Source organism: Misgurnus anguillicaudatus, chromosome 7 (assembly GCF_027580225.2).
Source record: "Misgurnus anguillicaudatus chromosome 7, ASM2758022v2, whole genome shotgun sequence".
NCBI lineage: Eukaryota > Metazoa > Chordata > Actinopteri > Cypriniformes > Cobitidae > Misgurnus > Misgurnus anguillicaudatus.
This window is the reverse complement of record NC_073343.2, coordinates 41,410,442-41,698,799: the sequence shown is the minus strand read 5'-3', so window position 1 is coordinate 41,698,799 and position 288,358 is coordinate 41,410,442. Positions and strand designations below refer to the sequence as shown.

Sequence of the window (288,358 nt, the reverse complement as noted above, 5' to 3'; positions counted from 1 at the left end):
AAAACCAGGTCATTATCAAAGCACCACTCGACTAGATGTTGAACCTCTTCTCTATAGTGCTTCTCGTCATTTCCAGAAATCAACCCCACTATAGTGGTGTCATCAGCAAACTTCACTATAGTGTTAGAGGAGTGGATGGGTGTACAGTCATGTGTAAACAGAGTGAAAAGGGCTGGACTAAGAACACAACCCTGCGGAACCCCTGTATTCAGGGTGAGAGTGGATGATGTATAGTTACCCACCCTGACGTTCTGTGGTCTGTTTGTAAAAAAGTCCACAATCCATGAACAAAGTGAATTAATCAGTCCAAGGTTGCGAAGTTTCTTCACTAGTTTATGAGGCACTATCGTATTGAACGCAGAACTAAAATCAACAAATAACATCCTAACATATGTGTTGGGATGTTCCAAATGGGACAGGCTTGTATGGAGCGTGTTTGAAATTGCATCCTCTGTTGATCTGTTCTGGCAGTAAGCAAACTGATAGCTATCCAAATCAGCGGGAATATTGGTTTTGATGTAAGATAAAACCAGTCTCTCAAAACACTTCATAACAATTGGTGTCAAGGCAACAGGACGATAGTCATTGAGACACTTAACTGCTTGCTTTTTGGGCACAGGAACAATAGTGGTGGATTTAAGACATGTGGGGACTACTCTGCTTAAAAAACAGGGCATGGATCCTTCTATTCTGACAAATTTTAGGCCCATCTCTAACTTGTCTTTCATTTCAAATTATTCAAAAATTATTGAAAAATCAGTTCTTGATCAAATACAATCTTTCATGGCTGAAAATTCGATCTTTGAGGTTTTCCAATCTGGGTTTAGAAAACATCACTCTACTGAGACTGCACTGCTGAAAGTTTCAAATGACATATTGCTAACATGTGACTCAGGTAACTATGCGTTTTTACTCCTTCTAGATCTAACCGCTGCATTTGATACTGTCGATCATGCTATACTTCTTGATCGACTGGAATATTGTGCTGGCATTACTGGCAGTGCCCTGCAGTGGTTGAGATCCTATCTGACAAATAGGACCTTTTCAGTGAAGTTAGGAGATCATATTTCAAGTAAAGCTGCGATAACCAGTGGAGTTCCTCAAGGATCAATTTTAGCTCCCTTTCTTTTCTCTCTCTATATGCTCCCTCTTGGCTCTATTTTCAGAAAGTATGGGCTATCGTTCCATTGCTATGCGGACGATACACAAGTTTATGGTATGGCCCCTTTGTATATATCTGAACTTTTAATTGAACGCAGTGAAACAAGATCTCTCCGGTCATCAAACCAGAGACTATTGGTTACACCAAAGACGAGGCTGAAGTCAAGGGGCGATTGTGCGTTTTCATCTATCGCCCCAAGACTTTGGAATGAGTTGCCCTCTTCTATTCGATTAGCTCCCTCTGTGTTCACTTTTAAGTCAAGATTAAAAACCTATCTGTTTGATAAGGCTTTTATTTCTGGTTGAAGCACTGTGTTTTACCATGATTTAACTTCAGAGCCGGACAGTAACGGAGTACATTTACTTGAGTACAGTACTTGAGTACAATTTTGAGGGATCAGTACTTTACTCGAGTATAATTTTTTTGGAGTACTTATGACTTTACTCAAGTACATTTGAGAAGCAAATATTTTACTCTTTACTCCACTACATTTCTATCCATAACCGTAAGTACAAGTTACTTTTTCTTAAAAAAAGTAAAAAATAAAAATATCAGAAACCCTCAATTTGTTGTTTCCCTCTCTTAAACGTGATTGGATTGTGCAGGCGCAACTGATTGGGACAGCCTATCAGCAATCACCTTCATCTTTCCGCCAAAGTCACCATGGTCAGATTTAGATAAGAGACGAAACCACTCACGAAACAATGGATGAAGACACAGCAGGTCCATTCTGGGAATGTGTCAACCCGTGGCCCCACCTCGCCAGACTATTTAAATTTTCTGAACAAGTTAATGATTGTTTTCTTTTCAAGTATTTCTGTGTTTACCAAAACTTCAGTGGCAGGAATCACTGGTGAGCCCGGATTATTGTTGTTCAAAATGAATTACTCGTCAAAACATCACACTCTTACTTGATCTGGACAAACTCAGCATCACAAGACAGGTTTAAGAGAGTCCAGCTTCGACATTTGACCACTGTTTATTATTAAACTGGTTTGCATTAACATTAATTTCTTAATTTATGCCAGGAGTCCAAAATAATGAATCTGTAACGCTCGTTATTTTGAATAGAAATCATCATCCGTAAAACATTTATTCTCTTCTCCGGTTTATTTGTGTTCAAATAGATAAAATATACAGAATCCGCCGGGGCTATTATTACAATGGTGAGCATATTTGGGGAAATAATGATTAATTATCACATGTTAGTAAAATATTTAGTCTTAAAGAATAACATTTCTATTAATTTTCCACTGATTTATGCGATCTGAAGAGCTCAAACAGTGAACAGAGCGATTTGTGTCTCCTCTTCCTGATTTGCATCAGATTTGACCTCAGAGCTCTATCATTTGCTGTACAGCTGTCAATCATCTCATGTGGTTCAACGTGCACTGTGGCAGTAGTAATGCAACATTTAGAAAATTTACTCTTGTACTCTTGATACTCAAGTACTTTTAAAAACAAGTACTTTTGTACTTTTACTTAAGTAGACATCTGACTATAGTACTTTTACTTTTACTTGAGTAAAATTTAGCAAGGGGTAACTGTACTTTTACTCAAGTACTGAAGCTGTGTACTCTGTCCGCCTCTGTTTAACTTATAGTTTTTATTTTATTTTAAATATTGTTTATGGTACTTTTTAATTTTTAAATATTAATTTTTAACTTTTACTTTTATTCTTACTCTGCAAATGTGGTGTATGTTTTATGTAAAGCACATTGGTCAACCATGTGTTGTGAAAATGGTGCTATATAAATAAAATTGACATTGACAAAAATTGACATACTACGAGCTCGGGAAGACTTCTCCTCTAAGGCCTAGTCCACACGGACACGGGTATTTTTATAACCGTGAGTTTTTTCACGCGGTTCAGCCGTTCGTCCACACGAAACCGCAGTATCAGGGCACTGAAACCGAGCATATTTGAAAACCCCGGCCAGGGTGAGCTTTTTAAGAAACCCCGGTTACAGTGGTGACGTGTAGAGAGTAAAACCGGGGGTTTTGCCTTGCGACGTCAGAGAGTGCGCCGTTATCCACTGTGTTTGATGTCAAGATTGTGCGCTGCTGACTGCTTTGTTGATGATTCTGTGCAATAGCGGACGTATCTTGCTAATAATAACTGTGCTAACAGGGCTTCTAACATGTGTTAGGACCCCGTTGATGTTTCTCCTTTATTCTATGTGTTGCTTGTCTCTGTCTTCCGCAGGGTGCTGAGGGCAGGGGTGGCGCCTAGGATTGAAGGGGTTGGACTATAAAAGGCGGGGTTTTTCCCCATGGACGCTCTCTCTTGGCTTCTCGCTCATTCCTGTGGCTTGCCCCGATGGGGAGAGTCTCGAGTGAGCTCTCTCCGATCGCGTAGTTTCTCTGGAAGCTCCCATGTCCTCGTTTTGTTATATTCCTTTTACTTCAAGACATGTTATGCCTTATATTTTGTTATGCTGATTCCGGCCATTTATGTAAATAAATATATATTTATACTTAACGCTACGGTGTGGTCTTCCCCATTTTATGTCAGGTCTGCTTTGAGCCAGGTGGGCCTTGACATGTGGGGTGTTCGTCCGGGATCGCTGTTGAGCGTAATATGTTGCAGCAGACGTAGTACGCTCAGCTGATGTTTGGGGCAGCCCCCGTAGTGATGCTAGTTCCGTTGTGACGCGAAGAATAGGAGTCTCGCCGTATGTGTGTGGTCGGAACAAACAAACTTTTGAATGCACGACGTTTTGTTTGATTTGATTATTTGGTGGTTCCTGTTACGGGGAAGAGAAATATTAGCGAATTGGATTATTTTGGAGCAACGTGCACACCCTGCCGTAGGTGAGTCCGCAAAAAGTTTTGTTTTATTTTCTGCTTATTTGTTGTGTTTGCGTGTTGAACGAGGGGGGGCTGAATTCAGCTCAATCACGAAGACACGTGAAGATTAGGATTTGGAAATAGGGTTTTTGTTTTGATTTAGATGCAGGGCGCTCCAGTCTAGATCGTGTATAGTCCTTCTTTGTGTCAGGAACCACTTTAATTTGGTAAACACGTGTAGCTTAAGTTTAAAAGGACAGAGTGAGCGAGAAGTACTGAGTTTGATATTGTTTGGCATAATATTGGTACTTGGATAGTTTGGAAAATAGGTTTTGTGGAAATGGAAACGTGAATGGAAACGAGTGATTTTTTAGCTGCCCCGTCGGCAGATAGTTTAAAAACTTTAACTAAAGCTCAACTTGTTAAAGTAGCGAAACACTACCCATTTGAATCACAGTTTCCTAAAAGCATTAAGAAAGATTCATTGTTGCAGTTAGTTATGGACGGGCTGATGGAACGAGAGGTAATTTCATTGCCAGAGCCGGTGGCACAGTCTGGAGATTTGACGCCTCCATTCACGTCGGCGTTGACTTTTGAGCAACAAATGAAATTGTTGGAAATGCAATTAGAACGGGACAAATTATTGGCTAGGGAACGTGAACGGGAAAGGGCAGAACGAGAGAAGGATAGAGAATTGGAATATGATAAACTGCGGCAGGAACAACAACGTTTTAAACTGTTGGAAGAAGGAAGAGCGTTCCCACAACCAGATAAACTATCAAATATGACCAAGCTGTTACCTAGGTTTAATGAGCGTGAGCCTGATCTTTTCTTTTCTCTGTTCGAAATACTTGCAGAGGATCATGGCTGGAGGGATTCAGAGCGTATTTTGCTTTTACAAAGTGTAATTTGTGGCAAAGCCCAGGAGGCTTACGTTGCGTTGGAAGACTCACAGCGGAAAGATTATGTTGTAGTGAAACAGTCTATACTTAAAGCTTATGAACTAGTTCCCGAAGCTTATAGACAAAGATTTAGGAAATGGCGTAAAACGGATAAACAAACACACTTGGAGTTGGTGCGTGAACTGTCTGCGCTCTTTAATCGTTGGCGTACAGCTGAAGGGGTGGATACATTTGCGGGGCTATGTGAATTAATGATTCTTGAACAATTTAAGAACATCTTACCAGAACGTATTGCTACGTATATTAATGAACATGATGTTAAAACCGCAAATGAGGCAGCTGAGCTCGCTGATAAATATGTGTTGATTCATAAACATAGTTTCCGTTCCCATTATCAGGAAGATTTTCGCCCTCAGCGTTTTAGTGTACCCAGGAATGATCCTAGTGTCAATAAAAAATTTGAGTCAGAGGATGTTTGTAATTACTGTTTGCAGAAGGGTCACTGGAAAAAGGAATGTCCTGTATTGCGGGATAAGCGACGTAGTGAGTGGCCACCAAAGGGCGCAGGTTGTGTGGTTAGAGCTGCGCATTCTGATAAACAAGTGTGTGAACAATTGAATACCACTCTAGTCAGTAATGTCACTCCGTTGTACTTAGGGATAGAAAACACTGATACAGTTAGGGAGGTGTTGTCCTTGGATCAATGTATGGCTAGTGAGAGCTATAGCCCATTCATTACCAAGGGTTTTGTTTCCTTGGTGGGGAGTGAGGAGAAAGTGCCGGTACGTATTTTGCGTGATACCGGAGCGTCAGAATCCTTTATTTTGGGTTCAATTTTATCTTTTTCTGATGTGTCCGACACCGGATCGTTTGTTCTTATCCGAGGTATTGGAATGCATACCATCTCTGTTCCGCTCCATCGTATAACCTTGGAGTCTGGGCTTGTCAAAGCAGACGTTGTCGTAGCGGTGCGTCCGTCACTTCCTGTTGAAGGGGTCGACGTGATTTTAGGAAATAATTTGGCAGGGGGACGGGTGTGGCCCGAGATACCACCGCCACCTGTAGTACACATTAAATCTGTTCTGCCTGTAGAACCTGACCAGTGTTTTAATGATTTTCCTGAGGTGTTTACCTCCTGTGTGGTGACTCGTGCAATGAGTCGTGATCAGGGAGGGGACCAAGAGTCAGAAGGGTCAAGTAGAGACTGTGCTAGCTTAAATTTGCCAAAACTGCCACCTGTCCTTCCGCGAAAGGAGGTGGTACTAGCACAGAAGGAGGATGAGGAGTTTGTGAGACTTTTGGCTGATGCTTTGCCTGAGGGAGACATGAGAAGTGCAGCAAATGGCTATTTTGTTGTAAATGATCTGTTGGTACGTAAATGGTCTCCGTGTAATGGGGAAATTGGGGACCCAGTTATACAGATACTGGTGCCTAAACAGTTTCGTAGTATAGTTTTGCAGGCAGCACATGGTGATGTGGCAGGTCATTTTGGTGTCCGTAAGACTTACCAGCGGTTATTGCAGCATTTGTTTTGGCCAGGGATGAAGAGGGATGTGGCTAAATTTATAAAAACTTGCCATGTATGTCAGTTGGCAGGTAAACCAAATCAGTCAATTGCGCCTGCGCCCCTGTGTCCTATTCCCTCAGTAGGGGAACCCTTTAAACATCTTATTGTTGATTGTGTGGGCCCACTGCCATCATCTAGGTCAGGGTGTACATATTTGTTAACAGTGATGTGTCAGGCTACTCCAGGGTTTCCGCGGGGTTGTAAAAGGTAGTAAAAGGTAGTAAATTAAATTATGCCAAATTAAGGCCAGTAAAAAGTAGTAAACGTCATCTGACGAGGTAGTAAATTTTCGATTGCCTTTTGTAATGTTATGATGCCTGGAAATTAGTTCAAATCACCCACATATCTGGGCAAATAATCAAAGATCTTTCGTCTCTGGGATGTGATCAAAGCCTGGAGTGGAGCCAAATCACGTTCCTCTCTCCGCAGTAAGCGTTCTGTAATCACTACGGACCGGATCCACTCCGGGTTTTCTGACTGTATCACGTTAAGCTGAGGTAAAAGACGTTTATTTCAGCTAGCATGGTCAAACTTATAATGCAGGAAGGCTCCGATGTTTTGAAGATCGATAAAGGTGTAAAAGGCTTAGCGAAATGATGAAGATTGGCAAGCCTTTCAGTTCGTGGGCTAAGAAAACCAAACAGGTAATTGCGTGTCTTTGCACAGTATGACTAACGCAAGCCCGTAGGCAGGGGGGGTTCGGGTGGTTCGAACGAACCCCCCCTTACTGCCAAAAGGTCCAGAATTTAAGTAGTTTTTTCAAGTAATTATTGTCATCATTGTTTTAATCAATGCTTGCGACAAATATTCTGGGTTGCTGTTTCAAATTAATATGATACATTATTGAAGCTGGACGCATGAACGTACCCACCATTGAGGTCCACGAGGTCCGGATCTCGGCTCGTTTTATTTGACTCAATGCTCAGCACTCGTTTGACTTCTGGCTGCGCAGACCGATCAGCATGTGACGGCTTAGCACCGCGAGACTGATTCAATTGTAAATGACTAAGTATGCTTTTAAATAGATCTCGCGGTAGTGTGATGTCACAGGCCAACAGATCTGAGCTGCACCCCATTAAGTAAGATAAAGTCAAAATTATTCCGAGATGACCAATAAAATCAAACCAGGCAGACAGAAGTGCAGGGGTCAGATGCGCAGTTAGTGGAAGTGCAAGAAAGATATAAGTAATCAAACTCTGACATTATACAGCCGTTTATTGACGAGAAATATGAAACGCAGTGTCTTGTCACCTTGACAGCTGAGCACATATGGATGTCCAAATTTAATGCGCTGCTTTAACTCCAGTAATTCACTTCCCGTTATTCAGCGTGTTCATTAACAAAATTCAACGCCACTCTTTAATTCTTTAAGATATCTTTTTTACTGTATGATTCATTTGTTGTACTGGACTGCTGCGAAGCTTGAACTTGAAAACGCGACGCATCACGTGCACGGTACAATGCTTCATCCACCGGTAACGCGCGTGCACAGAGTTTAAATGAGCGCACGTTCATCTTTTGGCTTATATTTAAATAACAAAAGAAGAGAAAATCACTCACTGGTCCTGACTGTAACTTCTTTCTAGTGTTGAGCTCTGCTATTAAAAGTAGGTTTAAGGTTTATCGTGGAATTTTGATTTTCTGAACAACTTTTGCTAAAGTTACTGCAGTTAACAAGAAGCCTTTTGATCATTAACAGATGTGAGAAGTTTAAAATGAAGGCTTACCTTATGTTTACATCTTACACAGTTAGTATAATGCATGCAGGGCAAGAAGAATATTAATCTAATGTGGGGTAATGTGAAGTAATCATAGATTCATTTATGCTTTTTTAATAATTACAGTTTTCTTTCATGGGATATGGACCCCAAAGTAGCCTTGGCCAACCCATTTATAAAATTCTAGTTCCCTGCATATTATGTATTTCAGCATATTAAGTGTATAATAAGTGTGTTCATATTTTGAATTAATTTAATAAACGAATTATTGATAGCCTTTAGTTAATTCACTAAAATGATTCTATATTCAGTAAGCTTATGTTTACTTTACTGACATACCCCAGTGTGCCCATGGTAAAATAATAATTAAAATGTATTCCTAATGACCAACACAAATCTTCTGCATACTGACATAGTTTAAAAAATCTATAGTTATTTGATTCTTTGGTTTTCTGATGTTTTAAAATTCATATATGTAGAGCAGAGAAATAAGATTTTTTTCCTGGGGTGCATGCCCTAGAAATATACATATATGGACCTCGGTATTTATAAAATCCTACGTACGGCCCTGCTCATAATTAAATACAAAAGGAGGAGAAAAACTGTAAAAAAGGTCCACTTTTTGAAAAAAGAACCCCCCCTTTCAATAGGCTGGCTACGGACCTGTAACGTAAGGTGTCCTGTATTTTGGGGGTAAATGATTTCTCACGTTACTGATCATCCGCGGCAAGCTTTTTAATGCTATGCTGATATAGCCAGTGGCTGGTACAACGGGTTTGTTTAACTCGTGGGTAAACTTCATGTGGCGCCACAACAACCAAAAGGCAGATGACATCCAAATCCCTTGAGAGCGATTGACGAGGAATCATAAGAGTAGACTTCTTCCAAAATGCTCTCGCGCGACTTTGATGTCATCCACCTGTCGGTTCTTGCAGTTGCATTTGCGTGTGGTCACAAAAACGTAACATTTGTACATATATTTAAGCACGCACAGCAGTTTAAAAACAAGTGATTTTAAGCCATTCAAACACAAACAACAGTGCGTCCGCTGTTTCTGTGTCAGAGGAGCACGCTAGCCGCGCATTCGTTTCTCATTGAGCTTGTGTTGTACGTATTTTTGCCGCTTTATTGGCCTTAAATAACACATATGCCTCAAAAATCCCGTCTTTGCAAATATCCTCATATAAAAATCTTAAGAGAAAGTAAACAGCAGAAACATTGCGCACAAACTAGCACATCAGCGCTGCCTCTATTGTAACATAATAATTTGTTGATAAAGTACAGTCATTCAATTTACAACTGTCACTATATGGTTACAGACATCCTGTGCGAATTCTACACGAGTTTGACTCGAGTTACTCGTTCAGGGTTTATATTCATACACATAACCTTACTGTATTAGAGCTGTGACTGTAAGCTGTTGTGTGAACAGAACAGTTCAACAGACCCTGGATTATTTGTTTATGTGTACTGAATAATATAATATGAAAAAGTTGTATTTGTTCACATTAGTAAATGCATTATATAACATAAACAAACAATGAAAAATATAGAGTATATAATCATTAATTAATTCTTGTTTATGTCATTACAGTAATTGACGGTGGTTCATGGTGCATTCACTAATGTTAACAGTTTCAACTTTGATTAAAAAAATATTAGTAAATGCTAAAATAAATACATTTACAATTAATAAATAATTAATAAAAGATTCATTAAAGGTGGTGATATTCATGTTTTCTTTTTATACAGTATAGTGAGTTATTTAGCTGTTTCGCCTTAATCTGAAATGCCCTGCAAACTACAGCTAGCTATATGCCACATGAGACTTCAATATGGAATTTATGGCAAAAAAATCTCCCCTTAAAATGCTATTGGTCTCGCCTACATAAAGTGTTAGGTAAAGGAATATGACTTGGCCTGAAAAATATTTCAGTCAAAATAATTTTTTTCACTTTAATTCTTTTTTGTATGTTATATATGTCAAAATCTGTGTAAATAATAGAAAGGTCGCTGATTAACACTTGCAATTCAGTGTTGTGATGGTTTTAAAAAATATTCTGAAGGTAGTAAAAAAGGTAGTAAAAAGTAGTAAATTTAACTCAAGGATTTCTGTATAAACCCTGTACTCGTTATCCCGCTGCCTACCCGCTGCGAAGTATTACTACGAGGGCGGTGGTGAAAGCACTTTCGCAGTTTATTTCAATATTTGGCATACCAAAAGTGATTCAAAGTGACCGGGGTACTAATTTCACTTCAAAAATGTTTCGGAACATTTTAAAGTTGTTGCGGGTTAAGCAACAGTTAAGTAGTGCCTACCATCCTCAAAGTCAGGGGGCTCTAGAGCGTTTTCATTCTACCTTAAAATCTCTCCTCCGTACTTACTGCCTTGAATTGAATAAAGACTGGGAGGAGGGGATACCATGGCTGCTGTTGGCAACACGAGAGGTTGTGCAAGACAGTGTGGGATTTAGTCCCAATGAATTGGTTTTTGCCCATCAGGTTCGTGGACCTTTGTCTCTGTTGAAGGATGACTTGGAGGAGCCCAAACCTCCTGTGAATGTGATTGATTATGTAAATGGGTTCCATCGGAAATTGTTGTTGGCCTGGAAGATGGCCAGTGAAAATTTGACTAGGGTTCAACAGAAAATGAAAAAGACGTTTGATAATCGAGCGGTGGAGCGAACATTTAATGCAGGGGATCAGGTTTTGGCTTTGTTGCCTGTGCCAGGTTCACCATTTTGTGCTAAATTTGCTGGCCCCTTCTCTATTGTTAGACAAGTATCTGAGTGTGATTACCTGTTAGCTACCCCTAATAGGAAAAGATCTACCCAGTTATGCCATGTTAATTTGATCAAGCCTTACTATGTGTCAACTCCTGGTCCAGGTTGTAGGGATGTGTCATCTACTGCTGTGGCTGTAGCCAGTGTTCCTCCTAGTAATCTAATGGTGGCAGCTGAGGTTGACCGTGGGGGCACTGTTGATTCGATGCTACAGCCAAGACTTAAAAATTCAGAGACATTGGCTAACTTGGATAGCTTGGTGGATCATCTTTCATCAGAGCAAAGCACTGAATTGAAGTCTTTGATTTGGTCATTTCGTGTTTTGTTTTCTGACACGTTTATAGGTACTGACCTAATAGAACACGATATAGACGTTGGGGATGCTTTACCAATTCGCCAGCGGTTTTATCGTGTTAGCCCTGACAAACGTAAAATTATGGATACTGAGGTACAGTATTTATTGGATCATAATTTGGCTGTGCCGTCCTATTCTAGTTGGGCGTCCCCTTGTTTGCTTGTTGGTAAATCAGATAACACCTTTCGTTTTTGTACAGATTACCGCAAGTTAAATAAGGTGACGAAACCAGATTCGTTTCCGCTTCCTCGAGTGGATGATTGTATAGATCATGTAGGTGCAGCGCATTTTGTTAGCAAGTTTGACTTGTTAAAGGGGTATTACCAAGTCAAACTTACACCGCGTGCCCAGGAGATTTCTGCGTTTATCACCCCGTCTGGCCTATTTTCGTATAAAGTTATGAGTTTCGGACTTCGTAACGCTCCCGCAACCTTTCAAAGGTTGATGAATAGGGTCATCTCGGGTCTTGAGGGGTGCGCTGTGTACCTGGATGATGCTGTGGTAGTGAGTGACACCTGGGATATACATCTGGCCCGTATACGTGCATTGTTTGAGCGACTGTTGGCAGCAAAATTAACAGTGAACTTGGCAAAATGTGAGTTTGCCCGTGCTACTGTAGTCTACCTTGGGAAAGTAGTGGGCCAGGGGAAAGTATGCCCAGTCCGGGCTAAAGTCTTAGCCATCGATCAGTTCCCTCCACCTGCTACGAAGAAAGAACTGATGAGGTTTTTGGGGATGGTGGGTTACTACAGAAGTTTTTGTAGTAATTTTTCCACTGTTGTTTGTTCACTTACAAACCTCCTTAAGGGAGGGGCCAAATTTGTCTGGTCTGCAGAGTGCCAGCTTGCATTTGAGAATGTTAAGGTGTTGTTAAGCAGTGCGCCTGTGCTGGCGGCTCCTCGGATAGACAAGCCATTTCAACTTCAGGTGGATGCCAGTCAGGTCGGTGCTGGGGCAGTGCTTTTGCAAATTGATGAGAATGGCATTGACCGGCCGGTTTGCTACTTCTCACGGAAATTTAACAAATCCCAAGTTAATTATTCCACAATTGAAAAGGAGGCTTTGGCCTTGATATGGGCATTAGACCATTTTGATGTGTATGTGGGTGGGGGGATACAACCGTTAGTGGTGTTTTCAGATCATAACCCTCTAACATACTTGCACACAATCCATAATCCCAATCAAAGGCTCATGCGATGGGCTTTGTTCCTGCAACCCTATCATTTAGACATACGTCACATCAGGGGTGTGGACAATGTAATTGCGGATGCGTTGTCCCGCTCCTGTGGTAGTGTTGAGTAATTGTTCTGTCTCATAATTTTGTCCCTCTTGTTCCCTTTTCTTGATCTTTCCTTAAAATGCTTTCTAAGGGCCCTGGATTGCTGGTGGATGGGAAGATGGGGGATTGGGGAGTATGAAAAGAATGAGGTTGGGAAATACACTTGGTGGTGGTTGGTGAACCTCTAAACTAGGGTTTTGTAATGGGATTTTGGGTTGTATAGTATGGTGGTATGCCTTGAAATAGTTTTTTTGATCAATACAGAGTCCCACTTAGGTGGGCCTCTGTTTTGAAGGGGGGGAAGGTGTTAGGACCCCGTTGATGTTTCTCCTTTATTCTATGTGTTGCTTGTCTCTGTCTTCCGCAGGGTGCTGAGGGCAGGGGTGGCGCCTAGGATTGAAGGGGTTGGACTATAAAAGGCGGGGTTTTTCCCCATGGACGCTCTCTCTTGGCTTCTCGCTCATTCCTGTGGCTTGCCCCGATGGGGAGAGTCTCGAGTGAGCTCTCTCCGATCGCGTAGTTTCTCTGGAAGCTCCCATGTCCTCGTTTTGTTATATTCCTTTTACTTCAAGACATGTTATGCCTTATATTTTGTTATGCTGATTCCGGCCATTTATGTAAATAAATATATATTTATACTTAACGCTACGGTGTGGTCTTCCCCATTTTATGTCAGGTCTGCTTTGAGCCAGGTGGGCCTTGACACATGTATACAGATAGATGCTCAGTTATCTCACTATATTGCGGAACACGATTTGGGTTATATCCCCACCTGCTGGTGTGGCATGCTCTTGACAGCGCTTGGTAGCGTGCTTTTGCTTTATCGTGTGGATGAATATTTAATTTAAACCCAGCACGTGTGGACGGGATTTTTTTTAAAGGAAAACTCCGGTTATAAATATACCCGTGTCCGTGTGGCCTTGGCCTAAGACTACTTGCTGCGTCTATGGAACTTCAACGATTGTTTGGCGTGCTTTTATGGCACTCTGTCTGGTCTGTGGTTGTGGGTCATTGCTGGGGTCAGTTGATATGGGCTCCTCTTCTTTATAAACTGTGTCTCTTAGTCTTCTGGATTTTTTCCTAGGTGTGGCTTTCTGTGGGGTCTTTTGTGCTGAACTTGTAGGCTTTGATACTTTCGCAGAAGGTATATCTTGGTCAACGTCATTACCCAACTGTTCTACATGTGCTTTTCGGGTGCTTCTGGGTGTAACAGGAACTGGAATGTCCAGCAGTTGCTTGCCACTCCTTGTAACACGTCTTTGTGTAGAAGGTACTTGAGAATCCATTTGCTCCTCCTCTGCGAGATCTACTTGACTGGACTTAGTTATATTGTCATTTGCATGCAACACAGCCTCATTACCATTTTCCAAGAGCTCATTTGAGGTCAAAACATTCTCAGGTGGAGACAACTCTAATACTTTGACATATGCGGAGGTGTGTGATTCTTCCTGTATTTCAAAAGGACCAGAATCTAGCACATCACCACTGCAAAGTTCTTTCGTCTCTTGAAGAAAAGATTCTGATGTAGATGTTGGTTCCACCATTTGATCACTGTGTACATCAGCTGGTTCCTCTACGGTTTTAGGTTCCTCAACAGGCTCAATCTCTGGTTCCAAGTCTTCAGGAGCATCAGTTTGTTCCAAGGTGCCCAACTCAGAGTTAAGCTGATTATCCTTTGGTTGCCCTTGCTCATGTAAAGGCATTAAATCATACTCTAAAGTGTTAGGCACCTCCTCCACATCGGGATCCAACACAAGAGTAAAGTTGCCACAGTCTTCTGGAGGTGCTTCATCTGGGGCACTGCTAAGGGTCTGTAAAGTAAGGTGTCTCTGCGGTTCCTCAGCCAGCTCTACAGGTACGAGGAGAGTGGTGGATGGTTTTAGTTCAGTATAAGACGCTTCCTCATCCACATCTGCAGGGGCGAGGCCAATCATTACCATTTCTCCATCCCCCACAGGCATGTCACTATCCAATACCTGCAGAGAGACAATGAACATGCTAGAACATGGCACTAAAGTTGTGTGCACAGGCGAAATGTAATAAATAGATAAGACTTATGCAAATACCTAAATACATAAAAAAAAAACTCACTTTTAGCTGTTCCTCAGGGGTGACCAATGATAGCACAGCATCTGCTTGTTCCTGAAGGTACTGCTCATGTGGAGGGACTTCCTCCAAAAAAAGGACAGGACTAGACTGGTGGTTACTCCTACCGTTACCTTTTACTTCTTCTATGATCTCAACCTCACTACCGGAGTCCTCGACATTCTCATCACCAGACTCTCCTTCATCTTCTGACTCATCCTCAGATTTGACACTAGTGAGCTCATCACTGTCATTCAAGGTCACCACAGCTAGAAAGAATTTAAAAGTACAATTTGTAAATATTTGTTGTTTAGCATTAAAGAGAGCAGGACTGAATTGGCCTGAATTGGACTTACATCTGGACTCTGAGGTTGCAGGTTCTGATGAGGTAACAGATGTCTGTGTTTTTAAATCTGCTACGTTCTCAGGAACAGGTTGAACTTCCTTAACATCACAAAATGGTTCACTATGTAATGTACACATCATAAACAAATGTTATAAAAAGACAACACAGAAACGTATTAATAAATGAGGAGCATGACTGATAAGCACCTTTGGACTAATGCCTCTGGGGTTTCTTTAATACTGGTCCGGGTCAAGGGTGGGGATAGGTCTGGGCCAAATAAATGCTGTTCCACAAAGGCATCCAAATCTAGAATATAGCAATAAATTACATATTGGTATACAAAAACCCTTAACACACATTTGAAATAGGTATTCACTATAAAATTACTATAGAACAAATACTATACAGTGTTTCCTGCTTTTTCCAGCTGTGGCGGCAGGGGGCGCCCATGATGATTATAAAATGTACATTCTTTTTTTAAATGTAGAAAATAGGCTACAAGTAAACTAACATGTATTTTTTATCATTTTTATGCTGTCTTTTAGTTTTCCTTATAATTATAGCATATTGCTTTTCTATGTTTGATCTAAACTGTATTTTCTTAAAAAAAAAAAATGTTTTATAGCTTCGTACGGACCTTTCATTGTAGTTTTAATGTAGTGTGCAAGTTCGTGCATATGTTTAGCGTTACAGAGCTGTTGCAAAGTCACGCACAGTCCTGTTTGATAATCCGCACCGCTGTGATTGACAGAACACCCGACCAGTTATCCGACATCAGCAGAAATTTATTTCACACCCGGCCTGATTGACATAAAGACCCCGACCCGGTCACACTGCAAATCGCGCAGTTAAATATAAACCTTTAAGGGTCTTCAGACAGAGCTTAAACACAAATAAGCACGGGGCCATTTAAAAACTTCTACCTATCGGAATCCAGTCAAATTTGGTCTTGGATGTAGACCCACAGTTCACTCTCGCCTATTGAGTCCCGACCTGCATCTACAACGCATATAACACGTTAATATTATTACACCCGTTACATCAAATATTAGGAGTTTCACCCGTGGGTACCCCGACCCTGTTGTTTCGTCTGAAAACAGATGAAACAGTCTCACCGTCTGCCTTTTTTATTACCAACGCCCTTCTCTTCCACGGGAATAATGTAAGTTTCCTTCCAAACAGATTCGACTATTAATGTCTTGCAGTCCATATAAGAAGTATTTAGTATTTAGCCTTTTGTTTTTGGACAAATGTCTTATCATTTAATGTGAAACTTGAGTGTCGATCTAAAGCACAGAAGATTGACAGCTGAGTGGTCAGCAGCATGCTGTGCTTATAGCCTATATTCTGAATAACTAATGGCCCGATAAGTTGGTAATATGAGTACAGTGATTCCAAATGAATGTCCAAAAAACTCGTAATATGTTAAATCGAAAGTTTAATTATGTCATTTGTCGCAGCCCTGCGCTGCGTCGGCGTATTATATCAGTGGTTCTCAAACTGTGGGCCGGGGCCCCCAGGGGGGCCGCGAGATGGTGCCAGGGGGGCCCCAGTTTTATAACATTTTATAAAATAAAAACAATTTATCATGAATTCTTTGCAATTAAACCTAAAAAAAATAAGGCTACTAACCAAAAGCACTACTTTGTATCATTCAATATGTTTTGCTTAATTAAAAGTTGAGTTTTAGAAAAAAATTTTGTCATAAGTTTTCTTGGGGGGGGGGGGGGCGCGAAGGAATGTGCCATACACAAGGGTGGCCACACGCTGAAAAAGTTTGAGAACCACTGTATGTGCGCCTGTGAACAGCATACGCGTGATGACCTTGCAACTTAAATTACCCCTAATTTATTGCCATACAGATAAAAGTAAAATAACATTCAAAAACTGTAAATTGTGTATTTTTATTTGTGTAAACTCACAATAAGGAGAAAACCTTGTGCTTATTTAAAATCATTAAAAACATGAGGTGCTTTCTGCTGCTTTGGTTTTACAGCCCGTCAAAAAAAAAGAACAGAAACGAAATACTTTATCCGGTTTGTCAATCTGATAATTATCAGTGTGTAACATATTTTGTGTAGGCTTATTTATTTTATTATTATTTCTCAAAACAGAGACGTAGCCTAATCATCTGTTGATTTAAATCTATTTGTGCATGAAACTAAACCCATGGGGGAAATTATGATATTTTAGGAGATTTATTTATGAGTGAACAACACGAATCCAGAATAGAATTAATTTCTTTAAGACAGCCAGTCTGGCAGGGCGGACATTTCGGTAGCTTTATTTATTTTGCGAGCTGCCGCCGTGGGATTTGTCTAGAAGGGATACAGAAAATGCCGAAAAGTTTAGGATTAGATTTTGAGGTAGGATTATTAGGATGAAAACAGTGGCTCTGGCTAAATGAGATAAAAATACATCCTACAATCCTGTGAAATTTTGTGTTTAGAGTTGGGTTTGGGTGAAGGATTAGGATAAAATAGTGCTCATCCAGCGAGATTTCGTTTGCTGTATCCCTTCTATCCACAACCGCAGGCGTGGCGGGGATGTTTTAGGTGTGGCGCCACGGTAGAATGTATATAGCGGGAACACTGCTATACATTACTAAACAACATTTCGGCAACGGTTGGTTTCACTATAAAAAGCAGTGTATTAAAGGTGCACTGTGTAGATGTTTAGCAGCATCTAGTTATGAGACTGCGAATTGCAACCTACGGCTTAGGCCACACAGCTCTCCCTCTCCCTTTTAAAAATGCATAGATAAGCTACGGTAATCGACACAGGACAAAGATCTCATCTTCTGAGACAAGCTCTGTAAAGCATTTAAGGCTTCTATAGAAACATGAAAGTGACTTCCATGTAAGAGGATCCGTGGTGCATGAAGATAAAAACAATACAGTTAATTTTGCAAGATCTTTATACACCACTGATAATATAGTTATGTATTTTATATTGCATTTCTGTCAAGAGATCCTTCTAAACTTTACACAATGCAACTTTAATAGAAATGGGTTCTTGAACGTCTCTTACCTGACGTTTCCATAGATTCCTCCTCACATTCCTCACGGTTCTTAGGTTCATCAATAATGTGTGTATAAACAGCGGCATCAGCAACAGGTTCATGGCCCACCAACTCTTTCACCGGAAGTTCAGATTCAACAGATGGCTCAATATCTGGTTCTTGTTCCACTGGTTCTTCCTCTTTGCCTACTGGTTCTTCAGATGTGCTAGGAGCTGCATATTCCTGAATGTGAATGTCAATCTGTGAATGCTCCTTACCCCTCGTTCAGACAGCCAACGACAAGCAGTAGCAGAGCGACGCGATCTCATTCATTTCAATGGAAACCTGGCGACTTCCGGCGACACGAGCGACAGTGACCGTTGGCGACCGTATGGGCGTGTCCAGCGACGCGAGAAAGTTAAGAAAAGTTTAACTTTATTCAAATGTCGAGCGACTTTCGGGAGCGACTACCAATAAGAACAAAGCAGTGGAGTTCACGTCATCCTTCTCTCGTCAGTTATTGGCGTGGATGGTACTCATTTGTTTATCACAAGCAGATTTAGAAACGCCTCATTGAAAGAGACAAGCGACACACAGCGATAATGTCGCTGGCTGTCTGAACGAGGGGTTAGTCACTTCCTTCTCAAGATTATTCTCAACATTTACAGGCAATTCAAGTTCAAGACTCTGAGATTCCTCTGTGTTGGATATGCTTGATCCACTAGGCAAGTTTTCCAGCTCTTTCTCAGGCGATGCAATAGAGGGCAACTCTTCCCTTTCATGGATTTCTACTAGGGACAAATCTTTATCTGAAGAAGGAAGAGTCACAGTCACCTCATGATCAAAGCTGTCAACTGCTCTACGTTTCTTCTGCGTTTCCATAAAATCCTCAGGTAAAAAAGCATCATGAAACTCGAGAGTGGAATCAGACTGATTAGAGACAAAACTTGCTTCTTGCCCGAGACTTGGCCGAGACACAAGAGTTGGTAGCACTTGTTTGGACAACTCTGCTGGGATCTCTTGTACAGAGGATCCACTCTCAGATTGTACATCAAGATTATCTCCTTCTTCCAGTAAGGTTGAGTGTGTCCTTAGATTTTTGTCTTCCTCTTCTAAATCTGAATGTTCGCTCCAGACTTCAATGTTTGCTTTGGGAGGTGGGGAAGACCTCTTAGGTGTATTGATCTCCCTGTTAAAGGCAATCTGTAAAGAAGCAAAATACAACCTTAAAACATTTCTCTTTCAATATCTTCATAATGTCTATCTACAAAAACAAATATTTTAAAGGGCCGCTGCACAATCAGACCTACCCCGTTGTTCCAGTGGACAGATCCCTTGGGAGCCTCTGGAGAGTCAGCATCCTCTATAAAAGTAATGCGTCTTTCTTTGTGGCGAAGTGTGGGAGAGATGGACCGGCCTGGAGAAGCCGAAGGGGTGGCCACAGGAGTGGGTCGTAAGCTAGTCCTCAGAATAGACTGTGGGGTAGAGGCTGACATTTTTTTCGGGAATGCCTGTGTGTGTGTTTGCATGTGTAAGAAAGGTTGCATGAATGTTCACGGATGCGTCTCCCTGGTGCATAAGCGCTCCAATGCAGCCTGAGCGCTTATGAGAAAAGGGAACAGCAGCAAAGAGTATAGCGGCTCTGATCAAACGGAGAGATAAGTGTGTGACAAGAGTTGTGTTGCGAAGAGATTTCCTGCTGTTTGGATAGTTTCTGTGCTTTATTGTGTGCGTCAGTGCCGAATAGTACGTTTTTTCTAGTTGTCTTTAAATTAGCAGCAAGATTACAGCGTCTTTTATGTTATATTGTCAGTTATAATTCATAATGTAAATGAAGCTGTTCTAATTAATAGTCATGGTACCCAGTTTATATTTGTGTTAGTTTATCTTGTACATATTTATTCAGTATTATTTCCTTATATTGGAGATTGTATAGTTCTAATACTTGTACAGTTATTTAACAATTCTAACAAATATAGTTATTTACTGTATGTGTTATCTGATACATGTGCTAGTCACATTTTAGAACATATGACACCATTCGCGGCAAATTAGAACTCTCTGGAGAAGTTTGGGAAGATGGCTGCACGACCAAATCCAAAAGCCTGTTGACAAGCAAATGGCGAGTTACTTTTGGGATATACATTTTAATTACAAAAAGAGTAGCAAAATGCTAATATAAAAACAGGTCTTCTACCTGGACACCCTTTTGGTTAGCATGTTAATAGGTGTTCCTACAAAGGGCTCGGGTAGATTTAGCGAGGGAGGATGCAGGCTTGGCACTTGCATCTCTGACTCTCTGTGGCTACAGAGAAAATAAAATAAAACACAGGGTTACCACACCTTAGTTTACTTCAAATTCAAGGACCTTTCAAGGACTTTCCAGGTGCAATACCATCAAATTCAAGGAGTAAATGTGGGGACACATTTCAAGTGAGAGCAAGGTTACATTGTGTTACCCTTAAAGATACATTGTAACAGTTCCCTTTAAAGGGAACTCACGCTGCGTCACTGTGGTGACACTTTGGGGTGTATATCAAATTCAACCAATGGTGAGGCTTAACAACATAGACAGGGTGACGCGGCAAGCCAGGAAGTATATCGCTATCTGAAATATTGCCAAAGACGGCGTTACAGGGACGCAGGAAGTGTGGCAAGGGAGACGCCTTCTCAGGGAACAACATTTACATATGTAACCAGAGAAGTTTTCATTTGTCAAATACAACTATGCAAAAAGCATTTTTGGTATGAATCCACATTTGCGTACATAAGATATGAACATTTAAAGTGACCAGTTTGCATGTGTGCTTAGAAAGTCTAGAATTTTTATTATATTATCCTACACTACACTAGAGCCCGACCAATATATCGGCAGGCAAATATTAGGCATTTTCCAAACTATCGGTATCGGCATTCATAATGGCCGATAAATGAATATTTTTAAAAAACGGACGAAACAGCCTTCAATCTCAATCATGTCATGAGTGTTGCCGTTGTATAGTTTGTCCACCAGAGGGCACTCTACAACCTCCCTGTTGGCAACACTCGTGTATAATGTGTCACACATCCTGCAACCTGCTGATCCAGCCAGAGTTAGGCAGAGACAACAACTGTTAAGTGAGTTCACGGTGAGTTTCTTTTTAAAATGCATTACCATATTATTTTCGTTAAAACTCATAAATAACTACAAATTACTAATGTTAGGGAAATCTGTTAATGTTTTTCTGTGCGTTTCTGAAAAAAAAAAAAAATCGGCCGATATATTGGAATATCGGATTTTAAAACCAACAAACATTTGTATCGGCCTTCAAAATCCTTTATCGGTCGGGCTCCACACTACACAGGGAATATGAAACAACTTGCATAAAATAGATTCAAGCACTTTCAATGACCTGTATCTATGCATGTATATTTTCAAAAACTTCCCAGGGCCTTGAATTTTTCCCCCAGATTCACAAACTTTCAAGGATTTTAAGGACACATAGGAACCTTGTAAACACTTTACTACAAAATAAAAACTAGGTAGCAAAAATGTATATTTGTAAATCATAGACGAAAAAAGACAATACCTTTTGGAAGGCGATGACTCTGGAGTAGGGTTCTTGCCAACCCAAACTTCTTCAATTTTTGAAAGAACATTATTGATAAAAGCTGCTCGAGTCATGACATTTTCAGAAGCTGAACGTTTAGCTACAATTGACAGAGGTGGAGGTCTTTTAACTAGGGGTGAGAAAAGAATGTGCAATAAGTCAAATATCAACACTATGTTCAACACTACATCACAAGACTTGCGTGTGTGCCTGATTAATATTGTTACCTTCTCTGTGGATCGTAGCAGGGTGTTGGTATGGTTTTGCTTACTCGATGGCTAGTTTCCTTTGAACTCGTGGAAGAACTTTTCCATATTGGTTTAAAATAGGGTTCCTAGTGTTTGACCTTTCCTTCATCTTAGGATCCCGATCGGCCTGAATCAAAAAATGTACAATACAGCTACAACGCTAACTGCTATAATATCACCTGGTGCTAGCTGCTACAATATTTAACATCTACGGCTTCGTTCCGGATTGGATTCGACTTGTGAATCTGGGTTGCTAACCTCCGCTTGTCGAGGTGCATCCCTGCCGGGCGTCCGGTTTGCATCGGCCATTTCCTCTACTACGGGCCTGGTGTGGATTGTTGGGGCGCTTGGCGATCCATTTGGGGTTGAGCTGTCTCCTGGCTGCCTGGGAAGCGGTGCTGGTGGCGTCACGGGCCCGGTTGGGACTGGTGCTCTGACGCGTCGCCTCTGGACTTGGCGCTGATGTTTGGAGCTCCGTTGAGCCATTTGGTCCATTCCGGCGTTGAGGTCCTCCTTGGTGCTGCCCTTTGCGTGCCTCCTGGTGTTGTGTTGCCGGGGGTTTTCGTCTGCTGTTGGCGCGCGGCACTGTTCGGCTTCTACATTCCACACTCCACATTTTGGTGGTCGCATTGCCGCTGGCTCCTTTTCGCCGGATTGTGTACCTGTGTACCTTAATACATCGAATTCATCGGACTCTACATGCACTCGGTCTCGGTTTGTGAACTGATTTGTAGCAGTGTTTCTTCATACTAGCTTTGATGCTCACAATTTATTTACGTTACTCACTATTGTTATATGTACATATTTTGTACAGTGTTGCTACTTAACGAACCCTGATTTATTTATTTACTTTGATTTTTGTGTATTTTCATCAATATGTCTCGTTTCCTTTGTTTTTTTTTTGTTATTTGAGTTAGTTTTTGTTGTTTTATTGCATTCTAGATCTCCTTTTTTAGCACAGCATGCTTCAGATGATCTTTTTATTTCATCCTTCACTTCTGTGACCCTAGTTGATTTAATTAATCACTCTAGAGATAAAACTTCTTTTATCATAACTCATCAGATTGGCCCACCTGCTCAGCATACTTATCTTAGTATTCCATTATCTGCACATAGGGTTTTAATTGTTTTTTATTCAGCAAAGTTACCTATTTTACCTATTCACTTTGCCCATCGTACGAAACGCCCTGTTCTTTCTAGTTTATGTCGTTCTTTAATACTTATTTTACTCGCCTCTGCTGGTGATGTCGAGCCCAACCCTGGTCCATTAGTCAATTCTGCTGTTTCAATCACGCAAAGTCTTTCCTATACAGACTTCTGTAACCTTTTAAATTTACATCTGCAGTTTACAGCCAGGATATTAGCGATCACTGCCTTATAGCTTGTGTCCGGAATGGGTCTGTAGTTAAAAGGCCTCCCCTTATCACTATTAAACGTTCCTTAAAACATTTCCATGAGCAAGCTTTTTTACGTGATTTAGCACAAGTATCTTGGAAGGATATTGATCTTATTCCATCTGTGGAGGATGCCTGGTTATTTTTAAAAAATTCCTTCCTTGATATTTTAAATAAACATGCCCCTCTTAAAAAATTTAGAACTAAGAGCAGATATAGTCCTTGGTTCACTTCAGAGTTAGCCGCTCTAAGCCAAAAAAAGAACTCCCTTTGGCGTGCAGCAATTTCTACAAAAAAACTCACTTGAGCTACAGCTTTTTAAAGAAATCAGAAATCGGTACACACAAGCGGTCAGGAATGCTAAGGCTAACTATTATAGACAGAAATTTGTTTCTTGCGGTACTAACTCTAAAAAGTTTTGGGATACAATAAAGTCTATGGATAATACGAACTCCACTGCACAGTTACCCACTGCTCTAAGAACACAAAATTTTGTTACTACTGACAAGCCCACCATAGTTGAAAATTTTAATAAGCATTTTGCTATGGCTGGGTCTGCTTTCCATCTGGCAACTCCTTTCTCAACTACTAGTACATCATCCCTTGCATTACCATGCTCGTCCTCTTTATCTTTTTCTTTTACCCATATTCAGATAGCTGATGTTTTGAGGGAACTGCAAAATCTAGATCCCCTTAAATCAGCTGGATTATATAATTTGGATCCTTTTTTTCTAAAATTGTCTGCTTCAATTATTGCTTCGCCTATCACCAGTATTTTTAACCTCTCCCTTGACTCGTCTGAAATTCCAAAAGACTGGAAAGTTGCCGCAGTGATTCCTTTATTTAAAGGAGGGGACACGCTCGACCCAAATTGTTACAGGCCCATTTCCATTTTGCCTTGTCTCTCAAAGGTCTTTGAACGCCTTGTCAATACACAGATCATCACTCATTTAGAATCTCATCGTAGTTTTTCTGATATGCAGTCGGGCTTTCGAGCTGGCCATGGGTGCACTTCAGCCACTCTTAAAGTTCTAAATGATATTATATGTGCCATTGATCAAAAACATTACTGTGCAGCAGTTTTTATTGACCTGGCCAAGGCCTTTGATTCTGTTAATCATACCATTCTTCTTAGTAGGCTGAAGAGTTTGGGTTTCTCCGATAATTGTCTTGCATGGTTTACAAATTACTTTTCGGAACGTTTCCAGTGTGTTAAATCTGAGGGCCTGTTATCTAGTCTTCTGGCTGTTTCTATGGGGGTTCCGCAGGGTTCAATCCTCGGGCCGACCCTTTTCTCTATATATATTAATGACGTTGCCCTTGCCGCAGGTAACTCTATGATACACCTATACGCAGATGACACTATTCTTTATACGTCTGGCCCTTCTCTAAGCACTACATTACAAAATCTTCAAGCGAGCTTTAATAGTATTCAGCATTCTTTTTGTGGCCTTCAATTGCTTTTAAATTCTAGTAAAACTAAATGTATGATCTTCAAACGATCGCTTTCATCACCTATCTGTCCAATAAACATCACTACCCTTGATGGGTTTGTTTTAGAATGGGTTAGTAATTATAAGTATCTAGGGATCTGGCTAGACTCTTCACTTTGTTTCCAAACCCATATTAATCATCTTCAATCTAAAATAAAATCTAGGATTGGCTTTCTTTTTCGTAACAAGGCCTCCTTTACCATCTCTGCTAAGCATGCCCTTGTGAAAATGACCATCCTTCCTATATTAGATTACGGTGACGTGATTTACAGATCTGCCTCAAACATTTCTCTCAGGAAATTGGATGTACTGTATTACTGTGCTATCCGTTTTGTTACTAATGCCCCATATAGCACTCATCACTGCAATCTTTAAGCATTAGTTGGATGGCCCTCGCTTCATATTCTACTATATACAATATACTAACCAAAAGCACTACTTTGTATCATTCAATATGTTTTGCTTAATTAAAAGTTGAGTTTTAGAAAAAAATTTTGTCATAAGTTTTCTTTGGGGGGGGGGGGGGCGCGAAGGAATGTGCCATACACAAGGGTGGCCACACGCTGAAAAAGTTTGAGAACCACTGTATGTGCGCCTGTGAACAGCATACGCGTGATGACCTTGCAACTTAAATTACCCCTAATTTATTGCCATACAGATAAAAGTAAAATAACATTCAAAAACTGTAAATTGTGTATTTTTATTTGTGTAAACTCACAATAAGGAGAAAACCTTGTGCTTATTTAAAATCATTAAAAACATGAGGTGCTTTCTGCTGCTTTGGTTTTACAGCCCGTCAAAAAAAAAGAACAGAAACGAAATACTTTATCCGGTTTGTCAATCTGATAATTATCAGTGTGTAACATATTTTGTGTAGGCTTATTTATTTTATTATTATTTCTCAAAACAGAGACGTAGCCTAATCATCTGTTGATTTAAATCTATTTGTGCATGAAACTAAACCCATGGGGGAAATTATGATATTTTAGGAGATTTATTTATGAGTGAACAACACGAATCCAGAATAGAATTAATTTCTTTAAGACAGCCAGTCTGGCAGGGCGGACATTTCGGTAGCTTTATTTATTTTGCGAGCTGCCGCCGTGGGATTTGTCTAGAAGGGATACAGAAAATGCCGAAAAGTTTAGGATTAGATTTTGAGGTAGGATTATTAGGATGAAAACAGTGGCTCTGGCTAAATGAGATAAAAATACATCCTACAATCCTGTGAAATTTTGTGTTTAGAGTTGGGTTTGGGTGAAGGATTAGGATAAAATAGTGCTCATCCAGCGAGATTTCGTTTGCTGTATCCCTTCTATCCACAACCGCAGGCGTGGCGGGGATGTTTTAGGTGTGGCGCCATGGTAGAATGTATATAGCGGGAACACTGCTATACATTACTAAACAACATTTCGGCAACGGTTGGTTTCACTATAAAAAGCAGTGTATTAAAGGTGCACTGTGTAGATGTTTAGCAGCATCTAGTTATGAGACTGCGAATTGCAACCTACGGCTTAGGCCACACAGCTCTCCCTCTCCCTTTTAAAAATGCATAGATAAGCTACGGTAATCGACACAGGACAAAGATCTCATCTTCTGAGACAAGCTCTGTAAAGCATTTAAGGCTTCTATAGAAACATGAAAGTGACTTCCATGTAAGAGGATCCGTGGTGCATGAAGATAAAAACAATACAGTTAATTTTGCAAGATCTTTATACACCACTGATAATATAGTTATGTATTTTATATTGCATTTCTGTCAAGAGATCCTTCTAAACTTTACACAATGCAACTTTAATAGAAATGGGTTCTTGAACGTCTCTTACCTGACGTTTCCATAGATTCCTCCTCACATTCCTCACGGTTCTTAGGTTCATCAATAATGTGTGTATAAACAGCGGCATCAGCAACAGGTTCATGGCCCACCAACTCTTTCACCGGAAGTTCAGATTCAACAGATGGCTCAATATCTGGTTCTTGTTCCACTGGTTCTTCCTCTGTGCCTACTGGTTCTTCAGATGTGCTAGGAGCTGCATATTCCTGAATGTGAATGTCAATCTGTGAATGCTCCTTACCCCTCGTTCAGACAGCCAACGACAAGCAGTAGCAGAGCGACGCGATCTCATTCATTTCAATGGAAACCTGGCGACTTCCGGCGACACGAGCGACAGTGACCGTTGGCGACCGTATGGGCGTGTCCAGCGACGCGAGAAAGTTAAGAAAAGTTTAACTTTATGCAAATGTCGAGCGACTTTCGGGAGCGACTACCAATAAGAACAAAGCAGTGGAGTTCACGTCATCCTTCTCTCGTCAGTTATTGGCGTGGATGGTACTCATTTGTTTATCACAAGCAGATTTAGAAACGCCTCATTGAAAGAGACAAGCGACACACAGCGATAATGTCGCTGGCTGTCTGAACGAGGGGTTAGTCACTTCCTTCTCAAGATTATTCTCAACATTTACAGGCAATTCAAGTTCAAGACTCTGAGATTCCTCTGTGTTGGATATGCTTGATCCACTAGGCAAGTTTTCCAGCTCTTTCTCAGGCGATGCAATAGAGGGCAACTCTTCCCTTTCATGGATTTCTACTAGGGACAAATCTTTATCTGAAGAAGGAAGAGTCACAGTCACCTCATGATCAAAGCTGTCAACTGCTCTACGTTTCTTCTGCGTTTCCATAAAATCCTCAGGTAAAAAAGCATCATGAAACTCGAGAGTGGAATCAGACTGATTAGAGACAAAACTTGCTTCTTGCCCGAGACTTGGCCGAGACACAAGAGTTGGTAGCACTTGTTTGGACAACTCTGCTGGGATCTCTTGTACAGAGGATCCACTCTCAGATTGTACATCAAGATTATCTCCTTCTTCCAGTAAGGTTGAGTGTGTCCTTAGATTTTTGTCTTCCTCTTCTAAATCTGAATGTTCGCTCCAGACTTCAATGTTTGCTTTGGGAGGTGGGGAAGACCTCTTAGGTGTATTGATCTCCCTGTTAAAGGCAATCTGTAAAGAAGCAAAATACAACCTTAAAACATTTCTCTTTCAATATCTTCATAATGTCTATCTACAAAAACAAATATTTTAAAGGGCCGCTGCACAATCAGACCTACCCCGTTGTTCCAGTGGACAGATCCCTTGGGAGCCTCTGGAGAGTCAGCATCCTCTATAAAAGTAATGCGTCTTTCTTTGTGGCGAAGTGTGGGAGAGATGGACCGGCCTGGAGAAGCCGAAGGGGTGGCCACAGGAGTGGGTCGTAAGCTAGTCCTCAGAATAGACTGTGGGGTAGAGGCTGACATTTTTTTCGGGAATGCCTGTGTGTGTGTTTGCATGTGTAAGAAAGGTTGCATGAATGTTCACGGATGCGTCTCCCTGGTGCATAAGCGCTCCAATGCAGCCTGAGCGCTTATGAGAAAAGGGAACAGCAGCAAAGAGTATAGCGGCTCTGATCAAACGGAGAGATAAGTGTGTGACAAGAGTTGTGTTGCGAAGAGATTTCCTGCTGTTTGGATAGTTTCTGTGCTTTATTGTGTGCGTCAGTGCCGAATAGTACGTTTTTTCTAGTTGTCTTTAAATTAGCAGCAAGATTACAGCGTCTTTTATGTTATATTGTCAGTTATAATTCATAATGTAAATGAAGCTGTTCTAATTAATAGTCATGGTACCCAGTTTATATTTGTGTTAGTTTATCTTGTACATATTTATTCAGTATTATTTCCTTATATTGGAGATTGTATAGTTCTAATACTTGTACAGTTATTTAACAATTCTAACAAATATAGTTATTTACTGTATGTGTTATCTGATACATGTGCTAGTCACATTTTAGAACATATGACACCATTCGCGGCAAATTAGAACTCTATGGAGAAGTTTGGGAAGATGGCTGCACGACCAAATCCAAAAGCCTGTTGACAAGCAAATGGCGAGTTACTTTTGGGATATACATTTTAATTACAAAAAGAGTAGCAAAATGCTAATATAAAAACAGGTCTTCTACCTGGACACCCTTTTGGTTAGCATGTTAATAGGTGTTCCTACAAAGGGCTCGGGTAGATTTAGCGAGGGAGGATGCAGGCTTGGCACTTGCATCTCTGACTCTCTGTGGCTACAGAGAAAATAAAATAAAACACAGGGTTACCACACCTTAGTTTACTTCAAATTCAAGGACCTTTCAAGGACTTTCCAGGTGCAATACCATCAAATTCAAGGAGTAAATGTGGGGACACATTTCAAGTGAGAGCAAGGTTACATTGTGTTACCCTTAAAGATACATTGTAACAGTTCCCTTTAAAGGGAACTCACGCTGCGTCACTGTGGTGACACTTTGGGGTGTATATCAAATTCAACCAATGGTGAGGCTTAACAACATAGACAGGGTGACGCGGCAAGCCAGGAAGTATATCGCTATCTGAAATATTGCCAAAGACGGCGTTACAGGGACGCAGGAAGTGTGGCAAGGGAGACGCCTTCTCAGGGAACAACATTTACATATGTAACCAGAGAAGTTTTCATTTGTCAAATACAACTATGCAAAAAGCATTTTTGGTATGAATCCACATTTGCGTACATAAGATATGAACATTTAAAGTGACCAGTTTGCATGTGTGCTTAGAAAGTCTAGAATTTTTATTATATTATCCTACACTACACTAGAGCCCGACCAATATATCGGCAGGCAAATATTAGGCATTTTCCAAACTATCGGTATCGGCATTCATAATGGCCGATAAATGAATATTTTTAAAAAACGGACGAAACAGCCTTCAATCTCAATCATGTCATGAGTGTTGCCGTTGTATAGTTTGTCCACCAGAGGGCACTCTACAACCTCCCTGTTGGCAACACTCGTGTATAATGTGTCACACATCCTTCAACCTGCTGATCCAGCCAGAGTTAGGCAGAGACAACAACTGTTAAGTGAGTTCACGGTGAGTTTCTTTTTAAAATGCATTACCATATTATTTTCGTTAAAACTCATAAATAACTACAAATTACTAATGTTAGGATTTTAAAACCAACAAACATTTGTATCGGCCTTCAAAATCCTTTATCGGTCGGGCTCCACACTACACAGGGAATATGAAACAACTTGCATAAAATAGATTCAAGCACTTTCAATGACCTGTATCTATGCATGTATATTTTCAAAAACTTCCCAGGGCCTTGAATTTTTCCCCCAGATTCACAAACTTTCAAGGATTTTAAGGACACATAGGAACCTTGTAAACACTTTACTACAAAATAAAAACTAGGTAGCAAAAATGTATATTTGTAAATCATAGACGAAAAAAGACAATACCTTTTGGAAGGCGATGACTCTGGAGTAGGGTTCTTGCCAACCCAAACTTCTTCAATTTTTGAAAGAACATTATTGATAAAAGCTGCTCGAGTCATGACATTTTCAGAAGCTGAACGTTTAGCTACAATTGACAGAGGTGGAGGTCTTTTAACTAGGGGTGAGAAAAGAATGTGCAATAAGTCAAATATCAACACTATGTTCAACACTACATCACAAGACTTGCGTGTGTGCCTGATTAATATTGTTACCTTCTCTGTGGATCGTAGCAGGGTGTTGGTATGGTTTTGCTTACTCGATGGCTAGTTTCCTTTGAACTCGTGGAAGAACTTTTCCATATTGGTTTAAAATAGGGTTCCTAGTGTTTGACCTTTCCTTCATCTTAGGATCCCGATCGGCCTGAATCAAAAAATGTACAATACAGCTACAACGCTAACTGCTATAATATCACCTGGTGCTAGCTGCTACAATATTTAACATCTACGGCTTCGTTCCGGATTGGATTCGACTTGTGAATCTGGGTTGCTAACCTCCGCTTGTCGAGGTGCATCCCTGCCGGGCGTCCGGTTTGCATCGGCCATTTCCTCTACTACGGGCCTGGTGTGGATTGTTGGGGCGCTTGGCGATCCATTTGGGGTTGAGCTGTCTCCTGGCTGCCTGGGAAGCGGTGCTGGTGGCGTCACGGGCCCGGTTGGGACTGGTGCTCTGACGCGTCGCCTCTGGACTTGGCGCTGATGTTTGGAGCTCCGTTGAGCCATTTGGTCCATTCCGGCGTTGAGGTCCTCCTTGGTGCTGCTCTTTGCGTGCCTCCTGGTGTTGTGTTGCCGGGGGTTTTCGTCTGCTGTTGGCGCGCGGCACTGTTCGGCTTCTACATTCCACACTCCACATTTTGGTGGTCGCATTGCCGCTGGCTCCTTTTCGCCGGATTGTGTACCTGTGTACCTTAATACATCGAATTCATCGGACTCTACATGCACTCGGTCTCGGTTTGTGAACTGATTTGTAGCAGTGTTTCTTCATACTAGCTTTGATGCTCACAATTTATTTACGTTACTCACTATTGTTATATGTACATATTTTGTACAGTGTTGCTACTTAACGAACCCTGATTTATTTATTTACTTTGATTTTTGTGTATTTTCATCAATATGTCTCGTTTCCTTTGTTTTTTTTTTGTTATTTGAGTTAGTTTTTGTTGTTTTATTGCATTCTAGATCTCCTTTTTTAGCACAGCATGCTTCAGATGATCTTTTTATTTCATCCTTCACTTCTGTGACCCTAGTTGATTTAATTAATCACTCTAGAGATAAAACTTCTTTTATCATAACTCATCAGATTGGCCCACCTGCTCAGCATACTTATCTTAGTATTCCATTATCTGCACATAGGGTTTTAATTGTTTTTTATTCAGCAAAGTTACCTATTTTACCTATTCACTTTGCCCATCGTACGAAACGCCCTGTTCTTTCTAGTTTATGTCGTTCTTTAATACTTATTTTACTCGCCTCTGCTGGTGATGTCGAGCCCAACCCTGGTCCATTAGTCAATTCTGCTGTTTCAATCACGCAAAGTCTTTCCTATACAGACTTCTGTAACCTTTTAAATTTACATCTGCAGTTTACAGCCAGGATATTAGCGATCACTGCCTTATAGCTTGTGTCCGGAATGGGTCTGTAGTTAAAAGGCCTCCCCTTATCACTATTAAACGTTCCTTAAAACATTTCCATGAGCAAGCTTTTTTACGTGATTTAGCACAAGTATCTTGGAAGGATATTGATCTTATTCCATCTGTGGAGGATGCCTGGTTATTTTTAAAAAATTCCTTCCTTGATATTTTAAATAAACATGCCCCTCTTAAAAAATTTAGAACTAAGAGCAGATATAGTCCTTGGTTCACTTCAGAGTTAGCCGCTCTAAGCCAAAAAAAGAACTCCCTTTGGCGTGCAGCAATTTCTACAAAAAAACTCACTTGAGCTACAGCTTTTTAAAGAAATCAGAAATCGGTACACACAAGCGGTCAGGAATGCTAAGGCTAACTATTATAGACAGAAATTTGTTTCTTGCGGTACTAACTCTAAAAAGTTTTGGGATACAATAAAGTCTATGGATAATACGAACTCCACTGCACAGTTACCCACTGCTCTAAGAACACAAAATTTTGTTACTACTGACAAGCCCACCATAGTTGAAAATTTTAATAAGCATTTTGCTATGGCTGGGTCTGCTTTCCATCTGGCAACTCCTTTCTCAACTACTAGTACATCATCCCTTGCATTACCATGCTCGTCCTCTTTATCTTTTTCTTTTACCCATATTCAGATAGCTGATGTTTTGAGGGAACTGCAAAATCTAGATCCCCTTAAATCAGCTGGATTATATAATTTGGATCCTTTTTTTCTAAAATTGTCTGCTTCAATTATTGCTTCGCCTATCACCAGTATTTTTAACCTCTCCCTTGACTCGTCTGAAATTCCAAAAGACTGGAAAGTTGCCGCAGTGATTCCTTTATTTAAAGGAGGGGACACGCTCGACCCAAATTGTTACAGGCCCATTTCCATTTTGCCTTGTCTCTCAAAGGTCTTTGAACGCCTTGTCAATACACAGATCATCACTCATTTAGAATCTCATCGTAGTTTTTCTGATATGCAGTCGGGCTTTCGAGCTGGCCATGGGTGCACTTCAGCCACTCTTAAAGTTCTAAATGATATTATATGTGCCATTGATCAAAAACATTACTGTGCAGCAGTTTTTATTGACCTGGCCAAGGCCTTTGATTCTGTTAATCATACCATTCTTCTTAGTAGGCTGAAGAGTTTGGGTTTCTCCGATAATTGTCTTGCATGGTTTACAAATTACTTTTCGGAACGTTTCCAGTGTGTTAAATCTGAGGGCCTGTTATCTAGTCTTCTGGCTGTTTCTATGGGGGTTCCGCAGGGTTCAATCCTCGGGCCGACCCTTTTCTCTATATATATTAATGACGTTGCCCTTGCCGCAGGTAACTCTATGATACACCTATACGCAGATGACACTATTCTTTATACGTCTGGCCCTTCTCTAAGCACTACATTACAAAATCTTCAAGCGAGCTTTAATAGTATTCAGCATTCTTTTTGTGGCCTTCAATTGCTTTTAAATTCTAGTAAAACTAAATGTATGATCTTCAAACGATCGCTTTCATCACCTATCTGTCCAATAAACATCACTACCCTTGATGGGTTTGTTTTAGAATGGGTTAGTAATTATAAGTATCTAGGGATCTGGCTAGACTCTTCACTTTCTTTCCAAACCCATATTAATCATCTTCAATCTAAAATAAAATCTAGGATTGGCTTTCTTTTTCGTAACAAGGCCTCCTTTACCATCTCTGCTAAGCATGCCCTTGTGAAAATGACCATCCTTCCTATATTAGATTACGGTGACGTGATTTACAGATCTGCCTCAAACATTTCTCTCAGGAAATTGGATGTACTGTATCACTGTGCTATCCGTTTTGTTACTAATGCCCCATATAGCACTCATCACTGCAATCTTTAAGCATTAGTTGGATGGCCCTCGCTTCATATTCTACTATATACAATATACTAACCAAAAGCACTACTTTGTATCATTCAATATGTTTTGCTTAATTAAAAGTTTAGTTTTAGAAAAAAATTTTGTCATAAGTTTTCTTTGGGGGGGGGGGGCGCGAAGGAATGTGCCATACACAAGGGTGGCCACACGCTGAAAAAGTTTGAGAACCACTGTATGTGCGCCTGTGAACAGCATACGCGTGATGACCTTGCAACTTAAATTACCCCTAATTTATTGCCATACAGATAAAAGTAAAATAACATTCAAAAACTGTAAATTGTGTATTTTTATTTGTGTAAACTCACAATAAGGAGAAAACCTTGTGCTTATTTAAAATCATTAAAAACATGAGGTGCTTTCTGCTGCTTTGGTTTTACAGCCCGTCAAAAAAAAAGAACAGAAACGAAATACTTTATCCGGTTTGTCAATCTGATAATTATCAGTGTGTAACATATTTTGTGTAGGCTTATTTATTTTATTATTATTTCTCAAAACAGAGACGTAGCCTAATCATCTGTTGATTTAAATCTATTTGTGCATGAAACTAAACCCATGGGGGAAATTATGATATTTTAGGAGATTTATTTATGAGTGAACAACACGAATCCAGAATAGAATTAATTTCTTTAAGACAGCCAGTCTGGCAGGGCGGACATTTCGGTAGCTTTATTTATTTTGCGAGCTGCCGCCGTGGGATTTGTCTAGAAGGGATACAGAAAATGCCGAAAAGTTTAGGATTAGATTTTGAGGTAGGATTATTAGGATGAAAACAGTGGCTCTGGCTAAATGAGATAAAAATACATCCTACAATCCTGTGAAATTTTGTGTTTAGAGTTGGGTTTGGGTGAAGGATTAGGATAAAATAGTGCTCATCCAGCGAGATTTCGTTTGCTGTATCCCTTCTATCCACAACCGCAGGCGTGGCGGGGATGTTTTAGGTGTGGCGCCACGGTAGAATGTATATAGCGGGAACACTGCTATACATTACTAAACAACATTTCGGCAACGGTTGGTTTCACTATAAAAAGCAGTGTATTAAAGGTGCACTGTGTAGATGTTTAGCAGCATCTAGTTATGAGACTGCGAATTGCAACCTACGGCTTAGGCCACACAGCTCTCCCTCTCCCTTTTAAAAATGCATAGATAAGCTACGGTAATCGACACAGGACAAAGATCTCATCTTCTGAGACAACGTAGTGATGAAACAAGCTCTGTAAAGCATTTAAGGCTTCTATAGAAACATGAAAGTGACTTCCATGTGAGAGGATCCGTGGTACATGAAGATAAAAACAATACAGTTAATTTTGCAAGATCTTTATACACCACTGATAATATAGTTATGTATTTTATATTGCATTTCTGTCAAGAGATCCTTCTAAACTTTACACAATGCAACTTTAATAGAAATGGGTTCTTGAACGTCTCTTACCTGACGTTTCCATAGATTCCTCCTCACATTCCTCACGGTTCTTAGGTTCATCAATAATGTGTGTATAAACAGCGGCATCAGCAACAGGTTCATGGCCCACCAACTCTTTCACCGGAAGTTCAGATTCAACAGATGGCTCAATATCTGGTTCTTGTTCCACTGGTTCTTCCTCTTTGCCTACTGGTTCTTCAGATGTGCTAGGAGCTGCATATTCCTGAATGTGAATGTCAATCTGTGAATGCTCCTTACCCCTCGTTCAGACAGCCAACGACAAGCAGTAGCAGAGCGACGCGATCTCATTCATTTCAATGGAAACCTGGCGACTTCCGGCGACACGAGCGACAGTGACCGTTGGCGACCGTATGGGCGTGTCCAGCGACGCGAGAAAGTTAAGAAAAGTTTAACTTTATGCAAATGTCGAGCGACTTTCGGGAGCGACTACCAATAAGAACAAAGCAGTGGAGTTCACGTCATCCTTCTCTCGTCAGTTATTGGCGTGGATGGTACTCATTTGTTTATCACAAGCAGATTTAGAAACGCCTCATTGAAAGAGACAAGCGACACACAGCGATAATGTCGCTGGCTGTCTGAACGAGGGGTTAGTCACTTCCTTCTCAAGATTATTCTCAACATTTACAGGCAATTCAAGTTCAAGACTCTGAGATTCCTCTGTGTTGGATATGCTTGATCCACTAGGCAAGTTTTCCAGCTCTTTCTCAGGCGATGCAATAGAGGGCAACTCTTCCCTTTCATGGATTTCTACTAGGGACAAATCTTTATCTGAAGAAGGAAGAGTCACAGTCACCTCATGATCAAAGCTGTCAACTGCTCTACGTTTCTTCTGCGTTTCCATAAAATCCTCAGGTAAAAAAGCATCATGAAACTCGAGAGTGGAATCAGACTGATTAGAGACAAAACTTGCTTCTTGCCCGAGACTTGGCCGAGACACAAGAGTTGGTAGCACTTGTTTGGACAACTCTGCTGGGATCTCTTGTACAGAGGATCCACTCTCAGATTGTACATCAAGATTATCTCCTTCTTCCAGTAAGGTTGAGTGTGTCCTTAGATTTTTGTCTTCCTCTTCTAAATCTGAATGTTCGCTCCAGACTTCAATGTTTGCTTTGGGAGGTGGGGAAGACCTCTTAGGTGTATTGATCTCCCTGTTAAAGGCAATCTGTAAAGAAGCAAAATACAACCTTAAAACATTTCTCTTTCAATATCTTCATAATGTCTATCTACAAAAACAAATATTTTAAAGGGCCGCTGCACAATCAGACCTACCCCGTTGTTCCAGTGGACAGATCCCTTGGGAGCCTCTGGAGAGTCAGCATCCTCTATAAAAGTAATGCGTCTTTCTTTGTGGCGAAGTGTGGGAGAGATGGACCGGCCTGGAGAAGCCGAAGGGGTGGCCACAGGAGTGGGTCGTAAGCTAGTCCTCAGAATAGACTGTGGGGTAGAGGCTGACATTTTTTTCGGGAATGCCTGTGTGTGTGTTTGCATGTGTAAGAAAGGTTGCATGAATGTTCACGGATGCGTCTCCCTGGTGCATAAGCGCTCCAATGCAGCCTGAGCGCTTATGAGAAAAGGGAACAGCAGCAAAGAGTATAGCGGCTCTGATCAAACGGAGAGATAAGTGTGTGACAAGAGTTGTGTTGCGAAGAGATTTCCTGCTGTTTGGATAGTTTCTGTGCTTTATTGTGTGCGTCAGTGCCGAATAGTACGTTTTTTCTAGTTGTCTTTAAATTAGCAGCAAGATTACAGCGTCTTTTATGTTATATTGTCAGTTATAATTCATAATGTAAATGAAGCTGTTCTAATTAATAGTCATGGTACCCAGTTTATATTTGTGTTAGTTTATCTTGTACATATTTATTCAGTATTATTTCCTTATATTGGAGATTGTATAGTTCTAATACTTGTACAGTTATTTAACAATTCTAACAAATATAGTTATTTACTGTATGTGTTATCTGATACATGTGCTAGTCACATTTTAGAACATATGACACCATTCGCGGCAAATTAGAACTCTCTGGAGAAGTTTGGGAAGATGGCTGCACGACCAAATCCAAAAGCCTGTTGACAAGCAAATGGCGAGTTACTTTTGGGATATACATTTTAATTACAAAAAGAGTAGCAAAATGCTAATATAAAAACAGGTCTTCTACCTGGACACCCTTTTGGTTAGCATGTTAATAGGTGTTCCTACAAAGGGCTCGGGTAGATTTAGCGAGGGAGGATGCAGGCTTGGCACTTGCATCTCTGACTCTCTGTGGCTACAGAGAAAATAAAATAAAACACAGGGTTACCACACCTTAGTTTACTTCAAATTCAAGGACCTTTCAAGGACTTTCCAGGTGCAATACCATCAAATTCAAGGAGTAAATGTGGGGACACATTTCAAGTGAGAGCAAGGTTACATTGTGTTACCCTTAAAGATACATTGTAACAGTTCCCTTTAAAGGGAACTCACGCTGCGTCACTGTGGTGACACTTTGGGGTGTATATCAAATTCAACCAATGGTGAGGCTTAACAACATAGACAGGGTGACGCGGCAAGCCAGGAAGTATATCGCTATCTGAAATATTGCCAAAGACGGCGTTACAGGGACGCAGGAAGTGTGGCAAGGGAGACGCCTTCTCAGGGAACAACATTTACATATGTAACCAGAGAAGTTTTCATTTGTCAAATACAACTATGCAAAAAGCATTTTTGGTATGAATCCACATTTGCGTACATAAGATATGAACATTTAAAGTGACCAGTTTGCATGTGTGCTTAGAAAGTCTAGAATTTTTATTATATTATCCTACACTACACTAGAGCCCGACCAATATATCGGCAGGCAAATATTAGGCATTTTCCAAACTATCGGTATCGGCATTCATAATGGCCGATAAATGAATATTTTTAAAAAACGGACGAAACAGCCTTCAATCTCAATCATGTCATGAGTGTTGCCGTTGTATAGTTTGTCCACCAGAGGGCACTCTACAACCTCCCTGTTGGCAACACTCGTGTATAATGTGTCACACATCCTTCAACCTGCTGATCCAGCCAGAGTTAGGCAGAGACAACAACTGTTAAGTGAGTTCACGGTGAGTTTCTTTTTAAAATGCATTACCATATTATTTTCGTTAAAACTCATAAATAACTACAAATTACTAATGTTAGGATTTTAAAACCAACAAACATTTGTATCGGCCTTCAAAATCCTTTATCGGTCGGGCTCCACACTACACAGGGAATATGAAACAACTTGCATAAAATAGATTCAAGCACTTTCAATGACCTGTATCTATGCATGTATATTTTCAAAAACTTCCCAGGGCCTTGAATTTTTCCCCCAGATTCACAAACTTTCAAGGATTTTAAGGACACATAGGAACCTTGTAAACACTTTACTACAAAATAAAAACTAGGTAGCAAAAATGTATATTTGTAAATCATAGACGAAAAAAGACAATACCTTTTGGAAGGCGATGACTCTGGAGTAGGGTTCTTGCCAACCCAAACTTCTTCAATTTTTGAAAGAACATTATTGATAAAAGCTGCTCGAGTCATGACATTTTCAGAAGCTGAACGTTTAGCTACAATTGACAGAGGTGGAGGTCTTTTAACTAGGGGTGAGAAAAGAATGTGCAATAAGTCAAATATCAACACTATGTTCAACACTACATCACAAGACTTGCGTGTGTGCCTGATTAATATTGTTACCTTCTCTGTGGATCGTAGCAGGGTGTTGGTATGGTTTTGCTTACTCGATGGCTAGTTTCCTTTGAACTCGTGGAAGAACTTTTCCATATTGGTTTAAAATAGGGTTCCTAGTGTTTGACCTTTCCTTCATCTTAGGATCCCGATCGGCCTGAATCAAAAAATGTACAATAAAGCTACAACGCTAACTGCTATAATATCACCAGGTGATAGCTGCTACAAAATTTAACATCTACGGCTTCGTTCCGGATTGGATTCGACATGTGAATCTGGGTTGCTAACCTCCGCTTGTCGAGGTGCATCCCTGCCGGGCGTCCGGTTTGCATCGGCCATTTCCTCTACTACGGGCCTGGTGTGGATTGTTGGGGCGCTTGGCGATCCATTTGGGGTTGAGCTGTCTCCAGGCTGCCTGGGAAGCGGTGCTGGTGGCGTCACGGGCCCGGTTGGGACTGGTGCTCTGACGCGTCGCCTCTGGACTTGGCGCTGATGTTTGGAGCTCCGTTGAGCCATTTGGTCCATTCCGGCGTTGAGGTCCTCCTTGGTGCTGCTCTTTGCGTGCCTCCTGGTGTTGTGTTGCCGGGGGTTTTCGTCTGCTGTTGGCGCGCGGCACTGTTCGGCTTCTACATTCCACACTCCACATTTTGGTGGTCGCATTGCCGCTGGCTCCTTTTCGCCGGATTGTGTACCTGTGTACCTTAATACATCGAATTCATCGGACTCTACATGCACTCGGTCTCGGTTTGTGAACTGATTTGTAGCAGTGTTTCTTCATACTAGCTTTGATGCTCACAATTTATTTACGTTACTCACTATTGTTATATGTACATATTTTGTACAGTGTTGCTACTTAACGAACCCTGATTTATTTATTTACTTTGATTTTTGTGTATTTTCATCAATATGTCTCGTTTCCTTTGTTTTTTTTTTGTTATTTGAGTTAGTTTTTGTTGTTTTATTGCATTCTAGATCTCCTTTTTTAGCACAGCATGCTTCAGATGATCTTTTTATTTCATCCTTCACTTCTGTGACCCTAGTTGATTTAATTAATCACTCTAGAGATAAAACTTCTTTTATCATAACTCATCAGATTGGCCCACCTGCTCAGCATACTTATCTTAGTATTCCATTATCTGCACATAGGGTTTTAATTGTTTTTTATTCAGCAAAGTTACCTATTTTACCTATTCACTTTGCCCATCGTACGAAACGCCCTGTTCTTTCTAGTTTATGTCGTTCTTTAATACTTATTTTACTCGCCTCTGCTGGTGATGTCGAGCCCAACCCTGGTCCATTAGTCAATTCTGCTGTTTCAATCACGCAAAGTCTTTCCTATACAGACTTCTGTAACCTTTTAAATTTACATCTGCAGTTTACAGCCAGGATATTAGCGATCACTGCCTTATAGCTTGTGTCCGGAATGGGTCTGTAGTTAAAAGGCCTCCCCTTATCACTATTAAACGTTCCTTAAAACATTTCCATGAGCAAGCTTTTTTACGTGATTTAGCACAAGTATCTTGGAAGGATATTGATCTTATTCCATCTGTGGAGGATGCCTGGTTATTTTTAAAAAATTCCTTCCTTGATATTTTAAATAAACATGCCCCTCTTAAAAAATTTAGAACTAAGAGCAGATATAGTCCTTGGTTCACTTCAGAGTTAGCCGCTCTAAGCCAAAAAAAGAACTCCCTTTGGCGTGCAGCAATTTCTACAAAAAAACTCACTTGAGCTACAGCTTTTTAAAGAAATCAGAAATCGGTACACACAAGCGGTCAGGAATGCTAAGGCTAACTATTATAGACAGAAATTTGTTTCTTGCGGTACTAACTCTAAAAAGTTTTGGGATACAATAAAGTCTATGGATAATACGAACTCCACTGCACAGTTACCCACTGCTCTAAGAACACAAAATTTTGTTACTACTGACAAGCCCACCATAGTTGAAAATTTTAATAAGCATTTTGCTATGGCTGGGTCTGCTTTCCATCTGGCAACTCCTTTCTCAACTACTAGTACATCATCCCTTGCATTACCATGCTCGTCCTCTTTATCTTTTTCTTTTACCCATATTCAGATAGCTGATGTTTTGAGGGAACTGCAAAATCTAGATCCCCTTAAATCAGCTGGATTATATAATTTGGATCCTTTTTTTCTAAAATTGTCTGCTTCAATTATTGCTTCGCCTATCACCAGTATTTTTAACCTCTCCCTTGACTCGTCTGAAATTCCAAAAGACTGGAAAGTTGCCGCAGTGATTCCTTTATTTAAAGGAGGGGACACGCTCGACCCAAATTGTTACAGGCCCATTTCCATTTTGCCTTGTCTCTCAAAGGTCTTTGAACGCCTTGTCAATACACAGATCATCACTCATTTAGAATCTCATCGTAGTTTTTCTGATATGCAGTCGGGCTTTCGAGCTGGCCATGGGTGCACTTCAGCCACTCTTAAAGTTCTAAATGATATTATATGTGCCATTGATCAAAAACATTACTGTGCAGCAGTTTTTATTGACCTGGCCAAGGCCTTTGATTCTGTTAATCATACCATTCTTCTTAGTAGGCTGAAGAGTTTGGGTTTCTCCGATAATTGTCTTGCATGGTTTACAAATTACTTTTCGGAACGTTTCCAGTGTGTTAAATCTGAGGGCCTGTTATCTAGTCTTCTGGCTGTTTCTATGGGGGTTCCGCAGGGTTCAATCCTCGGGCCGACCCTTTTCTCTATATATATTAATGACGTTGCCCTTGCCGCAGGTAACTCTATGATACACCTATACGCAGATGACACTATTCTTTATACGTCTGGCCCTTCTCTAAGCACTACATTACAAAATCTTCAAGCGAGCTTTAATAGTATTCAGCATTCTTTTTGTGGCCTTCAATTGCTTTTAAATTCTAGTAAAACTAAATGTATGATCTTCAAACGATCGCTTTCATCACCTATCTGTCCAATAAACATCACTACCCTTGATGGGTTTGTTTTAGAATGGGTTAGTAATTATAAGTATCTAGGGATCTGGCTAGACTCTTCACTTTCTTTCCAAACCCATATTAATCATCTTCAATCTAAAATAAAATCTAGGATTGGCTTTCTTTTTCGTAACAAGGCCTCCTTTACCATCTCTGCTAAGCATGCCCTTGTGAAAATGACCATCCTTCCTATATTAGATTACGGTGACGTGATTTACAGATCTGCCTCAAACATTTCTCTCAGGAAATTGGATGTACTGTATCACTGTGCTATCCGTTTTGTTACTAATGCCCCATATAGCACTCATCACTGCAATCTTTACGCATTAGTTGGATGGCCCTCGCTTCATATTCTACTATATACAATATACTAACCAAAAGCACTACTTTGTATCATTCAATATGTTTTGCTTAATTAAAAGTTGAGTTTTAGAAAAAAATTTTGTCATAAGTTTTCTTTGGGGGGGGGGGGGCGCGAAGGAATGTGCCATACACCAGGGTGGCCACACGCTGAAAAAGTTTGAGAACCACTGTATGTGCGCCTGTGAACAGCATACGCGTGATGACCTTGCAACTTAAATTACCCCTAATTTATTGCCATACAGATAAAAGTAAAATAACATTCAAAAACTGTAAATTGTGTATTTTTATTTGTGTAAACTCACAATAAGGAGAAAACCTTGTGCTTATTTAAAATCATTAAAAACATGAGGTGCTTTCTGCTGCTTTGGTTTTACAGCCCGTCAAAAAAAAAGAACAGAAACGAAATACTTTATCCGGTTTGTCAATCTGATAATTATCAGTGTGTAACATATTTTGTGTAGGCTTATTTATTTTATTATTATTTCTCAAAACAGAGACGTAGCCTAATCATCTGTTGATTTAAATCTATTTGTGCATGAAACTAAACCCATGGGGGAAATTATGATATTTTAGGAGATTTATTTATGAGTGAACAACACGAATCCAGAATAGAATTAATTTCTTTAAGACAGCCAGTCTGGCAGGGCGGACATTTCGGTAGCTTTATTTATTTTGCGAGCTGCCGCCGTGGGATTTGTCTAGAAGGGATACAGAAAATGCCGAAAAGTTTAGGATTAGATTTTGAGGTAGGATTATTAGGATGAAAACAGTGGCTCTGGCTAAATGAGATAAAAATACATCCTACAATCCTGTGAAATTTTGTGTTTAGAGTTGGGTTTGGGTGAAGGATTAGGATAAAATAGTGCTCATCCAGCGAGATTTCGTTTGCTGTATCCCTTCTATCCACAACCGCAGGCGTGGCGGGGATGTTTTAGGTGTGGCGCCACGGTAGAATGTATATAGCGGGAACACTGCTATACATTACTAAACAACATTTCGGCAACGGTTGGTTTCACTATAAAAAGCAGTGTATTAAAGGTGCACTGTGTAGATGTTTAGCAGCATCTAGTTATGAGACTGCGAATTGCAACCTACGGCTTAGGCCACACAGCTCTCCCTCTCCCTTTTAAAAATGCATAGATAAGCTACGGTAATCGACACAGGACAAAGATCTCATCTTCTGAGACAACGTAGTGATGAAACAAGCTCTGTAAAGCATTTAAGGCTTCTATAGAAACATGAAAGTGACTTCCATGTGAGAGGATCCGTGGTACATGAAGATAAAAACAATACAGTTAATTTTGCAAGATCTTTATACACCACTGATAATATAGTTATGTATTTTATATTGCATTTCTGTCAAGAGATCCTTCTAAACTTTACACAATGCAACTTTAATAGAAATGGGTTCTTGAACGTCTCTTACCTGACGTTTCCATAGATTCCTCCTCACATTCCTCACGGTTCTTAGGTTCATCAATAATGTGTGTATAAACAGCGGCATCAGCAACAGGTTCATGGCCCACCAACTCTTTCACCGGAAGTTCAGATTCAACAGATGGCTCAATATCTGGTTCTTGTTCCACTGGTTCTTCCTCTTTGCCTACTGGTTCTTCAGATGTGCTAGGAGCTGCATATTCCTGAATGTGAATGTCAATCTGTGAATGCTCCTCACCCCTCGTTCAGACAGCCAACGACAAGCAGTAGCAGAGCGACGCGATCTCATTCATTTCAATGGAAACCTGGCGACTTCCGGCGACACGAGCGACAGTGACCGTTGGCGACCGTATGGGCGTGTCCAGCGACGCGAGAAAGTTAAGAAAAGTTTAACTTTATGCAAATGTCGAGCGACTTTCGGGAGCGACTACCAATAAGAACAAAGCAGTGGAGTTCACGTCATCCTTCTCTCGTCAGTTATTGGCGTGGATGGTACTCATTTGTTTATCACAAGCAGATTTAGAAACGCCTCATTGAAAGAGACAAGCGACACACAGCGATAATGTCGCTGGCTGTCTGAACGAGGGGTTAGTCACTTCCTTCTCAAGATTATTCTCAACATTTACAGGCAATTCAAGTTCAAGACTCTGAGATTCCTCTGTGTTGGATATGCTTGATCCACTAGGCAAGTTTTCCAGCTCTTTCTCAGGCGATGCAATAGAGGGCAACTCCTCCCTTTCATGGATTTCTACTAGGGACAAATCTTTATCTGAAGAAGGAAGAGTCACAGTCACCTCATGATCAAAGCTGTCAACTGCTCTACGTTTCTTCTGCGTTTCCATAAAATCCTCAGGTAAAAAAGCATCATGAAACTCGAGAGTGGAATCAGACTGATTAGAGACAAAACTTGCTTCTTGCCCGAGACTTGGCCGAGACACAAGAGTTGGTAGCACTTGTTTGGACAACTCTGCTGGGATCTCTTGTACAGAGGATCCACTCTCAGATTGTACATCAAGATTATCTCCTTCTTCCAGTAAGGTTGAGTGTGTCCTTAGATTTTTGTCTTCCTCTTCTAAATCTGAATGTTCGCTCCAGACTTCAATGTTTGCTTTGGGAGGTGGGGAAGACCTCTTAGGTGTATTGATCTCCCTGTTAAAGGCAATCTGTAAAGAAGCAAAATACAACCTTAAAACATTTCTCTTTCAATATCTTCATAATGTCTATCTACAAAAACAAATATTTTAAAGGGCCGCTGCACAATCAGACCTACCCCGTTGTTCCAGTGGACAGATCCCTTGGGAGCCTCTGGAGAGTCAGCATCCTCTATAAAAGTAATGCGTCTTTCTTTGTGGCGAAGTGTGGGAGAGATGGACCGGCCTGGAGAAGCCGAAGGGGTGGCCACAGGAGTGGGTCGTAAGCTAGTCCTCAGAATAGACTGTGGGGTAGAGGCTGACATTTTTTTCGGGAATGCCTGTGTGTGTGTTTGCATGTGTAAGAAAGGTTGCATGAATGTTCACGGATGCGTCTCCCTGGTGCATAAGCGCTCCAATGCAGCCTGAGCGCTTATGAGAAAAGGGAACAGCAGCAAAGAGTATAGCGGCTCTGATCAAACGGAGAGATAAGTGTGTGACAAGAGTTGTGTTGCGAAGAGATTTCCTGCTGTTTGGATAGTTTCTGTGCTTTATTGTGTGCGTCAGTGCCGAATAGTACGTTTTTTCTAGTTGTCTTTAAATTAGCAGCAAGATTACAGCGTCTTTTATGTTATATTGTCAGTTATAATTCATAATGTAAATGAAGCTGTTCTAATTAATAGTCATGGTACCCAGTTTATATTTGTGTTAGTTTATCTTGTACATATTTATTCAGTATTATTTCCTTATATTGGAGATTGTATAGTTCTAATACTTGTACAGTTATTTAACAATTCTAACAAATATAGTTATTTACTGTATGTGTTATCTGATACATGTGCTAGTCACATTTTAGAACATATGACACCATTCGCGGCAAATTAGAACTCTCTGGAGAAGTTTGGGAAGATGGCTGCACGACCAAATCCAAAAGCCTGTTGACAAGCAAATGGCGAGTTACTTTTGGGATATACATTTTAATTACAAAAAGAGTAGCAAAATGCTAATATAAAAACAGGTCTTCTACCTGGACATCCTTTTGGTTAGCATGTTAATAGGTGTTCCTACAAAGGGCTCGGGTAGATTTGGCGAGGGAGGATACAGGCTTGGCACTTGCATCTCTGACTCTCTGTGGCTACAGAGAAAATAAAATAAAACACAGGGTTACCACACCTTAGTTTACTTCAAATTCAAGGACCTTTCAAGGACTTTCCAGGTGCAATACCATCAAATTCAAGGAGTAAATGTGGGGACACATTTCAAGTGAGAGCAAGGTTACATTGTGTTACCCTTAAAGATACATTGTAACAGTTCCCTTTAAAGGGAACTCACGCTGCGTCACTGTGGTGACACTTTGGGGTGTATATCAAATTCAACCAATGGTGAGACTTAACAACATAGACAGGGTGACGCGGCAAGCCAGGAAGTATATCGCTATCTGAAATATTGCCAAAGACGGCGTTACAGGGACGCAGGAAGTGTGGCAAGGGAGACGCCTTCTCAGGGAACAACATTTACATATGTAACCAGAGAAGTTTTCATTTGTCAAATACAACTATGCAAAAAGCATTTTTGGTATGAATCCACATTTGCGTACATAAGATATGAACATTTAAAGTGACCAGTTTGCATGTGTGCTTAGAAAGTCTAGAATTTTTATTATATTATCCTACACTACACTAGAGCCCGACCAATATATCGGCAGGCAAATATTAGGCATTTTCCAAACTATCGGTATCGGCATTCATAATGGCCGATAAATGAATATTTTTAAAAAACGGACGAAACAGCCTTCAATCTCAATCATGTCATGAGTGTTGCCGTTGTATAGTTTGTCCACCAGAGGGCACTCTACAACCTCCCTGTTGGCAACACTCGTGTATAATGTGTCACACATCCTGCAACCTGCTGATCCAGCCAGAGTTAGGCAGAGACAACAACTGTTAAGTGAGTTCACGGTGAGTTTCTTTTTAAAATGCATTACCATATTATTTTCGTTAAAACTCATAAATAACTACAAATTACTAATGTTAGGGAAATCTGTTAATGTTTTTCTGTGCGTTTCTGGAATAAAAAAATCGGACGATATATCGGAATATCGGATTTTAAAACCAACAAACATTTGTATCGGCCTTCAAAATCCTTTATCGGTCGGGCTCCACACTACACAGGGAATATGAAACAACTTGCATAAAATAGATTCAAGCACTTTCAATGACCTGTATCTATGCATGTATATTTTCAAAAACTTCCCAGGGCCTTGAATTTTTCCCCCAGATTCACAAACTTTCAAGGATTTTAAGGACACATAGGAACCTTGTAAACACTTTACTACAAAATAAAAACTAGGTAGCAAAAATGTATATTTGTAAATCATAGACGAAAAAAGACAATACCTTTTGGAAGGCGATGACTCTGGAGTAGGGTTCTTGCCAACCCAAACTTCTTCAATTTTTGAAAGAACATTATTGATAAAAGCTGCTCGAGTCATGACATTTTCAGAAGCTGAACGTTTAGCTACAATTGACAGAGGTGGAGGTCTTTTAACTAGGGGTGAGAAAAGAATGTGCAATAAGTCAAATATCAACACTATGTTCAACACTACATCACAAGACTTGCGTGTGTGCCTGATTAATATTGTTAACTTCTCTGTGGATCGTAGCAGGGTGTTGGTATGGTTTTGCTTACTCGATGGCTAGTTTCCTTTGAACTCGTGGAAGAACTTTTCCATATTGGTTTAAAATAGGGTTCCTAGTGTTTGACCTTTCCCCTTCATCTTAGGATCCCGATCGGCCTGAATCAAAAAATGTACAATACAGCTACAACGCTAACTGCTATAATATCACCTGGTGCTAGCTGCTACAATATTTAACATCTACGGCTTCGTTCCGGATTGGATTCGACTTGTGAATCTGGGTTGCTAACCTCCGCTTGTCGAGGTGCATCCCTGCCGGGCGTCCGGTTTGCATTGGCCATTTCCTCTACTACGGGGCCTGGTGTGGATTGTTGGGGCGCTTGGCGATCCATTTGGGGTTGAGCTGTCTCCTGGCTGCCTGGGAAGCGGTGCTGGTGGCGTCACGGGCCCGGTTGGGACTGGTGCTCTGACGCGTCGCCTCTGGACTTGGCGCTGATGTTTGGAGCTCCGTTGAGCCATTTGGTCCATTCCGGCGTTGAGGTCCTCCTTGGTGCTGCTCTTTGCGTGCCTCCTGGTGTTGTGTTGCCGGGGGTTTTCGTCTGCTGTTGGCGCGCGGCACTGTTCGGCTTCTACATTCCACACTCCACATTTTGGTGGTCGCGTTGCCGCTGGCTCCTTTTCGCCGGATTGTGTACCTGTGTACCTTAATACATCGAATTCATCGGACTCTACATGCACTCGGTCTCGGTTTGTGAACTGATTTGTAGCAGTGTTTCTTCATACTAGCTTTGATGCTCACAATTTATTTACGTTACTCACTATTGTTATATGTACATATTTTGTACAGTGTTGCTACTTAACGAACCCTGATTTATTTATTTACTTTGATTTTTGTGTATTTTCATCAATATGTCTCGTTTCCTTTGTTTTTTTTTTTGTTATTTGAGTTAGTTTTTGTTGTTTTATTGCATTCTAGATCTCCTTTTTTAGCACAGCATGCTTCAGATGATCTTTTTATTTCATCCTTCACTTCTGTGACCCTAGTTGATTTAATTAATCACTCTAGAGATAAAACTTCTTTTATCATAACTCATCAGATTGGCCCACCTGCTCAGCATACTTATCTTAGTATTCCATTATCTGCACATAGGGTTTTAATTGTTTTTTATTCAGCAAAGTTACCTATTTTACCTATTCACTTTGCCCATCGTACGAAACGCCCTGTTCTTTCTAGTTTTTGTCGTTCTTTAATACTTATTTTACTCGCCTCTGCTTGTTATTTCGAGCACAACCCTGGTCCATTAGTCAATTCTGCTGTTTCAATCACGCAAAGTCTTTCCTATACAGACTTCTGTAACCTTTTAAATTTACATCTGCAGTTTACAGCCAGGATATTAGCGATCACTGCCTTATAGCTTGTGTCCGGAATGGGTCTGTAGTTAAAAGGCCTCCCCTTATCACTATTAAACGTTCCTTAAAACATTTCCATGAGCAAGCTTTTTTACGTGATTTAGCACAAGTATCTTGGAAGGATATTGATCTTATTCCATCTGTGGAGGATGCCTGGTTATTTTTAAAAAATTCCTTCCTTGATATTTTAAATAAACATGCCCCTCTTAAAAAATTTAGAACTAAGAGCAGATATAGTCCTTGGTTCACTTCAGAGTTAGCCGCTCTAAGCCAAAAAAAGAACTCCCTTTGGCGTGCAGCAATTTCTACAAAAAACTCACTTAAGCTGCAGCTTTTTAAAGAAATCAGAAATCGGTACACACAAGCGGTCAGGAATGCTAAGGCTAACTATTATAGACAGAAATTTGTTTCTTGCGGTACTAACTCTAAAAAGTTTTGGGATACAATAGAGTCTATGGTTAATACGAACTCCACTGCACAGTTACCCACTGCTCTAAGAACACAAAATTTTGTTACTACTGACAAGCCCACCATAGTTGAAAATTTTAATAAGCATTTTGCTATGGCTGGGTCTGCTTTCCATCTGGCAACTCCTTTCTCAACTACTAGTACATCATCCCTTGCATTACCATGCTCGTCCTCTTTATCTTTTTCTTTTACCCATATTCAGATAGCTGATGTTTTGAGGGAACTGCAAAATCTAGATCCCCTTAAATCAGCTGGATTATATAATTTGGATCCTTTTTTTCTAAAATTGTCTGCTTCAATTATTGCTTCGCCTATCACCAGTATTTTTAACCTCTCCCTTGACTCGTCTGAAATTCCAAAAGACTGGAAAGTTGCCGCAGTGATTCCTTTATTTAAAGGAGGGGACACGCTCGACCCAAATTGTTACAGGCCCATTTCCATTTTGCCTTGTCTCTCAAAGGTCTTTGAACGCCTTGTCAATACACAGATCATCACTCATTTAGAATCTCATCGTAGTTTTTCTGATATGCAGTCGGGCTTTCGAGCTGGCCATGGGTGCACTTCAGCCACTCTTAAAGTTCTAAATGATATTATATGTGCCATTGATCAAAAACATTACTGTGCAGCAGTTTTTATTGACCTGGCCAAGGCCTTTGATTCTGTTAATCATACCATTCTTCTTAGTAGACTGAAGAGTTTGGGTTTCTCCGATAATTGTCTTGCATGGTTTACAAATTACTTTTCGGAACGTTTCCAGTGTGTTAAATCTGAGGGCCTGTTATCTAGTCTTCTGGCTGTTTCTATGGGGGTTCCGCAGGGTTCAATCCTCGGGCCGACCCTTTTTCTCTATATATATTAATGACGTTGCCCTTGCCGCAGGTAACTCTATGATACACCTATACGCAGATGACACTATTCTTTATACGTCTGGCCCTTCTCTAAGCACTACATTACAAAATCTTCAAGCGAGCTTTAATAGTATTCAGCATTCTTTTTGTGGCCTTCAATTGCTTTTAAATTCTAGTAAAACTAAATGTATGATCTTCAAACGATCGCTTTCATCACCTATCTGTCCAATAAACATCACTACCCTTGATGGGTCTGTTTTAGAATGGGTTAGTAATTATTAGTATCTAGGGATCTGGCTAGACTCTTCACTTTCTTTCCAAACCTTTTTAATCATCTTCAATCTAAAATAAAATCTAGGATTGGCTTTCTTTTTCGTAACAAGGCCTCCTTTACCATCTCTGCTAAGCATCCTTCCTATATTAGATTACGGTGACGTGATTTACAGATCTGCCTCAAACATTTCTCTCAGGAAATTGGATGTACTGTATCACTGTGCTATCCGTTTTGTTACTAATGCCCCATATAGCACTCATCACTGCAATCTTTACGCATTAGTTGGATGGCCCTCGCTTCATATTCGACGACAAATACACTGGTATTGTTTTATCTATAAAACTCTTCTAGGTAAAACTCCACTTTATTTAAGGTCTTTAATTACTATAGCCACTCCTTCTATAAATCTTCGTTCAAGAAGGTTTATCTCTTTGGCTGCCACAAAAGCTCGTACTTCTTTCGGTCGTCTCTCCTTCCAGTTTTCTGCAGTTAATGACTGGAATGAGTTACAAAAATCTTTGAAGCTTGAATCTTTGGTCCCTCTGATTACTTTCAAACGATTAATAACTGTCACTTTATATTTTGCTGTACTACGCTACCTCAGTATTGGCTTTTATCATGTTGTTTGTATGTTACTGCTTGTCATTTTAACTCTGATTACTTATTGGTGGTAGCCATTTACTTATCATCTGGGGCTTATGCAATGATGTGTAGTTTTTACGAATGTTTGTACATTGTATTGTCTTTTTGTAAATTTGTCTTGTTATTTATGTGTAACCATTTGTTGTTTGCACTCGGCACTTTATCTTGGCCAGGTCGCCGTTTTAAATGAGAAATTGTTCTCAACGTGCCTACCTGGTAAAATAAAGGTAAAATAAAAAAAAAATAATAAAAAAATAAATAAAATTTGTGAACGGCTCATTTTTCGCCTCAATCTGTAAATTAAAACTATAATGTGGATCCAAACATACTGCAAGGTTCACTTTGAGGGTCTGGTTGAGTTGAAGAGCAGGAACATAATTGGCCTGCTGGAGGTAGTGGACCATAAGCAGCTCTCGATTTTGGAAACCTCCTGAGTTTTGAAGGAATCGTTCCAAACACTCCTGCCAAAGTAAAATTAAAGACGCTCAAAAGATGATATGGTTAATAGACCCCTTCACGGTTCACGTCACAGGCGGTTTCCACTGCGCATGTCAGGGTCAGAAAAGCCATTACAGCAGATTGAGTTGCGTATTATTCGGTATCGTCAAAAATGCCTACTTACGTTGTGGGCTGTGAAAATCGCACCAGGTCTTCCGTTATGTTTTCGTGATTCATACAGAATCTCAAAAACAAAAAAATACAACATTTGCGGCTGCAAGCAATTAACGTGCAGACTGGAACAATGCAACTATCAAAGAGGCTTGTGTTTGTAGTGCTCACTTCATTTGAGGTAAGTCATAATTTTTCAGCCCTGTTAGATTAAATTATAAAGCCTGGATGGTATGAACAGTTTGACCCCATGCTGCGCGCGCACCCGATAGTCATTCAGTGTTTACAAACCTTGAAGGGGTCTATAAACAATCAAGATTTTTGACAAAATATGGACACTTATACTGTCTCAAAGTGTTTTAAACCCACCTGTTCTTCCATGCCAAGTAGCAGATTCAGTAGCTCTTTCATCAGACCTAGCTCCTGGCATGTATCAAAGAGAAACTTCATCAGCTCTTCCATGTTTAACTTATTACAGTGCTGCCTTAACAACGCCCATGCCTCCACAATACACCTGTGCACCAAAAAAACCCCACCAAAGTAAGAGACTATAAATCAGCTTTTTCTAAAGCACTTTACACATTAAAACATGGCACTCTATACAATTGATAGGGTGCATTTCTACCTGTTATGGAGCAGGACTGAAAGGGAAAGCTTGGCTTGGCTGGTAGTGCACAGTGGAGGCTTCATCACATGCAAGTAGCGTAGAGCAAGAGTGTGCTTCTGCTGACACATCAAAGCTTGCAGGACACGCTCATGTTGCCAGCTCCAAAGTGAGTGACTGGTGGCTGGATGCAAGAGCAGCTCCAGAGAGCTCTGGTAAGGGGGAATATGTCCATTAAACAAAAGATAGTATACACAAACTGATAGTAATGTTAGTTTCAACCAACATGCATATCTCAAATCTTCATACGAGTTCATGTTAATTATAAAACATGCTAAGAAAAGTTCTACATAAAATTGTTAATTAGAAAGAATTACATATTAACTCTCTCCCCCATCATTGACAAGTTAACTTGTCATTAACTCTTTCCCCGCCAGTGTTTTTTAAAAAAAAGTTGCCAGCGCCAGCATTTTTTATAATTTTTTCACAAAAGTTTAATGTCTTCCAGAAAATGTTCTTAATGACCCTCTGCTTAAAAAAAGTTTTATCCTACCTTTATTTGTTCTCTTTTTATCATCTCTCATATATGGGTAGGTTTCTTCAAAAAATACAAAATTTTGAGCAAAAAGCTAAGATAATTGTGTTTTTGTGATGGACTTTTAATAGAGATCTGATTCAGAGCGAGGATCAAAACACACATTGAGTTTGAACTGTTTGGTGAAAGTGGTTGCTTCTGGGTTTTATAAGTTGGGTAAGAGCACCATCTGGTGGATAATAGTGGAAACATGGATTGCCGGAAAAACTCGTCATTGGCAGGGAAGCATTTTCTCTTAACACTCTGGGGTCGACATTTATTTTTCAATCACTCCGCAAAGAGACTTAAATTACTCTGCTGATTTTTGACATACAGATATGATTTATACATCATTTAAAACGTTAAAGTGTCTAGTTTTTTTCTGTCCACTCCCAATAAAAACAGAATGTTGTGCTTTTCACAAAATTAAGAAAATAAACATGATGTGCGTTTTGTTCTCTCTCCCTCAGTGAAGTCCTTTCAGAAACTTGTCAGAAAAATAAACTGTAACTTAACGAATACTTGTCGTAGAAACAAAAGATAAATGTCTACATAATGCTTGGAATGTCTCCTTTTAAATGATGTAAGTGAGATTGAAAACAGATATTGTCTTTCGGTGTAAACTGTATGAAAAGGAGAAGAAGTACCGTATTTCTCCAGTTACCTTATTATCTGTAATAAGATCAGACATTGAAGTGAACGAGCAGAAACATCCATATGCATGACTCGTGCCTTCTGCAGTCAATGGACAGTCAATCCACAATCCATTCTCTCCATTCCTTGTTGTTCCATCCGATTGCACCAAACATGACATCTAAATCCTTATTTACTTGCGTATGTGTGTCAGTATCTCCAGACGCGAGTGTTTTCTTTGTCTTCCGTCAAACAGTTGACGCGATGGGAACGCACATACACAAACACACGAGTCAGGAACCTCAACACGCTTTTTGGTATTCTTATAAAATACGCGATTGCAAACAATACAATCCTTATTTAGTTGCGTCTAAGCGCATATCTCCGCACAGCAAGTTTATTAAACACAGGATCACTCGCATGTGCACACATTCACTGCTTTCATGATCAACAACACGTGAGGTAATGGCGGCGGCTGTAAACAAACATTGATAGGTTTATCACACGTGTCCCTTGTTGTGTTTCTAATGATTACAAAAACACAAAAAAGAGTCCAGACAACGATAGGCAGTTGTTCTTTTGAGCTTTTTGTGGGTGGGGGGGGGGGGGGGGGGGGGGGGGGGGGGGGGGGGGGGGGGGGGGGGGGGGGGGGTGGGGGGGGGGGGGGGGGGGGGGGGGGGGGGGGGGGGGGGGGGGGGGGGGGGGGGGGGGGGGGGGGGGGGGTGGGGGGGGGGGGGGGTGGGGGGGGGGGGGGGGGGGGGGGGGGGGGGGGGGGGGGGGGGGGGGGGGGGGGGGGGGGGGGGGCGGGGGGGGGGGGGGTGGGGGGGGGGGGGGTGGGGGGGGGTGGGGGTGGTGGGGGGGGGGGGGGGGGGGGGGCGGGGGGTGGGGGGGGGGGGGGCGGGGGGGGGGGGGGGGGGGGGGGGGGGGTGGGTGGGGGGGGGGGGGGGTGGGGGGGGGGGGGGGTGGGGGGGGGGGGGGGGGGGGGGGGGGGGGGGGGGGGGGGGGGGGGGGGGGGGGGGGGGGGGGGGGGGCGGGGGGGGGGGGGGGGGGGGGGGGGGGGGGGGGGGGGGGGGGGTGGGGGGGGGGGGTGGGATTGGCGATGTAGTAAAGACCAACATTATCATAATTCCTCCCGCTTGGACTTACAGCCTGTAAGTTAACCCCTATTAGCATTGCATTGTGACTGAATCTTTCAAACATGGTAAGGTGCGTCACATTTCCAGCTGACATCAGAGGTATTCAGCCAACACATCGTACAGATTAGCTGGCCAATCAGGCACACATCACCTTTCAAATTTATGAGTTTTGTACAAAATCAGTGCGTTTTAGGAAGACACGGAAATCTGGAGCTACAAAAATTGTGAAAAATAATGTGTTTTTAAACCACACAAACACACTGTATTATACCAAATACACAAAATAAAGTTTTTTTAAGCAATGAAATATGAATTTTAAAAACAACCCAGCAGAATTTAGAGTGTATTTCAATGCATGTAAATAACATTTGAGGTCGAAAGTAAAGGGCATGATTAAATACATTTTTAACAGTTTAATTCTGATCTTCATAAAGCTATTTAACTTGTGTACTATATTCATTTTACATTGAGGGTGCGTTTTAGTCGGTTTTGAAGCTTGGGCTTTGTAGTAAATGGGACCACTTTTATTTTATTGAAAAGAGAGGACAGGACACCTCATTTGTGTTCCACTGAAGAAAGTCAGTCAGTCATACAGTCAGTTTGAAACAGCATGAAGACAAGTAAATAAAAAATTCCATTAATCTTTTCATTACATTTCAATTTTCATTTACGACGAACTATTCCTTTAAACTTAGAGGCAAAATGTGTATGTGTGCACATTTTACAAGTGAGCTCTGAAAAGAGACAGCCTTGAGACCCAGGTGTGTGCATTAGTGTATGCATGTGAGTCTAAGGGAGAGAGAGAGAGTGAGAGAGAGTGTGTGTGAGAGAGTGAGAGAGAGAGAGAGAGTCTTCTCCGAAACACTTTGCTGTCCTGTCCAGGGTGAGTCTCTCGCTCTGTGAGTTGCATAACAATGAGGAGGTTCACAGCAGAAGAAAAGCCCACTCAGAACACAAACACACAAACACACTCTCTTTCTATGGTTTTGCCTTTTTCTTTACCTCGCTCGCTATTTCATCCATAAAACCACACACATTCTTTCTGTGAATTCCACCACCTCTCTCCCAGCCCGAGGGAGTGAGTTCTCTCCTGCAGTTACTGTCCACATGTTTTTTATAACTTCCAGTATTTGCTGCCCACTCCGCTGATGTCATACAGCTCAATCTCTTGTAAGGCTGATTCTGAACGATACGTCTACAGTAATATCTACACACCGGAAAACCTGATTCCAGGGACTGTATTGGGCTGGTCTGCTAGGCTGGTCAACCACCCAAAGCAAATTCATTTATGTATCAGACAATTTTTTTATGTATGATTTGAATGGATTCCAAAATAAATACATTATTAATGTACATAAAATCAGTATTTGCTAAAAGTGTGTGTATATATTTAAATCAGAATAAATGCCTTTACCATGGTGGATAAAAATAGCATAAATCCTACTAATAAACTTATGATGCAATATTTTAAATTACTCTAAAACAAATTGGGCTATAATGTAGTTATTCAATCCTATACGTTGGCTCCAAAAATATTTAAACACTTACTGTAAGCCACGCTTAAGGATGCATTAAATTCAAATATCTAATCAGTTGGCAAACAAATTATGCTAAATCTTCAGTCTTTTTCAAACCGTTTCAAGGTCAGTTAGTCTTCATACAGCTGCCTGAAAAGATTAACCATGAGTGAATTGTTACATGAACTATGAAACATTTTGCACTTAGTTGGACAAGTATCTTAGCTTTTGTATGTAAACTTAAAACTCTTCTTTTTATATGTTGCGTAGAATATGTGCTTTCCTTCTTTACAGTACAGTAGGCCTGTTGATTTGATATTTTTTCTTATCTAATGACATTGCTACATTTTAAGTGCCCAAATATTTTGTGGAGAAACTACCTCTAATAAGACCAAAAGTTGATAAATAATTGCATTTCTTGGCAGATCTAGTGACTTGGCACATTAAGTTAAAATCTCACTGAAGAATTCTGAGTTATTTCTCATTTCTTTATAGTTTCTTAAAACTTCCCTATGATTTACTCACCCTCAAGCCATCCTCGATGTACATGATTTTCTTTTTCAGAAGAACACAATTAGTTATAAAAATATGCACTTGCTCTTTCAAGCTTTATAACGCAGGGACCATGGAACAACTTCTGACTTTAAAGCCAAAAAAAGTGCATCCACTCTCCACAGATGAAATCCAAATGGCACAAATTTTTTTTTATTATTAAAGGATTAGTCAATTTTCTTAAAAAAAAAAAAAACACAAATAATTTACTCACCACCATGTCATCCAAAATATTGATGTCTTTTTTTGTTCAGTCGAGAAGAAATTATGTTTTTTGAGGAAAACACTCCAAGATTTTTCTCATTTTAGTGGACTTTAATGGACCCCAACACTTAACAGTTTAATGCAGCTTCAAAGGACTCTAAACGATCTCAAACGAGGCACAAGGGTGTTATCTAGCGAAACAATTGTCGTTTTTAACAAGACAATTAAAAAATATGCACTTTTAAACCATAACTTCTCTTCTTCCTCTGGCTGTGTGACGAGCCAGCACGACCTCACGTAATTGCGTAATGACATGGAAAGGTCACGTGTTACATATATGAAACGCACATTTGCAGACCATTTTAAACAATAAACTGACACAAAGACATTAATTAGTATCATTCCACATACAACAATGTCAGAACGGTCCTCTTTCTCCACACTTGTAAACACTGGGGCGGAGTTTCGATACGTCATCCGTGACCTCCTGACGTGATGAAGTATTGCGTGAGGTCGCGCTGGTGCATCACAGGACCAGAGATAGACGAGAAGTTGTGGTTTAAAAATGCACATTTTTTATTTTTCGTGTAGAAAATGTCAATCGTTTCGCTAGATAAGACCCTTATGCCTCGTTTGGAATCGTTTAGAGTCTTTTGAAACTGTTAAGTGTTGAGTTAAGTGTTACAAGTTGGTGTCCATTAAAATGAGAAAAATCCTGAAATGTTTTCCATTAAAAACATAATTTCTTCTCAACTAAACAAAGAAAGACATCAACATTTTGGATGACATGGTGGTGAGTAAATAATCTGGATTTTTTAAAGAAAATGGACTAATCCTCTAATTTGCTTATTTACAGAATAAAATAACAAGACAAACTTCAAAACCGCCACCTACCCCAACCCCTTCATTTATTCATTCCACAATCAGGCTGCTACCCAGTCTCACAAGTTTTGTGATATTATCACAAATTTCCAAGTTTTTTCGTGATCGTATAACGAATTCCTGTTTTCGTGACATTATCAAGTATTGGTTACTAAACTGCTTTTTCCTATTTTTAAACAATTGTCACTTCGGTTTAGGGTTAGATTTGTTGCTTGCATTAGAATGTCACTTTATGTATTGGTTATTTTTTCGGATACATTTTTTTATATGTCGCCTGGCGTTAGGGTTAGAGTTGGGTTTGGGTAGGGATGTCACTTTATGTAAATCTTACCCTAAACCGAAGCAACAATGGTAAGAAAAAAGGACAAAACAGTTGACTAACCAATATGTGATAATCACACGAAAACAGGAATTTGTTATACAATCACGAAAAAAACGAGGAAATTCGTGATAATATCATGAAAAAAGAATAAAAAATGTATGTGACTATATAACAATTTTGTGAGACTGGGCTGCACAACCACAATCATCTACACATTCATAGTGTTGTGACAAGAAAAAACTAACTATAAATAAAAGGAAGCATGATGCAAAAATCAATAAACAAAAATACAGTACAATTAGCAAACCATTAACACATGGCCCACCTTTAAGAAAGTACACTTAATATATATATCTCTAACTTAAGTAAGAAGAAATTCAATTTCTTTTCATGCTCAGTTATCCTATTGTTATTTGTTGCTATAATTGTTTCTAACATATACTGATGATAATCTTTATTTTAAAGTATTTTATACATAAATTTGATATAGTTTTAGCCTTAAATCTAAACATTTTTGGCGCAAAGGGGTTAATAAAGGTTAATAAAGGAGGGTAATCGATGCAAATTTGCTAAAATATCCATATTTAAAACTTTATAAACTATAATAACTAAATAATACCACAACCATTCTGAAAGGTATCCACTACATGGCTAAGTGTATCAACTTATATCAGGTTTTGCAGCCTGTCTGTTGATCTGTCCACCTGTCTGTCAGTGTGTCTGGGTGTACCACTGCATTCAACATAATTGTAACGGAAATTAGAGCAGAAAGGGTTATGTCACAAGAGGTTTTATTCGCTATTTTAAGCTTCTCCTCAAATAGACAGAACTCATTTTTCAGAGGTGATTTTTTAGACCTCTTAGGGGTCTTTTGTCATTAAAACAGGGTTTTTACAGCACATTCAACTCTGTCTTAATAAACCAGGGTTACACTTGGATAGCACACTGTCATACAACTTGCACTATTTGAGCAGCAGTATGTAAACTGTGCACAGAATGCAAATTTTTAGTATGCATGCAATGGCCAGATGACCTACTACATTTGTCAAAATGTATAATATGGAACAGAGCATACTACAAGGAATTTTATAAGCCTATCCCAGAATGCAGTTCACTCGACTTGACCTACTATTCCCAGATAATTGAATGAACCAGACTTAGATTTTTAACATTGCTTTTGTGACTGCCAGAGGTTAAGATTTGTTTATACAAACGTGAATTAGAAGTGCAAAATAACTACATTTGTTTATGCAAAATAGAAAGGTCATCCAAAAGCAATAAAGCATATAGCCTGCTGACATTTTCAATGCATACTGTTTTAGGTAGTACTGTAAAAAATAGTACACTGCACAGAACGCATTAAGCAGAAGTCTATGTTAGTATTCAATTCTCTCCTTTTCCTCTGTTTACCTGCGCAGCATGTTTGTGTATGCAATGATCAAAGTCACTTTGATGTGTGTTACGTGGTAGCACGTGGGCTCCTGAAGTGTCGTCGTTTGAGACCATCCCTCACTGCTATGATCTGCATTGCTTATCTGTGTCTCAGTGCTTTATACACATATTCTTTCATACACAGTTAAGGAGTAAGTCTTTGTATTCATCACGCGTGGTTTAGTGTCCGCTGTAAGGTTTGTTTTTCAAAATGAACACGTTCAGTTTTTGCTGACTTGACAGCTCTTAGGTCTGTTACCAGAAATATAAAAATGTGAGAAAATTATAAGTCTTAATTAAGATATGATTAAATATTAATAATTCATGGATATCCCTCCTATAAACACGCAAAAACACACACATCTGGACCCATTGAGAATTAAACACAGAAGAGCAGTAACAAAGGTAATTATCTTATTCTGGTTATGTGGGTTAATAAGAGTTTTTTTTCCTTCAGAAGATTAATGTGAGTCTATATAAAACCCCTCAGCTCCTGCCAAACTTCAGTCGAGGGTCCATTCGATTCCAGAACTTTCTGTGGGCTAGGAATTAAAACTGCACAGTGCTAATGCCATTAAAATATTTGTGTGTATATCACAAAGAAAAGATTTGTGATAAAAAGAAAAGATTTGTAAGAACCCAAATTTGCAACCATACGATAGATTTGAATGTTTTGAATACAATTTGGTCTTGCCTTCACGCAAAGCAATGATATAAAAATTTATTTTTAAGTCATGTTTGAAGTTTGACAGCCCCTGTATATGTTATACACTCTCAAAATAAATGGTCTCAAGCCTCACTATAAAAGGGTCATAATATGCACCATTAGGTGCATATATGTATAGATTTGTTACCAATATGTAACTTTTGAGTACTAATATGCCATCCTACGATACAAAGATGTACATTTTGAAAGTGTACTGTCCCAGCGGCAGCTTTTCTGAGAGTGAAAAATGTCATTTTATGGAAAAGTATGAAAATTCTTCCTCAGTTGGTTTACAACAAAGGAAAAATTACATGGTTCCTACATGAGGATGCTAACAATGACAGACAACCTAATTTTTTTATTGCCAATATCCCACAAATATGTAGTTTTATATGTTATATTACCATTACCATTTACTTTTTTATAACTAGTTTTAAGTTATTACAATTTTAAACTTAAAACTCACCAGATAAAAAATAAAAAGAATGTAAATATTAGTGCTAGGCAAAGATTAATCACGATTAATCGCATACAAAATAAAAGTGACTTTTTTTTGCATAATATATGTGTGTAATTATTATGTATATTTAACGACATACACATACATATATTCATTTTAGAATTTTATATATATATATTATAATTTTATAATATAATTTTTTTATTTATATATCATATGGAATATATATATAAAAATATATATATATATACGAATGTGTGTGTATTTATATATACATAATACTTACACACAGAACACACTTAAAGCAACACTATGTAGTTTCCATGTAAAAATGACTTACAGCTCCCCCATGTGATTGAAAAGCGCAACAGTGCCTGGTATCAGACAGTCTTCTGCAGGCAGGGGGAGGGGCGGAGCTGTGTTTCCTACCCTCCACCGCCACTTTCAGAGTGTGCTTGTAGCAGCTAGGAGGCTGCTCAGGTTGCAGCAACAGTACAATTTGTCCATTTAAAAGTTGTTCTATCACTGAAATAATTTTAGAGACATTATTTAAAGGTAAAAAAACTACATAGTGTTGCTTTAAAATCACTTTAATTTTGTATGCGTTTAATCGCAATGAATCTTTGCCCAGCACTAGATTAATTAATTAATTAATTTATATAAAGAGTTCAAATGCAAAACAGTGCGTATAACATGTTTTGTTGTAAATGAGCATTTCTCAGGCTCTTATGTATAGTTTCAATAATTTCACTTTAATGTCAATAAACATGTTATTATGCTCCGTACATAACAAATGCCAATAGAATTACTCACAGGATTGAACTTGGTGTCATGAGAATTTTTCCCTTACATAAATAATATTTTCGTTTGAGGTAAATATTGCGCGTCTTCTCTGCAATCGCACCCCCAATTCGCATCGCCCCACAAGAGTTTGCATTTGTTTGCGTCTTTGAATTGACTTTGTATGTAATCTACTTTGTGTTTGATGTGTACGCCCCATTAGTCAGTAATTGAAATCTTATTTTCACAAATGTCAATTTTGAAATTTCATTGTTATTTAACAAATTTGACTCTTTAGTCTTTAGACTTTTTAAAACTTCTTCTTTGGACACATCAGCAAACAATTGCAAAATTACTAAAGATGCAACTAGAAACAAATAATGAAAGTCAGAATGTAAAAAAAACATAAACTACACATTAGGGGACGCTGTGATCCAGTCGTCGTTCATCTAATTTATCTTTCATGCACTTAGTGGACAAGTGCACAAAGCCAACGTAGTGTATTCTGACAACAACAAGGTAATTCTGAATTGCATGAGGCCGAGATTAAATGGATTTGAAGCAAAAGTATTGGATGAACGTATATTACATGCTGAGATTATTCAGTCAATAGCCTCTTACACACAGTAATTTTGGTAAACTACCATGCATTTACCAGTAAATACAAAAATGTGCCGTTCACACACACAGTGACATTCTGTCTTTTTACCAGTAAGACATCATTCACACATCAGTACCAAAATACCAGTAACTCGGTGAGAAAAGCATAAGTTACCTCTTAACTGCCGCGTAATGAGGGTTATGACTTCATATCCACGGTCCGTGTTTTGTTGTTTTTACTTCTGTGAAAACTGAAGTGGCAAACGTCTGACGTCGTCCATTCTAAATGCCGGTAGTCTTAATTCTTTGTTCACACATAGCACTTACCAGTAAATTACTGGTAATCTTACAACCTCTCTTGGCAGCACTGATTTACCAGAACGGTTCTGTTCACATATTATCTGTTAACTGCAATTTAACAGTAATTTACCAGAAAAGACTGTATATGTGAAAGGGACTAATATCATCATCTTATTTTTGATGAGAGGTGGCATTTAGCAGCTTTTGCATCTGAGCTCTTCATTTATTTACACTATGCTTGTTTCAACAATTATATATTCATGTCAAGAACCAGATCTATACACAAGTAAATTTATACACAAGTTAATAAACACACAAGTTCGTAAATATTTAAATATTGTGTGTCGAGAGCAAATCAATCAATGGAAGAAAAATGAAATCTGATGTATTTATAGATTCATTCTGGGTTATATATATTTCTGCACTCCTGCGCAGTTTATGACAGAATATCGCAGATGGTGTTTAGACAGTCGTGTATATATGTACAACTACGAACGTGCAGAAAAACTCATGTCGGGTGGCTGAATATTGGCTGCTTAAAATGCTTCGTTTTAAAATGAAGCCTCAAGCTGCGAGATGAGTTTTAGAATGGGCTCTCGGTTTATTGACATCAAACGCGGTGCATTGATTTGAGACACGTTAGCGGACAAAGAATTCAAAGTTTCGACATGTTGTCTTGATGAGTAAATGGACTATGTTTCTTTCCTTCTCGAGAGCACACACACAAACACACCGATCAGCTGGTGCAGACTCGGTTGGCTGGTTACACAGACCGTTTTTCTTCCAGATGAGTCTTTACCAGCAATGCCCAGTGTGTGCAAGTGTACGAGTGTGTGCGTGTGCTTGTTTTGGCACGTCCGTTAGTTTAACAGCACTCCTGTGCAAGAGCCACAGGCTTGGCTCTGTTTGATCATCATAGCCTTGATAGATGAAAAGGTTTAACCTCAGTAATGGTATCTGGTTAACAGCAGGGTGACACAGAATGAACAAGCCCTCCCTTCACACCGACACACGCTCACTGACCCAGAACGGAGAGTAGGGACAGCAGCAGGTACGAGTTTGGGATAAGGCCAAGAAAACAGCACACAAGCACAAACCGAACGTGTAGAATAGCACATTAATCCGTGCTAGAACACACTGCGAGTCTGCGACTCGACACGCCTGACAGTGGTATTTTGCGTGAAGCATGAGTTACCTAACACAGAACGTTAGAAGAGAAAGGCCTCCAGCTTTGAGATGAAATATGGACCGGTACATCACAGAGACCTAATTTCGATTGTCACATCCTCAAGGTACTAATGAATGCCAGCTCTGTCATTGCTCTCTCGCAAGAGCTGTCATGGCAATCCATAAAAACAATACGTTATCCTGTTCAGTCAAGGGAAGACATTGCATTGTTGCACGCTTTAGAATCGGCACAAAATTCCCATATGGAAAGGTGAGCTATTTTAAATATCTGCATTTGCATGATTCCTCATCTCTCAGGAAAGGAGAATCAATCATTCAGAAATCCATAATATTACATACATGCCCTGTTGACACAAGACATTTAAACCAAGACTTAACCAAAGTAACCACTGCTGACGAAAGACAGATATACCAAACAAACTAGTTGTGCAAAATTTACTGATTTGTAAAAAACAAATTCCTTTACAGAATATAATCAGTGATTACATTACAGTGCATCATGCCTTTATTTAAAATGCATGAGCAATACATGGATCTAGTATTGTATTGACATGATCTATTTCTACTTAATGAAATGCCAGGTTTATTCCATTATAAATAATATATTTTACTTGAAATAAAAAAACATGTCATTTAGATGTCACCACATGAATCAGATAATGGTGTGGATTTCTTTTGCGAGTGACCTGATGAAAATATCCTGGTACGTCCGCAAATACAACAAATATTCCATGTTACATTTGTTTACATACTATAGCTTCATAGATTATTACAAATAAATGAATGTACTAACAAATAGATTCCTATAAACAATAAAACCGATGAGATCTTAATAATCTCAATATCAGGAGCCGTTTCTCAATACCAAGTACGCCAAACTCGGACTTGTGTCCTTCGTAGTTCGAACTTGCAAGTTCAGACTCGGAAGAACGAACTTCTGACGCGAAATGCATTCTGGGAAACTTCGATGTCATAAGTCCACACAAGTCTCCTCTGATGCATCCTCGATAAAATGGGCGGATAAAGAACACATCCGGGGATTTTATGTGAACTTGGGCTTGCCTAAGCTTGGAAACCCTACCGCCTTAACTAGGTCATCCAAAAAAAAGAAAAATCGCTGCACACAAGGCCATCAAGTGCATCTCGGAGAATAGCGCGTACGCACATCACACCGCGAGCAGGGAACGCGCGACATGCGGCCGAAATAAGAAAGACGTGGTCCGGACCGTCACTGTCTGGAGGATAACTAGCCAGTTGATAAAACATCTCGGAGAATAGCGCAGACGCGCACCACACGGCCGAAATGAGATAAGACGTGGTCCGTCATGTCTGGAGGATAACCAGTTGATAAAACGCGTGTCCGTGAGAACTGTTAGTGGACTTATGTTTTGGGGTTATTTATGCCTTTTACTGTATTAGTCTATAGTTCTTGCAAATTTAAAGTAAGTTAGCTGGTGATTTTGTTGTTTGAGCAACCTGCTAGCTAGGTTTCACGTGCCTGTTGATTAGATATAATTGTTGAACGCTCTTGCTCACTTTATTTATGTGCATTATTTACATGCTACAGTAGTTACACTCCTTTAAGATAATTTCATTAATAGTGGGAAATAATCAGTTTTTACCATTTTTGCGCTATCTATCATCGTTCACTAGAAGGTCTACAACATCTGCTTTAGTTTGTGTTTATTAACCGTTTTGTTTCACTTCATCACGCAGCTATTCTTGTTAGAAGTAAAAACATTTAATTCATTAATGATCTAGTATGTGTTCATTTTTTGTCATAGTTTCTTCAAAATTAAGTTTTATTTGAGTGTTTTAAATAAAAATATTTAAATTTTCATCATTACGCATACGCCCCGCCCCTTTGATTGCCACGCCCTCGGCACCGCCCAAATCCACCACCTTAACTAACAAACTTTCTGCAGGAAACCGTGCAATAATTCCTCCCATAACAACGAGATTAAAAGAGAGCAAATGGAAACTTTTGCTCAAGTCTCCAAATGTCGCAGACATTTCTTCTGAGAAAAACCTCCAGAAATCTCACATATGTCCTCATTAGAGTTTCACAAGAGATCTCAACAATGTCACAAACTGAGCTCAGATTTGCCAAGTTTGCATTCAAACTTTTTTTAGTATTAACATTTCAATAAAAAAACAAGATTATTTTTGCTATACACTCCCTGACAAAAGTCTTGTCGCTTATCTATTTTGAAGAAACACCTGCTTTTAACCTGACTTTTAATTCATCAATTGGTGTTAGAAATAGCTCATATGAAAAGCTAAAACCCTCCCAAATGATGTTTAATGCACTGAAATGAATTAGTTTCACAAATTTTTTATCATTTAATCAAGACAGAGAGGTCAAATTTTGGCAAGACAAAAGTTTTGTCGCTTATACAGAAATTGAAAAAATTTACTGCAAATACAAAAATATTTTAGCAAATTAAGTAGTGGTGCTGTGAGATCCAAATTTAATATCTTGTATGACTTCCATGAGCTTGAAGGACTCCATCCATTCGGTTTGGCAAGGATTTATACAATGTATTGATAAAGTCATCAGGACTACTGTAGCAAAGAAAGCAACCTTGCATGCCTCCCAGAGTTCATCAATATTCTTTGGTTTCATCTTCCATGCTTCCCCTTTCATCCTACCCCACATATGCTCAACGATCTTCATGTCTGGTGACTGGACTGGCCAATCCTGGAGCATCTTGATCTTCTTCGCCTTGAGGAACTTTGTTGTGGAGATGGAAGTATGCGATGGAGCACCATCCTGCTGCAGAATTTGGCCTCTTTTATGGTTGGGAATATAAGAGGTAGCTAAGATTTCTTGGTATTTTAGACTATTTATGTTGCCTTCCACCCTGCAGATCTCTTGCACACCCCCATAATGAATGTAACCAGACCATGATTTTTCTGCCACCAAACTTCACTGTTTTCTGGGTGAATCTCGGATCCATGCGGGCTCCAGTAGGTCTCCTGCAATATTTGAGGCGACTGTGGTGTAATTCAACAGAAGATTTATCTAAAAAAATCAACCTTCTGCTTTTCCAACATCCATCCTTTTAGCAGGCTGTGGGCCTTGGCATATGCCACATGGTTTTTCAATTGTCTTTTGTTTAGTGCTGGCTTCTGGGCACTTATTCGACCGTGGAGGCCATTTAAAGACAGAATCCGACAAACTGTTCTGGTTGACGGAGGGATTTCAGGTGACCATGTCTTGTGGAGCTCTGCTGCAGTGGAAAATGGCCTGGCTTTGGATTTTTCGAGCCAACAAACGGTACTCTCGAGCAGTTGTCTTGCGGGGTCTGCCTGACCTGGGCTTGTCAAAAACGTCTCCAGTCTCTTCAAATCTTTTTTTATCCTTTTGCAGAGCTCTAGTTGCAGTTGATGTGAAGGTCTAATGTACTGGGGTTCTTTTTTACACACCTGAGCCCTAATTGATCCATTATTAGTCACAGATGAAGCTCATATGACAAGGCGACAACACTTATGTCTTTGCAAAAATTGACTCAATGGGCTTTGCCAAGCTGTGAATATTAGAATACTTTTTGACAGTTTCATTTTGCACTGAAACATTACGACAAAAGCTGTTGGGATTAAAATTAGCCATTTCTTGAAAACAATCTGGATTAGAAATATATTTTAGCGGCACTTCAGGTCAATTTGTACACAAGCGACAAGACTTTTGTCAGGGAGTGTACAATCTACATACATTTTTCAGCTCCGTACTCTTTGTTGAATTTGTTTCAATTTCAGTTCTCCTAAATAATTATGGAGATACATGTATACTTGAGATACTTAAAAGTTAGGGATGCCTTCAGGGATACGATCAGGATTTTTACATTCAATACCGAGTACCGATTGTTGTCCTCATGATCGCCTGATCGTAAGTCTTTAAGCTAATATGCAAACTCTTTGATGACTGCAACTGTTAACATCTTTTCTAGTTAAAGTAATACCAGATATGTTGCCTTTGTTATATTACATGCAGTAATTAGGTAGCCTGTATTATTGTTTTAATAGAGAATCAAATAAACAAGTACAACAAATATTCCCTCTACAAAGAGCAATTTAATATGCATTTAAAAAGGCTGATGTCTGTTAAAAGTAATGAAAATAAAACACTTCACAGTCTTCAGTGTGTAAATTAAATATACAAGCATTCATATTAAGCACAACAGTTCTTCAGTGAAGAGGAGAGAGCGACTTTATTCAGAGATGAATTAGGTTACTGTAGCTTTAAAACGTGAACGAGACCGCTGCAAGAAAAATGAACGTTTAAACTGTCTAAACCTTTAAGCACATGCAAATAATAAACTTTCGGCATGAAGGTGCAATGTCCGCAATTGATGTGTGTTGTATTGGTATGTGCTGTTTGATGGAAATTCAATTTTGCAGGTCGTTTGTTAAATGCTTATACTGCGTACAAATGGTCTCCAATTGCGGCCGCATTCAGGAGCCCTATAATGACAAAAGTAAACAGAAAGATTGGTTCATGAGATCAGCAAATTTAGGGAGTACCGATCGAGTCATTTAATGCGATGATCGACCGATACCGATCTGCGACTGATTGATCAGAACATCTCAACTTAAAGGGTAAGTTCACCCAATACTGAAAATGTTGTCATTAATTACTCACCCTCATGTCTAAGACGTGTGTTCATCTACAAATAAAATTTTAGATACTTCTGATGAAATTCGTTCCGTAGATGCAAGCCGTAAATGGGGCATCTATGTGAGAATATGTCTATGGCTAACGCAAGACACTTGTGTTTAACGCATACCTGCACTGCTTTCGTGAAACGGAGACTGACTTTATGAGCAAAAAAGTATTTTTGGCACATTATGGAAATAACATGCGAGAGTCCGCTATATGCTGCTCCTGTATTTATGTAATTCAATGGATTCAATGATGTGGATTGACGAGCCTGCGAACTTGATGCGCTTTGGCTTGCTCTGTTCATTTAGCCTATTCAGCCTTCCAGGTATGTTCTGTATGCTATTGTGTATCGTATAAATAACTGATAATGTTACGTAAATGTACAGACACCTATTCACCCTGCTGTACTGTTGTTTAGTTGAATAACTTGCCTTTCCAGATTAAATGTCTGTTCTGCGGCTTGGATTTTGTGAAATAATTTTCTAAATAAATGTGACGTATAGTCCATATGTTTTTTAGTCTTCATGACACATTTTTGATTGATGCGACTTATACTTTGGAGTCTGGAAAATACGGTACTCACATGGACTATGTTAACAATGTCTTTACTGCCTATTTAGGCCTTTAAAGTTGTGAGTTGCTTTACTTACTGTGGGGGGTCAGAAAACTCTCAGATTTCGTTATAAATATCTTAATTTGTGTTCTGAAGATGAATGAATGTCTTATGGGTGTGGAATGAGATTAGGGTGAGTAATTAATGACAAAATTGTCATTCTGAGGTGAACTGACGCTTTAAATAGAACAAAAAACTTAAATCTTCTAAGCATCCTCTGATAACATTCTTTTCTTTGAGTTGTTATAGCTTTGTATAATCAATAGAAGAAAGAAATCAAATTGAGAAACAAAACATAATCATACTGTAAAAGACTGTATAGATTTTAGGAGGACGCAACACGGTACCTCGGTAGAGAGGATGAGCAGCTTAGCCTAGGCACATCTCTAAAGACCTGGACTGTACACACTCAAGCTCAGATGAGACAGCTGAGGAAATTCAGGATCTCTGCCTCCTGCCATCCTGAAAAACTTTCGATACAGAGGCTACAGAAGCATTCTGACTCAGTGTAATCTCAGTGTGAAACTGCTCCACACAGGACCGCAGAGTCCTTGAATGAGTGGTATGCTTAGCCGAGTGAATCACAGGGTCTGCTCACTCCTCTCTGCATGACATCTACACCAGACGTTGGTGTAACAGAGCTACTAAAGTCATTAGGGACGTATGTAACTGTCTGTTCAACCTGCTTCCATTAAGCAAGCAGTTTTGTAGTCTGAGAGGTTTAGGAGGAGCTTCTTTCCTCGAGTCATCAGACTTCTCAACATGATCATATCTGTCTCACTACTCCATATGACTCTTACACCAAGTGATTTTTTTTTTCAATGACACCTAGCGTCATTGCACATGCGTCATAGCACTTTGTAGTGTTACTAGCAAGTAACACATTATGCAAATTTTAACTTCACCTATTTTGCTAATTCCTTGCACAGTGTTAATTTATCCAGCATTACCTCAGGGTAACATTTTGTTTAGCCTACATTGTAGTTTCTTTTTGTCCCCCTTATTTTATTAATACATTTGGCACACATTTGGCATATGTATATTATACTAATATGATATTGTTATTTAGTCAGTTAGCATGACCTCTTTCTATTATTACTTGCACAGTGTAAGAAGCTGATTAGGTCTACATTTCACTGTAAGTTGTATGTGTGTATACCTGCCTGTGCATGTGACAAATAAATAACCTGAACTGAACCGAAGCAGTATTTACAAGCAGAAGGGCAGAATGAATTTTACCTCATACAGTAGTATATTAATACTGTCAGCCCAGTTTCACAAAATTGCGTACCTACAGTCACATTATTTTTTTTTATTATTTTTCGTGATACTGTCACGAATTTCTGCTTTCGTGATTGTATCACGAATTTCTGTGTATGTGTCAGTAGCCTTGTTTCCATCTCCATTATTTTATGCACATTCTAAAGTATCGCATCAAAAATGAGTGGTGGAAACACCAAATTTCGATAAAAAATCCCTTAAAGCAACACTGAAGAGTTTTTTTATCTTAAAATAACGTTTCCAAAAAAAGTTTCAGTCGTTCAGCCACTCGAAACAGGGTAAACGGCATGTTCACATTCCATCTATTGGCCAAAACCGCACTAAAGAAGTTTCCAACCGTCGGGTCTCGGTCCTGTAGTTCGAGTGAAAACTACAAAAACTTGCTTTACGGCAGACCTACAATCCAATCAGAGCCAGCTTTGCTGCAGTAGGCTAAATTAATGGACAATTCCGCTTCCAACCTGTAGGGGGAGCAAAGAGCAAAAACTCTTTAGTGTTGCTTCAATTCGCAAAAAAAGTTTTTGCGCTTTCTTGAGGTGGTTTTTGTTTATGCAAGAAAGAGTAAATGCGAATAAAGGGAGATAAAAACACATTTTCCAAATTAATTCTGACATAGCGAACATTAAATCCACGTGACTGACTGTCTAGCTGTTTCCGATGGAGTTGTCTTTACCATATGGGACTCGACACTACTGATGGTTACTAGGTTACCAATACCGCCGTCATTCGCTCAAAGAACTTGATAGAAACGCACCTAATTTGCATTTCTTAGTTTTTCTTTTTTTGCACATTTTGAAAAGATTCGCTTCACGTTTGGATGTAAACCCAGCTGTTGTCAACTGTTTTGTCCTATTTTCTTACCATTGTTGCTTCGGTTTAGGGTTAGATTTACATTAAATGACATTCTTACCAAAACCCAACTCTAACCCTAATGCCAGGCGACAATGGTTTAAAGTTCTGAAAATATAAAAAATTATCAGAAAAAATGTACCAATACTTAAAGTGACATCCAATAGCAAACACCAAATCTAACCCCAAACCGAAGCGAAAATGATTTTAAAATAGGAAAAAGCAGTTGAGTAACCAATACGTGACAATAGCCTCTTTCACACAGTAATTCTGGTAAATTACCATGAATTTACCAGAATGAATTTACCAGTAAATACAAAAATGTGCTGTTCACACATGCAGTGACGTTCCGTCTTTTTACCAGTAAGACATCATTCACACATCAGTATCAAAATACCGGTAAACTCGGAGAGAAAGTGGAAGTTACCTGTGGCGCGGCCGGCGAGCTCCGTCCGTGTCGTATTTGTAAACGGCGGGTTATGACTTAATATCCACGGTCCGTATTTTGTTGTTTTCACATCTGTGGCAAGCGGTCGCGCAGTTGCTCGTGACCAAACAACATTGCGTTAGGCGGCGTCAAACGGAACCTGCGCGTCTGCACATTAGGCTTCACAGAGGGCGTGCTAAGGACGTCGGCAATTTGGCAATTAGATGGTAAGCTGTTTTAAACTTCTTTGGTGAAGAAATGTGGATGTTAACTTCAGGTGTGCTCGACTTTTAAGCAACATGTGTGTGGAAACATCCGTAAACAGTCTGGGGGAAACCGCGTCACATGTATAAAAAACTTTCTGATTGGCCCGCCCGATCTGTCAGCGCGGTCTGACGTCATCTAAATGCCGGTAATGCTATATTTTTCGTTCACACACAGCGCTTACCGGCAAATTACCGTTAATCTTACAGCCTGTCTTACTGGTAAATTGGGAGCACTGATTTACCGGAAAGGTTCTGTTCACACATGACATGTTAACTGCAATTTACCAGTAAATTACCAGTAAAGACTGTATGTGTGAAAGGGACTATTGACACAAACAGAAATTCGTGATACGATCACAAAAAAAACGCGGATATTTGTGACAGTATCATGAAAAAAGAATAAAAAAATTACATGACTATAGGTACATAATTTTGTGAGACTGTAAACATTATTAACACTTTGTAATTATAAGTATTGTATCATTACTATTACCACTATTTAAATATTTTCCTATGTCACATGTTTTTTTAATTAATAGAAAGAGAGAGAGAGAAAGATAGAGAGAGGTTGTACTATATAGAGTGTTTAATGTGCAAGTGGGGCCAGATGATTATATTAGCATCTATCGACACTGCAGCTTGGTTTTAATGCAGAACATATGGAACTTTTACTATAAGCACTTCACAAGCATTTCACACCAGGGGGGAGAGAGGAGGGATAGAGAGAGAGAGAGAGAGAGAGAGAGAGAGAAAGAGCGAGAGATGAACCACAGAGACTCTGCCTAATGGGATCCTTCCTTCAACACTAAACAACAAGTAGGGCAACATTGCTTAGATTTTATCATTTGATTTTCGAAACCCTTTGCCCAAAATGCTATATTATTCTCATATACTGAACAGGCCTGCTCGTGTAGAGCTTTTCCCATATAAAACAGCCAAGCGACCTATTGGGGATCTTGTCGGAAAACTGCAAATTGGTTACCTTCATTAATTAACTCCCACTGTATGAATAAGATATTTTCAACTCATCTGATCTTTAAAAATAACTTCTGGTAACATTTTCTAATGATGCCAGGTTGATTTAGTCATATGAAGTAATACACTTGACTACATTGGCAAAAGTTTTGGGACACCTGCCTTTATATGCACATTAACCTGAATGACATCCCGTTTTTAATCCATAGGGTTTAATATGGAGTTGGCCCATTCTTTGCAGCTATAACAGCTTTCTACAAGGTTTAGGAGTGTGTTTATGGGAATTTTTTACCATTCTTCTAAAAGCACATTTTGTAAGGTCAGACACTGATGTAGGCCTCGCTTATAGTCTTCGCTCTAATTCATCCCAAAGATGTTTTATTGGGTCGAGGTCAGGACTCTGTGCAGGTCAAGTTCCTCTCCACACCAAATTTGCTCATCTATGTCTTTATAGACCTTGCTTAGTGCACAGTCACGTTGGAACAGGAAGGGGTCATTCCCAAACTGTTCCCACAAATCTGGGAGCATGAAATTGTCCAAAATGTCTTGGTATGATGAAGCATTAAGAGTTCCTTATAACACCTGAATTCAATGATTTGGAGGGGTGCCCCAAAAAGTTTGGCAATATAGTGAATGTCTGACTTTAATTAAACCATTCAGTCCCTCCAGAAAAACATGATTATGCGATCGCATGATTTAACGCATATATTTATATTTATATACGGGGGCCGCATTTTTTCAAATACGGCGCACTTTTGCAGCATAAATTTCAGATTTCCGTGCAAAATTTTCCTATACATTTATTTACTCATGGCGCACCACCACAGAATCAGCACTGGCTGCCACAGATAGATTTTTCACGATTCCCATTTACATTTATATTTTACTGTTTATAAAAACGGCTTAATTCATTGTTGCAAGGGCTCAGCGCGCCTCCCTTTTTCTCTGTTGCGTGCAGCTCACGGCTCTCTCTACATAACAGTGAAAAGGTGGCGGTGTTTTCAATGTCCTTTCCTCTGTATACTTTCTTTTTCGCGTAAACGTCAGCAGTCACAGATGTTACTGACAGAGAAGACGGCTGATTGAGTTTATTATGACTTGAGGAAATTAAGGTTAACATTAGTGTTTCCCACACACACCACACAAGGCTTCAATGTAAATGTATGGTGATTTTGTCAGATGATGTCACGTAGCAACAGTTGAATTAAACACGAGGTGTTACTGGGTCGTGTTTACTTACTATTTAATAGTCTGCTCGTTTTATGTATGACAACAGAACAGATCATATGTAAAAATGGCATTTAGTTGTCTTAAAATGCAATATAATGTGACAGATCAAAGAGTAGAAGTGCAACATATTTCAAATGCAACACTCAATCAAATGCAAACCCATGATGACGTCACACATATGCTAATAAAGGTGTGGCGTCATCACAGCCACAGTCTCTAAAAATCCTGTGGGAAACACCGTGCGGGGCTTCCATGATTTCATAACCCCCGCATTTTCGTAGCAAAAATCACATATATCTTAGCAGAAAGTTGAAAAATGTTGCTTTTACTCACACAAGCGCCATGGGAACGTTATGAAGTGATTTGATTATGTGACGTGAACCTCACTGAAAATCTGCAAAAGCTGCAAACAGTTTTGGTAAATTCCCACAGTTTTTGAAAGTTCCCGCAGTTTTTGCAAGTTCCCGCAAGTTTTGCAAGTCCTCGCAATTTTTGCAAGTTCCCACAATTTCATTGCATAAAATTGTAGAAATATTAGGGATGCAACGAATATTCGGCCACAAAAAATTTTCGGCGGAAAATTGCCCAAAAGAGCATTCTCGGTTTTCGGCCGAAAGACTTTTATCACCGAAACAATACGCCCGAAATGTTGTGATGACGCAAGCAGAAACTGTGACCTGCACGTGCTTGTCTAAAGCAACATGTCTGCAGTGTGGATGTATTTATCCGCAAAAAAGGCGCAAAGTGAGCACCTTTCTTTCTGTACGCACAGGTTGAATGTGTCCGGTCCAGACGTGATCATCACAGTATGCCCTTCAAAGATCAGATCTCTTGATATGTAAACTTTAGAGAGAGTCGCGCTAATGTGTCTCCTAGTCCATTAAGATACATTTGCCGAATAAAGCAATGAAAAACAACGTAACGTTTTTATGCTGCACTGTTTGGGATTCGCCCTCGGTCTCTGTGTGCACGCGCGTTTAGTGCCCTCAATAGTGCACACACGAGTGAGACGCAAACAAGCGAACATAAAATCTTTCTATTGTTGACAGGACTCATATAAACAAAATTCTCTCCACAGTTTTCTTTTTCTAATAAAAACATTTGTTTATGTCTTAAGTATATGTATAGATTACAGTCAGAAACCAGTCTCTGCTTATTTGGTCTTAAAGAGACAGTTATCTCAATTAACCTACTCAAGTCTGTCTCATTAATGTTAATCAAGAGAAAATTTCTGTTCTGTAGCTCTAAAAAGAATAATATATTTAATTTATACAAAGACAGTGTTATGACTCATTTAATTCAATTTCTGTACCTAATGCTAATGTTAGCCCTTAGTAATGTGCAACTTTGTTCTTTTTTATAAATGTTTGCAATTTCTTTATTTGTTATTAGATTTTTCCCACCCCCTTTTTGCTGATCTGAAAAATAATCCGATCCGTGCCTCAAAAACTGTAATGTGATCCGAACCGTGAGTTTTGTGATCCGTCACACATCCCTAGTAAAGTTAGTACACAGTGATAGCCATAAATGTATTTGTACTAATAATTGGCATAATAATTTATTTCGGTGTTTTGGTTATTCGGCCTTGGTTTCCTCTTTTTCGGTTTTCGGTTTCGGACAAGAATTTTCACTTCGGTGCATCCTTAATCAATACACAGCATATTCCATCGCATTTTTTAGGAAAACATGGCGCAAGATCAAGGATTTTTGCCCTCAACAATCACAAAAAAAACTGTGTTTTTCTGGAAGGACTGAGCATTTTAAGATATCATATCTAATTTTTTACATTTTGTAATTTATATTTATATACTTTTTTTGGTCGTCATAATTAAACAGTTTCTGCTGCTGTGTTATTAAGAACAGCAGTCTTCACGTGTGAAATGAGCAGGAGATCTTTGCTCTTTTATAACATGGGCTGCAACTTTGCCTTTGGGTGCAGTATAGTTTTAATGATGCAATCTTTATCAGCAGGCTCCTTTCAAATGTTGGCATCATTCAGTAGGATATGCAGAGGAGCAGGTAAGCAACTACATCCAGTACAGCAGAACCAGAAATACATTTATACTATATTGTATTGCAGTGTGTTCTTCTGGTGTTTTGGAATAATAATAATATCTATCTAGTAAGTTTCTGACACCGAAGGCATTATTGATTTATAAGCTCACATTATTTATATGTTTATGTATTTATCTCTCTGACTTCAGAAAGAATGAGTCATTTTTGCAGCTTTGTTTTAATAAATTGTCTTTTTGGCCTGAGGAGGAAGTTTTGAGTTTTAAAACTTGGTCTGTTTTCATAATCCAACAAGCTCTTTTATCTAAAGATCAATAAAATGGGATTCCCTATAGCTTTACCTCTTTTGATGTAGTATTTTTACATTTTTGAGGTTACAAATTGTGTTTTACAGTAAGTGTTCAAGAACAACCGCACACTTAAATACTGCATGATTTATCTAGTTTTTGGCTTAGAGTTTGAGATTTAGACGATGCCATGACACAAATTTCTCCATGTATTCTATTCTAAAGGGAGCTCATAAAGTTTTCAGTGACTGTGGGTCGAATCCGCAATGTCTGATAATATACGGACTATAATAAACACACAGAAACCCGCCTTGGAAAACAGGTGCTGGAGATAGATGACCCCCTGATCCATGCCCTTGGTTACTGCTTCATAACTCCTTTCTGAGCCGGCCATAACTCGCATCCAGATTCATTCAAAAATGGCCACATTTCACTCAGAAACATTAAACCAAGCACTCTGTCAATGGAGCAAAAAGAGTAAGGTTGCTATAGTTACTCCTCTGTCAAAGTCCACCATTCTTCACACTATCAAAAATAGATCTATGTATTCTCATTTAACACTGATAAATAAGTAACAACAGGCACATACACACACAAATATACAGTATACAGTATGTGCACACAAATGCACACACAAACATGGTGATTTATTTTGCAAGCTCTATCTCCCATCAAAACTCAAGGCTGCCTATATCATTCGTGAAACAGTCTTTTTGCGGTACAAATAAGGCAATTGTTACCCTTCCTGGATTTCAAAGAGCACAAATAGCTTTCTGTCGAAGGTACTTCTCTCTTATAGAAGTCAATATATGCAGCGAGATGGATGTTGAAATTGCCCGTGTCATTTCTCTCTTTGGGTGGCTGTGTTTGTGTCCGTGCGGTTGTAAAGATCAGAGACCTTGAACGGCAGCCTGAATGAGCGGAGGTGAACAGGTGAAAAATGTGCCTGTCTGCACACACTCAATCCTGCCTACACCATCAAGCATAAATACACTCTGAAAGCAATCAACCTTCACCTTAAACAACCATAACAACAGCGTGACTAATAATAGTGCTAATGAAAAGAAAGAAAAGACACAGAACGGGAGGAAATTAAGGGTTTTTTCGGTTCCCTCTCTATCTTTATCTATTTCTCTAGTCCTGGCTCAGTGAACTGCCACCATATGGCTTGGCTCATGTACTTAAATATGTGAATGCTAAAACAATAAAATCAACAGCTGCTATGGAGAAAAACAGATCCTGAGGAGAAAAATAACAGAATAACTGCATGAGCACTGCAGACACTGATCATAGACCTAAAGCTAGTGAATTTAATAAAGTACTATAGCATACTGTACTTATTAATGTATGCACTGTATATTGCCTACTATTAAAAACACACACACACACACACGCACACACACACACACACACACACACACACACACACACACACACACACACACACACACACACACACACAGTAGGAGTGCAGTAAGACCAAAAATCGTTTTTACGGTTTGAGTAATTTTATTCTAAGGAAATGACAGCCTGATCTCACGAGAATATGTACGTATTTTATGTAAGGGATAATATGCAGTTGTTAGCGCAAAAATAAGCCCCAACAGTATGATCAGGACCCGACGCTGAAGGGGCTTATTTCACGATAACAACCAGCTGCCTTTACTTTAATTTACTTATAGCATGGCTATTTTCCACATAAGTAAGCTAAGGAACATTGCATATTAACTTGAAATATTTTATTAGCTCATTTTTAATGAATGCCCTTCCGCAAGGAAAACCTATTTACTTTCGGTATTAAGATAAGACAAGATGCCCAAATGTCACAAACGCTGGTTTAATCAGTGAGCGTGTTTACATGCACAGTCTTACGCCGATTATGCTTAATAAACTGATAACACGTGGGGTCATGTAAACGCGTAAAATGGTTTTCTTTAATCGGGGAAAGCCCATAAACGGCGTAAGCAAAAACCGATCGGTAGTCTTTTGCTCATGATTTTGGGTGGCATGTAAACACCTTAACCGGCTTTCTCACGGTTTGTGCATGTACGCATGTACGCAAATTTTTTTAAGTTAAGGGGTTGCAATCAATTTATTTAAGCTACATTTAAACAAAAGTTTTTTGTTTTGTTTTGCCTTTCAAATTTTTTTTTTGTTTAAATGTAGCTTAAATAAATTGATTGCAACCACTTACCTTAAAAAAAATTATTAAAATGAATGAATCATTTTTTTCAGTGTGAAAGATAAACGTCAGACGCGGAAGTAAGCGCAAAGTATTGCATAAAAGTCTCTGCTCTACTAAAGCAGTTGGCAGAGAAACTAGAAACTGCGAAAATAAAAACTAATGTTATATTTACAGGTTCTGGAGACACGAAAAGAGATTAAACAGTATAGCTTAAGACAGATATGCCGTCTGCTTTTTTATAGACTATTATGTACTATAGGCGATGACGTCACTACCTGCGAGAAACCTGACAAATCTCCAAGTCCCATGTAAATGCAGTTGTCTGCATAGCCGGTTTATTGATTTGCATGTAAACGCATGAAAACGCATGTTTTTATAATAAGCAGATTTTTGATAGTTATCCGCTTATTCTGTGCATGTAAACGTACTCATTAACTATAGGGCCAGATTTACTAACAGCTTGCACCAGCGCAAACCATCATTTTGGCGTTAAATAACGACTGCCGGGATTTACTAAAGACGCACAGTGGATCATTAGCGCTGAAAAGGTGTGGTCTACATCGTTAGACATTTCTTGTAATTTTTACAGTTATTTACTGTATATTACCCAGTGTAATACTGTAAACTATTTATACAGTAAATAACTGTAATTCGCTTTGCATTATGGGAATTTTCTGTAACATCATACATCATATACAGTATTTTTGAAAATTGCTGTATGCTACTGTATTTTTTCTAACAGTCTTTTGGCGGTATTTTCCTTATTCACACAAATCCTTATTTTATTTTTCTCAAAATTATCATTTTTGACAATTGCACACATACAGGCGTTGACTTATTTTAGCTAAAGAACCATGTAGCAGCACAGGTGTTTAGAGGACGGAGTTCAGGGGTGCACCTAAACTGAAGAGTTTTCAACCACACTGAAAAAAATGATTCATTCAATTTACTCTAAAATTTTTTTTAAGGGTTTTTAAGTTACATTTAAACAAAAGTTTTCTTTTTTTGTATAAATGTAGCTTAAAGCAACACCAAAGAGTGTTTTTACCTTAAAATAACGTTTCCAAAAAAGTTTCAGTGGTTCATTCACTCAAAACAGAGTGAATGGCACTTTCACATTCGCATTGCAACCCTCTATTGGCCAAAACCGCACTAAAGTAGTTTCCAACCGTCGGGTAGTGGTCCTGTAGTTCGAGTGAAAACTACAAAAACTTGCTTTACGGCAGACCTACAATCCAATCAGAGCCAGCTATGCTGCAGTATTTACGACAGTGGTAATGAACAATTACGCTTCTAACATGTAGGGGGAGGAAAGAGCAATAAGTCTTTAAATCAATTGATTGCGACTACTTACCTTAAAAAATTGAGTAAACTGAATTAATTTTTTTTAGACTCTTCCTGCGATAATGGCGCTTTTCCGTTGAAGATACCCGAGAGGAGAGAATGAAAAAAGACCAGCAAGGTAAAATATTCTATTTATGTTATTTATTATCAGACCCGCGGTTGTCTGCTTGTTTACCCGAACAGGACATTTTAAAACCATTAACCGGATGTGTTGCTTAATGTATTATAATGATAATATTAGAAAACCAAAGTCAGTATAAACCTTATTAACAAATCATACTACGTGTATCCAAACCTACGAGCACGCGCGGTGTGTTGTGTGGTGTTTTCTTTTTTTATAAAACTATTATGAAGAAATGCTTAACGTAGCCTAATGTATAAGTCAATGATATGAAAAGATCAGATATATAACGTTACCTGTGAGAATGAAAAATAAAGTTTTACTGTAGTTCAAAATAATTATGACTATCTTTCTTTTGCTTACAAGACTCACAGAATTATTTTATACAAAGACTGAACAGTGTTGCCAGTAGGCTACTGTAAAAATCCTTAAAAATGTCTTAGAGTGTAGTTATTTTTGCGACTGACCTTATTGCATAAACATCTCTTTCAGATGCAAAATTTATGTGAGGGGATTATTTAAATGATTCACGCAACGCAATTTACTAACGTTTGCTGTGTGATATGCCAGGTATTTGCGCAATTATTGAACGGCGATAATCATTTAGCGCTTAAAATGGCTGCAACTGTTGCTAAAAGAAGAGGCATCACAGAGTGCGTGGTACAATGCAAAGGATTGTTTTAACACGTAACAATTTCGGGCGGCAGTGGTTGAGTGGTTCATGTAGGTTGTCTACAAATCGGAAGGTTGGTGGTTCAATCCCCGGCTCCACCTGACCAAGTGTCGAGGTGTCCTTGAGCAAGACACCTAACCCCAGCTGCTCCCGACGAGCTGTACGGCACCTTGCATGGCTGACACCGCCGTCGGTGTATGAATGTGTGAGTGAATGGGTGAATGTGAGGCAATATGTAAAGCGCTTTGGATGGCCATTGGTCTATGAAAGCGCTATATAAATGCAGTCCATTTTACCATTTACCAATTTATTTGGAATGCCATGGGAACATATTGTTGCCAAGCCATGTTATTTTTTATTTGCTGAAGTAAATAAAAGAGGAGTCACTAGGAGAAGTCACACAATACCAGACATTTCAAAACTAAATATTTTTGTCCTCCAGTTCTTTTCAGTGTACTATGGCTTCTTTGGCTGGGATTACACACCCCGAATTTTGTGCTGCGATGTCTATGCTGTTGAATTCAAGCGCACCTCAACAGCTCTGCTTATTTGAAAACCTGAACTAATTTGCACTGCTCTTAGTAGATTGCGTTTGTCATTATGGAAATCAGCTGTTGCTGCTGTGTTATTTAATTTGCGCTTTTTTAGTAAACAACGCATAAATATCACAACTCCCATCAGTGCTTTTTAGGAATTGCACTCTCATGCTAATTTGCCCTGCTTAGTACAGTAAATCTGGCCCATAATATCATATAAATCATTTTAATTATGTTATTAAAATGCATATTTATATTTATTTTTATGTAATATTAAACTTTTCTTTTTCAAAATGATTTGCAGCATCCGGGTTAAAATACATATTTATATTTATTTTTATGTAATATTAAACTTTTCCTTTCAAAATGATTTGCAGCATCCAGGTTAACAAACCTGCAAATGTCGCGACTGGCCAATCAGAATCAAGCATTCCAACAAGCCGTCTAGTAAGAGTTGGCTAATTCGTGTGAAATCGTACAAAGTAAGTAATACAAAAATATATGATTAATCCCCCTAACCCCAACACCACACGGGCAAAAGCAAATTGGGCAAAAATGTATGGTTGTATAAAATAATACTAATTAGCCACCACATAAAATATTTAAGAATTGCCATAAAATAGCGTTAATAATAATATATACCATATAGACACACACAGATACACAGCAAACATATATATACCATTATTTACAATATATGGCTCAATATCTTCATACCACACATCCATACATAGTAAGCACCATTTCAAAACTTTTTGTCACCTCGTTTAGTTTCATTTAGATAAGAGAGCCTGCAGGTTCCCCTCAAGTATAAGGTGAGGTCACACTAAATTCTTGACACTGTAGCTTACAATATCATTCTGTTTTTCATAACTGCATATACATTTCTTGTATTTTCCAATTGTATTCTAATAAAAATAATAATATATGGTTACTTTACCCATTGCAGAAACAACAAATCTAATGGTGGCATGGTGGCCTAATGTGGCATTCACATCAGACGCGGAAGAGCCGGCAAGCGTGAGTGATTTACATGTTAAGTCAATGCAAAGACGCGAATGGGCATACTGTGGTGCGAATGGGGTGAATTGAGATTATAAATCTGAACTTTGGCTAATATTCACGCCAAGTTTACCAATAAGAAGTTTGCTCTAGTAGTCATGTGATTACAGGGAGCCAGCGGAGTTGCAGTAGCCCATCCCGTGACACGAATTTCCGCATGAATAGCCATTTCTCAATGTCAAAGAAGGATCCTTGGAAGCCAGAATTTCGAGGATGCTACGTCATCGATGTCCGTCGAAGGACTGTTCCAATGTCGAGGATCCTCGGAATTTCAGCCAAGGACTGAGTCCTTCGTTCGAGAAATATTCCATATACAGGAAAGGATGCACATGTGTATCCTTCGCGCTCTTCGCGTGCTAAAATCACCCACAATCCTATCCGTGCAGCGCCGAAAGCACACCTTTCATTGACGCAATTTGCACTTGCCAGCCTGTTCCATTTACGTGTTCTCCAAATGCTTAAGAGGAGCCTCGCCTAGCCTCTGAAGGAAGTGACTTGTAAGGACTTGTCCTGCCAAGGAAGTATCCTTGACATTGAGAAACGGCCAATGTCTCAAATGACTAGAATTTTACATGGAACTTTCACGCGCGAATAAACCGAGTAAACTTAACTACGCGTGAATGAAGCGAGTAAACTTAACTACGCACAAAAAGTGCATTTTTGCCACCTCTAACGCAGCTGGTGTGAACGCAGGGTAAAGCCTGATTTATAGTCATGCGTGAGCTCTTCGCCGTAGGTTACCTGTAGCCTGTGCATAGCTCTTCGTAGCCTGATGTACATCTCCCAAAAATTTTAACAGCACCTCGAAAACTGCGTCATGGGTTTTTCAGTTTGCGATGGTGAAAACAAAGATGGGCCAAGTTGAGGAATGATTTAACTCAAACTGCAACAAAAGTCGTTGTTTATTTACTTCCATCATTGCTGGTCTTCTCAAATCAGACACAACAAGTTGCTGTTTCTTCTTCATTTGTGGGTTAACTTGCCAAGTTTCTTTTTCATTGACGGTCGCCCTGCTACTGTGGTTACATGCGTGGATACTGCCTACCAGCAGTCTGCGCGTATGTTTGCATGTCAACGCAGATGACGACACAGATATATAAATGAAAACTGACGCGGAACCTACGCCGTAGGACCTACGCACAACTATAGCCTGATTTATAGTCGTGCGTAAGCTCTATGCCGTAGGTTAACCGTAGCCTGTGCATAGCTCTGCGTAGCCTGATGTGCACTTCGCAAAATTTTTAACAGCACGTCAGTTCTATGCGGACCGCAAGCGCTGTGATTGGTCCACCAGAACCCCTCCAGCCAGGTAAAAAAAACTGCGTCATAGGTATTTCTGTTTGTAATGGTGAAAACAAAGATGAGCCAAGTTGAGGAGTGATTTAACTCAGACTGCAACAAAAGTCGCTGTTTATTTACTTCCATCATTGCTGGTCTTTTCAATTCCAACAAGTTGCTGTTTCTTCTTCGTTTGTGGGTTAACTTGCCAAGCTGCTTCTTCATTGACGGTTGCGCTGCTACTGTGGTGGTTACAAGCATTGATACTGACTATCAGCTGCCTGCGCGTATGTTTACACGTTGAAGCAGATGATGATGCAAATGTATAAATGAAAACTGGCGCGGAACCTACCGTAGGACCTACGCACAACTATAACGAGCACTTAAGACTTTTGCACATTACTGTATTTGTGTATAGATGTATATTTAAACACATATACTGTATAATAATAAAACATTTTCCACATGCGTTTTGGGTGATCTGATCACAAGTAGTCAGGTGAGATTTAGTTAAGCACGGACCATGTGATCAGATCACAAAACAAGTGTAACGCTGGTCATAAAAGTGCAGTTAAACAAAAAAGATTGGGCACATTGCATTCATGTACATTCATGCATACAGAACATTTTCATACAGAAATATTTCGTTTTATACAGTATGGTTATATACCATTCAGAAGAGTGAAGGACAAAATATTTGTACATCTCTAGGCCGTATTCCTAGAAGTGAGCATGCCCTTCTCACTCCGAGCCCTTGAAGTGGGAAATCTGGAGGGAGAGAACAGTTGTGACTCATAACATATAAGCGTTTGAAATGCACTTGGCGAAGGGAGCACTAATAAAGCAACCTTATTTTCTTTTTATCTGGGACAACCCTTAGTGTGCCATCCCCCTCCTAAAGTGCCTGTCAAGGGTGCCAAAGTGCCATTTGGAATTCGCCTCTATTGTACAGTAGCACAATCTCTATTGAAATTAGTTTCCATGTGTAACAGGTCAGGTAATGCAAAGCAGCCTCTAAGCACTGGCTCAGCTGCTCACTGTTGTCATGGTGATCTTAATCACCACACAAACACCTACAGAAATGATAACAATCACCCGACCAAAGCCTCACAATATGTGCCAATGCAGAGATCAAGAGTTATAAAATAAAAACGTGCATATAGTACACTCTTCCTATTTCTTGTCTATTCCTAACCGAATTGGTCATTTTACTTTTATAAAGCAGTGCTTTTGTTGTTTGCATAAGTAACCGCAAAATGTTGACATGTGCTAAATAATGCATATCACATTGCTATTTTAACACAGTACACTGAAAAGTCATATTACATGTATGTGTTTAGTAATTAACACCAGAATGATCTCCGGTGCTTAGTGTTTCCAACTCTCTCTTGTGTAGAGGCTGCTAATTAAAAAATAATTAAGAGGTGGGGGGGAATCAAACATTGTTTGCGATCAAGTGCCGCATGACGGGGGTGGGCATAATTATGGTCTGCAGTCGAGAGGGTCGTGTCATCTCCACGGCTACCTCTCAACATCGATTAAACGCATGCCTTATCAGTGACACAACCAGAGCCGTCCACTTCACAATCAAAGAAAGACAAGGGACCGACACGCGGTGGAAGGGCCGTCTCAGCGGACCACCAATTACGTGCAATTACTCTGAGAGAGTGTGAAAGAAAGAGTGAAGCACAGGAGGTGGTTACATTAACTCCTGTACGCTCGCTCGCTCCAACGTACAGTCGCCGTAGTTACCGGTCTATTCTGGGATGTGAGCCCAGCTGACTGCACATTTATCTCGACTCTCATCTGTGAGCCATATAGGCTTGTGTAGGTGGGCAGGAGAAGTTCTGAAGCTTGGACGAGAAACGGCGCTGATGAAAAGTTTCCACAGGAGCAAAGCAAAAAGTAACGGTATACGTGCTGTGTTTGAGCCCGGGATCCTCCGTGGTCCCTGCAGTCTGCAAAGCATCATAAATGCATCATGTATTGTGTAATACTTTTCTTTATCCCAAATTACATCAAGCTAGCTTGATTTCAAGTACAGAGAGAAGTAGAAGAAGACGAGTGAGTGAATTAAACGGCGTAAGAGTGAGGGAGGACACCAAGATTAATGACACGCATCTACATTTAAATTATGTCTGATTCCTCATTAACTCCCCAAGTTCACATCGCCTCCCTCCACCTCCTCAAACGTACCCTTTGGAGGAGTGGTGTGGTTTAATGGAGAATATATCAGCCCAGATGATAACCTGACCCCTGATATGGGCATACAACCAATGACAGCTAATTAGGTGGAAATTCGCCCTGAACACACACACATACGCACACATACACAGCAAGCAGGTGTCTGACTGCTAGTAGAAACCATCTGATGGAGTTCTTCTTAGGTTGTACAGTAGAAACAATTTAAGGCACTATTCCTGCAATATTCATACAATGCTGTGTGATGGCATGTCTGCGTATTCAAAGTATGGGAGTGTTGGAGTCAAGCGTTCTGGGATGGGAGAAAAAAGATTGCTGGTTTAAACCACAGTAGGGTTGATTCATGATGTCTCATATAACATTTTATTGCTTTTTCATAGGTCAGGAGAATTAATGGAGTTCTTTTAAAGTTATGTTTAACCTTTGTGTCAAATATATATGCAAAAAGTCTGTTAGAGAAATAAAGAAGGCAAAATTTGACAACTGCTGAAATAAAGTACTAAGCTTTGAAATTAATGCGGATGCATTGCTGCTACAGTAATTAGCTTTGGGAAGAATTTGCTGAAAAATGTTTCAGTTCATAACAAATATATTGATGTTTCATTGCATACTTTGGTATCTAATCTAAGCACTAGCTTCTAAAACCCAAGATGATGAACTGTAGATGTGGCATAACTGGAGTCTTTTTCGTAGGAGAAAATCCAGAAAAGTCAGCTCAAAACATGTTCTCAAGCTGTCACTGGGGCAGTACCCTTAAAAAAGGTCTTAATATGTACTATTTAGGTACAGATATGTATACATTAGGTATCTTTGAGGTATTAATATGCACTCTTTGGTGTGTACCTCTGAGGTACGAATAACAAGTCTTTAGGTGCACAAGTGTACTTTTTAAAAGGGTACTGCCCCAGTGACAGCTAGAGACATTTCTTTATAACATTGCAAAAACAACAAATCTAATTCTGGCATGGTGGACTAATGGTGCATTCCCCCAGCCGCGGTAGAGGCGGCAAAAACGCGATATTCGCACGTAGTTGGACACTTGAACACTTGAGTTCACTCGCTTCATTCGCGCGTGAAAGCCACGCTTTGGCTTTGACTCCGCCACTTTGCTCGCTTCCTGTAATCACGTCACTACTACAGCAAGGGCCTGATTGGTTAACGCGGCACAGAAATCCGCCGAAGTTCATATTTCTGTATTTTCCTGCGGCAACCCTCAATTCGCACAGAACGTGCCATTCCCACCAGCCCCCGGTAGAGGAGGCAAAAACATAGTTGGACGCTTGAACATTTGAAAGCCGCGGGTGAAATTCTAGTCATTCGAGACATTTACACGGAAATTCGCATCATGGGAGGGGCTTTCCCGTGGCACCGCTCAATTCATGCGGAACGCGCCTTCCGCACGTACCACACTATTCGCGCCGCGCTTACCGCATGCCTAATCGCATCTTTGCATTTACCTAACATGTAAATCACTCGCGCTTGCCGCGTCTACTACATCTGGTGTAAACCCTACATAATGTTGCATTTTCCCCAGCCGAGGTAGAGGCGGCAAAAAAGCAGTGCGTGAAATTCTAGTCATTCGAGACATTCACACGGAAATCCGCGTCATGGGAGGGGCTTCTGCGACTCTGCTGAGACCGCTTCCTGTAATCACGTCACTACTACTACAGCAAGGTCCTGATTGTTTAACGCGGCACAGAAATCCACTAAAGTTCCGATTTTTCAACTTGCGCGTTTCCCGCGGCAACGCTCTTCCGCGCAGGATGCCTAATCGCGTCTTTGCATTGACTTAACATGTAAATCACCCGCGCTTGCCGCCTCTACCGCGGCTGGTGTAAACGCAGCATAAGACTGTACTGTACTGTGCAAAAGTCTTAGGCTACCATACCAGAATTAGATTAGTTGTTTTTGCAATGTTATAATAATCATATATAATTGTTTCTCAGTCTCTTTAATGAATACATCCAGATAACACAGGAAATGTATATACAGTATTATTAAACTGTATAAAAATGTAAACTGGTGTGTCAAGTTTTTAAGATTAACTCCCCTTCCACTTGAGCAGTAGCAGGAAACTGCAGGATCTCTTAAACCTAAATAAAATTAAATCATAATTTCTAATTTTAAATAAATTAGTCTTTTTACTTCATTCTGCTTAAAAACACTCAAGAGTGGTCACAGTAAACACCGACAATGCCTAAAGAAGAAAATTTATTTTTTTTTTTACATATTTCCTGTATTTTCTGTTTGCATCTTAATAAAATAGATTGAAAAATAAATATGGATGAACATTAAAACGTCTAAAACAACAAGTTTGTTGGTGGTGGCCTAAGACTTTTGCACAGCACTGTACATTTTGCAAAATATTTTGTTTTGCATTCGACAAAATTAGGGCAGAAAGGATAAATGACGACAAAATTTACTTTTTAATAAAGAGATCTCCAGTTAATTACTTACTATCTAAAAGAAACAATTCAGATATTGCAGAAATAAAAGAGATTTGCTTTCTGGTATATTATGACTACCGTGCCCTTGAAGAAATGCGCTTAACCTCAGGTTACTCCACAGGGACTGTTTCTTTAATGTAAGTGTATTATAAATGGAATAACAATTTAGGATTAAGCAAATGATGTCATGTCACCCTGTGGGTGTAGGAGTACCACCCATCCTGGACGTGAATTTTCAATTCTGTTTATACACTACAGTAACACTCGAAGACCTGAAAGAGAGAGAATGCTAATAAATTGGAAAATACTAAAGTGTTTTCTGTCTCTCAGACGTAAGAACCTTTTGCTCTGGATTGGCATACTGCATACACTCGGTCTAAACCTGACAATTAATCACCCGCCATTAATTATGAAATAAATAATTAGTCCCCAAAGTAGACTCCCAATGATGTGATTAAAGCAGACTAATTAATGTATTAATTGATTTTATGGTAATTTAATTTTCTGCTAGAATCTGTGGAGAATCAAGTTGAGTTTAATACAGAACCTGATGACAAAGGTCAGCTTAATGAGAGCAATGCTTTTTTATGAGTAACCAGGTTTATTTTAACGTGACATTTACATCTACAATTCAAAAACTGTGAAAAAGTAGTCTTGAATAAAGACAGCATGTCAGAGACATTAAAAAACAAGAAAAAAAACAGCATTCAGTGTGAATCGTACAAAAACATTCTGTATTTTGAATATCTGGTAAATTTTTAATCAGCTTGTGCTTCTACAAAAAGCTGAACAGATACACTTTTCACTGCTTGAATATTAACAATAAGTCATCTGTAAGGCTCGAGCATCTACATCTACCTTTGTATTCAACTGAAAGTATTTTAACACTTCACCTTAAAACTCCAAGTAACTAGCTGGGAAAATCCAAGAGTCTGCATTTTTCCCTGACAGCGGGTGTATGAAGGCGCTCCTAGGCTGTTTCAAATTCAAATTTCTAGTCTATTGAAATGAAATCGGTATGGAGAGAATGGGTACATTCAGAGAAAACCATTATAATTTGGAGTTGATTTTATTGTTTTGGTTAGTCTTACTGTGCAGCATCAGGTGAGGCGCACACACACACATGGGCGCACATGCACAAACAAATATACCAATCATTCTTCGGTAACCAACTCCACATAAACACAATAATTGACACATGAGGGTTTAATTGGCATGATTTACTGAGGGGGGACATGGGAAGAGGCGTGACAAATCAGCTGTTACTCTCAAACTCATTTCCACTGTTCCAGAAGCTTTGATAGCCTCAATAAGTGAACGCACCATTGCCTGTTTAACATTCAAATAATGCTAATGTTATAGCAAACTAAATAATAGATCAAAAGGCATTTATCACATCTGCGAAGTCCGGTGAATAAGCTAGTCACGTATGCAGTTTTTCCAGCTGAACAGCAGCCTTTCTATTAAAAGCATGAATACTGACGTTTGCCACACCAGTTATTTAGTGAATCATTGAAATGACTTTTCAGACCCAATGTATTTCTGAAGAAAGGAGAAATAAAAAGCTATATGTCATGACTTTGTGAAACACTTAGAATGATTTATATAACGTTTTGAAACACAAGATACAAGGAGGCGATTGCACATTCTAAATGAAATGCATAAGACTTTCACTTGGTTATTTAAAGGAATCATACATTACAAAAAACCTGTAATCATGTATATTGGGTGATAATGTCATGGTGTTTTGTTATACAGCCATTACAAGATAAAGATTTTGTGTTAGTGAGCAATAGTGAGGTCACAACAGAGGGTTGTAGCTGTTGTTGTGAAAGTGGGCAGTTAATGATGTGGCTGTGACAGCGTATCCATGGAAACCCTGAGATGTCACAGCATCTGTGAAGAGTAAGCGTTTTCATTTTGTCAATGGAGGGCATTGTTGGGGAACATTGCATTACAAGTATCGCTACATTTATTGCATTGCCCCTTGTAAAAAGTAGCTAATTATGTTAGATTATTACGATTTATGGAAATTTACCTAGACGCTGTTGCATTTCTTTTGCATTAAAAGCGTGTGGGTAGGCTACTTCTCTAGAGCCTTAACACAGCAAAGTTGGCACAGAATCTGCATCTGAAGTGCCATATATGCAGCAAAACATAGAGTTTACACAGACTTCGTAATGCAGTGAAGAGGAGGCATAAATGTATTAAAACAGGAATTACAATTGCAGGAAAATGTGCGTCATATGTCGAATGTAATTGACTTTTTAACTTAATATGTTCTCAGATGTCAAGTTTCTATTTCTGCAGTTTTGTGCTGGGCATTCCCGCCTACTGTGAAATCTCACAGGCCCAAAATCCTAAAAGTGCCAATACTAAGATACTAAAACGGCTAAATACACGCTTTTAGACCTCACAGCAAATAAAAGATTTCTGCCAAACAAATGCACTTTTTAAATATAATTTAATTAGGGCCCGAGCACACCGGGGTGTGAGGACCCTATTGTTCTTCAAGGAGTTATTAGGGCCCGAGCACCGAGGAGCAGGCCAGAATGGCCTGCACCGAAAGGTGCGAAGCCCTATTGTTTTTGCTCGGATTTATTCTTTTTTTTTTTTTTTTTTTTTATTATTATTTTTATTTTTTTTAACACTTTTGGGCATTTTGGGTGCCTTAACATACTCGAAAACTCTTGAAATTTGGCACAGACGTCAGAGTCGTCCGTCATTGCGAACGGGCAAAGGCTGGAACACGGGCGTGGCACGGGGGCTCTGTAGCGCCCCCTGTAATGCAAAAACAAACAGGAGTGCGCAGATCGGGCAAACATGTACGCACATTTACGAAAGTTGGTACACATATAGATATCATCGACCCGAACAACTTTCGCACTCTAACCTATTAGCTCCGCCCAACAGGAAGTCGGTTATTTTGGATTGTTTAAAAAATGCATGCGGTGAACTTTTAAATACTCCTCCTAGGGGATTCATGCGAATGACACCAAACGTGGTGATCATGATGTCGAGACATTGTACTTGCTAAATTGCGAAGGGATTTTTGATATCTCGAACGGTCCTGCCATGGCGAGGCGACAAAGTTGTGGCGAAATCAGAGAAACAGGAAGTGTCTAATATCTAAGGCAAAAAATGTCTTATTGTGATGCCAAGCGGGGTGTTTGTTCGTCTGAAGATTCCGATTGCATCAATGTGCCTATTGTGAGTCTCAGGTATAGCGCCACCACCAGGCGCCAGGAAGTGTGTTAGTCATGAACTTTTAAATACTTCTTTTAGGGAATTCATACGATTGACACCAAACGTGGTAAACATGATGCTGAGACATTGGACTTGCTAAATTGCGAAGGGATTTTTGATATCTCAAACGGTGTTGCCATGGCGAGGCGACAAATTCATGGCGAATTCATAGAAACAGGAAGTGTCTAATATCTAAAGCAAAAAATGTCTTATTGGGATAAAAACGCAGTGTGTATGTTCGGCCAAGGATTCCGATCGCATCGATGTGCCTATTGTGAGTCTCGGGTATAGCGCCACCAACAGGCACCAGGAAGTGTGGCAGTCATAAAAGGTGGATTTTTGACAGTTCCATGCGATGTTCTTTTAAATACTCCTCCTAGGATTTTCATGCGATTGACACCAAAAGTGGTCAACATGATGCTGAGACATTGTAGATGATAAATTGCGAAGGGATTTTTGATATCTTGAATGCTGCTCCCATGGCAACACGTCAAAGTTTACTTTCATTTTCCGGCATATTTAAGCACTTGGCATGCACTTTGGGTGCCTTAACATGCTCGAAAACACCGGGAATTTGGCAGAGACCTCAAAGTTGTCGGCCATTAGGACCGGGCAAACACTGGAACATGGAAGTGGCTGTAGGGCTCTGTAGCGCCCCCTGTAAGTAAAAAAAAATATTGGTGCACAAATCGTGCAAACATGTACACACATGTACGAGAGTTGGTACGTATATAGATCCCATCGACCCGAACAACTTTCACGATCAAACCTATTAGCTCCACCCAACAGGAGGTCGGCCATTTTGGATGGTTTTAAAAATGCATACGGTGAACTTTTGAATACTCCTTCTAGGGGATTCATGGGATTGACACCAAGCGTGGTGATCATGATGCCGAGACATTGTACTTGCTAAATTGCGAAGGGATTTTTGATATCTCGAACGGTTCAGCCATGGCGAGGCAACAAATTCATGGCGAAATCAGAGAAACAGGAAGTGTCTAATATCTAAGGTAAAAAATGTCTTATTGTGATGACACACGGGGTGTTTGTTCGTCTGAAGATTCTGATCGCATCGATGTGCCTATTGTAAGTCTCGGGTATAGCGCCACCACCAGGCGCCAGGAAGTGTTGCAGTCACAAAGGTTGATTTTTTTGACAGTTCCATGTGATGTTCTTTTAAATACTCCTCCTAGAATGTTTATGCAATTCACACCAAACGTGGTCAACATGGTGCTGAGACATTGTAGATGCTAAATTGCGAAGGAATTTTTGACATCTCGAACACTGTTGCCATGGCAACGCTTCAAACTTGACTTTTATTTCAGGCATATTTAAGGCTCTTGGCGTGCTTAGATTAACTTTAAATTTGGCACACACATCAGAGTTGTCGGCTGTTAAGTGTTGACAAAAAGGTCAGACATAGGCGTGTCTCTTAAGTGGCTCACTAGTGCCCCTGTTTGTCTAAAATGTGGGGTTTCTTTTACCTACAGTCCCCAAATGGGTCAGTAACAACATTAAATAGCCAACTGATATTTACCCACTTGATGCCCTTGCCCACCGTGCATCGTTTTCTCGGACGCACCGTGTAGCGGTAAAAAAACGTGCGAGGGCCCGCCATCGCTGCTTGCAGCTATATTTATTATTTTTTTTCTTTTTCTCCGACTTCAGCGGGACTTTAGAGGGCCTAAACATACTCGAAAACTCATGAAATTTTGCACAGATGTCAAGAGTGATGAAAATTTACATGTGGTGTAGGCTTTAGAATTAGGCGTGAGAAAATGGCTCTATAGCGCCACCTACAAATTTTCAACGAAGCAGCCCTCGGACTGTGTTTGACGTACAATTACGAAATTAGGTACGCGTCTGTAGCATGACAAGACCTACAAAAAAGTCTCTTGGAGCGAAGCCGTAAACCAAACAGGAAGTCAGCTATTCGGAGTTATTTTTGTGATTTGGGCGCAGTTTTTGTCATTTCCAGACGTCATACTTTAACTAACTCCTCCTACAGTTTTCGTCGGATCATCTTCATATTTGGTGAGTGTCATCTTAAGGCCTTTGTAATGCTAAATTGCGAAGGATTTGACTCTACATAAAAATTTGTGTCGGTTCTGGCCCGACAAAGTTTGATGTTTTCCAATGAAACAGGAAGTTGCTGGAACTCATGCATACAATGTCCGATCTGTCCCAAATTTCACATGATTGCTAAGAGTCCTGACCTGAACACATCTACATAACAATTTTAATTTATAGCCATAGCGCCACCAGCTGGCAACCTGAAGGAACATGTTTTAGCGCCACTTTCAAATATTGAATGAAGCAGCCCTTGGACTGTGTTTAACTTACATGTACGAATTTCGGTATGCTCATGTATTATTACAAGCCCTACAAAAAAGTCTCTTGGAGCAATGCCCTAAACCAAACAGGAAGTCAGCTATTTTGAATTATTTCTCAGATTTTGGCTCAGTTTTTCTCATTTCCAGCAGTCATAGGCTGCGTCCGAAACCGCATACTGTATAGTAGGTACTGAATTAGATGAAGTACCTACTTACTTAGCGTTAAAACAGTAGGTACTGTATAGTATGAATCCTGGTAGTATGAATGAGATTCGGACGTACTACATCCGCCATGTTGCTACATCACGTGACATACGTCGTCATCACGTCATGTCATTTTAGCGCGAAAACAACCGCATGCCCCGTCTTCTTCGTTGGATAACTCCTCTCCCGGGGCATCATGGGATAGTGAAGCGTCCATCGTATGCACACTGCAAAATCTAACCGGAAGTAGTAGGTCATCCGGGTACTTTTCGCATACTGTTTTTCGAATACTATGTATTCGGACATACTACTCGCCTCGCCTACTGCTTTTCGCGTACTATATAGTAAGTAGTGGGCTGTTTCGGACGCAGCAATACTTTAACTAACTCCTCCTACAGTTTTCGTCGGATCATCATCATATTTGCCGAGTCTCATCTTAAGGCCTTTGTGATGCTAAATTGCGAAGGATTTGATTCTATATTAAAATTTGTGTCTATTTCGGCCAGCCAAAGTTTGATGTTTCGCTATGAAACAGGTTGCTGGAACTCAGGCATACAGTGTCCGATCTGTCCCAAACTTCACATGATTGCTAAGATTCATGACCTGAACACATCTACATGTCAATAGTCACTTATGGTTATAGCGCCACCAGCTGGCAACAGGAATTGACATGTTTACAATGATTATCCAATGTCTGATCTGTCCCAAACTTCACATGATTAATAAGAGTCCTGGACTGAACACATCTACATGTCAATAGTCACTTATGGTTATAGCGCCACCAGCTGGCAACAGGAAGTGACATGTTTACAATGATTATCCAATGTCTGATCTGTCCCAAACTTCACATGATTAATAAGAGTCCTGGACTGAACACATCTACATGTCAATAGTCACTTATGGTTATAGCGCCACCAGCTGGCAACAGGAAGTGACATGTTTACACTGATTATGCAATGTCCGATCTTTCCCTTACTTCACATTATTAATAAGAGTCCTGGACTGAAGAAATCTACATGTCAATAGTCACTTATGGTTATAGCGCCACCAGCTGGCAACAGGAAGTGACATGTTTACACTGATTATGCAATGTCAGATCTTTCCCTTACTTCACATTATTAATAAGAGTCCTGGACTGAACACATCTACATGTCAATAGTCACTTATGGTTATAGCTCCACCAGCTGACAACAGGAAGTGACATGTTTACACTGATTATGCAATGTCTGATCTGTCCCAAACTTCACATGATTAATAAGAGTCCTGGACTGAATACTTCTACATGTCAATAGTCACTTATGGTTATAGCGCCACCAGCTGACAACAGGAAGTGACATGTTTACACTGATTATGCAATGACCGATCTTTCCCTAACTTTACATGATTAATAAGAGTCCTGGACTGAACACATCTACATGTCAATAGTCACCAGTGTTGGGCAAGTTACTAAAAAATTAGTAATTCGTTAGTTACTAATTACTTCTTTTAAAAGTAACTGAATTACTCTACCGGTTACTGTATATCAAAAGTAATTAGTTACTTAGAAAAGTAACTTTTAAGTTACTTTTATGTCTGCTTTTTAAATGTAAATATGAACAGTACTGAACAGTCAAACAGTAAAATTATATGGATGGGCTATTTTACACGTAAGACTCTAATATATCACATACTGTAGGAGCCTATTTTGCTTTAGATTCAACCTTTGAATATTTTTGTTAGAAATTATCTTAATATGTAAACTTAGTTTATTTATGTATATCATTTAGACCATTTAGACAAATATTCTGCATGTTTACAAAAATATAAAATGTGTTAAAATTGTGTAGTGTCTCTTTAAAAATTTGGAGACAATTGTGTCAACATGTCAAATTTTGTAAAATAAATTATAATTTTTCTGATTTCATATTTATTTTAATAAGTTAGAAACGTCTCCGCTGTGTCCTGCTGACAGGCGCGATGCGCATGCAGCAGATGAGGCAAATTATGGGTCCTCCGAAGGTTAGACCGTCTCATTTCAGTTCTCTTCGCGAACTTCTGAGCGCCTTGAATGGCCGAGTGCTCACCTTTTATTGCATGCTTAGTAGGGTGCAGCCCTTGAATTGGAACACAGCTTGTGAAGCTTGCCGCAGGGACTGCGCTCTTTGGTCATATATTGTTTGTTTTCTGTTGGATTTAAATGATACACAGGATTAAAGGAAGATATTTATTCAGAAAACGGAGTAGGCTACGTGGATTGTTTTGTCGGACGGACACAGAGCGAGTGGATTGTTTTGTCAGACGGACACAGAGCGAGTGGATTTTTTGTTCGGATACGGAGAGACTGAAACTAAAACTAAAAGCGAGCTCACACATACTATGGAGTTTTAACACGGGTGTACACCGCAGTGTGAATATTTTAGTGGAAACAACAATCGCGGATCGTTCTCTTCCATGAAGCCGATGTAAACATCTAAGAATATATGAACATTTCTTAGATTTATTACCTTTGTGGACTACAAATGCAAGTTGATGTCATACAGCGATTGCTTGGTGAAGATAATTTACAAACATGAGACCGGATGGATTATGACTTGCGCACAATTTTTAAACAAAGGTATGTTGTCCCGTTTAGATTTTTCATGTTCATTCTATATGCACTGTCAGCTATAATGAAGTGTAATGAATCATTGCGCCGCCAACTACGGTCCTGCGACGTCAGATATGTCTTGTCTATTTTTTACAAAATAGAGTAACGCGAGTAACGAACTCATTTAAATTTCAGTAATTGTAATTGCGTTACTTGATTTAAAAAAATAGTGGAGTTACAGTAACGCGTTATCCATCACTGATAGTCACTTATGATGCCAATAGTCAGTTACGGTCATAGCGCCACCAGCTGGTAACAGGAAGTAACATGTTTACAATGATAATGCAATGTCGGATTTGTCCCAAACTTCACATGATTGATAAGAGTCCTGGACAGAACACATCTACGTGCCAATATTTACATGTAGTCACTCATACTCACACACACTCGCTCACTCACTCTCTCTCTCTCTCTCTCTCTCTCTCATGCTATCTTACACGATGCTACCTCGCTGTCATTTGTAATTAGCAACAGGAAATGTGGCACATTATACTACACTTTCAAATGGTTCACCTATGTTTACATGCTTAAATGCCTATTTACTACTGTTCCCTTTAATTCTTATGCCACGGCGTGGCGGTGTCAGGTGTGCGAGGGCCCTTCCATCACTGCTTGCAGTTTTAATTTCATTTATATTGGGCTTTTACCAATGCCTATTGTTTCAAGGCAGCAGTCCAGCTAAACATTACACTACAATGTCCATTTTGAGCAGTTCTCTTTAAATCTGTAATGGAATTAGCCAAAAAATGCCATAATGTATTTGTCGGCGAACCCTTTGTGAGCAAGCCATGGTAACAATGTCAAATATATTTTATCAGGAAAATGCATTAAATCAAAGTAAAAATTAGTAATTATATATTAAAGAAATAGTTCACCCAAAAATAAAAATAATGTCATTAATGACTCACCCTCAGGTCATTCCAAACTCATAAGACATTTTGGTCCAAAAATAACAAAAATGACGACTTAATTCAGCATTGTCTTCTCTTCTGCGTCTGTTGTGAAGCACATGCGCAAGACTTAAGTCACGTGACCCGGATGACGTGTTATTATCCTCAGACAAGTTTGCGAAGCCCGAGCACACACACACACAAAAAGCTGGGGCGCACCAGATAACATGTCAGCTGCATTGTAGTTCATCCACTTCAGTCACGTGACTTTAGTCTCGCTCATGCGGTTCACAACAGACACGGAGGAGAAGACAATGCTGAATAAAGTCGTAATTTTTGTTATTTTGAGTGACGTGGATGACGTGTTATCCTCAGACAGGGCACACACACAAAAAAAAAACAGCTGGGGCCCACCAGATAACACGTCAGCCGTGTCGAACACCATCCACGTCCCTGCAGCCCCGTGACTTTAGTCTCGCGCATGTGCTTCACAACAGACACGGTGGAGAACACAATGCTAAATAAAGTCGTAATTTTTGTTATTTTGAGTGATGTAGATGACGTGAATTTTTGTTATTTTGAGTGACGCGGATGACGTGTTATCCTCAGACAGTGCACACACACAAAAAAAAAACAGCTGGGGTGCACCAGATAACAGTTCAGCCACGTTGTACGTCATCCGCGCCACGTGACTTTAGTCTCGCGCATGCGCTTCACAACAGACACGGAGGCGAAGACAATGCTGAATAAAGTCGTCATTTTTGTTATTTTGAGTGACGAGGATGACGTGTTATCCTCAGACAGGTTTACGAAGCCCGAGCAAACACACACAAAAAAAAAACAGCTGGGGCGCACCAGATAACATGTCAGCTGCATCGTAGTTCATCCACTGCAGTCACGTGACTTTAGTCTCGCTCATGCGCTTCACAACAGACACGGAGGAGAAGACAATGCTGAATAAAGTCGTCATTTTTGTTATTTTGAGTGACGTGGATCACGTGTTATCCTCAGACAGTGCACACACACAAAAAAAACAGCTGGGGTGCACCAGATAACACTTCAGCCACGTCGTACGTCATCCGCGTCACGTGACTTTAGTCTCGCGCATGTGCTTCACAACAGACACTGAGGAGAAGACAATGCTGAATAAAGTCGTAATTTTTGTTATTTTGAGTGACGTGGATGACGTGTTATCCTCAGACAGGGCACACACACAAAAAAAAACGCTGGTGCGCACCAGATAACACGTCAGCCGTGTCGTACGTCATCCGCGTCACTGCAGTCCCGTGACTTTAGTCTCGCGCATGCGCTTCACAACAGACAAGGTGGGGAACACAATGCTGAATAAAGTAGTAATTTTTGTTTTTTTGAGTGACGCGATGACGTGAATTTTTGTTATTTTGAGTGACGCGGATGACGTGTTATCCTCAGACAGTGCACACACACAAAAAAAACAGCTGGGGCGCACCAGATAACACTTCAGCCACGTCGTACGTCATCCGCCTCACGTGACTTTAGTCTCGCGCATGCGCTTCACAACAGACACAGAGGCGAAGACAATGCTGAATAAGTCGTAATTTTTGTTATTTTGAGTGACGCGGATGACGTGTTATCCTCAGACAGGTTTGCAAAGCCCGGGCACACACACAAAAAAACAACTGGGGCACACCAGATAACGTCAGCCGCGTCGTACGTCATCCGTGTTACTGCAGTCACGTCACTTTAGTCTCGCGCATGCGCTTCACAACAGACACGGAAGAGAAGGCAATGCTGAATAAAGTCGTAATTTTTGTTATTTTGAGTGACACGGATGACATGTTATCCTCAGACAGGTTTGCAAAGCCCGGGCACACACACAAAAAAAACAACTGGGGCACACCAGATAACGTCAGCCGCGTCGTACGTCATCCGTGTTACTGCAGTCACGTCACTTTAGTCTCGCGCATGCGCTTCACAACAGACGCGGAAGAGAAGACGATGCAGAATAAAGTCAGATTTTTTTTATTTTTGGACCAAAATGTATTTTCGATGCTTCAACACATTCTAACTGACCCACTGATTGGTGGGGGGGGGGGGGGGGGGGGGGGCGGGGGGGGGGGGGGGGGGCGGGGGGGGGGCGGGGGGGCGGGGGGGGGGGGGGGGGGGGGGGGCGGGGGGGGGGGGGGGGGCGGGGGGGGGGGGGGCGGGGGGGGGGGGGGGGGGGGGGGGGGCGGGGGGGGGGGGGGGTGGGGGGGGGGGGGGGTGGGGGGGGGGGGGGGTGGGGGGGGGGGGGGGTGGGGGGGGGGGGGGGTGGGGGGGGGGGGGGGTGGGGGGGGGGGGGGGTGGGGGGGGGGGGGGGTGGGGGGGGGGGGGGGTGGGGGGCGGGGGGGGGTGGCCGGGGGGGTGGGTGGGGGGGGGGGGGGGTGGGGGGGGGGGGGGGTGGGGGGGGGGGGGGGGGGGGGGGGGGGGGGGTGGGGGGGGGGCGGGGGGGGGGGGGGGGGGGGGGGGCGGGGGGGGGCGGGGGGGGGGGGGGGGGGGGGGGGGGGGGGGGGGCGCCACCGTGGGGCGGGGGTGCTGGGGGGGGGGGTGGGGGGGGGGGGGGGTGTTGCAATGTATGAGCTGGGTTTACACATGTAGTTAGTCATGTAATTTACATTTAATATATGTTTAATAAAATTATAAAAAATATATCCCGTCCAGTAAACTTTTTTGTTTGTAGACGTCTGAAAATAACACATTTTAGTGTTGCAATGGCAATATACCTTGAAGCCGTGGTATTTTTGCTTAAGGTTATCATACCGCAAAAATCTCATACCGCAAAAATCTCATACCGGCCCATGCATAGTTGTTTGAATTAATGTAATGACAAATGGTGTTTGTTTGAATAATGTCAAACGTCTTTAAGTTTCTCTCAATTGTTGCCATCAGGAAAGAGTGGACTGGCCTGGCTTGCTTGCGGGCCCCAGTTGGAGGTGGTCCATGCAGTTACTGGCGAGCGTGTCTCCGCTTACCGCTTCAGCGGGGTGTCCGAGGATCCGCCCACGGTGTTGGCCGTGCGGGATTTCTGTTGGCTAAAGCGAACAGGGCTTCTCGTGGGTCTGGAGGAAGGTGAAGGCAGTATGTTGTGCCTTTATGATCTTGGCATCTCCCGTGTTGTCAAGGCTGTGGTCATACCTGGCAAGGTAAGTGTGAACAGCTTTATTGTGTTTTATGGATGAGTTTTTGTATTTTCTTGCCTTGATGTTTAAAATGCAGAGACTAGGGCTGTCGCGCAATTAATAGCACACAAAATAAAAGTTTGTTTTTGTGTTTTTTGTGTACTGTATGTAGTAATTATGCATGTGTATATAACACACACATACAAGTGTTTCTTAAATATATACATAAATGTTTGTGTATTTATGTATACATAATAATTACAGTATACACGCATATATTAAGCAAACACAAACTTTTATTATTTGTTAATTTGTTTTTCATTGCATAGTACCCCACGGTTTGGGTCAGGTCAGCTCACCTCACTTTGGCTTAGTTAGCTTTTCCATCGAGTTTAGTAACAATTCGGAGTGGGAGGGATTATAAGCATGTTGTTAAATTTGAGCTGCCTACTGATGTGACATCATGTGAGAGCGTCGTTGTACATTCCCATGGATTCATTTATTTTTCAGTCCGCTACAAAATAAAAATTGCTTGCACATTGCGTTCATCACTACCTCTGCTTCACATGACAATTTCTGTACAAACACCCGTGGCGTCAGTCGACGCCCTCTGCTGAGCTTCATTTAAGTTGCATTTAACCATATATGCGGAAGTGCGTGTCGCGAATGTGCCGCCACAAACAAAAAGTCTGGTAAAAAACTGTTATGGTGTTCCTGATTCACAACCTGTGGATGTGTTCATCGCTAAAAGGGAGTTTAGGAACTTACAGCAAAGCACAGATGATAACAGGTTTACTCGAGACGGAGCAAGCATGCATGAGGGTAAAGCTAATCTTTTACATTATAGAAATGACACTGGTAGTGACAATTCTCTCAGACCAATAAGTGATTTACAGTGTTTTCGCGTCACGTTTTGGTATCAGCTTGGGTTGCTTGGAACCCCGACCGAGGTGGTACTAAAAAAGTATCTGGTACTACCTACTGCACCCAGTGGAAAAGCTCCCAAAAGTAAGGTGACCCAAACCAAACCGTGGGGTACTATGCAATGGAAAAGCGCCATTAGTGCTTTTAACCAAGAACCAGTGCTTAACCATTCCACACCGGTTGTTGCATAGAGACTACTGTGGATGATAAGGTGACCAAAAAGCTCATCATCTCCTTGTCTTAAACAGATAACAGCCATTGAGCCCTTGGTTAGCTATGGAGGGGCCAGTGCCAGCACACAGCATCTGCATCAGAGTCTACGTTGGTTCTTTGGAGTTGCTGCTGTGGTAACAGATGTCGGTCACGTTTTGCTGGTTGACCTCTGTCTGGATGACCTGTCTTGCAGGCAGAGTGAACTGGAAGCCTCAGGTGAGATTGTGACACATGGTGTTTTTTTTTTTTGCCTTAAAAAATATCCAAAGGCTTTATATTAAAATGATGTCACATCAGTAGGCAGCTCAAATTTATATTAACCTCAAATTACTTTTGTGTGTGCTTTGACACAGATTTGGAAGTGGTCTCTCCCTCTGAGATCCCACGCTTTAGAGAGGGTGCGATTCAGCAGGGCAGACACCTGTGCCTGCAGCTCAGCAGCCCCACAGATACAGGGGTAACAGCGCTGCAGTATATACAGCGGACCAACCAGCTTGCTGTAGGCTTTGCTGATGGCTACCTGCAGCTCTGGAACATGAAGACCCTCAAAAAAGAGTTAGTGAAACTTCAGAGTACTTTTAAAACCAGAATAATGAAGTCTCTTTCATTGTACTTTAAAGTAAACATGAACCTGTCCTCTTTCGCTCTCCAGATATCACTCACGGCTAGAGGGTGGCAGAGTGCCCGTCTACGCGTTCACGTTCCAGGAACCAGAGAATGATCCCCGAAACTGCTGCTATTTGTGGGCCGTGCAGTCAGCACAGGATCAGTAAGTTTGCTGTCTCTATGACCAAGGACACAACCATCCCATTCGATTTTTAGTGTGTACATTGCACCTTATGATTTGAAATTGTTGTTTCAGTGAGGGGGATGTGGTTAGCCTTCATTTATTACAGCTGGCCTTTGGAGAGAGAAAGTGTTTGGCCTCAGGGAAAATTATCTATGAGGTAAAATAAATAGACTAAGCAGTTCTGTAATATCCATTTTAAATATACAAACTTATGATATACACTGTTGTCGCTGATAATGATTCAAACTTTGATGCTCAGGGTCTAGAGTATTGTGATGAGCGATATAGTCAGGACCTGAATGGCACGGCGTTCCCACTCAGGGCTCAAACTACTAATACTCGTTTGATCGGCTGCCAGACTATAGAGAAGTTTCGTCACCATCCTGATCGCGATGACAGCATGAATGAAGGTTTGTTCACGTGGCTAGCCTTATTGTTTACGTGCAGTGTGCTTGATGTCAGGTCAACTTTACAAGTTTTTGTTTTTTCTTCAGCGGCATCTCCGGATACAAGCGTATCAATTTTTAGCTGGCAAGTCAAGCCTTACGGACAAAGCCAGCCATCTACCTTCATTGGTGTTTTTGATATTAACAGATGGTACCATGCTCAGATGCCAGACTCACTAAGGTAAGAGGACATGTGACCAAAGCTTCAAAACAGTAATAAACTTCCATAAGGCCTACGTGTTTGTGCATATGTAAATCGTGCTCTGTATGTTATGATTTCTGATGTTTTTCTCTTGTTTCTTGCTCAGAACGGGTGAATCTTTGAGAAATTGTCCTTATCTGGCAGTGTGGTCTCTTGACTCTGTGGTAGAGATGACTGCTTCCTGTCCTCTGATGGACCTTATTGTTCATGAACGCAGTCTAAGTAGGGGCCTGCCTTACACCTGCCCCCCACCAGAGCAGTTCTTTAATCCCACAACCTACAACTTCGGCAAGACACAGATTCATTTTTTATTATAATTTATGGAATGTGTACTGGCTTTATAAATGTCTAATAACACTTGTTGTTTTTTTCTAGATGGAAGTTGTTTGCTTAATACTGGAATTGTGCACTTTACTTGCTCTGGTCATCAAAAAGAGGTTCGTTTTCATCCACTCTTTTATATTGTATGCCTAATTCTATTTATTCTTGTGCATTAAAATCATACTCTCCACTCTCAGACTCTGAGCTACTTGAAGAAGCTGGCTCCAAGTTTGGGCGACAGCATTACTAATGGATACCCGCGCTGCCTTATGTCTGGTCTCCTGTCCTCTCGTCTTGCTGATGTCCAGCCCTCTAGCCTCTCACAGGTCACACACACCTTTCATTCGACATTACCTTGTGTAGGATTGGTCATGAGGACTAACTTGAGAGACAGTGAAGATGTTATGAAACTAATACTTTTTTTTGTATTTACAGGAAGAGCAACTTGATGCCATCTTATGCACCGCTGTAGAGACGAGCTCCTTGGGATTCATCACTGGCTGTATTAAACAGTGGACCACTGAGGGTAAAAATGATGCTTTAGTACTTTGTTTTAGTATATTTAGAATATAGTCTTTTTCTTTAATGCCAATAAATGACCTATACTTATAACTTTCTTTGCCGCATTTGTGCACACAGAGCAAGCGGGGGCAGCCGTGAATTTGCGCTATATACTGGAGTGGGCCTGGAACAAGGTTGTGCGCACCAAAGAAGAGCTGGATGAAATATGTAAGCAATCCTTCACAATCTGAATTCTGTTTGTTACGTGTTAGAGCTTGTTTACACCTGGTATTAAGATGCATTTTGGTCGATCGGATCACAACTTAATACCAGGTATAAACAGCCCCTTATTGTCAATTTAAAAGCATTCTGATCATTTTGTTCTCTCTCCAGCTTCTCCAGTCTTTGACAGCTTCAAAAATTTCACAGATCCACAAACACTTCAGCTCCTACAGCACAGTCAACGCTTGCTGGCAAACCTCAGCACCATCTTCCATTGTTTGCTTAATGATGCACAGGAGCTCACACAGAAAGGTGTCAAAATATACAAATGTGATCTTGTTCTTTGTTGGTGTTTGTGTTGAACTTATTTTAATTGATTTGTTTATTTTTGTTTGCAGGGTTGGTTGGACTCATGAACAAATGCATGGTGTCCAGTTTGATTAGTCAGTATGCTCAGGTGGTTCTTTGGTTCTGCCGTACCGGCCTCCTTCCAGAGGGCACTGGTATGATTGCTTGCAGAGTTTCACCAGTCTTTGACCACATTTGTCTATTGCATTTTATAAACGTACATATGCTTTTTCACAGATGATGATGTCCTGCAAATATCAAGGCCCTTTTACAGTCATTCTATTATAAAGAACTACTACGTTAGCCAAAGGGAAGAGCTGCAGAGACTTGCCAAGTAAGTTACTCAAAGTGCCATTGGGTGGTAAAGTGGCTAAACGTGAGTGTGAGAAAGGTTTGGTTTAAATTGATGCAAACTAATATTATGTCGAGTCCACTGCTTGTTGGTAAACATGCTGAGCAATGTTTTGTATATGTAAGAGCTTTCTCTTATATTTCAGTGCAATTAATAAAATAAGCTCGCGCAACTTTCACATGCTCGCAAAATGAAACTAATGGAAGATGCGGAGAGCAGATGCTTTAGTTTTATCAATGAAAGCCTCAAGATGGTGCTGCACTGTGTGTTCACGAAAGATGTCAGAAACGATTATCACATTTGATAAATGGGCGGACCATCACTTCTACCTTTTCTACCTTATAGTTTCTTGTCAGTTTTGTCTAATATAAAGGCACAAAATAATACAGTTTTTCTTTACAATAGGGATAAGTGGTGTGCGGACTGCCTAATGATTGACGGTCTGGTAAGGCAGTGTGGGGAGCGTCTTGTTGAACTCTGGAGAAGGGATGAGGGTGGAACTGGACAGTATCCTCCCCCGACACTTCATGTAAGTGAAGATGTGCATAAAAGAAAAGACTTTGTCTCCGCTGTACTTATTTTTTGTTTATTTATTTGCTTACAGGCATTGCTTGATATATATCTTCTGGAAAACGTTGAGGAGTCTGCCAAACATGCTATTGCATCCTTTTTGAGCTTTTGAAACTCTGCTTCATCTATGTACTCCTATTGTATAAAATGTGTAAATATTGTGTGTTCTGCCATCAGTCATTTAAGATTATTCCTTGACTCAGCTTCATAGGTTATTTATTTGCTACTGGATGTGATGTACTCATTTCCCAATAAAAGTGGTGCGTCAGTGGAGTCTTTTCCCACCGCATTTGGTATTCCCATTGGTTTAGTCAAACTGGTACAAGGCCTGTGGTTGCTGGATCATCATGATCATGAGGTAAGCATTGCTTTAACTTGGCTTTTATCTGCTGTCCATTTATTTGTGCAGTGTTATCCCTTAACTCATTCTCCACCAGCCTTTTTTTTTTTTTAAAGTTGCCCGCCAGCTTTTGTGTTTTGATTTTTCACAAGTTCAACAAAATGCCTTTCAGGAAAATTTTCTTCAATAAATATACTGTTTATAAAACCTATGAAAATTGGTAGGTTTCTTTAAAAATAAGGCTTAAATAATAGCATTTTCATAAATGAGCAAAGATTAAAACATACATGGAGTTTACAATGTTGTAGAATTAGCTGATGCTTCAGTTTGTTGGGTAAGAGCGCCATCTAGTGGATAAGTAAAGATTAAAGGAATTAAAGATTACTGTAAAAACTTGTCAGGGATGCGTCATTGGCAGGGAAATTTTTTTCTTAACTCTATCCCCGACATTCACGAGTTAACTTGTCAATTTAGAGAAAACACTTCCCTGCCAATGACGAGTTTTTCTGGCATTCCATGTTTCCACTATTATCCACCAGATGGTGCTCTTACCCAACTTATAAGACCCGGAAGTATCCGCCTACACCAAACAGTTCAAACTCCATGTGTGTTTTGATCATCGCTCTGAATCGGATCTCTATCAAAAGTTGCAAAAATGCAGTTATCTCAGCTTTTTGCTCAAAATTTGGTATTTTTTGAAGAAACCTACCCATATTTGAGAATTGATAAAAAGCAAATTAAGGCAATATGAACCTTTTTTTTAAGCTGAGGGTCCGTTCTTTCATTTGATATTACATGTTCGTATATTTAATTTAAAGAAGAACATTTTCTGGAAGCATTAAACTTTTGTGAAAATCATAAGAAATGCTGGCACTAGCTGGCAACTTTTTTTTTTAAACGCTGGCGGGGAAAGAGTTAATTGACCAGTTAACTCATCAATGATGGGGGAGAGAGTTAATATGTAATTATTTCTAATGAACAATTTTATGTAGCATGTTTTATAATTAACATGAACTCGTATGAAGATTTGAGATATGCATGTTGGTTGAAACTAACATTACTATCAGTTTGTGTATACTATCTTTTGTTTAATGGACATATTTCCCCTTACCAGAGCGCTCTGGAGCTGCTCTTGCATCCAGCCACCAGTCACTCACTTTGGAGCTGGCAACATGAGCGTGTCCTGCAAGCTTTGATGTGTCAGCAGAAGCACACTCTTGCTCTACGCTACTTGCATGTGATGAAGCCTCCACTGTGCACTACCAGCCAAGCCAAGCTTTCCCTTTCAGTCCTGCTCCATAACAGGTAGAAATGCACCCTATCAATTGTATAGAGTGCCATGTTTTAATGTGTAAAGTGCTTTAGAAAAAGCTGATTTATAGTCTCTTATTTTGGTGGGGGTTTTTTGGTGCACAGGTGTATTGTGGAGGCATGGGCGTTGTTAAGGCAGCGCTGTAATAAGTTAAACATGGAAGAGCTGATGAAGTTTCTCTTCAATACGTGCCAGGAGCTAGGTCTGATGAAAGAGCTACTGAATCTGCCACTTGGCATGGAAGAACAGGTGGGTTTAAAACACTTTGAGACAGTATAAGTGTCCATATTTTGTCAAAAATCTTGATTGTGCATTAACCATATCATCTTTTGAGCGTCTTCAATTTTACTTTTGCAGGAGTGTTTGGAACGATTCCTTAAAAACTCTGGAGGTTTCCAGAGTCTAGAGCTGCTAATGGTCCACTACCTCCAGCAGGCCAATTATGTTTCTGCCCTTAAAGTCAACCAGACCCTCATAATGAACCTTGGAGTATGTTTGGATCCACGGTTAGTTCCAACCCTTGATTCTGATTGGTCAATAGCTGTGCTTTATTCACGATAAAACATGGCTATGACCGCTTCACCCAACGGTTCTATTTAACATCACGGGTGGTAACCGTTTTATAAAAGCAATAAGGTACTCGAGGCAAGTGCTGTATCGTGAATAAGTTACTTATTCACGATACAGCACAGCCTCTCGTACCTTATTGCTGACATATACATAGATACAGGTCATTGAAAGTGCTTGAATTTATTTTACGCAATTCCATATCCCCTGTGTAGTGTAGGATAATATCATAAAAATTCTAGACTGTGCTAAACTGTTCACTTTAAATGCTTATATCTTATGTATGCTAATGTTGATTCATACCAAAATGCTTTTTTGCGTAGTTGTGTTTGACAAATGAAAACGTCTCGAGTATAAAACCTGAGAAGGGAACAAGGAACTGCGTCTCCCTTGCCATACTTCCTGCGTCCCTGTAATGCCGCCTTTGGCAATATTTCAGATAGCGATATAATTCCTGTCTCCCGCGTCACCCTGTCTTTGTCGTTAAGCCTCGCCATTGTTTGAATTTGATATACACATTCAGACGCACTTACCCCTGGAGGCATCCCCAAAGTGTCACCGCAGTGACGCAGCGTGAGTTCCCTCGAAAGGGAACTGTAACGATGTATCTTTAAGGGTAACACAATGTAACCTTGCTCTCACTTGAAATGTGTTCCCACATTTAGTCCTTGAATTTGAGGGTATTGCACCTGGAAAGTCCTTGAAAGGTCCTTGAATTTGAAGTTAACTGATGTGTGGGAACCCTGTGTTTATTTTATTTCCTCTGTAGCCCCAGAGAGTCAGAGTATCTTCCCTCGCCAAATCTACCAGAGCCCTTTGTGGAACCAGTGGAACAAGAACCTAAGAACAGTGAGGAGGAATCTATGGAAACATCAGGTAAGAGACGCTCAAGAACACATTTCTAGTAAAGGTGCATTATGTAACTTTTAGAAGGATGTTTTGACAGAAATGCAAAATAATATACATAACAATATTATCAGTGGTGTATAAAGATCTTGCTAAATGAACTGTATTGTTTTTATTGCATTTTTATCTACATGCACCACGGATCCTCTTACATGGAAGTCACTTTCATGTTTCTATACAAGCCTTAAATGCTTTACAGAGCTTGTTTCATCACTACGTTGTCTCAGAGATATGTTTGTCCTGTGTCGATTACCGTAGCTTATCTATGCATTTTTAAAAGGGAGGGGGAGAGCTGTGTGGCCTAAGCCGTAGGTTGCAATTCGCAATCTCACAACTAGATGCTGCTAAACATTTACACAGTGCACCTTTAATACACTGCTTTTTATAGTGAAAACAACCGTTGCCGAAATGTTGTTTAGTAATGTATAGTATTAGTTCTATAGTAATTTTATAGTGAATAACTATTTCAAATGTGTTTTAAGTATTTTTGTATGTGCCAATATGTAATTTATTACGTACCTGTAGAGGCACAAAAGACCCCACAGAAAACCACGCGTAGAAAAAAATCTAGAAGACTTAGAGACACCATTTATAAAGAAGACTCACAACCACAGACTGGACAGAGACCCATAAAAGCAGTAAATGAAGATGCAGTAAATTCCCATCCTAAAGAGGTTAGTGCCATTTAAGTCCAATAAGGTGCCATTTTATTTAAAGATAACTGAGGGTGTATATAAAGAGCTGGATTAGACTATTTGTTTTTTTATTTGTCACAGGACAATGGCCCGGTAGATGATGCAGTGGAAACTGAAGCTGTCAAACCAAAAAAGAAGAGAAAATCTAGGTGAACTGTTTACTGAGGGACTTGAGGACCAAAAAAGATGGCTTAGTTTTTAAATGTTTCTACTAATGCAAAAGTAAATAGTCTTTTAGCGATGCTATAAATAAAATTTGATACTTGTGAACTATTTTGTTACTTGGTTTGTTTATAGAACGGATTGTGTAGGAAATGTAAAACCGGATCAAACAATAACAAGGTTTATGGGTTCCACCGCTTGGATGATGTGGTTCACCTTGCATTGGTTAAGTGTAACAAGATGGTCTATTTTAAACGGATGGACATTTTGCTGGACTTGGCACTTAGTCTCCTCTATCATGAGGTCTTAAAGGTGCAGTGTGTAAATTTTAGTGGCATCTAGTGGTAAGGTTGCGAATTGCAACCAATGCTCACCTCTTGCTTTTGAAACACATAGAGAAGCTACGGTAGCAACCATCGGACAAACATGTCATCGATGGAGACAACTTAGTAAAAAAGTTTGTCTGTTGAGGGCTCCTGTATGCATGGCTGCACAAAATGGCGGCTTCCATGTAAGGGGACCCTCTGTGTATGTAGATAAAACGTCTCATTCTAAGGCAATAAACACATAACGGTTCATTATGAAAGGTCTTTATACACCCCTGATAATTTAGTTTTATATATTTTGCATTTCTGTCAAGAGATCCTTCTAAAAATTACACACTGCACCTTTAAGTTGAAAAACCCCAAGTTTGTTCATTGCAAATAATGTACATTTATTTTTGTTCAGATGCATATTTAAAAGAGCATTGTGAACTCTGTTGTAATGCATATTTGCTTTCAAATACAAATAATTTACATTTCTAAAGAGATTTTTTCCACTTCTTTACTGGATTGTTGTGACATCATCAGTATTTTCATTTATGTAATTGTTTTGATGCAAAATATGTTTTCTAAAGGGCAAGACTTGTAAACAAGATTAAAGCATTTTTGTATTTTGTACATCAAGCTCACATCTTTTACCCCGAATTATAAACAGTGCCTCATTTAAAGGGACACTGCACTTTTTTTGAAAATATGCTCATTTTCCAGCACCCCTAGGGTTAAACAATTGAGTTTTAGAGTTTTGGAATCCATTCAGCCGATCTCCGGGTCTGGCGGTACCACTTTTATCATAGCTTAGCACAGGGGTGTCCAATACGTAGATCGCGATCGACCGGAAGATCGCACATAAGTTAACTGTATATGATGCTCCATGAGCATCGGAAAACAGAGGGCAAAATAGGTATTATGAGAGGGGCCAATCACACCAAAAGCATTTATGGCAGTTGCATGCGCCTTTATGAATGATAATCTATGGACAGGGTATGAGGTGTGATTTGTGCATCTGCTTTGCAAACTAAGCAATCAGTCGTGCCGATGGTCACGTACTTTTCCGTGAGCAAAAGTCGTGATCAATGAACATGTGATACTACGTACGTGTGAAGCTACATACGTCCGGGTCAATTTTTTTATTATAATTACATGTTAAAACCTGTTACACTTTTAATGACAAAAAAGTTAAAATAATCATTTAAGAAATATCTTACCCAAAGGCACATTTATTCAATAGGATAGCAACACATGGCATAAACAGTACAATCTTACAGATTCTTTTCACGTATTAAGTCACATGATGTAAATGAAAAAATGCCTTGCATAAAAACAGTGTATGGCCTCTGTTATGTGTTGTCCATAAAGTATTTATTGTCCATTTTTTTTACATAATCCATTGTTTGGCACTGAGAAAACAAGGTGGATCACAGCGCCACCTTTTGGCTATTCAAAGTCAATTTATTTCTGTAGCACCATTAAACACAACAATGTTGACCAATGTGCTGTTCGGCTTACACAATAAAATTAATATAAAAATAAAAACAGTAAAAAGAATAGTTGAAACCATACATCATCATCTTCATTTAAAAACAATAAAATATCTAGATTTAAAGTGTATTTACCAAATATAGGAAAAACTTCATACCTGAAAGACATCAAAGATGTAATGACTCATTGAGGAACAATAGGGTCCTTGCACCTCGGTGCTTGGCCCCAATTAACTTGATTCAGGGGAAAAATCATTTTGTTTATAGCCTTTGTGGGTTAAGGGTCATTAACAGACATACAAATACTTTAAAGTAGGCCTACCAAATCTTACCCAAACATTTTACAGTAGGCCTACACAACAGAAATTTGATTACTGTACTATACGTTTTAAGCTCACTTTGCACTCCTTTTAAATCATGATTGTCATACTTATTTGTACACATTTTTACTGTATTTTACCAAACAAAAAGGCATGTCAATGTTCCCCAAATATGTTCCTGAAGGCACACCAAACACTACATATTTTCCAGCACTTCTGACCTCATCCCAATCAACTCATCACATCTTCAGAAAAATATTAAATAACAATCTTTTTTCTTTTTAGATTTCTTCTGTTTTAGACCTACTTATTTCACTACCACCTTAACCATCTTCCACTTTATATGGAAATATTGTATATATCCAGCTCTAGGTAGATTACATGAATTACAAGAATTGAAATCAGTTACTGATTACAAACTACATGCCAAAATGTATAGTCAGTAACCTAATATGTTAGATTACACATTTTGTACTTTATGATTACATCTACATTTGACCTATGTTTATTTGATATCACACATTTAAGTAGGATAGTATTGTACTATTTTGACACCGTACAAAGAGCAAGAAAATATATGCCAATTTTAAACAAGACATGTTTGTAAGTGCATTTGACACGTATGCAAAAATAAATAAACATCATATCAGCCATAAAATATGTATTTAGATCAGATTTCACCACAGTTAACACTGCGTTGCAAGCACATTTTGTTAGAAAACATCAATGATGGGACTGACTCAATGACACTTTACAATGCTTTATATACAGTATGTGAAGATTAATAGAATACACATATATTTTAAAATGTAATGTAATTTAAATACAAGTTCTTGATTTTTGGGATCTGATTACATGTACTACCCTCTATATCTATCTCTATCAATATCTCTATCAATCTATATATCTCTATCTATCTAGCTATCTAGCTATCTATCTATCTATCTCTGTCTATCTCTATATGTCTATATCTATATATCTATATATCTATATCTATATCTATATCTATATATATATATATATATATATATATATATATATATATATATATATATATATATATATATATATATATTACTGCTCAAAAAAATAAGAAAATCATCACAGCTTTACACAAAGTCAGATAACCTTCGGGAATATCATCCAACCCGGTACGGAAGCATAAGTGATTGTAAAACTTTATACATATTTAGCTGCAAATACAATTGAAAACAGATACATTGGACAGGCAACAGTAAGAGTGGTTTAGGGAGGACCATTCTCGGAGTGTCTCACAGACCTCTACGTGCTATGAAATATCAAAATGAAATCTTCAGATCTATTGTCAGATCTCATGCTGGTGCAGTGCAGAGACCTCCTGATACATGATGCACAACCTCATTTGGCCAGTCTGTAGGCAGTTTCTGGACGATGAAGGCATTGACGCCATTGACTGGCCTTCACATTCTCCAGACCTTAATCCAAATGTGTTTATGATTTTGGCTTTCACTGACTATTGTCACACTATTTTGTTTTCACAACATTAGGCAACATATTACAGTTTTTCTCAGTCGCTTTGGTGCATTTCTCACATCACTATTTACATTTGCACAACAGTTAATGCAGTTCTCAAAACAATTAGTACAAACTGCAAAACCTAGTTGATAACCTCCAAAAGCGTGTCACTTGCTCAAAATGGATAGGTCATTTCTCAAAAGCAAGTATTCATATCAATGAAAGTGTCAGTGTCATCAAAATGAAAAGTCATGACACCATTGTTTATGAACAAGATAGTCAAATAGCTTAACCATGTTTTCATTATGACAGTTTACTCTATAAATGTTTTCCAATGCAAAAAAGTCAGATCTTGGTGACACTACCTGAAAATGCTCAAGACAGCACTATATACTATTTGCACAACCATTTAAAAAATACAGTAAAGTTACACATTGCTGTGTTTAGTGAGGTAACTGAGTACAAGACACTGAATATGTATGTTTCACATTTTTACTGCATATGCTAATTTGTTCACAGCATTGCGCAAAGGAAAAAATACACCCTTATTTACAACAAACAAAAACTCCCTTTGGGTAGAGCTTACTGTAAACAATATTGCAGTACATATTGGAACTGAACACAAACATAGCACTGCAATCATTCATGAACATCCAGACATTCCTCTCTGTCTGGCCACATAATTTGAGAAATTGTTAAATTTAGGAGACATTTCCGGGAAAAAAAAGATTTAAAAAAATGATTTTGACAACTAGTTCAACATTTTTGTATATGCAAATGAAAACAATGAAATGATGACTATTAGTTTTATATGGAATGACTATTCAGCAGTCACAAGTAGGCTATATTTAATTTTGACTGACATGACATAAGCAAATGATAATGTTATAAAACAGCAGAGAATTGTATAAAGGCAATTGATGCATGTCCAAAAGCATTTGCAATTTGTTCGAAGGAATGAGAAACTGCTACTATGATGTGCACAAATGACTAAATGTTGTGGAGGTTGAACTAACTGTTGTGCAAATGTAAATAGTGATGTGAGAAATGCACCAAAGCGAGAAAAACTGTAAAGTGAAGAGTTTATCTATAGTCTATATAAACAATCAAACAAAAAAACACATTTTTCATTATTTGCTAGTGTCTACTAGTGGTTTTACAGCCCTCAAAAGTGAATGAAAACTAAACGTTTTAAATAGTAGGCCTACACAGTTTGATATTCATTCTTAATGCATGAATGTTTTATTAAGCACTTGTTTCTTTTCATCTTTTCAAACTTGGTTTTATATCTCGAATTAAGAACTCAATAGTAAGTAAAGATGATAATAGTATTTAATATCCGGACGTTCAACCGCACGTACGTTATCCGGACGCAAAGTAAAAAATTATCAATAGGCCTGTTCGACTTCATGCACCGCCGCAATAATCGACAACCAGATGACCTCAAAGTATCGCGAGAGCGAGATGAAATATGATTTCTTGAATCATTCTCGCGGTACTTTGACGTCATCCGGCTGTCGGTTCTTGCGGCGCCGCATGAAGTCGAACAAGCCTAATTTCAATACGTCCGCGCAAAATTGAGCACAGCTCCGACATGTGACCGTGACGTCTGACGTCTCAAATCTTACGTCTGACGCCTGAATACTATGGGATTTTGGCCAGACGGCAGGCGAGCGTATATACGTTTGATCGCTTGTCTGTTTGCTTAGTGAGTTGCAAAACTTGCACAAATCACACCTCATAGACAGGGAGCGTTTGCGCGGTGTTTAAGCTATGTTTAAACTTTTTACCGCCGGCTGCCGCACGCGCAAGGAACGCTGGAGACGTCATTCGCGTTTTCCATTGTCCAATCGAATGAGGGGAGAGGCGGGCCTTACGTTGTGGTAAGGGAAGTTTACAGTTGCTTTGAAGAACCGGACTCCACTCGCTCACTCTCTCCTGTGTTTGTGCACCTCTCATCCTCAAACAAGGTCAGAGCAAGCGCCCTCTTTTTAAAGTTTCTGCTAATATGACAGTTAACATCAAAAGAGCGCTCACGCTTCAATATTTGATTGACAAGACAGCTGACTCGGTGGTTGCCTAGCAATAGAAAGCCGCGTCGCACTGCTCTTTTTTTTTTAAAGAGAGGCTTCTGATACTGTGTCTTTTTCTAGTTTGTTTCACTAAACTGCATCTCCGCTATTTTAAGCAGTACTTGACATGTACTCAAGGACTTTTTTTAACACCTCAAAAAGAATGGAGTAACGTTAGCCTAATGGGGACAGCCTTGAAGGAATATTCAATTTTAAAATCCAGATAATTTATTCACCACCATGTCATTCAAAATGTTGATGTCTTTCTTTGTTCAGTGGAGAAGAAATTATGTTTTTTGAGGAAAACATTGCAGGATTTTTCTCATTTTAATGGACTTTAATAGACACCAACAATTAACACTTAACTCAACATGTAAGAGTTTTAAAGGACTATAAACAATCTCAAAACGAGGCATAAGGGTCTTATCTAGCGAAACGATTGTCATTTTTGACAAGAAAAATAAAAATATGTACTTTTTAAACCACAACTTTTCGTCTAGGTCCGGTCCATCGCGACCTAACGTAAATGCGTAGTGATGTAGGGAGATCACGTGTTATAAAACGCACATTTGCGAACCATTTTAAACAATAAACTGACATTAATTAGTATCAGTTGACATACAACAACGTAGGAACGGTCCTCTTTCAACACATTTGTAAACACTGGGGCGTAGTTTCGCGTTCGTCTTCTGTGACCTCTTGACGTCATGACGTATTGCGTGGGGTCACCTGGCGCACCACGACCGGATCTAGACGAGAAGTTGTGCTTTAAAAGTGTATATTTGTTATTTTTCTTGTAAAAAATGACAATCGTTTTGCTAGATAAGCCTCGTTTGGGATTGTTTATAGTCCTTTGAAACTCAGTTTGAAAAAAAAAGTGTTGAGTTGGGTGTTAATTGTTGGTGTCTATTGGAGTCCATTGGAATGAGAGAAATCCTGCAATGTTTTCCTCGAAAGGCATAATTTCTTCTCGACTGAACAAAGAAAGACATAAACATTTTGGATGACATGGTGGTGAGTAAATTATCTGGATTTTTCTTATAAGAAAATGGAATATTCCTTTAAATTCAATGCAGAGATATGCAGTATAGTCCTAATACGCTTTTAAATTGTCATTAAAAAATGTAACTGTGTTTTTTAGCAGGTAGATCTTGTCGGCTTTATCATTTTAAAAGTAGATCACCACACAAAAAAGTCTGGACACCCCTGGCTTAGCATAATCCATTGAATCTGATTAGACCATTAGCATCTCGCTAAAAAATAACCAAAAAGTTTCAATATTTTTTTCTATTTAAAACTTGACTCTTTTGTAGTTACATCGTGTAGTAAGACCAACGGAAAGTTAAAAGTTGCTAATTTTTAGGCAGATATGGCTAGGAACTATACTCTTATTCCGGCGTAATATTCAAGGACTTTGCTGCTGTAACATGGCTGCAGGATGCGCAATGATATTACACAGCAGCCAAAAATAGTCCCCTTGGTAACGTTCAATAGCAGGGGACTATTTTCAGACAGGCGCTGCGTAATATCATTGCACCTCCAATATCATTGCACCTTTGGTTATTTTTTAGCGCTATGCTAATGGTCTAATTAGATTCAATGGATTATGCTAAGCTATGCTAAAAGTAGTACCGCGAGACCCGGAGATCGGCTGAATGGATTCCAAAACTGTAAAAATCAAATGTTTAACTCTTGGGGAGCTGGAAATAAGCATATTTTCCAAAAAAAAGTGGAGTGTACATTTAAAGGACATGTCTTAGCATGCTTCTACTCAAAAAACCATTGATTAGGATTGAATGGTCAGAATTTTGTTAAGAGGTTTTGTTCATGCAATTCTGTAATACTGGTTGCCTTAAAAAAACACCTGCAATATCCATTGTGGTTTTGAACATCAAATTTGAAATTGTTCTTTGAGAATTGCAACAATCCAAACTAGAAAAGGCAATAAAATGTAACCCTATGATTCATATACATTGTTAAAGCATGGATACTGAAAGTGATCCTTACAGAAAGTAGGTCTTGTATTATTTATTTTGCTTGGCCCTGATCGAAAGTTAACGTAAGGCTCAGGTTTCAGCGTGCCGCTCTGTCACAACACTGTGTTTTCTGGGTCCGTTTTAAGCAATGTCAAGCAAGGACTGTGTGAAAGTGGCAGTCCGAGTCAGGCCCTTTAATAAGGTCAGTATCATCATGTAAAATACTGCAATGCTTAAAATTGTTTTATGTTTTTTTTGTGTGTTTGTAGGCTTTGATTGGCTGCTGTCTTTGATGATCAAGTACACTCAACTTGTTAATGCTTTATATTTTGGTTATGTAGAGGGAACGGGATGCAGGTAGTCGCTGTATTATCTCCATGACCTCCAACAACATCAGCATTCAAGATCCACGCAACCAACCCAACAGCCGCACCTTCACTTTTGACTACGCTTACTGGTCCCACAGTGGCTTCACCAGAAACAAAGATGGTCTGTTTGTACCTGAAGAGACAGGTGGGCGCTACGCAGATCAGGTAACAGACATTAGGTTTTATACTGTACTCACCTAGTAAACAATAATGCATCTTTGTACTTGTTTACAGCCAAAGTTGGTTATTAAAGGAATGGGTGTGTTTGTTGTAAAGTTGGGTTTTATTATAATTCTGTCATATAGCACAACTATTAACATTGAGCAGCTAAACTAAGTTTTTTTTTATCTGATCTCCTGTGATACCTCACAGGCAAATGTGTTTCAGGGTTTGGGTCAGGGTATCCTTGATAATGCACTGCAGGGCTATAATGCCACATTATTGGCATATGGACAGACGGGCTCTGGAAAGAGTTACTCCATGGTTGGTTATGGTCCAAATAAAGGCCTGATACCCACTCTCTGTGAAAGACTCTTTCAGTTTTTCAGGAGCACACAAGACAGCAGGCAATGTCAGGTGGGTAGATACATTATACTGTTCAAAACATTGATGTTTTGTATTGGTGGTACCCATTAAATAGATTCTAATGTGTACCATTTCGGTACTGATATGCCCCCTTTAGAAACAAAAGTGTACTTTTTGAAAGGTTTTTTTTAGGGTTATTTTTAATATCCTTTAAGACAAGCCATGTGCAAATATTTTCTCTTATATTTTAGTTTCCTAGAACGGTGTGATTTTAAATGCCTCTGTTTTCTACGTCACAAGCATATTATAACCAATCACATTAATGTGTTGAACAAGGGTGGAAGCGGGGACTCATTTGCATATTCATATTTAATATCTGCATATTCAAATGACTCAAGGGTGCAGTTACAATTAATCTACTTTAAGACATGAATAGATGTTTTTTTTAACTTTTAAATATGTAATTTTGATGAATTTTAAGGAATAAAATGTATTGACTACGGCAAACTTTAATAGAGAGCTAGTCAACGCATTCTACAAAAAAAAACCTTTAGTATTAACTCATTCCCCGTCAGACTTTTTTGCCCGCCAGCATTTTTTAAAAATTCCTTCCAGGAATTTCTTTCTATAAAATATGTAAACATACAAATATATCAAATGAAAGAACAGAACTGCTTTTAACAAACAAAACAAGGAAAAAAAAAACGTTTCATCATATGTGTATTTTTTTCTTTGCTTATAAACTCTTAAATACTTTTTTTTTGCAAAAAGCTGAAATGATTGCATTTTTGTGAAGGAATTTTGTTAGAGACCAGATTCAGAAGGATTATCAAAACATAAACAGAGTTTAAAATGAGTAAATAACTTTTTGCTTGAGTTGGTTTATAAATTGGCCATCTACTGGATATTACAGATTAACATAAACCTTATCAGGAACACGTTTTTCATGCAAATGTTTACTCCTAATTGAAAAGATAACTTGTCAATGGCGGGGCGGGGAAAGAGTTAATATTAATCTTGTTTGTCAACCCAATTTCAGGTGTTTTTCAGCATGTTGGAAATTTACAACGAACAGGTAAGCATGCAAATTTCTTTCTCATATTAACCTTTAAGACCAAACATCAGTGGCCGTTTGCATAAAACTTTAAGAATAGTCTTAAAAGTTATTCATAAATTATTTTCTTCATGACTAACAATAACTGTTTAAAGTATGTTACATAGAAAGGTAGATGGGTCTAATTTAAATCCAAATAATAAGACTGATTAGCCCTAACTAATTGCTAGTTAATCAGAATCATTCTTAAGACACAGTCTTAACGTCACGTCTATGTTTATGCAACCGGCCACAGCTACTGATTACAGTCATCCAGGTTAGTAATGTTAAAACATACCATATATACCATGCTCAGGTTATAGATCTCCTATCAAAGGCCAACCGATCTTCTGGTGGTCTTCGGGTACGAGAGGACCAGCAGAGGGGTTTCTACGTGGAGGGTTTAAGGCGGGTGCCCTGTGACAATGCGGTACAGGTGGAGCAGCTGATGGAGCAGGGAACACGCACCCGAACCACTGTGGCCACGCACATGAACGCCAACAGCAGTTGCTCACACATGCTCATCATCGTCCAACTCAAACAGGTGATACTGGACTGCAATCGATTTTTCTAGATTTTCAACAAAATCTTCAACGGTAAGATGTGTCTGTCATTGCACCTGCAGATATTCTCAAAGGAGTGCATCACCAAACAATCTAACATTAACTTGTTGGACTTGGCTGGCAGCGAGAGACAAAGGTCATCGGGGTCAGAAGCTGACAGGCTTAAGGAAGGGACAGCTATAAATCTCAGTTTAACAACCCTCGGAAATGTCATTAGGTCAGCGGATACACAATATATAACTTCTGCATAACATCTAAACCAGGGGTCTCCAACCTTTTTATGAGCAAGGGCTACCACAATGGATAAAACAATCTGGAGGGCTACTTTTTGATATAGTCTACTTAAACTTTTTTTGTTTTACTTGTTATTTTATTTTATTTGACTTGTTTATATGTTTTAGTATTGTTTAAAATTGTAACATACGTAAACCAAGCCAAGCTAATATAAAAAAATATGTCATGAATAAATATTACAGTTGAGACTATTAATAGAATGTGCTTTGGCGGGCACCTCACAGACTCTGTGCGGGCTACCTGGTGCCCGCGGGCACCACGTTGGTGACCCCTGATCTAAACACTATATAACCACTTTAATTTGGATAATGACAGGCATCAAATAATCAGATTTGTGTTTAAAGTGCTATTCTGTTTGTCTCTATAGTGCTTTAGCAGACATGGCTCTTGGGAAGAAGGTGGTTCATATTCCATACAGGGACTCCATCCTTACCAAACTATTGCAGTCCGCCCTCGGTGGCAACAGTCGAACTGTCATGGTAAGAAAATGATTGTTCACAAAAATATTTTGTGAATTCACAAAAACAGTGCACATAGTCAAAGAAAATGTACACTGTTTTACTACCTTATGGGCACTACACACCAAACGCAATTTCAACGACTTGCGCGAGTAGATTACATACAAAGTCAATGCAAAGTCGCGAATAGATGCAAACTCGCAGGGGGTGATGCGAATGAAGCAAATTGGGTGGCGCAGAGCGCTTACCGCGAAAACGCGCGCTATTCCCCTCAAACGCGTCTTCGCCCAAGTTGAAAATATTCAACTCAGGCAAAAAATTTGCATGACAAGAAGTTAAATCCCGCGAGTAATCTGGAGCGAGTAACACGATGCCCCGCGTTTGGTGTGTACGTAGCATTGCGGTCTTTCTGTCTATGAGCACAATAAAAAGTGCGATAATGCCAAGTGATTTATTCTGTATGCATGCTATATATTTAATAAGCATACTATCTATTTTATTGAATTTTTTTCTTGCAAAGCTGCTTTGAAACAATGAATTTTTTTACATTGCTATGTTGTATTAATAAACAGATTGCAACTTTAAGCCCTGCTGAAATTTGCTATGAAGAGTCAGTCGCTCTCTACACTCCGATATGCAGAGAGGTTGGTTTACATTAAGTCTATATTTGAGTGTATTCTATGTATATTAGTCTAATATACATATAGTTGTAGACTTTATTGTCTTACTACTTACTATCAGAATGTCCATTTATTTAGGGCAAAGAGAATCCAGAATCGAGCTGTGGTGAATGAAAGTCCTACAGAACGCTTAGTGAAGGAACTCAAAGCAGAGAATGCCAAACTGCTGTTGAGACTGAGCCGACTGGGTCAAGAAGGTCGCAGATCAGATGATGAAACGAGTATGTGAGGTGGCCACGATACAAAGACTGACTCAGTAATACAAAAATAAAGATGCAACATAGAAAAAACAATAAATGAACCATTTTTGGGTTTAAGTCAAGAAAAGCGTTATTGTCATTTCAATCATATGTAGCAGTGCTGTTGATGTTTCTTCAGGACCATGGTGTTACATGCATACAATGAACTACATTGCACAACACAGAGCTAAGGGCTAAAAGTACATTTTAACCTAGCTGCATAAAGTTCACAATTTCTTACTTTTTATAGTCTAAAAACATTTGAGGAGCATTTTGTGAAACCGAAAGGTTCTTCAGATGTTAAAGGGGTCATATGATGTGATTTCATGTTTTCTTTTGGAGTGTTAAAAGCAGTAAAGTCACAAAGATTAAAGTCTCAAACCCAAAGAGATATTCTTTAAAAAATCCTCACCTTCTTAAAACGCCTCATTCAAACATGCCCCCATATATCTGCGTCACTGTGTGGGAAGATTTGCATTACATCACACAAATGTATACGAAAAAAAGAGGGCGTGACTCTTATTCTTTTTTGTTAATGCATTTTCACCTTTAAAGCATCTTCAAAAGCCCAAACTGGTTCTTTTATAACATCATGCAGCTCCTTTAGTTTTAAAATTGTAAATGAAGTACACTTCATCTAATTTCAGTGCTCTATTAAAGAGGAGCTGCGACGATTGCTGACTCATAATGAGCTTATTCTTAACTGATTTCTGACTATAGCACGTTAACTGAAATTCCTGCATCTGCTGAGTCTGCACAGAAAAGTGTAGTAAAGAAGATAAAGATATGTGAAAATATGTGCAAAAAACTTATTTGGTTATTTTGGTCATTTTTGTCACAGGAAAGGGACAGGGTAACATATTTGTAGACAACGTTTTAAAGATAGAACAGATAGAAATGACTAAACGAAAACCCTTTCATGCATGACATTGTAAGCTACTTGACAATCTAAAGACAAAACTAAAATAGGAGATTAGTTTATTCAAATGAAAATTATTTCACACCAAGTAATAGTCTTTATTGGACATAACATCTATTAATGCTGGGTATGGTCGATTGCTGTTTTTATTAAGGAAAATTCAAACAAATTTAAAATGAATGTGATCAGCATGTTTGTCTTCTCATTCGTTTGAGAATCAAAACACCTGTTACACAAAAACCAGAGCCATAGAAGGATAGAGTTACGTCAAGTCCGTTCACTCCAATGGAACGTTTTTTTTTACAGCAATGGCGGAGCACGGAGTCTCTCCAAAGTTCCCGGAAGTCACAGTCAGCTCCATAGAGTTGCATTAGAAAGATTGAATGTGTTGAACTTAATACAAGTTTTAAGACTTAATACGCTTGACAAATAAGATTGTATGTTAGCAATACATGTGAATCGAATGACTTTATGCATCAGTGTGTTTGTAGTGCATTATTTCTCATTTAATTAGTACATTTAGGGGGTGTTAGTAGAAAACGGGTTAGGCTAGGACAAGCTGTGGATAACTTTAGCAACACACAACAAACCACTAACAGCCTTGTATTGGTAAATTTCGTTTTCTTAATGCAGATTCATCCATTATTGTAAATATTGTGTAATTAGAGAGGCTAAATAAAGTGATGGTGGTATAAAGTGCATATTTATGCACCAACGTATGGGTAGAATGTTTTTAACACTGTGGTTTTGCTGGTTAATAAATGAAATAAAATACATTTATTCATTAATAACTTGTCAAATGTATACTTACATAGTTAAGAGATTAGTAATCATTTAAAGTGATGATGATGTTATGTCCCATCAGATGTTTATATTAACAACAAAAAGAAAACTACACTAAGCCAGAAATATTATTATAATTTATAATAAATTAAAATAAATTAATAATAAAGTCTTTTTTTAATGTTGTGCTTTGTATATTTATAAATTAAACCAGTATGAGTTACATTCACAGCACATTCACTTTGTACATTATAAACAAGCATAACATTATAAACTTACATTAGTACAGTGTGATGCATTTTAAAGTGGCTAAAGGCAGCGTAAAACATGTTAACAAGCCACATACCAGCAGATAACCATACAAATGTTACTATATTGGTGGATTTAATTTGTCAAAAAACATTGTTTATATAACTACATATCAATACTACATTCACATTTTGATGTGATATAGAAATATTGTAAAAAAAAATGCGTTTCTTGACTATAAATTAAGAAAAATCACAGCTCTTTGCCTCTAACTCAATGCATTTCAATGGCTCACTATGGGCTTCTAGGAACTAACTGAAGTCTCCGTGAATCACGTGACGGCCGAGCTTCTGGACTTCCGTTGGCACAACTCTGTTTCTCTATGGCTCTGACAAAAACAAGTTGCACAAGTACACAAAAAGAATATTTGTTATATTATATATTTTTTAAATAACATCGCTAAAAGATTTAATTAATCGATCCTTTTTTTATTACGTGTTGAATTTGAAAAGCTCTTTATATTAATCATGCATCTTACGCAAATTGCGCTCGTATAATGGAGAATACGCGACTGCGTCAGACTTTCCCTATCACATCCGCTTAAAAAGGTACAAACTAATCTTGTTTACATGAAATAAGCCTGCTCCCGAGCAGGTTTGAGCTTACGGACCTGTAGCTATGACAGCAAGTCTAGGATGAGCTTCGAAGAACCAAACGATCCAAGATCATGCCAAATCGTCAACAAAAAAATCCAGCTAACTGAGATAGCGACGTACGAAGAACGGGCCCCTGACGTCCCCGAAAAATTCTGGACAGTCCCGAAATCTAAGCTGCTGTCCCGAATCCCGCATTCTGCTCTAATTGTCCCGAAAATTATACTGAAGCAAAATCTTAATCCCGAATCCTGCTCTAATTTGCCCCTGAAAATTATACTGACGCAAAATCTTGAGTAGTTATTGTCTGATAAAACATACGCGAGGATTTTGAGTCATCCTGCAGCCAGCCCCCGCCGCCTGCTCATTGGCTGCAGCATCTTTGTTTTTTTATATAGGCTGTAGCCGCGCAGGACAGTTAAAAGTGCAGGCAGTGACAGTCAGTCGCGTGAAGGAATCAGATTGGCTGAGGGCGAGGCACTGTGTTAAAAAAATACTTCTATAAGTATTATATAAATTTATATGCATATGTCCTTATATTAATAAAAATATGATTGGTTCAGTAATTTTAGTTTGAAATTCATTGTCTTTCAAAAATTACTGAACCAATCAGCCAATCTGATTCCTTCACGCGACTGACTGTCACTGCCTGCACTTTCAACTGTCCTCGCGGCTGCTGTAACTTTCACTCTCTTAATCTACTCTATAAGTCAACAAGAGGACAAAAAGCTCATATTGTCTTTGTGCATATGGATGAATTAGATTAAATTAATAGAAACAATACAACTTTAAATTCACACTTGAGCTATAGCCTACCGTGGTTGTGGAGGTTCAGTAATTTTAGTTTGAAATTAATTGTCTTTTATAAGTACATTAAATAAAGAAAACTATTGGATGATCTAACTATTATTGTATGAAGTATAATACTTCTATAGCCTACGTATTATATACATTTATTTATATGCATATGTACTTATTAATATTCAGTTGGTTCCGTTTGAAATTCATTATATTTTATTATTAAATAAAATAAATAAATAAAACTATTATTGGATCCGCAAACCAACCCCCGACGTCTGCCCCCCGTCCCGAAATTCAGTCAATCTCATCTGGTCACCCTAGTTATTAGGCATGTTCGACTTCAAGAAGCGCTGCGAGAACCCACATCCTACGTTGATGACGTCAACGTATCGCGAGTCGAGAAATTACACGTAGAGTAGAGACCTAATTTCGAATCGCTCTCGCGGTACATTGACGTCATCATTCTGTCAGCGCCGCATGAAGTCGAACACAATTTGCGGGCGCGCGCCTCCGTCCCTTGAGTTCAAAATACTGGATTTAACCGATGTTTACCTCAGACGACAGTTATCGTTTTTTGTGATAAATTCTGAGGTAAGTTTTCATTAATTCCTGGTTACTTCATTAAAATAAGTTCACAGTAATGTTCATTTTGTTGTTAGTAATTCGATATGACTAAAATATTATGAACTTTAATGTTTACTGTTGATGTAAGTTAAGCTGGTAGTTTGACTGAGCTCGTGATGCAGATCTTTTATTTGTCTCTACCTTTATATAAAAATGTGTTATCCTCGTTCTTTAAATTTATTTGACATTGTTTAGTTAATTATAACGCAAGTTATTTCAGTTAGCGTTTGACGCGTAAATGTGATGTTATATAATACCATGTTATATGCCAGTATGGGCACACAGTTTATAGTAGAAGAATTTAAACAGAAGCCACCAATTCTGGTTTAACAACTATTGTATATTTATGATCACTTTTCTTTCAGGTCATTTTCTTGTTGTGTTTTGATGTTTTCCATTGGCTGAAGAGTAAGTATTACTTTGTTTGTATTTGCACCCAAAATAAGTAGGGATGCACCGAATCCAGATTTTTTAGGTTCGGCCGAATCCCGAATCCACCGTTTAAGATTCGGCTGAATCCGAAACCGAATCCTACTTGCATCCTTATTCCATTAACACAGTACAGCACATTAATGAAGTAAACAACGTCCACAGCAGTGTATTTTTCATTTTATTTAACTGTACATTATGCCAGGATGACAAGTTGGAAAAACTATTTTGACAATTACCATGGTAAGCCTATGCATAATGAAAGCGATGCGTTGCGACACGCTCGTTTTTCCAATAAGCAAGCAGCTCCGCGCTGAAAACCATATACAACTTTGAGTGAGAAGCTCCGCTCGTCAATGTCAGTTTTCACACGGCCGTCCAATTACAGTGGAGGAGGGGCGGGACATTACCACAGCAACCAACCGGCTCACAGCTGAAGCATCACACCTACCAAGCGCGCGGCTGAAAAACAGCTGGCATTTGGCGTCCTCAAGGCGTTTTCAGCCGTGTTTAAAGGTTTTGGTGTGTCCAGCTCCTAAGACTCACCGAAAGAAAAACCTCATCTCCACATCAGCACCCGATGTGTGTAATCAACGGCCGCGTGACGTCAAACAGCGTAGCGCAAGCCTAGGGTTCGGTTCGGTGGAAAAAAAATCTAGGATTCGGCCGAACCCGAACCCCGTCAAAAAGCCCAGTATTCGGCCGAATCCGAATCCTGGATTCGGTGCATCCCTAAAAATAAGTGCTCAAAAAGCTCTCCTCAATACAATGGATAAATAAAAAATATAACTACAAATTATTAACTACAACTATATAATCAGAGCTCACTTTGACTTGATGTACACATCAGTCTCATATAATGTATTAGATGATGCGTATAGTTTTAATAAAAAATGTTTTTTCTGTCATCATTTTATATTTTATTGTGCTCAGAACACAGCTCATTCACCCAAATCAAATAGGGACTCGCTGGTTAATATCCATCAGCTTTCTGCAATAAAATCCTACAGATGTACTCTTAAACAAAGACAATTATAAGATCATCCTATTGGATCCAGTTATGCAATAAAACCTACTTGAAATATTTGGAAAGAAAAACTAGTGCAGTATACATTGTATAAATTATAGTATCTTAGCACTTAGCACAAAAGTGGTCCCCATTGACTTGACCATAGTAATTTTTCCTACTATGAAAATTCAATGGGCCCCATTTTAAGAATGGACTACTCTTTAATCTTATATACATATATAGTAGTATTGCATCCTTCAAATATATAAAGACCTTTTAGTTTTATCAGACTTATAAAAGACAGATCAGCTGTACCGATTCTTTCGCAAAGTCCCTTTGCTTACATTTACAAGTATACATTTACTTATATATGCTACACCAATGTTATCTTGCACTGAAAGGTCTCAAATCAAGCATTTGAAGTATTTTAATAATTGGGGCTAAAAACAATGTTAAAATGTAGAAAACCCCTTTTATAATTAGTTACCTACTTGGATTAATCATGATTGACTTTTTGTAAAAAAAAAAACTTGTTTTAATGTTGATGTTTATATTGTTTTTTTATGTTTTCACTTAGATGCTGTGACAAAAAAGCAACCAGGACACCACATCTGCAGTGACAGAGAGCAGGATGGGGGAGGAATCAGAAGGCCCAGAGGATAATATCAACTGGTGCCCCTGAGGTGATTCAGATTGTTCTGTTTCTTTTGTTTAGTAATAAGTGATTTTATGTGATTTTGTAAAATAAAAGAAATTTAGTATTCAACCCACATGTTTTGCACATAATTTTTTATATTTTACTTCCATGTATTTACAGCCAGGGTGCCTATTTATTTCCCAATGTGCCCACAGTAAGCCCACACTCTGCCCACAGTTAGCCCACACTTTACCCAATGTGCCCACAGTTAGCCCACACTTTTCCCAATGTGCCCACAGTAAGCCCACACTTTGGGCTGTCCCACTGTGGGCCCGCTACCGGCGTAAAATGTGGGGCACGTTTGGGCCCCATAGTGGGACAGCCCACACCCAGCCCACACTTTGGGCTGTCCCACTGGGGCCCTATTGTGGCCCCATAGTGTGGGGCCCACACATGCCCCGCATTTCACCCCGGCAGTGGCCCCACCTGGGGCCCAATGGGACATGTTTGCTGGGAGGATACAGCATGTTGTATTTCTTATGCTTTGTCTTTATGCTATATAGTTTATTTTTCAAGAAATGCAAATAGATTTTTAACATAATTTCTCTCATCAGTAAGCATGCGTGACCTGGCAGCCCAAGTCACCAGCAGCTTGCTGAGTTTCCCAAAACTGACGATAGACGCTCTGGGAGAAGATGAAGTTACGCTTGACTCCGTACTGCATGGAAGATTTACTGTTGGTGAGTGTTGCTTTACCCTGATGGTATGTCTTAATGACTAAATGCTTGAACTATGGATATGTTGTTTGAATTGATGCATTGACAAATGGTGTTTGTTTGAATAATGTCAAACGTCTTTAAGTTTCTCTCAATTGTTGCCATCAGGAAAGAGTGGACTGGCCTGGCTTGCTTGTGGGCCCCAGTTGGAGGTGGTCCATGCAGTTACTGGCGAGCGTTTCTCTGCTTACCGCTTCAGCGGGGTGTCCGAGCACCCGCCCAGGGCTTCGCGTGGGTCTGGAGGAAGGTGAAGGCAGTATGTTGTGCCTTTATGATCTTGGCATCTCCCGTGTTGTCAAGGCTGTGGTCATACCTGGCAGGGTAAGTGTGAACAGCTCTATTGTGTTTTATGGATGAGTTTCATGGATTGCTGTATTTTCTTGCCTTAATGTTTAAAATGCAGAGACTAGGGCTGTCGCACAATTAATCGTAATTAATTGTACACAAAATAAAAGTTTGTTTTTGGGTATTGTTTTGTGTACTGTGTTTAGTAATTATGTATGAGTATATATCACACACACACATACAAGTGTTTTTTAAATATATACATAAATGTTTGTGTATTTATGTATACATAATAATTACAGAATTCACGCAAATATTAAGCAAACACAACCTTTTATTTTGTATGCGATTAATCGTTTGACAGCCCTAGCCGGGACCAGTGTTGGGGAAAGTTACTTTTAAAAGTAATGCATTACAATATTAAGTTACTCCCAAAAAAAGTAACTAATTGCATTACTTAGTTACTTTTCATGGAAAGTAATGCTTACGTTACTTTTAGTTACTTTTGCGTTACTTTTTCTTGGCTAAAGCTTGATCTCTTTCAGGCCTTGCAGGTGTTTTTATGACTGAAAAGTTCTGCATTCGGAAATTGCATATTTCATCACAAAAATGTTTAGCTCTGGCCTGCCACCTCAGTTTTTGACTCAAACTGTTTCCACATAGGCACAGAGAGTGCATACGTTTAGTTTATTTCAGTACATATTTTTTAATCAAATTAATTAAACTAAAAAAGTAACTTGAGTTACTTTTTTGAAAAAGTAACTTAAATATTAATGTGTACATTTAAAAAGTAATGCGTTACTTTACTCGTTACTTCAGAAAAGTAATATTATTACGTAACTCAAGTTACTTGTAATGCGTTACCCCCAACACTGGCCGGGACCTTTGCTTATAAACTATAATAAATTTAATAATAATGTGTGACACAACATAATACTTTGATTTATTATCAAATTAATATTAATTTCACATTATATTTCATTAATCTAACCACCCCAAACTTTCTTTGCCATTAACAAAGCTGACACTGTTTGTCAAAGCACCACGAAAACACTTACTGTTTTTGCACTGATATATGAAGCAATTAGACCCCTTTTATCAAACTCAATATAATACAATACTATGTATAGGATATTAATAGGCATTGCAGGTCTATAGATTATAAATGTGACTAATGTTATAATGGTTATAATTTCTATTAGATAGAGCAGAAGCAGTAAAAGTGCCTATCTTTCTATCTCTCTCTTGCTGATTAAAAAAGCTTAATCCACTCATTATTTCAGATTTAAAAGTCTACTTGCTGTCCCGGGGACAGACTTTACATTGCTTTGCGTCTTTTATATTCCGAGTCAGCTTAAGCTTTGCTCGTTCAGTGCAATGGGCTTGACATTAGCACTGCTTTTTTGCTACAATCTCTGTGCAAACTTAATATGGATATGGTTTTAAAAAAGATATGGTTTATTAATAATAAGATTATTTAAAAAATGTGAGAAAGCAAATTCAGCGAGTGGTCGTAACAAGAACCATCGCCATAGAAACCGGAGGCACGCTAAAACTGCACTCAAGCTTTAGCGCGGTAGCGCTCATGGCCGTTTTCCGATCGACTCAGGTTATACACACAATATTAATCAGACTTGGGACCCAAAGTAATTAAACTAGGTCCTAACCGGACCCGACTGACCATTTAAAATATAAACTTGGAAGAAACATGGAAGACACTGAGCTTGCTTCGCGTCGCACCCAATTCATTGAGAAACAGAGAGCACGCGAATGACACTCATAAGGAGAGACACGACGTGCTTTCACGCAAAATGAAGCCAACGTGTTGAATGCTCAGAGCACGTTATAAAACGTATTCTTAAAATCCACATTTCTGTTTTAATAAATGCTCAGCCTCATAGTAAATCATAGCATATTGTCTAAAACATTAGGTAGCACATTTGCGAACCATTAAAAATTAGGGTCGCAACGGCAGTTCAAAAGGTCGCATATATGACCATTTTGGTCGCAGTGAAGTTCCCTGCAGTGGAAAAGCTCCAAAAAGTAGGCTGACCCAAACCGTGGGGTACTATGCAATGAGAAAAGAGCCATTAGTGCCTATAACCAAGAACCAGTGCTTAACCATTCCACACCTGTTCTTGCATAGAGACTACTGTGGATGATCTCCTTGTCTTATACAGATAACAGCCATTGAGCCCCTGGTTAGCTATGGAGGGGCCAGTGCCAGCACACAGCATCTGCATCAGAGTCTACGTTGGTTCTTTGGAGTTGCTGCTGTTGTAACAGACGTTGGTCACGTTTTGCTGGTTGACCTCTGTTTGGATGACCTGTCTTGCAGCCAGAGTGAACTGGAAGCATCAGGTGAGATTGTGACAGATGGTGGGTTTTTTTGCCTTAAAAAAAGGCTTTATAATAATCTTAAATTATTTTTATGTATGCTTTGACACAGATTTGGAAGTGGTCAATAAATCTCCCTCTGAGATCCCACGCTTTAGAGAGGGTGCGATTCAGCAGGGCAGACACCTGTGCCTGCAGCTCAGCAGCCCCACAGATACAGGGGCAACAGCGCTGCAGTATATACAGCGGACCAACCAGCTTGCTGTAGGCTTTTGCTGATGGCTACCTGCAGCTCTGGAACATGAAGACCCTCAAAAAAGAGTTAGTGAAACTTCGTAGTACTTGTTGTGTTTTGTATTCTCTTTGTCCTTTTCATTGTACTTTAATGTAAACATGAACCTGTCCTCTTTTGCTTTCTAGATATCACTCACTGCTAGAGGGTGGCAGAGTGCCCGTCTACGCATTCACGTTCCAGGAACCAGAGAATGATCCCCGAAACTGCTGCTATTTGTGGGCCGTGCAGTCAGCACAGGATCAGTAAGTTTGCTGTCTCTATGACCAAGGACACAACCATCACATTCGATTTTTAGTGTGTACATTGTACCTTATGATTTGAAATTGTTGTTTCAGTGAGGGGGATGTGGTTAGCCTTCATTTATTACAGCTGGCCTTCGGAGAGAGGAAGTGTTTGGCTTCAGGGAAAAATATCTATGAGGTAAAATAAATAAGACTACGCAGTTCTATAATATTCATTTTAAATATACATACTTATGATATGCAAATTGGTCGCTGATAATAATTCATCTTGTAAAATCGAATGCTTAAGGTCTCGAATATTGTGATGAGCGATATAGTCAGGACCTGAATGGCACGACGTTCCCACTCAGGGCTCAAGCGACTAATACTCGTCTGATCGGTTGCCAGACTATAGAGAAGTTTCGTCACCATCCTGATCGGGATGACAGCATGAATGAAGGTTTGTTCATATTTATTGTTTTATTTAAGTTTATTTGACAGTGACAATCAGGGACATTATGCACCAATTTTTTTAAGGGGGCACAGTGTGCACAGCTAACAGAAATGTGTACATACATAGTGATGGTCGTTTTCGAAGCACTGCTTCATGAGGCTTTGAAACATTTATGAATCTTTTGTTTCGAATCAGTGGTTCGGAGCGTGTTTCAAACTGGCCCAAGTCACGTGATTTTAGCTAACGAGGCTTCATTCAATCCGATGGTTCACCACTAGGGGGAGTTGATCACAAAGAACCAGCGTCTAATATCACATTTATCCGATCTGACTCAGTGTTTCCCCTACCATTATATAAGGGGGGCGCCTCGCGAGGATTGGTGCATCTGATGTGTTTATTTTCACAGGATCCATTAAAAAGAGAGTTTTATCGAGGCCTAAGCCTCCCACACTCTTTAAAATCTCACAAGAAACAGCTTTCCAGTTGGAGTCAAAAGGTCCATACAACAGTCTGTGTATAAAACGCATACGAAGTTGCAATTCTGCTTTGCACATTGATAAGGCCTTGACCTCCTTCATCTTTGGATAAAAATAGCACACTTTGGGATACCCAGTGTAATTTTTCCCTAAAAAAAACTACCAGGACTTTCTAAATCTCTACAATTAGACTTAAAGGAGGGTCTAGACAAGCTAGGCGATGCCATAAAGAGGAGGCCACAAGGTTGTTTATAATAAGAATATGCCCCCTGTATGACATTCTTGGAATCAATCACTTCCATTTATTTAATCTTCCTTTAACATTTTCTAGAACATTGTCCCAGTTTTTCTTTACAATGGATTCATCTCCAAGAAAAACACCCAGGTACTTAAAATCTCCTTTAGACCAAAGTAAACCATTTGGAAGTTTTGGAAAACCCTTTAACCACTGGCCAACCAAGATAGCCTCACTCTTGGCCCAATTTACTTTAGCTGATGATATCTCATTAAAATCATTTAAACAATTTTCCACTGTGTCAACATCTTTTTGATCACTAATTAAAATCACTACATCATCAGCATAGGCAGACAGGGTAACATTTTTTCCAGAATAGGGTAAAACCAAACCTTTAATACTTCCTCTTAACTTGTGTAAAAGAGGTTCAATGGCTACAGAATATAACATGCCCGACAGAGCACAACCCTGTCTCACACCTCTTTGCACATCAAAAGGAGCACATAAGCCACCGTTAACCTTAACAATACTTTTTTTAACAAAATCTTGTGTGAATCCATATGCTTCCAGGGTTTTTAACAAATATACGTGTTCAACCCTATCGAACGCTTTTTCCTGATCTAAAGAGATCAGGCCCACATCAATATCCTTCATTTGTGCAAGTGATATATTGTCAAAAATTGATCTCTTAGGGATACAATATGTCTGATCAGAGTGAATCACCTGCTCCAATACACCTTCAAGTCTGTTAGCAAGTGCTTTTAAGGGTAGTTTATAGTCGGAACACAATACCGAAACTGGTCTCCAGGATTTTATCTCTGTAAGGTCTCCTTTTTTTGGTAAAAGGGTAAGAATAGCTCTGCGACAGCTCAAAGGCAAATATCCATTTTTAAAACTGTCATTTAAAACCTGGAGCAAATCTTCCCCCACCACTGACCAAAACGTTTTAAAAAACTCAACTGGCAGACCATCTATACCTTTCCAGGTTCCATACTTTGAAGTGCTTTTTTAAGCTCCTATAGACGTATTTCACCACAAAGGTCCTTATTTGACTCAGTAGAGACTTGAGGTAAGTTTTTCAAAAAAGAAGAATTAAAGTTGTCTTCTGTTATCAGCTCACATTTATATAGCTCTTTATAAAAACCAACAATTCTTTTACGAATTTCCTTATCATCAGTTAACATTCTCCCAGACTCAGATCTCAAAGAATGGAAAAATCTTTTTTGACCATTCTTCTTCTCAAGGCCAAAAAAAAAACATTTTGATGGTACATCCATTTCATCAATGCTTTGAAAGCGAGATCTAACCGATGACCCTTTTGCTTTCATTTCTAAAAGTTTATTCAATTTGGCCTTTTTCTCAGAAATACACCTTGTAAATGTCCAATCTCCTGTGGATTGTAGCCGTTCCTCCAAATTAATAATATCCATCTCTAAAACTTTCATTGACCTTTCTACATTTCTTGTGACATTCTTTGTATACTGCTGACTGATCTGTTTAATTTGGACCTTTCCATAGTCCCACCACTGTTGTATTGAGCTAAAGGTTGTTTTTGTTTCTCTAAAATTATCCAAAAAACCTCAAAAGCATCTTTAAAACCTTTATCACTTAAAAGCGCATTATTAAAATGTCAATATGCACTTTTTGGCTTTACACTAGGGCTGCACTTTTTCAAGTTTTTAATTAACCGTTAACCGACACCCTTAGCGGTTAATACTCGGTTAACCATATTATGCGCAAGGCAACCCAGAGATACAGACACACGAGAAAGGGGTAGTTATTAATTTTTCTTTAACCCTTATGTGTTGTTGGGGCCATTTTTGCAATTTTTTTGTCTTAATTTGGCCACAACTTTCTCTGTGTTTCAGCAAATGGAATGATTTTTGGTGACAAATCTTATATTTACACATATTTTAAGAAAATGCTTTGAAATTTTTCAAAAACTTAACAATATACCGTGGGCAAATTTACTACCCTTACGTGTTGTTAGCGGCCAAAAAAGGCCACTAAATTAAACAGCTGTAAAAATGTATCGGATTAAATTTTTTTCACATTTTTTTTGCATAAATCTGTTAATCAACCTCAGTACTGATCAAAACTACCAAATGTTTGCAAAAATTCCATGATTTTAACTCTTTCATTGCCAAGTTTATAAGTAGTGTCACTGATTTGGGGAAAAAAAACACACAAAATGACAGATTTTCAATATAAAACGTGACTGTGGACTGGATTTTCTTTTACCTTTTTTACAGTCTTGGGCATGCCAAAGATTGGTAAAAACATTGGCTTTGATGCATTTTTAGTTTTTGTGCAGCATCAGATTTAATTTTTTTCTCCCTCATTTATTGTTTGTGGCCATTTTTTCCCCATTGAATTCCATTATAACAACATTTTTTGATTGCTGAGCCATGACACCTTATTACCATGCATTCTTGATTGTTTGTGGCTTTTCCTTTTGCAAAGAGGTAAAATTTGTCATTTTTACTGTTGATCACCATGTGGCACCATTAACCCTTTAGTAGCCTGTGTAAAAAAACAGAGCTTAAATTCTGGTTTGTACATTGAGTTATATGGACTATAAAACCATTGTGTGTGTACGAGTGTGTGTGTGTGTGTGTGTGTGTACGAGTGTGTGTGTGTGTGTGTGTGTGTGTGTAGGGTTAGTGTTAGTATTGAGGAGAGAGCACCTCCCTCGCGCACCAGTTAGTGCTGCACTGGTGAGAGGTATTTAGTCTCCTGTAGCTGTCCCTCTAGACACAAATCCACAGACACCAGCAGGCACCAGCAGCTCAGGAGTGAAGAGGGGAACATGCAAGTGGTGTACAGAACCAAAAAAAGAACAGTCAGCACTTGTATCCGTTGTGGTAGACACACTTGCAAAGAGCACCAAGTAATATGCTGCAAGTCCTGCTGAAAAGACTGAACACACACACGTACACATATACACACCAAAAAATTTGTTTGATTGTTTAGTTCTTCATCCATCCTCTACTCTTGCTTCATTGTTCAGTTTATTTGAAGTTGTTTTTGCATTTTGGTTCATAATAAATGTTGTTCATAAATCTGATGCAGAGAAGATTTTTTACAGATTTTTCCACACAGACGCACACACATGCAAGCACGCACGCACGCAGACACACACACACACACACACACACACACACACACACTCTCTCTCTCTCTCTCTATCTCTCTCTCTATCTCTCTCTCTCTCTCTCTAATATGCTGTTATACTCCATATAACTCGATGAACAATCCAGAGTTCGGGCTCTTTTTTTTGCACAGGCTACTAAAGGGTTAATGGTGCCACATGGTGATCAACAGAAAAAATGACAAATTTTACCTCTTTGCAAAAGGTAAAACCACAAAGAATCAAAAATGCATGATAATAAGGTGTCATGGCTCTGCAATCAAAAAATGTTGTTATAATGGAAGTCAATGGGGAAAAAATGGCCACAAACCATAAATGAGGGAGAAAAAAATTTAATCTGATGCTGCACAAAAACAAAAAATGCATCAAAGCCAATGGTTTTACTAATCTTTGGCATGCCCAAGACTGCGAAAAGGGCGGAAAAAAACTCAGTCCACAATCACCTTCCACATTGAAAATCAGTGATTTTGTGTTCCCTTTCCCAAATCAGTGGCATCACCTATGAGCCTGGCAATGAAAGAGCAAAAACCATGACATTTTTGGAAACATTCGGCAGTTTTGATCAGTACCGAGGCCGATCAACAGATTTATGCAAAAAAAATGAAAAAATATTAATCTGATACATTTCTACAGCCGTTTAATTTAGTGGCCTTCCCTGGCCGCCAACAACACGAAAGGGTAGTGAATTGGAACAAGGCACAAGGGTTAATAACTGGTTGGACCACATTTAAAATGAAATTAATTTATAGAAATAAAACACAGTGGTAAGGACAGAGCAGCTTAAGTATGTCACTGACTTTTGCGTTCGTGGGGATGGTAGGCTGGGCTCCGCGGCCGCCTCTCTATGATGCCCGGGTGTTGGCTGGGTTTGTCGCGATAGTCGGTGAAACGATGATTGCCGGTGCTTCAGCCTCTTACCGGTTGGATCACTTGCCCACCCCGACACCGTCTTTCACCGTCGTTTTGATATTTTCTTGTAATTAAATCATTTAGCTTCTTTAGAGAGAGCAAACACTTATAACTGAATGTGTCTGCTGCATGAATTCACAGCGGAGCTGAACGCGCGTCACGTCACAAAGCAGCAGGTGTCAGATTTAATTTATTTCTGTCAGAGTTTGCGAGGCGAGCTGAATGACCAGACGATAGCAGAAGCTGCGTGCTTACTCGTTTTTGTTATAATGCACATATATGATGTTTAATATAAGCGAGATAGTTTGTTGTATTTTTTATCAAGAAAAATAATAAACCCATCATTCAAGCAGCGCTTTATGAAGGAGTAGCTGGTTGCACTGCTTGGAACTGGCGAGTTCTGCGAGAATTACCTGCGCACATTGACTCAAGCACTTAATTAAACCAGCTGTTTATTCATAAGCACGCAAATTCATACGCGATTTAATGCAGCTTTTCTTTGTTCGCTTCATATTAGAAAACTGCTACTACTTGTGGACATTACAAATGTCTGGGAGCGCTTTGGCGGTCTCTGGTGGTGCAAAAATGTATTACAACTAAATTCAATGCACGCCATTGATGCCACTTAACCGAGCAAAATGTTTCACTCGGTTAAACAATTTTTAACGGTTAATCGGTTAACCATGGACACCCCTACTTTACACAGTTCAAAAATAAAGAGCACTGAACCATACAATGATCAGAAAAGGTTACAGGAATAATACAACAACTTTTAAAAACATTTGTCTGATGTTTGAAATAATAAATCTTATCTAATCTTGCCAAAGATACAACTTTGTCACAAAAATGAGACCATGTATACTGTCTGCTATTCCCATGAAAAATTCTCCATACATCATTAAGCTCATGAGTTTTAATTAGTTGTATAAGCCTTTTACGTGATGGCATATGAGGTTCAAGGTGATTTCTGTCAATATTCTGCTCAGTACAATTAAAATCACCACCAAGAACTAAAAGTCATCACTACTACAATTTTCCAAAGCTAAACATAAAGTATCTAAAAAGACAATTCTTTCAGCTGATGCAGTTGGAGCATATACTGAAATAAAAACAAAAACTTCATTTTCAAACAGTCCTAATCTTTAAAATTCTGCCTTTTAGAATTTCTTCCACATCATAAGAAACCGGAGTAAAGTATTTAGAAAAGAGAACAGCAACCCCTGCACTAAGTGAATTTTTGTGACTCAAAAAAGAGAGCCCCTCCCATTCCATAGCCCAATCTACTTCATTCTGTGTATCACTATGTGTCTCTTGCAAAAAAACAACATCAAAACGTTTTTGCTTAACCAACTCATAGATCTCTGCTCTTTTTTTGCTGTCCCTTGCTCCATTGACATTCAGGGATGCAATATTAATATTACTAATATTAAAGCTGCGGTCGGCAACTTATTTGATCATATTCACTGAAACCAACACTATTCTCCGATAGAACAACATAAATTAGACTGTTTAAGAAAAAACCCCGCGCTTCTAGCTCCACCTAGAGCCTGTTATTTGTTTTGCAAAAATCCACCGCTCCCGGTTCACTTGGTCCAATCAGGGCAGGGCGGTTAATTTGGTCCAATCAGCGCAGGGCTGTGTAAAATCTGCCTGTCAATCACAGTACCTGCACGCGCCACAGATCCCCTCTCGCGCGTTACAATATCACGTGCATCCGCCTGAAGTTCACGGGGGTTTTGGTTTGAACGAAGTGTGACGGCGGAGAGAACATTCACTAACAAACTTACGATTCCTCGGTTAACAACTAGAGCTAGGAAAACAACAAATGAAAAGAAGAAAACAAAGATAGAAAGTGACCGTAATAAAACTAGGATCAATATCGGACCAGCATTTGAAAGGTGAAGGAATCTACAAGATTTTCAAGGGTTCAAGCTAGATGCAGAGCTTGCCACATTTCTTCTCAACAGGTAATTGTGCTTTATCAACCATTGATTGTGTTTCGGAGTGTTATGCAAGTAATCTAAGTGTTCTTGCTAAGTATGCGTTCACAATAATACTGGTGCACACGCGCTGACGAGAACGAGCTCGTGGGAGGTTGCTCGGAGGTAGTGGGGGAGGGACATAAAATTGTAAACATTTGGAAACTGCTCAATCCTCCAGAGTTGCCGACGGCAGCTTTAAAAGAAAAGAAAAACAAAAACAAGCCCCATACAAGCATAGCAGCTGGGACCATAGAGACTAAAAAATTAGACTTCTTCATTATTACTATTTTCGATACTGAGCTTTCTGACAATTTTCTTCAGTCGGTACATTTCTCTATTAGTAAAACATCCCTCACTCATTAAAACCCTTGACCTTTCCTTGACCTTTTTACATTCCGTTTATTCTTTGTGATTCTCAAAAACCGTTTAATGCTTTGAACGTCATAACCCTGAACTTGACACTCAGATTGAGACAAAACACTACTAGAATCAGATGAATATTTATCACTTTCATCTTCCTCTCCCGCCATCTCACATCTACTTTTTTCACTATCTTCACAGCCCCTTCATTTTTTGTCATCTTCCTTTTTAGGGGTACTTTAAAAGACTGTGAATTTTCTGTTTCTGTGAGATTCACATCAGCACAAACAACAGATGCTTTATTTCCTTCTTGAACATTTCTATTTCACTTTCCAATTGTACTACCAAACTATCCATTGGTTGTACAGAATTGGAAGACTTAGTCCTGTTTACAGTCTCTGGTACACTCTTTTCAACATTCATATTCACAACTGAGTTTTCCTCTGCATCTTTTGTAACATTCACCTGAAGCACATCAACACCTGTTTCTGGCATTAAATCTGATGATGTCTGTGGTCTAACTATTTCATCATTCACAACATTTTCTGCTTTATCTGGGCACGAACGCACCAGATGACTTGCCTTACCACAGCCAAAACATCTCATCTTATCAGTAGTAGCATAGATCGAATAGTCAAAATCATCCATACGAAAACTAAAAGACACATCAAGCTCAGCATTGTCATTTAGTATCATAAAAGCAAATCTCCTGAATGAAACCACATGTTTCAAGAGAGGAGAAACATTTCCAAGTGGTATCTTTCTAATTGGTAAAACCAATCTACCATAGCGAGATAGCATGTTTACTAAAAAAGCATCCTTCGCAAAAGGTGGCACATTTGATAAAGTCACTTTCTTAGACTGCATTGAAAGTGGAAGCACGGGGGTAAACACATCGTCTAATACTACCCCATGCTCCACTAAATCATTAGCTTTTTCCACTGTACTCAAAAACATTACAATGGCATTATTCATTCTGGACGCCGACAGAATAGAGTCGTAACCCACCACTTTACCTGCCGCTAAACAACATTCTTCTATACTTGTAGCGGACGCTACTTTCACACCATGACGCCTAGTAAGTGACTCTAAATCTACCGCACCTGCATCCCCCATACTTTCGCGTAAAACGAAAGCGGCACGGCGCCCCGCTCACAAACAGTCCTTAATTACACTCAACAAACTAGCTTAACAAATATAAACAAATAGACAGAAAAAAAGTAGGAAAAAGTTTGCAAACGCACCTGCACACTCGCTCTCACAACCACGCTCCACTCGCTCCACCCACACCCACACGCACACGCGCAACAGAGAGAGAGAGAGAGAGAGAGAGAGAGAGAGAGAGAGAGAGAGAGAGAGAGAGAGAGAGAGAGAGAGAGAGAGAGAGAGGTAAGAATGGTGCCCACGTTGAGAAAACTTATTAGAAGACTAAAGTATGTCACTCATCGTTAACTGTATAACACTGGATATAAGTCATTGTAAAGTTTAGTAAAATAATGTATTTTGATTACACATATCAAACCTAACTATACGATTGTTTTGCTAGCTGCTGAGCAGCATAGGGAATCTATATGGCTAATTTTTAAGACATGTTGCTGATGCAGTACTGTGTGTTGTACCTTTTCTGATAATTAAGTCTTTTGTTGTAGCATCTTATGCCTAGAATTATTCAAGGAGGGTGATTCTTTTAACTTCTTACAAAGATTGATCAATTGTGCATAATGACATGTGCAACAAATGGATATACTTCAAACTCATAGACTTGCATCATTTAAAGTTAAGACACTCTTTTTAAAATATTTTGGGTCAACCTCTGACACAGATTTAAAGCTGAAACTTATCAAATCCTATCAGAAGTCCAGAATGTCATTGAAACACACCAGTGGCTTTGCTGTCACCAGTATTAAACATGTTACCCCTCAAAGTACCCCTCCACACAGGGCTCTCACATAACAAATTACAATTTAACCCCTGTATATACATACCCCCCCAAGATGTAAACCTAGGGGAAACACTGGTAAGGATGGAGTCCCTGTAAGGAATATGAACCACCTTCTTCCCAAGAGCCATGTCTGCTAAAGCACTATTGAGACAATCAGAATAGCACTTCAAACACAAATCTGATTATTTGATGCTTGTCCTTATCCAAATTAAAGTGGTTATATAGTGTTTAGATGTTATACAGAAGTTATATATTGTGTATCCACTGACCTGATGACATTTCCAAGGGTTGTTAAACTGAGATTTATAGCTGTCCCTTCCTTAAGCCTGTCGGCTTCTGACCCCGATGACCTTTTTCTCTCGCTGCCAGCCAAGTCCACCAAGTTAATGTTAGATTGTTTGGTGGTGCACTCCTTTGAGAATATCTGCAGGTGCAATAACAGACACACCTTACCATTGAAGATCATGTAGAAAATGTAGAAAAATCGATTGCAGTACAGTATCACCTGCTTGAGTTGGACGATGATGAGCATGTGTGAGCGACTGCTGTTGGCGTTCATGTGCGTGGCCACAGTGGTTCGGGTGCGTGTTCCCTGCTCCATCAGCTGCTCCACCTGTACAGCATTGTCACAGGGCACCCGCCTCAAACACTCCACGTAGAAACCCCTCTGCTGGTCCTCTCGTACCCGAAGACCACCAGAAGATCGGCTGGCCTTTGATAGGAGATCTATAACCTGAGCATGGTATAGTTTGCCACAGAAGTACCATGTTTTAACATAACTTATCTGGATGACTATAATCAAGATTAACATGAGATAGACATGTGTGCATGCTTACCTGTTCGTTGTAAATTTCCAACATGCTAAAAAACACCTGAAATTGGGTTGACAAATAAGATTATCATTAAGACTAAAGGTTGTTTGTGTAGCTCTCTATTAAAGTCCCCCGTAGTCAATAAATGTAATCCCTTAAAACTCATATTTGATTATCAAAATGACATTTAATGGGACACTATTGAAAATAGGATTAAAACATTTGATTGTTACCCTTTTGGAATCCATTCAGCTGATCTCCGGGTCTGGCGTTACCACTTTTAGCATAGCTTAGCATAATCCATTGAATCTGATTAGACCATTAGCATCTCGCTCAAAAATGACCAGAGGGTTATGATCTTTTTCCTATTTAAAACTTGACTCTTCTGTAGGCGCAATTATATTACGCAGTGCCCGAAAATAGTCCCCTTGGTAACTTTCAATAGCAGGGGACTATTTTCGGGTGCTGCGTAATATCATTGCATATGCTGCAGCCATGGTATGGCAGCAAAGTCCTTAATTATTATGCCGGAATGAGAGTATAGTTCCTAACCATATCTGCCAAGAAAATCACAACTTTTAATTTTCTGTCAGTCTTAGTACATGATGTAACTACAGAAAAGTCAAGTTAGAAATAGGAATTTTTTTGAAATAGATTATTCTAAGCTATGCTTAAAGTGGTAGCGCCAGACCCAGAGATCGGCTGAATGGATTCCAAAACTGTAAAAATCAAATGTTTAACTGTAGGGGAGCTGGAAAATTAGAATATTTTCAAAAAAGTGTCCCTTTAAACATTTAGTGTTAAAAAGAATTAATGTGTGTCTTAAAGTAGATTAAATGTAACTGCACACTTGCGTCATTTAGTATATGAATATGCAAATTAGTCCCCGCCTCCACTTGATTAGACTGCCTAATCCCCTCGGTCAACACGTTGATGTGATTGGTCAAATATGGACGTAGTGTCCGTGTTGTCACCCGTAGGTTCATGAAGAGCATTTTTGAAGCCCAAAGTAGGGAGAGCCTACCTTTGCCATCTTGGCAGCGCAATAACCAAAAATCGTCAAAGAGGTGACTTAGTACCTTAAAGGTACACTTAAAGACCTTTATAATAGGTACCATGCCAGTGACAGCATGCATCAATGTTTTAAAAAGTGTAATGTATCAACCTACCTGACATTGCCTGCTGTCTTGTGTGCTCCTGAAAAACTGAAAGAGTCTTTCACAGAGAGTGGGTATCAGGCCTTTATTTGGACCATAACCGACCATGGAGTAACTCTTTCCAGAGCCCGTCTGTCCATATGCCAATAATGTGGCATTGTAGCCCTGCAGTGCATTATCAAGGATACCCTGACCCAAACGCTGAAACACATTTGCCTGTGAGGTATCACAGGAATCAGATAAAAAAAACTTAGTTTAGCTGCTCAATGTTAATAGTTGTGCTATATGACAGAATTACAATAAACATAACTTGCCCAACTTTACAACAAACACACCCATTCCTTTAATAACCAACTTTGGCTGTAAACAAGTACAAAGATGCATTATTGTTTACTAGGTGAGTACAGTATAAAACCTAATGTCTGTTACCTGATCTGCGTAGCGCCCACCTGTCTCTTCAGGTACAAACAGACCATCTTCTGGTGAAGCCACTGTGGGACCAGTAAGCGTAGTCAAAAGTGAAGGTGCGGCTGTTGGGTTGGTTGCGTGGATCTTGAATGCTGATGTTGTTGGAGGTCATGGAGATAATACAGCGACTACCTGCATCCCGTTCCCTCTACATAACCAAAATATAAAGCATTAACAAGTTGAGTGTACTTGATCATCAAAGACAGCAGCCAAACAAAGCCTACAAACACACACACAAAAAACATAAAACAATTTTAAGCATTGCAGTATTTTACATGATGATACTGACCTTATTAAAGGGCCTGACTCGGACTGCCACTTTCACACAGTCCTTGCTTGACATTGCTTAAAACGGACCCAGAAACACAATGTTGTGACAGAGCGGCACGCTGAAACCTGAACCTTACGTTAACTTTCGATCAGGGCCAAGCAAAATAAATAATACAAGACCTACTTTCTGTAAGGATCACTTTCAGTATCCATGCTTTAACAATGTATATGAATTCTAGGGATAAATTTTATTGCCTTTTCTAGTTTGGATTGTTGCAATTCTCAATACACAATTTAAAATTTGATGTTTAAAACCACAATGGATATTGCAGGTGTTTGTTAAGACAACCATTATTACACAGTTGGATGGACAAAACCCCTTAACAAAATTCTGACCATTCAATTCTGATCAATGGTTTTTTGAGTGGAAGCATGCTAAGACGTGTCCTTTAAATGTACACTCCACTTTTTTTGAAAATTAACTAATTTTAAAGCTCCCCTAGAGTTAAACATTTGATTTTTACAATTTTGGAATCCATTCAGCCGATCTCCGGGTTTGGCGGTACCACTTTTAGCATAGATTAGCATAATACATTGAATCCAATTAGACCATTAGCATAGCGCTAAAAAATAACCAAAGGTGCAATGATATTGGAGGCGCAATGATATTACGCAGCGCCTGTCTGAAAATAGTCCCCTGCTATTGAACGTTACCAAGGGGACTATTTTTGGCTGCTGTGTAATATCATTGTGCATCCTGCAGCCATGTTACAGCAGCAAAGTCCTTGAATATTACACCGGAATAAGAGTATAGTTCCTAGCCATATCTGCCTAAAAATGTGCAACTTTTAATTTTCCGTTGGTCTTAGTGCCTGCAACTGCCATAAACGCTTTTGGTGTGATTGCCCCCTCTCATAATGCCTATTTCGCCCTCTGTTCTCCGATGCTCATGGAGCATCATATACAGTTAACATTTGTGCGATCTTCCGGTCGATCACGATCGACGTATTGGACACCCCTGTGCTAAGCTATGCTAAAAGTGGTATCGCCAGACCCGGAGATCAGCTGAATGGATTCCAAAACTTTAAAACTCAAATGTTTAACCCTAGGGGTGCTGGAAAATGAGCATATTTTCAAAAAAGTGCAGTGTCCCTTTAAATAAGGCACTGTTTATAATTCGGGGTAAAAGATGTGAGCTTGATGTACAAAATACAAAAATGCTGTAATCTTGTTTACAAGTCTTGCCCTTAAGAAAACATATTTTGCATCAAAACAATTACATAAATGAAAATACTGATGATGTCACAACCATCCAGTAAAGAAGTGGAAAAAATCTCTTTAGAAATGTAAATTATTTGTATTTGAAAGCAAATATGCATTACAAGAGTTCACAATGCTCTTTTAAATATGCATCTGAACAAAAATAAATGTACATTATTTGCAATGAACAAACTTGGGGTTCTTCAACTTCAGACCTAATGATAGAGGAGACTAAAGGGGATCGCACACACGCCGCGCCACGCCTAGGTGAAATCGGAGGTATTGTAAACCGGAAGTGCACATTAAATAGCGCGAGCTTTGTCAGATAGCGTCTACTTCAAAATGTAAAATATACGTTAGCAGCCAATGTTAATCATTAATGATGTGGGACAAATATGATGTTATTTAATGTTAAACTATGTGAGTGGCGCTCTGTGGCGCGACAGGGATTAGAACAACTTCCTGAGTCACAGCTGGGCGGCGCGGACAGGGGCCACCTGTCAGCGCCGGTGTGCGTACACTCATAGAAAACAATGCGTTACATTTTTTTAGAACGGCGCGGCCGGTGTGCCATCCCCTTAAAGGAATAGTCTATTCATTTTCAACACTAAAATATGTTATTACCTTAACTAAGAATTGTTGATACATCCCTCTATCATCTGTGTGCGTGCACGTAAGCGCTGGAGCGCGCTGCGACGCTCCGATAGCATTTAGCTTAGCCCCATTCATTCAATGGTACCATTTAGAGATAAAGTTAGAATTGACCAAACACATCAACGTTTTTCCTATTTAAGACGAGTAGTTATACGAGCAAGTTTGGTGGTACAAAATAAAACGTAGCGCTTTTCTAAGCAGATTTAAAAGAGGAACTGTATTGTATGGCGTAATAGCACTTTTGGGAGTACTTCGACTCGCCTGAAAAGTCCGCTCCCCTTCTCACTCTCATAATGGGAGAGGGAGGGTGTTACTGCGCCGAGTTGAAGTACTCCCAAAAGTGCTATTACGCCATAAAATATAGTTCCTCTTTTAAATCCGCTTAGAAAAGCGCTACGTTTTATTTTATACCACCAAACTTGCTTGTATAACTACTCGTCTTAAATAGGAAAAACGTTGATGTGTTTGGTCACTTCTAACTTTATCTCTAAATGGTACCATTGAATGAATGGGGCCAAGCCAAATGCCATCGAAGCGTCGCAGGGCACCCCAGCGCCCACGTGCACGCACACAGACGACAGAGGGATGTATCAACAATTCTTAGTTAAGGTAATAACATATTTCAATATTGAAAATGAGTAGACCACTCCTTTAAGTGCCAAGTCCAGCAAAATGTCCATCCGTTTAAAATAGACCATCTTGTTACACTTAACCAATGCAAGGTGAACCACATCATCCAAGTGGTGGAACCCATAAACCTTGTAATTGTTAGATCTGGCTTAACATTTCCTACACAATCCGTTCTATAAACAAACCAAGTAACAAAATAATTCACAAGTATCAAATTTTATTTATTTATAGCATCGCTAAAAGACTATTTACTTTTGCATTAGTAGAAACATTTAAAAACTAAGCCATCTTTTTGGTGCTCAAGTCCCTCAGTAAACAGCTTAATTTATAATAAAATAATTTCTCAAGATAATTTTTGGAATAACTAAACATCTAATTTAATTAGAAACTAGCAGGCTGCAGAGTTCTTAGGAAAGGGAAGAGCAGATCCCATGCATTTTTGGGGATGAATCACAATTAAAGTTTCTTTCTCCGTGTCACTGGTTTAGGGAAAATGGCATCCATCATGCGTTTACGTCGTAGATTCATCTTCAGCAAGGGAGTATCCTTCACGTCCGTACTCTTTTCAGTTCTTGCGTTCGGTTCGGCTGGACTAGCCAAAGGAGAGAGGAAACTGATCTCAACAGGCGGTGGAGGTTCTGGGGCCGCCTTTGTCCTGTTAAACAGATCCAACATTCAAAAACACTCAAGGAGGTGTTTAACAGTTTTAACAAAACTATATATAACAGTTTTGGCTAGATGGGATGCAACTTTGGGGGTAGGGTTAGTATAAAACAGCACTCAGACACAGCGACATTTCCGCTATTGCTGTATCCCTTCTAGCCACAACCACATATAACAGACAGTTCACCTAGTTGTTCTCTTCTTTTTGAGTTTGACAGCTTCAGTTTCCACTGCATCATCTACCGGGCCACTGTCCTGTGACAAAGAAGAAAACAAATTGTCTAATCCAGCTCTTTATATACACCATCAGTTATCAGTTACCCCTTAACTGTCCCGTATACGGGACACCTGTATTTACTTCAATATTGTTGAGGTAAATGTTAATCTATCACTACAAACTATATATTGTTGTAAAGGTCTAAGCCTCTAGAGTACATATTTCAGCAGTGTCTTATAAAATAAATTATGAAGGGAGAGTAATTAATTCATTTATGAAGAGAGTGCGCCTCAAAACATTTATATCCTGCTAAATGTCACTGTCTTGCCAGCGGGGCGCCTACGTTTACTTCAGTGTTTCCATGTGAATTCTTATCCAATCATGACAAACTATATATCATTGGAAAGCTCTAAGGGTGTAGTTTTCATATATCCTCACCATTTTCTGAGAATTATGACGTAGTGAGACTCAGTTTCTAAAATGTCACGGGCCAACATGTAGGCCCAATTTGATTTTACATATTTCTAACACTAAACCCCTCCTCTAAACCTAAAAAATCTTGATAAACTATATATCACTGGAAAGCTCCAAGACTGTAGTTTTCATATTTCAAAACATTTTAGCAGTAATAATAATGCAGTGACAGTTATTTATTAATTTGCAGCAAGAGTATGCAGCAAACCGTTGACACCTAGTGGCCTTTGTTGGTAAAACGACAAAAAAAGTCACACAAACCTAATTTTTTGTGATTTTACCTTGAAAATTGAATCACAACAACTTGAGACTTATGGCTTAATTTTTGCATTATTTCTTTTTTGAAATATTTACATTTTTATAGTTTTATTTATAAAATGAATATGTTATGGAATTATTTTTATTTATTAAAAGAAATTTAAACGGCTATAACATTTTTTCTGTTTAATATTTTCATATCCAGACACTTCAGTGAAAAACCTTAAATTGTCTTCTTTAAAACAAGACCAAGATTAGGCTTCTAGACAAAAAAAATGCCAGAGTTATATTAATTTGAAGGTGCAGATCAAATTCCCCCCACACACTTAAAAGGGGTGGGTGACAGCGTAGGGGTTAAATAAAATGGTGCCTTATTTGACTTAAATGGCACTAACCTCTTTAGGATGGGAATTTACTGCATCTTCTGAGGTTTGCATTTGAGGCACTAATGTTTCTGCCACTTCAGTTTCATTTTGTACAGAAGTACCTTTTCTCCTTCCTATAAAGATAATGCAGAAAAATTATAAAAGCAAATGGAAACTGTATAATAACAGCAGAGGTAATAAAACATTGACTGCAACTACCTCTTGTTTTCCTCAGGTCAGCAGTGGAAGTGACTGAATCAGCAACGGATGAAGTATTTTGTTCAGGCACCTTCCTCCCTTGAGTACGTCTCGTTGACTTGTTGGCAGGTTCCTGGATTTCTGATCCCACCAATTTAGATTCTTCAACACCTACATTCTGGGTTTCATTCAGTGTTGCCGCAGGCACCACAGATTTAGTCGTTCTTCGCTTGGCACGTATTATTTCAGTAACAACCGGGGCAATCTCCTCCCAGACTTCCTCATCGAGTCGTTCTCATACCTGCAAACTCAGAAGGGCTGAAAAAGGTGACACATTGTATACGAAAACTTTGTTTAATGTTATAAATTCCACCATCAACCCCTCCACTGGTCTTGATATAGAAGTGTCATTAGTTTCCTGTGAAGACTTTCTCTGTTTCTTTGAACAGAAGACACATGACCCAAGAATGGGGCTAAACCCATTCATCTGACCCTTCAACTCTCTAGATGTACTGCTGTTTTTAGTTGTTTTACTCCTGTTACAGATAATCCACCTGATAGAAATAGTGGATCACCTAAAGGCATCTGGTTCCCCAACTGATGTAATGCCCCCTCTCTTCTTTAAACAAGTTATAGATGTGGTTGCTCAAAATCTTCTGTCTTTGATAAATCGCTGTTTACAGACGGGTACTTTTCCAGAGTCGCTTAAACATGCAACTGTTCGCCCTCTGCTTAAAAAACAGAATAGAATAGAATAGAATAGAATAGAATAGAATAGAGCTTTATTGTCATTATATAAAAATACAATGAAATTTGTTTAGAAGCTCTCCGAAACAGCAGAAACATCAAAAACAACAAATACAAGATCCACGTAATATAGATAGCTACAAAATACTATCATCATCTGCAGTGGAATTAAATAGTGAAAATAACAGTGCAAAAAACACACATATGGTCAAGTATCAGTACGTATAGCAGCAACGTTTGGGTCATTTTGAGTCTACCACAACTATGTGTGTGTATGGGAAAAGGGTGTGATACATGCTACCGCTCTGGGAAAGAAACTATTTCTCAGTCTGTTTGTGCGAGTTATTATTGCTCTGTATCTTTTTCCTGATGGAAGTGGTTCAAACAGTCTATGACCTGGGTGAGTTGAATCCTTAATGATGTTACTGGCCCTTTTAAACAAATGGCTAGCATAAACCGTGTCCAGGTTGGGAAGCTGGATCCCCACGATCCTTTGTGCGGTCTTGACTATCCGAGCCAGATCTCTTCGATTCTGTGTAGTGCAGCTGGTATACCACACTGTCACACAGTGGCAAAGAATGCTTTCTATTGTACTCCTGTAGAAATTTTCCAAAAGCTGAGAAGGTATTTTAGCTTTTTTAAGCTTCCTCAGGAAGAAAAGCCTCTGTTGAGCTTTTTTATTACATACCGTGTGTTAACAGTCCATGTTAGATCATTTGTGATATACAGGCCCAGGAATTTGATGTTTGTAACTTGTCCAACCTCTGTTCCATTTATATAAAGAGGTGAGGGGGTTGTTTTCCTGGTTTTTCTGTAGTCTGTGATAATTTCCTTTGTTTTGGTGGTGTTCAAAACCAGGTCATTATCAAAGCACCACTCGACTAGATGTTGAACCTCTTCTCTATAGTGCTTCTCGTAATAAAATAATTTCTCAAGATAATTTTTGGAATAACTAAACATCTAATTTAATTAGAAACTAGCAGGCTGCAGAGTTCTTAGGAAAGGGAAGAGCAGATCCCATGCATTTTTGGGGATGAATCACAATTAAAGTTTCTTTCTCCGTGTCACTGGTTTAGGGAAAATGGCATCCATCATGCGTTTACGTCGTAGATTCATCTTCAGCAAGGGAGTATCCTTCACGTCCGTACTCTTTTCAGTTCTTGCGTTCGGTTCGGCTGGACTAGCCAAAGGAGAGAGGAAACTGATCTCAACAGGCGGTGGAGGTTCTGGGGCCGCCTTTGTCCTGTTAAACAGATCCAACATTCAAAAACACTCAAGGAGGTGTTTAACAGTTTTAACAAAACTATATATAACAGTTTTGGCTAGATGGGATGCAACTTTGGGGGTAGGGTTAGTATAAAACAGCACTCAGACACAGCGACATTTCCGCTATTGCTGTATCCCTTCTAGCCACAACCACATATAACAGACAGTTCACCTAGTTGTTCTCTTCTTTTTGAGTGTATGGGAAAAGGGTGTGATACATGCTACCGCTCTGGGAAAGAAACTATTTCTCAGTCTGTTTGTGCGAGTTATTATTGCTCTGTATCTTTTTCCTGATGGAAGTGGTTCAAACAGTCTATGACCTGGGTGAGTTGAATCCTTAATGATGTTACTGGCCCTTTTAAACAAATGGCTAGCATAAACCGTGTCCAGGTTGGGAAGCTGGATCCCCACGATCCTTTGTGCGGTCTTGACTATCCGAGCCAGATTTCTTCGATTCTGTGTAGTGCAGCTGGTATACCACACTGTCACACAGTGGCAAAGAATGCTTTCTATTGTACTCCTGTAGAAATTTTCCAAAAGCTGAGAAGGTATTTTAGCTTTTTTAAGCTTCCTCAGGAAGAAAAGCCTCTGTTGAGCTTTTTTTATTACATACCGTGTGTTAACAGTCCATGTTAGATCATTTGTGATATACAGGCCCAGGAATTTGATGTTTGTAACTTGTCCAACCTCTGTTCCATTTATATAAAGAGGTGAGGGGGTTGTTTTCCTGGTTTTTCTGTAGTCTGTGATAATTTCCTTTGTTTTGGTGGTGTTCAAAACCAGGTCATTATCAAAGCACCACTCGACTAGATGTTGAACCTCTTCTCTATAGTGCTTCTCGTCATTTCCAGAAATCAACCCCACTATAGTGGTGTCATCAGCAAACTTCACTATAGTGTTAGAGGAGTGGATGGGTGTACAGTCATGTGTAAACAGAGTGAAAAGGGCTGGACTAAGAACACAACCCTGCGGAACCCCTGTATTCAGGGTGAGAGTGGATGATGTATAGTTACCCACCCTGACGTTCTGTGGTCTGTTTGTAAAAAAGTCCACAATCCATGAACAAAGTGAATTAATCAGTCCAAGGTTGCGAAGTTTCTTCACTAGTTTATGAGGCACTATCGTATTGAACGCAGAACTAAAATCAACAAATAACATCCTAACATATGTGTTGGGATGTTCCAAATGGGACAGGCTTGTATGGAGCGTGTTTGAAATTGCATCCTCTGTTGATCTGTTCTGGCAGTAAGCAAACTGATAGCTATCCAAATCAGCGGGAATATTGGTTTTGATGTAAGATAAAACCAGTCTCTCAAAACACTTCATAACAATTGGTGTCAAGGCAACAGGACGATAGTCATTGAGACACTTAACTGCTTGCTTTTTGGGCACAGGAACAATAGTGGTGGATTTAAGACATGTGGGGACTACTCTGCTTAAAAAACAGGGCATGGATCCTTCTATTCTGACAAATTTTAGGCCCATCTCTAACTTGTCTTTCATTTCAAATTATTCAAAAATTATTGAAAAATCAGTTCTTGATCAAATACAATCTTTCATGGCTGAAAATTCGATCTTTGAGGTTTTCCAATCTGGGTTTAGAAAACATCACTCTACTGAGACTGCACTGCTGAAAGTTTCAAATGACATATTGCTAACATGTGACTCAGGTAACTATGCGTTTTTACTCCTTCTAGATCTAACCGCTGCATTTGATACTGTCGATCATGCTATACTTCTTGATCGACTGGAATATTGTGCTGGCATTACTGGCAGTGCCCTGCAGTGGTTGAGATCCTATCTGACAAATAGGACCTTTTCAGTGAAGTTAGGAGATCATATTTCAAGTAAAGCTGCGATAACCAGTGGAGTTCCTCAAGGATCAATTTTAGCTCCCTTTCTTTTCTCTCTCTATATGCTCCCTCTTGGCTCTATTTTCAGAAAGTATGGGCTATCGTTCCATTGCTATGCGGACGATACACAAGTTTATGGTATGGCCCCTTTGTATATATCTGAACTTTTAATTGAACGCAGTGAAACAAGATCTCTCCGGTCATCAAACCAGAGACTATTGGTTACACCAAAGACGAGGCTGAAGTCAAGGGGCGATTGTGCGTTTTCATCTATCGCCCCAAGACTTTGGAATGAGTTGCCCTCTTCTATTCGATTAGCTCCCTCTGTGTTCACTTTTAAGTCAAGATTAAAAACCTATCTGTTTGATAAGGCTTTTATTTCTGGTTGAAGCACTGTGTTTTACCATGATTTAACTTATAGTTTTTATTTTATTTTAAATATTGTTTATGGTACTTTTTAATTTTTAAATATTAATTTTTAACTTTTACTTTTATTCTTACTCTGCAAATGTGGTGTATGTTTTATGTAAAGCACATTGGTCAACCATGTGTTGTGAAAATGGTGCTATATAAATAAAATTGACATTGACAAAAATTGACATACTACGAGCTCGGGAAGACTTCTCCTCTAAGGCCTAGTCCACACGGACACGGGTATCTTCACAACCGTGAGTTTTTTCACGCGGTTCAGCCGTTCGTCCACACGAAACCGCAGTATCAGGGCACTGAAACCGAGCATATTTGAAAACCCCGGCCAGGGTGAGCTTTTTAAGAAACCCCGGTTACAGTGGTGACGTGTAGAGAGTAAAACCGGGGGTTTTGCCTTGCGACGTCAGAGAGTGCGCCGTTATCCACTGTGTTTGATGTCAAGATTGTGCGCTGCTGACTGCTTTGTTGATGATTCTGTGCAATAGCGGACGTATCTTGCTAATAATAACTGTGCTAACAGGGCTTCTAACATGTGTTAGGACCCCGTTGATGTTTCTCCTTTATTCTATGTGTTGCTTGTCTCTGTCTTCCGCAGGGTGCTGAGGGCAGGGGTGGCGCCTAGGATTGAAGGGGTTGGACTATAAAAGGCGGGGTTTTTCCCCATGGACGCTCTCTCTTGGCTTCTCGCTCATTCCTGTGGCTTGCCCCGATGGGGAGAGTCTCGAGTGAGCTCTCTCCGATCGCGTAGTTTCTCTGGAAGCTCCCATGTCCTCGTTTTGTTATATTCCTTTTACTTCAAGACATGTTATGCCTTATATTTTGTTATGCTGATTCCGGCCATTTATGTAAATAAATATATATTTATACTTAACGCTACGGTGTGGTCTTCCCCATTTTATGTCAGGTCTGCTTTGAGCCAGGTGGGCCTTGACATGTGGGGTGTTCGTCCGGGATCGCTGTTGAGCGTAATATGTTGCAGCAGACGTAGTACGCTCAGCTGATGTTTGGGGCAGCCCCCGTAGTGATTGGCTAGTTCCGTTGTGACGCGAAGAATAGGAGTCTCGCCGTATGTGTGTGGTCGGAACAAACAAACTTTTGAATGCACGACGTTTTGTTTGATTTGATTATTTGGTGGTTCCTGTTACGGGGAAGAGAAATATTAGCGAATTGGATTATTTTGGAGCAACGTGCACACCCTGCCGTAGGTGAGTCCGCAAAAAGTTTTGTTTTATTTTCTGCTTATTTGTTGTGTTTGCGTGTTGAACGAGGGGGGGCTGAATTCAGCTCAATCACGAAGACACGTGAAGATTAGGATTTGGAAATAGGGTTTTTGTTTTGATTTAGATGCAGGGCGCTCCAGTCTAGATCGTGTATAGTCCTTCTTTGTGTCAGGAACCACTTTAATTTGGTAAACACGTGTAGCTTAAGTTTAAAAGGACAGAGTGAGCGAGAAGTACTGAGTTTGATATTGTTTGGCATAATATTGGTACTTGGATAGTTTGGAAAATAGGTTTTGTGGAAATGGAAACGTGAATGGAAACGAGTGATTTTTTAGCTGCCCCGTCGGCAGATAGTTTAAAAACTTTAACTAAAGCTCAACTTGTTAAAGTAGCGAAACACTACGGATTTGAATCACAGTTTCCTAAAAGCATTAAGAAAGATTCATTGTTGCAGTTAGTTATGGACGGGCTGATGGAACGAGAGGTAATTTCATTGCCAGAGCCGGTGGCACAGTCTGGAGATTTGACGCCTCCATTCACGTCGGCGTTGACTTTTGAGCAACAAATGAAATTGTTGGAAATGCAATTAGAACGGGACAAATTATTGGCTAGGGAACGTGAACGGGAAAGGGCAGAACGAGAGAAGGATAGAGAATTGGAATATGATAAACTGCGGCAGGAACAACAACGTTTTAAACTGTTGGAAGAAGGAAGAGCGTTCCCACAACCAGATAAACTATCAAATATGACCAAGCTGTTACCTAGGTTTAATGAGCGTGAGCCTGATCTTTTCTTTTCTCTGTTCGAAATACTTGCAGAGGATCATGGCTGGAGGGATTCAGAGCGTATTTTGCTTTTACAAAGTGTAATTTGTGGCAAAGCCCAGGAGGCTTACGTTGCGTTGGAAGACTCACAGCGGAAAGATTATGTTGTAGTGAAACAGTCTATACTTAAAGCTTATGAACTAGTTCCCGAAGCTTATAGACAAAGATTTAGGAAATGGCGTAAAACGGATAAACAAACACACTTGGAGTTGGTGCGTGAACTGTCTGCGCTCTTTAATCGTTGGCGTACAGCTGAAGGGGTGGATACATTTGCGGGGCTATGTGAATTAATGATTCTTGAACAATTTAAGAACATCTTACCAGAACGTATTGCTACGTATATTAATGAACATGATGTTAAAACCGCAAATGAGGCAGCTGAGCTCGCTGATAAATATGTGTTGATTCATAAACATAGTTTCCGTTCCCATTATCAGGAAGATTTTCGCCCTCAGCGTTTTAGTGTACCCAGGAATGATCCTAGTGTCAATAAAAAATTTGAGTCAGAGGATGTTTGTAATTACTGTTTGCAGAAGGGTCACTGGAAAAAGGAATGTCCTGTATTGCGGGATAAGCGACGTAGTGAGTGGCCACCAAAGGGCGCAGGTTGTGTGGTTAGAGCTGCGCATTCTGATAAACAAGTGTGTGAACAATTGAATACCACTCTAGTCAGTAATGTCACTCCGTTGTACTTAGGGATAGAAAACACTGATACAGTTAGGGAGGTGTTGTCCTTGGATCAATGTATGGCTAGTGAGAGCTATAGCCCATTCATTACCAAGGGTTTTGTTTCCTTGGTGGGGAGTGAGGAGAAAGTGCCGGTACGTATTTTGCGTGATACCGGAGCGTCAGAATCCTTTATTTTGGGTTCAATTTTATCTTTTTCTGATGTGTCCGACACCGGATCGTTTGTTCTTATCCGAGGTATTGGAATGCATACCATCTCTGTTCCGCTCCATCGTATAACCTTGGAGTCTGGGCTTGTCAAAGCAGACGTTGTCGTAGCGGTGCGTCCGTCACTTCCTGTTGAAGGGGTCGACGTGATTTTAGGAAATAATTTGGCAGGGGGACGGGTGTGGCCCGAGATACCACCGCCACCTGTAGTACACATTAAATCTGTTCTGCCTGTAGAACCTGACCAGTGTTTTAATGATTTTCCTGAGGTGTTTACCTCCTGTGTGGTGACTCGTGCAATGAGTCGTGATCAGGGAGGGGACCAAGAGTCAGAAGGGTCAAGTAGAGACTGTGCTAGCTTAAATTTGCCAAAACTGCCACCTGTCCTTCCGCGAAAGGAGGTGGTACTAGCACAGAAGGAGGATGAGGAGTTTGTGAGACTTTTGGCTGATGCTTTGCCTGAGGGAGACATGAGAAGTGCAGCAAATGGCTATTTTGTTGTAAATGATCTGTTGGTACGTAAATGGTCTCCGTGTAATGGGGAAATTGGGGACCCAGTTATACAGATACTGGTGCCTAAACAGTTTCGTAGTATAGTTTTGCAGGCAGCACATGGTGATGTGGCAGGTCATTTTGGTGTCCGTAAGACTTACCAGCGGTTATTGCAGCATTTGTTTTGGCCAGGGATGAAGAGGGATGTGGCTAAATTTATAAAAACTTGCCATGTATGTCAGTTGGCAGGTAAACCAAATCAGTCAATTGCGCCTGCGCCCCTGTGTCCTATTCCCTCAGTAGGGGAACCCTTTAAACATCTTATTGTTGATTGTGTGGGCCCACTGCCATCATCTAGGTCAGGGTGTACATATTTGTTAACAGTGATGTGTCAGGCTACTCCAGGGTTTCCGCGGGGTTGTAAAAGGTAGTAAAAGGTAGTAAATTAAATTATGCCAAATTAAGGCCAGTAAAAAGTAGTAAACGTCATCTGACGAGGTAGTAAATTTTCGATTGCCTTTTGTAATGTTATGATGCCTGGAAATTAGTTCAAATCACCCACATATCTGGGCAAATAATCAAAGATCTTTCGTCTCTGGGATGTGATCAAAGCCTGGAGTGGAGCCAAATCACGTTCCTCTCTCCGCAGTAAGCGTTCTGTAATCACTACGGACCGGATCCACTCCGGGTTTTCTGACTGTATCACGTTAAGCTGAGGTAAAAGACGTTTATTTCAGCTAGCATGGTCAAACTTATAATGCAGGAAGGCTCCGATGTTTTGAAGATCGATAAAGGTGTAAAAGGCTTAGCGAAATGATGAAGATTGGCAAGCCTTTCAGTTCGTGGGCTAAGAAAACCAAACAGGTAATTGCGTGTCTTTGCACAGTATGACTAACGCAAGCCCGTAGGCAGGGGGGGTTCGGGTGGTTCGAACGAACCCCCCCTTACTGCCAAAAGGTCCAGAATTTAAGTAGTTTTTTCAAGTAATTATTGTCATCATTGTTTTAATCAATGCTTGCGACAAATATTCTGGGTTGCTGTTTCAAATTAATATGATACATTATTGAAGCTGGACGCATGAACGTACCCACCATTGAGGTCCACGAGGTCCGGATCTCGGCTCGTTTTATTTGACTCAATGCTCAGCACTCGTTTGACTTCTGGCTGCGCAGACCGATCAGCATGTGACGGCTTAGCACCGCGAGACTGATTCAATTGTAAATGACTAAGTATGCTTTTAAATAGATCTCGCGGTAGTGTGATGTCACAGGCCAACAGATCTGAGCTGCACCCCATTAAGTAAGATAAAGTCAAAATTATTCCGAGATGACCAATAAAATCAAACCAGGCAGACAGAAGTGCAGGGGTCAGATGCGCAGTTAGTGGAAGTGCAAGAAAGATATAAGTAATCAAACTCTGACATTATACAGCCGTTTATTGACGAGAAATATGAAACGCAGTGTCTTGTCACCTTGACAGCTGAGCACATATGGATGTCCAAATTTAATGCGCTGCTTTAACTCCAGTAATTCACTTCCCGTTATTCAGCGTGTTCATTAACAAAATTCAACGCCACTCTTTAATTCTTTAAGATATCTTTTTTACTGTATGATTCATTTGTTGTACTGGACTGCTGCGAAGCTTGAACTTGAAAACGCGACGCATCACGTGCACGGTACAATGCTTCATCCACCGGTAACGCGCGTGCACAGAGTTTAAATGAGCGCACGTTCATCTTTTGGCTTATATTTAAATAACAAAAGAAGAGAAAATCACTCACTGGTCCTGACTGTAACTTCTTTCTAGTGTTGAGCTCTGCTATTAAAAGTAGGTTTAAGGTTTATCGTGGAATTTTGATTTTCTGAACAACTTTTGCTAAAGTTACTGCAGTTAACAAGAAGCCTTTTGATCATTAACAGATGTGAGAAGTTTAAAATGAAGGCTTACCTTATGTTTACATCTTACACAGTTAGTATAATGCATGCAGGGCAAGAAGAATATTAATCTAATGTGGGGTAATGTGAAGTAATCATAGATTCATTTATGCTTTTTTAATAATTACAGTTTTCTTTCATGGGATATGGACCCCAAAGTAGCCTTGGCCAACCCATTTATAAAATTCTAGTTCCCTGCATATTATGTATTTCAGCATATTAAGTGTATAATAAGTGTGTTCATATTTTGAATTAATTTAATAAACGAATTATTGATAGCCTTTAGTTAATTCACTAAAATGATTCTATATTCAGTAAGCTTATGTTTACTTTACTGACATACCCCAGTGTGCCCATGGTAAAATAATAATTAAAATGTATTCCTAATGACCAACACAAATCTTCTGCATACTGACATAGTTTAAAAAATCTATAGTTATTTGATTCTTTGGTTTTCTGATGTTTTAAAATTCATATATGTAGAGCAGAGAAATAAGATTTTTTTCCTGGGGTGCATGCCCTAGAAATATACATATATGGACCTCGGTATTTATAAAATCCTACGTACGGCCCTGCTCATAATTAAATACAAAAGGAGGAGAAAAACTGTAAAAAAGGTCCACGTTATCCCGCTGCCTACCCGCTGCGAAGTATTACTACGAGGGCGGTGGTGAAAGCACTTTCGCAGTTTATTTCAATATTTGGCATACCAAAAGTGATTCAAAGTGACCGGGGTACTAATTTCACTTCAAAAATGTTTCGGAACATTTTAAAGTTGTTGCGGGTTAAGCAACAGTTAAGTAGTGCCTACCATCCTCAAAGTCAGGGGGCTCTAGAGCGTTTTCATTCTACCTTAAAATCTCTCCTCCGTACTTACTGCCTTGAATTGAATAAAGACTGGGAGGAGGGGATACCATGGCTGCTGTTGGCAACACGAGAGGTTGTGCAAGACAGTGTGGGATTTAGTCCCAATGAATTGGTTTTTGCCCATCAGGTTCGTGGACCTTTGTCTCTGTTGAAGGATGACTTGGAGGAGCCCAAACCTCCTGTGAATGTGATTGATTATGTAAATGGGTTCCATCGGAAATTGTTGTTGGCCTGGAAGATGGCCAGTGAAAATTTGACTAGGGTTCAACAGAAAATGAAAAAGACGTTTGATAATCGAGCGGTGGAGCGAACATTTAATGCAGGGGATCAGGTTTTGGCTTTGTTGCCTGTGCCAGGTTCACCATTTTGTGCTAAATTTGCTGGCCCCTTCTCTATTGTTAGACAAGTATCTGAGTGTGATTACCTGTTAGCTACCCCTAATAGGAAAAGATCTACCCAGTTATGCCATGTTAATTTGATCAAGCCTTACTATGTGTCAACTCCTGGTCCAGGTTGTAGGGATGTGTCATCTACTGCTGTGGCTGTAGCCAGTGTTCCTCCTAGTAATCTAATGGTGGCAGCTGAGGTTGACCGTGGGGGCACTGTTGATTCGATGCTACAGCCAAGACTTAAAAATTCAGAGACATTGGCTAACTTGGATAGCTTGGTGGATCATCTTTCATCAGAGCAAAGCACTGAATTGAAGTCTTTGATTTGGTCATTTCGTGTTTTGTTTTCTGACACGTTTATAGGTACTGACCTAATAGAACACGATATAGACGTTGGGGATGCTTTACCAATTCGCCAGCGGTTTTATCGTGTTAGCCCTGACAAACGTAAAATTATGGATACTGAGGTACAGTATTTATTGGATCATAATTTGGCTGTGCCGTCCTATTCTAGTTGGGCGTCCCCTTGTTTGCTTGTTGGTAAATCAGATAACACCTTTCGTTTTTGTACAGATTACCGCAAGTTAAATAAGGTGACGAAACCAGATTCGTTTCCGCTTCCTCGAGTGGATGATTGTATAGATCATGTAGGTGCAGCGCATTTTGTTAGCAAGTTTGACTTGTTAAAGGGGTATTACCAAGTCAAACTTACACCGCGTGCCCAGGAGATTTCTGCGTTTATCACCCCGTCTGGCCTATTTTCGTATAAAGTTATGAGTTTCGGACTTCGTAACGCTCCCGCAACCTTTCAAAGGTTGATGAATAGGGTCATCTCGGGTCTTGAGGGGTGCGCTGTGTACCTGGATGATGCTGTGGTAGTGAGTGACACCTGGGATATACATCTGGCCCGTATACGTGCATTGTTTGAGCGACTGTTGGCAGCAAAATTAACAGTGAACTTGGCAAAATGTGAGTTTGCCCGTGCTACTGTAGTCTACCTTGGGAAAGTAGTGGGCCAGGGGAAAGTATGCCCAGTCCGGGCTAAAGTCTTAGCCATCGATCAGTTCCCTCCACCTGCTACGAAGAAAGAACTGATGAGGTTTTTGGGGATGGTGGGTTACTACAGAAGTTTTTGTAGTAATTTTTCCACTGTTGTTTGTTCACTTACAAACCTCCTTAAGGGAGGGGCCAAATTTGTCTGGTCTGCAGAGTGCCAGCTTGCATTTGAGAATGTTAAGGTGTTGTTAAGCAGTGCGCCTGTGCTGGCGGCTCCTCGGATAGACAAGCCATTTCAACTTCAGGTGGATGCCAGTCAGGTCGGTGCTGGGGCAGTGCTTTTGCAAATTGATGAGAATGGCATTGACCGGCCGGTTTGCTACTTCTCACGGAAATTTAACAAATCCCAAGTTAATTATTCCACAATTGAAAAGGAGGCTTTGGCCTTGATATGGGCATTAGACCATTTTGATGTGTATGTGGGTGGGGGGATACAACCGTTAGTGGTGTTTTCAGATCATAACCCTCTAACATACTTGCACACAATCCATAATCCCAATCAAAGGCTCATGCGATGGGCTTTGTTCCTGCAACCCTATCATTTAGACATACGTCACATCAGGGGTGTGGACAATGTAATTGCGGATGCGTTGTCCCGCTCCTGTGGTAGTGTTGAGTAATTGTTCTGTCTCATAATTTTGTCCCTCTTGTTCCCTTTTCTTGATCTTTCCTTAAAATGCTTTCTAAGGGCCCTGGATTGCTGGTGGATGGGAAGATGGGGGATTGGGGAGTATGAAAAGAATGAGGTTGGGAAATACACTTGGTGGTGGTTGGTGAACCTCTAAACTAGGGTTTTGTAATGGGATTTTGGGTTGTATAGTATGGTGGTATGCCTTGAAATAGTTTTTTTGATCAATACAGAGTCCCACTTAGGTGGGCCTCTGTTTTGAAGGGGGGGAAGGTGTTAGGACCCCGTTGATGTTTCTCCTTTATTCTATGTGTTGCTTGTCTCTGTCTTCCGCAGGGTGCTGAGGGCAGGGGTGGCGCCTAGGATTGAAGGGGTTGGACTATAAAAGGCGGGGTTTTTCCCCATGGACGCTCTCTCTTGGCTTCTCGCTCATTCCTGTGGCTTGCCCCGATGGGGAGAGTCTCGAGTGAGCTCTCTCCGATCGCGTAGTTTCTCTGGAAGCTCCCATGTCCTCGTTTTGTTATATTCCTTTTACTTCAAGACATGTTATGCCTTATATTTTGTTATGCTGATTCCGGCCATTTATGTAAATAAATATATATTTATACTTAACGCTACGGTGTGGTCTTCCCCATTTTATGTCAGGTCTGCTTTGAGCCAGGTGGGCCTTGACACATGTATACAGATAGATGCTCAGTTATCTCACTATATTGCGGAACACGATTTGGGTTATATCCCCACCTGCTGGTGTGGCATGCTCTTGACAGCGCTTGGTAGCGTGCTTTTGCTTTATCGTGTGGATGAATATTTAATTTAAACCCAGCACGTGTGGACGGGATTTTTTTTAAAGGAAAACTCCGGTTATAAATATACCCGTGTCCGTGTGGCCTTGGCCTAAGACTACTTGCTGCGTCTATGGAACTTCAACGATTGTTTGGCGTGCTTTTATGGCACTCTGTCTGGTCTGTGGTTGTGGGTCATTGCTGGGGTCAGTTGATATGGGCTCCTCTTCTTTATAAACTGTGTCTCTTAGTCTTCTGGATTTTTTCCTAGGTGTGGCTTTCTGTGGGGTCTTTTGTGCTGAACTTGTAGGCTTTGATACTTTCGCAGAAGGTATATCTTGGTCAACGTCATTACCCAACTGTTCTACATGTGCTTTTCGGGTGCTTCTGGGTGTAACAGGAACTGGAATGTCCAGCAGTTGCTTGCCACTCCTTGTAACACGTCTTTGTGTAGAAGGTACTTGAGAATCCATTTGCTCCTCCTCTGCGAGATCTACTTGACTGGACTTAGTTATATTGTCATTTGCATGCAACACAGCCTCATTACCATTTTCCAAGAGCTCATTTGAGGTCAAAACATTCTCAGGTGGAGACAACTCTAATACTTTGACATATGCGGAGGTGTGTGATTCTTCCTGTATTTCAAAAGGACCAGAATCTAGCACATCACCACTGCAAAGTTCTTTCGTCTCTTGAAGAAAAGATTCTGATGTAGATGTTGGTTCCACCATTTGATCACTGTGTACATCAGCTGGTTCCTCTACGGTTTTAGGTTCCTCAACAGGCTCAATCTCTGGTTCCAAGTCTTCAGGAGCATCAGTTTGTTCCAAGGTGCCCAACTCAGAGTTAAGCTGATTATCCTTTGGTTGCCCTTGCTCATGTAAAGGCATTAAATCATACTCTAAAGTGTTAGGCACCTCCTCCACATCGGGATCCAACACAAGAGTAAAGTTGCCACAGTCTTCTGGAGGTGCTTCATCTGGGGCACTGCTAAGGGTCTGTAAAGTAAGGTGTCTCTGCGGTTCCTCAGCCAGCTCTACAGGTACGAGGAGAGTGGTGGATGGTTTTAGTTCAGTATAAGACGCTTCCTCATCCACATCTGCAGGGGCGAGGCCAATCATTACCATTTCTCCATCCCCCACAGGCATGTCACTATCCAATACCTGCAGAGAGACAATGAACATGCTAGAACATGGCACTAAAGTTGTGTGCACAGGCGAAATGTAATAAATAGATAAGACTTATGCAAATACCTAAATACATAAAAAAAAAAACTCACTTTTAGCTGTTCCTCAGGGGTGACCAATGATAGCACAGCATCTGCTTGTTCCTGAAGGTACTGCTCATGTGGAGGGACTTCCTCCAAAAAAAGGACAGGACTAGACTGGTGGTTACTCCTACCGTTACCTTTTACTTCTTCTATGATCTCAACCTCACTACCGGAGTCCTCGACATTCTCATCACCAGACTCTCCTTCATCTTCTGACTCATCCTCAGATTTGACACTAGTGAGCTCATCACTGTCATTCAAGGTCACCACAGCTAGAAAGAATTTAAAAGTACAATTTGTAAATATTTTTTGTTTAGCATTAAAGAGAGCAGGACTGAATTGGCCTGAATTGGACTTACATCTGGACTCTGAGGTTGCAGGTTCTGATGAGGTAACAGATGTCTGTGTTTTTAAATCTGCTACGTTCTCAGGAACAGGTTGAACTTCCTTAACATCACAAAATGGTTCACTATGTAATGTACACATCATAAACAAATGTTATAAAAAGACAACACAGAAACGTATTAATAAATGAGGAGCATGACTGATAAGCACCTTTGGACTAATGCCTCTGGGGTTTCTTTAATACTGGTCCGGGTCAAGGGTGGGGATAGGTCTGGGCCAAATAAATGCTGTTCCACAAAGGCATCCAAATCTAGAATATAGCAATAAATTACATATTGGTATACAAAAACCCTTAACACACATTTGAAATAGGTATTCACTATAAAATTACTATAGAACAAATACTATACAGTGTTTCCTGCTTTTTCCAGCTGTGGCGGCAAGGGGCGCCCATGATGATTATAAAATGTACATTCTTTTTTTAAATGTAGAAAATAGGCTACAAGTAAACTAACATGTATTTTTTATCATTTTTATGCTGTCTTTTAGTTTTCCTTATAATTATAGCATATTGCTTTTCTATGTTTGATCTAAACTGTATTTTCTTAAAAAAAAAAAATGTTTTATAGCTTCGTACGGACCTTTCATTGTAGTTTTAATGTAGTGTGCAAGTTCGTGCATGTTTAGCGTTACAGAGCTGTTGCAAAGTCACGCACAGTCCTGTTTGATAATCCGCACCGCTGTGATTGACAGAACACCCGACCAGTTATCCGACATCAGCAGAAATTTATTTCACACCCGGCCTGATTGACATAAAGACCCCGACCCGGTCACACTGCAAATCGCGCAGTTAAATATAAACCTTTAAGGGTCTTCAGACAGAGCTTAAACACAAATAAGCACGGGGCCATTTAAAAACTTCTACCTATCGGAATCCAGTCAAATTTGGTCTTGGATGTAGACCCACAGTTCACTCTCGCCTATTGAGTCCCGACCTGCATCTACAACGCATATAACACGTTAATATTATTACACCCGTTACATCAAATTTTAGGAGTTTCACCCGTGGGTACCCCGACCCTGTTGTTTCGTCTGAAAACAGATGAAACAGTCTCACCGTCTGCCTCAAATTTTTATTACCAACGCCCTTCTCTTCCACGGGAATAATGTAAGTTTCCTTCCAAACAGATTCGACTATTAATGTCTTGCAGTCCATATAAGAAGTATTTAGTATTTAGCCTTTTGTTTTTGGACAAATGTCTTATCATTTAATGTGAAACTTGAGTGTCGATCTAAAGCACAGAAGATTGACAGCTGAGTGGTCAGCAGCATGCTGTGCTTATAGCCTATATTCTGAATAACTAATGGCCCGATAAGTTGGTAATATGAGTACAGTGATTCCAAATGAATGTCCAAAAAACTCGTAATATGTTAAATCGAAAGTTTAATTATGTCATTTGTCGCAGCCCTGCGCTGCGTCGGCGTATTATGTGAACAGCATACGCGTGATGACCTTGCAACTTAAATTACCCCTAATTTATTGCCATACAGATAAAAGTAAAATAACATTCAAAAACTGTAAATTGTGTATTTTTATTTGTGTAAACTCACAATAAGGAGAAAACCTTGTGCTTATTTAAAATCATTAAAAACATGAGGTGCTTTCTGCTGCTTTGGTTTTACAGCCCGTCAAAAAAAAAGAACAGAAACGAAATACTTTATCCGGTTTGTCAATCTGATAATTATCAGTGTGTAACATATTTTGTGTAGGCTTATTTATTTTATTATTATTTCTCAAAACAGAGACGTAGCCTAATCATCTGTTGATTTAAATCTATTTGTGCATGAAACTAAACCCATGGGGGAAATTATGATATTTTAGGAGATTTATTTATGAGTGAACAACACGAATCCAGAATAGAATTAATTTCTTTAAGACAGCCAGTCTGGCAGGGCGGACATTTCGGTAGCTTTATTTATTTTGCGAGCTGCCGCCGTGGGATTTGTCTAGAAGGGATACAGAAAATGCCGAAAAGTTTAGGATTAGATTTTGAGGTAGGATTATTAGGATGAAAACAGTGGCTCTGGCTAAATGAGATAAAAATACATCCTACAATCCTGTGAAATTTTGTGTTTAGAGTTGGGTTTGGGTGAAGGATTAGGATAAAATAGTGCTCATCCAGCGAGATTTCGTTTGCTGTATCCCTTCTATCCACAACCGCAGGCGTGGCGGGGATGTTTTAGGTGTGGCGCCACGGTAGAATGTATATAGCGGGAACACTGCTATACATTACTAAACAACATTTCGGCAACGGTTGGTTTCACTATAAAAAGCAGTGTATTAAAGGTGCACTGTGTAGATGTTTAGCAGCATCTAGTTATGAGACTGCGAATTGCAACCTACGGCTTAGGCCACACAGCTCTCCCTCTCCCTTTTAAAAATGCATAGATAAGCTACGGTAATCGACACAGGACAAAGATCTCATCTTCTGAGACAAGCTCTGTAAAGCATTTAAGGCTTCTATAGAAACATGAAAGTGACTTCCATGTAAGAGGATCCGTGGTGCATGAAGATAAAAACAATACAGTTAATTTTGCAAGATCTTTATACACCACTGATAATATAGTTATGTATTTTATATTGCATTTCTGTCAAGAGATCCTTCTAAACTTTACACAATGCAACTTTAATAGAAATGGGTTCTTGAACGTCTCTTACCTGACGTTTCCATAGATTCCTCCTCACATTCCTCACGGTTCTTAGGTTCATCAATAATGTGTGTATAAACAGCGGCATCAGCAACAGGTTCATGGCCCACCAACTCTTTCACCGGAAGTTCAGATTCAACAGATGGCTCAATATCTGGTTCTTGTTCCACTGGTTCTTCCTCTTTGCCTACTGGTTCTTCAGATGTGCTAGGAGCTGCATATTCCTGAATGTGAATGTCAATCTGTGAATGCTCCTTACCCCTCGTTCAGACAGCCAACGACAAGCAGTAGCAGAGCGACGCGATCTCATTCATTTCAATGGAAACCTGGCGACTTCCGGCGACACGAGCGACAGTGACCGTTGGCGACCGTATGGGCGTGTCCAGCGACGCGAGAAAGTTAAGAAAAGTTTAACTTTATGCAAATGTCGAGCGACTTTCGGGAGCGACTACCAATAAGAACAAAGCAGTGGAGTTCACGTCATCCTTCTCTCGTCAGTTATTGGCGTGGATGGTACTCATTTGTTTATCACAAGCAGATTTAGAAACGCCTCATTGAAAGAGACAAGCGACACACAGCGATAATGTCGCTGGCTGTCTGAACGAGGGGTTAGTCACTTCCTTCTCAAGATTATTCTCAACATTTACAGGCAATTCAAGTTCAAGACTCTGAGATTCCTCTGTGTTGGATATGCTTGATCCACTAGGCAAGTTTTCCAGCTCTTTCTCAGGCGATGCAATAGAGGGCAACTCTTCCCTTTCATGGATTTCTACTAGGGACAAATCTTTATCTGAAGAAGGAAGAGTCACAGTCACCTCATGATCAAAGCTGTCAACTGCTCTACGTTTCTTCTGCGTTTCCATAAAATCCTCAGGTAAAAAAGCATCATGAAACTCGAGAGTGGAATCAGACTGATTAGAGACAAAACTTGCTTCTTGCCCGAGACTTGGCCGAGACACAAGAGTTGGTAGCACTTGTTTGGACAACTCTGCTGGGATCTCTCGTACAGAGGATCCACTCTCAGATTGTACATCAAGATTATCTCCTTCTTCCAGTAAGGTTGAGTGTGTCCTTAGATTTTTGTCTTCCTCTTCTAAATCTGAATGTTCGCTCCAGACTTCAATGTTTGCTTTGGGAGGTGGGGAAGACCTCTTAGGTGTATTGATCTCCCTGTTAAAGGCAATCTGTAAAGAAGCAAAATACAACCTTAAAACATTTCTCTTTCAATATCTTCATAATGTCTATCTACAAAAACAAATATTTTAAAGGGCCGCTGCACAATCAGACCTACCCCGTTGTTCCAGTGGACAGATCCCTTGGGAGCCTCTGGAGAGTCAGCATCCTCTATAAAAGTAATGCGTCTTTCTTTGTGGCGAAGTGTGGGAGAGATGGACCGGCCTGGAGAAGCCGAAGGGGTGGCCACAGGAGTGGGTCGTAAGCTAGTCCTCAGAATAGACTGTGGGGTAGAGGCTGACATTTTTTTCGGGAATGCCTGTGTGTGTGTTTGCATGTGTAAGAAAGGTTGCATGAATGTTCACGGATGCGTCTCCCTGGTGCATAAGCGCTCCAATGCAGCCTGAGCGCTTATGAGAAAAGGGAACAGCAGCAAAGAGTATAGCGGCTCTGATCAAACGGAGAGATAAGTGTGTGACAAGAGTTGTGTTGCGAAGAGATTTCCTGCTGTTTGGATAGTTTCTGTGCTTTATTGTGTGCGTCAGTGCCGAATAGTACGTTTTTTCTAGTTGTCTTTAAATTAGCAGCAAGATTACAGCGTCTTTTATGTTATATTGTCAGTTATAATTCATAATGTAAATGAAGCTGTTCTAATTAATAGTCATGGTACCCAGTTTATATTTGTGTTAGTTTATCTTGTACATATTTATTCAGTATTATTTCCTTATATTGGAGATTGTATAGTTCTAATACTTGTACAGTTATTTAACAATTCTAACAAATATAGTTATTTACTGTATGTGTTATCTGATACATGTGCTAGTCACATTTTAGAACATATGACACCATTCGCGGCAAATTAGAACTCTCTGGAGAAGTTTGGGAAGATGGCTGCACGACCAAATCCAAAAGCCTGTTGACAAGCAAATGGCGAGTTACTTTTGGGATATACATTTTAATTACAAAAAGAGTAGCAAAATGCTAATATAAAAACAGGTCTTCTACCTGGACACCCTTTTGGTTAGCATGTTAATAGGTGTTCCTACAAAGGGCTCGGGTAGATTTAGCGAGGGAGGATGCAGGCTTGGCACTTGCATCTCTGACTCTCTGTGGCTACAGAGAAAATAAAATAAAACACAGGGTTACCACACCTTAGTTTACTTCAAATTCAAGGACCTTTCAAGGACTTTCCAGGTGCAATACCATCAAATTCAAGGAGTAAATGTGGGGACACATTTCAAGTGAGAGCAAGGTTACATTGTGTTACCCTTAAAGATACATTGTAACAGTTCCCTTTAAAGGGAACTCACGCTGCGTCACTGTGGTGACACTTTGGGGTGTATATCAAATTCAACCAATGGTGAGGCTTAACAACATAGACAGGGTGACGCGGCAAGCCAGGAAGTATATCGCTATCTGAAATATTGCCAAAGACGGCGTTACAGGGACGCAGGAAGTGTGGCAAGGGAGACGCCTTCTCAGGGAACAACATTTACATATGTAACCAGAGAAGTTTTCATTTGTCAAATACAACTATGCAAAAAGCATTTTTGGTATGAATCCACATTTGCGTACATAAGATATGAACATTTAAAGTGACCAGTTTGCATGTGTGCTTAGAAAGTCTAGAATTTTTATTATATTATCCTACACTACACTAGAGCCCGACCAATATATCGGCAGGCAAATATTAGGCATTTTCCAAACTATCGGTATCGGCATTCATAATGGCCGATAAATGAATATTTTTAAAAAACGGACGAAACAGCCTTCAATCTCAATCATGTCATGAGTGTTGCCGTTGTATAGTTTGTCCACCAGAGGGCACTCTACAACCTCCCTGTTGGCAACACTCGTGTATAATGTGTCACACATCCTGCAACCTGCTGATCCAGCCAGAGTTAGGCAGAGACAACAACTGTTAAGTGAGTTCACGGTGAGTTTCTTTTTAAAATGCATTACCATATTATTTTCGTTAAAACTCATAAATAACTACAAATTACTAATGTTAGGGAAATCTGTTAATGTTTTTCTGTGCGTTTCTGAAAAAAAAAAAAATCGGCCGATATATTGGAATATCGGATTTTAAAACCAACAAACATTTGTATCGGCCTTCAAAATCCTTTATCGGTCGGGCTCCACACTACACAGGGAATATGAAACAACTTGCATAAAATAGATTCAAGCACTTTCAATGACCTGTATCTATGCATGTATATTTTCAAAAACTTCCCAGGGCCTTGAATTTTTCCCCCAGATTCACAAACTTTCAAGGATTTTAAGGACACATAGGAACCTTGTAAACACTTTACTACAAAATAAAAACTAGGTAGCAAAAATGTATATTTGTAAATCATAGACGAAAAAAGACAATACCTTTTGGAAGGCGATGACTCTGGAGTAGGGTTCTTGCCAACCCAAACTTCTTCAATTTTTGAAAGAACATTATTGATAAAAGCTGCTCGAGTCATGACATTTTCAGAAGCTGAACGTTTAGCTACAATTGACAGAGGTGGAGGTCTTTTAACTAGGGGTGAGAAAAGAATGTGCAATAAGTCAAATATCAACACTATGTTCAACACTACATCACAAGACTTGCGTGTGTGCCTGATTAATATTGTTACCTTCTCTGTGGATCGTAGCAGGGTGTTGGTATGGTTTTGCTTACTCGATGGCTAGTTTCCTTTGAACTCGTGGAAGAACTTTTCCATATTGGTTTAAAATAGGGTTCCTAGTGTTTGACCTTTCCTTCATCTTAGGATCCCGATCGGCCTGAATCAAAAAATGTACAATACAGCTACAACGCTAACTGCTATAATATCACCTGGTGCTAGCTGCTACAATATTTAACATCTACGGCTTCGTTCCGGATTGGATTCGACTTGTGAATCTGGGTTGCTAACCTCCGCTTGTCGAGGTGCATCCCTGCCGGGCGTCCGGTTTGCATCGGCCATTTCCTCTACTACGGGCCTGGTGTGGATTGTTGGGGCGCTTGGCGATCCATTTGGGGTTGAGCTGTCTCCTGGCTGCCTGGGAAGCGGTGCTGGTGGCGTCACGGGCCCGGTTGGGACTGGTGCTCTGACGCGTCGCCTCTGGACTTGGCGCTGATGTTTGGAGCTCCGTTGAGCCATTTGGTCCATTCCGGCGTTGAGGTCCTCCTTGGTGCTGCTCTTTGCGTGCCTCCTGGTGTTGTGTTGCCGGGGGTTTTCGTCTGCTGTTGGCGCGCGGCACTGTTCGGCTTCTACATTCCACACTCCACATTTTGGTGGTCGCATTGCCGCTGGCTCCTTTTCGCCGGATTGTGTACCTGTGTACCTTAATACATCGAATTCATCGGACTCTACATGCACTCGGTCTCGGTTTGTGAACTGATTTGTAGCAGTGTTTCTTCATACTAGCTTTGATGCTCACAATTTATTTACGTTACTCACTATTGTTATATGTACATATTTTGTACAGTGTTGCTACTTAACGAACCCTGATTTATTTATTTACTTTGATTTTTGTGTATTTTCATCAATATGTCTCGTTTCCTTTGTTTTTTTTTTGTTATTTGAGTTAGTTTTTGTTGTTTTATTGCATTCTAGAACTCCTTTTTTAGCACAGCATGCTTCAGATGATCTTTTTATTTCATCCTTCACTTCTGTGACCCTAGTTGATTTAATTAATCACTCTAGAGATAAAACTTCTTTTATCATAACTCATCAGATTGGCCCACCTGCTCAGCATACTTATCTTAGTATTCCATTATCTGCACATAGGGTTTTAATTGTTTTTTATTCAGCAAAGTTACCTATTTTACCTATTCACTTTGCCCATCGTACGAAACGCCCTGTTCTTTCTAGTTTATGTCGTTCTTTAATACTTATTTTACTCGCCTCTGCTGGTGATGTCGAGCCCAACCCTGGTCCATTAGTCAATTCTGCTGTTTCAATCACGCAAAGTCTTTCCTATACAGACTTCTGTAACCTTTTAAATTTACATCTGCAGTTTACAGCCAGGATATTAGCGATCACTGCCTTATAGCTTGTGTCCGGAATGGGTCTGTAGTTAAAAGGCCTCCCCTTATCACTATTAAACGTTCCTTAAAACATTTCCATGAGCAAGCTTTTTTACGTGATTTAGCCCAAGTATCTTGGAAGGATATTGATCTTATTCCATCTGTGGAGGATGCCTGGATATTTTTAAAAAATGCCTTCCTTGATATCTTAAATAAACATGCCCCTCTTAAAAAATTTAGAACTAAGAGCAGATATAGTCCTTGGTTCACTTCAGAGTTAGCCGCTCTAAGCCAAAAAAAGAACTCCCTTTGGCGTGCAGCAATTTCTACAAAAAAACTCACTTGAGCTACAGCTTTTTAAAGAAATCAGAAATCGGTACACACAAGCGGTCAGGAATGCTAAGGCTAACTATTATAGACAGAAATTTGTTTCTTGCGGTACTAACTCTAAAAAGTTTTGGGATACAATAAAGTCTATGGATAATACGAACTCCACTGCACAGTTACCCACTGCTCTAAGAACACAAAATTTTGTTACTACTGACAAGCCCACCATAGTTGAAAATTTTAATAAGCATTTTGCTATGGCTGGGTCTGCTTTCCATCTGGCAACTCCTTTCTCAACTACTAGTACATCATCCCTTGCATTACCATGCTCGTCCTCTTTATCTTTTTCTTTTACCCATATTCAGATAGCTGATGTTTTGAGGGAACTGCAAAATCTAGATCCCCTTAAATCAGCTGGATTATATAATTTGGATCCTTTTTTTCTAAAATTGTCTGCTTCAATTATTGCTTCGCCTATCACCAGTATTTTTAACCTCTCCCTTGACTCGTCTGAAATTCCAAAAGACTGGAAAGTTGCCGGAGTGATTCCTTTATTTAAAGGAGGGGACACGCTCGACCCAAATTGTTACAGGCCCATTTCCATTTTGCCTTGTCTCTCAAAGGTCTTTGAACGCCTTGTCAATACACAGATCATCACTCATTTAGAATCTCATCGTAGTTTTTCTGATATGCAGTCGGGCTTTCGAGCTGGCCATGGGTGCACTTCAGCCACTCTTAAAGTTCTAAATGATATTATATGTGCCATTGATCAAAAACATTACTGTGCAGCAGTTTTTATTGACCTGGCCAAGGCCTTTGATTCTGTTAATCATACCATTCTTCTTAGTAGGCTGAAGAGTTTGGGTTTCTCCGATAATTGTCTTGCATGGTTTACAAATTACTTTTCGGAACGTTTCCAGTGTGTTAAATCTGAGGGCCTGTTATCTAGTCTTCTGGCTGTTTCTATGGGGGTTCCGCAGGGTTCAATCCTCGGGCCGACCCTTTTCTCTATATATATTAATGACGTTGCCCTTGCCGCAGGTAACTCTATGATACACCTATACGCAGATGACACTATTCTTTATACGTCTGGCCCTTCTCTAAGCACTACATTACAAAATCTTCAAGCGAGCTTTAATAGTATTCAGCATTCTTTTTGTGGCCTTCAATTGCTTTTAAATTCTAGTAAAACTAAATGTATGATCTTCAAACGATCGCTTTCATCACCTATCTGTCCAATAAACATCACTACCCTTGATGGGTTTGTTTTAGAATGGGTTAGTAATTATAAGTATCTAGGGATCTGGCTAGACTCTTCACTTTCTTTCCAAACCCATATTAATCATCTTCAATCTAAAATAAAATCTAGGATTGGCTTTCTTTTTCGTAACAAGGCCTCCTTTACCATCTCTGCTAAGCATGCCCTTGTGAAAATGACCATCCTTCCTATATTAGATTACGGTGACGTGATTTACAGATCTGCCTCAAACATTTCTCTCAGGAAATTGGATGTACTGTATCACTGTGCTATCCGTTTTGTTACTAATGCCCCATATAGCACTCATCACTGCAATCTTTACGCATTAGTTGGATGGCCCTCGCTTCATATTCTACTATATACAATATACTAACCAAAAGCACTACTTTGTATCATTCAATATGTTTTGCTTAATTAAAAGTTGAGTTTTAGAAAAAAATTTTGTCATAAGTTTTCTTTGGGGGGGGGGGGCGCGAAGGAATGTGCCATACACAAGGGTGGCCACACGCTGAAAAAGTTTGAGAACCACTGTATGTGCGCCTGTGAACAGCATACGCGTGATGACCTTGCAACTTAAATTACCCCTAATTTATTGCCATACAGATAAAAGTAAAATAACATTCAAAAACTGTAAATTGTGTATTTTTATTTGTGTAAACTCACAATAAGGAGAAAACCTTGTGCTTATTTAAAATCATTAAAAACATGAGGTGCTTTCTGCTGCTTTGGTTTTACAGCCCGTCAAAAAAAAAGAACAGAAACGAAATACTTTATCCGGTTTGTCAATCTGATAATTATCAGTGTGTAACATATTTTGTGTAGGCTTATTTATTTTATTATTATTTCTCAAAACAGAGACGTAGCCTAATCATCTGTTGATTTAAATCTATTTGTGCATGAAACTAAACCCATGGGGGAAATTATGATATTTTAGGAGATTTATTTATGAGTGAACAACACGAATCCAGAATAGAATTAATTTCTTTAAGACAGCCAGTCTGGCAGGGCGGACATTTCGGTAGCTTTATTTATTTTGCGAGCTGCCGCCGTGGGATTTGTCTAGAAGGGATACAGAAAATGCCGAAAAGTTTAGGATTAGATTTTGAGGTAGGATTATTAGGATGAAAACAGTGGCTCTGGCTAAATGAGATAAAAATACATCCTACAATCCTGTGAAATTTTGTGTTTAGAGTTGGGTTTGGGTGAAGGATTAGGATAAAATAGTGCTCATCCAGCGAGATTTCGTTTGCTGTATCCCTTCTATCCACAACCGCAGGCGTGGCGGGGATGTTTTAGGTGTGGCGCCACGGTAGAATGTATATAGCGGGAACACTGCTATACATTACTAAACAACATTTCGGCAACGGTTGGTTTCACTATAAAAAGCAGTGTATTAAAGGTGCACTGTGTAGATGTTTAGCAGCATCTAGTTATGAGACTGCGAATTGCAACCTACGGCTTAGGCCACACAGCTCTCCCTCTCCCTTTTAAAAATGCATAGATAAGCTACGGTAATCGACACAGGACAAAGATCTCATCTTCTGAGACAAGCTCTGTAAAGCATTTAAGGCTTCTATAGAAACATGAAAGTGACTTCCATGTAAGAGGATCCGTGGTGCATGAAGATAAAAACAATACAGTTAATTTTGCAAGATCTTTATACACCACTGATAATATAGTTATGTATTTTATATTGCATTTCTGTCAAGAGATCCTTCTAAACTTTACACAATGCAACTTTAATAGAAATGGGTTCTTGAACGTCTCTTACCTGACGTTTCCATAGATTCCTCCTCACATTCCTCACGGTTCTTAGGTTCATCAATAATGTGTGTATAAACAGCGGCATCAGCAACAGGTTCATGGCCCACCAACTCTTTCACCGGAAGTTCAGATTCAACAGATGGCTCAATATCTGGTTCTTGTTCCACTGGTTCTTCCTCTTTGCCTACTGGTTCTTCAGATGTGCTAGGAGCTGCATATTCCTGAATGTGAATGTCAATCTGTGAATGCTCCTTACCCCTCGTTCAGACAGCCAACGACAAGCAGTAGCAGAGCGACGCGATCTCATTCATTTCAATGGAAACCTGGCGACTTCCGGCGACACGAGCGACAGTGACCGTAGGCGACCGTATGGGCGTGTCCAGCGACGCGAGAAAGTTAAGAAAAGTTTAACTTTATGCAAATGTCGAGCGACTTTCGGGAGCGACTACCAATAAGAACAAAGCAGTGGAGTTCACGTCATCCTTCTCTCGTCAGTTATTGGCGTGGATGGTACTCATTTGTTTATCACAAGCAGATTTAGAAACGCCTCATTGAAAGAGACAAGCGACACACAGCGATAATGTCGCTGGCTGTCTGAACGAGGGGTTAGTCACTTCCTTCTCAAGATTATTCTCAACATTTACAGGCAATTCAAGTTCAAGACTCTGAGATTCCTCTGTGTTGGATATGCTTGATCCACTAGGCAAGTTTTCCAGCTCTTTCTCAGGCGATGCAATAGAGGGCAACTCTTCCCTTTCATGGATTTCTACTAGGGACAAATCTTTATCTGAAGAAGGAAGAGTCACAGTCACCTCATGATCAAAGCTGTCAACTGCTCTACGTTTCTTCTGCGTTTCCATAAAATCCTCAGGTAAAAAAGCATCATGAAACTCGAGAGTGGAATCAGACTGATTAGAGACAAAACTTGCTTCTTGCCCGAGACTTGGCCGAGACACAAGAGTTGGTAGCACTTGTTTGGACAACTCTGCTGGGATCTCTTGTACAGAGGATCCACTCTCAGATTGTACATCAAGATTATCTCCTTCTTCCAGTAAGGTTGAGTGTGTCCTTAGATTTTTGTCTTCCTCTTCTAAATCTGAATGTTCGCTCCAGACTTCAATGTTTGCTTTGGGAGGTGGGGAAGACCTCTTAGGTGTATTGATCTCCCTGTTAAAGGCAATCTGTAAAGAAGCAAAATACAACCTTAAAACATTTCTCTTTCAATATCTTCATAATGTCTATCTACAAAAACAAATATTTTAAAGGGCCGCTGCACAATCAGACCTACCCCGTTGTTCCAGTGGACAGATCCCTTGGGAGCCTCTGGAGAGTCAGCATCCTCTATAAAAGTAATGCGTCTTTCTTTGTGGCGAAGTGTGGGAGAGATGGACCGGCCTGGAGAAGCCGAAGGGGTGGCCACAGGAGTGGGTCGTAAGCTAGTCCTCAGAATAGACTGTGGGGTAGAGGCTGACATTTTTTTCGGGAATGCCTGTGTGTGTGTTTGCATGTGTAAGAAAGGTTGCATGAATGTTCACGGATGCGTCTCCCTGGTGCATAAGCGCTCCAATGCAGCCTGAGCGCTTATGAGAAAAGGGAACAGCAGCAAAGAGTATAGCGGCTCTGATCAAACGGAGAGATAAGTGTGTGACAAGAGTTGTGTTGCGAAGAGATTTCCTGCTGTTTGGATAGTTTCTGTGCTTTATTGTGTGCGTCAGTGCCGAATAGTACGTTTTTTCTAGTTGTCTTTAAATTAGCAGCAAGATTACAGCGTCTTTTATGTTATATTGTCAGTTATAATTCATAATGTAAATGAAGCTGTTCTAATTAATAGTCATGGTACCCAGTTTATATTTGTGTTAGTTTATCTTGTACATATTTATTCAGTATTATTTCCTTATATTGGAGATTGTATAGTTCTAATACTTGTACAGTTATTTAACAATTCTAACAAATATAGTTATTTACTGTATGTGTTATCTGATACATGTGCTAGTCACATTTTAGAACATATGACACCATTCGCGGCAAATTAGAACTCTCTGGAGAAGTTTGGGAAGATGGCTGCACGACCAAATCCAAAAGCCTGTTGACAAGCAAATGGCGAGTTACTTTTGGGATATACATTTTAATTACAAAAAGAGTAGCAAAATGCTAATATAAAAACAGGTCTTCTACCTGGACACCCTTTTGGTTAGCATGTTAATAGGTGTTCCTACAAAGGGCTCGGGTAGATTTAGCGAGGGAGGATGCAGGCTTGGCACTTGCATCTCTGACTCTCTGTGGCTACAGAGAAAATAAAATAAAACACAGGGTTACCACACCTTAGTTTACTTCAAATTCAAGGACCTTTCAAGGACTTTCCAGGTGCAATACCATCAAATTCAAGGAGTAAATGTGGGGACACATTTCAAGTGAGAGCAAGGTTACATTGTGTTACCCTTAAAGATACATTGTAACAGTTCCCTTTAAAGGGAACTCACGCTGCGTCACTGTGGTGACACTTTGGGGTGTATATCAAATTCAACCAATGGTGAGGCTTAACAACATAGACAGGGTGACGCGGCAAGCCAGGAAGTATATCGCTATCTGAAATATTGCCAAAGACGGCGTTACAGGGACGCAGGAAGTGTGGCAAGGGAGACGCCTTCTCAGGGAACAACATTTACATATGTAACCAGAGAAGTTTTCATTTGTCAAATACAACTATGCAAAAAGCATTTTTGGTATGAATCCACATTTGCGTACATAAGATATGAACATTTAAAGTGACCAGTTTGCATGTGTGCTTAGAAAGTCTAGAATTTTTATTATATTATCCTACACTACACTAGAGCCCGACCAATATATCGGCAGGCAAATATTAGGCATTTTCCAAACTATCGGTATCGGCATTCATAATGGCCGATAAATGAATATTTTTAAAAAACGGACGAAACAGCCTTCAATCTCAATCATGTCATGAGTGTTGCCGTTGTATAGTTTGTCCACCAGAGGGCACTCTACAACCTCCCTGTTGGCAACACTCGTGTATAATGTGTCACACATCCTGCAACCTGCTGATCCAGCCAGAGTTAGGCAGAGACAACAACTGTTAAGTGAGTTCACGGTGAGTTTCTTTTTAAAATGCATTACCATATTATTTTCGTTAAAACTCATAAATAACTACAAATTACTAATGTTAGGGAAATCTGTTAATGTTTTTCTGTGCGTTTCTGAAAAAAAAAAAAATCGGCCGATATATTGGAATATCGGATTTTAAAACCAACAAACATTTGTATCGGCCTTCAAAATCCTTTATCGGTCGGGCTCCACACTACACAGGGAATATGAAACAACTTGCATAAAATAGATTCAAGCACTTTCAATGACCTGTATCTATGCATGTATATTTTCAAAAACTTCCCAGGGCCTTGAATTTTTCCCCCAGATTCACAAACTTTCAAGGATTTTAAGGACACATAGGAACCTTGTAAACACTTTACTACAAAATAAAAACTAGGTAGCAAAAATGTATATTTGTAAATCATAGACGAAAAAAGACAATACCTTTTGGAAGGCGATGACTCTGGAGTAGGGTTCTTGCCAACCCAAACTTCTTCAATTTTTGAAAGAACATTATTGATAAAAGCTGCTCGAGTCATGACATTTTCAGAAGCTGAACGTTTAGCTACAATTGACAGAGGTGGAGGTCTTTTAACTAGGGGTGAGAAAAGAATGTGCAATAAGTCAAATATCAACACTATGTTCAACACTACATCACAAGACTTGCGTGTGTGCCTGATTAATATTGTTACCTTCTCTGTGGATCGTAGCAGGGTGTTGGTATGGTTTTGCTTACTCGATGGCTAGTTTCCTTTGAACTCGTGGAAGAACTTTTCCATATTGGTTTAAAATAGGGTTCCTAGTGTTTGACCTTTCCTTCATCTTAGGATCCCGATCGGCCTGAATCAAAAAATGTACAATACAGCTACAACGCTAACTGCTATAATATCACCTGGTGCTAGCTGCTACAATATTTAACATCTACGGCTTCGTTCCGGATTGGATTCGACTTGTGAATCTGGGTTGCTAACCTCCGCTTGTCGAGGTGCATCCCTGCCGGGCGTCCGGTTTGCATCGGCCATTTCCTCTACTACGGGCCTGGTGTGGATTGTTGGGGCGCTTGGCGATCCATTTGGGGTTGAGCTGTCTCCTGGCTGCCTGGGAAGCGGTGCTGGTGGCGTCACGGGCCCGGTTGGGACTGGTGCTCTGACGCGTCGCCTCTGGACTTGGCGCTGATGTTTGGAGCTCCGTTGAGCCATTTGGTCCATTCCGGCGTTGAGGTCCTCCTTGGTGCTGCTCTTTGCGTGCCTCCTGGTGTTGTGTTGCCGGGGGTTTTCGTCTGCTGTTGGCGCGCGGCACTGTTCGGCTTCTACATTCCACACTCCACATTTTGGTGGTCGCATTGCCGCTGGCTCCTTTTCGCCGGATTGTGTACCTGTGTACCTTAATACATCGAATTCATCGGACTCTACATGCACTCGGTCTCGGTTTGTGAACTGATTTGTAGCAGTGTTTCTTCATACTAGCTTTGATGCTCACAATTTATTTACGTTACTCACTATTGTTATATGTACATATTTTGTACAGTGTTGCTACTTAACGAACCCTGATTTATTTATTTACTTTGATTTTTGTGTATTTTCATCAATATGTCTCGTTTCCTTTGTTTTTTTTTTGTTATTTGAGTTAGTTTTTGTTGTTTTATTGCATTATAGATCTCCTTTTTTAGCACAGCATTCTTCAGATGATATTTTTATTTAATCCTTAACTTATGTGAACATAGTTGATTTAATTAATCACTCTAGAGATAAAACTTCTTTTATCATAACTCATCAGATTGGCCCACCTGCTCAGCATACTTATCTTAGTATTCCATTATCTGCACATAGGGTTTTAATTGTTTTTTATTCAGCAAAGTTACCTATTTTACCTATTCACTTTGCCCATCGTACGAAACGCCCTGTTCTTTCTAGTTTATGTCGTTCTTTAATACTTATTTTACTCGCCTCTGCTGGTGATGTCGAGCCCAACCCTGGTCCATTAGTCAATTCTGCTGTTTCAATCACGCAAAGTCTTTCCTATACAGACTTCTGTAACCTTTTAAATTTACATCTGCAGTTTACAGCCAGGATATTAGCGATCACTGCCTTATAGCTTGTGTCCGGAATGGGTCTGTAGTTAAAAGGCCTCCCCTTATCACTATTAAACGTTCCTTAAAACATTTCCATGAGCAAGCTTTTTTACGTGATTTAGCACAAGTATCTTGGAAGGATATTGATCTTATTCCATCTGTGGAGGATGCCTGGTTATTTTTAAAAAATTCCTTCCTTGATATTTTAAATAAACATGCCCCTCTTAAAAAATTTAGAACTAAGAGCAGATATAGTCCTTGGTTCACTTCAGAGTTAGCCGCTCTAAGCCAAAAAAAAGAACTCCCTTTGGCGTGCAGCAATTTCTACAAAAAAACTCACTTGAGCTACAGCTTTTTAAAGAAATCAGAAATCGGTACACACAAGCGGTCAGGAATGCTAAGGCTAACTATTATAGACAGAAATTTGTTTCTTGCGGTACTAACTCTAAAAAGTTTTGGGATACAATAAAGTCTATGGATAATACGAACTCCACTGCACAGTTACCCACTGCTCTAAGAACACAAAATTTTGTTACTACTGACAAGCCCACCATAGTTGAAAATTTTAATAAGCATTTTGCTATGGCTGGGTCTGCTTTCCATCTGGCAACTCCTTTCTCAACTACTAGTACATCATCCCTTGCATTACCATGCTCGTCCTCTTTATCTTTTTCTTTTACCCATATTCAGATAGCTGATGTTTTGAGGGAACTGCAAAATCTAGATCCCCTTAAATCAGCTGGATTATATAATTTGGATCCTTTTTTTCTAAAATTGTCTGCTTCAATTATTGCTTCGCCTATCACCAGTATTTTTAACCTCTCCCTTGACTCGTCTGAAATTCCAAAAGACTGGAAAGTTGCCGCAGTGATTCCTTTATTTAAAGGAGGGGACACGCTCGACCCAAATTGTTACAGGCCCATTTCCATTTTGCCTTGTCTCTCAAAGGTCTTTGAACGCCTTGTCAATACACAGATCATCACTCATTTAGAATCTCATCGTAGTTTTTCTGATATGCAGTCGGGCTTTCGAGCTGGCCATGGGTGCACTTCAGCCACTCTTAAAGTTCTAAATGATATTATATGTGCCATTGATCAAAAACATTACTGTGCAGCAGTTTTTATTGACCTGGCCAAGGCCTTTGATTCTGTTAATCATACCATTCTTCTTAGTAGGCTGAAGAGTTTGGGTTTCTCCGATAATTGTCTTGCATGGTTTACAAATTACTTTTCGGAACGTTTCCAGTGTGTTAAATCTGAGGGCCTGTTATCTAGTCTTCTGGCTGTTTCTATGGGGGTTCCGCAGGGTTCAATCCTCGGGCCGACCCTTTTCTCTATATATATTAATGACGTTGCCCTTGCCGCAGGTAACTCTATGATACACCTATACGCAGATGACACTATTCTTTGTACGTCTGGCCCTTCTCTAAGCACTACATTACAAAATCTTCAAGCGAGCTTTAATAGTATTCAGCATTCTTTTTGTGGCCTTCAATTGCTTTTAAATTCTAGTAAAACTAAATGTATGATCTTCAAACGATCGCTTTCATCACCTATCTGTCCAATAAACATCACTACCCTTGATGGGTTTGTTTTAGAATGGGTTAGTAATTATAAGTATCTAGGGATCTGGCTAGACTCTTCACTTTCTTTCCAAACCCATATTAATCATCTTCAATCTAAAATAAAATCTAGGATTGGCTTTCTTTTTCGTAACAAGGCCTCCTTTACCATCTCTGCTAAGCATGCCCTTGTGAAAATGACCATCCTTCCTATATTAGATTACGGTGACGTGATTTACAGATCTGCCTCAAACATTTCTCTCAGGAAATTGGATGTACTGTATCACTGTGCTATCCGTTTTGTTACTAATGCCCCATATAGCACTCATCACTGCAATCTTTACGCATTAGTTGGATGGCCCTCGCTTCATATTCTACTATATACAATATACTAACCAAAAGCACTACTTTGTATCATTCAATATGTTTTGCTTAATTAAAAGTTGAGTTTTAGAAAAAAATTTTGTCATAAGTTTTCTTTGGGGGGGGGGGGCGCGAAGGAATGTGCCATACACAAGGGTGGCCACACGCTGAAAAAGTTTGAGAACCACTGTATGTGCGCCTGTGAACAGCATACGCGTGATGACCTTGCAACTTAAATTACCCATAATTTATTGCCATACAGATAAAAGTAAAATAACATTCAAAAACTGTAAATTGTGTATTTTTATTTGTGTAAACTCACAATAAGGAGAAAACCTTGTGCTTATTTAAAATCATTAAAAACATGAGGTGCTTTCTGCTGCTTTGGTTTTACAGCCCGTCAAAAAACTAGAACAGAAACGAAATACTTTATCCGGTTTGTCAATCTGATAATTATCAGTGTGTAACATATTTTGTGTAGGCTTATTTATTTTATTATTATTTCTCAAAACAGAGACGTAGCCTAATCATCTGTTGATTTAAATCTATTTGTGCATGAAACTAAACCCATGGGGGAAATTATGATATTTTAGGAGATTTATTTATGAGTGAACAACACGAATCCAGAATAGAATTAATTTCTTTAAGACAGCCAGTCTGGCAGGGCGGACATTTCGGTAGCTTTATTTATTTTGCGAGCTGCCGCCGTGGGATTTGTCTAGAAGGGATACAGAAAATGCCGAAAAGTTTAGGATTAGATTTTGAGGTAGGATTATTAGGATGAAAACAGTGGCTCTGGCTAAATGAGATAAAAATACATCCTACAATCCTGTGAAATTTTGTGTTTAGAGTTGGGTTTGGGTGAAGGATTAGGATAAAATAGTGCTCATCCAGCGAGATTTCGTTTGCTGTATCCCTTCTATCCACAACCGCAGGCGTGGCGGGGATGTTTTAGGTGTGGCGCCACGGTAGAATGTATATAGCGGGAACACTGCTATACATTACTAAACAACATTTCGGCAACGGTTGGTTTCACTATAAAAAGCAGTGTATTAAAGGTGCACTGTGTAGATGTTTAGCAGCATCTAGTTATGAGACTGCGAATTGCAACCTACGGCTTAGGCCACACAGCTCTCCCTCTCCCTTTTAAAAATGCATAGATAAGCTACGGTAATCGACACAGGACAAAGATCTCATCTTCTGAGACAACGTAGTGATGAAACAAGCTCTGTAAAGCATTTAAGGCTTCTATAGAAACATGAAAGTGACTTCCATGTGAGAGGATCCGTGGTACATGAAGATAAAAACAATACAGTTAATTTTGCAAGATCTTTATACACCACTGATAATATAGTTATGTATTTTATATTGCATTTCTGTCAAGAGATCCTTCTAAACTTTACACAATGCAACTTTAATAGAAATGGGTTCTTGAACGTCTCTTACCTGACGTTTCCATAGATTCCTCCTCACATTCCTCACGGTTCTTAGGTTCATCAATAATGTGTGTATAAACAGCGGCATCAGCAACAGGTTCATGGCCCACCAACTCTTTCACCGGAAGTTCAGATTCAACAGATGGCTCAATATCTGGTTCTTGTTCCACTGGTTCTTCCTCTTTGCCTACTGGTTCTTCAGATGTGCTAGGAGCTGCATATTCCTGAATGTGAATGTCAATCTGTGAATGCTCCTTACCCCTCGTTCAGACAGCCAACGACAAGCAGTAGCAGAGCGACGCGATCTCATTCATTTCAATGGAAACCTGGCGACTTCCGGCGACACGAGCGACAGTGACCGTTGGCGACCGTATGGGCGTGTCCAGCGACGCGAGAAAGTTAAGAAAAGTTTAACTTTATGCAAATGTCGAGCGACTTTCGGGAGCGACTACCAATAAGAACAAAGCAGTGGAGTTCACGTCATCCTTCTCTCGTCAGTTATTGGCGTGGATGGTACTCATTTGTTTATCACAAGCAGATTTAGAAACGCCTCATTGAAAGAGACAAGCGACACACAGCGATAATGTCGCTGGCTGTCTGAACGAGGGGTTAGTCACTTCCTTCTCAAGATTATTCTCAACATTTACAGGCAATTCAAGTTCAAGACTCTGAGATTCCTCTGTGTTGGATATGCTTGATCCACTAGGCAAGTTTTCCAGCTCTTTCTCAGGCGATGCAATAGAGGGCAACTCTTCCCTTTCATGGATTTCTACTAGGGACAAATCTTTATCTGAAGAAGGAAGAGTCACAGTCACCTCATGATCAAAGCTGTCAACTGCTCTACGTTTCTTCTGCGTTTCCATAAAATCCTCAGGTAAAAAAGCATCATGAAACTCGAGAGTGGAATCAGACTGATTAGAGACAAAACTTGCTTCTTGCCCGAGACTTGGCCGAGACACAAGAGTTGGTAGCACTTGTTTGGACAACTCTGCTGGGATCTCTTGTACAGAGGATCCACTCTCAGATTGTACATCAAGATTATCTCCTTCTTCCAGTAAGGTTGAGTGTGTCCTTAGATTTTTGTCTTCCTCTTCTAAATCTGAATGTTCGCTCCAGACTTCAATGTTTGCTTTGGGAGGTGGGGAAGACCTCTTAGGTGTATTGATCTCCCTGTTAAAGGCAATCTGTAAAGAAGCAAAATACAACCTTAAAACATTTCTCTTTCAATATCTTCATAATGTCTATCTACAAAAACAAATATTTTAAAGGGCCGCTGCACAATCAGACCTACCCCGTTGTTCCAGTGGACAGATCCCTTGGGAGCCTCTGGAGAGTCAGCATCCTCTATAAAAGTAATGCGTCTTTCTTTGTGGCGAAGTGTGGGAGAGATGGACCGGCCTGGAGAAGCCGAAGGGGTGGCCACAGGAGTGGGTCGTAAGCTAGTCCTCAGAATAGACTGTGGGGTAGAGGCTGACATTTTTTTCGGGAATGCCTGTGTGTGTGTTTGCATGTGTAAGAAAGGTTGCATGAATGTTCACGGATGCGTCTCCCTGGTGCATAAGCGCTCCAATGCAGCCTGAGCGCTTATGAGAAAAGGGAACAGCAGCAAAGAGTATAGCGGCTCTGATCAAACGGAGAGATAAGTGTGTGACAAGAGTTGTGTTGCGAAGAGATTTCCTGCTGTTTGGATAGTTTCTGTGCTTTATTGTGTGCGTCAGTGCCGAATAGTACGTTTTTTCTAGTTGTCTTTAAATTAGCAGCAAGATTACAGCGTCTTTTATGTTATATTGTCAGTTATAATTCATAATGTAAATGAAGCTGTTCTAATGAATAGTCATGGTACCCAGTTTATATTTGTGTTAGTTTATCTTGTACATATTTATTCAGTATTATTTCCTTATATTGGAGATTGTATAGTTCTAATACTTGTACAGTTATTTAACAATTCTAACAAATATAGTTATTTACTGTATGTGTTATCTGATACATGTGCTAGTCACATTTTAGAACATATGACACCATTCGCGGCAAATTAGAACTCTCTGGAGAAGTTTGGGAAGATGGCTGCACGACCAAATCCAAAAGCCTGTTGACAAGCAAATGGCGAGTTACTTTTGGGATATACATTTTAATTACAAAAAGAGTAGCAAAATGCTAATATAAAAACAGGTCTTCTACCTGGACACCCTTTTGGTTAGCATGTTAATAGGTGTTCCTACAAAGGGCTCGGGTAGATTTAGCGAGGGAGGATGCAGGCTTGGCACTTGCATCTCTGACTCTCTGTGGCTACAGAGAAAATAAAATAAAACACAGGGTTACCACACCTTAGTTTACTTCAAATTCAAGGACCTTTCAAGGACTTTCCAGGTGCAATACCATCAAATTCAAGGAGTAAATGTGGGGACACATTTCAAGTGAGAGCAAGGTTACATTGTGTTACCCTTAAAGATACATTGTAACAGTTCCCTTTAAAGGGAACTCACGCTGCGTCACTGTGGTGACACTTTGGGGTGTATATCAAATTCAACCAATGGTGAGGCTTAACAACATAGACAGGGTGACGCGGCAAGCCAGGAAGTATATCGCTATCTGAAATATTGCCAAAGACGGCGTTACAGGGACGCAGGAAGTGTGGCAAGGGAGACGCCTTCTCAGGGAACAACATTTACATATGTAACCAGAGAAGTTTTCATTTGTCAAATACAACTATGCAAAAAGCATTTTTGGTATGAATCCACATTTGCGTACATAAGATATGAACATTTAAAGTGACCAGTTTGCATGTGTGCTTAGAAAGTCTAGAATTTTTATTATATTATCCTACACTACACTAGAGCCCGACCAATATATCGGCAGGCAAATATTAGGCATTTTCCAAACTATCGGTATCGGCATTCATAATGGCCGATAAATGAATATTTTTAAAAAACGGACGAAACAGCCTTCAATCTCAATCATGTCATGAGTGTTGCCGTTGTATAGTTTGTCCACCAGAGGGCACTCTACAACCTCCCTGTTGGCAACACTCGTGTATAATGTGTCACACATCCTTCAACCTGCTGATCCAGCCAGAGTTAGGCAGAGACAACAACTGTTAAGTGAGTTCACGGTGAGTTTCTTTTTAAAATGCATTACCATATTATTTTCGTTAAAACTCATAAATAACTACAAATTACTAATGTTAGGATTTTAAAACCAACAAACATTTGTATCGGCCTTCAAAATCCTTTATCGGTCGGGCTCCACACTACACAGGGAATATGAAACAACTTGCATAAAATAGATTCAAGCACTTTCAATGACCTGTATCTATGCATGTATATTTTCAAAAACTTCCCAGGGCCTTGAATTTTTCCCCCAGATTCACAAACTTTCAAGGATTTTAAGGACACATAGGAACCTTGTAAACACTTTACTACAAAATAAAAACTAGGTAGCAAAAATGTATATTTGTAAATCATAGACGAAAAAAGACAATACCTTTTGGAAGGCGATGACTCTGGAGTAGGGTTCTTGCCAACCCAAACTTCTTCAATTTTTGAAAGAACATTATTGATAAAAGCTGCTCGAGTCATGACATTTTCAGAAGCTGAACGTTTAGCTACAATTGACAGAGGTGGAGGTCTTTTAACTAGGGGTGAGAAAAGAATGTGCAATAAGTCAAATATCAACACTATGTTCAACACTACATCACAAGACTTGCGTGTGTGCCTGATTAATATTGTTACCTTCTCTGTGGATCGTAGCAGGGTGTTGGTATGGTTTTGCTTACTCGATGGCTAGTTTCCTTTGAACTCGTGGAAGAACTTTTCCATATTGGTTTAAAATAGGGTTCCTAGTGTTTGACCTTTCCTTCATCTTAGGATCCCGATCGGCCTGAATCAAAAAATGTACAATACAGCTACAACGCTAACTGCTATAATATCACCTGGTGCTAGCTGCTACAATATTTAACATCTACGGCTTCGTTCCGGATTGGATTCGACTTGTGAATCTGGGTTGCTAACCTCCGCTTGTCGAGGTGCATCCCTGCCGGGCGTCCGGTTTGCATCGGCCATTTCCTCTACTACGGGCCTGGTGTGGATTGTTGGGGCGCTTGGCGATCCATTTGGGGTTGAGCTGTCTCCTGGCTGCCTGGGAAGCGGTGCTGGTGGCGTCACGGGCCCGGTTGGGACTGGTGCTCTGACGCGTCGCCTCTGGACTTGGCGCTGATGTTTGGAGCTCCGTTGAGCCATTTGGTCCATTCCGGCGTTGAGGTCCTCCTTGGTGCTGCTCTTTGCGTGCCTCCTGGTGTTGTGTTGCCGGGGGTTTTCGTCTGCTGTTGGCGCGCGGCACTGTTCGGCTTCTACATTCCACACTCCACATTTTGGTGGTCGCATTGCCGCTGGCTCCTTTTCGCCGGATTGTGTACCTGTGTACCTTAATACATCGAATTCATCGGACTCTACATGCACTCGGTCTCGGTTTGTGAACTGATTTGTAGCAGTGTTTCTTCATACTAGCTTTGATGCTCACAATTTATTTACGTTACTCACTATTTTTATATGTACATATTTTGTACAGTGCTGCAACCTAACGAACCTTGATTTATTTATTTATTTTGATTTTTGTGTATTTTCATCAATATGTCTCGTTTCCTTTGTTTTTTTTTTGTTATTTGAGTTAGTTTTTGTTGTTTTATTGCATTCTAGATCTCCTTTTTTAGCACAGCATGCTTCAGATGATCTTTTTATTTCATCCTTCTCTTCTGTGACCCTAGTTGATTTAATTAATCACTCTAGAGATAAATCCTCTTTTATTATAACTCACCAGATTGGCCCACTTGCTCAGCATACTTATCTTAGTATTCCATTATCTGCACATAGGGTTTTAATTGTTTTTTATTCAGCAAAGTTACCTATTTTACCTATTCACTTTACCCATCGTACGAAACGCCCTGTTCTTTCTAGTTTTTGTCGTTCTTTAAACTTATTTTACTCGCCTCTGCTGGTGATGTCGAGCCCAACCCTGGTCCATTAGTCAATTCTGCTGTTTCAATCACGCAAAGTCTTTCCTATACAGACTTCTGTAACCTTTTAAATTTACATCTGCAGTTTACAGCCAGGATATTAGCGATCACTGCCTTATAGCTTGTGTCCGGAATGGGTCTGTAGTTAAAAGGCCTCCCCTTATCACTATTAAACGTTCCTTAAAACATTTCCATGAGCAAGCTTTTTTACGTGATTTAGCACAAGTATCTTGGAAGGATATTGATCTTATTCCATCTGTGGAGGATGCCTGGTTATTTTTAAAAAATTCCTTCCTTGATATTTTAAATAAACATGCCCCTCTTAAAAAATTTAGAACTAAGAGCAGATATAGTCCTTGGTTCACTTCAGAGTTAGCCGCTCTAAGCCAAAAAAAGAACTCCCTTTGGCGTGCAGCAATTTCTACAAAAAAACTCACTTGAGCTACAGCTTTTTAAAGAAATCAGAAATCGGTACACACAAGCGGTCAGGAATGCTAAGGCTAACTATTATAGACAGAAATTTGTTTCTTGCGGTACTAACTCTAAAAAGTTTTGGGATACAATAAAGTCTATGGATAATACGAACTCCACTGCACAGTTACCCACTGCTCTAAGAACACAAAATTTTGTTACTACTGACAAGCCCACCATAGTTGAAAATTTTAATAAGTATTTTGCTATGGCTGGGTCTGCTTTCCATCTGGCAACTCCTTTCTCAACTACTAGTACATCATCCCTTGCATTACCATGCTCGTCCTCTTTATCTTTTTCTTTTACCCATATTCAGATAGCTGATGTTTTGAGGGAACTGCAAAATCTAGATCCCCTTAAATCAGCTGGATTATATAATTTGGATCCTTTTTTTCTAAAATTGTCTGCTTCAATTATTGCTTCGCCTATCACCAGTATTTTTAACCTCTCCCTTGACTCGTCTGAAATTCCAAAAGACTGGAAAGTTGCCGCAGTGATTCCTTTATTTAAAGGAGGGGACACGCTCGACCCAAATTGTTACAGGCCCATTTCCATTTTGCCTTGTCTCTCAAAGGTCTTTGAACGCCTTGTCAATACACAGATCATCACTCATTTAGAATCTCATCGTAGTTTTTCTGATATGCAGTCGGGCTTTCGAGCTGGCCATGGGTGCACTTCAGCCACTCTTAAAGTTCTAAATGATATTATATGTGCCATTGATCAAAAACATTACTGTGCAGCAGTTTTTATTGACCTGGCCAAGGCCTTTGATTCTGTTAATCATACCATTCTTCTTAGTAGGCTGAAGAGTTTGGGTTTCTCCGATAATTGTCTTGCATGGTTTACAAATTACTTTTCGGAACGTTTCCAGTGTGTTAAATCTGAGGGCCTGTTATCTAGTCTTCTGGCTGTTTCTATGGGGTTCCGCAGGGTTCAATCCTCGGGCCGACCCTTTTCTCTATATATATTAATGACGTTGCCCTTGCCGCAGGTAACTCTATGATACACCTATACGCAGATGACACTATTCTTTATACGTCTGGCCCTTCTCTAAGCACTACATTACAAAATCTTCAAGCGAGCTTTAATAGTATTCAGCATTCTTTTTGTGGCCTTCAATTGCTTTTAAATTCTAGTAAAACTAAATGTATGATCTTCAAACGATCGCTTTCATCACCTATCTGTCCAATAAACATCACTACCCTTGATGGGTTTGTTTTAGAATGGGTTAGTAATTATAAGTATCTAGGGATCTGGCTAGACTCTTCACTTTCTTTCCAAACCCATATTAATCATCTTCAATCTAAAATAAAATCTAGGATTGGCTTTCTTTTTCGTAACAAGGCCTCCTTTACCATCTCTGCTAAGCATGCCCTTGTGAAAATGACCATCCTTCCTATATTAGATTACGGTGACGTGATTTACAGATCTGCCTCAAACATTTCTCTCAGGAAATTGGATGTACTGTATCACTGTGCTATCCGTTTTGTTACTAATGCCCCATATAGCACTCATCACTGCAATCTTTACGCATTAGTTGGATGGCCCTCGCTTCATATTCTACTATATACAATATACTAACCAAACGCACTACTTTGTATCATTCACTATGTTTTGCTTAATCAACAGTGGAGTTTTACAACAAAATTTGGCCAGCAGTTTTCTTTGGGGGGGGGGCGCGAAGGAATGTGCCATACACAAGGGTGGCCACACGCTGAAAAAGTTTGAGAACCACTGTATGTGCGCCTGTGAACAGCATACGCGTGATGACCTTGCAACTTAAATTACCCCTAATTTATTGCCATACAGATAAAAGTAAAATAACATTCAAAAACTGTAAATTGTGTATTTTTATTTGTGTAAACTCACAATAAGGAGAAAACCTTGTGCTTATTTAAAATCATTAAAAACATGAGGTGCTTTCTGCTGCTTTGGTTTTACAGCCCGTCAAAAAAAAAGAACAGAAACGAAATACTTTATCCGGTTTGTCAATCTGATAATTATCAGTGTGTAACATATTTTGTGTAGGCTTATTTATTTTATTATTATTTCTCAAAACAGAGACGTAGCCTAATCATCTGTTGATTTAAATCTATTTGTGCATGAAACTAAACCCATGGGGGAAATTATGATATTTTAGGAGATTTATTTATGAGTGAACAACACGAATCCAGAATAGAATTAATTTCTTTAAGACAGCCAGTCTGGCAGGGCGGACATTTCGGTAGCTTTATTTATTTTGCGAGCTGCCGCCGTGGGATTTGTCTAGAAGGGATACAGAAAATGCCGAAAAGTTTAGGATTAGATTTTGAGGTAGGATTATTAGGATGAAAACAGTGGCTCTGGCTAAATGAGATAAAAATACATCCTACAATCCTGTGAAATTTTGTGTTTAGAGTTGGGTTTGGGTGAAGGATTAGGATAAAATAGTGCTCATCCAGCGAGATTTCGTTTGCTGTATCCCTTCTATCCACAACCGCAGGCGTGGCGGGGATGTTTTAGGTGTGGCGCCACGGTAGAATGTATATAGCGGGAACACTGCTATACATTACTAAACAACATTTCGGCAACGGTTGGTTTCACTATAAAAAGCAGTGTATTAAAGGTGCACTGTGTAGATGTTTAGCAGCATCTAGTTATGAGACTGCGAATTGCAACCTACGGCTTAGGCCACACAGCTCTCCCTCTCCCTTTTAAAAATGCATAGATAAGCTACGGTAATCGACACAGGACAAAGATCTCATCTTCTGAGACAACGTAGTGATGAAACAAGCTCTGTAAAGCATTTAAGGCTTCTATAGAAACATGAAAGTGACTTCCATGTGAGAGGATCCGTGGTACATGAAGATAAAAACAATACAGTTAATTTTGCAAGATCTTTATACACCACTGATAATATAGTTATGTATTTTATATTGCATTTCTGTCAAGAGATCCTTCTAAACTTTACACAATGCAACTTTAATAGAAATGGGTTCTTGAACGTCTCTTACCTGACGTTTCCATAGATTCCTCCTCACATTCCTCACGGTTCTTAGGTTCATCAATAATGTGTGTATAAACAGCGGCATCAGCAACAGGTTCATGGCCCACCAACTCTTTCACCGGAAGTTCAGATTCAACAGATGGCTCAATATCTGGTTCTTGTTCCACTGGTTCTTCCTCTTTGCCTACTGGTTCTTCAGATGTGCTAGGAGCTGCATATTCCTGAATGTGAATGTCAATCTGTGAATGCTCCTTACCCCTCGTTCAGACAGCCAACGACAAGCAGTAGCAGAGCGACGCGATCTCATTCATTTCAATGGAAACCTGGCGACTTCCGGCGACACGAGCGACAGTGACCGTTGGCGACCGTATGGGCGTGTCCAGCGACGCGAGAAAGTTAAGAAAAGTTTAACTTTATGCAAATGTCGAGCGACTTTCGGGAGCGACTACCAATAAGAACAAAGCAGTGGAGTTCACGTCATCCTTCTCTCGTCAGTTATTGGCGTGGATGGTACTCATTTGTTTATCACAAGCAGATTTAGAAACGCCTCATTGAAAGAGACAAGCGACACACAGCGATAATGTCGCTGGCTGTCTGAACGAGGGGTTAGTCACTTCCTTCTCAAGATTATTCTCAACATTTACAGGCAATTCAAGTTCAAGACTCTGAGATTCCTCTGTGTTGGATATGCTTGATCCACTAGGCAAGTTTTCCAGCTCTTTCTCAGGCGATGCAATAGAGGGCAACTCTTCCCTTTCATGGATTTCTACTAGGGACAAATCTTTATCTGAAGAAGGAAGAGTCACAGTCACCTCATGATCAAAGCTGTCAACTGCTCTACGTTTCTTCTGCGTTTCCATAAAATCCTCAGGTAAAAAAGCATCATTAAACTCGAGAGTGGAATCAGACTGATTAGAGACAAAACTTGCTTCTTGCCCGAGACTTGGCCGAGACACAAGAGTTGGTAGCACTTGTTTGGACAACTCTGCTGGGATCTCTTGTACAGAGGATCCACTCTCAGATTGTACATCAAGATTATCTCCTTCTTCCAGTAAGGTTGAGTGTGTCCTTAGATTTTTGTCTTCCTCTTCTAAATCTGAATGTTCGCTCCAGACTTCAATGTTTGCTTTGGGAGGTGGGGAAGACCTCTTAGGTGTATTGATCTCCCTGTTAAAGGCAATCTGTAAAGAAGCAAAATACAACCTTAAAACATTTCTCTTTCAATATCTTCATAATGTCTATCTACAAAAACAAATATTTTAAAGGGCCGCTGCACAATCAGACCTACCCCGTTGTTCCAGTGGACAGATCCCTTGGGAGCCTCTGGAGAGTCAGCATCCTCTATAAAAGTAATGTGTCTTTCTTTGTGGCGAAGTGTGGGAGAGATGGACCGGCCTGGAGAAGCCGAAGGGGTGGCCACAGGAGTGGGTCGTAAGCTAGTCCTCAGAATAGACTGTGGGGTAGAGGCTGACATTTTTTTCGGGAATGCCTGTGTGTGTGTTTGCATGTGTAAGAAAGGTTGCATGAATGTTCACGGATGCGTCTCCCTGGTGCATAAGCGCTCCAATGCAGCCTGAGCGCTTATGAGAAAAGGGAACAGCAGCAAAGAGTATAGCGGCTCTGATCAAACGGAGAGATAAGTGTGTGACAAGAGTTGTGTTGCGAAGAGATTTCCTGCTGTTTGGATAGTTTCTGTGCTTTATTGTGTGCGTCAGTGCCGAATAGTACGTTTTTTCTAGTTGTCTTTAAATTAGCAGCAAGATTACAGCGTCTTTTATGTTATATTGTCAGTTATAATTCATAATGTAAATGAAGCTGTTCTAATTAATAGTCATGGTACCCAGTTTATATTTGTGTTAGTTTATCTTGTACATATTTATTCAGTATTATTTCCTTATATTGGAGATTGTATAGTTCTAATACTTGTACAGTTATTTAACAATTCTAACAAATATAGTTATTTACTGTATGTGTTATCTGATACATGTGCTAGTCACATTTTAGAACATATGACACCATTCGCGGCAAATTAGAACTCTCTGGAGAAGTTTGGGAAGATGGCTGCACGACCAAATCCAAAAGCCTGTTGACAAGCAAATGGCGAGTTACTTTTGGGATATACATTTTAATTACAAAAAGAGTAGCAAAATGCTAATATAAAAACAGGTCTTCTACCTGGACACCCTTTTGGTTAGCATGTTAATAGGTGTTCCTACAAAGGGCTCGGGTAGATTTAGCGAGGGAGGATGCAGGCTTGGCACTTGCATCTCTGACTCTCTGTGGCTACAGAGAAAATAAAATAAAACACAGGGTTACCACACCTTAGTTTACTTCAAATTCAAGGACCTTTCAAGGACTTTCCAGGTGCAATACCATCAAATTCAAGGAGTAAATGTGGGGACACATTTCAAGTGAGAGCAAGGTTACATTGTGTTACCCTTAAAGATACATTGTAACAGTTCCCTTTAAAGGGAACTCACGCTGCGTCACTGTGGTGACACTTTGGGGTGTATATCAAATTCAACCAATGGTGAGGCTTAACAACATAGACAGGGTGACGCGGCAAGCCAGGAAGTATATCGCTATCTGAAATATTGCCAAAGACGGCGTTACAGGGACGCAGGAAGTGTGGCAAGGGAGACGCCTTCTCAGGGAACAACATTTACATATGTAACCAGAGAAGTTTTTATTTGTCAAATACAACTATGCAAAAAGCATTTTTGGTATGAATCCACATTTGCGTACATAAGATATGAACATTTAAAGTGACCAGTTTGCATGTGTGCTTAGAAAGTCTAGAATTTTTATTATATTATCCTACACTACACTAGAGCCCGACCAATATATCGGCAGGCAAATATTAGGCATTTTCCAAACTATCGGTATCGGCATTCATAATGGCCGATAAATGAATATTTTTAAAAAACGGACGAAACAGCCTTCAATCTCAATCATGTCATGAGTGTTGCCGTTGTATAGTTTGTCCACCAGAGGGCACTCTACAACCTCCCTGTTGGCAACACTCGTGTATAATGTGTCACACATCCTTCAACCTGCTGATCCAGCCAGAGTTAGGCAGAGACAACAACTGTTAAGTGAGTTCACGGTGAGTTTCTTTTTAAAATGCATTACCATATTATTTTCGTTAAAACTCATAAATAACTACAAATTACTAATGTTAGGATTTTAAAACCAACAAACATTTGTATCGGCCTTCAAAATCCTTTATCGGTCGGGCTCCACACTACACAGGGAATATGAAACAACTTGCATAAAATAGATTCAAGCACTTTCAATGACCTGTATCTATGCATGTATATTTTCAAAAACTTCCCAGGGCCTTGAATTTTTCCCCCAGATTCACAAACTTTCAAGGATTTTAAGGACACATAGGAACCTTGTAAACACTTTACTACAAAATAAAAACTAGGTAGCAAAAATGTATATTTGTAAATCATAGACGAAAAAAGACAATACCTTTTGGAAGGCGATGACTCTGGAGTAGGGTTCTTGCCAACCCAAACTTCTTCAATTTTTGAAAGAACATTATTGATAAAAGCTGCTCGAGTCATGACATTTTCAGAAGCTGAACGTTTAGCTACAATTGACAGAGGTGGAGGTCTTTTAACTAGGGGTGAGAAAAGAATGTGCAATAAGTCAAATATCAACACTATGTTCAACACTACATCACAAGACTTGCGTGTGTGCCTGATTAATATTGTTACCTTCTCTGTGGATCGTAGCAGGGTGTTGGTATGGTTTTGCTTACTCGATGGCTAGTTTCCTTTGAACTCGTGGAAGAACTTTTCCATATTGGTTTAAAATAGGGTTCCTAGTGTTTGACCTTTCCTTCATCTTAGGATCCCGATCGGCCTGAATCAAAAAATGTACAATACAGCTACAACGCTAACTGCTATAATATCACCTGGTGCTAGCTGCTACAATATTTAACATCTACGGCTTCGTTCCGGATTGGATTCGACTTGTGAATCTGGGTTGCTAACCTCCGCTTGTCGAGGTGCATCCCTGCCGGGCGTCCGGTTTGCATCGGCCATTTCCTCTACTACGGGCCTGGTGTGGATTGTTGGGGCGCTTGGCGATCCATTTGGGGTTGAGCTGTCTCCTGGCTGCCTGGGAAGCGGTGCTGGTGGCGTCACGGGCCCGGTTGGGACTGGTGCTCTGACGCGTCGCCTCTGGACTTGGCGCTGATGTTTGGAGCTCCGTTGAGCCATTTGGTCCATTCCGGCGTTGAGGTCCTCCTTGGTGCTGCTCTTTGCGTGCCTCCTGGTGTTGTGTTGCCGGGGGTTTTCGTCTGCTGTTGGCGCGCGGCACTGTTCGGCTTCTACATTCCACACTCCACATTTTGGTGGTCGCATTGCCGCTGGCTCCTTTTCGCCGGATTGTGTACCTGTGTACCTTAATACATCGAATTCATCGGACTCTACATGCACTCGGTCTCGGTTTGTGAACTGATTTGTAGCAGTGTTTCTTCATACTAGCTTTGATGCTCACAATTTATTTACGTTACTCACTATTGTTATATGTACATATTTTGTACAGTGTTGCTACTTAACGAACCCTGATTTATTTATTTACTTTGATTTTTGTGTATTTTCATCAATATGTCTCGTTTCCTTTGTTTTTTTTTTGTTATTTGAGTTAGTTTTTGTTGTTTTATTGCATTCTAGATCTCCTTTTTTAGCACAGCATGCTTCAGATGATCTTTTTATTTCATCCTTCACTTCTGTGACCCTAGTTGATTTAATTAAACACTCTAGAGATAAAACTTCTTTTATCATAACTCATCAGATTGGCCCACCTGCTCAGCATACTTATCTTAGTATTCCATTATCTGCACATAGGGTTTTAATTGTTTTTTATTCAGCAAAGTTACCTATTTTACCTATTCACTTTGCCCATCGTACGAAACGCCCTGTTCTTTCTAGTTTTTGTCGTTCTTTAATACTTATTTTACTCGCCTCTGCTGGTGATGTCGAGCCCAACCCTGGTCCATTAGTCAATTCTGCTGTTTCAATCACGCAAAGTCTTTCCTATACAGACTTCTGTAACCTTTTAAATTTACATCTGCAGTTTACAGCCAGGATATTAGCGATCACTGCCTTATAGCTTGTGTCCGGAATGGGTCTGTAGTTAAAAGGCCTCCCCTTATCACTATTAAACGTTCCTTAAAACATTTCCATGAGCAAGCTTTTTTACGTGATTTAGCACAAGTATCTTGGAAGGATATTGATCTTATTCCATCTGTGGAGGATGCCTGGTTATTTTTAAAAAATTCCTTCCTTGATATTTTAAATAAACATGCCCCTCTTAAAAAATTTAGAACTAAGAGCAGATATAGTCCTTGGTTCACTTCAGAGTTAGCCGCTCTAAGCCAAAAAAAAGAACTCCCTTTGGCGTGCAGCAATTTCTACAAAAAAACTCACTTGAGCTACAGCTTTTTAAAGAAATCAGAAATCGGTACACACAAGCGGTCAGGAATGCTAAGGCTAACTATTATAGACAGAAATTTGTTTCTTGCGGTACTAACTCTAAAAAGTTTTGGGATACAATAAAGTCTATGGATAATACGAACTCCACTGCACAGTTACCCACTGCTCTAAGAACACAAAATTTTGTTACTACTGACAAGCCCACCATAGTTGAAAATTTTAATAAGTATTTTGCTATGGCTGGGTCTGCTTTCCATCTGGCAACTCCTTTCTCAACTACTAGTACATCATCCCTTGCATTACCATGCTCGTCCTCTTTATCTTTTTCTTTTACCCATATTCAGATAGCTGATGTTTTGAGGGAACTGCAAAATCTAGATCCCCTTAAATCAGCTGGATTATATAATTTGGATCCTTTTTTTCTAAAATTGTCTGCTTCAATTATTGCTTCGCCTATCACCAGTATTTTTAACCTCTCCCTTGACTCGTCTGAAATTCCAAAAGACTGGAAAGTTGCCGCAGTGATTCCTTTATTTAAAGGAGGGGACACGCTCGACCCAAATTGTTACAGGCCCATTTCCATTTTGCCTTGTCTCTCAAAGGTCTTTGAACGCCTTGTCAATACACAGATCATCACTCATTTAGAATCTCATCGTAGTTTTTCTGATATGCAGTCGGGCTTTCGAGCTGGCCATGGGTGCACTTCAGCCACTCTTAAAGTTCTAAATGATATTATATGTGCCATTGATCAAAAACATTACTGTGCAGCAGTTTTTATTGACCTGGCCAAGGCCTTTGATTCTGTTAATCATACCATTCTTCTTAGTAGGCTGAAGAGTTTGGGTTTCTCCGATAATTGTCTTGCATGGTTTACAAATTACTTTTCGGAACGTTTCCAGTGTGTTAAATCTGAGGGCCTGTTATCTAGTCTTCTGGCTGTTTCTATGGGGTTCCGCAGGGTTCAATCCTCGGGCCGACCCTTTTCTCTATATATATTAATGACGTTGCCCTTGCCGCAGGTAACTCTATGATACACCTATACGCAGATGACACTATTCTTTATACGTCTGGCCCTTCTCTAAGCACTACATTACAAAATCTTCAAGCGAGCTTTAATAGTATTCAGCATTCTTTTTGTGGCCTTCAATTGCTTTTAAATTCTAGTAAAACTAAATGTATGATCTTCAAACGATCGCGTTCATCACCTATCTGTCCAATAAACATCACTACCCTTGATGGGTTTGTTTTAGAATGGGTTAGTAATTATAAGTATCTAGGGATCTGGCTAGACTCGTCACTTTCTTTCCAAACCCATATTAATCATCTTCAATCTAAAATAAAATCTAGGATTGGCTTTCTTTTTCGTAACAAGGCCTCCTTTACCATCTCTGCTAAGCATGCCCTTGTGAAAATGACCATCCTTCCTATATTAGATTACGGTGACGTGATTTACAGATCTGCCTCAAACATTTCTCTCAGGAAATTGGATGTACTGTATCACTGTGCTATCCGTTTTGTTACTAATGCCCCATATAGCACTCATCACTGCAATCTTTACGCATTAGTTGGATGGCCCTCGCTTCATATTCTACTATATACAATATACTAACCAAAAGCACTACTTTGTATCATTCAATATGTTTTGCTTAATTAAAAGTTGAGTTTTAGAAAAAAATTTTGTCATAAGTTTTCTTTGGGGGGGGGGCGCGAAGGAATGTGCCATACACAAGGGTGGCCACACGCTGAAAAAGTTTGAGAACCACTGTATGTGCGCCTGTGAACAGCATACGCGTGATGACCTTGCAACTTAAATTACCCCTAATTTATTGCCATACAGATAAAAGTAAAATAACATTCAAAAACTGTAAATTGTGTATTTTTATTTGTGTAAACTCACAATAAGGAGAAAACCTTGTGCTTATTTAAAATCATTAAAAACATGAGGTGCTTTCTGCTGCTTTGGTTTTACAGCCCGTCAAAAAAAAAGAACAGAAACGAAATACTTTATCCGGTTTGTCAATCTGATAATTATCAGTGTGTAACATATTTTGTGTAGGCTTATTTATTTTATTATTATTTCTCAAAACAGAGACGTAGCCTAATCATCTGTTGATTTAAATCTATTTGTGCATGAAACTAAACCCATGGGGGAAATTATGATATTTTAGGAGATTTATTTATGAGTGAACAACACGAATCCAGAATAGAATTAATTTCTTTAAGACAGCCAGTCTGGCAGGGCGGACATTTCGGTAGCTTTATTTATTTTGCGAGCTGCCGCCGTGGGATTTGTCTAGAAGGGATACAGAAAATGCCGAAAAGTTTAGGATTAGATTTTGAGGTAGGATTATTAGGATGAAAACAGTGGCTCTGGCTAAATGAGATAAAAATACATCCTACAATCCTGTGAAATTTTGTGTTTAGAGTTGGGTTTGGGTGAAGGATTAGGATAAAATAGTGCTCATCCAGCGAGATTTCGTTTGCTGTATCCCTTCTATCCACAACCGCAGGCGTGGCGGGGATGTTTTAGGTGTGGCGCCACGGTAGAATGTATATAGCGGGAACACTGCTATACATTACTAAACAACATTTCGGCAACGGTTGGTTTCACTATAAAAAGCAGTGTATTAAAGGTGCACTGTGTAGATGTTTAGCAGCATCTAGTTATGAGACTGCGAATTGCAACCTACGGCTTAGGCCACACAGCTCTCCCTCTCCCTTTTAAAAATGCATAGATAAGCTACGGTAATCGACACAGGACAAAGATCTCATCTTCTGAGACAACGTAGTGATGAAACAAGCTCTGTAAAGCATTTAAGGCTTCTATAGAAACATGAAAGTGACTTCCATGTGAGAGGATCCGTGGTACATGAAGATAAAAACAATACAGTTAATTTTGCAAGATCTTTATACACCACTGATAATATAGTTATGTATTTTATATTGCATTTCTGTCAAGAGATCCTTCTAAACTTTACACAATGCAACTTTAATAGAAATGGGTTCTTGAACGTCTCTTACCTGACGTTTCCATAGATTCCTCCTCACATTCCTCACGGTTCTTAGGTTCATCAATAATGTGTGTATAAACAGCGGCATCAGCAACAGGTTCATGGCCCACCAACTCTTTCACCGGAAGTTCAGATTCAACAGATGGCTCAATATCTGGTTCTTGTTCCACTGGTTCTTCCTCTTTGCCTACTGGTTCTTCAGATGTGCTAGGAGCTGCATATTCCTGAATGTGAATGTCAATCTGTGAATGCTCCTTACCCCTCGTTCAGACAGCCAACGACAAGCAGTAGCAGAGCGACGCGATCTCATTCATTTCAATGGAAACCTGGCGACTTCCGGCGACACGAGCGACAGTGACCGTTGGCGACCGTATGGGCGTGTCCAGCGACGCGAGAAAGTTAAGAAAAGTTTAACTTTATGCAAATGTCGAGCGACTTTCGGGAGCGACTACCAATAAGAACAAAGCAGTGGAGTTCACGTCATCCTTCTCTCGTCAGTTATTGGCGTGGATGGTACTCATTTGTTTATCACAAGCAGATTTAGAAACGCCTCATTGAAAGAGACAAGCGACACACAGCGATAATGTCGCTGGCTGTCTGAACGAGGGGTTAGTCACTTCCTTCTCAAGATTATTCTCAACATTTACAGGCAATTCAAGTTCAAGACTCTGAGATTCCTCTGTGTTGGATATGCTTGATCCACTAGGCAAGTTTTCCAGCTCTTTCTCAGGCGATGCAATAGAGGGCAACTCTTCCCTTTCATGGATTTCTACTAGGGACAAATCTTTATCTGAAGAAGGAAGAGTCACAGTCACCTCATGATCAAAGCTGTCAACTGCTCTACGTTTCTTCTGCGTTTCCATAAAATCCTCAGGTAAAAAAGCATCATGAAACTCGAGAGTGGAATCAGACTGATTAGAGACAAAACTTGCTTCTTGCCCGAGACTTGGCCGAGACACAAGAGTTGGTAGCACTTGTTTGGACAACTCTGCTGGGATCTCTTGTACAGAGGATCCACTCTCAGATTGTACATCAAGATTATCTCCTTCTTCCAGTAAGGTTGAGTGTGTCCTTAGATTTTTGTCTTCCTCTTCTAAATCTGAATGTTCGCTCCAGACTTCAATGTTTGCTTTGGGAGGTGGGGAAGACCTCTTAGGTGTATTGATCTCCCTGTTAAAGGCAATCTGTAAAGAAGCAAAATACAACCTTAAAACATTTCTCTTTCAATATCTTCATAATGTCTATCTACAAAAACAAATATTTTAAAGGGCCGCTGCACAATCAGACCTACCCCGTTGTTCCAGTGGACAGATCCCTTGGGAGCCTCTGGAGAGTCAGCATCCTCTATAAAAGTAATGCGTCTTTCTTTGTGGCGAAGTGTGGGAGAGATGGACCGGCCTGGAGAAGCCGAAGGGGTGGCCACAGGAGTGGGTCGTAAGCTAGTCCTCAGAATAGACTGTGGGGTAGAGGCTGACATTTTTTTCGGGAATGCCTGTGTGTGTGTTTGCATGTGTAAGAAAGGTTGCATGAATGTTCACGGATGCGTCTCCCTGGTGCATAAGCGCTCCAATGCAGCCTGAGCGCTTATGAGAAAAGGGAACAGCAGCAAAGAGTATAGCGGCTCTGATCAAACGGAGAGATAAGTGTGTGACAAGAGTTGTGTTGCGAAGAGATTTCCTGCTGTTTGGATAGTTTCTGTGCTTTATTGTGTGCGTCAGTGCCGAATAGTACGTTTTTTCTAGTTGTCTTTAAATTAGCAGCAAGATTACAGCGTCTTTTATGTTATATTGTCAGTTATAATTCATAATGTAAATGAAGCTGTTCTAATTAATAGTCATGGTACCCAGTTTATATTTGTGTTAGTTTATCTTGTACATATTTATTCAGTATTATTTCCTTATATTGGAGATTGTATAGTTCTAATACTTGTACAGTTATTTAACAATTCTAACAAATATAGTTATTTACTGTATGTGTTATCTGATACATGTGCTAGTCACATTTTAGAACATATGACACCATTCGCGGCAAATTAGAACTCTCTGGAGAAGTTTGGGAAGATGGCTGCACGACCAAATCCAAAAGCCTGTTGACAAGCAAATGGCGAGTTACTTTTGGGATATACATTTTAATTACAAAAAGAGTAGCAAAATGCTAATATAAAAACAGGTCTTCTACCTGGACATCCTTTTGGTTAGCATGTTAATAGGTGTTCCTACAAAGGGCTCGGGTAGATTTGGCGAGGGAGGATACAGGCTTGGCACTTGCATCTCTGACTCTCTGTGGCTACAGAGAAAATAAAATAAAACACAGGGTTACCACACCTTAGTTTACTTCAAATTCAAGGACCTTTCAAGGACTTTCCAGGTGCAATACCATCAAATTCAAGGAGTAAATGTGGGGACACATTTCAAGTGAGAGCAAGGTTACATTGTGTTACCCTTAAAGATACATTGTAACAGTTCCCTTTAAAGGGAACTCACGCTGCGTCACTGTGGTGACACTTTGGGGTGTATATCAAATTCAACCAATGGTGAGACTTAACAACATAGACAGGGTGACGCGGCAAGCCAGGAAGTATATCGCTATCTGAAATATTGCCAAAGACGGCGTTACAGGGACGCAGGAAGTGTGGCAAGGGAGACGCCTTCTCAGGGAACAACATTTACATATGTAACCAGAGAAGTTTTCATTTGTCAAATACAACTATGCAAAAAGCATTTTTGGTATGAATCCACATTTGCGTACATAAGATATGAACATTTAAAGTGACCAGTTTGCATGTGTGCTTAGAAAGTCTAGAATTTTTATTATATTATCCTACACTACACTAGAGCCCGACCAATATATCGGCAGGCAAATATTAGGCATTTTCCAAACTATCGGTATCGGCATTCATAATGGCCGATAAATGAATATTTTTAAAAAACGGACGAAACAGCCTTCAATCTCAATCATGTCATGAGTGTTGCCGTTGTATAGTTTGTCCACCAGAGGGCACTCTACAACCTCCCTGTTGGCAACACTCGTGTATAATGTGTCACACATCCTGCAACCTGCTGATCCAGCCAGAGTTAGGCAGAGACAACAACTGTTAAGTGAGTTCACGGTGAGTTTCTTTTTAAAATGCATTACCATATTATTTTCGTTAAAACTCATAAATAACTACAAATTACTAATGTTAGGGAAATCTGTTAATGTTTTTCTGTGCGTTTCTGAAAAAAAAAATCGGCCGATATATTGGAATATCGGATTTTAAAACCAACAAACATTTGTATCGGCCTTCAAAATCCTTTATCGGTCGGGCTCCACACTACACAGGGAATATGAAACAACTTGCATAAAATAGATTCAAGCACTTTCAATGACCTGTATCTATGCATGTATATTTTCAAAAACTTCCCAGGGCCTTGAATTTTTCCCCCAGATTCACAAACTTTCAAGGATTTTAAGGACACATAGGAACCTTGTAAACACTTTACTACAAAATAAAAACTAGGTAGCAAAAATGTATATTTGTAAATCATAGACGAAAAAAGACAATACCTTTTGGAAGGCGATGACTCTGGAGTAGGGTTCTTGCCAACCCAAACTTCTTCAATTTTTGAAAGAACATTATTGATAAAAGCTGCTCGAGTCATGACATTTTCAGAAGCTGAACGTTTAGCTACAATTGACAGAGGTGGAGGTCTTTTAACTAGGGGTGAGAAAAGAATGTGCAATAAGTCAAATATCAACACTATGTTCAACACTACATCACAAGACTTGCGTGTGTGCCTGATTAATATTGTTAACTTCTCTGTGGATCGTAGCAGGGTGTTGGTATGGTTTTGCTTACTCGATGGCTAGTTTCCTTTGAACTCGTGGAAGAACTTTTCCATATTGGTTTAAAATAGGGTTCCTAGTGTTTGACCTTTCCCCTTCATCTTAGGATCCCGATCGGCCTGAATCAAAAAATGTACAATACAGCTACAACGCTAACTGCTATAATATCACCTGGTGCTAGCTGCTACAATATTTAACATCTACGGCTTCGTTCCGGATTGGATTCGACTTGTGAATCTGGGTTGCTAACCTCCGCTTGTCGAGGTGCATCCCTGCCGGGCGTCCGGTTTGCATTGGCCATTTCCTCTACTACGGGGCCTGGTGTGGATTGTTGGGGCGCTTGGCGATCCATTTGGGGTTGAGCTGTCTCCTGGCTGCCTGGGAAGCGGTGCTGGTGGCGTCACGGGCCCGGTTGGGACTGGTGCTCTGACGCGTCGCCTCTGGACTTGGCGCTGATGTTTGGAGCTCCGTTGAGCCATTTGGTCCATTCCGGCGTTGAGGTCCTCCTTGGTGCTGCTCTTTGCGTGCCTCCTGGTGTTGTGTTGCCGGGGGTTTTCGTCTGCTGTTGGCGCGCGGCACTGTTCGGCTTCTACATTCCACACTCCACATTTTGGTGGTCGCGTTGCCGCTGGCTCCTTTTCGCCGGATTGTGTACCTGTGTACCTTAATACATCGAATTCATCGGACTCTACATGCACTCGGTCTCGGTTTGTGAACTGATTTGTAGCAGTGTTTCTTCATACTAGCTTTGATGCTCACAATTTATTTACGTTACTCACTATTGTTATATGTACATATTTTGTACAGTGTTGCTACTTAACGAACCCTGATTTATTTATTTACTTTGATTTTTGTGTATTTTCATCAATATGTCTCGTTTCCTTTGTTTTTTTTTTGTTATTTGAGTTAGTTTTTGTTGTTTTATTGCATTCTAGATCTCCTTTTTTAGCACAGCATGCTTCAGATGATCTTTTTATTTCATCCTTCACTTCTGTGACCCTAGTTGATTTAATTAATCACTCTAGAGATAAAACTTCTTTTATCATAACTCATCAGATTGGCCCACCTGCTCAGCATACTTATCTTAGTATTCCATTATCTGCACATAGGGTTTTAATTGTTTTTTATTCAGCAAAGTTACCTATTTTACCTATTCACTTTGCCCATCGTACGAAACGCCCTGTTCTTTCTAGTTTTTGTCGTTCTTTAATACTTATTTTACTCGCCTCTGCTGGTGATGTCGAGCCCAACCCTGGTCCATTAGTCAATTCTGCTGTTTCAATCACGCAAAGTCTTTCCTATACAGACTTCTGTAACCTTTTAAATTTACATCTGCAGTTTACAGCCAGGATATTAGCGATCACTGCCTTATAGCTTGTGTCCGGAATGGGTCTGTAGTTAAAAGGCCTCCCCTTATCACTATTAAACGTTCCTTAAAACATTTCCATGAGCAAGCTTTTTTACGTGATTTAGCACAAGTATCTTGGAAGGATATTGATCTTATTCCATCTGTGGAGGATGCCTGGTTATTTTTAAAAAATTCCTTCCTTGATATTTTAAATAAACATGCCCCTCTTAAAAAATTTAGAACTAAGAGCAGATATAGTCCTTGGTTCACTTCAGAGTTAGCCGCTCTAAGCCAAAAAAAGAACTACCGTTGGCGTGCAGCAATTTCTACAAAAAAACTCACTTGAGCTACAGATTTTTAAAGAAATCAGAAATCGGTACACACAAGCGGTCAGGAATGCTAAGGCTAACTATTATAGACAGAAATTTGTTTCTTGCGGTACTAACTCTAAAAAGTTTTGGGATACAATAGAGTCTATGGTTAATACGAACTCCACTGCACAGTTACCCACTGCTCTAAGAACACAATATTTTGTTACTACTGACAAGCCCACCATAGTTGAAAATTTTAATAAGGATTTTGCTATGGCTGTGTCTGCTTTCCATCTGGCAACTCCTTTCTCAACTACTAGTACATCATCCCTTGCATTACCATGCTCGTCCTCTTTATCTTTTTCTTTTACCCATATTCAGATAGCTGATGTTTTGAGGGAACTGCAAAATCTAGATCCCCTTAAATCAGCTGGATTATATAATTTGGATCCTTTTTTTCTAAAATTGTCTGCTTCAATTATTGCTTCGCCTATCACCAGTATTTTTAACCTCTCCCTTGACTCGTCTGAAATTCCAAAAGACTGGAAAGTTGCCGCAGTGATTCCTTTATTTAAAGGAGGGGACACGCTCGACCCAAATTGTTACAGGCCCATTTCCATTTTGCCTTGTCTCTCAAAGGTCTTTGAACGCCTTGTCAATACACAGATCATCACTCATTTAGAATCTCATCGTAGTTTTTCTGATATGCAGTCGGGCTTTCGAGCTGGCCATGGGTGCACTTCAGCCACTCTTAAAGTTCTAAATGATATTATATGTGCCATTGATCAAAAACATTACTGTGCAGCAGTTTTTATTGACCTGGCCAAGGCCTTTGATTCTGTTAATCATACCATTCTTCTTAGTAGACTGAAGAGTTTGGGTTTCTCCGATAATTGTCTTGCATGGTTTACAAATTACTTTTCGGAACGTTTCCAGTGTGTTAAATCTGAGGGCCTGTTATCTAGTCTTCTGGCTGTTTCTATGGGGGTTCCGCAGGGTTCAATCCTCGGGCCGACCCTTTTCTCTATATATATTAATGACGTTGCCCTTGCCGCAGGTAACTCTATGATACACCTATACGCAGATGACACTATTCTTTATACGTCTGGCCCTTCTCTAAGCACTACATTACAAAATCTTCAAGCGAGCTTTAATAGTATTCAGCATTCTTTTTGTGGCCTTCAATTGCTTTTAAATTCTAGTAAAACTAAATGTATGATCTTCAAACGATCGCTTTCATCACCTATCTGTCCAATAAACATCACTACCCTTGATGGGTCTGTTTTAGAATGGGTTAGTAATTATTAGTATCTAGGGATCTGGCTAGACTCTTCACTTTCTTTCCAAACCTTTTTAATCATCTTCAATCTAAAATAAAATCTAGGATTGGCTTTCTTTTTCGTAACAAGGCCTCCTTTACCATCTCTGCTAAGCATCCTTCCTATATTAGATTACGGTGACGTGATTTACAGATCTGCCTCAAACATTTCTCTCAGGAAATTGGATGTACTGTATCACTGTGCTATCCGTTTTGTTACTAATGCCCCATATAGCACTCATCACTGCAATCTTTACGCATTAGTTGGATGGCCCTCGCTTCATATTCGACGACAAATACACTGGTATTGTTTTATCTATAAAACTCTTCTAGGTAAAACTCCACTTTATTTAAGGTCTTTAATTACTATAGCCACTCCTTCTATAAATCTTCGTTCAAGAAGGTTTATCTCTTTGGCTGCCACAAAAGCTCGTACTTCTTTCGGTCGTCTCTCCTTCCAGTTTTCTGCAGTTAATGACTGGGATGAGTTACAAAAATCTTTGAAGCTTGAATCTTTGGTCCCTCTGATTACTTTCAAACGATTAATATCTAACCTACTGACTCATAGCTGTTCGTGTTAATTTGTACTGTCACTTTATATTTTGCTGTACTACGCTACCTCAGTATTGGCTTTTATCATGTTGTTTGTATGTTACTGCTTGTCATTTTAACTCTGATTACTTATTGGTGCTAGCCATTTACTTATCATCTGGGGCTTATGCAATGATGTGTAGTTTTTACGAATGTTTGTACATTGTATTGTCTTTTTGTAAATTTGTCTTGTTATTTATGTGTAACCATTTGTTGTTTGCACTCGGCACTTTATCTTGGCCAGGTCGCCGTTTTAAATGAGAAATTGTTCTCAACGTGCCTACCTGGTAAAATAAAGGTAAAATAAAAAAAAAATAATAAAAAAATAAATAAAATTTGTGAACGGCTCATTTTTCGCCTCAATCTGTAAATTAAAACTATAATGTGGATCCAAACATACTGCAAGGTTCACTTTGAGGGTCTGGTTGAGTTGAAGAGCAGGAACATAATTGGCCTGCTGGAGGTAGTGGACCATAAGCAGCTCTCGATTTTGGAAACCTCCTGAGTTTTGAAGGAATCGTTCCAAACACTCCTGCCAAAGTAAAATTAAAGACGCTCAAAAGATGATATGGTTAATAGACCCCTTCACGGTTCACGTCACAGGCGGTTTCCACTGCGCATGTCAGGGTCAGAAAAGCCATTACAGCAGATTGAGTTGCGTATTATTCGGTATCGTCAAAAATGCCTACTTACGTTGTGGGCTGTGAAAATCGCACCAGGTCTTCCGTTATGTTTTCGTGATTCATACAGAATCTCAAAAACAAAAAAATACAACATTTGCGGCTGCAAGCAATTAACGTGCAGACTGGAACAATGCAACTATCAAAGAGGCTTGTGTTTGTAGTGCTCACTTCATTTGAGGTAAGTCATAATTTTTCAGCCCTGTTAGATTAAATTATAAAGCCTGGATGGTATGAACAGTTTGACCCCATGCTGCGCGCGCACCCGATAGTCATTCAGTGTTTACAAACCTTGAAGGGGTCTATAAACAATCAAGATTTTTGACAAAATATGGACACTTATACTGTCTCAAAGTGTTTTAAACCCACCTGTTCTTCCATGCCAAGTGGCAGATTCAGTAGCTCTTTCATCAGACCCAGCTCCTGGCATGTATCGAAGAGAAACTTCATCAGCTCTTCCATGTTTAACTTATTACAGTGCTGCCTTAACAACGCCCATGCCTCCACAATACACCTGTGCACCAAAAAAACCCCACCAAAGTAAGAGACTATAAATCAGCTTTTTCTAAAGCACTTTACACATTAAAACATGGCACTCTATACAATTGATAGGGTGCATTTCTACCTGTTATGGAGCAGGACTGAAAGGGAAAGCTTGGCTTGGCTGGTAGTGCACAGTGGAGGCTTCATCACATGCAAGTAGCGTAGAGCAAGAGTGTGCTTCTGCTGACACATCAAAGCTTGCAGGACACGCTCATGTTGCCAGCTCCAAAGTGAGTGACTGGTGGCTGGATGCAAGAGCAGCTCCAGAGAGCTCTGGTAAGGGGGAATATGTCCATTAAACAAAAGATAGTATACACAAACTGATAGTAATGTTAGTTTCAACCAACATGCATATCTCAAATCTTCATACGAGTTCATGTTAATTATAAAACATGCTAAGAAAAGTTCTACATAAAATTGTTAATTAGAAAGAATTACATATTAACTCTCTCCCCCATCATTGACAAGTTAACTTGTCATTAACTCTTTCCCCGCCAGTGTTTTTTAAAAAAAAGTTGCCAGCGCCAGCATTTTTTATAATTTTTTCACAAAAGTTTAATGTCTTCCAGAAAATGTTCTTAATGACCCTCTGCTTAAAAAAAGTTTTATCCTACCTTTATTTGTTCTCTTTTTATCATCTCTCATATATGGGTAGGTTTCTTCAAAAAATACAAAATTTTGAGCAAAAAGCTAAGATAATTGTGTTTTTGTGATGGACTTTTAATAGAGATCTGATTCAGAGCGAGGATCAAAACACACATTGAGTTTGAACTGTTTGGTGAAAGTGGTTGCTTCTGGGTTTTATAAGTTGGGTAAGAGCACCATCTGGTGGATAATAGTGGAAACATGGATTGCCGGAAAAACTCGTCATTGGCAGGGAAGCATTTTCTCTTAACACTCTGGGGTCGACATTTATTTTTCAATCACTCCGCAAAGAGACTTAAATTACTCTGCTGATTTTTGACATACAGATATGATTTATACATCATTTAAAACGTTAAAGTGTCTAGTTTTTTTCTGTCCACTCCCAATAAAAACAGAATGTTGTGCTTTTCACAAAATTAAGAAAATAAACATGATGTGCGTTTTGTTCTCTCTCCCTCAGTGAAGTCCTTTCAGAAACTTGTCAGAAAAATAAACTGTAACTTAACGAATACTTGTCGTAGAAACAAAAGATAAATGTCTACATAATGCTTGGAATGTCTCCTTTTAAATGATGTAAGTGAGATTGAAAACAGATATTGTCTTTCGGTGTAAACTGTATGAAAAGGAGAAGAAGTACCGTATTTCTCCAGTTACCTTATTATCTGTAATAAGATCAGACATTGAAGTGAACGAGCAGAAACATCCATATGCATGACTCGTGCCTTCTGCAGTCAATGGACAGTCAATCCACAATCCATTCTCTCCATTCCTTGTTGTTCCATCCGATTGCACCAAACATGACATCTAAATCCTTATTTACTTGCGTATGTGTGTCAGTATCTCCAGACGCGAGTGTTTTCTTTGTCTTCCGTCAAACAGTTGACGCGATGGGAACGCACATACACAAACACACGAGTCAGGAACCTCAACACGCTTTTTGGTATTCTTATAAAATACGCGATTGCAAACAATACAATCCTTATTTAGTTGCGTCTAAGCGCATATCTCCGCACAGCAAGTTTATTAAACACAGGATCACTCGCATGTGCACACATTCACTGCTTTCATGATCAACAACACGTGAGGTAATGGCGGCGGCTGTAAACAAACATTGATAGGTTTATCACACGTGTCCCTTGTTGTGTTTCTAATGATTACAAAAACACAAAAAAGAGTCCAGACAACGATAGGCAGTTGTTCTTTTGAGCTTTTTGCTGCACAAAAGTAAACATCTTGCTGGCCAACCAAACACTAACACTGTGTTGAAGTGTGTTCACTTTACGATGGCCAAACAGTACCTTTACCATGATTAGGCTACTATGGTTTTTAAAATGTAACTTATACTTGTGAAATGAATAGAAAATATTTCAATAGAAATATATACATACTATATATAATGTGTGTGTGTGTGTGTGTGTATTTACATTATATTGAAAAGTAAACCTTATCATGGTTTTACTACAGAGAAAGTTACATTCCTGTTGAACATCCCCACAAGGCTCATTATGTGGCTCATTATTCAACTCTTTTGTCTCTCAGCTGTCAATCACTGATTATTCAGGAGCTTTCCCGCCTCCACGCATACAGCCTTTCCCAAGCAAAAGTGTCTTAGAAATTGTAAATAAATATCTTGCTTTATGTGAATGAGTAGGCCGAATGATTTTCACATCATTTTGAAGAAAAAACTCTAGACTACTAGATCCTGTTTGGAAAGTCTTGGGAAAACATGTTTAGAATGAGTTTTGTGGAGTTATATCAGTGACTTAAAAATGTAGCTTTTTCAAAAACCACGCATAAACATTTTTCTCTCAAAAATACAAACATGTACATACATGTTGATTATATGATATTGTAGCCCAGTTTGTGATGAACACAGTGTTATGAGACTTTTGCCATTAATGTTTTAAGCAACTGAAAAAAGCACAATGTCAGTGCATGTCAAAACTTCCCCAGGGCCCTAAAAACCCCTTAGACCCCAGAGGGTTAATTGACAAGTTAACTTGTCAATGGCGGGGAAAGAGTTAAAAGAAAACATTTCCCTGCCAATTACGCTTCCATGACGAGTTTTAAAGGGATAGTTCGGCCAAAAACGATATTAAACCCATGATTTACTCACCCCCAAGCTGTCCGAGTTGCATATGTCCATCGTTTTTCAGACAAACACATTTTTGGATATTTTAGAAAATATTTTAGATATTTCTGTTCATTAAATGTAATGTTGCGGGGTCCAGCAATAGTCCACGACCTTCAAGTCCAAAAAAGTGCGTCCATCCTTCACAAATTAAATCCAAACGGCTCCAGGATGATAAACAAAGGTCTTCTGTGGGTAATCTGTGCGGTTTTGTTGTAGAAATATCCATATTTAAAATGTTATTAACTTTATAAACTACCTTCCGGTAGCGCCGCCATCTTAGACTCAGGAGAGAGGATTAGCGTAGTGTACGCACTTTTCTTAGTGACGTATGACAAATTCGGAGGGCGGGGGCATAGAGCAGCAGCAGAGAAACTCTGTACGCTGCGTAAGCTCTCATCCTGAATGCGCATCACTCCAAAATGGCGGCGCTACCGGAAGGTAGTTTAAAACGTTAATAACATTTTAAATATGGATATTTCTACAACAACACCGCACAGATTACCCACAGAAGACCTTTGTTTATCATCCTGGAGCCGTTTGGATTTAATTTGTGAAGGATGGACGCACTTTTTTGGACTTGAAGGTCGTGGACTATTGCTGGACCCCGCAACATTACATTTAATGAACAGAAAGATCTAAAATATTTTCTAAAATATCCGAAAATGTGTTTGTCTGAAAAACGATGGACATATGCAACTCGGACAGCTTGGGGGTGAGTAAATCATGGGTTTAATATCGTTTTTGGCCGAACTATCCCTTTAACAGTATTCTTTAATTCCTATTATCCACTAGATGGCGCTCTTACCCAACTTACTGAAGCATCAGCTAATTCTACAACATTGTAAACTCCATGTATCTTTTGATCTTTGCTCATTTAGAAAAATGCTATTATTTCAGCTTTTTGTTTAAAGTTTTTTTTTTTAAGAAACCTACCCATATTTGAGAGGTTATAAAAAGAGAACAAATGAAAATAGGATACAAATTTTGTTCTGTTTTGTTTGAAAGCAGAAGGTTTTTTTTTTCCATTTCAAATATATTGTATGTTTTTATATTTAAAGAAAAAATTCCTAAAAAGGCACTTTGTAAAACTTGTGAAAATCAGAAGAAATGCTGTTGGCAACTTAAAAAAACCTGGTGGAGAACACTGCACAAATAAATGGACAGCAGATAAAAGCCAAGTTAAAGCAATGCTTACCTCATGATCATGATGATCCAGCAACCACAGGCCTTGTACCAGTTTGACTAAACCAATGGGAATACCAAAATGCGGTGGGAAAAGACTCCACTGACGCACCACTTTTATTGGGAAATGAGTACATCACATCCAGTAGCAAATAAATAACCTATGAAGCTGAGTCAAGGAATAATCTTAAATGACTGATGGCAGAACACACAATATTTACACATTTTATACAATAGGAGTACATAGATGCAGCAGAGTTTCAAAAGCTCAAAAAGGATGCAATAGCATGTTTGGCAGACTCCTCAACGTTTTCCAGAAGATATATATCAAGTAATGCCTGTAAGCAAATAAATAAACAAAAAATAAGTACAGCGGAGACAAAGTCTTTTCTTTTATGCACATCTAAAAGTCTTCACTTACATGAAGTGTCGGGGGAGGATACTGTCCAGTTCCACCCTCATCCCTTCTCCAGAGTTCAACAAGACGCTCCCCACACTGCGTTACCAGACCGTCAATCATTAAGCAGTCCGCACACCACTTATCCCTATTGTAAAGAAAAACTGTATTATTTTGTGGCTTTATATTAGACAGAACTGACAAGAAACTATAAGGTAGAAAAGGTAGAAGTGATGGTCCGCCCATTTATCAAATTTGATAATCGTTTCTGACATCTTTCGTGAACACACAGACAGTGCAGCACCATCTTTAGGCTTTCATTGATAAAACTAAAGCATCTGCTCTCCGCATCTTCCATTAGTTTCATTTTGCGAGCATGTGAAAGTTGCGCGAGCTTATTTTATTAATTGCACTGAAAAGTAAGAGAAAGCTCTTACATATACAAAACATTGTTCAGCATGTTTACCAACAAGCAGTGGACTCTGACATAATATTAGTTTGCATCAATTTAAACCAATCCTTTATCACACACTCGTTTAAACACTTTACCACCCAATGGCACTTTGAGTAACTTACTTGGCCAGTCTCTGCAGCTCTTCCCTTTGGCTAACGTAGTAGTTCTTTATAATAGAATGACTGTAAAAGGGCCTTGATATTTGCAGGACATCATCATCTGTGAAAAAGCATATGTACATTTATAAAATGCAATAGACAAATGTGGTCAAAGACTGGTGAAACTCTGCAAGCAATCATACCAGTGCCCTCTGGAAGGAGGCCAGTACGGCAGAACCACAGAACCACCTGAGCATACTGACTAATCAAACTGGACACCATGCATTTGTTCATGAGTCCAACCAACCCTGCAAACAAAAATAAACAAATCAATTAAAATAAGTTCAACACAAACACCAACAAAGAACAAGATCACATTTGTATATTTTGACACCTTTCTGTGTGAGCTCCTGTGCATCATTAAGCAAACAATGGAAGATGGTGCTGAGGTTTGCCAGCAAGCGTTGACTGTGCTGTAGGAGCTGAAGTGTTTGTGGATCTGTGAAATTTGTGAAGCTGTCAAAGAGTGGAGCACCTGGAGAGAGAACAAAATGATCAGAATGCTTTTAAATTGACAATAAGGGGCTGTTTATACCTGGTATTAAGTTGTGATCCGATCGACCAAAATGCATCTTAATAGCAGGTGTAAACAAGCTCTAACACGTAACAAACAGAATTCAGATTGTAAAGGATTGCTTACATATTTCATCCAGCTCTTCTTTGGTGCGCACATACTTGTTCCAGGCCCACTCCAGTATATAGCGCAAATTCACGGCTGCCCCCGCTTGCTCTGTGTGCACAAATGCGGCAAAGAAAGTTATAAGTATAGGTCATTTATTGGCATTAAAGAAAAAGACTATATTTTAAATATACTAAAACAAAGTACTAAAGCATCATTTTTACCCTCAGTGGTCCACTGTTTAATACAGCCAGTGATGAATCCCAAGGAGCTCGTCTCTACAGCAGTGCATAAGATGGCATGAAGTTGCTCTTCCTGTAAATACAAAAAAAAGTATTAGTTTCATAACATCTTCACTGTCTCTCAAGTTAGTCCTCCTGACCAATCCTACACAAGGTAATATCGAATGAAAGGTGTGTTTGACCTGTGAGAGGCTAGAGGGCTGGACATCAGCAAGACGAGAGGACAGGAGACCAGACATAAGGCCGCGCGAGTATCCATTAGTAATGCTGTCGCCCAAACTTGGAGCCAGTTTCTTCAAGTAGCTCAGAGTCTGAGAGTGGAGAGTATGATTTTAATGCACAAGAATAAATAGAATTAGGCATACAATATAAAAGAGTGGATGAAAACGAACCTCTTTTTGATGACCAGAGCAAGTAAAGTGCACAATTCCAGTATTAAGCAAACAACTTCCATCTAGAAAAAAACAACAAGTGTTATTAGACATTTATAAAGCCAGTACACATTCCATAAATTATAATAAAAAATGAATCTGTGTCTTGCCGAAGTTGTAGGTTGTGGGATTAAAGAACTGCTCTGGTGGGGGGCAAATGTAAGGCAGGCCCCTACTTAGACTGCGTTCATGAACAATAAGGTCCATCAGAGGACAGGAAGCAGTCATCTCTACCACAGAGTCAAGAGACCACACTGCCAGATAAGGACAATTTCTCAAAGATTCACCCGTTCTGAGCAAGAAACAAGAGAAAAACATCAGAAATCATAACATACAGAGCACGATTTACATATGCACAAACACGTAGGCCTTATGGAAGTTTATTACTGTTTTGAAGCTTTGGTCACATGTCCTCTTACCTTAGTGAGTCTGGCATCTGAGCATGGTACCATCTGTTAATATCAAAAACACCAATGAAGGTAGATGGCTGGCTTTGTCCGTAAGGCTTGACTTGCCAGCTAAAAATTGATACGCTTGTATCCGGAGATGCCGCTGAAGAAAAAACAAAAACTTGTAAAGTTGACCTGACATCAAGCACACTGCACGTAAACAATAAGGCTAGCCACGTGAACAAACCTTCATTCATGCTGTCATCGCGATCAGGATGGTGACGAAACTTCTCTATAGTCTGGCAGCCGATCAAACGAGTATTAGTAGCTTGAGCCCTGTGTGTGATCTCCGTGCCATTCAGGTCGTGACTATATCGCTCATCACAATAATCTAGACCCTGAGCATCAAAGTTTGAATCAATAGTCCCTTTCACACATACAGTCTTTACTGGTAATTTACTGGTAAATTGCAGTTAACAGATCATGTGTGAACAGAACCTTTCCGGTAAATCAGTGCTCCCAATTTACCAGTAAGACAGGTTGTAAGATTACCAGTAATTTACCGGTAAGCGCTATGTGTGAACGAAAAATATAGGAATACCGGCATTTAGAACGGACGACGTCAGACCGCGCTGACAGCTTCAGACCAATCATAATGTTTTAATACAGATGACGCGTTTACCCCCGCACTGTTTTACGGATGTTTCCACACACACGCTGCTTGAAAGTCAAGCACACCTGAAATTTACGTCCACATTTCTTCACCAAAGTTGTTTAAAACAGCTTACCACATACTTGCCGAATTGCCGACGTCCTTAGCACACTCTCTGTGAAGCCTAAAGTGCAAACAGTAGCCTACTGTTGTTTAAAATGCATTTTCGGTTTGACGTCGCCTCATGCAATGTTGTTTGGTCATGAGCAACTTCGCGACTGTCAGAGTTTACCACAGACGTCAAAACAACAAAATACGGACCGTGGATATGAACGACGTGGATTGTTTACAAATACAACACTGAGCTCAACGCGCGCCACAGGTACTTCCGGTTTCTCAACGAATTTACCGGTATTTTGATACTGATGTGTGAATGATGTCTTACTGGTAAAAAGACGGAATGTCACTGCATGTGTGAACAGCACATTTTTGTATTTACTGGTAAATTCATTCTGGTAAATTCATGGTAATTTCCCAGAATTAATGTGTGAAAGAGGCTATTATCAGCGACAACATTGTATATCATAAGTACAGGGAACTACACTAACCTTTTCCACTGGTGGCACTTGCGCTACCAACTTTTTCAGTTACTGGCGCAAAATATGATTTGGTCGCACATATTTTTTTCAAGTTATATTAAAGGCAGGGTAGGCAGGAATTATCCAAAAAACCTCTCTACAAGTTTGTCCAAACTGTCCCCACATACAAATGCACAATCAAAATGTAAATACTCTGAAAAAGAGAGCACAAAACTCGAGTGTCTGTAGACCTCTCACGACCGTGCCAAACACAGTCAATTATCTCCATCCGGGACGAAACATATGATTAGCTTGCTCAAATATCACTCTCTCTGGCGACCATGGCTCCACCCGTTGCTATGGGATCTGCCCAGACATGCACACATCCGATTGATTTGAACGTGCACAAGGCAATAGGAAGGGCAAAAGTACAGCAGAGAAATAGCATTCACAACTCACAGAAACTGCATTCACATCTTACAGTACCTGCATATCCAGTCAGCGAGGGCAAAAAAGGAATAAACGAAGCAATCAAACGAGAGTAAATATCGCGTGGCTTTTCCTCGAGTCGATGATGCGGTAGCGGTATTGTCTGCGGAGTGTAGTCCTCGTCAGAGTCAACAATGCTTTCATCACAGAAACGCTTCCATGCAAAACACTGGCTTAATAGTGAGTACTAAAAGCCATCCATTTATAAAAGCCATCTGTTTATATTCCTAGTGATAAAGTTAGGTGTATTATTACATGTGATTGTGACTTGATGTTATTACATGCACCGCGCTCCTTCCTCTCCGCTTGTCTGAGGTAATTCGCGCGTTCATGTGTTTTGGGGGCGTGGCTTAAAAAGAAACCCAGAAGGGAGGGGGTGGAGTGAATGGAAAAATTAGCTGTGTTTAAAACAGTGCCGAGAGGTCCACAGACACTCGATTTTTATACTCTCTTTTTCAGAGTACTTACATTTTACTTATGTATTGATATATAAAGACAGTTTAAACAAATTTGTAAAAAAAGTTTTTTTAGATAATTCCTGCCTATCCTGCCTTTAAAGGCGGAGTCCATGATGTTTGAAAGCCAATGTTGATATTTGAAATCACCTAAACAAACACGCCCCTACCCCAATAGAATCTGGACCTTTTGTTGATAGACCCGCCCCACACATACACAAACCGGCATTTCATTTGATTTGATTGGCTATAAGTGTGTTTTGGTAGTCGGCCCGTCTCTTTCTCCAAACCGTTTTTCAAACATCGTGGACTCCGCCTTTAAGGCGCTCTGAATAATAATGAACAATAATGAAACTGTATTGCATACAGATATGCTTTTTATTTTACTTGCCATCTTTTAAACCACATGCCTTCTTGTTTTCTTAAACGTTGCAGTGTTTCCCAGTTTCCCACAGATCTGAAATTTACTTGTGGTGGTAGCCGGTCATTACCCACTGACAAATAATTGTCTACTATACATGTGACGAAGAACTAATAATGTGTGACACAACACAATACTTTGATTTATTGAAAATTAATATTAATTTTTACATTATTTTTCATTAATCTAACCACCCCAAACTTTCTTTGCCATTAAAAAAGCTGACACTGTTTGTCAAAGTACCACAAAAACAGTGTTATTTCACTGATATATAAAGTAATTAGACCCCTTTTATCAAACTCAATATAATACAATACTATGTATAGTATATTAATATACAGTGCAGGTCTATAGATTATAAATGTGACTGATGTTATAATGGTTATAATTTCTATTAGATAGGCACTTTTACTGCTTATGTTCTATCTTTCTATTTCTCTCTTGCCGATTAAAAAAAGCTTAATCCACTCATTATTTTAGATTTAAAAGTCTACTTGCTGTCCCGATGACAGACTTTACATTGATTTGCGTTTTTATATCCCGGGTCAGCTTAAGCTTTGCTCGTTCAGTGCAATGGGCTTGACATTAGCACTGCTTTTTTGCTACAATCTCTGTGCAAACTTTTAAATTTGGATATGGTTTTAAAAAACATATGGTTTATTGATAATAAGATTATTTAAAAAATGTGAGAGAGAAAATGCAGCGCATGTTCGTAACAAGAAGCATCGCCATAGAAACCGGAGACACGCTGAAACTGCACTCAATCTTTAGCGCGGTAGCGCTCATGGCCGTTTTCCGATCGACTCGGGTTATACACACAATATTAATCAGACTTGGGACCCAAAGAAATTAAACTAGGTCCTAACCGGACCCGACTGACCATTTAAAATATAAACCCGGAACCATACGGGTCCCGCGTCCTCAGTGAAGAAAGACCTCTGCTGGTCGCAGTGTAGTTCCCTGTAAGTATGTATATTTAAAATGGATATTACAGGACTGCTTAGTCTATTTATTTTACCTCATAGATAATTTTCTCTGAAGCCAAACACTTCCTCTCTCCAAAGGCCAGCTGTAATAAATGAAGGCTAACCACATCCCCCTCACTGAAACAACAATTTCAAATCATAAGGTACAATGTAAACACTAAAAATCGAATGTGATGGTTGTGTCCTTGGTCATAGAGACAGCAAACTTACTGATCCTGTGCTGACTGCACGGCCCACAAATAGCAGCAGTTTCGGGGATCATTCTCTGGTTCCTGGAACGTGAACGCGTAGACGGGCACTCTGCCACCCTCTAGCCGTGAGTGATATCTGGAGAGCAAAAGAGGACAGGTTCATGTTTACATTAAAGTACAATGAAAGAGACTTCATTATTCTGGTTTTAAAAGTACTACGAAGTTTCACTAACTCTTTTTTGAGGGTCTTCATGTTCCAGAGTTGCAGGTAGCCATCAGCAAAGCCTACAGCAAGTCCGCTGTATATACTGCAGCGCTGTTACCCCTGTATCTGTGGGGCTGCTGAGCTGCAGGCACAGGTGTCTGCCCTGCTGAATCGCACCCTCTCTAAAGCGTGGGATCTCAGAGGGAGAGACCACTTCCAAATCTGTGTCAAAGCACACACAAAAGTAATTTGAGATTAATATAAAGCCTTTGGATATTTTTTAAGGCAAAAAAAACCCACCATCTGTCACAATCTCACCTGAGGCTTCCAATTCACTCTGGCTGCAAGACAGGTCATCCAAACAGAGGTCAACCAGCAAAACGTGACCGACGTCTGTTACCACAGCAGCAACTCCAAAGAACCAACGTAGACTCTGATGCAGATGCTGTGTGCTGGCACTGGCCCCTCCCATAGCTAACCAGGGGCTCAATGACTGTTATCTGTTTAAGACAAGGAGATGATGAGCTTTTTGGTCACCTTATCATCCACAGTAGTCTCTATGCAAGAACCGGTGTGGAATAGTTAAGCACTGGTTCTTGGTTATAGGCACTAATGGTGCTCTTCCATTGCATAGTACCCCACGGTTTGGTTTGGGTCAGCTTACTTTTGGGAGCTTTTCCACTGGGTGCAGTAGGTAGTACCAGATACTTTCTTTAGTACCACCTCAGTCAGGGTTCCAAGCAACCCAAGCTGATACCAATACGTGACGCGAAAACACTGTAAATCACTTATTGGTCCGAGAGAATTGTCACTACCAGTGTCATTTCTATAATGTAAAAGATTAGCTTTACCCTCATGCAAGCTTGCTCCGTCTCGAGTAAACCTGTTATCTGTGCTCTGCTATAAGTTCCCAAACTCCCTTTTAGCGATGAAAACATCCACAGGTTGTGAATCAGGAACACCATAACAGTTTTTTTCCAGAATTTTTGTTTGTGGCGGCACATTCGCGACGCGCACTTCCGCATATATGGTTAAATGCAACTTAAATGAGGCTCAGCAAAGGGCGTCATGTGAAGCAGAGGTAGTGATAAACACAATGTGCAAACTATTTTTATTTTGTAGCGGACTGAAAAATAAATTAATCTATGGGACTGTACAACGACGCTCTCACATGATGTCCGGCATAAAAAAAAAATAAGTTTGGTTCTGGTTGGTTGTCAGTTTAGGTCATGGGTCTGTAGGGAATTTATTTGATTTTTTATTTTTTTTACAGTGGCAGCAAGGGATAGGTAGGAAATTGTTAAATATTTAAATTGAATAGCGGATATATTTGAGGTGACTTTGGCCATATTGCGTGTTTGTCTCACGCAGCGCAGAGCCACGTATCTCCACGGATTATCTCTTTTTAATTTTGTGTGTGTGTGTGTGTGTGTGTGTGTGTGTGTGTGTGTGTGTGTGTGTGTGTGTGTGCGTGTGTGTGAGTGTGTGTGTGTGTGAGTGAGAGAGAGAGAGAGAGAGAGAGAGAAAGAGATAGAGAGAGAGAGAGAGAGAGAGACAGAGAGAGAGCAGGAACATTAAATGCAGCTGAACTTAAAAAATTAAATAAATGACGAAACGCAATATGTGGAGGCCGGTGTTGAATCTGTCTAACTAGAATTAGTCTAACTTATGTGTGGGAAACACTGTATGATATGAAAAATATCTTACGTGAGCCTGTGGCTAAAGTATAAAAGTGGAACTCTTCAACAAATGTCATAATCAGGGCTTGACATTAACTTTTTTGCTCACCAGCCAAAGTGGCTAGTTGTTTTTCAAAGGTACTAGCCAAAGTTAAATTTTATATGATTAAATTTGACTTTGGCATCCTAAAATGACTTTAATTCGAGCAAATTTACTTGCTAAATTAGATGCAGACTGAATTTCAAATGCACTACCCGAATTAAGACAACATTTATTAGCTGGTATATAGCTGGTATATCAGTATAGATCATATAAGGTGCATGAAAAACATGCTAGTAAGTAAGGCATAAATAGATTTACTTTGAATGAATATATTAAAAGTAGAACAGGGGTGTAGAAGAAACACTAATTCTAAACTGAAAAGATAAACCCAAAACCCATCGATAACCACTTTAAATATTTATTAACAACAGCAGTAAATACTGTCAAGATATGTACATTAATTTTACTGTCATGCAGATGTATTTTATAAGCTAAATGGTTTCTGATAAAAGTGATTTAAGACTTTTAATGACAAATGTCGGGAGGGCATTATTGTTACATTAAAATAATGCGCGAACCTCTCGATGGCGGGTTTCTTTTGATTTCGTGTGCATTCAGGTATGCGCTTCGCTCTTCGCTCTTGCCCTGAGAGTGTGCACGCAATTTATATCTCTTCAATCACTTCCATGCAATTGTTTTATCTTTCCCGAAGTGTGTATGCGCTCAGACTGCGTCCTCTTGTGCATTCGCAAATCCATCAGCTCTCGCGCGCTCTCTGGAAGGTGACGCTTTGGTCCGCAACGCCCCGCTGACCGCGTGCGCGTCTCTCAACAGATCTCTGTGCGTTGCTCTGGGTGCAGAATGCTCATGGGAGTTGTAGTTTCCCAGTGTCGCATTGCGTATTGTTTATCATTTCGCATAACTTTAAAGAAAACTACAACCCGCCTTACGGCCGAAATCTTACCCGCGTTTGGCGGGTGTTAATGTCAAGCCCTGGTCATAATACCATAAATTCAAATATTATAATTCACTTAATGCCAGCACAAATGAGCCTTGGTTTGTGCTCTCTGGAAGAGAAAAGCCCACTTGCATATCGTTGTTCAGCTGGTCTTTTTTTGTCTGTAATTTACAACTTTCGGCGGGGCAAAAGATCACGTTGCTGTGCACGAAACAGCATGCACACCAAAAATTACCACTTTACCAGTGCCTTTGTAAGTGGCGACAACGATCTGTGAACTATTGTGTTAACGACCGTGTAGCTGCTTTGTTTGTTGCTGGAGGACGCGTGCTTTACAAAAACGGTGCAGTACTAAAAGATAAATTATAGTTCGCCTCAAAGTTTTTTTATTTGTGTATTTATTTAATGTGTATTATTTCTTCCCCAAGCTCATAAAATAAATTTGGGTCGCACATAAATTGGCAGGGTCGGTCGGAAACCGGAACCAAACAAATTTTTTTTTTACGCCTAGTCACAGCAGTAGGCAGCTTAAATATAACACCACGCTTATAATCCCTCCCACTCCGAATTGTTACTAAACTCGATGGAAAAGCTAACCAAGCCAAAGTGAGGTGAGCTGACCTGACCCAAACCAAACCAAACCGTGGGGTACTATGCAATGAAAAATAAAATAATAAAAGTTTGTGTTTGCTTAATATATGCGTGTATACTGTAATTATTATGTATACATAAATACACAAACATTTATGTATACATTTAAGAAACACTTGCAGGGAACTACACTGCGACCAAAATGCGCATATGCGACCTTTTGAACTGCCGTTGCGATCGTAATTTTTAATGGGTCGCAAATGTGCTACCTAATGTTTTAGACAATATGCTATGATTTACTATGAGCATTTATTAAAATAGAAATGTGGATTTTAAGAATGCGTTTTATAACGTGCTCTGAGCCTTCAACACGTTGGCTTCATTTTGCGTGAAAGCACGTCGTGTCTCTCCCTATGAGTGTGCGTTCGCGTGCTCTCTGTTTCTCAATGAATTTGATCCCATCAATCATAAGCCCCATTCACTTCCATTGTGGAGAAAAATAATACTATTGAAGTGAATGGGGCTCATGAACAGTTTGGTTGCAAACATTTCTCAAAATAAATATCTTCCTTCATGTTCATCAGAACAAGGACATTTATACAGGTCTGTAACAACATGAGAGTGAGAAAATGAGAGAATTCACTTTTGCTGTGTTATCAGGTATGGTAGCACACACTCGAAACGTGGCCTCTTTATTTAACTCATTCCAGTGTAGTGAGAACACACACACACACACACACACACACACACACACACACCCAGAGCAGTGGACAGTGCAGCTGCCTTGCTTTGTAACCGATATATTTGTAACCAATTGTAACATGCTGTGGCAATGCACATGGGTCTGTATATTTTAGGGATGCACCGAATCCAGATTTTTTAGGTTCGGCCGAATCCCGAAATCCACCGTTTAAGATTCGGCCGAATCCGAAACCGAATACCGAATCCTACTTGCATCCTTATTCCATTAACACAGTAAAACACATTAATGAATTATACAACGTCCACAGCAGTGTATTTTTCATTTTATTTAAATTTAACTGTACATTATGCCAGGATGACAAGTTGGAAAACTATTTTGACAATTACCATGGTAAGCCTATGCATAATGAAAGCGATGCGTTGCGACACGCTCGTTTTTCCAATAAGCAAGCATCTCCGCGCTGAAAACTATATTTAACTTTGAGTGAGAAGCTCCGCTCGTCAATGTCAGTTTTCACACGGCCGTCCAATTACAATGGAGGAGGGGCGGGACATTACCACAACAACCAACCGGCTCACAGCTGAAGCATCACAGCTACCAAGCGCTCGGCTGAAAAACAGCTGGCATTTGGCGTCCTCAAGGCGTTTTCAGCCGTGTTTAAAAGTTTTGGTGTGTTTAGCCCCTAAGGCTCACCGAAAGAAAAAGCTCATCTCCACGTCAGCACCCGATGTGTGTAATCAACGGCCGCGTGACGTCGACCAGCGTAGCGCAAGCCTAGGGTTCGGTTCGGTGGAAAAAAAATCTAGGATTCGGCCGAACCCGAACCCCGTCAAAAAGCCCAGTATTCGGGCGAATCCGAATCCTGGATTCGGCGCATCCCTAGTATATTTACATTTATATTTGTTTGCATTGTACTAATTTCCAATGACACTTTTATTGTAACAGTAACCTTTTTTCTGTTTCTTTAACTACATTTGTCTGTTTTGTACAGGGCATGGATGAAGTCAGCATCAGTCTGGTCATTTGAAGACACCAATGTTGGGATTTGTGCTCTCAAACAACATGCTTCTTGTGATGAAGAAGAAGATCTTTGTATAGTCCTGGAAGCCATGAAGGTGTTGCAACATCGTGCCATGTTGTTTGAGCTGATGTATGCCTTAAATCTGACCTATCCTGATCTCCGCTTTCCAAAATCCAAAAGATTTTAATGGAACTGCATTGAGCGTAACTTTAACAAACTGTTTCTTTCAGTGAAAGGATAAGAAAGACTGTGCTGCTCCTTTTCGACTTTGTTTATCTGTTTTAAGTGTTTTCTCTTATTAATACATTAACAGTTTGCTGCTCAGAGTCGATTTTTAAAATTGTTGTTTTATTTTTTTTTTTATGAATATTTTATTAAAAGTTTATACAAATGCTGTAGCTCTGACTTTCTGAAGGATTGATAGTTTCCAGTTTGTAAATCCATTTTAAAAATAATAGTACATACTGTTTTGCATGTCTCTTTGGAATGCAGTGTTTGTGCTTTAGCACTTCTAAATCTACTGTGATAGTAACTATTTTAAACATTTGGGTCAGTTTCACAGATGGGGCTTTTCCTAGTCCCAGACTTTTGCAATGCCATATATCAGTGCCATTGTTTTGTCTGAAGATGTACTCCAGTGTTGTTTTTGTAAGGTAGGGTTGTTTGTAAACATTTTTGTAAAAATATCCTAAAATAACTAGGGCCTAGTCATGGATTAATCTACAACCTGTTTGGGAAATTGCCCCTTTATGTATGTACTGCATGTGCTGATTGTTGTAATAGTTATTGACTGTTAATTAATTAATTAATGTGTAGTGATTTAAATGAATTGATGATCTGAAAGCAGTGGTTTGCCTCAATATCACTAAACATTTGTACAAAACTCTTTGGTTTTTATGCCAATGCAAATGTATTTTGTATTTAAAAAACAATAAATAACATTTGGATAATTATGGGTGATTATTCTGGTGCCAGAGACATAATGAAATTGCTTTAGAGTTACATAATCCCATAATATAAGCATTAAAAAAGCATGTTGGAATTACAGATGAAAATCTAGTCCCCTTACATAATAAAATTACTTAAACATTACAAAATAAATGTGTTATACTAAAGAGAAATATCACTTTGAGTCAACATATTTCTATTAGACTACTTAAAATAATTAAAATGTTTTGGTCTGACACATAAAAATTAATTGAGGAAAATTATTTTGGTTTTAAACAATCGGCTCATGTGGGGCCGATGTACACATTAAAATTAAGTAAATTGAAAGGATTTTTTTTTCAGTGTACAGTACACAAAAAAACACAAAAACAAACTTTTATTTTGTGTGCTATTAATTGCGCGACAGCCCTAGTCTCTGCATTTTAAAGATCAAGGCAAGAAGATACAGCAATCCATGAAACTCATCCATAAAACACAATAAAGCTGTTCACACTTACCTTGCCAGGTATGACCACAGCCTTGACAACACGGGAGATGCCAAGATCATAAAGGCACAACATACTGCCTTCACCTTCCTCCAGACCCACGAGAAGCCCTGTTCGCATTAGCCAACAGAAATCCCGCACGGCCAACACCGTGGGCGGATCCTCGGACACCCCGCTGAAGCGGTAAGCAGAGAAACGCTCGCCAGTAACTGCATGGACCACCTCCAACTGGGGCCCGCAAGCAAGCCAGGCCAGTCCACTCTTTCCTGATGGCAACAATTGAGAGAAACTTAAAGACGTTTGACATTATTGAAACAAACACCATTTGTCATTACATTAATTCAAACAACTAGGCATGGGCCGGCATGAGATTTTTGCGGTATGATAACCTTAAGCAAAAATACCACGGCTTCAAGGTATTGCCATTGCAAAACTAAAATGTGTTATTTTCAGACGTCTACAAACAAAAAAGTTTACTGGACGGAATATATTTTTTATAATTTTATTAAACATATATTAAATGTAAATTACATGACTAACTACATGTGTAAACCCAGCTCATACATTGCAATTATGACTAAATAGCTTATTAAATTAAAAAAGCCCATTTCCAATAGTAATGAATGATTTTATTTCTGATCAAACAAATAATGATTTGAGTGAAATCTGAATGCCATTGGAAAAAAGCATTCACACTGGTCATCCGACGCAATACATGCAGCCTATAGGACTCAACCATGTGCCCGCGCAACCGTACGTCCCGCCCATGTGCGAGACTCACGTGGACAAACAGCGACCTGGAAAAGCAGGCACTTACACAATCTCAATGTTTTAAAGACGTTTAAGGAAAAACAGAGTGCTGTTGTCAAATTAAAGTGTTTATTTGCACAAATGTCCGCTAAACAATAAACGGATTGTAAAAACAACGCCAGATTGACTGTCACACATGTGAGGCTCGTGTTAATTTCTTTGATATGTTAAACTAGACAAAACATTTAAGTGACACGTTGTACACATGTTCCCTTAGTTTATCCCCTATCATGTATTGTGTATAAAAGTGCACGTGCTCCTACAAATTCAGACTTGAGGTAAATTTCATTACACGCATTGCCTCATGGGCGGCCTGGCATAACTTACAGGGAAAACATTTGTTAATTGACAGTTTTGCATTTGATACATTTACAGTTATGCATATCCATCAAGTGTAATATGTCATTTTAAATTACTGGTAAACAGTGCGTTTAAAAACATTCAGATTGCAGCTGACAAACTGCTCCTAAGCTATAACGTTACATCTACACATTCACAGGCCACAAAAGCTAAAAAAAGTCCTATACAGTGTTGTTGTCACTAGAAAAGTTAACATAAAGCACACGTTAACCGAGTGTTCAGCCTTTCTAAAAGGTTTCTGTTTCTATCAGCAACGCTAACGCTGACAAATGTTACCGTTTGTCAACAAACATACCCATACAAACACAAACGACTTATAACAATACACACGACAGATTAATTTACAACATCAACGTGTTCTGTCACAAAATGTGTTGTTAAACGTCAAATAACTAACTTACAATGTTTTGAGTGAGTTTTGCCCACGCATGTTGTTACCATGAGTCCCTCAGATTAGACTAGCCGCGCAGTCTAACGGTCACCGCATGAGACTGAAATGGCTTTAAACACCAGCAAGGCCTCTCGGATGACTGACAAAAAGTCCCGAGGTATAAAACAACTACATGTGACTAGACTAGTGTCCGACCTAGGACGGTCTTATATGACCTGTATAATTGAAAACCTCAACAGGCAACATCCTTTACCTGGGAGATTGTTTTATGCACAAAATCACTTAAATTTGATATTTTTGGTCTTAAAACTAGACTTATTTTCTTGGGTAATTTTCATCAAGAAAAAGCATCTTAATTTAAGAATTTTTAGATATTTTTACTGAAAACAAGACAAAAATACTAAAAAAAATTTTCTTGAAAATAATTTTTTGCAGTGTAGTGTGGGCCGGTTTGGGCCAAAATGCCAGGGCCGAATTTTTGTCCCAGTCCAGCCCTGATAAGGAGACATCTAAAATTTTCTGGGAGGGGGGGCCTGAGGACTGGAGTTGAAAACCACTGATATAAACAAGTATAAGAATAATTCAGATGTATGTAGGCCTAATATGGTTATCAGCTGTGCATCTTGACATCAGAGGTGGGCTTTACTTTGTTAAATTTACTTGAGTAAATATTTTTGGTAACTTGTACTTTTAGAGTATATTTAAAGATGGATATTTTTACTAAAGTACATTTCTAGTAAAAAAAATGTATTTTTACTCTGCTACTGTCAAATGGTAATGATTAATAATAATCAATATAGCCACCTGAGTCCCAGCAATTCATTTTTGTCCTCTGTAGTGAACATGAGTTTCAGACCTCTAAGTCAAGCACAATTTGTTCAAACTATTTCAATCATACTGTTCGGTCAAGAGCAATGTTCCCAGTTGGGCTGGTTATACTCGCGCTTTGGTCCGCAACGCAAGCCTCCGCGGATCGCGCGCGCGTCATCACCAAACGGACGAGGCGTTTATAGTTAACGCGCTCGCCGTTGCACTATTTTTTTAACCACCAGGCGGCGACGCGAGCAATAAAGTCAAAAACAAACACAAAGAAGAGGATAGAAGAATTCGTCCGCTGGAACAACCCTAGTGCTTTTAACATTAGAGTTTGATATATATAAATATGAGAACATGAATAAAACAACAATCTTTTAAATATGTCTTTATTAAACATTATCATTTCATTAACGTTTTTACTTAACAAACAGTACAGACATCTTAAGGTTTATATTTTATTCCTCATCCAGTGGTTCATTCATTACAAATATAAGCCAAACATTCTGAATCATGTAAAATTATTAGTTTTGTAAACTGCAAAGTTTCCATACTTTACTTCCAGAGTGTCAGATAAATATATACATTGTTTGGCTCGGATTGATCAAAGAGATACGTCACAGGCTTGCCTGCTCGGACAGAATCGGCTCGAGTTCGGTCATTTTCGGACCATTACAAAAAATGCCGTGCACACCTCCACGCGAAATGGGGTCTCGCGCACCCAACGTGCACATCCGCCCACTCCGCGTTGACGTCATTTTTGCCGCGCGCACCAATGCGCTCTTGCGCAGGGGGGCAGGGTTTCATATTTTCTTGAAGCCGCCCTAGGCACCGCCATTAGCTAGCGGACCCCCACCTGCTCTTAGCATTCCATTGACTCCCATTCATTTTGGCGTCACTTTGACAGTGAATAACTTTACATCTGAGGCGTTTAAAGACTCAATTTGTGCATCAATTATTTCTAAAGAAACACGAAAATGTATAAAAGGCTCCATTACCTTGTATCTTACGTTATGGCCCAGTAAAAGCAGTTTTAGTAAAACTATGCTAACGATTGCGTCATAACCACGCGACTCTCTGTCGCACAGTTGAGAAATTACCGTACCCTGATAGCACACATACATCTCGAAGACGTCTATTTGATGTCTGCGTATACATCTGCAAGACGTATTATTTAGATTGTTTGCTCATCTGCAATACGTCTCTGAGACGTTTCCTAAAAGATGTCATATAGACATATTGAAGACGTCTGCAAGACGTTTTTGATTTAGAATGTATGTAAAGCAGCTCTTTCTAAGACCTTTATAAGATGTTTTTACACACCAGATGTATTCCAGATCTTCAGATCTTTACCAGACATCTTGCAGACGTACCTGTGCTATCTGGGTACGGACAGGAGGAGAAGCGCATGTAGAATATGGCGTACTGGCGTTAAACTTTAAAATAAATAAATACTATGCAAAATGACAAAGTAATTAATCAGAATACTAAATATACTTAATACAAAATGTACTCCTGTTCACGCTCGTCATTTCTGCAAGATTCGGTGGGTGATTCAGATTTCTCTTGGCACAGCTATTAGAAGACTTACAATTGTCAGACAGGTTGCTCACGTGACCAAGCTCAGTTTGAGTCTGCGCAGTACGCTCGACCCCCCGGAAGTGTGAGCTTCTAATTGGCTTCACTTGTCTCCGTTGAATCCAACGGGGTCGCTGTGTCCATTTCTTTTACTGTCTATGCTCTTGCGGACGCGGCGACCATAAACTAGGTTCATAGACAGTAAAAGAAATGGAGCGACCCCGTTGGATTCAACGGAGACAAGTGAAGCCAATTAGAAGCTCACACTTCCGGGGGGTCAAGCCTACTGCGCAGACTCAAACTGAGCTTGGTGACGTGAGCAACCTGTCTGACAATTGTAAGTCTTCTAATAGCTGTGTCGAGAGAAATCTGAATCACCCACCGAATCTTGCAGAAACGGCGGGCGTGAACAGGAGTACATTTTGTATTAAGTACATTTAGTATTCTGATTAATTACTTTGTCATTTTGCATAGTATTTATTTATTTTAAAGTTTAACGCCAGTACGCCATATTCTACATGCGCTTCTCCTCCTGTCCATACGGTAATTTCTCTACTGTGCGACAGAGAGTCGCGTGGTTATGACGCAATCGTTAGCATAGTTTTACTAAAACTGCTTCTACTGGGCCATAACGTAAGATACAAGGTAATGGAGCATTTTATACATTTTCGTGTTTCTTTAGAAATAATTGATGCACAAATTGAGTCTTTAAACGCCTCAGATGTAAAGTTATTCACTGTCAAAGTGACGCCAAAATGAATGGGAGTCAATGGAATGCTAAGAGCAGGTGGGGGTTCGCTAGCTAATGGCGGTGCCCGGGGCTGCTTCAATAAAATATGAAACCCTGCCCCCCTGACTAGGTTTCATCAGACCGCGCACATTTTTCAGACAGCACATAAACATGATGCATTTGCTGTTGTAAAAGAATTAAGAGAGAGAGAAGGCGAGTGTTCTAGAAGGAAAAGAAACTTTCAACCAATCGCTGATCTTGCTACGGTGACAGACACTTTTATGAGCCAATGGTAGCAGCGCATTCAGTTCACACAGGTGTCAGCACGAGCACAGAGTGAGAGCGAGTCAGATGAGCAGCTGCACGGGGCGATATCAAGAAACTAAAATAATTATTAAGAGGAAAAAGTGATTCAAAACAGTGATTTAAAACAAATTATTGGATTCCTGAAGTGATGCGATAACTTGGAAAAGCTGTCGCTAGAGTGAGGAGAGAGCAAAATAGAGAATTAGAACGGAGGCAGATGCAGAATCACAGAGCATCAAAACACTGCGAATGAACTTCTTCTTTTAAATAAGAAGTTAAAATGTATGCTTTGGTGAAGTATATTCTAAATATTAACTTGACATTATGGCATAAGTGTTGCAAATTTGGCAGCAAAGTTTTATTAGTTTGTTTACATTGGCCGTTGGTATATAACGAACGAGCTGAAGCTATTTACATTTGAAAGTTACAGTCAAGTAACGTAAATGTGATTAAAAAAATAACATTTTAAGTGTCAATATGTTCAATAAGTGTTGAAACCCCGAGTTAGGTTGATATTTGAAATGTTTACATGATGCTTATTGATAAATCTGTTGAATTGAATATTAATTACTGTTCTGCCTTGTGTTTTTACAAGGCTGGGTTTTTTGTGAGAATTGCGAACATCTGTGAAGTTCTCCTGGGGCCCGTTTCAGAAAGGTGGTTAAGTGCAAACTCTGAGTTTGTTAACCCTGAAATAAGGGAAACTCAGAGTTTTCCGTTTCAAAAAGGGGGGTAGGTTAAACCTGAGATGGCGGGGTAAGTCAAGCCTGTTTCAGAAGGAGAGGTAACTTATACTCAGAGTCTGTTTCCGGAGTAACTTACTCTCTGAACCTAACCTGGTCGGGAGCAGGTTTTATCCTGTAAAGTAAACTCTGAGTTTCTTGTGGTCTCCTCCCCTATTTTAAAGGAGTAGCGGTGTTTAATCTTGTTAGTTGCTGTAGTACATTCAATCATTGCGCACATTTTTATTATGTACACTGTAAAATATTTTTAGCTGTCTTTAAGTTATAATTAAATTGCCAGTGCAAACCATTTTAACTTACGACTTTATATATTTATATATTACACTAAACTTTCAACTAAAAAATTAAAACAGTAAATTGAAATGACTTGTAAAGCTAATATGATTTTAGTGACTAAAATGTCATGTACTTTTATAGAGAATCCTGTAGATGATGATGTTGCATTCATTTGTAGAAAGTTAAATTTATGTCCCGAGAGGATTTTGAGACCCCGAGTGTTTTTTTGTCATATCCACTTACATTTATGTGAGCGAAATTATTACTTTTTGCAGTCATTTTAGATATATAAATATCCTTATATGACTAATATCAGTCTTTGTGGTGCTCTTACATCTATACAGTTGTGTTGACATTTCTTACGCGTCTACTCGTCATTACCGCTGGTCTAGTGGGTAGTGCTATGTGCAGTAATTAGGGCAGACGTACTGTCGGCGATTGGAGTTTGAATCCCGGCTCGCGAACTTTTGTTTTATTCATGACCAACATTTGTAAAGTTCGTAGCCTTATATGACAAAGTATTATGCTTAATTTCATTTTTAGCTGAGCTGCTGTCATCTTTTTGTCCATGGGATTGCATCTGCATGAAAATGAATATAATAAGGTACAGTCCTCAGTTTATTTACTTCTGATATTTTAATTGTGATAAAAAATTAAATGTACACATTTACTAGAGTAGCAATTTCCAACAACAACTTTTTTCTTTAAAATATATGCTCGTAGGTGCTGTACACTTGCAGTAACACTTTCAGTTTTAGTAGTAAAAAGGATTAAGACCTCTTTGTCACGTGCTGTTGCCATGGTGAATCGTGATATCTGAGATCCATTGATGATGGCTTTGCATTGTGGCTGTGCACGCGCTTAACTCAGAGTCAACCTACTCAGAGTCAATTGAACAAACTCAGATCAGCTGTTCTGAACCAAAAACTCTGAGTTTCCTATCTCAGAGTGAGTCAACTCAGAGTTCAAGTTTTAACTCAGAGTTGGTTGAACCTCCTTATTGAAACGGCCCCTGTTGTTGGGAGACAACTCCCACCTTAGACATGTTGACCAATCACCCACTGTATGTATATTAGGTAACACCCCTGGGCTTACAAGAACCAATAAGTATATCATATCACAATGCTTTGTTTTCTGGATATTTAAGGAAAATGTCAAAAGATTCAGGGGGACTTTCGATATCAAGAAATGCACCCCCATGATGCTGTCCTGGCACAGCATCATGTATTTTATTTTGAAGAATCTGTAAATAGATCTTCATTCTGACCAGGTATGCAATGGTTTATCTTTTTATTCTTTCGTATTTTAATTTGATTGTAAATTGGCTTCTGAATTATGTTTTACCTACCTGGTTAAAAAATTGTTACATTTGTATTCATTCTAAACAAATAAATGTATTTATAAAAGCTCTTATGAAAAATCATCATCATTAGCTGTCCGAGGCAGATGAAGGTCTGATGGTCCGTCCAACATTCAAAACCTCACAGTGAATCTGCAGTCTTGAGTGCTGTACCAAAACAATGTACACATATGCAATTTTCAATTTAAATGAAGAAAAAACACTTAAATACTAAATGTATATAAAAAGCTACACTCCTAATTCAATTATCTTTGATATTGCAGCTGTAGACAAGACAATCTTCACTGTCTTCACTGGTCCAGTCTCTTGTTACCCCAAATGCAGATGGAGATTATAGAAGAGGATAATGTGTCTTTTCTCCAACATCTATTGAAGATCTAGACAGGCTTGATCGAAAGTTAACAGCCATAGGGTTTATATAAAGAATGGTATAAGCATTTATCTTTCAAACCCATTACCAATTATTGTAAACATAAACAATATTATAGTGCTTCATTTGTGTTGAAACATTACTTTAAATGTACTGGATCTTTTTAAGGTGAGCAGCTACACATAAAAGAAGAACATGGAGAATCTGCTCAGAGGTGTTCACCTGCAACGCAGCTGCTGTAGAACTATTGATGCAGGAGGAAACACAAGCGAGGTGTGTATGTTCAATGTGTGTATGTTATAGGTCAGTGGCGGCCGGTGACTTCTTTTTTCGAGGGCACTCGATGCGAAGATCGTCAGAACACGCATGTAGCTCGTCATGTGTGTGGTTTGTAATTTCAAAATATTTGTTCTGCGCGTTGAGTGATCCTATGTGCATCACATGTTTTGTCAAAATAAGTGCCTGCTGCAGACGCGTCTAAAGGGTTTATGATAAAAGAGACGCTCACGTTTGCCAGATACTCGCATAATCTCATGCGTAATCAGTGTTTACTGTTAAGGGAGTGTCTTGCGTGTATTTTGTGAACGTGAGCGTCTCTTTTATCATAAACGGTTTTGACTCGTGTGCAGCAGGCACTTATTTTGACAAAACACGTGATGCACATGGTTCACATGATGCAACAAACACAGATTTTGAAAACACGAGCAACACACGACACTCCGAACGCATATTTTGAATTTGCGCCCCTCGGAAGAGCAGTCACGAGCCGCCACTGTTAGGTATATTCAAATGTTGTGCAATATACATAAACTAAACTGGTGGACCTGTCATTATTGCATTAGGCAAGTACAACTGAGTAAGTCGAGGAAGTTTACAAATGAGGATCTATATTGTTAGTATAAATATCGTCAAGAAATATCAGTCATACTGACAGTAAACAAACATTTTTTTTAATTACAGTAATTACTTTTTTAGAAATTGACTTTAGTTATTAAACAACGACTCCATAAGTTTCCTTTTTACAATGTACTGTTAGTCTTGTCCCTTAAAACTGCCATTATTTGTTTTGTGAAGTGATGTTTAGTGGACTGATGTCAGACTCATTTCAGATAATAAAGTTTATTGTTAAATTGTTACCTCTGCCTAATAAATATTTAATAATTACTGTGTAAATAAGAAGACAACACCCAAAAAGTTAATCAATTTTTAATTTATGAAATGCAGCCTTGGCTGAGCACCTAAAAGTATACACAAGTTTGTTATTTTTTTTAAAAGCAGAATATAGTTTAAGTGTCAGGAACTGGACACGAACCCAGGCGCAGACAGTTTAACAGAAACTTTTATTTAAACAAAAACAAGAAAACAAAACCCACGAGGGGGCAAAACACACTATGCAAACAAAACACTAAACAGACTTTATCAATGAACTACACTTACTTGACTGAATGATATGTATAACTAGTATTAACAGACAGGATAAGTACAAAACGAACGAGCACAGGACAGCAAACACCAAGGGCATTAAATAGGGGAGCAAATCAAGAGGGGAACAGGTGACATGAATCAAACAATAATGAGGTGATTAACGTGGAGACAAGGGGGTGGGGTGATAGACGAGACAAGCAAAGCACGTGCTTTGACAAAACATGGTAGGCTACTGCCAGAACCGTGTCTCAAGAAGCTAGAAACTATGACAAGAGTCCAGACAGGATCCTGACATTAAGGTGGAAAGTTTGGTTTGTTTGCAAGTTTTGTCAGTGAAATGCAATGTATTTTGTGTTAAAATAAATAAAAGTGACAACACAAGTTGTGTTAAAAGTAACACAAAATGTGTTGTTCCAATAATAACACTGATAACACTTCATTTTTGGAGTGTATACAGACTTTGAATGGAATTTTGTTTAGACACTTACACAATATACTGTAATTTGATTAAAAGGAAATAAAGTTTCATGCATTGTTATTGATGTGCTATTAACTGTTAATTGCAATACAAAAAAAGTACTGCTGGCATTTTATTCAACATACTTATGTTAATGTATTTTTCCCTCCTGACTTTCCTTTTTCTTTTTTGCATAATTCTAAAATATTTTAAAACATTTTAAAATATTTTCTTTGAAAGGTATAAGAGCACTGGATTGTTTATATTCTGATCATTCTTAACTGTTCTGTTAACTGTCAAGTGCATTTATTTCATACAGCTGACATTTCAGCCAACATGTTTATATATAAAGCAGTTTTATGGCTTTTGCCTGTAAAAAATAAACATTTTAAATTTTGTGTGTGTGTTTACCTTCCATTTGAGACTACTGTTATGTAAATAAAAGAGTAATAGTTTTCATGTTTTAATAAAAACAATATTCACAATTTATTGCAATATAATACATGTAATGGCTAATTTATAATTAAGTGGCATATCAGTAGAATACAGAACTTGGTTATAGTTTTGTAAAAATACAGTAATTTGCTGGCATTATAGCTGCCATTATGTAAATGTACAGTGTATAGTTTTATAGAACATACTGTAAAAAATAAATTGCAGCATGATACTGTATCTGGCAATTACAGGTCAAGTCTGTAAAAGTTGTCTACAGTTGTAAAAATACAGAATGTGGCTGGCAATTTACAAGGAAAAGCTTTACAGTGACAAGACCGCCACAGACTCTGCACCCCTATACATACACACACTAATAAACTAATTCAGTCATACACTCTTTCAGATGTCTGCGCTCCGGTGGCTTGCGGTGGCTTCATCATCAGCACCACAAGAGCAGCAGAGAAATCGACCAACCGACCAATCGAGCAACCTTCAGAAATCGACTGAAGACACATCACTTTCATTTACACCTGACCTTGCATTGCTACCACTTACTTTTTCTCTTATTCTGTTCTTTCATAATGTTTCCTTTATATAAAAAATAACCACGCCTCATGTACTGTGTTAGGTTGCCCGAGACAAGATTCAGAGCAATTATGTACTGCTGCCCTTTTGTTGATGTGATTGCTTCCACCTCATTTGTAAATCGCTTTGGATTAAACCGTCTGCTAAATGTAAATGTACTTATTACTACCAGCCAAAGGTAATTAGTTACACTACTAGTTATATTACTTTCCTATTGCACCCCCCACCAAAAAAGTTTTGTGAGTCTGTGAATCCATGAAAGTTGCAGATAAATGAAGAGTACAACGGCCTCAAACTATTTGTTAAACAAGTTATGTAATGTAATAAAGCAGTAACATACATACCAAAATTTGCAACAGGCTCAAGCTGGTGCCAATTAAACATGTAACTAGCAACTAGCCCTTTTTGGATGGTAACTGTAATGTATCTGTTTTTTAGTAAATCATTACACTACCAGTTACCAGGGAAAGTATTAAAGTAACTAGTTACTAGTTTCTGCCCAACACTGTAAACCTTAATCCATTTTCTACGTTTTAAACTTTGTGAATGGATTTGGGGAATGTTTAGCCCACACTAATAGCCACTAATATGAAAACAATACATGGTCACTATTTTCTTTCGGATGATAGTTAGGGTTTATTTTATAAGAATTATATAGTCGGAGAAAATTTTTACTGAATGTTAAAAATAAAAGAGTCTTACAGTTAACAACAACATGTAATTACAATACAAACATAACCTATAGAAAACACTTCATATACAGTAAAGACAGTACGAAATACTGCAATGATAATTAAAATTATGTTATATATGGCTAATATTTATGTGTTTATATGACAGGCCTAGCTTTGGGTCGAAGGACAATTTAATGGAGAATATGTTTATGGACCATTTTGCAGGATGTAAACAGCACTGATCCAGAGGCACTTCCTGTTTAATTTTTTTAACACTGAACAAAATATTAATATTAATTGAATTAAAATGTAAAATAAATATTAACTAAAAAAAAAAAAAAACAAGAGGAGGTGTTTTTGGACCGGTGTTGTTTGCATCTGGCAAAATGGTCTATAGTTTTTCTCTGTAATATATCTATCTTGAAGTCTATCTTGTGCTTATTATTTTTTAACACTGTTTTATACAAAATTCTGCCTTTGTTGTATTTTTTTTGTCTATTTATTGGGGTTAAAATTCAGTTTGACGTTTTAAACTATTTCTAAGGCGCACAAGGTGATGTCACAGTAGAGGTGACGCTATTGGAACTGTACGCGCGTGTGTGATTATTTCGTCACTGTAAGAGGCTATATAAGACCGCGCGAATTGCAGAAAATTTGTGGGTTTACAGTTAGGAGTTCTAGAGATTGAAGTTGAAGTCGGCGTGTTTTTTGACTGTTTTTGGCTTGTTATTTGTGTGTTTTGGGCGTGTTATTTGTGTTTTGGGCGTGTGTTCTTCTGCGTGTTTTGGGTTGTGTTTGGCGTGTTTTGTTTTTAACGTGTTTAAGTTTGTTTTTTGTTATTTTTTATTTTTTATTTTTTTTAATGATTTATAGGGGTCCAAAAAAAACCGCTGCGGTTATCCGGCCATTCTTTGGCCGGCTAATCGCACGGGTTTTTTTGGCGCTCTACAGATTGGTCCTGTTTTTTTGGGGCTGCCCGGACCGTAGCGGTGAACCGGAGGAACCGGAGGTTCACCGCGGACAAAACAGCAGGCGTCCTCGGATGCCAGCTGTGGAGTCCGCGGGGATGCCGGTTCACCTTATTTCGGATTTCACCGCCATGGAGGCCTGTAAGTAAACCCATTTCTTCTGTTATTAACTATAAAGTAAAATGAGATGTGTTTATTATATTTGTGTTAATCAGAGTTTGACATGAACTGTGTAAGTGAGTCAGTATCTGTAAAGTCGTTTAAAGTGTAAGAATCAATTATCATTTTTTGCTACTATACTAACTTAAAAAGTTAATTTAAAACCATGGGCAAGGCTTCATATGAAGACCCGCGATGTACCGCGTAATTAAACAGAATTTACAACGTACCTATTTGTAACAACAGAGAGTATAACCTTTACAGTACATAATACTTGTAGGTATAAGGGAACAATATGATACGTTTGGGGTAATAAGGTGGTAAAAATATGGAAAACTATAAATTATTTATATAAAGTATTTTACCCTTACAAAAAGTGCTGTGGTTGCGTCGGATGACCAGTAGTGGATGATTTTCCAATGGCATTCAGATTTCACTTAAATCATTATTTGTGTTATCAGCAATATAATCATTCATTACTAGTGGAAATGGGCTTTTTTAATTTAATAAGCTATTTAGTCATAATTGCTTCTAAATGTTTGGCTTTTGACTTTAAATTAATAACAATATTTATAGGGGTGGTTTTCCGGACAGGGATTAGCTTAAGCCAGGACTAGACCTTATTTAAATTAGGAAATATAACTAGTTTTAACAAACATACCTTACTAAAACATTACTTGTGTGCATTTTGAGGCAAAACAAAGGGCACTAATGTATTTTAAGATGTCACTACAAGATGTTTTCAGTTTGGACAGCTCTTACATTTATTTTAGTCAAGGACTAGTCTAATCCCTGTCTGGGAAACCGCTCCGTAATGTTTTATCTGACTTATTACCCAGATATACAAAGGAACAGTGTTCAGATACAAAATAAGAGTTTGTATGTTTGGCACTGTGCAAATGTGAAGCAACTGTCCATTAGGAAGTTCAAATGTGCTGCCAGTTGCTGTTTTTGTCCATAGTCTTTTCAGTAAATCATGAGTTTATACTAGGATACAGCATGTTGTATTTGTTATGCTTTGTCTATATGCTGCTATATAGTTTATTTTTCAAGAAATGCTAATAGATTTTTAACATAATTTCTCCCAAGTCACCAGCAGCTTGCTGAGTTTCCCAGAAGTGACGATAGACGCTCTGGGAGAGGATGAAGTTACGCTTGACTCCGTACTGCATGGAAGATTTACTGTTGGTGAGTGTTGCTTACTTGCTTTACCCTGATTGTATGTTTTAATGACTAAACTATGGATATGTTTGTTTGTAGGCATGTGCCATTTACCGGTTTCAAGGTATACAGAGGTTTTAAACAGTCAAACCACTAACATTTTCTGTAATAGGGTTTGCAATGTATGAGCTGGGTTTACACATGTAGTTAGTCATGTAATTTACATTTAATATATGTTTAATAAAATTATAAAAAATATATCCCGTCCAGTAAACTTTTTTGTTTGTAGACGTCTGAAAATAACACATTTTAGTGTTGCAATGGCAATATACCTTGAAGCCGTGGTATTTTTGCTTAAGGTTATCATACCGCAAAAATCTCATACCGCAAAAATCTCATACCGGCCCATGCATAGTTGTTTGAATTAATGTAATGACAAATGGTGTTTGTTTGAATAATGTCAAACGTCTTTAAGTTTCTCTCAATTGTTGCCATCAGGAAAGAGTGGACTGGCCTGGCTTGCTTGCGGGCCCCAGTTGGAGGTGGTCCATGCAGTTACTGGCGAGCGTGTCTCCGCTTACCGCTTCAGCGGGGTGTCCGAGGATCCGCCCACGGTGTTGGCCGTGCGGGATTTCTGTTGGCTAAAGCGAACAGGGCTTCTCGTGGGTCTGGAGGAAGGTGAAGGCAGTATGTTGTGCCTTTATGATCTTGCCATCTCCCGTGTTGTCAAGGCTGTGGTCATACCTGGCAAGGTAAGTGTGAACAGCTTTATTGTGTTTTATGGATGAGTTTTTGTATTTTCTTGCCTTGATGTTTAAAATGCAGAGACTAGGGCTGTCGCGCAATTAATAGCACACAAAATAAAAGTTTGTTTTTGTGTTTTTTGTGTACTGTATGTAGTAATTATGCATGTGTATATAACACACACATACAAGTGTTTCTTAAATATATACATAAATGTTTGTGTATTTATGTATACATAATAATTACAGTATACACGCATATATTAAGCAAACACAAACTTTTATTATTTGTTAATTTGTTTTTCATTGCATAGTACCCCACGGTTTGGGTCAGGTCAGCTCACCTCACTTTGGCTTAGTTAGCTTTTCCATCGAGTTTAGTAACAATTCGGAGTGGGAGGGATTATAAGCATGTTGTTAAATTTGAGCTGCCTACTGATGTGACATCATGTGAGAGCGTCGTTGTACATTCCCATGGATTCATTTATTTTTCAGTCCGCTACAAAATAAAAATTGCTTGCACATTGCGTTCATCACTACCTCTGCTTCACATGACAATTTCTGTACAAACACCCGTGGCGTCAGTCGACGCCCTCTGCTGAGCTTCATTTAAGTTGCATTTAACCATATATGCGGAAGTGCGTGTCGCGAATGTGCCGCCACAAACAAAAAGTCTGGTAAAAAACTGTTATGGTGTTCCTGATTCACAACCTGTGGATGTGTTCATCGCTAAAAGGGAGTTTAGGAACTTACAGCAAAGCACAGATGATAACAGGTTTACTCGAGACGGAGCAAGCATGCATGAGGGTAAAGCTAATCTTTTACATTATAGAAATGACACTGGTAGTGACAATTCTCTCAGACCAATAAGTGATTTACAGTGTTTTCGCGTCACGTTTTGGTATCAGCTTGGGTTGCTTGGAACCCCGACCGAGGTGGTACTAAAAAAGTATCTGGTACTACCTACTGCACCCAGTGGAAAAGCTCCCAAAAGTAAGGTGACCCAAACCAAACCGTGGGGTACTATGCAATGGAAAAGCGCCATTAGTGCTTTTAACCAAGAACCAGTGCTTAACCATTCCACACCGGTTGTTGCATAGAGACTACTGTGGATGATAAGGTGACCAAAAAGCTCATCATCTCCTTGTCTTAAACAGATAACAGCCATTGAGCCCTTGGTTAGCTATGGAGGGGCCAGTGCCAGCACACAGCATCTGCATCAGAGTCTACGTTGGTTCTTTGGAGTTGCTGCTGTGGTAACAGATGTCGGTCACGTTTTGCTGGTTGACCTCTGTCTGGATGACCTGTCTTGCAGGCAGAGTGAACTGGAAGCCTCAGGTGAGATTGTGACACATGGTGTTTTTTTTTTTTGCCTTAAAAAATATCCAAAGGCTTTATATTAAAATGATGTCACATCAGTAGGCAGCTCAAATTTATATTAACCTCAAATTACTTTTGTGTGTGCTTTGACACAGATTTGGAAGTGGTCTCTCCCTCTGAGATCCCACGCTTTAGAGAGGGTGCGATTCAGCAGGGCAGACACCTGTGCCTGCAGCTCAGCAGCCCCACAGATACAGGGGTAACAGCGCTGCAGTATATACAGCGGACCAACCAGCTTGCTGTAGGCTTTGCTGATGGCTACCTGCAGCTCTGGAACATGAAGACCCTCAAAAAAGAGTTAGTGAAACTTCAGAGTACTTTTAAAACCAGAATAATGAAGTCTCTTTCATTGTACTTTAAAGTAAACATGAACCTGTCCTCTTTCGCTCTCCAGATATCACTCACGGCTAGAGGGTGGCAGAGTGCCCGTCTACGCGTTCACGTTCCAGGAACCAGAGAATGATCCCCGAAACTGCTGCTATTTGTGGGCCGTGCAGTCAGCACAGGATCAGTAAGTTTGCTGTCTCTATGACCAAGGACACAACCATCCCATTCGATTTTTAGTGTGTACATTGCACCTTATGATTTGAAATTGTTGTTTCAGTGAGGGGGATGTGGTTAGCCTTCATTTATTACAGCTGGCCTTTGGAGAGAGAAAGTGTTTGGCCTCAGGGAAAATTATCTATGAGGTAAAATAAATAGACTAAGCAGTTCTGTAATATCCATTTTAAATATACAAACTTATGATATACACTGTTGTCGCTGATAATGATTCAAACTTTGATGCTCAGGGTCTAGAGTATTGTGATGAGCGATATAGTCAGGACCTGAATGGCACGGCGTTCCCACTCAGGGCTCAAACTACTAATACTCGTTTGATCGGCTGCCAGACTATAGAGAAGTTTCGTCACCATCCTGATCGCGATGACAGCATGAATGAAGGTTTGTTCACGTGGCTAGCCTTATTGTTTACGTGCAGTGTGCTTGATGTCAGGTCAACTTTACAAGTTTTTGTTTTTTCTTCAGCGGCATCTCCGGATACAAGCGTATCAATTTTTAGCTGGCAAGTCAAGCCTTACGGACAAAGCCAGCCATCTACCTTCATTGGTGTTTTTGATATTAACAGATGGTATCATGCTCAGATGCCAGACTCACTAAGGTAAGAGGACATGTGACCAAAGCTTCAAAACAGTAATAAACTTCCATAAGGCCTACGTGTTTGTGCATATGTAAATCGTGCTCTGTATGTTATGATTTCTGATGTTTTTCTCTTGTTTCTTGCTCAGAACGGGTGAATCTTTGAGAAATTGTCCTTATCTGGCAGTGTGGTCTCTTGACTCTGTGGTAGAGATGACTGCTTCCTGTCCTCTGATGGACCTTATTGTTCATGAACGCAGTCTAAGTAGGGGCCTGCCTTACACCTGCCCCCCACCAGAGCAGTTCTTTAATCCCACAACCTACAACTTCGGCAAGACACAGATTCATTTTTTATTATAATTTATGGAATGTGTACTGGCTTTATAAATGTCTAATAACACTTGTTGTTTTTTTCTAGATGGAAGTTGTTTGCTTAATACTGGAATTGTGCACTTTACTTGCTCTGGTCATCAAAAAGAGGTTCGTTTTCATCCACTCTTTTATATTGTATGCCTAATTCTATTTATTCTTGTGCATTAAAATCATACTCTCCACTCTCAGACTCTGAGCTACTTGAAGAAGCTGGCTCCAAGTTTGGGCGACAGCATTACTAATGGATACCCGCGCTGCCTTATGTCTGGTCTCCTGTCCTCTCGTCTTGCTGATGTCCAGCCCTCTAGCCTCTCACAGGTCACACACACCTTTCATTCGACATTACCTTGTGTAGGATTGGTCATGAGGACTAACTTGAGAGACAGTGAAGATGTTATGAAACTAATACTTTTTTTTGTATTTACAGGAAGAGCAACTTGATGCCATCTTATGCACCGCTGTAGAGACGAGCTCCTTGGGATTCATCACTGGCTGTATTAAACAGTGGACCACTGAGGGTAAAAATGATGCTTTAGTACTTTGTTTTAGTATATTTAGAATATAGTCTTTTTCTTTAATGCCAATAAATGACCTATACTTATAACTTTCTTTGCCGCATTTGTGCACACAGAGCAAGCGGGGGCAGCCGTGAATTTGCGCTATATACTGGAGTGGGCCTGGAACAAGGTTGTGCGCACCAAAGAAGAGCTGGATGAAATATGTAAGCAATCCTTCACAATCTGAATTCTGTTTGTTACGTGTTAGAGCTTGTTTACACCTGGTATTAAGATGCATTTTGGTCGATCGGATCACAACTTAATACCAGGTATAAACAGCCCCTTATTGTCAATTTAAAAGCATTCTGATCATTTTGTTCTCTCTCCAGCTTCTCCAGTCTTTGACAGCTTCAAAAATTTCACAGATCCACAAACACTTCAGCTCCTACAGCACAGTCAACGCTTGCTGGCAAACCTCAGCACCATCTTCCATTGTTTGCTTAATGATGCACAGGAGCTCACACAGAAAGGTGTCAAAATATACAAATGTGATCTTGTTCTTTGTTGGTGTTTGTGTTGAACTTATTTTAATTGATTTGTTTATTTTTGTTTGCAGGGTTGGTTGGACTCATGAACAAATGCATGGTGTCCAGTTTGATTAGTCAGTATGCTCAGGTGGTTCTTTGGTTCTGCCGTACCGGCCTCCTTCCAGAGGGCACTGGTATGATTGCTTGCAGAGTTTCACCAGTCTTTGACCACATTTGTCTATTGCATTTTATAAACGTACATATGCTTTTTCACAGATGATGATGTCCTGCAAATATCAAGGCCCTTTTACAGTCATTCTATTATAAAGAACTACTACGTTAGCCAAAGGGAAGAGCTGCAGAGACTTGCCAAGTAAGTTACTCAAAGTGCCATTGGGTGGTAAAGTGGCTAAACGTGAGTGTGAGAAAGGTTTGGTTTAAATTGATGCAAACTAATATTATGTCGAGTCCACTGCTTGTTGGTAAACATGCTGAGCAATGTTTTGTATATGTAAGAGCTTTCTCTTATATTTCAGTGCAATTAATAAAATAAGCTCGCGCAACTTTCACATGCTCGCAAAATGAAACTAATGGAAGATGCGGAGAGCAGATGCTTTAGTTTTATCAATGAAAGCCTCAAGATGGTGCTGCACTGTGTGTTCACGAAAGATGTCAGAAACGATTATCACATTTGATAAATGGGCGGACCATCACTTCTACCTTTTCTACCTTATAGTTTCTTGTCAGTTTTGTCTAATATAAAGGCACAAAATAATACAGTTTTTCTTTACAATAGGGATAAGTGGTGTGCGGACTGCCTAATGATTGACGGTCTGGTAAGGCAGTGTGGGGAGCGTCTTGTTGAACTCTGGAGAAGGGATGAGGGTGGAACTGGACAGTATCCTCCCCCGACACTTCATGTAAGTGAAGATGTGCATAAAAGAAAAGACTTTGTCTCCGCTGTACTTATTTTTTGTTTATTTATTTGCTTACAGGCATTGCTTGATATATATCTTCTGGAAAACGTTGAGGAGTCTGCCAAACATGCTATTGCATCCTTTTTGAGCTTTTGAAACTCTGCTTCATCTATGTACTCCTATTGTATAAAATGTGTAAATATTGTGTGTTCTGCCATCAGTCATTTAAGATTATTCCTTGACTCAGCTTCATAGGTTATTTATTTGCTACTGGATGTGATGTACTCATTTCCCAATAAAAGTGGTGCGTCAGTGGAGTCTTTTCCCACCGCATTTGGTATTCCCATTGGTTTAGTCAAACTGGTACAAGGCCTGTGGTTGCTGGATCATCATGATCATGAGGTAAGCATTGCTTTAACTTGGCTTTTATCTGCTGTCCATTTATTTGTGCAGTGTTATCCCTTAACTCATTCTCCACCAGCCTTTTTTTTTTTTTAAAGTTGCCCGCCAGCTTTTGTGTTTTGATTTTTCACAAGTTCAACAAAATGCCTTTCAGGAAAATTTTCTTCAATAAATATACTGTTTATAAAACCTATGAAAATTGGTAGGTTTCTTTAAAAATAAGGCTTAAATAATAGCATTTTCATAAATGAGCAAAGATTAAAACATACATGGAGTTTACAATGTTGTAGAATTAGCTGATGCTTCAGTTTGTTGGGTAAGAGCGCCATCTAGTGGATAAGTAAAGATTAAAGGAATTAAAGATTACTGTAAAAACTTGTCAGGGATGCGTCATTGGCAGGGAAATTTTTTTCTTAACTCTATCCCCGACATTCACGAGTTAACTTGTCAATTTAGAGAAAACACTTCCCTGCCAATGACGAGTTTTTCTGGCATTCCATGTTTCCACTATTATCCACCAGATGGTGCTCTTACCCAACTTATAAGACCCGGAAGTATCCGCCTACACCAAACAGTTCAAACTCCATGTGTGTTTTGATCATCGCTCTGAATCGGATCTCTATCAAAAGTTGCAAAAATGCAGTTATCTCAGCTTTTTGCTCAAAATTTGGTATTTTTTGAAGAAACCTACCCATATTTGAGAATTGATAAAAAGCAAATTAAGGCAATATGAACCTTTTTTTTAAGCTGAGGGTCCGTTCTTTCATTTGATATTACATGTTCGTATATTTAATTTAAAGAAGAACATTTTCTGGAAGCATTAAACTTTTGTGAAAATCATAAGAAATGCTGGCACTAGCTGGCAACTTTTTTTTTTAAACGCTGGCGGGGAAAGAGTTAATTGACCAGTTAACTCATCAATGATGGGGGAGAGAGTTAATATGTAATTATTTCTAATGAACAATTTTATGTAGCATGTTTTATAATTAACATGAACTCGTATGAAGATTTGAGATATGCATGTTGGTTGAAACTAACATTACTATCAGTTTGTGTATACTATCTTTTGTTTAATGGACATATTTCCCCTTACCAGAGCGCTCTGGAGCTGCTCTTGCATCCAGCCACCAGTCACTCACTTTGGAGCTGGCAACATGAGCGTGTCCTGCAAGCTTTGATGTGTCAGCAGAAGCACACTCTTGCTCTACGCTACTTGCATGTGATGAAGCCTCCACTGTGCACTACCAGCCAAGCCAAGCTTTCCCTTTCAGTCCTGCTCCATAACAGGTAGAAATGCACCCTATCAATTGTATAGAGTGCCATGTTTTAATGTGTAAAGTGCTTTAGAAAAAGCTGATTTATAGTCTCTTATTTTGGTGGGGGTTTTTTGGTGCACAGGTGTATTGTGGAGGCATGGGCGTTGTTAAGGCAGCGCTGTAATAAGTTAAACATGGAAGAGCTGATGAAGTTTCTCTTCAATACGTGCCAGGAGCTAGGTCTGATGAAAGAGCTACTGAATCTGCCACTTGGCATGGAAGAACAGGTGGGTTTAAAACACTTTGAGACAGTATAAGTGTCCATATTTTGTCAAAAATCTTGATTGTGCATTAACCATATCATCTTTTGAGCGTCTTCAATTTTACTTTTGCAGGAGTGTTTGGAACGATTCCTTAAAAACTCTGGAGGTTTCCAGAGTCTAGAGCTGCTAATGGTCCACTACCTCCAGCAGGCCAATTATGTTTCTGCCCTTAAAGTCAACCAGACCCTCATAATGAACCTTGGAGTATGTTTGGATCCACGGTTGGTTCCAACCCTTGATTCTGATTGGTCAGTGGCTCTGCTTTATTCACGATAAAACATGGCTATGACCGCTTCACCCAACGGTTCTATTTAACATCACGGGTGGTAACCGTTTTATAAAAGCAATAAGGTACTCGAGGCAAGTGCTGTATCGTGAATAAGTTACTTATTCACGATACAGCACAGCCTCTCGTACCTTATTGCTGACATATACATAGATACAGGTCATTGAAAGTGCTTGAATTTATTTTACGCAATTCCATATCCCCTGTGTAGTGTAGGATAATATCATAAAAATTCTAGACTGTGCTAAACTGTTCACTTTAAATGCTTATATCTTATGTATGCTAATGTTGATTCATACCAAAATGCTTTTTTGCGTAGTTGTGTTTGACAAATGAAAACGTCTCGAGTATAAAACCTGAGAAGGGAACAAGGAACTGCGTCTCCCTTGCCATACTTCCTGCGTCCCTGTAATGCCGCCTTTGGCAATATTTCAGATAGCGATATAATTCCTGTCTCCCGCGTCACCCTGTCTTTGTCGTTAAGCCTCGCCATTGTTTGAATTTGATATACACATTCAGACGCACTTACCCCTGGAGGCATCCCCAAAGTGTCACCGCAGTGACGCAGCGTGAGTTCCCTCGAAAGGGAACTGTAACGATGTATCTTTAAGGGTAACACAATGTAACCTTGCTCTCACTTGAAATGTGTTCCCACATTTAGTCCTTGAATTTGAGGGTATTGCACCTGGAAAGTCCTTGAAAGGTCCTTGAATTTGAAGTTAACTGATGTGTGGGAACCCTGTGTTTATTTTATTTCCTCTGTAGCCCCAGAGAGTCAGAGTATCTTCCCTCGCCAAATCTACCAGAGCCCTTTGTGGAACCAGTGGAACAAGAACCTAAGAACAGTGAGGAGGAATCTATGGAAACATCAGGTAAGAGACGCTCAAGAACACATTTCTAGTAAAGGTGCATTATGTAACTTTTAGAAGGATGTTTTGACAGAAATGCAAAATAATATACATAACAATATTATCAGTGGTGTATAAAGATCTTGCTAAATGAACTGTATTGTTTTTATTGCATTTTTATCTACATGCACCACGGATCCTCTTACATGGAAGTCACTTTCATGTTTCTATACAAGCCTTAAATGCTTTACAGAGCTTGTTTCATCACTACGTTGTCTCAGAGATATGTTTGTCCTGTGTCGATTACCGTAGCTTATCTATGCATTTTTAAAAGGGAGGGGGAGAGCTGTGTGGCCTAAGCCGTAGGTTGCAATTCGCAATCTCACAACTAGATGCTGCTAAACATTTACACAGTGCACCTTTAATACACTGCTTTTTATAGTGAAAACAACCGTTGCCGAAATGTTGTTTAGTAATGTATAGTATTAGTTCTATAGTAATTTTATAGTGAATAACTATTTCAAATGTGTTTTAAGTATTTTTGTATGTGCCAATATGTAATTTATTACGTACCTGTAGAGGCACAAAAGACCCCACAGAAAACCACGCGTAGAAAAAAATCTAGAAGACTTAGAGACACCATTTATAAAGAAGACTCACAACCACAGACTGGACAGAGACCCATAAAAGCAGTAAATGAAGATGCAGTAAATTCCCATCCTAAAGAGGTTAGTGCCATTTAAGTCCAATAAGGTGCCATTTTATTTAAAGATAACTGAGGGTGTATATAAAGAGCTGGATTAGACTATTTGTTTTTTTATTTGTCACAGGACAATGGCCCGGTAGATGATGCAGTGGAAACTGAAGCTGTCAAACCAAAAAAAGAAGAGAAAATCTAGGTGAACTGTTTACTGAGGGACTTGAGGACCAAAAAAGATGGCTTAGTTTTTAAATGTTTCTACTAATGCAAAAGTAAATAGTCTTTTAGCGATGCTATAAATAAAATTTGATACTTGTGAACTATTTTGTTACTTGGTTTGTTTATAGAACGGATTGTGTAGGAAATGTAAAACCGGATCAAACAATAACAAGGTTTATGGGTTCCACCGCTTGGATGATGTGGTTCACCTTGCATTGGTTAAGTGTAACAAGATGGTCTATTTTAAACGGATGGACATTTTGCTGGACTTGGCACTTAGTCTCCTCTATCATGAGGTCTTAAAGGTGCAGTGTGTAAATTTTAGTGGCATCTAGTGGTAAGGTTGCGAATTGCAACCAATGCTCACCTCTTGCTTTTGAAACACATAGAGAAGCTACGGTAGCAACCATCGGACAAACATGTCATCGATGGAGACAACTTAGTAAAAAAGTTTGTCTGTTGAGGGCTCCTGTATGCATGGCTGCACAAAATGGCGGCTTCCATGTAAGGGGACCCTCTGTGTATGTAGATAAAACGTCTCATTCTAAGGCAATAAACACATAACGGTTCATTATGAAAGGTCTTTATACACCCCTGATAATTTAGTTTTATATATTTTGCATTTCTGTCAAGAGATCCTTCTAAAAATTACACACTGCACCTTTAAGTTGAAAAACCCCAAGTTTGTTCATTGCAAATAATGTACATTTATTTTTGTTCAGATGCATATTTAAAAGAGCATTGTGAACTCTGTTGTAATGCATATTTGCTTTCAAATACAAATAATTTACATTTCTAAAGAGATTTTTTTCCACTTCTTTACTGGATTGTTGTGACATCATCAGTATTTTCATTTATGTAATTGTTTTGATGCAAAATATGTTTTCTAAAGGGCAAGACTTGTAAACAAGATTACAGCATTTTTGTATTTTTTACATCAAGCTCACATCTTTTACCCCGAATTATAAACAGTGCCTCATTTAAAGGGATACTGCACTTTTTTTGAAAATATGCTCATTTTCCAGCACCCCTAGGGTTAAACAATTGAGTTTTAGAGTTTTGGAATCCATTCAGCCGATCTCCGGGTCTGGCGGTACCACTTTTAGCATAGCTTAGCACAGGGGTGTCCAATACGTCGATCGATCGGAAGATCGCACATAAGTTAACTGTATATGATGCTCCATGAGCATCGGAAAACAGAGGGCAAAATAGGTATTATGAGAGGGGCCAATCACACCAAAAGCATTTATGGCAGTTGCATGCGCCTTTATGAATGATATTCTATGGACAGGGTATGAGGTGTGATTTGTGCATCTGCTTTGCAAACTAAGCAATCAGTCGTGCCGATGGTCACGTACTTTTCCGTGAGCAAAAGTCGTGATCAATGAACATGTGATACTACGTACGTGTGAAGCTACATACGTCCGGGTCAATTTTTTTATTATAATTACATGTTAAAACCTGTTACACTTTTAATGACAAAAAAGTTAAAATAATCATTTAAGAAATATCTTACCCAAAGGCACATTTATTCAATAGGATAGCAACACATGGCATAAACAGTACAATCTTACAGATTCTTTTCACGTATTAAGTCACATGATGTAAATGAAAAAATGCCTTGCATAAAAACAGTGTATGGCCTCTGTTATGTGTTGTCCATAAAGTATTTATTGTCCATTTTTTTTACATAATCCATTGTTTGGCACTGAGAAAACAAGGTGGATCACAGCGCCACCTTTTGGCTATTCAAAGTCAATTTATTTCTGTAGCACCATTAAACACAACAATGTTGACCAATGTGCTGTTCGGCTTACACAATAAAATTAATATAAAAATAAAAACAGTAAAAAGAATAGTTGAAACCATACATCATCATCATCATTTAAAAACAATAAAATATCTAGATTTAAAGTGTATTTACCAAATAGAGGAAAAACTTCATACCTGAAAGACATCAAAGATGTAATGACTCATTGTAGAACAATAGGGTCCTTGCACCTCGGTGCTTGGCCCCAATTAACTTGATTCAGGGGAAAAATCATTTTGTTTATAGCCTTTGTGGGTTAAGGGTCATTAACAGACATACAAATACTTTAAAGTAGGCCTACCAAATCTTACCCAAACATTTTACAGTAGACCTACACAACAGAAATTTGATTACTGTACTATACGTTAAGCTCACTTTGCACTCCTTTTAAATACTTATTTGTACACATTTTTACTGTATTTTACCAAACAAAAAGGCATGTCAATGTTCCCCAAATATGTTCCTGAAGGCACACCAAACACTACATATTTTCCAGCACTTCTGACCTCATCCCAATCAACTCATCACATCTTCAGAAAAATATTAAATAACAATCTTTTTTCTTTTTAGATTTCTTCTGTTTTAGACCTACTTATTTCACTACCACCTTAACCATCTTCCACTTTATATGGAAATATTGTATATATCCAGCTCTAGGTAGATTACATAAGAATTGAAATCAGTTACTGATTACAAACTACATGCCAAAATGTATAGTCAGTAACCTAATATGTTAGATTACACATTTTGTACTTTATGATTACATCTACATTTGACCTATGTTTATTTGATATCACACATTTAAGTAGGATAGTATTGTACTATTTTGACACCGTACAAAGAGCAAGAAAATATATGCCAATTTTAAACAAGACATGTTTGTAAGTGCATTTGACACGTATGCAAAAATAAATAAACATCATATCAGCCATAAAATATGTATTTAGATCAGATTTCACCACAGTTAACACTGCGTTGCAAGCACATTTTGTTAGAAAACATCAATGATGGGACTGACTCAATGACACTTTACAATGCTTTATATACAGTATGTGAAGATTAATAGAATACACATATATTTTAAAATGTAATGTAATTTAAATACAAGTTCTTGATTTTTGGGATCTGATTACATGTACTACCCTCTATATCTATCTCTATCAATATCTCTATCAATCTATATATCTCTATCTATCTAGCTATCTAGCTATCTATCTATCTATCTCTGTCTATCTCTATATGTCTATATCTATATATCTATATATCTATATATCTATATATCTATATATATATATATATATATATATATATATATATATATATATATATATATATATATATATATATATATATTACTGCTCAAAAAAATAAGAAAATCATCACAGCTTTACACAAAGTCAGATAACCTTCGGGAATATCATCCAACCCGGTACGGAAGCATAAGTGATTGTAAAACTTTATACATATTTAGCTGCAAATACAATTGAAAACAGATACATTGGACAGGCAACAGTAAGAGTGGTTTAGGGAGGACCATTCTCGGAGTGTCTCACAGACCTCTACGTGCTATGAAATATCGAAATGAAATCTTCAGATCTATTGTCAGATCTTATGCTGGTGCAGTGCAGAGACCTCCTGATACATGATGCACAACCTCATTTGGCCAGTCTGTAGGCAGTTTCTGGACGATGAAGGCATTGACGCCATTGACTGGCCTTCACATTCTCCAGACCTTAATCCAAATGTGTTTATGATTTTGGCTTTCACTGACTATTGTCACACTATTTTGTTTTCACAACATTAGGCAACATATTACAGTTTTTCTCAGTCGCTTTGGTGCATTTCTCACATCACTATTTACATTTGCACAACAGTTAATGCAGTTCTCAAAACAATTAGTACAAACTGCAAAACCTAGTTGATAACCTCCAAAAGCGTGTCACTTGCTCAAAATGGATAGGTCATTCCTCAAAAGCAAGTATTCATATCAATGAAAGTGTCAGTGTCATCAAAATGAAAAGTCATGACACCATTGTTTATGAACAAGATAGTCAAATAGCTTAACCATGTTTTCATTATGACAGTTTACTCTATAAATGTTTTCCAATGCAAAAAAGTCAGATCTTGGTGACACTACCTGAAAATGCTCAAGACAGCACTATATACTATTTGCACAACCATTTAAAAAATACAGTAAAGTTACACATTGCTGTGTTTAGTGAGGTAACTGAGTACAAGACACTGAATATGTATGTTTCACATTTTTACTGCATATGCTAATTTGTTCACAGCATTGCGCAAAAGAAAAAATACACCCTTATTTACAACAAACAAAAACTCCCTTTGGGTAGAGCTTACTGTAAACAATATTGCAGTACATATTGGAACTGAACATACAACAAACATAGCACTGCAATCATTCATGAACATCCAGACATTCCTCTCTGTCTGGCCACATAATTTGAGAAATTGTTAAATTTAGGAGACATTTCCGGGAAAAAAATTATTTAAAAAAATGATTTTGACAACTAGTTCAACATTTTTGTATATGCAAATGAAAACAATGAAATGATGACTATTAGTTTTATATGGAATGACTATTCAGCAGTCACAAGTAGGCTATATTTAATTTTGACTGACATGACATAAGCAAATGATAATGTTATAAAACAGCAGAGAATTGTATAAAGGCAATTGATGCATGTCCAAAAGCATTTGCAATTTGTTCGAAGGAATGAGAAACTGCTACTATGATGTGCACAAATGACTAAATGTTGTGGAGGTTGAACTAACTGTTGTGCAAATGTAAATAGTGATGTGAGAAATGCACCAAAGCGAGAAAAACTGTAAAGTGAAGAGTTTATCTATAGTCTATATAAAAAAACAAACAAACAAACACATTTTTCATTATTTGCTAGTGTCTACTAGTGGTTTTACAGCCCTCAAAAGTGAATGAAAACTAAACTTTTTAAATAGTAGGTTGATATTCATTCTTAATGTATGAATGTTTTATTAAGCACATGTTTCTTTGCATCTTTTCAAACTTGGTTTTATATCTCGAATTAAGAACTCAATAGTAAGTAAAGATGATAATAGTATTTAATATCCGGACGTTCAACCGCACGTACGTTATCCGGACGCAAAGTAAAAAATTATCAATAGGCCTGTTCGACTTCATGCGCCGCCGCAATAATCGACAACCAGATGACGTCAAAGTATCGCGAGAGCCAGATGAGATATGATTTCTTGAATCATTCTCGCGGTACTTTGACGTCATCAGGCTGTCGCTTCTTGCGGCGCCGCATGAAGTCGAACAAGCCTAATTTCAATACGTCCGCGCAAAATTGAGCACAGCTCCGACATGTGACCGTGACGTCTGACGTCTCATATCTTACGTCTGACGCCTGAATACTATGGGATTTTGGCCAGACGGCAGGCGAGCGTATATACGTTTGATCGCTTGTCTGTTTGCTTAGTGAGTTGCAAAACTTGCACAAATCACACCTCATAGACAGGGAGCGTTTGCGCGGTGTTTAAGCTATGTTTAAACTTTTTACCGCCGGCTGCCGCACGCGCAAGGAACGCTGGAGACGTCATTCGCGTTTTCCATTGTCCAATCGAATGAGGGGAGAGGCGGGCCTTACGTTGTGGTAAGGGAAGTTTACAGTTGCTTTGAAGAACCGGACTCCACTCGCTCACTCTCTCCTGTGTTTGTGCACCTCTCATCCTCAAACAAGGTCAGAGCAAGCGCCCTCTTTTTAAAGTTTCTGCTAATATGACAGTTAACATCAAAAGAGCGCTCACGCTTCAATATTTGATTGACAAGACAGCTGACTCGGTGGTTGCCTAGCAATAGAAAGCCGCGTCGCACTGCTCTTTTTTTTTAAAGAGAGGCTTCTGATACTGTGTCTTTTTCTAGTTTGTTTCACTAAACTGCATCTCCGCTATTTTAAGCAGTACTTGACATGTACTCAAGGACTTTTTTTAACACCTCAAAAAGAATGGAGTAACGTTAGCCTAATGGGGACAGCCTTGAAGGAATATTCAATTTTAAAATCCAGATAATTTATTCACCACCATGTCATTCAAAATGTTGATGTCTTTCTTTGTTCAGTGGAGAAGAAATTATGTTTTTTGAGGAAAACATTGCAGGATTTTTCTCATTTTAATGGACTTTAATAGACACCAACAATTAACACTTAACTCAACATGTAAGAGTTTTAAAGGACTATAAACAATCTCAAAACGAGGCATAAGGGTCTTATCTAGCGAAACGATTGTCATTTTTGACAAGAAAAATAAAAATATGTACTTTTTAAACCACAACTTTTCGTCTAGGTCCGGTCCATCGCGACCTAACGTAAATGCGTAGTGATGTAGGGAGATCACGTGTTATAAAACGCACATTTGCGAACCATTTTAAACAATAAACTGACATTAATTAGTATCAGTTGACATACAACAACGTAGGAACGGTCCTCTTTCAACACACTTGTAAACACTGTGGCGGAGTTTCGCGTTCGTCTTCTGTGACCTCTTGACGTCATGACGTATTGCGTGGGGTCACCTGGCGCATCACGACCAGATCTAGACGAGAAGTTGTGCTTTAAAAGTGTATATTTGTTATTTTTCTTGTAAAAAATGACAATCGTTTTGCTAGATAAGCCTCGTTTGGGATTGTTTATATAGTCCTTTGAAACTCCGTTTGAAAAAAACTGTTACGTGTTGAGTTAAGTGTTAATTGTTGGTGTCTATTGAAGTCCATTAAAATGAGAAAAATCCTGCAATGTTTTCCTCAAAAATCATAATTTCTTCTCGACTGAACAAAGAAAGACATAAACATTTTGGATGACATGGTGGTGAGTAAATTATCTGGATTTTTCTTATAAGAAAATGGAATATTCCTTTAAATTCAATGCAGAGATATGCAGTATAGTCCTAATACGCTTTTAAATTGTCATTAAAAAATGTAACTGTGTTTTTTAGCAGGTAGATCTTGTCGGCTTTATCATTTTAAAAGTAGATCACCACACAAAAAAGTCTGGACACCCCTGGCTTAGCATAATCCATTGAATCTGATTAGACCATTAGCATCTCGCTAAAAAATAACCAAAAAGTTTCAATATTTTTTTCTATTTAAAACTTGACTCTTTTGTAGTTACATCGTGTAGTAAGACCAACGGAAAGTTAAAAGTTGCTAATTTTTAGGCAGATATGGCTAGGAACTATACTCTTATTCCGGCGTAATATTCAAGGACTTTGCTGCTGTAACATGGCTGCAGGATGCGCAATGATATTACACAGCAGCCAAAAATAGTCCCCTTGGTAACGTTCAATAGCAGGGGACTATTTTCAGACAGGCGCTGCGTAATATCATTGCGCCTCCAATATCATTGCACCTTTGGTTATTTTTTAGCGCTATGCTAATGGTCTAATTAGATTCAATGGATTATGCTAAGCTATGCTAAAAGTAGTACCGTGAGACCCGGAGATCGGCTGAATGGATTCCAAAACTGTAAAAATCAAATGTTTAACTCTTGGGGAGCTGGAAATAAGCATATTTTCCAAAAAAAAGTGGAGTGTCCATTTAAAGGACATGTCTTAGCATGCTTCTACTCAAAAAACCATTGATTAGGATTGAATGGTCAGAATTTTGTTAAGAGGTTTTGTTCATGCAATTCTGTAATACTGGTTGCCTTAAAAAAACACCTGCAATATCCATTGTGGTTTTGAACATCAAATTTGAAATTGTTCTTTGAGAATTGCAACAATCCAAACTAGAAAAGGCAATAAAATGTAACCCTATGATTCATATACATTGTTAAAGCATGGATACTGAAAGTGATCCTTACAGAAAGTAGGTCTTGTATTATTTATTTTGCTTGGCCCTGATCGAAAGTTAACGTAAGGCTCAGGTTTCAGCGTGCCGCTCTGTCACAACACTGTGTTTTCTGGGTCCGTTTTAAGCAATGTCAAGCAAGGACTGTGTGAAAGTGGCAGTCCGAGTCAGGCCCTTTAATAAGGTCAGTATCATCATGTAAAATACTGCAATGCTTAAAATTGTTTTATGTTTTTTTTGTGTGTTTGTAGGCTTTGATTGGCTGCTGTCTTTGATGATCAAGTACACTCAACTTGTTAATGCTTTATATTTTGGTTATGTAGAGGGAACGGGATGCAGGTAGTCGCTGTATTATCTCAATGACCTCCAACAACATCAGCATTCAAGATCCACGCAACCAACCCAACAGCCGCACCTTCACTTTTGACTACGCTTACTGGTCCCACAGTGGCTTCACCAGAAACAAAGATGGTCTGTTTGTACCTGAAGAGACAGGTGGGCGCTACGCAGATCAGGTAACAGACATTAGGTTTTATACTGTACTCACCTAGTTAACAATAATGCATCTTTGTACTTGTTTACAGCCAATAAAACCTAAAGGAATGGGTGTGTTTGTTGTAAAGTTGGGTTTTATTATAATTCTGTCATATAGCACAACTATTAACATTGAGCAGCTAAACTAAGTTTTTTTTATCTGATCTCCTGTGATACCTCACAGGCAAATGTGTTTCAGGGTTTGGGTCAGGGTATCCTTGATAATGCACTGCAGGGCTATAATGCCACATTATTGGCATATGGACAGACGGGTTCTGGAAAGAGTTACTCCATGGTTGGTTATGGTCCAAATAAAGGCCTGAGACCCACTCTCTGTGAAAGACTCTTTCAGTTTTTCAGGAGCACACAAGACAGCAGGCAATGTCAGGTGGGTAGATACATTATACTGTTCCAAACATTGATGTTTTGTATTGGTGGTACCCATTAAATAGATTCTAATGTGTACCATTTCGGTACTGATATGCCCCCTTTAGATACAAAAGTGTACTTTTTGAAAGGGTTTTTTTAGGGTTATTTTTAATATCCTTTAAGACAAGCCATGTGCAAATATTTTCTCTTATATTTTAGTTTCCTAGAACGGTGTGATTTTAAATGCCTCTGTTTTCTACGTCACAAGCATATTATAACCAATCACATTAATGTGTTGAACAAGGGTGGAAGCGGGGACTCATTTGCATATTCATATTTAATATCTGCATATTCAAATGACTCAAGGGTGCAGTTACAATTAATCTACTTTAAGACATGAATAGATGTTTTTTTTTAACTTTTAAATATGTAATTTTGATGAATTTTAAGGAATAAAATGTATTGACTACGGCAAACTTTAATAGAGAGCTAGTCAACGCATTCTACAAAAAAAACCTTTAGTATTAACTCATTCCCCGTCAGACTTTTTTGCCCGCCAGCATTTTTTAAAAATTCCTTCCAGGAATTTCTTTCTATAAAATATGTAAACATACAAATATATCAAATGAAAGAACAGAACTGCTTTTAACAAACAAAACAACAAAAATAAAACGTTTCATCATATGTGTATTTTTGTCTTTGCTTATAAACTCTTAAATACTTTTTTTTTGCAAAAAGCTGAAATGATTGCATTTTTGTGAAGGAATTTTGTTAGAGACCAGATTCAGAAGGATTATCAAAACATACACAGAGTTTAAAATGAGTAAATAACTTTTTGCTTGAGTTGGTTTATAAATTGGCCATCTACTGGATATTACAGATTAACATAAACCTTATCAGGAACACGTTTTTCATGCAAATGTTTACTCCTAATTGAAAAGATAACTTGTCAATGGCGGGGCGGGGAAAGAGTTAATATTAATCTTGTTTGTCAACCCAATTTCAGGTGTTTTTCAGCATGTTGGAAATTTACAACGAACAGGTAAGCATGCAAATTACTTTCTCATATTAACCTTTAAGACCAAACATCAGTGGCCGTTTGCATAAAACTTTAAGAATAGTCTTAAAAGTTATTCATAAATTATTTTCTTCATGACTAACAATAACTGTTTAAAGTATGTTACATAGAAAGGTAGATTGGTCTAATTTAAATCCAAATAATAAGACTGATTAGCCCTAACTAATTGCTAGTTAGTCAGAATCATTCTTAAGACACAGTCTTAACGTCACGTCTATGTTTATGCAACCGGCCACAGCTACTGATTACAGTCATCCAGGTTAGTAATGTTAAAACATACCATATATACCATGCTCAGGTTATAGATCTCCTATCAAAGGCCAGCCGATCTTCTGGTGGTCTTCGGGTACGAGAGGACCAGCAGAGGGGTTTCTACGTGGAGGGTTTAAGGCGGGTGCCCTGTGACAATGCGGTACAGGTGGAGCAGCTGATGGAGCAGGGAACACGCACCCGAACCACTGTGGCCACGCACATGAACGCCAACAGCAGTCGCTCGCACATGCTCATCATCGTCCAACTCAAGCAGGTGATACTGGACTGCAATCGATTTTTCTAGATTTTCTACACGATCTTCAACGGTAAGATGTGTCTGTCATTGCACCTGCAGATATTCTCAAAGGAGTGCATCACCAAGCAATCTAACATTAACTTGGTGGACTTGGCTGGCAGCGAGAGACAAAGGTCATCGGGGTCAGAAGCCGACAGGCTTAAGGAAGGGACAGCTATAAATCTCAGTTTAACAACCCTCGGAAATGTCATCAGGTCAGCGGATACACAATATATAACTTCTGTATAACATCTAAACACTATATAACCACTTTAATTTGGATAAGGACAGGCATCAAATAATCAGATTTGTGTTTAAAGTGCTATTCTGTTTGTCTCTATAGTGCTTTAGCAGACATGGCTCTTGGGAAGAAGGTGGTTCATATCCCTTACAGGGACTCCATCCTTACCAAACTATTGCAGTCCGCCCTCGGTGGCAACAGTCGAACGGTCATGGTAAGAAAAATGATTGTTCACAAATATATTTTGTGAATTCACAAAAACGGTGCACATTGTCAAAGAAAATGTACAGGCCATACACACCAAACGCGATTTCATCAATTTGCGCGAGTAGATTACATACAAAGTCGATGCAAAAATGCAAATAGATGCAGAGGGTGATGCGAATGAAGTGAATTGGGTGGCGTGTTTGCCGCGAAAACATGCGCTATTCGCCTCAAACGCATCTTCGCTCGAGTTGAATATTTTCAAAAATCGCATGACACGAACTTAAATCCCGCAAGTAATCCAGAGCGAGTAACGCGATGCCCGCGTTTGGTGTGTACGTAGCATTGCAGTCTTTTTGTCTATAAGGACAATAAAAATGCAATAATGCCACGTGATTTATTCTATATGCATGTTATATATTTAATAAGCATACTACTTTTATTGACTTTTATTTTCTTGTAAAGCTGCTTTGAAACAATGAATTTTACATTGCTATGTTGTATTAATAAACAGATTGCAACTTTAAGCCCTGCTGACATTTGCTATGAAGAGTCGCTCTCTACACTTCGATATGCAGAGAGGTTGGTTTACATTTATTCGAGTGTATTTTTATTAGAGGTCTTCTCGGGTCCAAATAAAAGTACCTGACCCAAAATGACCCGAATCACTTTATACCCGAACCTGACGTGCATAAATACTTTTCTTTAAAAGAAAGACCCGACCCGAGACAAACCCGAGAAAATTAGACCTGAGTCCGACCCGAATGTAAACGGCACTGGTGTGTATCCAGTCTGCAGCCCCACACGCAGCAGTCAGACAGAAAAATACTCTGGTGGTCTCGCAACCAATTTGGCGAGTTGCTCCATTTGTTTGAAAACGACACCCAGGACACAATGTCGCAAGCGCTATTGGCAAACAGAGGAGAGGTTTGAAAAAGACATTGACGCACACACACGAGAGAGTTCGGGTTTTCTGGTCCATTTGGCAAAAGCACATTCATTTTAAATTACCAGAGACCCGATGCTGCTAATATTATACCCGACCCATGTGTGAGGCACACGTGAAACTTGAGTCAGACCTCGGATTTTCGGATCTAAGTGGACCCGTAAAGACCTCTAATTCTTATGTGTTTATATAAATGGTCTATTTCCCAGGGTGTATTCACTACCCTAAATAAAGTCAACAACTATATGTATATTAGTCTAATATACATATAGTTGTAGACTTTTATTGTACTTACTATATCAGAATGTCCATTTGTTTAGGGCAAAAAGAATCCAGAATCGAGCTGTGGTGAATGAAAGTCCTACAGAACGCTTAGTGAAGGAGCTCAAAGCAGAGAATGCCAAACTGCTGTTGAGACTGAGCCGACTGGGTCAAGAAGGTCGCAGATCAGATGATGAAACGAGTATGTGAGGTGGCCACGATACAAAGAATGACTCAACAATACAAAAATAAAGATGATAGAAGAACCATAGATGAACCATTTTTGGGTTCAAGTTAAGAAGCTTTATTGTCATTTCAGTCATATATAGCAGTGCAGTAAATCAGACAATGTTTCTCCAGAACATGTTATTCCTTGTCTTTGGAGTGTTTAAAGCTGTTAGCATATAGAAGAACTGTAAAGTCGCAAAGATTAATGTCTCAAACTCAAAGAGATATTCTTTCTAAAAGAGAAGGCTCGTCCACGCCTTCATAAAACGGCTTATTAAAAACACGCCCCCATCTACATCACTGTGTGGGAAGATTTGCAAAAAAACGCACAAATGTATACGCAAAGAAAGAGGCTTGACTTTTATTCTGGCTGTTGTATTGTTGCCTCCGCCATGTCGTGGAGACACTGTACTTTTGGAGCTAATATTCCAAACCTGGTAAGGGGTGAAACATTTCCGCCACGCATGTACCGTATTTTCTGGACTATAAGTCGCTCCGGAGTATGAGTCGCATCAGTCAAAAAATGTATCATGAAGAGGAAAAAAACATATATAAGTCGCACTGGACTATAAGTCGCATTTATTCAGAAAATTATTATTTTTTAGGGGGCATTTTGTTTAAGTCTTTCTCCGTTGTCTTTAAAGCGACACCATGTAAATTTTCAACCTACATAATAAATTTTCGAGACCCTTGTGATAGTACATCATTGAATGACTATCGGGTGCGCGCGCAGCATGGGGTCAAACTGTTCATACCATTTAGGCTTTATAATTTAATCTAACAGTGCTGAAAAATGATGACTTACCTCAAATGAAGTGAGCACTACAAACACAAGCCTCTTTGATCTTTGCATTGTCCCAGTCTGCACGTTAATTGCTTGCAGACGCAGATGTTGTATTTTTTTGTTTTTGAGATTCTGCATGAATCGCGAAAACTTAACGGAAGACCTTGTGCGATTTTCACAGCCCACGACGTAAGTAGGCATTTTTGACGATACCGAATAATACGCAACTCAATCAGCTGTAATGACTTTTCTGACCCCGACATGCGCAGTGGGAACAGCCTGTGACGTGAACCGTGAAGGGGTCTATTGGAAGGCTGCAGCCTCCGGAGGTCAAATATGCAGGCTGCATACGTCATCAAGCCTGGTTTATTAAGGTAAACTGAGGATTACATTCACAAGTCATAAGCATACTGCAACAATTTACGATTTACTAAGTATAATACTCAACTTTATAATTGTTAATATTCTGAAATAAGGCAGTCTTGATGACGTATGCAGCTTAGAAATACGACATCCGGAGGCTGCAACCTTCAGATTGAGAAATGGCTTCTGCCACGAGTTCCTCATCAGATAGTTGTAACATGACTGCGTTTCTCCTTGATGCCTCAAAATGTTGATCGTTTAGCGTTTTAAAGGTTTAGTTTTTAGTTTAGTTTTAAGGTATTCCAGTTCTTTTCCTTTGCGACAGTGCTGCGGTGCTTGTGGCCTCTAGGGGCGCTAGGCGTGAAAAATACATGTCTAGCGCCCCCTAGTGGCCAAAAAGTTCTGCGGTATGCCTTTAAGTTAATGTTTCAGTTAACAGTTTTTTTCAGGGGTAGGCTACAGGATCAACATATAGTGCCCTCTCGTGGCTGTACACAGTAATGTTTTCCTTTGGTTCATGTTGGTGAGTATTAATTAATTTTGACATATAAGTCGCATCTAACTATAAGTCGCAGGACCAGCCAAACTATGAAAAAAAGTGCGGAAAATACGTTAAGGTATTCGGCCAATGCACTGGGTATCTTGCCAATCACAGTACACCATTTTTCAGAACGATTAGAAAGGCGGGGGATAGAGAAACGACAATAACACACAGTATGTGCAATGTTTTTTGAGCCCTAAACCACGTAAACATATTGCATTACACCAAATAATGTTCTGTTAAGCAACGTCATATGACCCCTTTAAAGCTTCTTTAAAAGCCCAAAATGGTTCTCTTTTAGTTTTAAGATTGTAAAATGAAGCACACTTCATCTAATTTCAATGCTCTATTATAGAGGAGCTGCGACGATTGCTGACTCATAATGAGCTGCAGATCAGAGCTATTCAGACATTGTGGGAACAACATCTTCAGGAGGCTCTCAAAGACTGGGAAACGCAGTATGCCACTATAACACAGGTACAGAGGGCACCTATTATGCCCATTTTTACAAAAAGTAATGTAAGTAATCAGGAGTGCCTAGAATGTGTCTGTGAAGTTTCAGGTTTATAATAGCGTGTCCAAAATGCACCTATTCTTTGGGATTTCGTGTGTGTACCTTTAAATGCAAATTAGCTACAGCTCCTTACCAACAGACAGTGAGTGCCTTTGGTGAAAAATAGATCTGATTCCTTTGAATAATAGTTTCTTTAGCCACAATAGGGCTGCAACGCGCTAACAAACACATTTGGAAAAGCTTTTGGTTAAAATTTTCCAGTCAGTCAGTGGCCATGGGTGGGGCTTTATCAGTGTGATATCACATTAACAAGAGAATCCAAACAGCATGTCTAATAAGACTGCTTTCGTTCAATGGGGATTCATTTTAGGGTTGCTTTATTTACACACTGCCAACATACATTTATTTCCAAACATCTTGTAAAAGTGGATTTTGCATAATATGTGCCCTTTAAAAGTACTCTGACCTCAACACTATAGGACATTTTGCAAGAAATTCATAGTGACATAACCATCACTTAACAGCCAACCGAAGGGGTAGTGATTAAAATAATACTATTGTAATATCAGATTGAATGTGTTATTACATTTGGACATCTGCCATCTCCAGTATGTTTTCTCTGCTCTGTTTGCTCATGTTAGGAACGACGGATGATGCAGATGCATCCGTACATAATGAATGTCAATGAGGACGTTCAGCTGTCTGGCGTGGTAAAGCTTTTTATTCAGGATGGTGAGGGAATATGTCTCATGTTGATGACATCATACAAGTCACAATTTGAAGATTAATTAAATATAACATCTCATTTATGTTCTCCTGTGTATAGGTGATTGGGATATAGGTCTGGCAGATAACTCACCTAGAGCTCTTTCCATTAGGGGTTTAGGGTAAGTCAAGTATAGGATAGGTGATTTGACTACAGAGACATGTCTGACAATGGACATGTTAATATTGTAAGCCAGGGGTCTTTAACTACTCTTCTTCGAGGGCCAGATTTTAAAATAGTAAATATGATGCGGGCCAAACTTGTACCCCTATTTTTTTACTTTTATATATTTTCACTTTTACTTGATGTGTGTTATAACTTTTTGTTATATTTTTATATATTTTTGTTATAGGTCATGAATTAAAGGAATAGTCTACTCATTTTCAATATTAAAATATGTTATTACCTTAACTAAGAATTGTTGATACATCCCTCTATCATCTGTGTGCGTGCACATAAGCGCTGGAGCGCGCTGCGACGCTTCGATAGCATTTAGCTTAGCCCCATTCATTCAATGGTACCATTTAGAGATAAAGTTAAAAGTGACCAAACACATCAACGTTTTTCCTATTTAAGACGAGTAGTTATACGAGCAAGTTTGGTGGTACAAAATAAAACGTAGCGCTTTTCTAAGCGGATTTAAAAGAGGAGCTACATTTTATGGCGTAATAGCACTTTTGGGAGTACTTCGACTCGGCGCAGTAACACCCTCCCTCTCCCATTATGAGAGGGAGAAGGGGAGCGGACTTTTCAGGCGAGTCGAAGTACTCCTAAAAGTGCTATTACGCCATACAATATAGTTCCTCTTTTAAATCCGCTTAGAAAAGCGCTACGTTTTATTTTGTACCACCAAACTTGCTCGTATAACTACTCGTCTTAAATAGGGAAAAACGTTTGTGTTTGGTCACTTCTAACTTTATCTCTAAATGGTACCATTGAATGAATGGGGCTAAGCTAAATGCTATCGAAGCGTCGCGCGCGCTCCAGCGCTTACGTGCACGCACACAGATGATAGAGGGATGTATCAACAATTCTTAGTTAAGGTAATAACATATTTTAATATTGAAAATGAGTAGACTATTCCTTTAAAGCCTTTTAATTACTGAAAACTCATATTGCTCATTTGCAGTTTAACATTGCAAGAGCCAAATTTTAATAGTTCAACTATGAACATTGCACAAAAAAGTGCAAGTCTAAATAATCAACACATGTAGAGCTCTTAAACTTCTTTTGTTTATAACTGTTTAACTTTGATAAATTGTAACATTTCAAGTATTCACAACATAATGTCAGTCTTCTCATAATGACTAAAATTGCACTTCATGTTTTCTTTTTTAATATTTTTAAGATCTATTGGCTAAACCGCCTTTCATAAAAACACTACATCTGGACACGACAGTCAGAGTTCGCCCCCTAGTGGCATTCGTAATGAAATTTACATTTAATTTGTCATGTACAGTGGAAAGGTAAAAGTAACCACGCTGATTTTAAATCAGACAAAGATGACCGGCGGGTTGGATAAAGATAATTGGAGGGCCGCATTTGGCCCGCGGGCCGACATTTAACTAGCCCTGTGCGAACATTTATAACATTTTTTTAGCCGTTTCCAATCTGATAGTACAGTCTGCTTTCGGCCCAGTAAGGTTGGGTTTATAGGTGGGGTTAGGGTTGGTTTTGCATTATTTCTAACAATCATTAATGTTTTATGATTCACATCATGCAAATACAACGTTGCAGCCTCATTAAATATTATTTCCTGTGTTGATGTTCTTCCAGAACAGTGACCTTGTATTTAGTTATTTTAAGCAAATGAATCTTTTATCTGTGAATAATGCGGTTTGTCTTTAGCATCCAGGACAAACATGCTGTGTTCTCGAATCACCAAAGGAAAGTATCGATTACACCCGTCTCTGGATCTAAGGTCATTGTGAATGGGATGTCTGTATCAAAGATCACAGAGCTGCAGCATTTGGTTTTACTTTTTTCTGCACAAATTATAAACATATTTATAGTGAAATCAGATAAATATTGTATGTTTTAGGTGATAATATTAAACAACAACTGGCTTAGTTTGAACCTCTGTCTTTACCCTGTACTGATCAAGGATCGACTCGTCCTTGGTTCGAACAGCACTTACCTGTTTATTGGCTTTCCTTCGGAGCGTTCGGTAGAGGACTGGAGCCGATACGATTATGACTACTTTCAGTCTGAGCTCGCGGCGGCTGAGGGCATCCACATTCAGTCTCTGTGTGATGACCAGGGCCAGAGTATGTATGTGTGTGTGTGTGTGTTAAACAAATCCCATTAAAAGGTTTTATGAATGCATTTCCTGTTATAGCTGGTTTCATCGGACACATGCGTTGTTACTGTCTGTACGGCAGTGATGCGCATGCAAGCGTAATCATCATAAAAAAAAAATTCAGTCTAGGACTCATCCCTGTCCGGGAAACTGCCCCTTTATGTTTATTTACAAGTACACTAATATATAGATGGACTATTTAGTTAATTGTTTGGAATGACACATTGTGTAACCCTAGAGCCGAACCAGACTGATCCCAGTCTCCTGGCTGTCTTCTATGACTACATAAAACTGATGCCCATGGTGACCGAAGCAACTCAAATGAGTAAAGAGTTAAAAAAGGTGACTTTATTTAATCATTTAATCAATTTGAAGCAATAATACATGTTCATGCTTCATGGTGATTCTTTTTATTCAGGGAGTTGAATTTAAATTGGAAATAAAGAACTTGGCGATGTCAGACTCTAAGGGTCACGATCTAGAGAAGGAAATTGCTGTGAGAGTGACGTCTGTGGAGAGCAAGCAGGTGAGATGCAGACGTGTGCTTCTCTCTGCATTTTAATGTGCTCCTGACACTCTTAAAACTAAAGGTATTAAAAGGTTCTTTACAGGGATGGCATAGAAGAACCATTTTTGGTTCCTTAAAGCCACAATATGTAAGTTTTTAGTAATAAAATATCTTAAAAAAAAAAAAACAGTTGCATAGTGTGATATATATTTAATGGAGTTGTGTACTTACTTTTTCCTACAAGTATAAGTATTTGTAAATAAAACAAAGTATACTCATCTAAAAGAATACATGTCAGACACAAAGGGTTTTGCATCTGAGCTCTTCATATTTTATCTAGGACCTTAATGATTTTTGAACCAAAAGGTGGACCTGAGAGGGAGTTTCGGGAGTGTATAGGTACAGTAGCAGAACAAATGTTTATTTTAAAAGACAAATAAAAAAAACTATTTCTGTTTTTAAGGTATGGATGTGGTCCAAGGCTAAGTTTGTAAACCGCAAGTTTTTGATGGAAGAGGTGTACCAGCAGGAAGTGGTTGGAGGTGAGGGGGCAGATAGAGCCCCTCTTCCCCGGGACAGAGATCCGTTCTGGGACCCACTTGAACCCCTGCACCTGGGCAGTGCTCACCTGTGGCTGCAGTCTCTGGCGTTTCGCATACCTCTGGAGGAGCAGGTGGAAGTGGTGGGACCAGAGGGAACAGAAGAGGCTATACTACAGGCACAGTTAGTGCCCTGTAGCCCCATGGGATTGTGGGTAACAATTAATTTAATTAAAGGAATAGTCTACTCATTTTCAATATTAAAATATGTTATTACCTTAACTAAGAATTGTTGATACATCCCTCTATCATCTGTGTGCGTGCACGTAAGCGCTGGAGCGCGCTGCGACGCTTCGATAGCATTTAGCTTAGCCCCATTTATTCAATGGTACCATTTAGAGATAAAGTTAGAAGTGACCAAACACATCAACGTTTTTCCTATTTAAGACGAGTAGTTATACGAGCAAGTTTTGTGGTACAAAATAAAACGTAGCGCTTTTCTAAGCGGATTTAAAAGAGGAACTATATTTTATGGCGTAATAGCACTTTTGGGAGTACTTCGACTCGGCGCAGTAACACCCTCCCTCTCCCATTATGAGAGTGAGAAGGGGAGCGGACTTTTCAGGCGAGTCGAAGTACTCCCAAAAGTGCTATTACGCCATAAAATATAGTTCCTCTTTTAAATCCGCTTAGAAAAGCGTTACGTTTTATTTTGTACCACCAAACTTGCTCGTATAACTACTCGTCTTAAAACGGAAAAACGTTGATGTGTTTGGTCACTTCTAACTTTATCTCTAAATGGTAGCATTGAATGAATGGGGCTAAGCTAAATGCTATCGAAGCGTCGCAGCGCGCTCCAGCGCTTACGTGCACGCACACAGATGATAGAGGGATGTATCAACAATTCTTAGTTAAGGTAATAACATATTTTTATATTGAAAATGAGTAGACTATTCCTTTAAATAATGTCTGCAAAATAATTAGTGTACAGTTTGTTGCACAATAGTGTTCAGATCAAGCAAGGACAATGTTTTTTTTTACTGGTGTGGTTATCTTGCAGGCCTCTTGGTGAAGACGACATCCTTATTGACCCATCAGAGCTTCTTGGGAAGCGGTTGGATTTTCAGCTGGTTTTAGATCAGTGTTGTGGCCTGCGTTGGGTCAAAGAGGCACGAAACAGAGGCGTGCAAATCGGGTTAGTTTTGTCATTGCTTCTGTTTTAATTATTTCATTACCCAAATTATCTTAAGGTCCTATAATGCCAGTATTTTCAGAGTTTTAATGTCCATCCATACTTATTTTATTAAAGGGGGGGTTTAATGGTATTTCAAGTATTCTGACTTATTAACACAGTTATAGAGTTGTTTCCTCATGCTAAACGTAGGCAAAGTGTCAAAAATGCAGTTGGGCGTGTTTCAGAGTATTTCTGTGCCGAATGCACTACGCCAGGGTTCGTACAAGTTTCGGCTAATTTTTTTCGATTATGGTTCTAACTGACGTTTCAGGGGTTTTCGATACGTATCACTTCTTTATATGGGCTTCCGCCGGAAAACTTCCCCCGGAAAACCCCGCCCAGCCGTCAGTCAGTTTCCTGCTATTGCTCAAGTGGAAGGGGAGTTTACCCTAAATACTTGACATATCAGTTTACATTTTTATACAGTTTTTAATATACAATTATCAGTGGTATATAAAGATCTAATATAATCAGCCATTATTTTTTATTACCTTAGAATGAGTCGTTTTACCAACATAAACTGCGGAAAATCGCCATGCCATTTTGCGCCACCATTTTTCTACAGTAGCCCTAGGCGAAACGGACAAACGGCTCTACAGAGCATCTTTTGTCAGTATGCTGTCTCAGACAATGACATGTTTGTTCAGTGGTGGCTACCGTAGCTTCTCTATGCGTTTTGAAAGGGAGGGTTGAGCCGCGGACTGAGCCGATGGTTGCAATTCACAGTCTCACTGTTAGATGCTGCTAAAATCTACCCACTGCACCTTTTACTAAATGTGACCCTGCCTGGATTACAAAATCAGTCAAGTTGCATGGGTATAATACCCAACAATACATTGTATGGGTTAAAATTAGCTAAAAATCCTTAAGATATTAAGTAAAGATCATGTTCCATTAAAACATTTTGTAAATTTCCTACCGTAAATAAATCAAAGATTTATCAAAGTAATGTGTGTTACTAAGGCAAATTTAAAGGCATTTTCTCAATAATTTTATATTTTTACACCCCCAGATTTAGGTCAATTATTGTCCTATACTAACAAACTATACAACAATAGAAAGCTTATCCAGCATTCAAATGATTGAATCTCAATTTCAGAACCTTATGACTTATGGTTTTGTGGTCCAGGTTCACAAATTATTCATCTTACACTGAATTAGTATGACAACTACTAAGTACGAATCAGTGGCGAGGCTACATAAGGGCAAAGGTGGCATTGGCCCACTTAGATTGACGGCTGGCCCACCCAGTCAAAAGAGAGAAAAAAATATTTTTGTGGAAAAGTGCATAAAAAATGCATAAATAAGAATCGGCCAAATACGCATAATTCAGAAATAACTATTTATATAGAAAGTTTATCATTTGCACATTTGTAAACCTTGCAAATGTTAATATTCAAGCCATTTTAAACAATTTGAGCGCAAGATGATGTAAAAATCAGCTTATAAAATCAGATCCTTTGTGTTGTCTGCTTTTAATACAGTAGTTTTAAAGAGCACCTATTGTCCAATTCACATTTTTAAATTTCCTTTGGTGTGTAAGTGTGTATTAGTACTTATTAACAATATGCAAAAGGTACAAACATCAAAGTAAACGATGACGCGAGTTATCGTCTCCAAGGTAAATCTCTTTTCTTGGACTACAATAAACACACGGATTGTAGGCAACTGTTTACTCGGGATTGGTGATGTAGACAAGACCGACATATCATAATTCCTCCTGCTTCGGACTCTCATCCTGTAAGTTAATTCGTGTTAGCATTGCATTGTGAGCAAGTCTTTCAAACATGGTGAGGAGCTAAAGCAATCCCCTACTAACTGAACTACAGCAACACACATTCTTGCAATATATTACAGGTTTACTGAAGTCCGACCAAATGTCTGATTCATATTAACAGGTTCCAGATGTTTGACTGTCCACAGCCTCTGTACTCTCCAGCAGTGTGGCACAACGTGAACCCATTGCTAGATCACAGAGTTCAGTTTACTGCACGGAGAACCTCACAGGAACTCTTAAACTACTTACAGAGCAATGCCCTTGTGCTGGAGCTGTGGGGCCTACAGGGTCAGTCCGAATTTTTCACCTGTAAATAACTGTATTATAAATAAACCACAGGGTCATTGAACTCCTATAAGCAATTCTTATGTGTGTGCTTATAGAGGGATGTTCTGAGTTAGTCTCCTGTATGGATGGGGTGAAGATGACTCAAGAAGACGACAGCATTATTATAGACAAGATCAGTGCATCAGAAAACTCTGTAAGTTCCTGTAGTACACCTCAAAACCATACATGTCTACATACTGTAAATGGATCTTCGCAGTGATGCCATAGAAGAACCATTTAAGTCAAAGCTTTCTAAAATAACACATTCCTTTTCACCTTAATGGTTGTTTATTTCTATTTAGGCTGTAGAAACCGGAGGATCTCACCTAAGTTCATCTCTGCATGCCCTTCATCAGGACCTGGAACAGCTGAGGAACGCTAATGCAGCACTGAGGAAAGAAAACAGCGCTCTGAGAGACCAGCTTCATTCAGCCAAAAATGGTGAGCATCTGGTTTGGTCACGTGGTACACGAGTGCTTGGTCACATTATAAAGAAATAAAAATACAAAAATAAAAATCATGATCTGTGGTCAGGTGACAACAAGAATCTGAACCCAGCATCTCTCAATTTTTTACCGTGACCGCAAGCATGAAACTTACCAAAACATGTGCACACATAGGCCATTACAGCACACCTAATTAATTTTGCATCTAACATACTTGACAGATCAGACGCATACACACATTGTGTTATTCTGCTGCAGGTGTGGAAAATAACCGCGGTCGACACGATAGAAGAGGCAGCTGCGATGCTGAATTCGCCAAAGCCTTAAAAGTGTTTTACCACGGCATGACTTCCGTCAGAGGACAGCTACAGCGGCTGCGCAGACACAAACCTAGCGTGAGTATGCGGCACGCTATATATTAGACAACAAAGCCTCTCATTCCAGGTTCAGGGTTCCCACGGGTCCTTAAAATCCTTAAAAGTTTGTGAATCTGGGGGAAAATATTCAAGGCCCTGGGAAGTTTTTGAAAATATACATACATAGATTCAGGTCATTGAAAGTGCTTTAATCTATTTTATGCAAGAAGTTTTCTGGAAAAAAATCCATATTATTCCCTGTGTAGTGTAGGATAATATCATAAAAGTTCTAGACTTTTTAAGAACATGTGCTAAACTGTTCGCTTTAAATGCTTATATCTTCTGTATGCGAATGTTGATTCATACCAAATTTTTTTGCATAATTGTGACAAATGAAAACGTGACATAGATATATACACTAGATGTCGCCTTGGGGCTCTGAGCATGCGTCAAAACCGCCGCCATCTTAGAACAGGGGTCTTGTCATAGGAAGTAGCTAGGTAAAGCTGCTATCTCCGCCTGTACTTCGAATTCATGAACGATGCCAGACTTTTGTGCTGCGTATGGATGTAAGGGCTACTAGCACTATGCATTACAGTTAGAAAAAGTAAATTTTCATAAAATTAAAACTTTTATTTTTTCCTGTACTAGATGCTAAATACACGTCTGACTGTTGAAACGAACCAACAGAAAACCAAGAAATTCGTGTTCATGACGATTTATGGTGATTTTATTTCTGTTACACCATTTGCCTACAATGACGCTGATGCGGGATTCCCCTGTTTCAAGATGGCGGCTCTAGTTCACGCATTCGGTCCAATGAACTGCCGTAGCCAAGGCGACATCTAGTGTACATATCTATGGTTCCATGAGAAGGGAACGAGACGCTGCGTCTCCCTCCCCATACTTCCTGCGTCCCTGAAAAGCCGTCTTTGGCAATATTTCAGATAGCGATATACTTCCTTGCTCCCACGTCACCCTGTCTTTGTCGTTAAGCTTCACCATTGGTTGAACTTGATATACACATTCAGACGCACTTACCCCTGGAAGCGTCCACAAAGTGTCACCTCAGTGACGCAGCGCAAGTTCCCTCGAAAGGGAACTGTAACAATGTATCTTAAAAGGTAACATGATGTAACCTTGCTCTCACTTCAAATGTGTCCCCACATTTAGTCCTTGAATTTGAGGGTATTGGACCTGGAAAGTCCTTGAAAGGTCCTTGAATTTGAAGTTAACTAAAGTGTGGGAACCCTGCAGGTTGCAAGGGGTTGTATAAATGTCAGAATAATTTTATTTATGCAAATACCAGAACTCTTTTGACTGTATATGCATTGGCCTGTAATACAGATGTAAGTGTTGAGATCATATATATATCTACATATTGTGTTTATGGCTCTGTAGGAAGAAGCAGATCTGCTGGGTCTCAGACTGTTTGTGGATGAACATGCGTATCTCCTAAAGGACTTTGCCGAGCAGCTGGAACAGTGTGTCACGACTCTTAAACAAGATGTGGCTGCTATTGTGCGCAGAAAGAGAGAGAAGTCAGGGATTTGGTCCTAACTGCTTAAAGTCCACATGTAGTCGGTAATTTTATCACTTAAAACTCATCTTTGAGCATCATGATAGCGTATGTAAAAGTTTTTTTCATGTGACAGTAACTTCTTCTTGCTTTAAAACGGCTTGAATGTAACTCTAAACTATGCCTTATTTAATATACACGGAGCTATGAATATGAGAATTAGTAACCGCCTCAGACCATAGATATATTTGTAAATAGATGCTACATTCTGCAGTTTCTAACACATAACTGTTAAATCCGTATTGATTACTCAAACTCCTGATCCACTCGTTCAACTGTGATTGGTTACATGTTTCTGACGTTTGAAACAAGGGCAATTTTAAACCCCTTTTTTGAGACTGTCTTTGGAAAATTTTATAGAGAAAATACTCATACTGATGAATTTGCACATGGTTTGTCTTTAAGTATATTAAAACACCACAAAGATACATAAACAATAAAAACTATTTTTTTCCCAAGGGAACTTAAACCTATCAACCCAAATGAACCTGTGTAGACCTATGAGCATGCTTATTGTTGATTACAAGATTTACCCGATTAAATTTTTTCAGTTGGGCAAATATTTGCTTGCCTTCTCGAATCATTAACACACTGATTTAAAAAATGTTAAAATATGTTCAGAGTGGGAAAATATTAACTATTTTTTAAACAGAAGTATATAGTAATGATTAAATAGCAGACAGTTAACTCTTTCGCCGCCATTGACGAGATATCTCGTCAATCAAGAGAAAACGCTTCCATGCCAATGATGAGTATTTCCGGCTTTCCGCAATACCGCAATTATCCATCAGGTGGCACCCTTCCGCAACTTTTTAAACCCGGAAGTATTGCCTCTGGCAAGCGGCTGCATGTCCGTGTCTGTTTTAAAGGTCACTCTGAATGGGATCTCTATGAAAAGTCCGTCACAAAAATGGAATTATCTATTTGCTCAAAATGTGGTGTTTTTGCAGAAACCTACCCATATTCAAAAGCTGACTACAAAAGAACTACTGAAGGTAGGATGAAAGTTTTTTTTTAAAGCAGAGGGTCTGTTCTTTCATTTGGTGTATTGTATGTTTAAAGAAGAACATTTTCTGGAAGGCATTAAACTTTTGTGAAAATCATGAAAAACGATGGCGCTGGCTGGCAACTTCAACTTTAAAAAAAACGCTGGCAGCAAAAGAGTAAATACAGTAAGTTATGTGTTAAGGTAGTCTTACATGCTGAATGCAGTCTTTAATACAACTAATGCTTTTATTCCAGAATACTGCATGATATATTTATTTGGTTAGAAACAAACCAGAATAACAGCAGGCAATAAGAGAAACAAACATTTATCTAGCACATTGGTTCCAACAATAATGCTAAAAAAATCCTGAAAATTGCATGTTCTTGAATTAGTTTCAGTATTCTGCAAGTTGTTGGCTACACATGTACTCATGACAACATTACAAAAGCTAGTTTTCGTTTTACACATTTATATTTTCTTTCAACTCTTTTTTTTTTAGAGATGTCTGTCATCTGTATTAATATTTTGTACTTTATAAAACAACAAATGGGAAATGATTATGATGATTAAATAGAAAAAGTGTGCCACACTCATATAGTGCAAATTCTCAGCCAATGGAGCAAAGTGCATGCTAATAAATCCAGCCCGGTCTACTGTGTGCAAGCCAGGACACTAAACTGGAAAACAGCAATGCTGTAAATGAGCCGAGAAAGCTACAATATAGATTTCTCTATGTTTGAGCAAGCAGATGAACCGGTGTCTTAGAAGTCATAGGGGTCCAGAATCATTTTATACCACTTAAAGCACAGAGAACTGGATGCCGTGTTTGTTGAGGCGGTCGATGAGAGTGGTCTTGGCGAATGTCGCACCTGGAGTGTACACACCGCCTCTGTGAATATTAAACCAATAAAATATACATTCAATGAAATGTGAATGTTAAATAATCTATGAAGAAACAACATGTGACCCTGTCTGTGAAGGCCAGGCTAAAGTCTCAATCTTATTTTGAGATTAGGAACATCAAAGTTTGATTTCAATCTTTAAAGGGACACTCCAGTTTTTTGGAAAATATACTCATTTTCCAGCTCTCCTAGAGGTAAACATTTGATTTTTACCGTTTTGGAATCCAATCATCCGATCTCCGGGTCTGGTGCTAGCACTTTTAGCATAGCTTAGCATAATTCATTGAATCTGATTAGACCATTAGCATCGCCCAAAAAAAAATAACCAAAGAGTTGGGATATTTTTCCTTTTTAAAACTTGACTCTTCTGTAGTTACATCGTGTACTAAAACCAACAGAAAATTTTAAGTTGTGACATGGCTGCAGAAGGCACAATGATATTACGCAGTGTCCAAATATAGCTCCCTTGGTAACTTTCAATGGCAGGGGACTAGTTTTGGGCACTGCGTAATATCATTGTGCCTCCTGCAGCCATGTTACGGCAGCAAAGTCCTTGATTATTACGCCAGAATGAGAGGATAGTTCCTAGCCGTATCGGCCTAGAAAATTGCAACTTTTAATTTTCTTTCGGTCTTAATACACAATGTAACTACAGAAGAGTCAAGTTTTAAAAAGGAAAAATATTGAAACTCTTTGGTTATTATTAGCGCGATGCTAATGGTCTTATCAGATTCAATGAATTGTGCTAAGCTATGCTAAAAGTAGTAGCGCCAGACCCAGAGATCGGCTGAGTGGATTCCAAAACGGTAAAAATAAAGTCAGGTGTTTGACTCTGGAGGAGCTGGAGAGTGGGTATGTTTTCAAAGAAGTGTAGTGTCCCTTTAACACAGCCTTACTCTGTCAATATTAAATATATAAAGTTTATAGTTAAACAGAATGTTCTTTATATTATGAAGGATGATTTTATGTAGAAAACACAATCACACAAACATTTGCTTTTTAGCATTAACAGAAAGTAAACCTGAAGACCCTAAAGTGTATGCATTCGGTTATATACCAGCACTACTCACGTTTTAGGCAGGGATTTGGATTCATTCAGCATTGTAATGGCTGCCTGAACCATTGCGAGTGGTGTGGCGACATATCCAGCTTCTGGAAAACAGCAGACACAAGCTTACAAGTTCTATACATAAAGTCAATACAGCTGTAAATAGAGATGAGTTATATGGATTCACACTAATATAAGGCAACGGTGAACAAGGTACCTGGTCCCTGGACAGTAGTGCGGATTTTAGCGTTGGGTTTTCCTTCGGTGGGGTCAACACCTTCAGTGTAACCCTCACCAAAAAATCCAAAGCGGAAAGAAGAGCCCTCCATCTGCAGATATCACAATTAAAATCATGAAGATGGAGGAGGGCTGCAAAATGTTTAACAATAGCTGCGTTTCCATAACCCTTCAAATTGTGCAATTAAAAAAGCGCCCAATGAAAAATGTCAATTTTGCATAAATTCCCATATATAATCGCAAAACCTGCATTTCGAAAAAAGGAATATTACACAAAATAGTCCACATTTATAGGTCGCCTGATATGCGTTAAAGTCACATGATCTTTCTTATATGGAGCGGTATGTCTGATTGGAGGACAAGACAGAAGAGGTGTGTTTGACTGCATGCGGCTTCACAAGAACTGACAAGCGTATGACATACAGGGTGCAATTCGGTAGTCGAATGCTTTGTATGCTTTTTAGTCGCTCTCACAGTATTTTGATGTCATTGGGATTTTGTTCCACGCAGTACTGTATGACACATTCGTTTCAATGGTTTTGGGAATGACTTATCGTGATAAGAAAATAGCGTTTTAGTCGCATAACATTGGGTAATGGAAACGTTGTCATTTCACAATAGTTTTTTGTTGACATTTAGAAAATAACGCTAAAGTTGTGTTCAAATCCTTAATGGAAACGCAGCTAGTGACCCTTATGTTTTTCAAACAGGACCGAGCTGATAACACACTAGATGATGATATAGGTATATGTAATACCTGTTTCCTAGTTGGACCCGCTTTGGAGAAGAAGCCGAAAGAGAAAAATTCTGGATACTACAGAAATAAAGTAAAAATTTTAAGTTAAGAATTACATTAACATCGGTATTTCAGAATAACATGAAATGTTAAGTTTTACCTTAATGAGGAGATTTCTCCCAAAACTGAACTTCACGAGGAGCCAGAACATCATTCCAGCAAAGAGGAGTTTAAAAAGGTTGGAAATGCCACCAACACCAGCATACGCCCCATACTGAACCTGTGTAGGATACATACAGCGAGTCAATACCAAGCGTGCCGCACAAGCCCTGAAAAGTGAAGCCAAAACGTCTCGATTGCCCCCCCCAGTGATTGGCCCTAGTATAAGACATAAACCCCGCCTCCCCCATGTTATTCAATTGGACTTGAGACCAACTATCTTTTTTCCGAAGCTGGTTTCTGTCATATACTGTAGTTTTTATCACGCTGATGTTAATTCAAGTGTTTGTTTTTAAAATAAGTTTGTTTTTAGTTAGTTATTTAATGCTATAAAAACGGTGGTGTGGCGTCATGATTGACAGCTGTGATATGCGCATTCTGCGAGGGCGGGGCCTTGATTTCGCAGCTTTACTTCCTGCTCACTACTGGTCCCGAAATCGCTACTGCGCAGACTCAAGACCCATGAAGATGCCAGCACCATATCGGGACACTGGCGGCTTCAGTTTTCACCAATGGAAGAGAGCGAACGGGCGGCGACCATCTTTTTTTACAGCCTATGGTCAATACTCGCATGGCAATGATCCTGAGATAGTAAGACTTATGGCAAAGTAAGAAATGCCATTGCCTTTTTTTGGGACCCTAAACCACAATCCAGTTAAGGATATTTTTTTAAATTGAGCTTTATACCTAATCTGAAAGCTGAAAAATAAATAGGCTTTATATTTATGTATGATTTGTTAGGATAGGACAATATTTGGCTGAGATATAAGTATTTGAAAATGTGGAATCTAAAATATTAAGAAAATCGCCTATGAAGTTGTCCAAATATAATCCTTAGCAACACATGTTACTAATGATAATTACATTTTTGATATATTTATGACAGTAAATTTACAAATATCTTCATGGAACATGATATTTACTTAATATCCTAATGATTTTTGTCATAACAATTGTGAAAATTTAAACCCATACAATGTATTGTAGGATATTGCTACAAATATACCCATGCAACTTATTACTAATTTTGTGGTCCAGGGTCACATATTTCATTTGATGTAAATGACAGAAATACATATTTACGGTTGTGGACATAATTTTTAGAAAACAGAAAAATTAGATCTTTATTTTGCCCATCCGTACAATAACCATAATACTGTTTGCAGTCAATGTAACCTTTGTCGTACCGCCCCAAAAACATGCAAATGTTTCAGGGGCCATCAGTATTTTCAGATACTAGTTGGACTAGTTCAGCTTCAGTCCAGTTAAACAGGTTCAAGTTTGAATCTTAACTGACAGTTTCAATTTATACTCATGCCTGGGAATGGTTGCTGAGAATTCTGGGAATACAGGGTGGTTAATAATAAACTGATGAAGACTAACCGGAGTCTCGTTGAGTTCCTCATGTAGGTAACGTTGGGTTCTCTTCACCACTGATGGATCGGTGCCCATGAAAGGAATGGCATACTGCTGTACCTCATTACTAAAAAACAGCGCTCCTCTGTCGAAACACGACATCAGGACAGTTTTGGTTAACAAATTCATTGTAAATATTACTATAATATCACAGTTCTTACAACTGTGAAGATACACAGTTTTGTTTGTTGTACCTCCTTTTCATTTTAGCCCCCACCACAGGCAGAGGCTTGTGACCAAACTTCTTTCTAAGGCTCCGCAACTTGTCGCTGTCGGCAAGGCCGTAAATGGCCGACTGCCAGGTGCCATCATGGATGCATCCTCCCTCCGGCAACACACGAGAATATGAATCAGCTGAGACTTCAACACAAAAGCCTTTTTAAAGTGTTCAGAATTTTAATTCTTTGGTGTCCACTTTTATAAAAAACTGATAATTTACTTGCTCCCATGTCATCCAAGGTGTTTATGTCTTTCTTTGCTCAGTCAATAAGCAACCAAGCCCTTTCAGGAAAACATTCCAGGATTTTTCTCCGTATAGTGGAATTTATTGGACCTCAACAGTTTCCGGTTTCAACGCAGTTTCAAAGGACTCTAAACGATCCCAACTGAGGCATAAGGGTTTATCTAGTGAAACAATTGTCATTTTCACACAAAAAAATGTAAACCACAACTTCTCGTCTTGCACCAGCCCTGTGACGCGCCAGCGCGACCCCACGCATTACATAGTCACGTCGAAAGGTCACGCATGACGTATTCAAAAATACCGCTCCAGTGTTTACAAGTGTGGAAAAAGAGGACCGTTACGACGTTGTATGTGGAATGATACTAATTAAAGCAACACTAAAGAGTTTTTGCTCTTTGCTCCCCCTACAGGTTAGAAGCGGAATTGTTCATTACCACTGTCGTAAATACTGTAGCATAGCTGGCTCTGACTGGATTGTAGGTCTGCCTACAAGTTTTTGAAGTTTTCACTTGAACTACAGATCTGCGACCCGCTGGTTGGAAACTTCTTTAGTGCGGTTTTGGCCGATAGAGGGCTGCAAAGCGAATGTGAAAGTGCCGTTCACCCTGTTTCGAGTGGATGAAATACTGAAACTTTTTTGGAAACGTTATTTTAAGGTAAAAAAAACTCTCTGGTGTTGCTTTAACATCTTTTTGTCAGTTTAATATGGTCTGCAAGTGTGCGTTTCACATATGTAACGCGTGACCTTCCCACATGATAGTACGTAAGGTTGCGCTGGTGCATCACACGGCTAGTGCAAGACGAGAAGTTGCGGTATAAAAGGACACATTTAATAATTTTTTGGTGAAAATGACAATCGTTTTGCTAGATAAGACCCTTATGTCTCGGTTGGAATCGTTTAGAGTCCTTTGAAGTTGCACTGAAACTGCGATTTTAAACTGCATTGAAACTGAAAACTGCTGAGGTCCAATAAAGTCCAATATATGGAGAAAAATCCTGGAATGTTTTCCTCAAAAACTTAATTTCTTCTTAACTGAACAAAGAAAGACATAAACATCTTGGATGACAAAGGGGTGAGTAAATTATCAGATTTTATTTTTATGTAAGTGTAGTAATCCTTTAATTAGAAAACACTGACCTCCGGTCCTGCGCTCGCAGTCAAAAAGCTTTCCACGGCTGTTAGTGTTCCTGTTAACAAATAAAACAAATCGATGCTTAGAAAACAGCTGAAACAGATGACACTACTAAAAGACTTTATGCAATGAGATAGCAAGATAGGGCACGTTTAAAAGAAAGTAAATTAACTCTTTGCAGTCGTGAATACACTCACCTAAAGGATTATTAGAAACACCATACTAATACTGTGTTTGACCCTTTCGCCTTCAGAACTGCCTAAATTCTACATGGCATTGATTCAACAAGGTGCTAAAAGCATTCTTTAGAAATGTTGGCCCATATTGATAGGATAGCATCTTTCAGTTGATGGAGATTTGTGGGATGCACATCCAGGGCACGAAGCTCCCGTTCCACCACATCCCAAAGATGCTCTATTGGGTTGAGATCTGGTGACTGTGGGGGCCATTTTAGTACAGTGAACTCATTGTCATGTTCAAGAAACCAATTTGAAATGATTCAGCTTTGTGACATGGTGCATTATCCTGCTGGAAATAGCCATCAGAGGATGGGTACATAATGGTCATAAAGGAATGGACATGGTCAGAAACAATGCTCAGGTAGGCCGTGGCATTTAAACGATGCTGAATTGGCACTAAGGGGCCTAAAGTGTGCCAAAAAAAAACATCCCCCACACCATTGCATTAATGAGAAATTGAACAGGTGTTCCTAATAATCCTTTAGGTGAGTGTATATTCACAATTCACAACCTCGGGTACCTTATTGGTTTTTACAAAATTTACTGCAAGATTCAAGTATGACAAACTTTCCATAAAAACGATTTAAAGGGCACATCCAACTTTTACAAGATGTTTGAAGATAAATGTGTGTTGGCAGTGTGTGAACACAACTACCCTACAAAATCCATCCTATCCTTTTTAATGACCATTAATCCAAAGCAGTATCATTAGACATGCTGTTTTATTTTCTTGTTAATGTGATGTCACACTGGTAATGCTCCACCCACAGCCACTGACTGACCGGTTAATTTTACACAAAAGCCTTCTAAATGTGTTTCTTAGCACATTCTCGCGCTAATGTGGCTAAAAAATGATTGTCTCAAGATTGTTTTATAGAAATCAGATCTATTTTTAACCAAAAGTGCTCACTGTCTGTTAGGGAGGGAGGACCCGTAGCTCATTTGCATTTAAAGGTATAGACACAAAAATTGTGCTTTTTTGTTGTTCATCTCACATGTGCCCTTTAAGCAAATGCATTAGGTGATATAACTAGAAAATGCAGTCTGTGACACGTAAACAATCACACCTTTAAACTGGTCCCTGGTATAAATAACACCCATGTCTGCAGGAATGGAGTCGAACCCGCAAGCTCCCACAATGTAAACACCCTTTTCAGCAGCCTGGTTATGGTAGTTCAGCTGCATACTCTCCAGAAACTACAGTAATATAAAAAAAACATTTTGCATGATGAGCCAAACATTTCATTCATTTGAATAAAATCAGATTGTAAATGTGACTGATGATGATGATGTTTGACCTGTGGTTCTCCGCTGATGTCGAGGTAGTGGGCTCCATTCTCCACACATGCCTTGACAACCGGTTCACCAAAGAATCTGTACTGTAAGGACAACAAATCAAATATAATGTATGGTGCAGGCAACAAAAGTATGATCAAATTATGCAAAATAACATCAAATTGCTTTGTAATGTGATAAGTAAATCCATAATATAATGATAAAGCGTATCAGGAAGGTTTTAATGTTCCTTATACAATATGGAAGCCCTAATATTGGGGCCGGGGTTTTGTTCATCTTTAATATCGTGTGCATACTTACAGGCCCCACACAGTTCAGCACAATCACCGCTTGTTTGCACAAAGCAGCCAACGAGTCCGGTTCACCGACATCCGCGACAATGACGTCCACTTCTGACGCCAGCTCGGGCTTACCTGAAAACAATGTTAAAATTTTCAATTTTGGGTGAACTATCACTTTAAATCATAATCTAATTTGGGGCATCAAAGTTTAATTTTAGAAAATCAGAAAATGACTTTAGGTGGATTTATACCAACGGGGTCACATATCTTAAATAACCTTATTCAAAATCAATAAAATGCTGGCTTTGATTTGACGTAAAATCTAAAAATAAAACAACATCCGAGTCGACCGATTCAAAGCTACAGAATCAAAAGCACAGCTGTGTGCTGTAATATGTCAGTGGAAGACAATTTTCCATCAGCTGTTCAGGATTAATCAAAACCGCCCTGGAGACTGCCGTCCCAACACTAAAAGGGCATTGTCTGAAAAAATGCAAGTACATTATCCAAGCAAAACAAGGGGATGCAGTGTCCCTACAGCTGGGCATTTATTTGTTAAAGGGACACTCCACTTCTTTTGAAAATAGGCTTATCCTCCAGCTCTCACAGAGTTAAACAATGGATTTTACCGTTTTGGAATTCATTCAGCCGATGTCCGGGTCTGGCGCTAGCACTTTTAGCATAGCTTAGCATAATTAATTGAATCTGATTAGACCATTAGCATCACACTCAAAAAAAATCAAAGAGCTTCAATATCCTTCCTACTCAAAACCCGACTCTTCAGCAGCTACGCCGTGCACCAAGACTGACGAAAAATCAAAAGCTGCGATTATACTCTCATTCCGGTGCAACAATCAAGAACTCCGCCGTCGCAACATGGCTGCAGCAGGCGCAATGACATTACGCAGTGACCGAAAATAGTCCCCTGCTATTTAAAGTTACCAAGGGGACTACTTTCAGGTGCTCCGTAATATCATTGTGCCAGTTGCAGCCATGTTACGACAGCAAAGTCCTTGATTATTACGCCAGAATGAGAGTATAGTTCGTGCCATATCTGCCTAGAAAATCACAACTTTTAATTTTCCGTCGCTCTTAGAACATGATGTAACTACAGAAGAGTCAAGTTTCAACCAGGAAAAACATCAAAAACTCCTCTATCATTCCTGAGCGTCATGCTAATGGTCCAATCAGATTCAATGGACCACGCCAAGCCATGCCAAAAGTGGTACCGCCAGACCCGGAGATCAGCTGAATGGATTCCAAAACTTTAACTCTAGGGGAGCTGGAAAAATAGCATATTTTCAAAAAAAGTGGAGTGTTTCTTGAAGCTTGCAGTAGGAAAATCAGTGTGGGTCAAAGTCAAGTCCAAATCAATAGTGTGAGGTCATCACAACCCTCCACGCATTTGCACAACTTTGCCAAGTTATCTATTCTTATCTGCCAAAAGACCATAAAGGGTTAGAAGGTCTTTCAAGTGTCATACATGATCAAATTTAGTATACTTTATTGATATGCACATGCAGGTTTAAAACAATTATCAGTTACAAATCCTTAACTGTCTTGCCACATTATGAGATAAGGATCAAGACTATCTATACAAAATAGCAACATGTTAACCACAGTTAATGCTACAGTTATTCACTATATATATATAATTAATTACAGTAATGCATTATATATTAATTTTGGGTTAGCCACTACTGTCATCCCAAAATAAATTCAAACAAAGATTTTGAAGGCTTACACTTTTTTTTAAATCAAATGTCATATCAAAAAAAATCATAATTTCAAACGTAGCATCTATATAAGTTTGACAGAAACTATGTTGCCAAGATGATTTCTTTGATCACAAGCTAATTAAATTGTGCTAAAACATGCTGAAATGACATCTCATAAGTTGTTATTTTGTTAAAGACCACAAACAGAGGGACAAGTGTGTCTCTACGCACTGAGAACTGCGGCGGCCTGCTCGAGAACTTTGTCCAGTTTGGCTTTGCTTCTCCCGGCTATGGCCCACTTCAGAGTCCCCTTCGGGCCTTCGGACGCGGTGCGGGCAACTTCCTCCACTACGAACTGTCCGGTAAAACCAGTAGCCCCAAAGATGATGATGTGGTAGGGTCTGGCGGAGGATGTGCTGAACGATGCCATTGCGCTGTGTGCTGCTGATCGTCTCGTATAAACACTGACCACGAATCAGCGTGCAGACGCGCCTCTAACGGGCGCTACTTCCGTATTGAATTGGTTCACTCAAGAGGATCAATAATGCGCGGATTTATGCGCAGCCTCTGACGTGCAAAAATTAAACACGGACACTTTATTAAAACCGTTTAGGCGTAATGACAATATGAAAATTAAACGAGGAAAAGATGGACACTTTATTAAAACTGTTTATCACATTTATATTTATAGGTAAGGATGGTTTGTGTTCATCAAAATTTGGCGTATAGTTTGCGTCGGTGGTACGCATAACGACTCCTAACAACACAAGCCTGTGTGGTGTCAAATCATCTCGTTTCTGATTGGTCTACACAGATTATAGGCGAAGTTTGCTTTGGGATAAATGGTTTTATAAGATTACAAATTACTTGTTGTGTTTTGCTTGTAATTTATTTTTAATGAGTCGTCAAAGAGCAGTTGATAAACGCGTGTGTCAGTGACAACATTTTAATTTTTAAATTGTATTATATTTAAAACACACAGGTTTCCTGGACAGGGTTTAGATTAATCCATGGCTAGGTCTTAGTTAGTTAAGGAGATTTAAGTAGTTTTTACAAACAAACCTTACAAAAACAATACTGGTGTGCATATTGAGACAAAACAATGGCACTGGTGTATATTAAAGGGGACATTTTACAAGACTTTTTTCAAATGTAAAATAAATCTTTGGTGTCCCCATAGTATGTATGTGAAGTTTTAACTCAAAATACTATATAGATAATGTATTATAACATGTTAAAATTGCCACTTTGTAGGTTCGATCAAAAATGTGACGTTTTTGGGTGTGTCCTTTAAAATGCAAATGAGTTGATCTCTGCACTAAATGGCAGTGCAGTGGTTGGATACTGGAGATTAAGGGGCGGTATTATCCCTTTCTGACATCACAGAGGGAGCCAAATTTCAATTACCTATTTTTTCATATGTTTGCAGAGAATGGTTTACCAAAACTAACAGCCAAAAATCGTGCAGTGTATCACAGGCTTTAGTCTGGGACTAGGATAAGCCCTGTCTGGGAAACCGCCATTAGTTTCTTAAATAGCACTATATAGGGTCAGTTTTCCAGACCAGGCTAAAGACTAGTCCCAGACTAAAATGAATGTTTTAACTCTCTTACTTGAAAACAGCTGGCAGTGCCCTATCTTTAAACATATCAGGGTCATAGATTTTGCTTAAGATTGTTTTTGATTGATTGATTTATCTAAACCATGCACAGGAAACCACCCAATAATGTTCAGATTACACACAGAAAATTATTGCAAGTTTTTTTGTATTTACCGTCTTTACTAAAACATATTTACTGTTTTATATATATATATATATATATATATATATATATATGAAATGCCTTAAAAAATAAACATGAATTTAACATAATCAACAAGCAAACAATAACATAGAGCCCATCATTGTAATAAAGACAACCAAGTCACAACAGTAAGATTTATTTGCCAGGTATTTTGGTCAAAGGCATCTCATTGCATTCACCTTAAAATTTTTCTCCCAAGCCAGTAACTAAACAGATCTGAACTATACAGTAAGGAAATACAGCATTCTTTACATAAAATATACACAAAATTATGAAAAACAAGTATAAGGTTTCCAAAATTTCAAATAGTCTCTGTACAGACAGGAGAGAGAGAGAGAGCGCATGCAGTCGTACATTGTGATTCTAAAAAACTATCTGCAATAAATAAATACTGAAAACTCACACAATAAGACATTTATTGGTCATCTGAACCAGCCAGACAACATACAAATAAAAATACACAAAACATAACATAACATTTTACAGTTCTCGCAAGTACGTTTGTGAACGTGAGCACAGCAAATTGACAACCGTGTTAAAATCTACACATTAAATTTCACATACTTGTACATGTTGACAATACAAGAGCAGGTCTGTGCTTCGAAAGGAAACAACAAATAAGTCTGTGAAAACCAAGCTGAAGTCGCTTTTTTGTGATTTACAGTTTTTTAACATTTTAGTAAAAATTTAGTTATAATACAGTATAAAACTGATATCTTTAATATTGACTGAGTAAGTTCATATCAAACTTTGATGCTTCTTATCTCAGTTATATTATGAGACTTTAGCCTGGATTTCACAGACAGAGTCACTAATGTTCTGCATAGAGCAAACACGGTGCATTCATGACAAAATAAGAATAAATGTGACTTAAAATAAGTTAATTTAACACAGGATGTCATGTTATAATAACTTAAAAACAAAGTATTTGAACACCATCATTACAATAACTGATATCATCGATAAGACCATGCCTGAGAAAATAGTAAAATCACAACAATTATCTTGCAGTAGTACCGAACTCCTCGTTCATCTATAAGCTCTAAAATGCTGGGTTATTTGGGTCAAAAAGGGATAAACACAGCCATTAGGTTAAATTAACCAAAACAAATTTGTATCCGACCCAACAATGGGTTAAAACCAAGGGGCAACCTTCTGATCTCTCTGATGAAGCCAATACGGAAGTAGTCTCAGCCTCAGACGTCACGCCCACAAACTGTTGGCTGAACGTCTGATGTTTTTCGTACACTTTTCTGGAAACCCTGTGAGAATGTTAAAGTCGGCTTTGATTGGTTGAAAAAAAAACGGATTTCCAGGAGACGCGAGTGTCGCGATTAGTTTCGGTCCCTGGAAAACAAAGCTCTGACGTTCCATTGAGGAAGAGAGTGTTCACGTGGATAATAATGAGCAGTTATCATGATCAGCTAAACATTGGATTCTTAAAAATATGCAAAGTTCGCGGGATCGACTCTCTAAAAGACGTCCAAGAGTTTTGCTTGAGGCAGTTAGTGGAGTCAAAAAGTTCAGTTCTCCTGAATTGCTTGTATGTGTTAAAAAGTGGAGAGATATGCTTCAAACAGACGTTTAACGGGAGCGTCTCATTGGTGTGGCTGTTGATGAAGTGCACAACGTTGTCCTATGGTGAGTAATGTTGTTTATTTAGATGCTATTCGGTTGCGGCTGGTTATTTCAATAACTGACTTGTTGCCAGCCGGCTCGTTATTGTGGGGAGTCCGAAACGTGACGCTAGATGAAACAAACTGTGATTGGTTGTTTGACATGTCGGTCAAACAGCTCGTGGGCGGGATTTGTCCAGAAAAAGCAGCGAAAAACACCAGACCTTCAGTATTGAAGGTCTGGCTACGCGAGACTAATACGGAAGTGACTTAGTGAAGTGGCCACTAGAGGCTGACGCCAAAATTAAGACAATTCCCATAGACCAGTGGTTCTCAAACTGGGGGCCGCGAGATGGTGCCGGGGGGCCGCAGTTTTATGACATTTTATAAAATAAATTCATTTATCATGAATTCTGTGCAATTAAACCTAAAAAAATAAGACTACTAACCAACAGATCTACTTTGTATCATTTAATATGCTTTGTTTAATTAAAAGTTGAGTTTTAGAACAGTTTCTTGTGATACATTTTCTTTGGGAGGGCCGCGAAGGAATGCGCCGTACACAAGGGGGGGGTCGCACGCTGAAAAAGTTTGAGAACCACTGCCATAGACCTCCATGTTAAAATGCCCAACTTTACAGCAGAAAATACTGTGTTTATTGCCTGGTACAAAAAGTGTTTTTGTCTATATAGCTATTTTTGCCCTTCATGACAACCGTTTAAATTATATTAAGCCTTAAAGTTCTGCATAATTAAGGGCGTGGCCACTTGAGTGACAGGTGAACTGCCACTGCTACCGTCAAGCTAGGCGGGCATGGTTTCAGCAACCAGCCACCTCAGATTTACCCAAGTCCTGCCTCTTTACAGGGTTCCCACACCTTCAAGGACCTTTCAAGAACTTTCCATGTCCAATACCCGGAGGTACCCAGGGGTAAGTGCGTCTGAATGTGTATATCAAATTCAACCAATGGTGAGGCTTAACGACAAAGACACGGTGACGCGTGAACCAGGAAGTATATAGCTATCTGAAATATTGCCAAAGATGGCGTTACAGGGACACGGAAGTATGGCAAGGGAGATGCAGCGTCTCGTTCCCTTCTCAGGGAACAACAATTACATACGTAACCCGAGATGTTTTCATGTGTCAAACTTAAATATGCAAAAAAGCATTTTGGTATGAATCAACATTCGCATACAGAAGATATAAGCATTTAAAGCGAACAATTTAGCACATGTGCTTAAAAAGTCTAGAAGTTTTATATTATCCTACACTACACAGGGAATTATACGGATTTGTTTTCCAGAAAACTTATTGCATAAAATAGATTCAAGCATTTTCAATGACCTGTATCAATGTATGTATTTTTCAAAAACTTCCCTTGCTTTTCCCCCCCAGATTCACAAACTTTCAAGGATTTTAAGGACCCGTGGGAACCCTGTCTTTACCCATTTTCGGTTATCCGCGAGTGATGCGCGACCAAAATGTAGACGGCAGCTATTGACTTCAAAAAGCTCTTTACAAACCTATGAGTGATGTCACGGACACTACGTCCCTATTTTTTACAGCCAATAGTAAAACCAACACAGCATAGGTTTGTTCCCTTTTTGACCCAATGCTGGGTT

At 39.4% G+C, this 288,358-nt stretch overlaps 11 protein-coding genes across 24 annotated transcripts in view; 3 read left to right on the top strand and 8 right to left on the bottom strand.

Moving 5' to 3' along the window:
- Positions 1 to 56,512, bottom strand: part of LOC141365217 (uncharacterized) — a 61,275-nt gene extending 4,763 nt beyond the window's left edge. Inside the window, exons 1-23 of the mRNA XM_073869186.1 lie at positions 56,489 to 56,512; positions 52,125 to 52,315; positions 51,869 to 52,013; positions 51,220 to 51,351; positions 47,602 to 47,951; positions 45,682 to 45,748; positions 43,473 to 43,686; positions 39,003 to 39,386; positions 38,476 to 38,626; positions 37,215 to 37,281; positions 35,006 to 35,219; positions 30,537 to 30,920; positions 30,010 to 30,160; positions 28,708 to 28,815; positions 27,821 to 28,064; positions 27,084 to 27,713; positions 26,644 to 26,753; positions 20,186 to 20,293; positions 18,018 to 18,268; positions 15,194 to 15,293; positions 14,998 to 15,107; positions 14,648 to 14,910; positions 13,503 to 14,532 (exon numbers count right to left, since the gene is read on the bottom strand). Coding sequence (XP_073725287.1) covers positions 13,503 to 14,532; positions 14,648 to 14,910; positions 14,998 to 15,107; positions 15,194 to 15,293; positions 18,018 to 18,268; positions 20,186 to 20,293; positions 26,644 to 26,753; positions 27,084 to 27,713; positions 27,821 to 28,064; positions 28,708 to 28,815; positions 30,010 to 30,160; positions 30,537 to 30,920; positions 35,006 to 35,219; positions 37,215 to 37,281; positions 38,476 to 38,626; positions 39,003 to 39,386; positions 43,473 to 43,686; positions 45,682 to 45,748; positions 47,602 to 47,951; positions 51,220 to 51,351; positions 51,869 to 52,013; positions 52,125 to 52,315; positions 56,489 to 56,512 — 5,428 coding nt within the window. The remainder of the gene's footprint in view (positions 1 to 13,502; positions 14,533 to 14,647; positions 14,911 to 14,997; positions 15,108 to 15,193; positions 15,294 to 18,017; positions 18,269 to 20,185; positions 20,294 to 26,643; positions 26,754 to 27,083; positions 27,714 to 27,820; positions 28,065 to 28,707; positions 28,816 to 30,009; positions 30,161 to 30,536; positions 30,921 to 35,005; positions 35,220 to 37,214; positions 37,282 to 38,475; positions 38,627 to 39,002; positions 39,387 to 43,472; positions 43,687 to 45,681; positions 45,749 to 47,601; positions 47,952 to 51,219; positions 51,352 to 51,868; positions 52,014 to 52,124; positions 52,316 to 56,488) is intronic.
- On the bottom strand, positions 17,887 to 27,075 carry LOC141365408 (uncharacterized). Of its 2 annotated transcripts, XR_012370645.1 has the most exons (7): positions 26,540 to 27,075; positions 22,085 to 22,496; positions 21,806 to 21,953; positions 21,558 to 21,708; positions 20,186 to 20,293; positions 19,299 to 20,093; positions 17,887 to 19,191 (listed from the first exon to the last, which is right to left on the bottom strand). XR_012370645.1 is itself a non-coding variant. In XM_073870010.1 (6 exons), exons 5-6 carry the CDS (start codon positions 19,533 to 19,535, stop codon positions 18,559 to 18,561), a joined length of 870 nt encoding a protein of 289 aa, XP_073726111.1. In that variant the 5' UTR covers positions 19,536 to 20,093; positions 20,186 to 20,293; positions 21,558 to 21,708; positions 21,806 to 21,953; positions 22,085 to 25,016; the 3' UTR covers positions 17,887 to 18,558. The 2 variants fall into 2 exon arrangements, 1 of the variants encoding a protein (XP_073726111.1); XM_073870010.1 differs by lacking the exon at positions 26,540 to 27,075 and having other exon boundaries at positions 22,085 to 25,016.
- LOC141365406 (uncharacterized) lies at positions 28,573 to 42,128 on the bottom strand. The gene is made up of 11 exons (XM_073870008.1): positions 39,003 to 42,128; positions 38,724 to 38,871; positions 38,476 to 38,626; positions 37,174 to 37,281; positions 36,287 to 37,081; positions 35,006 to 36,179; positions 30,537 to 30,948; positions 30,258 to 30,405; positions 30,010 to 30,160; positions 28,708 to 28,815; positions 28,573 to 28,615 (listed from the first exon to the last, which is right to left on the bottom strand). Exons 5-6 carry the CDS (start codon positions 36,521 to 36,523, stop codon positions 35,547 to 35,549), a joined length of 870 nt encoding a protein of 289 aa, XP_073726109.1. The 5' UTR covers positions 36,524 to 37,081; positions 37,174 to 37,281; positions 38,476 to 38,626; positions 38,724 to 38,871; positions 39,003 to 42,128; the 3' UTR covers positions 28,573 to 28,615; positions 28,708 to 28,815; positions 30,010 to 30,160; positions 30,258 to 30,405; positions 30,537 to 30,948; positions 35,006 to 35,546.
- On the bottom strand, positions 43,342 to 47,156 carry LOC141365409 (uncharacterized). The gene is made up of 4 exons (XM_073870012.1): positions 47,010 to 47,156; positions 45,641 to 45,748; positions 44,754 to 45,548; positions 43,342 to 44,646 (listed from the first exon to the last, which is right to left on the bottom strand). Exons 3-4 carry the CDS (start codon positions 44,988 to 44,990, stop codon positions 44,014 to 44,016), a joined length of 870 nt encoding a protein of 289 aa, XP_073726113.1. The 5' UTR covers positions 44,991 to 45,548; positions 45,641 to 45,748; positions 47,010 to 47,156; the 3' UTR covers positions 43,342 to 44,013.
- Positions 56,513 to 66,143: 9,631 nt separating the features above from the next.
- Positions 66,144 to 121,118, top strand: LOC141365216 (protein ELYS-like). Its single transcript, XM_073869185.1, has 33 exons — positions 66,144 to 66,204; positions 66,512 to 66,694; positions 100,047 to 100,300; positions 101,449 to 101,629; positions 101,767 to 101,968; positions 102,066 to 102,182; positions 102,276 to 102,360; positions 102,463 to 102,613; positions 102,698 to 102,830; positions 102,958 to 103,139; positions 103,227 to 103,288; positions 103,370 to 103,498; positions 103,608 to 103,698; positions 103,812 to 103,901; positions 104,067 to 104,207; positions 104,294 to 104,398; positions 104,481 to 104,577; positions 105,001 to 105,124; positions 105,200 to 105,256; positions 105,377 to 105,523; positions 106,620 to 106,810; positions 106,922 to 107,066; positions 107,175 to 107,323; positions 108,154 to 108,260; positions 116,957 to 117,012; positions 117,152 to 117,343; positions 117,551 to 117,754; positions 118,743 to 118,778; positions 119,113 to 119,340; positions 119,422 to 119,576; positions 120,021 to 120,132; positions 120,684 to 120,755; positions 120,870 to 121,118. Exons 1-33 carry the CDS (start codon positions 66,144 to 66,146, stop codon positions 120,903 to 120,905), a joined length of 4,275 nt encoding a protein of 1,424 aa, XP_073725286.1. The 3' UTR covers positions 120,906 to 121,118.
- Positions 121,119 to 124,165: 3,047 nt separating this feature from the next.
- Positions 124,166 to 148,580, top strand: LOC141365410 (protein ELYS-like). Its single transcript, XM_073870013.1, has 11 exons — positions 124,166 to 125,026; positions 125,425 to 125,467; positions 127,075 to 127,180; positions 127,749 to 127,874; positions 128,019 to 128,231; positions 130,376 to 130,556; positions 130,645 to 130,853; positions 130,953 to 131,069; positions 131,163 to 131,247; positions 131,359 to 131,508; positions 148,021 to 148,580. Exons 4-7 carry the CDS (start codon positions 127,830 to 127,832, stop codon positions 130,809 to 130,811), a joined length of 606 nt encoding a protein of 201 aa, XP_073726114.1. The 5' UTR covers positions 124,166 to 125,026; positions 125,425 to 125,467; positions 127,075 to 127,180; positions 127,749 to 127,829; the 3' UTR covers positions 130,812 to 130,853; positions 130,953 to 131,069; positions 131,163 to 131,247; positions 131,359 to 131,508; positions 148,021 to 148,580.
- LOC141365215 (uncharacterized) lies at positions 146,009 to 229,125 on the bottom strand. The gene is given in 59 exon segments (XM_073869184.1): positions 146,009 to 146,463; positions 146,659 to 146,726; positions 147,816 to 147,919; positions 148,005 to 148,277; positions 149,188 to 149,326; positions 161,505 to 162,527; positions 162,644 to 162,906; positions 162,994 to 163,103; positions 163,190 to 163,289; positions 165,699 to 165,949; positions 166,292 to 166,872; positions 166,980 to 167,127; positions 167,867 to 167,974; positions 169,238 to 169,388; positions 169,765 to 170,148; positions 174,218 to 174,431; positions 174,825 to 175,391; positions 175,499 to 175,646; positions 176,386 to 176,493; positions 177,757 to 177,907; positions 178,284 to 178,667; positions 182,754 to 182,967; positions 183,298 to 183,927; positions 184,035 to 184,275; positions 184,922 to 185,029; positions 191,320 to 191,429; positions 191,823 to 192,389; positions 192,497 to 192,644; positions 193,384 to 193,491; positions 194,686 to 194,836; positions 195,213 to 195,596; positions 199,680 to 199,893; positions 201,889 to 201,955; positions 203,808 to 204,157; positions 207,463 to 207,594; positions 208,112 to 208,256; positions 208,368 to 208,558; positions 212,260 to 212,328; positions 212,330 to 212,407; positions 212,528 to 212,584; positions 212,668 to 212,791; positions 213,220 to 213,316; positions 213,399 to 213,503; positions 213,590 to 213,730; positions 213,896 to 213,985; positions 214,099 to 214,189; positions 214,299 to 214,427; positions 214,509 to 214,570; positions 214,658 to 214,839; positions 214,967 to 215,099; positions 215,184 to 215,334; positions 218,550 to 218,634; positions 218,728 to 218,844; positions 218,942 to 219,001; positions 219,003 to 219,135; positions 219,232 to 219,382; positions 219,384 to 219,413; positions 225,354 to 225,607; positions 229,089 to 229,125. Coding segments are annotated over 59 exon segments (11,610 nt in total). The 3' UTR covers positions 146,009 to 146,264.
- On the bottom strand, positions 192,104 to 203,362 carry LOC141365407 (uncharacterized). 2 transcript variants are annotated; one of them, XR_012370644.1, is made up of 10 exons: positions 203,216 to 203,362; positions 201,848 to 201,955; positions 200,961 to 201,755; positions 199,680 to 200,853; positions 195,213 to 195,624; positions 194,934 to 195,081; positions 194,686 to 194,836; positions 193,384 to 193,491; positions 192,497 to 193,291; positions 192,104 to 192,389 (listed from the first exon to the last, which is right to left on the bottom strand). XR_012370644.1 is itself a non-coding variant. In XM_073870009.1 (4 exons), exons 3-4 carry the CDS (start codon positions 201,195 to 201,197, stop codon positions 200,221 to 200,223), a joined length of 870 nt encoding a protein of 289 aa, XP_073726110.1. In that variant the 5' UTR covers positions 201,198 to 201,755; positions 201,848 to 201,955; positions 203,216 to 203,362; the 3' UTR covers positions 199,549 to 200,220. The 2 variants fall into 2 exon arrangements, 1 of the variants encoding a protein (XP_073726110.1); XM_073870009.1 differs by lacking the exons at positions 192,104 to 192,389; positions 192,497 to 193,291; positions 193,384 to 193,491; ... (1 more) ...; positions 194,934 to 195,081; positions 195,213 to 195,624 and having other exon boundaries at positions 199,549 to 200,853.
- A 363-nt stretch (positions 229,126 to 229,488) lies between the features above and the next one.
- Positions 229,489 to 274,115, top strand: kif28 (kinesin family member 28). 11 transcript variants are annotated; one of them, XM_073870000.1, is made up of 53 exons: positions 230,130 to 230,611; positions 232,496 to 232,618; positions 232,782 to 232,870; positions 232,972 to 233,136; positions 233,247 to 233,351; positions 235,799 to 236,158; positions 237,528 to 237,763; positions 238,871 to 238,969; positions 239,441 to 239,694; positions 240,843 to 241,023; positions 241,161 to 241,362; positions 241,460 to 241,576; positions 241,670 to 241,754; positions 241,857 to 242,007; positions 242,092 to 242,224; positions 242,352 to 242,533; positions 242,621 to 242,682; positions 242,764 to 242,892; positions 243,002 to 243,092; positions 243,206 to 243,295; positions 243,461 to 243,601; positions 243,688 to 243,792; positions 243,875 to 243,971; positions 244,395 to 244,518; positions 244,594 to 244,650; positions 244,771 to 244,917; positions 246,014 to 246,204; positions 246,316 to 246,460; positions 246,569 to 246,717; positions 247,548 to 247,654; positions 256,327 to 256,382; positions 256,522 to 256,713; positions 256,917 to 257,120; positions 258,108 to 258,143; positions 258,478 to 258,705; positions 258,787 to 258,941; positions 259,070 to 259,181; positions 259,686 to 259,753; positions 260,438 to 260,580; positions 262,650 to 262,771; positions 263,450 to 263,540; positions 263,635 to 263,695; positions 265,423 to 265,546; positions 265,679 to 265,841; positions 266,112 to 266,215; positions 266,292 to 266,399; positions 266,845 to 267,131; positions 267,981 to 268,115; positions 270,053 to 270,219; positions 270,315 to 270,412; positions 270,561 to 270,699; positions 270,963 to 271,099; positions 272,462 to 274,115. In XM_073870000.1, exons 6-53 carry the CDS (start codon positions 236,010 to 236,012, stop codon positions 272,618 to 272,620), a joined length of 6,513 nt encoding a protein of 2,170 aa, XP_073726101.1. In that variant the 5' UTR covers positions 230,130 to 230,611; positions 232,496 to 232,618; positions 232,782 to 232,870; positions 232,972 to 233,136; positions 233,247 to 233,351; positions 235,799 to 236,009; the 3' UTR covers positions 272,621 to 274,115. The 11 variants fall into 11 exon arrangements, with proteins under 11 accessions (XP_073726105.1, XP_073726103.1, XP_073726099.1 ...); XM_073870002.1 differs by lacking the exons at positions 230,130 to 230,611; positions 232,496 to 232,618; positions 232,782 to 232,870 and adding exons at positions 229,745 to 229,938; positions 231,892 to 231,952; XM_073869999.1 differs by lacking the exons at positions 232,496 to 232,618; positions 232,782 to 232,870 and adding an exon at positions 231,892 to 231,952.
- On the bottom strand, positions 273,854 to 283,826 carry LOC129417154 (saccharopine dehydrogenase-like oxidoreductase). Its single transcript, XM_055171635.2, has 12 exons — positions 283,547 to 283,826; positions 281,617 to 281,729; positions 281,319 to 281,399; positions 281,088 to 281,217; positions 279,787 to 279,836; positions 278,380 to 278,510; positions 278,153 to 278,270; positions 276,711 to 276,830; positions 276,572 to 276,628; positions 275,795 to 275,906; positions 275,600 to 275,681; positions 273,854 to 274,516 (listed from the first exon to the last, which is right to left on the bottom strand). Exons 1-12 carry the CDS (start codon positions 283,743 to 283,745, stop codon positions 274,426 to 274,428), a joined length of 1,284 nt encoding a protein of 427 aa, XP_055027610.2. The 5' UTR covers positions 283,746 to 283,826; the 3' UTR covers positions 273,854 to 274,425.
- Positions 283,827 to 285,240: 1,414 nt separating this feature from the next.
- cnsta (consortin, connexin sorting protein a) overlaps positions 285,241 to 288,358 on the bottom strand; it is a 29,955-nt gene continuing 26,837 nt past the window's right edge. For both annotated transcript variants that reach the window (XM_055173290.2, XM_055173291.2), the window contains exon 11: positions 285,241 to 288,358. This exon is cut by the window's right edge and continues 1,308 nt beyond it. The gene's annotated coding sequence lies outside the window, so the exon portion shown is untranslated.

Coding starts and splice junctions, on each gene's coding strand:
- LOC141365408 (XM_073870010.1), bottom strand. CDS start 19,535: ATGCAACCTTTCTTACACATGCAAACACACACACAGGCATTCCCGAAA. Junction 19,192..19,298: donor CTGTCCACTGGAACAACGGG/GTAGGTCTGATT, acceptor GCTTCTTTACAG/ATTGCCTTTAACAGGGAGAT.
- LOC141365406 (XM_073870008.1), bottom strand. CDS start 36,523: ATGCAACCTTTCTTACACATGCAAACACACACACAGGCATTCCCGAAA. Junction 36,180..36,286: donor CTGTCCACTGGAACAACGGG/GTAGGTCTGATT, acceptor GCTTCTTTACAG/ATTGCCTTTAACAGGGAGAT.
- LOC141365409 (XM_073870012.1), bottom strand. CDS start 44,990: ATGCAACCTTTCTTACACATGCAAACACACACACAGGCATTCCCGAAA. Junction 44,647..44,753: donor CTGTCCACTGGAACAACGGG/GTAGGTCTGATT, acceptor GCTTCTTTACAG/ATTGCCTTTAACAGGGAGAT.
- LOC141365216 (XM_073869185.1), top strand. CDS start 66,144: ATGCGATGGAGCACCATCCTGCTGCAGAATTTGGCCTCTTTTATGGTT. Junction 105,257..105,376: donor AGTCTGCCAAACATGCTATT/GCATCCTTTTTG, acceptor TCAGCTTCATAG/GTTATTTATTTGCTACTGGA. Junction 119,577..120,020: donor ACCCTCGGAAATGTCATTAG/GTCAGCGGATAC, acceptor TTGTCTCTATAG/TGCTTTAGCAGACATGGCTC.
- LOC141365410 (XM_073870013.1), top strand. CDS start 127,830: ATGAAGTTACGCTTGACTCCGTACTGCATGGAAGATTTACTGTTG. Junction 127,875..128,018: donor GCATGGAAGATTTACTGTTG/GTGAGTGTTGCT, acceptor TGTTGCCATCAG/GAAAGAGTGGACTGGCCTGG. Junction 128,232..130,375: donor CTGTGGTCATACCTGGCAGG/GTAAGTGTGAAC, acceptor TGTCTTATACAG/ATAACAGCCATTGAGCCCCT.
- LOC141365407 (XM_073870009.1), bottom strand. CDS start 201,197: ATGCAACCTTTCTTACACATGCAAACACACACACAGGCATTCCCGAAA. Junction 200,854..200,960: donor CTGTCCACTGGAACAACGGG/GTAGGTCTGATT, acceptor GCTTCTTTACAG/ATTGCCTTTAACAGGGAGAT.
- kif28 (XM_073870004.1), top strand. CDS start 236,010: ATGTACTGTGTTAGGTTGCCCGAGACAAGATTCAGAGCAATTATGTAC. Junction 258,144..258,477: donor TGGAAATTTACAACGAACAG/GTAAGCATGCAA, acceptor TACCATGCTCAG/GTTATAGATCTCCTATCAAA. Junction 270,700..270,962: donor GCTTCATTCAGCCAAAAATG/GTGAGCATCTGG, acceptor ATTCTGCTGCAG/GTGTGGAAAATAACCGCGGT.
- LOC129417154 (XM_055171635.2), bottom strand. CDS start 283,745: ATGGCATCGTTCAGCACATCCTCCGCCAGACCCTACCACATCATCATC. Junction 281,400..281,616: donor TGCTGAACTGTGTGGGGCCT/GTAAGTATGCAC, acceptor TTGTCCTTACAG/TACAGATTCTTTGGTGAACC. Junction 276,831..278,152: donor AGGAACTCAACGAGACTCCG/GTTAGTCTTCAT, acceptor TATCCTACACAG/GTTCAGTATGGGGCGTATGC.